This window comes from Sciurus vulgaris (genome assembly GCF_902686455.1).
Source record: "Sciurus vulgaris genome assembly, chromosome: 4".
In the NCBI taxonomy this organism is placed as follows: Eukaryota; Metazoa; Chordata; class Mammalia; order Rodentia; family Sciuridae; genus Sciurus; species Sciurus vulgaris.
The window spans coordinates 9,678,369-9,908,545 of record NC_136464.1 but is presented as its reverse complement, the minus strand read 5'-3'; the positions used below and the strand labels follow the sequence as shown (position 1 = coordinate 9,908,545).

General features: G+C 41.6%; 1 protein-coding gene and 1 pseudogene across 11 annotated transcripts; both read right to left on the bottom strand.

The window, feature by feature from the left end:
- Positions 1-59,234: 59,234 nt before the first annotated feature.
- Positions 59,235-224,833, bottom strand: ATE1 (arginyltransferase 1). 10 transcript variants are annotated; one of them, XM_079138465.1, is made up of 13 exons: positions 224,589-224,833; positions 221,252-221,315; positions 219,652-219,714; positions 215,036-215,139; positions 213,129-213,383; positions 210,869-211,098; positions 208,417-208,545; positions 207,417-207,545; positions 187,332-187,364; positions 160,321-160,502; positions 147,461-147,560; positions 100,496-100,616; positions 59,235-62,281 (listed from the first exon to the last, which is right to left on the bottom strand). In XM_079138465.1, the coding sequence occupies exons 1-13, from the start codon at positions 224,671-224,673 to the stop codon at positions 62,103-62,105; spliced, it is 1,674 nt and encodes a 557-aa protein (XP_078994591.1). In that variant the 5' UTR covers positions 224,674-224,833; the 3' UTR covers positions 59,235-62,102. The 10 variants fall into 10 exon arrangements, with proteins under 10 accessions (XP_078994591.1, XP_078994589.1, XP_078994593.1 ...); XM_079138463.1 differs by lacking the exon at positions 224,589-224,833 and adding an exon at positions 224,093-224,279; XM_079138467.1 differs by lacking the exon at positions 224,589-224,833 and adding an exon at positions 222,431-222,559.
- LOC306659017 (alpha-endosulfine-like) lies at positions 152,894-153,858 on the bottom strand (annotated as a pseudogene). The gene has a single exon. The product of its transcript is annotated as an alpha-endosulfine-like (transcript).
- Positions 224,834-230,177: the final 5,344 nt, after the last annotated feature.

Genomic DNA, 230,177 nt, shown 5'->3' with positions numbered 1-230,177 from the left:
GAAGGAGCCTCACTCTGAAGCTGCCCCTCTTCCATCTATCAGCTGCCTACTTCTGGCTTCCAGTGTCTGAGCCAAAACCAGCTCAGGGAATTAAGTCCTGGGGGTGATAATAGGGTGTGACCTGAAGAACAGAGTCCTTACTGCGGGTGTCCAGACTGTGCGTCCGTGGGCTCAGCAGGCCAGGTCTCTGGCTTTCCTTCCTTCTTCTTTTTGTTTAATGCACAGGTCGCTGCAGCAGAGAAGGGTCAGGGCTGGAGACAGGAGTTGAACTTCACCTGCCAAGCCACGTTCACAGTGTGGGAAGCCGCAGGGGAGATTGGCACAGTCAACGAACACAGGGACAGTGATTCTCTGCTGATTCCATTTTCCACAAACTACCCACACCAGAAACCTGGGTGTGGGTAGAGCCAGTGAGGGTGTCCCAGGGCTTGAGATGCACCCAACAAATGATCAAAGGTGCACGCTCATGTCTCACCGGCCTCGGGGAAGGAACTGAAACTCAGAATGTAGTTTATTTAGTGAACGCTCCTTGAAATGATTTACCAGACTATCTGGTTCCTACTTTCTCTTTACAGATGAAGAAACAGCTTGGAGAGTTTTTCATGGTTTAACTGAATCCACCACAACCAAGCAGCCCCTGGTCATCCAGTCAATACAGATTTGCAACAGACAGTGAAAAGTCGTTCCTTCTATGTCCGCTCCCTCTGGCACCCTTTTACCGCTCCATCAATTCCACCGCCATCTCTGGAGCATCGACTGTGCTCACCGCTGGAGGCTCAGTGCCTGGCACACAGTAGTTGCTCAACAAACATTTTTGAATGAAGCAGAGGAAAGCCAGGGCCCTTATTTGCAAAAGTCCTTATGCTCTCAAGCTGGAGAAGAGAGGGCACATACGCAAACCATAAGAGGCCATGGCAGCAGGCTCCAGGGGGAGACAGGGTAAGCTGTGCGCCATGCAGAGGAGGCGATGGAGCTGGTGCGAAGGTGCCGTGGGAGATTGCCAGTGGGTGAAGGGGGAGGACGTCCTATGAGAGGAGGGCACCTGCTGTGGCACAGGAAGCTCACACTCGTCTGAGGAAAGACAGCCAATTCCAGCCTGTCTCCTCACTGTGCTGCCGGTGCTTCCCTGGATGCCCAGCGCATGAATGACCATGGTCATGAAGTTCAGTGCTACCGGAGCTGATGAGGGAGACATGCCGACATCCGACAACCCTAACAGCAGGCAGGAGGGGGTGGGAGATAAGCATTGTCCTTCTTTCCTCCCTCCCTCCCTCCCTCCCTCCCTTCCTTCCTTCCTTCCTTCTTTCCTTCCTTCTTCCTTCCTTTCTTTCTTTCTCTAAGTTGCTAAGGCTGGCCTCAAACTCATGATCCTCCCAACTCAGCCTCCAGAGTTGCTGGCATTAAGTGTCATCTTTCTGAAGGACAGCTCTGGCCCACAGGCCTCCATCTGCAGGCTCCGCTGGTTCCTGCTGTCACGGTAAACCCCTCCCTTGCAGATAAGATCCTATGACCCGGCCAGACTGCCCTCTGCCTCCGCCCTGGTCGTCCAGCTGGTTCCCGCTGAGCTGGGCATACAGAAAGGGCTGTGTGCTCTAACCCTCCTGCTCTGCAGCCACCCTCTGGAACACCTTCTAGCTACTTTGTTGACCTCCCAGTCCTTCTCCCAGGCTTCTCCAAGGCCCGTTTGCACTGAATCGACTCTCTGAAGCTTTCTGGAATCCTCCGTCAGTGAGCAGTTTGGTGGGAACAGAAGTGGCCCTGGCTGGCCGGGGGCCGGAGGCCATTTTCCTTCCAAGGGCAGAGGTGGGCCAGAGTGGGGTGGGGGCCACCAGCAGTGTCAGGAGAGTGCCTCTCTTCTCCCTGAGGCCAACCCCAGCCCCAGGTGTGCAGGCGAAGGTGCCGTAGGAGTTTGCCCGGTGGGAAACGGGAAGGATGTCCTAGGCCTTAGAAGAGAGGAGGGCCACCCAAAGTAGGAGGACCTGACGGGAGGTGTCCAGGCCAGGTCTGACCTCGGACCCCTGGTCGCCTGTGCGGGAGCCTGGGGCAGAAGCAGCCCCAAGTCCAGGCACCTGCTCTGGCTGGGTCATCCTGCAGCGGGAGAGCAGGAAGCCTCCCCATGCAGCGGACAGCGAAGGCCAGGCTCCCCGTCCCCCACCCCAGGCCAGCTGTTGGGGGGTTGGATAGATCTCAAGAGAAGCAGAGTGGAGCACCCCTCCCGGCGGACAGCTCTGGTCAGCAACAGAAGTCTTCCTGTGCTGAAGCCCAGAGGGACCAAGAAGGAGATGGCTTCCTCTGTGGACCCCTGCAGCTTTCAGGTAGAGCCACACTCCCGGGGGCCCGAGTTGCTCACGCACACACAGGGCCACAGGAGTGCAGCCCCGAGCCAAGGACTGCCCAGGACGCTTGATGTGGCAGTGTTTGCAGTCACCTGTGAGGAAAATCTGACCCCCTCGAAGATCTCACCAGCAAGGGTGATTGGGACTGTAGAGAGCTCACAATGTCTTTTCTGGCCTAGGCTTTCCAAAATGCCCTTACCCCAGGGTCAAGACTACTCGCATGATCACCAGCCTGAGAAGCACTTACTTACCCATGTGGGAGGCTGTGCAGCGTCAAGGGTACAGCCTGGTTTCACATCCTGCTGCGGTGTGACCCTGGACTGCTTGCTTGACCTCTCTGTGTCTTGGTTTCTTCACCTTTAAAACAGGAGCAGCCATAGTACCAACCTCACAGGATGTTTTGCCCATCAACAGAAAGAGTACATTTAACCTGATCGTACCACCTGGTTGCGTTAATCCATTGTCCATTGCTGAAACAAAATATCTGAGGCTGGGAATACATAGGGAAAAGAAGGGCTGGGGGCAGCTCAGAGGTAGAGCAGTTGCCTACCATGTAGGAGGCCCTGGTTCCATCCGCAGCACGGCAGAAGAGAAGATTGCTAGCTCTGCTCCTGTAGGTTCAGGAGCACAGTGCTGACATCGGCTGAGCTCTGGCGAGGGCCTCCTGGCTGTCACGTGGTGGATGGCATGGTGTTGGCAGCCCGTGAGGGCAGGATCTCCTGGTGAGACAGGAAGCCAGAGAGCGCGGAGGGACCGGTCTTGCTCTTTTATCACAACCCACTCTGTGGGAACTAACCAGGGTCCCCGTGACCTCGCTGCCTCCCACCAGGCTCCACCCCTTAAAGGTCCCCCCACCACGCTGAGGACCAAGCCTCTGGCCATGAACCCTTGGGAGACAACCATAGCCCTGTAGCACTGCCCTGTGGTAGATCTCCCCCCCACACAAAATTAGCTCTTCTTTTTATTATATTTTGTGAGGGTGTGTGAGGCTGCCTCAGCCAATGGAGATGCTTTCCTGCAGGGAAGAGAGATGCCCATTGTACCATCCTGCCAAGGTCTGTCCCTTGACCCTCTGACACCATCTTCTGACCCGGGGGGACTCTTCCAACCTCCTTGCAAGCCTCCATTCATGCACACCTTGAACATCAGCGGCGTTGGCATGCAGGGAGCGTGGATGGTCTCGGGCACCCTGAAGACCCAGAAAGCCCACAGCAAGACGCCCTCGGTAAATGCCCAGGAAATGACCCACCAATGGCCACTTAAGCATAAAGAGATGATGAGGGGAAAGGAAAGATGCTACAGTCCCATGAGAGACCGTGTTTCACCTTCCAGGTTAGCAAGACTCCAAGAGGCTGGAGACAATGAAATCTCCACCCTCAGGGGCCAGGTAAATCCATCATGGTCACACAGGCCAATAAAGGGAAAAAGGAGAACCAATCTGGAGCCATTCGCTATAAATCAAGTACAGGACAGTGAGTGTGACAGGCTACCATCTAAGTACAAAAGGAAGAAGGCCGGGTGTGGCTCAGTGGTAGGGCACTTGCCCTGTGGCCTGAGGCCCTGGGAGTGAGTCCCAGCACTGGAGGTGGGGGAAGGGAGGATTTTACAGGTGTGGTGGAATAGGAACCTTCCTGAAATACCCACCAGATCACCAGGACGAGTCCCTGTCCCCAGGGGAGGGGCCCCATAGGTGGGTCTGCACATTCTTTGGTACCTCTTGGATCTGCCTTAGGCGGGGCTGGGGAGAGCGGTTCCAAATGTCCACCTATAGCAGCCGGGTAGCAGAAAGCAAGCCGAGCGAGAACTCACACTCCGAAAGAAGCCTGGCAAGGGGGTGAGAAGGCCTTCCCCTCGAGACCAGGGGACGTTTCCAGTTCAAGTCCCACAAGTCACTGTGAAGCCACAATGACCGTTGTGAGTCCCTCACTCGTGAGAGCTCAGCTGGCGTGCCCACGGGGCTCCTCTAGCTTCAGTCTAAGCTGACGAGAAAGCCCTGCCGTCCGGCTGGCCTCCCCTCGGGTCCCTCTCCACCCTCCCAGCCTGCCCTCTTCACAGGGGCTTCCCAGCCTCAGAGCAGCAGGGCCGGGTGCTCGGGCGGCCAGATCAGGTCTTCCCCAGTGGGTCACTCCCAGGGATGCTCCCCGTCTCTGAGTTGGCACCCACTGAGGCTGCGGGCAGGTGGGAAAGGAGGAGCCACGGCGCTCCAGAGTTTCAAGCCTGGTGGAGAGAACGGGGTGGAACAGGAGCAGCAGCTGAGGAAGGTTCGGGTCCCAAGAGGTATGGACTGAGCTCAGAGGAGGGATGCGCATGCAGCCACCACCAGCTCGGTACCCTGGGGCAGAAGGGCATTTGCTCCTCCCTCCTCAATCTACTGCCTGCCTCCCTTCCCCCGGATGACCCCAAAAAAGAAGGAGGAGCAACTGGAAGCAGAGAAGCCTGAACCCAAACCCACAAGCTACGGGGACGTCTCTGAGCCTCATCCTCTGCAACCATAAAGTGGGTATAAAAAGGCCTCCCCGGGAGCAGGGTGAGAGTGAAATCAGAGGAGGTATTTCAAAGCACAGTGCGTTTTGGGGCGGGGGCGGCGGGAGTTTAAAAGATTCGATCGTTAAAAATCAACCACTTCCATAGAGATTAAAAGGGAGACCTTGGGGACAGACAGCCTGGGTTCAAATCCCCCAGTGGCTTAATCTCGGTTTTCGCCTCTGTCTCTGCATCTGTGACACGGGGCTGTTGTGAGGATTAAATGGACTACTAGGTGACAAGCCCTTGGAACAGCGGGGTACATCAGCGCTAGGTGGTTAGGGTCACTCCACTGCAGAGGGTGAGGGCAGACGGGGGGCTTCAGCAAGGAGGCTGCCAGAGGGTCTGAAAGGTCACCTCTCACCGGGTCCGCACGGTCATCTCCTGCCCGCTTACCAGTTCTGCCTGGAATCCGGCTGGCTGGACCAAAGTCCTTCCCCTCCCCTTCCTCTTCCTGGCACTGCGAGCACTCCCGGGAACTTCCCAGCAGAGATGTAGCCGGGGCTGTGGCCAGAGCCCCGAGGCCAGAGAAAGCCAGGGACCTCGCCAGCTCCAGGCCAGGCACTCCCGCCCATCCCTGCACTCAGCTTCCCAAGCGGAGGCCTATGGGAGGGAAATGAAAGCACCAGCCTGCGTCCCCGGCACAGCCACGCCCCTGAGTGACAATCAGCCCTGATGGAGCCAAACACAGACACAGTCTCTGAAAACTGCCCATCTGTGAAGGAACCACCGAAGACGGAAGGGAAGGAAGGTGGGACGAGGAGGGGGTCACATTGTCTTCTGGTGGGAGGGCAGTAGAGAGAAAGATGGTGGAAACTGGTCAGAGGGAGAAGAGGGCGTGGAGGAACCTCAGGGGCTGTGCTGCCATTGGGGCAGAATCTGAGACAGTGGAGGTGGCACGTCCCGGGATGTCCCCACTCCCTGGCCACAGCTTTGGAATTCCTGTGTTCATCTTTTCGGCTTCTCAGGGGCCCAACCCAGACACCGTGACGCATGGGCCCTAAGCTCCAAGGCCTTCTAACCAGGTTGAACCCCACGGCCTGTGGCTCTGCAGCCCATCCGCAGCACACGGGACTCGGGGTTCGATTACGAGTGTCACCACGTCCCGATGTGTTCGCTGGCCCTCTGCAGACGCCAACTCCAAATGCTGGGGTTTGGAGGAGGGAAGTAAACTAGGACCCAGAGCACTGGGAAGCCGGGCCCACGGACCCCCACAGCCAGCCACATGAAAAGGAGTGGCCATTTCCCAGCGTGAGGACGGCGTGAGATCAGGGCATGCAGGATGACAGTGTTTCCCTGTGGCCAAGAGCTTTGCTTCCATATTTTCCATGAAGCCAGCTTCTCTGGGTCCCAGGAGCACCCGTGCTGTCCCTGCAGGGGGTGTCCCCTCTCCCCTCTGCGCTGCTCTCCCTGACCATCCTGCTGCTGCGTCCTTGCCCTGGGCAGGCGACTCCCCTCCCTCCCCGGTCACACCCTTCTGTGATGTTGAGAGAACTGAACAAGACAGTGCTGGTAAGGCCGCTGCGGGGTGGAACGGCAGGTTCTGGAGAGCCGGGGCCGGGGAGGCCACTGGGCTCCAAAGGAGACGGCTTCAAACATCCCGCTTCAGAGCAGAAGAGAAAATCCCCAGTTTAGAGGGAGAGGGGACCAGGCACCAGGAGCTGGGGCGGGGGTCTGGCATGGCCTGAGGCTGACAACCTCTGTCCCCTGGGGCGCAGAGTCACATGGGCAGAACTCTCCGCATAGGGCCACTCACGCGCTGAAGAAGCTGCCGGGTCCACAGGGCAGTGACAACAAACAAACAACAACTGCTTATTTCGAAATAATGACAGATTCAAAGGAAGTGGCAAACATAGCTGTGGGCGCCCTTGGCTCCGTCTCCCCCACAGCCCCATTTTCCTAAGTTCACTGAAGTGCAGCATTTACACCAGGACCTGGGCCAGGGGACGATTCACAGCAGGCCTCGTTCAGGTTTAAACAGGGGCATCGTTGCCTCCTGAACTCCCTTGTCACCAGGAATTCCACGGCTGTTCTGAAGAGAGGTTTAATGCTGTGTGCCTGAGCTTTGTGGCTGCTCAGAAATGTCCCCTCTGCCACCAGCCTCTGACAACAGCCAGCTCAGGCAGGTGGGAAGGGACATCACTCCCTCCTTTTCCCTCAATTTCACAGGAAGCTAAGGTGACAGGGTGCCCCGAGTTGAGGGGAGATCTCAAAACAGCTGGGCAGCTGCCTGCCTGCTCCTGCCCCGCCTCCGACTGTCCTGGGTCTTATAAGCGAGCGGATAGATGAGGTGGTGCACTCGGCCTTCGTGAAGGGGGCCCGCCTGGCCTCCTTCCTGCTGCCTCAGGAAAGGCCCTCAGAATCTGTGCCATCCTGTCCTCCTTGTGTCCTGGCCCAGCTTCCCACCTGTAAGGTGTCAATCGTGACAGAACCCACCTCCTGGGGCATTAGCATCACTCAGTTAGGTGATATTTGTAAAAACCTTGGAACATGCCTGGGGCATAATAAATCCACATATGATAAAAAAAAAAAGAATTAATATAGTAATAATAATATAAATAAATGATTTTGCAGGAAAGCAAAACTAGTGCTGAAGTTTCCCCAACAGTCTGGAGAGTGTGAGACTGGGGGAGGGCAGAGTGCTGTAACGGAGCATCCCGTTTATATGTGGAGCCCTTTTGCAAAGTTAATTTAATATGTAAATAAGTGGAACTGATTGAAGACTATTAACCACGTGCTCCGACTAGTGACTGCTTGAGAACAGCCCAGCCCCAGGGCCTTGTTGGTGAGCTGGGTTTCCTCCTGGGTTCAGCCCTTCTCCAGTGGTTTTGGGAACATTTCACCACACAGGGTCTATAAAGTCCCCTCAGGCACATCTGGGGCTAGATTGGATATTGGCTCATTACAGAAGGTCCCCAATGTGCAATAGCTCAGCCTGCGATGTTTTGACTTTACAGTGGGCAAAAGTCACCCGTGTAGTCATTGTTTTTCGTTTTCAGTACCGTATTCAATAAATTGCCCAAGTCAGTCTATGCTCCAAAGGAGGCTTTGCCCAGCTGAAGGCTGACGCAGCTGCTCTTTGCACGTTCAAGGTAGGCTGAGCCGAGCTGTGAAGCGGGTAGGTTGGGTCTGTTGAATGTACTCTCCACGTGTGCATCGATATTCCTGGCTTTCGAGGGGTTTATCAGGCTGCAGCCCCTCCGAAAGTCAGGGACCATCTGTGCTTTGTTCTTCAAGATTCTGCAGAGCCTGCAAAAGACACAGGCAGAAGCTCATTGGAGAGTTTCCAACAATGAAGTGAGGAGCCTTTTCGGGGCCACCTCAGGACAATCGGCCAGAACTCTGATCTCAGGGGCACCTCTGCTGGCTGAGAGCTGCTGGGAAGGCCCCTGGTCGCCTGCTCTGCTGGGCCGTGCTCTCCTGGGGCCATTCAGGGAAGCCAGAATTCTTTCTCCCCAGAGGGCAGCAGCTGGGATGGAGAAATGGGAGGTTAAAGAGATTAAGGGATCAACAGCAGGGAGCTCCTAATAGACCCTATTCAAGGGGACGTTAGGCCCAAGGATTCCATGCTTCATTATAGTGATTGGAAAGCAAAGTTGAGATTTTTTTCTATTATGGTAGAGTATATATAACATAAAATTTGCCATCTTGACCATTTTGAGTGTGTGATTCAGTGGCATTAAGAACATACTCAATGTCGTGCAACCAACCACCACCATCCGTTCCAAAACTTTTTCATCACCCCCAGGTAGAAGCTCTGTACCCTTTAAGCCATATCTCTCCATCCCTCCCTGCCTTCAGCCACTCATAAACTCTTATCTACTTTCTGTCTCTATGACCATGTCTACTCTACATGTTTGATGTAAGTGGAATCTTATAATAGTTGTCCTTTTGCATCTGACTTTTTGTTTAGCACAAACAATCCGAGTTGGCAGCACGTATCAGAGTTTCCTTCCTTTCTAAGGCTGAATAGTACTGCATGGCCTGTATGTGCCACACTTATGTGTCCATTCATCTCTCAAACTACCTCCACCTTGTGAATAGTGCTGGTATGAACACTGGGGTTCAAGTGTATGTTGGGGCCCCTGCTTCTGATGCTTTCAGGCCTACAGTATATTTGGGATGAAAGTGCCAGGTCGTGAGGTAAGCAAAGCTGTGACTTTGCTTCAAAGTGTTTCCTTGACTATGGCCAGTGCTAACCCACTCTGCAGGAGGCACGAGGCCCTATATCATGCAGGCCATGCTGCTAGAGACCAACCCTGTGAGCTGCAATGTTGTCTCCGTCATAGTAAATGGCATGTGTCTTCTGTTTTGACAGATGAATAAGGAAGTGGATGAGGCGGGCAGGAGGTGAGGGTGCACATCTTTCCCGCAGGAAGCCTCGGGCATGGAGGGATTCGCTGGTTACTTGTGCAGAGCACAGAGGTGGGCTGGAAGGAGTGCCAGTCGCTTAGCACAGGCGTGTGTGCTCTGTAGAGGTCCGTGTATTTGTTTTTAAGATATCGTTATTCTACCAGCACAGTCTGGAATTGGACTGCCCCTCCTGCTAAGCTTTAGACAGCTGTTTGAAACCTCACTCGGCTGTATGCCACTTGGGGACATCGGCAGAGGAGTTGATCTCCGTCACTGAGCAGAAACACTGGGTGCCTCCTGGACATTGTAGTTCTTCCAGGTCCTTTAGGATCATAACTGCCTTCGCTCAAACTGTGAAGGTGAATCAGTTGACTAATTAGAGGCACCCCAAACACAGCGCGCACGGAAGCCTTCGGTGCATGTTCTGTTTCTGGGGGTGATCATTATTTAAAGGGTGCAGAGAGAAGGCTGGGATCTGCTTGCACGGTGCTCACAGTGCAGGAGAAATGGTTCTGGCCCAGAATTGAGGATCATTGCAGAAATTGGGGGGTTAGGGGGAGTGGCATTTGCACTGGACCTGTTTTGCATCACTGTGATCAAAATACTCAACAAGAACAATATGGAGGACGAAAGGTTTATTTTGGCTTATGGTTTCAGAGGTTCAGTCCATGGTCAGCTGACTCCAGAGCTCTGGGCCCAGGGTGAGGCAGAACGTCATGATGGAAGGATGTGGCAGAGGAAAGCAGCTCAGGACTTGACGACAAGAGAGCAGAGAGAGCTCCGCTCACCAGGGACGAAATATAAACCCTAAAGGCATGCCCCCAGTGACTCACTTCTTCCAGCAATACGCTACCTGCCTACACTCAGTTAATCCATATCAGTAGATTAATCCACTGATTAGCTTAGAGCTCTCATAATTGAATCATTTTACCTCTGAGCATTCTTACATTGTCTCACACATGAGTTTTTGGGGGCACCTCATATCTAAACCAGAACAATCTGGAAGACAGGTGAGATTCCATGGGTGGAGGTGGAGATGAAACCCAGCCACAGGGAGTCAGGGGAATCTGGTGCTAGGGCTGAGAAGAGCCACGCCTCAGAGAGGCCGAGGAGCCCGTCAGAAAAGTCGATTACTTGTCTCCATCCCCAGAGGTCCTGCTTAGGTGTGCAGTGGGGTCAGGAAGCTACTGTCGTAACTGGCCCAGCAGGCTCTCCTGCTGCAGACGGTTCTTGGGACTGGCTCTGTGGGTTGCTGGCCAGATTGGAGGGGAAGAGCTGAGAGGAATCAAGTTCAGATGAGTCAAGACCTCTGAAGGTCTTGAACGAGCATGAGGTGAGAACGGGAGCAGAAGCACAAGCCATAGAAGACAACCTCAAGCTCTAGACTTGGAACGATCAACCATAGAAAGGAGTAAAATATTGACATATGCTCCAACGTGGGTAGACATTACACTAAGTGAAGGAAGCCAAACACGTATTGCATGATTCTATTTATAAGAAATACCCAGCACAGGAAAATCCATACAGACAGCTCATTAATGACTGCCAGGGACCGGAGGAAGGGGGACTCGTGTGACCGGTTAACGCATATGGGATTTCTTTCAGAGGTGATAAAAATATCTGGAAGTAGACGGGGACAATGGTTGTACGACATTGTGGATGTCCTAAATGCCACTGGATTGTTCAGCCTAAGATAATTAAGTTGGTAAATTTTATAGTATGTATTGTTCCGTTTTATGATCAATTAAAGCTGACTTTTGTCCCATTCCACCATGAAAAACAGTCATTGGTCCCAACCCGGCTGCAGCGAGTTTTAATGTTATTATTTTGAAGGCAGTTGCTCAGGATCTCTGCGGGAGCTCTCTCCGGCAAACATCAAGAGCAAGATGGCACCAGGGGTGGAAGACTCGCTAAGGCCCCAGAGGGCTTGCAACATCTTCCTCAGGGCACGGAGCCTTCTTGAGGGCAGTGAGGAGGGGCAGCGCCAAGGCTGTTGTTACTGGCAGGGGAGAGCAGGAGCGGGAAGGAATAGGGCAGACCGCAGGGGCCTTCCTGGGCACAGCCAGGGCTCTGGTTTAAAGCAGAGTCCCGGCAATGCAGCCAGGCCGGAAGCCTCCAGGATGTGGCTCAGAGGTGGGCTTGGGCTTGCTGCTGGCCCATCAGCCTCGGGGCTTATGTTCCCTCTTCTTTGAGGCAGCAGAGCAGCAAAATTCATCCCAAACCAAGATGCAGGACCGAAGAAACCGTGCAACAGCCTGGCCCCTCCCTCCACCTCGGAGGCCTCCTGGCAGAAGCTCAGTGGCCCACAGAGCTGGCCAAGGCAAGCAGCACGGGGGCTTTCAAGGCAGCTCAGAGCCATGTGCACACGGCACCAGGCGCCCGGGGCCCACCTGGGGTGTGAGCTCGCTGCCCATCACCTGAAGAGGTGCTGCTGCCTCCGACTCGTTGCCAGAGGAAGGCCCCTACAGGAAGGAGCACTGTCAGGAGATTCTTCAGCTGCTGGTCCCAAGGGCAAGAATCCAAGAACGCTTGGTGGAAAGAAAGACCTGGCGTGTTTTCTTTTCTTTCCCCACTGTGGTTTCCAAGCCCTGCTGATGGTGAACTTTGATCCTCCCTCCTGCAGCTGTCCTCAGGAAAGGAGAAGCCAAGGAGAAGCCTGAGTCGCCAGGCACTCCGGCAAGAAGCAGGCTCCCCGGATGGGGAAGATTTGTCACTTGGGACTTGCTGAGACCTTTTAGAAGGTCACACTTTAAGAACCACCATGCCTAAATGTTCTGCTCTTGTCCCAGAAACCCAGAGAAACCCTCACTACGTATCCTGCATTTCAAAGGTTCTTGAACACTGTGGAATGGCTTGGCGTGACCCAAATTCCCTCACTCAGCATTCACTGAGTATATTCTCTGTGTGTACAACTGGCCCAGGAAGAAAGGGGTCCCAGCACTGGACCGGGTACCCCGTGAATAAGGCACTCACCACCTAAATGTCTACTTCCAGATGAAGGAATGAGTGAGTGGATGGAGTTTTGTCTTCAAGAAATTAACAATCCAGATACAAGGGCCATCTGCCTGCAACATCTGTCACCCTACCCATCGCCAGAGTTGACTTGGCTGATCTGGAGGGCTAGGCAGTGTCTATTTCCTCCCTCGCCCCTTCACCTGTGCCCCTCTGGAAGCTGCACGTGCTCCCCAGTAGAGGAGGACTGTCCAGGGCACAGGAGTAGCTGCACCCGCCTGCTAGAACTCCAGACAAGCTCTGAAGAAGTTAACAGTCCGTCTGGATGGCCAGCACACAGACGAAAGGCTAGCAGTATGAGACACATCAAGCGCAGCTGGTAAAGGTGACCCATGTGTTGCTGGTACACGCCCTGAAGAGAAGTGATGTGGGTCATGGAAGAAGAGCCTTGTGGGAAGGTTTGACTTTCCAGGAGTTGCTAGATGAGAACGTGAGGACTGGACAAGAGAGGCAGGTAAGGAGGCCATGGCAAAGCGTGGTGGGGAGATACAGTGGGAGCGTCTGGAGGAACCAGTGCGAGGAGGGAGGTGGGTTAGGAAGAGGGCCTCGTGCTGTAGGCGGGAGCCCTAGGACGTGGAGCGAGACATGAGGAATGGGCTCTAGACACCTGAAGGTAACGTGATACCCAGGACAGACTGGAAAGAGGAAGAAACAGGTCAGAGCCCAGTTGGGGTAACGGCAATGACCTTTGGGCAGGGCTCAGATGCCTTTGCAAATTCACTGAGAATGGGAAGTCCTTTCCCACCCAAGTCCATGTCTGCACACACAACTGTGCAGGTGGTTTCCAGGGCTGACTTGCAACCCGGAACCAAACTCAGGGACTTTCTAAGGCCCAGGTCCCCAATTAAGAACTCCTCTGTTGGGAAGCTGCTCTATTTTACAGCCTGTATGAGCCCCACTGGATTCTTGATAGAGGCGTTCGAGAAAGAGTCTTTTCTGAGGACTAAAAGAAGTGGCTGGCTTTACTCTGAAGACCCAGACAGGGAAGCTTAGAGAATAATGTCCGGTAGCAGCAGTGACCTAACCGACCAGTGCTTACTGGTCAGAGTACAGCACGAGCAAATGTCATGACTTGGAATCAAAGGTGCTAAGGTCACTTGGACCAAATGGCCTGCCACACAGAACTGGGCAGGGCACCTTCTGGGCAGAATTGAATAAAAATAATGACTTGACGGAAAAGGAAGTCCCGTCGAGAGTCATGCAGAGAGGCCACGGCATCGTCACTTCTTGCTTTGGACCTGAGGCCTCACCAGTCTTGAAATGGACCCCGACAGCCCCTGCAAGCAGTCTGCAGATGCACTTCTTGCATGGGGATCCCCCTGTGCCTGATGTCAGGAAAAAGACAGAGCACTGTGCAAGCCTGGGCTTTAGCCTATAGCCCTGATCTATTTGCTGTGTTCCTTTTCCTACAAAATGTATGATGAATTAAAGTCTTTGCCTCAGAGAAAAGGCTATGCGTTTTTAACTGTGAAGCACATTCTTTTTTGCTATTAAATCAGTACCACTTGAGATAAATGCTTTTTCTCAAACGTGATACACAATTTTTGTTGTTTTCCCTGAAGAGCTAAAAAAATTTCTACGACCCTTCGGTCATTGTTCACCGTATCCTCCCGAGTTATTTATGGCATTGGGGAGAATAACGGGGTATGTGGTGTGCCTGGCCCATTAATTAGTACAAAAGGATTCACCCTAGAAAGAAGAGTAAAAGAACTTAAAGTCACAGGACTCATATATAAGTCTGCAAAACAACAGTGGTAAGAAAAGACTAATAAAGTAGAGTCACACGCGCACGCACACACACGCGCGCGCACACACACACACCACATATCAAATGAAGGGTGTGCTTGCTTTCTCATTGGGTTCCCCCTTTCCTGTGTTTCAGGGGCTTGGACATCTCTCATAAGAGAAACCCCGGCAGGTTTCAGGCTATCAGTGAGAGTGTTTTAGTCATATCTACTCTGACAGCCTGGATTGCTGGAGAAGGTCATGCTGAACACACCTGAGAACTTGCAGAGAGCAAGAGGACACCAGGGCCTCCAGAATTAGCAGATGAGGCCACAGCCCATTCCTCACCGTGTCACGGGAGGCCACACAGCACTCCAGGGAGAAGATGTAAAGGCAATTTTTAAGAGAAAAATCCCTTTCCCTAGGATATGCACAAAATGAGTTCCCACACCCGCTGCCTCCTTACACAAATTATTCAGCCAGCCAGGCATTGTGTGGGAGCAGGGGCAGGAGGCTTTGAAGCTGGCTGTGCTTCTCTGGGTGGCTTAGATTTTCCTGGGTGACTGCTCTCACATATCTCTCTCTGGTTCTAACTTGGCCTCCACCAAGCCAACTACTTGGGCTCCACTTCGTTGCTCATTAACCAGGAGGAATGCACGCGGGGCTTTTAGGTTCTTTCAAGAACTTTGCCATTGTGATGCAGCTGATTTATGGTCCTGCTTTATAGCTCCAACTCCGTTCAGTTTGCTCAAAGAGGTGGAGGTCGGCACTGATGTCCAATGCACTGATTAATCACGGATCCCCAGTGAGGATCAAGGAATGGGGACCCAGCAGCCCTGAGGGCTTCTCCTGGCCCTGGGAGCTTCAGAGTTCCAGATAAAACATGGATAGGGAATCTGAGTTCTGCAGAGGCAGTCAGCTCCAAGACAGTGTTTTTCCCTGTGAGTCTCTTGATTCAGGCTGCATATGGCTGAGGACATTTGATGGTCTATACAAATGTGTTTCTTCTATGTATATGCAGCTCTCGAGGACTTTAGAGAGAAGCCATGTGGAGCCACACAGAAATTCTCACTTGAAGGCAAATGAGGAAGATGATCAACAGGTAGATAGCAATTATTTATTACTAGAATGATTAAAATTCAATAAACTCTTCCTGGATAATGAAACACACTTCTGGTCAATAGGAGGAAGTCACCTGCACTGGCTCACTCTGCCCAATCCCCAACATCTCCTCTGTTATACCTCTTAACCAGTAGCTGCCAAGGGAGAAGTAATCATAGCTTGCTCCTGAGAAGGCAGAGGGGCAAGTCCTTTCAAGAGCTGCACACATTTCTTCTGGGTAAAAATAAATAGTCCAAGCATAGAAATCAGGTGCACACCTGGGGCTCTGGGCGGGGTCAGGCTGGCTAGGCTGGCACAGGAAAGGTCTGTGCCCGACCCATCTTGCTTCTCTCTGCTGCTGTTGCTGTTTTCCATAAGTAAAAGGGCTGTTGAATCTTTCAAAGGCATTTGAGGAGTTTTGCTTACTTCTATGCTCCAATTAAGGCATCTGAGAAGAAAAATGCGCTCAGTTTCTACTTACGACTAGACACCTAGGCTTGGGGCTTAATCTGTTTTGTGCTGCTCCAACAGGAGCCTTGAGAATGGAGTGCATGATGAATAGAAAGGTACTGGTTCTTAATTCTGGAGGCTGAGAGACAAATACCCAGAGGCCAGCTTCTGGTCAAGGGTATCCTTGCTGCATCAGGCCCCAGTGGATGGTGGCAGGGCAAGAGGTGGGGACACAGAGACAAGAGGAGGCTGTTTGTCCTTCCACAAGGAACCTGTTCCTGTGACCGCAGCATTATTGGTGTCACCCTCTCTGGTGGCCTAAGCACCTCTCAGTAGGCCTCAGCTCTCAATGCTGCAGCACTGGGGTTGTTTCCGTCCTGTGAATCTGGGGGACACAGTCAAACCATAGCAATTTTGGCGGTTCCTTTGTAAGTGTATGTGCCATTTTCCAGCTGCCCACATGGTGCCTCGTGGAAGGGGACCCGGCTAGCCTCCTGGCTTCCCCGAGGTTAAATGGCAGAGACCAGGACAAGGGAGCTCGTCTCCGAGGGCAGCCTCCATTTCGCCGGTGATGTTATACGCTGTGGACTCCTGTTCTTTCAGATTTTTAAAATAAATAGCCCTGAGGGGAAATCTAGCCTTCCATCAACGTCCAGAAATTCAATTGTAACTTCCACGAATGCAGCTATTATCTAGTGTGCCTTTTGGGTAGGAAGGACCCTACCAGAAGAGACCTGGGCTCCTGCTTCAGTCCTTGTGTTTCTAGAACAGTCTGCATTTGCGTCTGAGTGTGTGTGTTTTACACAGTGGAAACGTCGCGGCCCAACATACTGCTTCTTCTTTCTTTCTCATTCAAACTGTTCTTTGTCACCTACTCAAGATAGAAAGTTCTATCACCTCACACAGGGAACCCTGATGGGAAACCTCCAGGGCCCCAAAACGGAAAGCAACATGGCTACCAACCTTGTGGGGAATGTTCCAGTCCATTGCCTTACACGCAGAGTTCTGATGAGAGAGCAGCAGGCCCCAGGGCAGAGGAAAAAGAGGGTCACAGGAGTGTGTCCCTGCGTGGAGCCCACCGTGAAGGATGGCCACCCTGGATCCAAGGGAGGCCATTACTAGCAGGGAGCAGCTGAGTTCAGGGGCGTGGGCTGGGCAGCCTCGACAGCCCGTAGGCCTGACAGGAGGCCTGCCCAGGGGCTCCTCGGCTGTATTTCTCTACCATGTTCCCCCACTCCCAATTTTTAAAAAAAATTTCCTGCACCTCAGAAAAGAATTTACGTGAATGTCTAATTCACTTGTACTTTGTCCAAAAGTATTATTCTGCTACAAAAGGTTCATCTCTTGCACTGTGTCCCTGTTCTGCCATCCTATCCCCTTTTTAACTTACTCTGCCTGTAACCCCAGTAGCTAGGGAGGCTGAGGCAGGAGGATGGAAAGTTCAAAGCTAGCCTTAGCAACTTAGTGAGGCCCTGTATCAAAATTAAAAATTAAAAAAAGGGCTGTAGATGTGGTACAGTGGTTAAGTGCCCCCAGGTTCAAACCACCCTCCCCGCCACCCCCCCCCCAAAAAAAAAAAAAAACCTCACTAAGACACAATTGGCTAGCAGAGTCGAATCTATTCCACTATCAAACCTGTAAAAGACTGTATTCTGGATAGGTCTGGAACTTGGCTCCACCAACAAATATTTGCTAGAGAATGCTGGGAGGTTATCCATGCAATAGCTCCATAGGCAGGGGAGACCCCGGGGTTCACTCCAAACATGCCACCTTTTCTCCTAAAGCCAACCAGGACAGGGAGACTCGTCCATTAAGCCAAGCACTAGGAATACCACATCCTTCATTCTACTTTGAGCCTGGACAAGTTAATTGGCATTTTCGAGCCCTAACTTCTCTGCAAAATGGGGACTTTAGAAATTTCCCTCACAGGTTGAGAATGAAATGATCATAATGTAAACACAACACTTCCTTAGAAACCAAGGCCAAGTTCATGTATGTAAGAATAATTTCCCAGTTCCCAAGACTGTTCTGCCTCCCCTTTCCTTAGCAGAAAGCCCCAACCCTGCCTCTTGGGATCAGAATGGACTTCCTTCCTCCTCCCTCCCCTGTCTCCACTCTTTGAAGCTGGGGACCCATCTAAGTGTCTTCACTGACCCAAGTACTGATGTTAATTTCCAACCACGCTGGCTCTGCACCTGGCATGTCCACAACGCCACTGCCAGGACTTGTTCCCTTCACTGAGAACAGAAACAAAGAAACGGTTACCTAAGCCAGAATGTATCTTAGAGATCCCCTGCCTCAGTTTCCCCTTTGAGAGGATGTGCCCAGTGATGCCCTTTGGGGGGCACACAGACGCGGCCACCTCTGTGCTGGTTGTGTGCTCCTTGGAAGACACGAGGCTCCAACTTATTTCTAAAACTTCTTATCGCACGTGTCATTTCAGAAGAAGGGTAGGAATCATAGGAACAATAGAAAAGGGGGTGAGACTGTAGGAAAATGATACCAATTCCACATACCCAGATCATAGCTCTGAAAAAGTAGCCTCACATGGAATTTGGAAGATGAGGCTTCTTAAATCTCCTAAGTACAACTCTTTGAAACCCACTGTCTTTCAAAAACATCATAATGATCTTACAATCACGACTTCAAACAGTCTTAATGAAACCCACAGAGAAAGGCACGCTCGGCTTCCCAGTGGCCAAGGAAGAGACTCGTTTAGAAAATTAATAGAAAGTAGACGAGTCCTTGCAGGTCGCCATCCTGTTGCTACAATAAATTATTACATTGTTGAAGACTTTTATAAAATTAGATATCTCAGGAGCAAGAAAAAAGAAGCCCTGTCTCACTTATCAGCAGGATCAGTGGTAACTGAAATAACTCTATCTTGGGAGAGGATTAAATTCTAACTTTTCAAAAAAAAAAAAATGTCATTTAAATGAAAAAGCCCATGGAAGGCCGGCGCTGCATGCTGGAGCCTGAGTCTGCCCGGGAGATGTGTCCTGATGATAGGCGTCCTGCCTGCCTGTTCCTGCAGATCCCGAGGAGATGAGGTCGTCCTTATCCACCTGCTTGCCTCACATCCAGGCTGGATGACAGCTAATAGCCAGCAGCTCGGAGCAGGGAGCAGCCTAGCTGGTTAGAACTAGTTTCAAATGACACAAGTAGTTTCCTTATCGCACATTCTGATGGGTTCATGGCTCCCCTTACAGATACCTGGGGGAAAATACCTTTGGTATAATTTTAAATGCCTGGCTCCTCCTTCAGGGGCCTATCACCCATCTCGATCTAATTAAATTCCAAAGAAGATTTCTGTCCTGATGCCCCTCCCCCTCCCCTAGGCCCCTGAGCTTGGGTATCACTGGCTCCCTGGAATGTGGCTAGGTGCTGGTCTTGCCTGGACTAGATCTGTGCCTCCTGAGATTCCTTGATTGCTGATATTCTTTCTTCTTTCTCTAGAGTGTTTGCTTAATATACCTTCTGCGTCTATTTGCGAGCAAGATGAACTCGATAATGAGGCACATAACCCAGGCTGGGGACGTATCAACCTCTCCTTCGTTAATGGGTTTGGTGCTTTTTCTCACTGTTGGGAAGGCTTCTTCTCGTCACAGTCCTTCAGGTGCAAAATGACAGTACAGAAGACCCAAATCCAGAAGCTATAGACTCCAAAGAGATGGGGCTCTTCTGAGAGAATTAGCTAGAGAAGACTCAGCAGAACTCAGCTGGCTCCTCATTTTGTGAAAGAGAAACAGGATGGAACAGTCCTGTGATGGCTGGAGCCCTTGGGTGCTTTCCCGTACCCTGACACTTGTCTGGGAATGGTCCGTCCCAGGTTGCCCTACTCCATGAGAGGCCCGACCCAGCTGTGAGGAGAGGACGCACAGGGGAGAACCAAGGCTCTGACCAACAGCCCCAGCTGAACCCCAGCCCCAGCCAACAGCCAACAACAGCTTCCAGCCAAGCCAGCAGGCCATGCTGGAAACTGATCCTCTAGCCCCCGGTGAGCTGCCCCAGCTGTGACACCTTGAGCGAAGGCAAGGCTGTCCCCATCCACCTCTACCCAAATTGCTGAATCATGAGCAAATAAATGGTGATTGATATTATAAGCCACTTCGTTTTGGGGTGATTTGCTATATAACAATAGCCCACTTACTCTCTGAAATGATAATTGTTCGTAGATGTTTATTGATAATCTACAGAGTAACTTATGCTCTGCCTCGCCGGACCCCAGTTCTTCAATTAGGACAGAGCTCCAGGACCATGTCTACTGTGCTCCTTGTGGGACCCCTGGTACTCAGCACAGGGCCTGGCTCCCAGTATGACACAATCTGTTGAAAGAAAAAAAGAATGAATGGATGAATGAGAAAAGTCATAAAAGTTTGTATCAGTTAAGCCTAAAAGCCCAGGGTCCTCCTCCCAGTCCTCACCCTGCCCCACACCCAGGACCAGTCCTGTGCCACGTTCTGTCTCTGACTCATCATCTGTGATCCTCAGCAAGGATTCAGCCCATGTTTCTGGAGACTATGTCCTTAATTCTAAGGAAGCATGCTTGAGACTAAACAAATCTCCAGCTGATCAACCAGGGATCTGATTCCTGTGGAGACTTTTTTTTTTGCCTTCTGGCAAAAGCTCCGGTCAGAGTGAAGGGGAGATGTCTTGGGTCCCTCATGGAGACACTCGAGCCATCTGAGAGGAGCATCAGCTCAGACAAAGCTGCCCGGGACTCAGTGAGGCCTCTGGTCGCTCCTGGAGCCGTTCAGTGCTGCAGTTACCAGGCGGCCCCGGGGCCAGGCATCGTGCTGCTCTGTGATTGCCAGAGAAGGTGAGTCTAATGGGCCTGACCAGAGCACACGAGGTGTCACGGTACCCCCGGGCTCCTGTGGCTTTATTTCAGTGGGTCTGAAAAAGAAAACTATAGGACCTCAGACCCAGAAAGCCAAGATCCATTTTCTTCTGAGCCTCATTTTCCTGTGTTCAGACAGAACAGCAGCAAAGGGCACCCTTCTTAGCGTCCTGGGGCCTTGGGCCTGCTAACAGTGGCGGAATGAGCAGCCATCTGGCCTGGCACTAGCAAACAGGCTCCGCGTCTCGGCTTGTTTGTGCCAACTCGGGTACCTTTCATCTTCCCCCTGGCTGTTGCCTGAGGGCCCACATTCCCTCTCTGCAGCCAGCTTCCTAAGACCGGCAGTTCCCTGCCTGGGGAGAGAACGGGTGGAGGAGAGGTGGCTCTCTCTGAGGTCAGGTCACAGCAAAGACCAAAGGGAAGACGGGGGCCTTGGCATGCTGAGCCAGGACAAGGCACCCATCAAGAACAAGCTCCCAGCACTGCCTCCTGAGGCCAGGAGGACAGAGAGCAGGCCCAGTGGGCCCCTGTGGGGGCATTGCTGAGGGTCCTGACAGAAGCCTGCCTTCTCTGATGAACGGAGTAGACAACCCAGCAATGCTGGGAAACGTGGACGCACCAGACACAGATTCTCTTAAAAAACAAAAAAGAAAAAGGTTCAGTATCCTTCATTAGTATTTCCAAGCATGAACGAAAGAAAAGTGGTGTATTCCCCAGCGTCGAGTTTACAAACATTATCCTGAGCCGTCAACAAGCACAGCCATATGGTCTGGAAGACAGTAAGGCCTTCTTTATTGCTTCCAAGTTGAGCTGAGAAAATTGTGAAAGTTTCAAAATTTTTTGCAGTTTTGAAAAGTGAAAAGGAGCCTTCTATTTATTCCCAGGCTCCAGAAATTACTGGGACTGGGTGGAGATCCTGGCTGCCACCATCCAGCTGGTGACGCAGGACACGTTCCTTAACCTCTCACTTGTAGGTCCCTTTCCTAGTAAATGCAGACAATTGTGTGGACTGTGTGCAGCCTGCACAGAGACTCTAATGCTCCACTCACTGTACACTGCTCCTCTGTCAGCCTCAGGGTGATCCAGGACTCGGGACAGAGACTGGTCATATTTAGGGAATACCCTCCAGGAGGCTTGAAACTCTACCTTTGTGGTTGGCAATTTTTTGTACTGGGGATTAAACCCGGGGTTGCTTCACCGCTGAGCCACATTTTATTTAGAGACAGGGTCTCGCTGAGTTGCTCAGGGCCTTGATAAGTTGCTGAGGCTGGATTCGAACTCTCAATCCTCCTGCCTCAGGCTCCAGTCACTGGGATTACTGACGTGTGCCATGGTGCCTGGCTACTGTGCACTTTTTTTTTAATATATATTTTTTAGTTGTAGGTGGACACAATACCTTTATTTTTTTTTTTTTTTGTGGTGCTGAGGATTGAACTCAGGGCCTCACGCATGCTAGCTGAGTGCACTACCACTGAGCCACAACCCCAGCCCTGCACTTTTTACTCAAGAGGATCAAACAACGTGAGAGATTTTCCTGATGCCACGCTTGCGGGGAGGAGCTACAGGGCATGACATGGAGAACAGGTGAGTTCCAATTTCCAGTCCACGGGACAGCGTCTCTGCTGGGGCAGATCTACCAAGGAAGAGGAGGGCAGAAGGTGTTCATTGAAGGATACCATTGAATCCTCAAAGTCACTCCCCCCTGAGTAAGTGGAAGTGGGCACATTACTAATTTCTTTTCTCATTGCTGCCAGGACCCCTTGCTGGATAGGCAAGAGTTCCACACTGTGCTACACCCCCAATTCCAATAGCACTTTAAAAAAAGTGAGCAGGGGTCAGGGCGAGGTAAGATGTCTTGCTAGTTGCCCAGGCTGACCTTAAACTTGCAATCTTCCTGCCTCAGCCTCCTAAGTAGCTGGGATTATAGGCGGGCAGTGCTGCACACAGTTTAATATTGTTATTAACTTCAAATTTTGATTAAATAAATTCTGGTATGACCATGCTCTACAGATATATTTCAGAAAATATTTCTCTTTCTCCTGAAGAGAGGGTGTTCAGACTACCTCTTGCTTCTCCTTTTAAAAATAGAACTAATGATTTTTAGTGGACAGTTGCCAGAATAGAAACTACATCTCCCTAATGCTTTTGCAACCAGGTATAGATATAAACTAACTTCTAGCCAGGAGCATGAACCGATGGTTCTTAAATCTCCTAAGTACAACTCTTTGAAACCCACTATCTTTCAAAAACATCATAATGATCTTACAATCACGACTTCAAACAGTCTTAATGAAACCCACAGAGAAAGGCACGCTCGGCTTCCCAGTGGCCAAGGATGGTGGAGTGTGTGCATTCCCCCTCTGTCCTGCTTCCTGCCAGTTAAGAGGTAAATGTGCTGGGTGCAGTTTGAGCCGCCATTTTGTATGTCAAGGTACCACAAGTTAATATTGGCAGATGGAAGGAGGAAAGAGGATGTTGAAGCCACCATTCAATGCAGATTGCCTCTCCTTGGACATTCACAGGAGAAGGAAATAAGCTTCTCTCCCATATCAGTCCATCTTTCTTTAGGTTTTCTGTCACAGCCAAATCCAGTCCTGCCTGGTTGTGCTGCATCTTCCTATAAAACTATCTCCAACCACCCTGAATGCCTTTCCCCTAAGTGAGTGGTGATCTCTCTTTCTGGTATTTAAAAAATTCTCTCTCTCTCTCTCTCTCTCTCTCTCTCTCTCTCTCTCTGTCTTTCAGAACATGCCTTCATTTCAAGACATCCAACTTTGGAAGCAGTGTATAGATGGTAAACCCAAATGCAGTAATAAAACCCCTTATCCTTATTATATCATAGGAAACTCCTTCAGAAATTTGTGCGGCCTTAAAAGAAAGTAGCTTTGAAGATACTTAAAGGAACGACCTAGTGGATTTGTTTCCTGGCCAGTCTGGGAACAAGAGCCACAGCCCTCAAGCAGGGGGCTTCCTGGTCTTGACAGGCTAACCGAGTGAGAGAACAGCTAGGAAGAACCACCACTGGGTCCCTGACCAGAACCAAATCATCTCAGCCAGGAAGCACAGACGCTGGGCTTTAAAGATCCTCAGCGAATGGTTTGAGGAGTCTCTAGCACCACTGAAATTCCTTCAGAACATTTGACTTCCACCTGGCTTTTACACAACCACTTGCATGAAGCTGGGCTACCCCAGAGAAGGACGAGGACTAGCGGGTCAAGTGATTTCACACATGGGACTACAATTCCCATCTCTCCCCCAGTCTCACCATTTCTGGGGCATTTTGCAAAGCAACTATGTATCTGGGTCCACCAGCAAAAAGCATAAAATACCTGCATTTCCTCCCTGGTTTTGGATTACTGAAAAAAAGTCCTCTCCTTCCCAAAGTTCGCACAAATACCAAGGGTATTTTATTTGACAACAAATTTGAGACTTCCCCTGGCCCCCAAATAAAGGCCACACCGACCTCGCTCCTCGCTCACAGGGATAGGCTGCTGGGCCCTCACCCCAGTGCCCGCCCAGAGTTTTCCTGTAAAGTATTGCCAAGGAGCCGTTTGTCATTTTCCAGAATGCAACCCTGACCAGAAACACCAAGTGGCATTCGCAGAGTAAATTAAATAGAAAACAAAATGCAGGGGCTTAAACCCTCCAGTGCCACAAGGGTCTGTCACTGTCACACTGGCTCTCCTTGGAGTGACCCAAGCACCACAGTGTCCTGCTCACAGTTTGCCACCACCTTTAAATACATCTGTGTGTGTGTGTGTGTGTGTGTGTGTGTGTGAGAGAGAGAGAGAGAGAGAGGGAGAGAGGGGAGCTGGTCTTGTCTGTGAATATGGATTTGGACGAGTACTTGTAAAAGCACTTCTCCAGGAACCATGACAAGTTCTGCCCTGGGCTCAGAGCGACCTTAGAGTTTGATCCTAAGGTCTCTCGTAATCACCGGCCACCGTGCTAAATGACGTGGAGAGTGGAGTTTTTGGAGGTCCCTGAGAAAATGGCAGCAGTGTCCACGGGAGCACACGGGGCTGGAGGAAAGGCCCGGGACCCAGACTGAACCAGGCAGGAACAGGTGGTGGGGCACCGTAATGACACCTTCCGCGTTTACAAAGTCTCCTGAAAAGAGAGCCTCGGTTCTTTCCCCACCTGGAGAGAAAACACTCACCAAAAAAGATTTGAAGCCAGGAAGAGCTGAAGGTAAGAACGAAGGTGTCACGTCAAAGCGGGGGTCGGGGTGCAGGGCAGGGTCATTAGGCACTGCGAACAGCAGCCGGGACGTATTAGTGCAGAGGCCATTCCCAGGCCTGGAAGATCCGGCCCAGAGCCCCCCGCAGTCCCCAGGAGTCCTGTAAGGACAGCTCTGCTTGAGCCACGCTGGCGGAAATCCAGCTCGCCTCCCAGCCCAAGGAGGCCCTCCGGCCCGTCACCTCCTGCTGCTGCCCCACGGCCTGTGCGTCCGGCTCCACCAAAGCCCAGGGCTTCCGCTGCGGCTCCCTGGCACCCTCACCCACTGCCATGATGCCGCCTCGCCTGAAGGATTCTTTTAATGGAGAATAAATACCGTTGGGTAAAGTGAAGCGCAGGGCCGTGCTAAGGGGGAACGTCCACTTACCCCTCTGCCTTTCTGAACGAAGCACGTGGAAACCTACGTGGAATCAGGTAGAGACCTCGAACCCCAGGAGGCCTCCTGTCACGGGTGCGGGCGCCGCTCGGGTTCTGAGTGCAGAGCGGCCCGGATGCGCGGCTACGGCTGCTGCTGCTGGAAATCACGAAAGCGAGGGACCTGGAAGTTACCACTCGCTCTGCCACCGCAAGGCCGCCTCATCGCGCCGTCCGTTTGTGGGGTGAGCTCCGGAGGGCCGCGTTCACCTTTGCGGCTCCGTTACCCGGCGATGTGGAAGGGGCAGCGGGGACAGGGAGCCGAAATTCTGCGTTTTCTGATAGTTATGACTTTAAAGTGAGTTTAAATAGCTACTCTTTTTGGACTTGTCTTTTCTTGTTCTGGTTGAGTCTGTTTTTCATTGAATCTTTGATTCTCAGAACTATTTTGGTAGATTCCTCATTTCTGTGCAGAGAGTGACAATTTACTTCAGCTTAAGATTACTCATTAAGGACCCATTATGGGCGGGAGTGCTGCTCTAGGTACACAGGTGGCTAAACACCATGACTGCTCTCTGAGCCACTAGCATGCAAATAAGCACAGCGCACAGTGGGGCCATGACCAGAGAGGGATCCTGACAGGGCAGGTGAGAAGGGGAGGGATCTGGAATGCGTCAACCTCTCCTACAGTCATTTTAGGGCCTTAGTTTTAGGCCGCATGTTTTAAAAGTCGCCATCCCGTGTTGCAGATGCGCACCCTGAGGCTCCCAGGCCAGGAGGCGGAGGAGCAGGGTCCGAACTCCCCACAGGCAGAATCTGAGTGCAGTCTTGAAGAATATACAGGTTTTACTTTTTAAATTCTGTTTTCTTCCCCTCATTAGAGCAAAACTGTTTTTGGTATTAAAAGTTTTGGAAACAGAGAACTAAGGACAAGTATACACATGCGCAACCCTACCACCCAGACTTGGTCACTCTGGATATTTTGGTGTCTTTTCTTCAAAAATGTGTTTACCGACAAGGTTGCTCATTTTTTAATCTGTTTTTTCCTTACTTCACGACTCCAGTTCTTTTACACGCATGGATTTGTGACTTGCCTGTTTCATTTTGCAGGTCGGGGAGGGGCTGGATCGGAGAGAGTGAGGGTTAAGGTGAGCACCTCAGGAACAGGGCCCTGACCACCCGGCCAGCTGCAGAGCCCCGCGCACAGCGTCCCGGAAGCCACATGGAGGCACGCCATCCAGCACGGAGGTGGCAGCCCGAACATGTCGCACGTCCTCTCCGGGGCGGTGGATGCTGATGGCTCCAGACAGGAGTGCCAAGCTGTGATTGCTCTTTAGGCCACCGTGCAGGGTGAGTGACAGAGAGCCACTGCAGATCCAAGACGGAAGGCAGGGGACTTTGAGAGAAGGCTGGCAGGGGCCGGGGAGAGAAGGAAGAACACAGATGGGCCAAACACAGATATCCTCCTTGAAGCTAACAAACACTGTGAGCGACTCCAAAACCAGGAGACCAGCAAAAAACTTTGCGTTATAAAGAATGAGAAGAAGATTAATTCCTGTTTGGTTTTCAGATTCTCCTTGGGACAGTTTTGGGTAAGGGGAACTTAGGTACTACCCTAAGATAAGCCTGCAACATACTTCATTGAATTCATACCTCTAGTACACAGGGCAAGTACCCACATGGCCACAGCTTCTGTTTCTTTTCCTGCCTCCTGAGGGCAGAGTGGCAGGTGACTGTGACACGTGGAGGTGGCCCTTCATCGCTGGTGGATGTGCAATCCATGAGCTGTGGCCCTGGATCATGTGACTGCGGGAGCTTCCGTCATGTTCAGATCACCCGTGTTGACTGCTCATTCCCATCTCTCTCCTTTGCTAGGTTGAGAATTCCTCGAGGGGAGAGAGGAAACCATGTGGTGTCTTTGTATTCTAAGTACCTGGCACAACAGCAAACAAAGCAAGTTCTCAATAAATGGTTCCTGAATGATTATTTCAACTGCAAGAAACAGTGTCCATATGTGCATGTGTATGTATTTGTGTGTAATAATATACATAACACACAGATGTATATGTGAACAGATATGTATGTATTCATCTATTTATAAGTGGAGAGATGCCTGTGTGTATATAAGTCATTTATTAAGTTGTACCAGTCCTTCGGTCTGGCTATACCACCCCCTTTCCTTATTATGGCCACTATAAAAAAAGGGACCTTGATTACTTACCAGTGCCTTGTTCTCTAAGCAGATGAACTTTGTGTTTCTGAAAGAAATTCCCTACAAATCAGATTTTGCTATAGTAAGTTCAATTCTAAATGTACCTAAGGAATCTATTATTTAATGATTCCTTAATATATACTTTTGCAAAGTGAATGATCATTTCTATAAAGTGAAACATCAGTTTTAAATTTATTGGTTTTCGAGTCCAAGTTTGATAGATCAGGTCTGCTTGAAACTGGGGCATGCCTACCCCACTTCAAACTCTGCTCCTCCTCCCTGGTGGAGGGAGGAATTCCCTTGCTCACTTGTGTGGGGTAGGGAGGCTGGTGGAACAGTGTGGGAGCCAGGTGGGGGTGTTCTTGGGTTCACAGGATATATAATAAGAATCACGGTATTATTTTGATCATATTTAGCACAGACGTTTTATGAAACCATCTCAAATAATCCAACATCTGCCTCATTAAACTTATTAGTAATGCTGAGGCAGGAGGGAAATCTTTTTTTTTTCTTTCTCACATTTTTTAATTGGTGCATTATAGTTGTACATACTGATGGGATTTGTTGTTACATATTCAGACATGCACACAATACACGATATAACAATATAATTTGGCCCATATCACTCCCCAGCACTTCCCTCCTCCCTCCTTACTTCCTGCCTATTGGTCTCTTTCTTCTACTGATCTCCCTTTGATTTTCATGAGATTAGCCCCCATCTCTCTTTTCCTTTTCCTCTCTAGCTTCCACATGAGAGAAAACATACGACCTTTGACCTTCAGAGTTTGGCTTATCTCTCTTCACATAATGGTCTCTAGTTCCACCCCATTTTCTGGCAAATGACATAATTTCATTTTTTTGTGACTGAATGACATGCCTTTGTGAATATGTATCACATTTTCTTTATCCTTCCATCCGTTGATGGACCCCTAGGCTGGTCCCACAGTTTGGCCGTTGTGAAGTGTGCTATATGAACACTACGCATGTGTCACTGCCACGTGATGACTTCAGTTCTCCAGGGTAAACACTGAGCAGTGGCATGGCTGGGTCCTAAGGTGGTTCCATGCCTGGTCTTTTGAGGAGCCTCCGCGCTGACTTCCAAGGGAGAGGGATCTTAGAACGGTGGCGGATGGAGGAAGGCGGCTGCGGGGGCTGAGAGGTGGGTGCTAACTCTGCTTTAATGGCAGCATCTTTGGTTTAGGATTATGACTTCTGTTTTTCTCCAAAGAGGAGGCTTGGGCTGAGCCCTGGGTCCTCTCAGGCCTTCGTAACTGCTTCTGACTTGTGGCTGTCGGTGCAGCTTGTAGAGGTGCGGCATGTGCTGATTTGCCCCTGGGAGACAGACAGCGCCACAGTTCTGAGGCTGCAGCTCTGGGATCAAGAAGCCGGCAGGGCCAGTTTCCCTGAGGTCTGGCCCCTGTTCAGATGGTCCTCGCGGATGTTCTCCCTATTCTCCGTGTCTTTCTGTGTGTACAAACATCCTCTCCTTGTAGGGACACCAGCCAGATTGGATTAGGACTCACCCTAATGCTTTCATTTTTATATGATCACCTCTTGCAAACCCCGGCCTACAAACATGGACTTTGCGGTTCCGGAGTGAAGAACTGAACGTGTGAAAAGGGGCCCAGTTCAGCCCAGGCCAAAGAATCCTTTACCCGGCCAGAACCCAGAGTCCTACCCATACTACGTGGAGCATGCAGACCGGGAGACAGCAGCACCAGACCTTACACTTCTTTCTTTCCTCTGTAATAACCACCCTTTGGGAAATAGGCTCATTCTTTGCATCGCATGGACCTAAGCAGCAGGGCTGAAGCCTGTCTCTAAGATACCAAGTGTCCCCTAGAGCCATGTAATTAATTCTCTATGCTAAAGTCGCTCCCTGGTGTCGATTCCCACCGTGGCTCCATCCGCCCATCCTCTGGTCCTCAGAGGGCCCAGTCAGAGGCAGGTCCATGCTGACAGGCAATTATGCAGATCCATGAATTCATAATTCAGAATAAACCCATCAAAACATTTGCTCTTACTTTTAACCCCATTGTGGCCTGAGTGGAAATGTTAAGACACGCAGCAGAGGAGATGAATATGGCAGACAAAAGTTTTCCCACAGCCTTTCACCCCTTAAACATTCTAATCCCATTGAGGATATTTATGCCTGGCCAGGGGCTGCGCTGGGGGCTGGGCTCCTGCAGGTCACCCCCTCACAGCGTCACCCGGCTTTGTAGAGACCAGCTGCCTGTTGCTATGGTGATTTGGTTACGGAAGGGCAATGCAGGGCACCTAACCTGAGTGCTTTTTTAACCAAACCACATGCTTATTAAAAGAAAGGAGAAAGTTTCCATTAAACTATCTGGGCTGATTACATTTGGAAACTTAATAACGTGTTGACTCAAATAAGTCCCATTGAACTGAACCCCGCAGGGCTCCGGGTTCACCAGGGGAACAAATACCTCTGATGAAGCTTGGCATCTTAACCCTGTTTAACATTTTAATTAAGAAGGGAAAATTCGGTGTCATTTGCTTTTCTGTGGTCTCCAGGAGCGGCAGGGGACACGCTTGAGAATTCCCCCAAGAGTACAGCGGAAAGAAATACATTAGCTAATTAGGGATGATGCAAAACATCCATGTACAAGATTCATATGCTACTGCGTTGCTTTGTTGGCCAACTTTGCTACTTTCCAGGAGGTTTCTCAGAAGGGGATGCACGCTTATACCTTCTTTTTCTTCTTTTTATAAAAATGCCATTGATGGAGAACTAAACATGCCTGTCTTTTCCTCTCCACAGCCAGAGAAGAGAGGCTGGGAGACACCCAGGATTATTAACTTTGGAAAAGTCATCCTCGAATCCACATTCATAAACCAGAAACCCACCATTTGTTAGCCTCTCCTTTTCTCAGCCAGGCAGGCACCCTGGGGAAAGCTTCTTTGGATGGCCCAGTTAAGGAGAAAATATTCTCTTCCCTGGTTTGCAAATGAGCTTGTGAAAGGGAGTTTAAAATCCGCAATCCAGAAGAGGGGCATGCTGGAGGAGCCCAGAGGGCTGGTCAGCTGTGCCTACACGAGTCAGGCTACTGGCTTGGTAGAAAAATCCATTTCACTAGAGGATGGGTACAGATTTTTAGTCTATTTCTACACTCACTCAAAAAGCAGAGACTTTCTCCTTGCTTTATTTCGTTTTGCAACCCCACCCTGAGCGTTCTGCTAATTCTGAGCCCCTTCCTCAGTTACCCCATCCCCAGCCAGTCCTGGGGACTGCAAGTTTACTTCCTGGGAACCCTCCTGTCCTGTTTGGCCTGCTGTCTCCTTTGGGGCCCCCAGGGAAAGCAACACCCCATAACCCCCTCTGTCTCCGGACCCAAAAGGGATGGAGAACAACTGAACTATGTGTTAATTGCGTTAAGGCGCTTTCTCTAATGAAATAGTGGCTTTCTCCATAGCAACGGTGATTAAACCATGCAGAATCGCGGGTCCTCCAGGGCCTGTCTGTCTGGGAAGTGATTGCCACTTTACAGAACAATTCAGTCCAGATAGAAGTTTATTGTGCACATTTTGCCTGAGCTGACTGCTCAGGTCACACTCCCCAAAGCCTCTTTCTCTCCCTCCCTCCGAGCACTACTCTCAGGCTGACTTGGGGGAGGGAGCCACAGGATAAGTGCCTCCTGGCTGGGGGTGGTCGCTGAGGCTGCCTGGAGCTGGGGGTGGGGAGGAGAGAAGAGACCCTGGGCTCCTGTTCAGGGGCTGGGGAGGGAAAAACTCCAAAGCCTGTAGCCTGAATGCAAGTCAGCTCTAAAGAAGACCCACGCTTCATTAAGCAGCTTTAAAAAATGCTCATTGAGATGCCCAGAGGGGGTAAGGTAAATTCCCTTTCCATTTTTGTGTGTCTTTCAAAAGCACACAGCGTTCCTATTTTATACACTATAGGGTAAATGATTTTCAAAGTTGGAGGGAGGGGGAAATACACATTATCTAGACTAAAACACGCAGAAAGGAGTGAGATCATGGTGCTGACAGACCCACATCTCAAACAAGGGGCGGCCCATCCCAGGTCCTGCTTCTTTCTTCCTTTCATGCCCAACCGCCTGCCCTGCCTGCAGGGTAAGATAGAAGTACGGAGCTTAGATCACCCACAAATATGATGCTGGCTAAAAGTTGCCAGGCGGCACTGCCTGCAGTTAAAGACACATTTTGAAATATCTGAAGAAATAAAAACATAACTGTAATTTTAAGATTTAGACTTGAGCTTGAACACATCCAAAATATGTTCTTGCTATGATAGAATCTGCTTTAAATGTGCCCCATTGCCAGGTGCAGTGGTATAGGCCTGTGATCTCAGCTACTGGGGAGACTGAGGCACGAGGACTGCAAGTTGGAGGCCAGCTTGGGCAATTTAGGGAGGCCTGAACTGTCTCAAGGGAACAAAACGGGTTGTGAGTGCAGCCGGCTGGCACAGCACTTACTCACCTAGCGTACGAGAGGCCCGGGGTTCAATCCTAGCTCCCATCCCACAAATATCCACCTTCAGGGCCTAAACTCTGTGGCTCCGCCACTCAGTCCTGTGCCCTCAAGCAAGTCCCCAAATCTCTTGGGTCCTCTGTTTCCCTATTCACAAAACAGAGATGAAAGGAGCACCTACCTCATGTGATTGTTGAGAAAATTAAGGGAGAATTAACAAAGCAACTACTTTGGCACAACCATGCTCAAAAATAATTCCAATCATGACAGCCACAGGGCGCAGTGCCCCGCTGGGCGTGCCCAGCACGCAGCTCCCAGAGGCCTCACCCTGCCTCACCTCCGATGGCTTCCTGACATCCTATTCTTTTTTTGTTTTCTCACAGTTTTTAATTGGTGTGTTACAGTCGTACATATTGACAGGATTTGCTGTTGAACCTGTGTACATCTGACACTCCCGGCGAGCCTCATTGGAGGGCAGGCCAAGCCCTCTACCAGGCACTACTGGGCCCGCCAGAAAAGGCCAGTCACTGGCTACAAAACAAAGGAGAAATCCAAACCCCAAATCCAGCCCTGGGGACCAGGAATGTTCTAGGCGATGAAGGAGATGCAGACAGTCTAGGGCAGCGCTGGGGTGGTGGAGGAGGACTGGTGTGCCCCAGGCTGAGGAGCCAAGCTTCCCAGGGATGTTTGCTTCTATTTTTACTACCAAAATTGAAAAGATAAATATTAAAGGGATTTGAAAGCTTAGATTTCACTAGGAAATAAAAATGTTATTTAAACTGGCAGCAAGTATAATTTTTCACACTTGCAAAAATGTTTGAAGAAAACTGGTAGAAGGTCACAAATCAAAATATTTATCATACTGAGAAATTCGTGTGCTACTGTGATTTGTTTTCTATTTTAGAAAATAATTCTTTTTTTTTTAATTATTATTATGATAGTAATACTTGCCTAGACTTTCTGATCCCAAGGGAAAACTTCAAGTTCTAAGCAATATACAAATTACTTTAGGCAAAGAGTCATGCACACTGGGTATTGAATACGAATTTGTAACATCCTTCAAAGGCATTTGCCCAAATAGCTGCAGCAACAGCAAGGAGAGATTAGTGAAGACGGCAGTGGTCTGCAGGGCCACTCTAAGCAGATGGACAATCTCAAGTGGCCAACACCATCAGCTGCACCTGGGAACTTATAAGAAGAGCAAGATGTCAACAGCCCCACTCAGTCCTACAGAATCAAAATGAGCATGAAGGAGCATGGCCATCCAGTGAAAGACTACATTTCCCAACCTCCCTTGCAGCAAGGTGTGGCCAAGTGATTAAGTTCTGGCCACTAGTAGGTGAGCACAGTGATGTGGCAACTTGCCCCTCCCCTCTTCTTGCTGGAGAGACATGAGCATTATGGAAAGGGGTTGAGCAGCCATTGTAGACCACAACTGGAATCCCCAAGCCGACGGTGATGAAACTTAGGTGATCTATAATTTATCATACCAATTTCACTTTCTACATCTTTTATGATACCACCTTCTAGTTACAATCTGTATGTGCTTTATTTCCTATAGAACCTGAGCCATTTGTGGACAGAGACCAAATCTTTTTTTATTTTTTAAACTCTGTACATTATCCAGTTCTCTATCTTGCCCATTAAAAGCACAGTAACTATCAATTAAATGAATGAGTGAATGAAAGAATAGATGAATGAATAATGATTTATTATGAAGATGTACTCACTTACCTTCCCTTGGTCAAAGATGGAATGCTATGTGGTTCAATAAGGATAATCATTACAATGGACTAAAATTCATCAAGTATGTTTAAGTCCATGAGTTTCTGATGGTATATGTATATGTAGATATATGTGTGCACACCCATGTAACTAATTCACCTTCAGAGGAAACTCATTGTCAAGAAAAGTGATAGATAAAAGGGAAGGAACCAAACATTTATCCTTTACTTGTTGTGTGATCTGTACCACAGGATCATTAAATAGGAGGCAAGGAGAAGCATTTCTCATCACATCATCCTGGTTAATAAATGATAGTATCAGAATATTTCCATCTTGCAACACTTCCCTCCAAGGAATTAATAGACCCAATTAAAGGTCTAACATCACAAGAACAGAGATAAGCCATGGTGTGGCTCCTGTGGTCCAGTCAAAGAGATTCAACTGCTCTAGTCTCTGACATGTCTATTGAATTGCATCATGCATGTGAGATTCACAAAAAACTCTAACTGGGGGAAACTATAGACTGGACTATCAAAGGACTCGCGTTCTTCAACATGTGCATTATAGCAGGGAGTATGACCAGGGAACCAGGAGGCTAAAGGAAGCAATAGGCGGAACACTAGAGAATAAGAAGGCACAGGTGTGATTGCTATGAAAATCAGAAGAGGAGCCAGGGTGGTGCTCAGCGGTAGGATGCTCGCCTGGCATGCACAAAGCCCTGGGTTTAATCCTCAGGGCTGCAAAAGAAAAGAGAAGAAAGTCAGAATGACGGCTACTCCTGGGAAGAAGGCAGAGGAAGGGCTCCCAAGGTGGCCAGCAAAATTCTCTTTCCTGACCTGCTTGGGTTTTTACAGGCATTTGCCTTAGTCAACCCCTCACTAAGTGGCTTCCTCACCTGTGGGGGCCATGCCAAGGTGCTGCGACTGTCATTCATGGAAAGAACACCAAATTGTCCACTTCCAACCCAGAATCGAGAAGAGGGCCTGGTCAGCTGTAATCTGGCCCCATTGTTCACAGATGGGAACACTCCAGTTCAGAGGATGGTTTCCATACTCTGTCCCCTGAGTCTCATTCCTTCATGTCCCAGGTTTCCTAGTATAACTTATGGCTAGTATAACCCCTTGACCCCTCAGGCTGGGGCACAGAGTTCTGTCTTATCAGGAGGGTTAAGATATTAAAATCAGAGTGCTCTCCTTTCCAATTACTTCAGAAGTCCAGATGACTCTGCCAGGACACTTACGCCTGATCAAAAATCCTGATTCTATATTCATTTAAGATACCGTTCATTTGTATTTATGATTACCAGCTATGTGAGTGTAAGGCCCTAATCTCTGAAAAAGAATTGCAGTAAGGACTGGAGGTGGCAGGACCCTGGCCTGCCCACACCTGCACTGCTTCAGGACCCTAGCCCACCATCACCTGCGCTGTGGCTTCCCATCTGCCAACGCATTCTGAAGCCAGTGCAGCCATATTGAATTACCCCCAAAACAGAAGCTGCCATCTTTAGGTGGGGCAAATCTCATCCTGAGATGCCTGCTGGAGACTGGAAGCTCATGCATCAGACTACTGAAGACAGGAAGGTTTGAATAGCACATGACTGTTATATTGTAGATTTTTTTTTTCTTTTTAAATTTTAAATTAAAAAATTTTTTTTGGCTCTATTTTTCTTTTGTTTACCTGTTTCCTTGGAGTCTCTTTCTCCCTTTTCTCATGCTAACAACCAACTTCTTTTATTCCACTTTCATTCTTCCTATGATCTAACACCTCTGTATACTCTCTCATTATTCCATTAACAGGTATATCCTACACTCTTCCTCTTTATCTACCATTAGAAACTGTAGATCTCATTGCATATCTATTGGTTATACTGTAGATATTAATCAAACTCATCCTCTCTGTTTATTATGACAATACTGTTAGCATCTTCATAGGGGCTAGTTGGTTTAGGGCTCAATATTGTTTGTACTGGGTGCTGCTAATATTGATCTCCCCCTTAAAGGAGAAGTATTGGAAACCTGCAGGGTCACTATAAGCCTATAGGGGGAAATTGCAATACCCCAGATCCATACTGCTAGAGGGGAAGATACACGAATAACATGAAAAAAACAGGAAGAAAGTGTCCTAAACAAACCAAGATGCTGTACTTACAGAATCCAATGACAGCATGGTAGAAGAAATGTCAGAAAAGGAATTCAGAATGTACTTAATTAAACTGATCTGCAAAGCAAAGGATGAGATAAGAGAGCAAATGCAGGCAATGAATGATCACTCCAATAAACAGTTAAAAGAGCAAATGCAGGAAGCAAAAGATCATTTCAATAAAGAGATAGAGATTCTGAAAAAAAAAAAGACAGAAATCCTTAAAATGGAGGAAGCAATAAACCAAATTAAAAACTCAATAGAAAGCATCACCAACAGACTAGATCACTTGGAAGACGACTCTAAGACAATAAAGACAAAATATTTAATCTTGAAAATAAAGTTGACAAAACAGAGAAGATGATAAGAAATTATAAACAGAACCTCCAAGAATTATGAGATATCATGAAAAGACCAAATTTAAGAATTATTGGGATTGAGGAAGGCTCAGAGATACAAACCAAAGGAATGAACAATCTATTCAATGAAATAATATCAGAAAATTTCCCAAACCTGAAGAATGAAATGAAAAATCAAATACAAGAGGCTTACAGAACACCAAATGTACAAAATTACAACAGATCCACACCAAGGCACATTATAATGAAAATGCCTAACATACAAAATAAAGATAGAATTTTAAAGACTACAAGAGAAAAGCATTAGATTACATATGGGGTAAACCAATAAGAATATCAGCAGATTTCTCAGCCTGGACCCTAAAAGCAAGAAGGGCCTGGAACAACATATTTCAAGCTCTGAAAGCAAATGGTTGCCAACCAAGAACTTATAGCTAGCAAAACTAACCTTCAGATTTGATGATGAAATAAAATCCTTCCATGATAAACAAAAGTTTAAAAAATTTACAAATAGAAATCCTGCACTACAGAACATTCTCAGCAAAATATTCCATGAGGAGGTAATGAAAAATAACAATGTAAGTCAGCAAAGGGAGGAACTACCCTAAAGGAAAAGTCAATTGAAGAAGAAACCAAGTCAAGTTAAAAACTGAAAATAAGCTGAAATGACCAAGAACACAAATTATATCTCAATAATAACCCTGAATGTTAATGGCCTAAACTTATTAATCAAAAGACATAGACTGGCCGATTAGATTAAAAAGAAAGATTCAAAGATATGCTGCCTTCAAGAGATACATCTCATGGAAAAAGACATCCAGAGACTAAAGGGGAAAGGCTGGGAAAAAACATACCACACATATGGACTCAGTAAAAAAGCAGGGGTTTTCATTTTCATATCAGATAAAGAGGACTTCAAACCAAAGTTAGTCAGAAGGGCTAAAGGACATTTCATACTGAGTAAGGAAACCATAAATCAGCAAGACATAACGATCATAAATATTTATGCCCCAAACAATGGCATATCCATGTACGTCAAACAAATCCTTCTCAATTCCAGGAACCAAATGGACCACAACACAATAATACTGGGTGACTTTAACACACCACTCTCACCACTGGATAGATCTTCCAAACAAAAACTGAATAAAGAAAACATATAACTCAAGAACACAATCAATAACAGAGACTTAACAGTCATATATAGAATAGTCCATCCACTTTCTTCTCAGCAGCACATAGATCCTTCTCTAAAATAGACCATATGTTATGCCACAAAGCAGCCATTAGTAAATACAAAAAAAATAGAGCCTACCTTGTATTCTATCAGACCATAATGGAATGATATTAGAAATCATTGATAAAATAAAAAACAGAAACTACTTTAACACCTGGAGACTAAATAATACACTATTGAATGATGCATGGATAGCAGAAGACATCAAAGAGGAGATTTTAAATTCTTAGAGGTAAATGAGAACAAAGATACAGCATATCAAAATCTCTGGGACACTATGAAAGCAGTACTTAGAGGAAAACTCATTGCATGGAACACATTCAATAAAGGAATAAAAAGTCAACAAATAAATGATCTAACATTACATCTCAAAGTCCTACAAAAAGAAAAGATCAATACCAAAAGTAGTAGAAGACAGGAAATAATTAAAATCAGAGCTGAAATCAATGAAATTAAAACAAAAGAAACAATTCAAAATATTGACAAAACCAAAAGTGGTTCTTTGAGAAAGTAAAACAAAATTGATAAACCCTTAGCCACACTAACGAAGAGGAGAGAAAAAGCTCAAATTACTAAAATTCATGATGAGAAAGGAAATAGCACAACAGACACCATTGAAAACCATAATTAGAAGCTATTTTGAAAATCTATACTCTAACGAAATAGAAAATTTTGAAGACATCGACAAATTTCTAGAGACATATGATCCCCCTAAACTGAACCAGGAGGACATACACAATTTAAACAGATCAATTTCAAGCAATGAAATAGAAAAAGCCATCAAAAGTCTACCAACCAAGGAATAGCCTGGGACCAGATGGATTCTCAGCCATGTTCTACATGACCTTCAAAATCTAATACCAATACTCATCAAAGTATTCCATGAAATAGAGAAGGAGGGAACTCTTCCAAACTCATTCTATAAAGTTAGTATCATCCTGATACCAAAACCAAGATGCATGAAGAAAACTTTAGACTAATATCCCTTATGAACATAGATGCAAAAATCCTTAACAAAGTTCTGGCAAATGGCATACACAGACATATTAAAAAGATAGTGCACCATGATCAAGTGTGATTCATCCCAGGGATGCATGGTTGGTTCAACATCTGGAAATCAATAAATGTAATTCATCACATCACTAGCTTAAAGTTAAGAATAATGATTATATCAATAGCTGCAGAAAAAGCATTTGATAAAATACAGCTCCCCTTCATGCTCAAAACACTAGAAAAAATAGGGATAGCAGGAAAATACCTCAACATTGTAAAGGCTATGTATGCTAAGCCCACGGCCAATATCATTCTAAACGGAGAAAAACTGAAAGTATTCCCTCTAAAAACTGGAACAAGACAGGAATGCCCTCTTTCACTTGAAAACAGAGCAATAAGACAGACCAAAGAAATTAAAGGGATATAAATAGGAAAAGAAGAACTCAAGCTATCACTATTTGCCGACAACATGATTCTATATTTGGAGAATCCAAAACACTCCACCAGAAAACTTATAGAATTAATAAATGAATTCAATAAAGTAGCAGTATATAAAATCAACCAGGAATCTAATGCATTTCTATTCATAAGTGATGAATTCTCTGAAAGAGAAATTAGGAAAACTACTTGATTCACAATAGCCTCAAAAAAAAAAAATACTTGAGAATCAATCTAATAAAAGAGGTGAAAGACCTCTACAATGAGAACTACAGAAAACTAAAGAAAATCTCAGAAGATAGAAAAATCTCCCATGTTCTTGGATAGGCAGAATTAATATTATCAAAATGGCCAACTACCAAAGGCACTATACAGATTCAATGCAATTCCAATTAAAATCCAAATGATGCTCCTTAGATAAACAGAGAAAGCAATTATGAAATTCATCTGGAAGCAATAGCCAAAGCATTCCTGAGCAGGAAGAGTGATGCAGGAGGTATCACAATACCAGACCTTAAACTATAGTACAGAGCAATAGTATAGACAGGCACACCAATGGTACAGAATAGAAGACACAAGAGACAAACTCACATTAATACAGTTATCTCATACTAGACAAAGGTGCCAAAAACATACAAGGGAGAAAAGATGGTCTCTTCAACAGATGGTGCTGGGAAAAATGGAAATCCATAGGCAGCAAAATGAATTAAACCTCTATCTCTCACCCTAAACAAAACTCAACTCAAAATGGATTAAGGACCTAGGAATTAGACCAGAGACCCTGCATCAAATAGAAGAAAAAGTAGGTCCGAATCTTCATCATGGTTGGCTTATGGCCAGACTTCCTTAACAAGACTCCCAGCATGTAAGAAATGAAAGCAAGAATCAGTAAATGAGATAGATTCAAACCGAAGAACTTTTTCTCAGCAAAGGAAACAGTCAATAGTGTGAAAAGAGAACTTACAGAGTGGGAGAAAATCTTTTCCACACACATTTCAGACAGAGCACTAATATCCAAATTTTATAAAGAACTTTAAAAACTTTACACCAAAAATACAAAGAACCCAATCAGTAAATGGGCCAAGGAACTGGACAGACACTTTACAGAAGAAGATATATAGGCGATTAATAAATATATGAGAAAGTGTTCAACATTTCTAGTAATTAGAGAAATTAAAATCAAATCCCAATTAGATGGCTATTATTGAGAACACAAGCAATAATAGGTGTTGGTGTGGATGTGGGCAAAAAGGCACACTCATACGTTGCTGGTGGAGTTGCAAATTGGTGCAGCCACTCTGGAAAACAGTATGGAGATTCCTCAGAAAGCCTGGAATGGAACCACCATTTGACCCAGCTATCCCACTCCTTGGCCTATACCCAAAGGACTTAAAATCAGCATACTACAGTGAGGCAGCCACATCAATGTTTGTAGCAGCTTAACTCACAGTAGCTAGATTGTGGAACCAACCTAGATGCCCTTCAATAGATGAATGGATAAAGAAACTGGGGTATATATACACAATGGAATATTAATCGGTCATAAAGAAGAATCAAATTATGGCATTTGCAGGTAAATGGATAGAGTTGGAGAATATCATGCTAAGTGAAATTAGCCAATTCCAAAAAACCAAAGGCCGAATGTTTTGTCCGATAAGTGGATGATGACACATAATGTGGGGGGTGGGGCGGTGCAGGGGGGATAAGAGAAGAATGGAGTAACTTTGGATTGTGTAGAGGAAAAGGAGGAGGGAGGGGATGGGAGAAGGAAAGAGAGTAGAGTGAGATAGACATCATTGCCCTATGTACATGTATGATTACATGAATGGTATGAATCTACATCATGTACAACCATAGAAATGAAAAATTGTACCCCATTTGTGTACAATGAATCCAAATGCAGTCTGTAAAAATAAAATTTAAAAAAAAAGGATTAGAGGTGCAGCTCAGTGGTAGAACACTTGCCTAGCATACATGAGGCCCTGGGTGGCATGCCAACGGTGTCAAAAAAGAGGAACTGAAATAAAGTTAATTCATCCACGTGAAAAACACAAACAGGGAAAAAAAGATATAAGATGAAAATTAAAGTCTGTGTCCAGTTTCTCCACACCCAAACCAGAAATGATTTATGCAAATACAGCACATATACACATAGGCTTTAGAGTTATTTTTCATATGATAATTCCATTTTTAATCTTTTATTTGTTCTATTTAGTTAGACATGACAGAGGAATGCATTTCAATTCATTACACAAATGGAGTATAACTTTTCATTTCCCTGGTTGTACAGGATGTAGAATCACACCTAGAATTATTTTTACACAGATTTTACATGGTATGCACACTGGTGTTAACTTTGCATTTTTATTTAAAATACATTTTGTGCAGGGCATGGTGGTACACATCTGTAATTGCAAGTTCAAAGCTAGCCTCAGCAACTTAGTCAGGATCTAAGCAACTTCGCAAGATCCTGTTTCAAAATAAAAAATAAAAAAGGGCTGGGGATGTGGCTCAGTGGTCAAATGCCTCTGGGTTCAATCCCTGGTACCCAAAAAATAAAATAAAATATATTTATGGAAAATTTCTACTTCAGCACATATAATTCTACCTTGCACTTTTTTTTTTTAACTTTTTTATTTTAGTTCTAGATGGACACAATACCTTTATCTTATTTTTATGTGGTGCTGAGGATCAAACCCAGTGCCTCACACGTGTGAGGCAAGCAATGTACCACTGAGACACAATCCCAGTCCCACTACCTGTACTTTTTAAACAGTGAATAATATTCTGTTCGATATGTTCCATGATTTATTTAGCCAGTCTTTTATTGATAATCACTTAGGTTTACCACACCATGCTAAGTGAACATGCTAATCCACAGAGCAAGTGTGTCCGCAGGGTAGATTTCTTAGCAATGGAATTGTAAGGTCAAAGGATATGCGCATCTTGAATTTTGAGAGATATTGTCAGAACATCTGCTACAGTTTCACATTTCACACTCCCAGCAACACTGTAGTTAGTGCTTATTTCTCCATATCATTCATAACACTGGTTATCACGTTTACATTCTTCACAATTTAATAAGTGAAAAACTTTTTGTCACTAGCGGTTTGACTTGCATTTCTTCAATTATGAGTAAAGCTGCTTATGTTTTCAGATGCTTATTGGTAATTTTAGGATTTTTTTGCTGTGAATTAAATATTCAAATCTTTTGTACCGTTTCTTTTCCTACTAGGTTTTCATTCTTCCCACAGGGACCAGAAATGTAGAATGCTGACTCAGCTGTCTTTGAGGACATTGTCCTTTCTTATAGTCATCAACAGGCTTGATCTCTTAGGGCACAGCTTTAGCTTCTGTATTTTTTTATTTGGCCACTCTTTAACTTTTTTTTTTTTTTTTTTTTTGTGCTGGGGATTGAACCCAGGGCCTTGTGCTTGCAAGGCAAGCACTCTACCAACTGAGCTATCTCCCCAGCCCCTTATTTGGCCACTCTTAAAGGTTCACCATTATGTAGTGTGTTAGATGACATAAGAGCGACCTAGTCATTTTATTTTCTTATCTATTTCTATAATTATTTCTGACATCTGTAAGCCATGATAAAATTTAAGCTAATTTATAATAAAATTATTTTGTCATTTTTCAAATTATTTGAATTTAAAACTTTCCCTCTTCCAAACCCAGCAAAAGCCGATCAAACAAGAATTTCCTTCTACCTTATACTTTGATTTAAAACACACCATAAGCAGACCCCGCTTCTCTGAGCACTGATTTCCCTAAGTGTAAAATGAGAGGGTTGCCTGAGTCTGCATTTCCTTTCACACCAATGTTCAGGAGCTCAGAGTTAATACAGATCGAAAATGATTTAAGGCCCTTTAGCCTTAAAAGGAAGCCAGGCTCCAAGGAAGAATAACCCTTCACATGAACACCTGACGACAGATTCTTGCCATGGTCTTATGCAATGGCACCTATGGGGAGGATGCTTGCCCACCTGCTCCACCTGGGCCTCAAGGTCATCCCCAGATCCTGGCAAGGCCACTTTGAACTCCACAGACTCATGCCCATGTTTGCTGGATCCTAAGCGGGGACCTTCCTCCCATGCATGTTAAGTCGTCCCAAATACCAACTGGGAATCCAATCTTTCCAGCAAGTCTATCTAGTGCGATCTTCAGCTGAATAACCATCTTCTCTAAATATATTACTGGTGATACAATTGCTATTTTGAGGCTACTGTGTGTGTGTGTGTGTGTGAAGATGAAGCAAAACAGTAATTATTGGTATTATTTGGAATTGGGATTTTTCAGCATAAAGAAAAGAGATAGATACAAGTTTGATTTGGTTCTATAACAAGCCTAGAATCCTAAAAACTGCAGCAGATTAAAACTGCCAACCATGTTTAAAGCCACAAATTCATGTGTTTAAAAAGAAACTCACTGGTTACCTTTGGATTGTTCTAGGAAACCAATTCCTCATTTTGAAAATTGCTAAGTAAGTTAATAATTGAAACTGTTAGTCACAACTCTCTGAGGCTGATGTTCCCACAATGTGGCAGACTGTGACATCCTTTCTTATGGCAAAGCTTCTTGGCCTAAACAATACGCTGTGACCAAAGACACCCTGAGAAGGACAGAGAGGTTCAATGCAGTCTCCGACCTGGCATGTCCAGCACTGTTAGGTTTCCTGGGCGTTGCTTGGTTAACCTTACTGAAGGTTGTGACACAGCAGCAGGTTTTTGTTTTTGTTTTTTAGGGTTTTTTTGTTTTGTTTTGTTTTTTTGGGTATTGGGGATGCACCCAGGGGCACTTAACCACTGAGCCACATCCCCAGCCTTTTTATATTTTATCTAGAGACAGGGTCCCGCTGAGTTGCTGAGGCTGGCTTTGAACTCCACCTCCTCCTGCCTCGGCCTTCCCAGCCACTGGGATTACAGGTGTGCGCCTCCGCACACGGCAGCAGCAGTTTTAGAGAGCACAGGAGACAATGTCCCTATTGCTAGAGTGTTTGTCTTAAGTCCCCCACTCTGCAGAGGGAAGCTTTCTTGGTGAGTGCTACTGTGAAGCTGCACTATCTTAATAAAGGGCCGCGTGAACATTCCCCAGATCTGTGGCTGTTTTCCATAATTACAATATCGATTGGTAAGAAAAAGTCACATAGAAATGAAGCACGGGGGCTGGTAAGCAGCTCCTCACGTTCCCCAATTCCTCAGTCAGCAGCTTCCGCTGCACCTGGGGGTGATGGGAAGGGCTGACATGGTTACGATGCCCTCACTGAGTGGGCCAGGCGGGGGAATATCTATAGAAGACAACATTGGGGAGATTGGTGAAAAGCCTCGTCCTCCAGATAACACTACTGTGTCAATGTTTGATTTCCTGAAAGGCATACAGTGGTTCTTTGTACTCATCTTGCAATTTTTCCAAAAGCCTGAAATAACTGAAAAGTACAAAATTGTACAAAGGGATGAGGACCCTGAGAGCCAGGCACTGCTGGCCCTAGAACCCAGCGCGGGGTGGCCATGCATCTCCCTCCAGTCCCTGTGGCAGGTCAGCTGAGGACAGCGTGTGCCAGGCTCCCTGTGAGCCAGGCGGAGCTTGTGACTGGGGAGAAGACTCTCAGGCAGCTGAGGAAGAAGTGATTCCTTCAAGGGTGGGTGAGGAGTAGCCGTCTCTTAGGCCAGATGCCTGGGGACCTTTACTACCCAAGCAAAATAACAGCAATCAGAAAAAAACAAATACTCTGTACAGTTTAATCTTTATTTTTACAGGATTTGGCAGGAGCCGTGCGGTCTGGAACAGTAGGCCTTTGGGGAACTTCGTGTTTATTAAAATAGTCTGGATACTAGTTATTATTCTTCTTCTTCCTTTGAAATGGGAATGGAAAGTCTGATAAACGGGCAGAGATAGCGCGCAGATCCTTGTACTGACCGCTGTCCAGTCCTTTTGTGCTCCGCTACAGAATGCACTCCCCAGTGGCCCTTCATGAGACGCGAGGGTCTCTGCTCCCTAGACTTGCTGAGCGCTGGTCATGCAGAACACATGAACTCTTGGTCACGCTAGTAACAGAACGCAGGTTCAGTTTGTCTGTCTCAACAGATCGTTAAAACATTATGAATTTACTACACGAAATCTAACTTCTTTCTCAGGAGAGGGGTGGAGTTGCTGCCCTTAGAATTTTTTCTTTGTTCATTTACAAGTTTCACATTTTCAAAGTTAATTTCTGCCAAATATAGGTTGACCATTCCTAAACCTCAAACCCAAACTCTGAAATGCTCCAAAAATCCAATTCTTTGAGTGCTAGGACGGTGCCACAAGTGGGAAATTGCACACCTGGCTTGTTGTGATGGTTCTCAGATAAAACGCAGGTGCACTAAAAATACTACATAACATTAGCTCTGCACTACATGTGTGTATGAGGCATGTACAGAGCATAAGTGACTTCTGTGTTTAGACTTGGGTCCTATCCCCAAGATACCTCATTTTGTATGTGCAAATATTCCCAAATCCAAAAAACTCTGAAATACTTCTGGTCCCAAGCGTTTAAAGGATGCTCTCCCTGTGCTGAAATTCATCTCCATAAAACCATAACTGACAACCAGCCTGCCACGTTATGATGAAGTTTAGTTTAAAATTAAAAAAAATTTTTAATTGTGGCAAAATACAAATAATATGCACATTTTAGGTGCATATCTCGATAGTGGTAAATTTATTGAAATTGTTATGCACCCAATGTCCAGAACTTTGTTATCTTGTAACACTGAAGCTCTATTCTCCCTAGATAAGAACTCCTCCTTTCCTCTCCCCTGAGTACCTGGAGACCCCCACTCTGATCTCTGTCTCCATGAATTTGGTCACTCTGCCTGTCTCATGTGAGTGAATCATGGGGGGTATTTGTCTTCCTGTAACTGGCTAATTTAACTCAGCATTCATGCTGCAGTGTGCTCTAGAATCTCCTTTCTTTTCAAGGCTGAATAACATTCCATTGCACACGGACGCCACATTTTGTTGATCCACTCATCTGCCGCGGACACCTGGACTGCCTCTTCTTCCTGGTGGCCAGGAATAATGCTGCCATGAACACAGGGGTACGGATATCTCTTCAGACCCCGCTTTCGATTCTTTTGGCTATGTACAGAGAAGCAGAGCTGCTGCATCATATGGTGATTCTGTCTTTGAGTTTCTGAGAGCGGCCACGCGGCCTTCACAGCAGCTGTGCCACGTCACGTCCCACCGACAACATGTCCGGTTCCCACTTCCCCACAGCCTGCTCAGTGAGCGTGGTTTTCTGGCATTTTGATAGTAGCTGCCCTGGTGGGTATGAGGTTAAAAATGTAAGTCCAGCATTTCATTATACCATAAACAGCAGTGCAAGAAATATCTGGAACTCATGAAAAGGCAAGGAGGGTCTGACCTTATCTTAGGAAGGAAGGTCTTTTTCTTACTATTCAGCAAGACATCTCTGCTGAATTGGAGAGAAAAGACCCAAGCTGGAGGGACCACAAGGAGCCCACTGCAGTGACCGAGCGGAGAGAAGCCAACTCAGGCAGGGCCCAGGGAGGGTTTTCAAGTGACCGTGTTGGACTCCATGGCAGCACGGGGGCTGTCCCAGCAGGTGATGGCACTGAGGGCTCATGCGGAGCACAGAGAAGGAGCAGGAGCTGCTGGGAGGAAAGTGTCGCCCTGGAGGGGTGCGAGGGGGAGTGGAGCTGAAGAGGAGCCAGAGGACAGGGTGGAGGGCCAGGCGACCCCAGGACACCACTGAAGGGGATAGTGGAGGCCTTGCTAGGATAAAGGAATATTAACTAAGCTACCCCACCAGGTGTCGAGCAGAGCCCCAAACCCTCTGCTGAACCTCTATGGCTAAGTCATGCAAACCACAAATCCCAGGCAGGCCAAGTCTCCCTGGTCACAGGGACTCGCAGGGTGTTCCTGTGCAAAATGAACTTTGTCACTGTGGTGGGGATGGGGTGGCTTCAGGCAAAAAGCCACCTAGGAGAGCAATATAGGAGGTGAGCTCCTGCTGGCAAGCGGGTAGCTGTGCCTTCTCAAGAAAAAAAAAAAAAAAAAAAAAAAAAAAAAAAAACGCCCCGCACACTCCCCACTGCAGGGCCATGGTTACAACTCCTGGAGGGGACACAAGAAACACTAAAGTAGACTTTCAAAGTCAAACATGCATGCCACCTTAGGTGCATGAGACGTTTTGTCAACCAAACATGAAACCAGCGATCCTCTTGCAGAATATAATTTGGTGACAAAGTCAATGTGTTTCAACCATACAGGGAGGAAAGAATGGAGTGTACAAAAACTATGCATGTCCTGAGCATTTGGCCCACAACAGGCCCACCAACGAGTTTCCATTTCTATTGCATTATCTACCCCGACTTGTCACACATAGGTAATATTGGCAGAGTGCTTTTAAATACATGTGTGTGTGTACCACAGCTGGAGAGACCAAAAGAGCTCATTGCAGCCCTTGAGTTGAGAAAGGTCAACTTGTGTGTGTGTGTGTGTATGTGTGTGTGTGCATGGGCGTGTGTGTCTGGCCTTGCATACAAGCAGACACATTTGGTTTTGATTCTTCTTGACCTCCTCTGGGCGTAGTAAAAGATCTCTCTCCTCCCTGGAGATGATACATGGGTCCACTCTCACATTCGCAAACAGTGTTCAGTTTCAGTCACATCCCTTATTAAAGTCAAGGGAGCTGTGTGGCTCTGCTCTTGGAATCTCAGAATGCATGGCCCCAAAACACCCCAGGGAAATGGGGTGCTGGTGCCAGATTTTACTGTGAGCAACACTTTGCAAGGTGTCTTATTCTGGATCAGGTCCAGAGTCCTGGTGTTGGTAACTTGCTAGATCATTCATCCCCCAAACAGACCTTCCTATCAATTATGCATTTAAGATGGTAACACATTTTAGTCCATTAATGAAGACTGGAAATCCATTTATCATGGTTCTAGAGGCTGGAAGTCTAAGATCAAGACGCCTCCAGTGCTGCATCCTCACATGGCAGAAGGCAGAAGGACAAACAAAGGTGCCAACCTCTCTCCTCAAGCCCTTGTGCAATGGCAATAATCCACCGGCAGGCCACTCCTCCCCAAAGCCCCGCCTGCCGCCGGCGGCGACCCGGGACTAGTGGCCAACACATGAACTCAGGGCACATTGGGACGTGACACACGTTAGAAGAGGTGGGTGAAGAACGTGGGGGGCACCTGAGAGGGACATGTGCTCCGTGTGCCAGCACTTCTTTCGGGACCCTTTCGAGGGGAAGGGGAGCAGAGGCCTGCACCTGCATCAATTTGCACTTGAGAAAGGCCCAGGCGGGGGTCCCAGTTTTCCTCTTAAAAGGGGTGAGGGTGAAGAGGGGAAGTGAAGGTTTTCTTTAAATATACACATCTAGACACTTTTTCATCATTTGACACACGAAGCAATCACCTTGATGACCCTGTTTCCACACTTCTAAAGGGGAAAACTTATCTGAAGTATATATCCACATATATTCTCAAAGAAAAGCATGAAGTGACCTCAGGGGAGAATACCTGTGTCAGTAATGCCAGGTGCATGTACGATTTAAAACGTCCCTAGTCCTTTCTCACTTTTATCTCCCCTTTTCCTCTGGTCGATCACTTGGTCCTTCGGAACGTGTTTGCTGAGAGCCCGGTTGGCGGGTGCTGCTCAGGCCTGGCTTTGGAGAGGCACATGAGCCAGAGAGGCCCCCTTTTCACAGAGCTGGCGTTTCAGTCCGGGAAAGACCCCCAGTGAGACCGAGGAAAACGTCGCATGGAGATCAGGGCCGTGCTGAGAATCCAGACACCATTCCACCGTGTGGACAGAGAATGATGGGGAGCTCGTTTAAATAGGGTGGGCCCGGCTGGGGCTGGAGCTCAGTGGTAGGGGGTTTGCCTAGCCTGTGTAAGGCGTTGGGCTCGATTCTCAGCACCGAATATAAATAAATAAAATAAAGGTCCAATGACAACTAAAAAAGATTAAAAATAAATAGGATGGGCCTCAGTCTCCCTGAGAGGAAGTGAGGTGGGGAGCCTGGGGGAGCACTCTGGCCAGGTCGGGGAGACCCCATGAGGACAGAGCGCTCTGGGTAGGCCTGATCCTGTGCTGGGCGTGTTGTTCCTTCTCTGGTGGAGTCGACAGAACAGGACTTCAAGTCCCCTGGCGTTTTAGGGATGGAAACAGAATGACCTGGTCTTCCCTCTCCTGCCCTCCCAATGGGCCCTGGGTGGCCCCGTCTTCCTCTTTCTTGCATGTCTGTGTGTGCGTTTCTCTTTTTACTACAAGTCTGTCTCTTAGCCTTGCCGTCCTTCTTAGCTCCAGAAGTACCCCACACCATCCTTCTAGTCACCCCCAAAGCTTTCCCTGAGATGGTCTTTCCCGATGCCTCTTCTACTGTATGAATGGGTCCTTCTAGCTCTTAAAGTCAAGTGCAACTCTTACGCAAGAGTCACTGCCAAAAACACAGATTAAATACTAGTCCAAAGGCAGGACTATGGTGAACGGTGGCTACTGACCCCCGGAAGAGGAGGCCAGTGTCCATCCATGGTAGAATGGATGCACTGCAGAGCGGTCACATAATGGAATATGTACAGAGTGAGAATGGACAAAATATTCCCGTGACCCACAACAGGGATGAATCTCACAAACAGAAGGCTAAATGAAGGGATCCAGATACTTGAGAGAGATTCCATTTCTATGAAGTTCAAAATGGCAGCGGCGATGGCTTCTGGGAGGGCAGGAGGTGACGCGGCCCGTGTCCTCTGTCCTGCTCTGGGTGCAGGAGACATGCATGTTCCCTTTATAGAAGTTCGTTGAGCTTGGATGCTTGAGTTTTATGCACTTTTCTTTATGCAGGTTATGTACTTATAAAAATTTACTTAAACAAAAAAAGGTGAGTAAGATCAAAGTTCATCCCCAGATGTTCTCTGTTCTCACTGGAAATTTACCAGTAAGAACCAGTTTCTGTGGTGGGCGAATCCAGCCCACCCTCTTCTCTTCCCTGGGGTTCTGGGGATGGAACCCAGGGCCTGCGCACACTAGGTGAGCACTCCACTGTGCTCCACCCCAGCCCCCCACCCCGTCCTCTTCTTTAACCCTTGGGCTGCCAGGCTGCCCTGCAATTGTGGGCCGCTGACTGGGTCTGGCTCTCATCCACATGGACTTCGCTTCAGTACCTGTGTTTCCTTCTATCACCGGTCTTCTCATTCATGTGTCTGCCCTGTCCTCTGAGGAGGGCAGATGGCAGAGACCCTCCTTATCAATTGAGAGGCCAGGAACTTCTAGCAAGTGGATGGCTCAGGGTCAGGGTTAAGATCCAGGGGTGGACTCCTGGCCCTACCCTCTGTGCGTGAGGCCAGGAGCGCTGGCCTGACTCGGAGGAGGGGCCTCCCTGCAAAGGGAGCCCAAAGGACCACTCAGTTGCTGGACCCGCTGGGAAGTGAAGATGGCTCTGTCACAGCCCTGTCGTCTGTGGGGACTTCCGCATTCTGCTCTTTTATTTGCACACAGGTCTTGGGAGGTTGGCTAGAAGGCCGTTTCTTTCTGGCATTGGCATCCCATTCATTTGGAGTTTTCATACTTACAAGCCAGGCGGACGCGATCTAGAGCACGCTGGTCACAGAGAATCCAGTGTGGCCCTCAGTAAAACCCACTGCACACAGGGCAGCGTGGTCGGAGGGCATGGAGGCAGGTTGCTGACACCCACACAGCTGTGGAAGTGACATGTCAGAAAGCCCCTAGCAAACCAGGGCTGTGGAGCTAGCAACGAGCGAGGTGTGCTTTTCTCATAGGTTTTGTCACCTTCGTTTCTTGATCGCCCAGCCATGTTGACGGTGACCCTGGTTGACCCCTCAGAGCTCACTGGGCTGTTCTCCCTGCACTGTCCTCCTGAGGTTTGCTCTGGTGGGCGCCTCAGCCTTTCTGTCAAGTCTCCTCCTCAGACTGATGCTCCTGCGGATGAAGCTTATGATACTTGTGCACTGTGTGCTAGGTCTGCTGGTGACAGCAACATACCTACTCCACAGAGGCCAAAGATCCTTCCCACCTCAGTTACTGTCTGCCATTTAAGGTCACACCTGGGGTTGCTACGTGTGCAGAGCCTCTGTGTGATGCACCCTTGGCCTGTCCAGCTGCAGCATCCAGAACTTTCTCTATATTGTAGACAAATTAGCCACAAGTTGAAGATGGCTTATATTTCTGCCCCAACACTGGACTTCATTCTGTTCCCTCTGCCTGGATTGCCTGACCCTTTTCTTTCCTAAAATCAACTGTAGGCCCAAGATCAACTCAGGAAACCTCTCTGCTTCCTTCCTAAGAATACTGTGAGGAATTCACCTGAAGCCTAGCTCTCACTCCATCTCCTGGTTCTGACAAGGAGAGCGTGAGCTTCGAAGAGCAAAGACGGTGACTGTTCCATCTCCAGATCTGCAGGAACTCCAAATGTCCATGTAGTCTTGATTTCATTCCCTCAACACACATTGATTGTCACTGCTTCAGAAAGGCCTTCCCTGGCCACCTCACCCAAAGTGGATGTCTGTGCTACTGAGCAGCTCACTCACTTATTTGTTCACCTGTAAATTATTTCTCCTGCTAGAATGTAATGCCAATCTCCACAATTAAAGTTTAGTCTTACTCCACTAGTTCTGCCCCCATGGCCCCAAACGTTATCAAGGAAACCCCAGATATGAGAGATGGTGACAGAAGGTGAACTTTTATGACAACTGCCACCTGGGTCATGTTGGGAACCCTTCTCCACACTAGCAAAGGCTGGTTTTGGAAAGATTTTCCTCCTTCAGGATCCCAATCAGAGGCAAGTGGACTCTTCCCAGTGCGAAGTACATTCATCAGGTGTGAAGATGCCTTTGTGCCCATTGCTAGATCTCCCCATTCAGGAAGTGAGTTTAAGAGGAAAAGTCCAAATTAAATAGGGGTCACATGGATTCTTTTAGAATTTTCAGTTCGTATTGGTGCATTCTTTTTTGGGGTGGGGAGGTATATGTGCATAAACCCTAAACAGTCCTGCCCAGAAGTACTCGGGGCTGCATACCCAACAGGCCAGGAATTCATGACACAAAGTAACACTTCCACCATCAGCCCAGTGACCCAAGACAATTCCTCCTCATACGGGCCCTTCCCTGCTCAGAGGCATATCAACCCCCTCTTGCTTGTGGAACCTTTTATTTGTTCCTTTCTCTCACTCTCAACTGGCAGCAGGTGTCCATTCACAAATATCCACACACTCTCTACATACCTATTCATCCTACCTGTCCAGTGTTTTCAAGAAAAGGAACAAGGGGGCAGAACAAAGGTCAGTCTCTTAGCGTTGATCCTTCGAACTGCATGCCCCAAAGCAGACAGACTGGTACTTTCCTAGAGTTATACAGCATAGTTCCTTTATATGCTTCGGATTTACAGCTCTCCTTTGTGGGTGTTTCCATTGTTCTTAATGTATTATGGGCCTGAAAAGCTCAATGTGGCTCAGTTCAGACTCGCTTCTCGGGAACTCTTTCTAAATACTTCTGCCCAGTGCTAGAAAACACAGCCTGGAGGCTGGGATTTCAGCGTCCACATGACTTGTGAGAACTTTCTCCATGGAGGTTTCTCAAACCCACGTACATCATTCCTATGGCCCGGCTGGGTTGTTAGTTTTCTAGACCCTTTAGAAAGAAATGCCAAGGAAGAAGGAATTGTGATTCGTAGATTAATGAGGTGCTTATGAGGAGGCAGCGCCTGTTTTGGACATAGACAATGCGAACCTGTGGAGCTTGAAGAGACTGGGACCTGACTGGGGAGGAAACAGCCTGAAAAGATCAAGAAACTGGAGAGAGAGGGACTGGAGTTTATGGAGGGGTGACAGAGGAGAGGAAGACTGAAAAATAAGGGTTTTGCCAGGAGGGGTGGATCAGACCTCCCTGGGAGGGAAACAAGGAGCACCTGATGTTGGCCCAAGGGAGACACAGGCCAGTCGGCTGGTGCATTGGGCAGGTGGCCTGGTGGCATTAATATAGTGTGGCTCGGGAGATGCTAGTCAAATTCTGTCTTTGTGACAAACTACCTGAGAAAATCATCATAAAAGAGGAAAGGTTTAATTTGCTCATGGTTTTGGAGATTTCAGTCCTGATTACTTGTCTCCATTGCTTCTGGGCCTGTGGTGACACAGTACATCATGGCAGAAGCATGTTGGCAGAGGAGGCTGCTTGCCTTACAGCAGCTGGAAGCAGAGGGGAAGAGGAAGGGCTGGGAGCCTAACCTCCCCTTCAAGGTGCATCCCCAGTGACCCAGCTTCCTACACTGGACCTCAATTCCTGAGGGTTCCATTCGCCTCCTATGGCACCCCAGATTGGCAACTGAGCCTTTAACACACAGCCTTTGGGGGACACTGCAGATCCACACTGTAGCAGGAGGCTGAAGGCTGTTGAAAGGTCACTGCAACAATTCCAACCGCAGGTACGCAGGGCGACACCAGCCCAGCAGGAGAGCGGGACACCCACCGGGCACAGGATGGGGGCTCAGTCAGTGATCAACAGAACTGCTGCCCCCTGGTGGCCTTTGGAAAACTGAAAGGGCAAGAAGAGGAAAGATGAATGTCCCCACTTTGTACCCAAACGTCAACTGAGGCCTCTGGACAAACCAAGATGGCCCAGGCAGCCCCTTCCCCACAACGGCTACTCTGTTGTGGTCAGGCCAGAGCCTGGAGACTGAGCAGGCTCCGGGCCACCCAACTGCACAGCAGTGGCCCTGAGGTTCTAACTCAGCCTCCAGAGGGGCTCTCCAGGTGGTGACAGGAAGGTGAGCTGGGACTGAGTATTGCTGACACTGCTCAGCAAACAGGTCTGCCAAGGGCTTCCCTGTCCCGTCCCGCTGACTGAGGCTGCGACACTCACAGAGTGAGGCTGTAGTGAGGCTGCAGGAAAACTACTATTAAACGTGAAGACTTCTTCTGTTGTTGAGTTACCAGTCTGCTTCCAAGTGCCATCTCCCACCTTGCTTTTCTGCCCACCTGGGCAGATGCCACAGCACTACACAACGTCACCCATTCCAGAAAGGGCACGGAGGTGTTCCGGGCCCGCTGAACACTGCTCTTCGGCTCGCCAGCACGGCTCTGTGAAAAGCCCGCTTTTCCACGCCATGCCTCCTCCAGGGTTTGCCAGCATGCAGAATGATGCGGGAGGCGAGGAGGAAGAGCAAGAGCAGTCGGGGCCGAAGGACAGTCCTCAGGACTGTGGATGTGGCAACCTGCTGCGCTGGAGATGCTGCGGGTTCTCCAGATATCCTGTTGTTTAGGTTTACCCCCAACAAAATAAACAAAAAATGCACATAATTGTCTGGAGGCCGCCAGCCCGTTTGATTCCCCATTACCCCGAGGAGATCAGAACGGGCCTCCCGAGGAGAGGCTCCCTGCTGGGCTCCGAGGACAACTGTCACCCACACCCTGTTAGGAGAAGCGCGTTTTCACCCTTGTAACATAACAGTGTCTTGTTGGAGTGGACATTTAAAATGGGTCCAATTTCCACGGTCCTGAGAACCTGATTGAATATTGTGAATTTTGCAGATAACTGTAATTTATCCAGTAACAGAAACTTTTTATTGCTTCAACGATTTTGAATGGAAATATTTAAACTGCATTGTCCATTTCCCTAAAATGGAGTCTTCTGAATACTGTAGCATTTCCTCGACTATTCCGCATCGCCAATGCCAATGTCAGCTTCCTGACTGGCCTGAAATGGCTGTGTGCTCAGAAGCCATTAACGTGGTTTAGGCTCCAAGCCTTGGACTGGTAGGCTTTACTTTCTTTTTGCTGAAATACTTTGCTAAAACTCAGATACCTGCTTCGGGCCAGGCGTGGTGGGCTGCGGAACAGTGGAACAGCATGGCTGCGTGCTGAGCCTCCTACACCAGATGGCCACCAGCCCGCTCCACTCACTACGCCTGATGGGCACTCATCCGAGGCCAGACATAGTAAGAGATCCTGGGGCGTGAGCCCGCCCGGTTGTCTTTGGAGTCACGTCTCCCCATGCATCCCATGCATCTCTTTCCCTTCTTTAAGCTTACTAAAGGTGATCAAAGGAGGGGGCCGTGGCGATGTGGTGAGCAGGTGGCTGCATGTCTGACGTCAGTGCTCCTCCCCGCAGGTGTCCACGGGCGCCGCACTGCGCGAGGAACATTGATGTTGTCGGCCATGCACAGTGCGCGCCCGCTGGGATGTGATGTGCGCCCTAGGGTCAGCATGGTCTTTTCCAGCTCTCTTTATCCTTTCACTTTGCCACTAAAAATGCCTTCAGAGATACAGCTCACAAAGCCATGCTCCTTTCCCCATCCACAGGCGCACATGGTTTCTCCCTTAAGCAAAGCATGGGCTTTGGTGTGCAGATTCTAGCTTATTCTAGCTGCTAAGAGGCAATTTATTTCCTTTCTTTTTGAAACTCCATTTATGTTCCAGATGGTGAAGTGCTAGATAAGCAACCTGCAGATACGTGAGGTCCCCCATTCATCACACACTGATAATGCTGACACCTCACAGTCCCTACTTCTTAACAGAGGCAGTACCACAGCAATAGCATGAAAATGGACTTGTTCCAATAGTCAACTGCCCCCAGACTTCCCTCTAAACTGTGTCCCTTCATTCCTACACTTTCCCAACAGATATATTAGGGGCATTATCAGAAATACTCATTTCTTAGCCAGGCGCAGTGGCGCACACCTGTAAGTCCAGCTACTCAGGATTCCAAGTTCGAGGTCAGCCTCAGCAACATAGTGAGATCCTGTATCAAAATAAATTAAAAATAGGATGGGGGATGTAGTCTGTGGTAGAGTACTTGCCTAGCAAGCACAAGGCTCTGGGTTTAGTCCCAGTACCCAAAACACTGATTGCTTCACGCATAACCACCAGCTGCAACAGGTACAAACACCCAAACCAGGTACAAACCAGGCTGCTCACAGCCTGGTTATTTTCCTTTTAAGTAAAATAATAAATAGAATCATGTTAAGTCACAGTGTGGCTCTAAAGAACCAGCAGAAAACAGAACGCTAGCTGGGGTCATTCTTCCTTCCTTGGAAGGCGCTCCCTCCCAGGACCACTGCACACCCACCCACCCACCCACCCAGCAGCGCCTCCCAATCTCCCAGCATCTCAGCTCTGCTCAGGGAGCCTCAACCAGCTTTTGGTGAAGCAAATCCAAACCACCCTCTGTGTATCTAAACAGCACGCCCCCGCTGAAGTTCCCTAAGGTCTCAGGGAAGACGACACTGATGTAGTTTTGGGTAGTTTTGTACTAGGGATCAAAACAACCCAAACCAGAAAGTAACTAGCAATCAAAATTACCCGAAAACACCTTTATTATTCTTGTCTAATCTGACTTCTGAACCGTCATCTGTCTTGTGTGAGTCATCTCCAGCTGTATACCAGGCAGTTTGAGCGGGAGATAACGAGGGTTTATTTTTTTCCTACTTTTTGCCAAGCAGATTTGGGGGCAGAGTTCTTTTGAAAGAAAATGCTTTAACGGCTATGGATTCAGAGGCTGTTGATAGATCTAACTTTTTTTTTTCTTCTATTTGATTAAAATAAACATGTAACTAGAACCACTACAGACCTGGAAGGAAATTTAAGATACTACATTTAGAAAATGAAATACAATAGCAGGAATAATGTGCAAATTTTTAAAATTAATCTTTTAGCAATTCAGACTGTTCTTCAAGAAAGTGTCATCTCTGTACATCACTTAATTATAAATCATGATGTGGTAGTTACCCAGGAAACTGACACAGCCCATGGTAACAAAAAGCTACAAATTCACACATACACAGAGTACTGTAATTTTTTCTAGTAAAAGACACTTTTTATATTTAACCATTTTAAATGGAGATATTTAAGTTGCATAAATAAATAAGGAATTTTTAAAAAATGAAGACAGAAGTAGATTGTCCTGTCCAATAAGGTAGCCACTGGCCACGTGTCTGTTAAATGTAATTAAGATTAAAAATTGCAATTCCACAGCTTTACCAGCTTCGTTTCAAGTGCTTAGCATCCACATGTGGCCCACAGATACTGTATGAGTTTCTTAGGACCATCGTAACAAATGACCACAACCTGGATCATTGAATCAAAAATAATAATAAATCATAGTTTTAAGCACATCCCCCCCCCCCCCATATATAACCTTTAAAGGTTAATAAAGTAATTCTCCTCAGCAACAGTTAACTTCCAAATTATACTCTGGCCACCTCTCAATTTAAAAAGATTCTGGACAAGCACACAGAACTGTATCTATAACTGAGTTAAGAGCCTTAAGCTCTGAATTGACAAACCTAAAATGTTGTTTTTCTTGTGCCATGATCAAAAAGCTCCATTAGTTGAGAGATGCTATTCAGACTTAGTGAATACTGAATTAACATAGTGGGATGAATTGGACTTCATGAAGTATTCATGAGTTCTCATTTAACGCTAATTAAATTTTTAAAAAAGGCCTATGTTAAACGATTCTAAGACCCTAGCTCAGACTGACAAGCATGAAAAATTAAAGTTCAAGGAGAATTTAATCCAAAATCACATAGTTGAATTATGCAAGTTAGGAGTATGTTAATGCCTTTTCTTATAATGAATGGCTGTAGCTGAAACATTAAAATAAATTTTAAAAATTACTTTTTTGATACTGCATTTAATCAAACTTTAATGATCCTTTGATCATTGAACAAAAAAAAAAAAAAAAAAAATTGTGCTAGCCACTAATCGTCTGCTTCATGCATGCCAGACCAGTGAAGGACGCCTCTATCTTTTGAGGGGGGTTGAAACACTTACTTTTGAGCACCATTGCAAATGCCACAGAAATAAGACCTGCTGTATTAGGCTTTTTTTTTTTTTTTTAACAGTACTTTCATTTGGAATTGTTTCTTCATAATACAGAAGAAGAGATGAATTGAGAAAACCATGCAATATGTGTCTACAAGATTATTTTGAAACTCTAAAAGGATAAGAATTTGGGAAACAATATAGTCAGCAACTTTAATTCTTGGTCTAATTTAAATGGTTAATGGGACAATATCTTCTGAATAGAACAGAAGATACCAACTCTGATAACCAGAAGAATACCAAAGTTCAAATTAGATTAAATCTCAGCCAATGTAGTCTAACAATTGAGAAGCTCAGATAAATTAGTGGCAGTGATAAGGGCATCCACATTTTTCATTAAACCCAATTTAAAGATCCCTGTTTTCTAAAGAAGCAGTAATTTGTTTTAAATAACAATCGTTTTAAATAAGACATTTCATTAGAAATTTTAGAGGTAGGCAAAGTTCAAAGTAGCATTATAGGACTCCCAGAAAATTTCTAGCAGAAAAAATGAGGAGAGGAGAGGCACCAAGTCTCAAAAACTCCACGTTTTCTGAACCTTCAGGTAAAGAGGAAATTCCTACTGTCCAGTGAGAGGGAAAGGGGCTGGGAAATGAGGGGCAAGAATAATGTCGCCAAGTGCTCCATCTCTTGCGGCTGCTGTAACAGAATACACAGTCTGGAGGCTTAAAGAGGACAGAAACTTATTTCTGAGGATGGAAGTTCAAGAACAAAGTGCTGCAGATCTGGCATCTGGTGAGAGCCCACTTCTGGGTTCAAGAGACTTCTTGCTGTGCCCCACATGATCGAAGGGGCCGGGCAGCTCTCCGAGGCCTCTTTTATAAGGAGTCTAAGCCCGTTTACGGGCTCTGCCTGGTTACCTCAGCACCTCCCACGGCCCCTACCTTCTAGAACCATCACTGTAGAGGTGGAGCTGCCAGTCCCGAATATAAATTCTGGAAGGGCTCAGGCATTCCGTTTATGGCACCAAGGACTGCAAAGAACTGACCAAAACAAGTGGTGGTGCTGGAGAATGCAACTCCCACCTCTCCTCAGGAGGGGCTGGGGGTGAGCCCTCTTTCCCAAGGACGGCAGGCACCCTGGGACATCAGCAGGCCTCACAGTGGTTACATTCCTCATTTATTTTCACGTTCTCAATACATAAATGTCCACAACGTAGTAAACAGATGAAATGTATCGACAGTATACACGGTATGAGCCCATTTTCTTCAAAAATATAACAAAACAGACATATATTAAGTAGAAAACAGTTTGAAAGAATGTACACCAAAAATGGTAGTCAGTGGTAGTTAGCAATGGGAATAAAAGTGATTTTATTTTATTATTCTTTCCTATAGCATCTGACTGCTTTATGGTGAACACTATCCAATTCAAATCTGAAAAACAATAAAGCTATTTCCATTCTGGAAAAAAATTTCAGTGGGAATTAAAACTAATATCTAAGTCACTTTTATCTCCAACCTACTGGGGTCCTCTTCATTATAAAAAGACAAAACACTAGCAAATGTGTTCCATCAATATACTGTGGACTATGAAGAATAATTTACCTACGCCTTTGTTTAAGAGACATTTTCTAAAACTTCTCTGTCAACTAAACTTTAGAAAATTATAATAGATGTGGGTAAATCCCATCTGGTTTAAAAAAAAAAAAAAAATCTAGGCCCTAATTTATCTTGTGGAAATCCAGACATTTTGCTTAAAGTGAGATTTATTTTATTCCTGTGAAGGGAATCCACCATACTTTGACTTAGGCAACAAAATGGTCTGGAACTCCAATTACTGAAAATTAGATTTTACAATTCACATAGCCAGTATATTATTTCCATTGTCTATGTGTTCTCTCCTGGCAAAATGTATTCAAGAATTTAAAAAAATGAAAACATATTTTTTAAGTAAAGAAAAGAGTCACTGCAGATAGAAACAGCTTTATTTTTTCCACTCAAGCTTTACCAAATGGATTGTTCAAAAAGCATATACATGAGCAAAAATATCACATGCAATCAAAATTGTTTGGCCTTACAGTCATTGGTTTTCTGTAGGAAAAGAACACTCATTTGAATAACTTGTAATTCAAACATTTCCCAACTGTTTCCACTTCATTTCTTTCTTTAACTTAGCAACAATAGATACATTTTAGTTAACTGTTTATATTCTCTTTTATTCATATTGAAATAATACAATGTCTACAAAATCAAACCATTTATTGTTTAGAAATCTGGAAAAGTTCTTTTACATAATAGGCTCTGATTATATTAAGAAATCAAATGAAACTATTAATTGCAAAATGGATGAAAAACAGGATGTTAGAAAACAAAACAGCAATCATCTTACCTAAATTCAATCAAATGAATAATATATTCACCTGAAAATAGTTTCTACCTTTAGAATACAAAAAGTGCTCAGATTACATTTTAGCAAAAATAAGAAAATGAAAATCTCATAGAACTGCAATATCTTAAATAACGATAGTGACATGGGGAAGCAAAATTGTAACTTTGCTCCCAAGGCAAGGAGGGAGGTGTGAATTTCTCTGAAATCAGGAGACTGAACACCATGACGTAAAGGACGCCCACCGTCTTGGCAAGGCTCGCCTGGGTCTTCCTTTAGACGAAAGCCATCGACATAAGATCGGGCCTCTCAGCTGCTCTTCACTGGCAGAGTCACTTTCCTCCACCGTCCTTTCCCAGCCCACGGTCAACAAACAGGCTACAAGACAACACGCCTGGGCCCCTGAGGATGCCAGGACTCCTGGGTCCTCTCCCAAAACACGGACTCGTTGAAGCAGCAGCCCAGCAGAACTGTCACCCCACGCCACTCTGAAGCTAACCTGGAACACCAGGGTGCAATCTGAACTGGAAATCTCTATCAAATTTCAGACATATTCCTAAATTACTACATTGAAACAAAACTGCATGTAGACCATAATTTTATTTATACAAATAGGTATGCATGTAGGTGTACAGCAGTCCTCTTTTTCTTTCTTTGGGTATGGGAGAATTTTAGATTACTTTTACTTTCTTACTCTTCTATTTTAATTGCTTACAGTGAGCATCATATTTCTATTTTTTTTTTTAAATCCACATAGTGAAGCCATCTTCATTTTTGAGGGAAAAAAGTTCTATTAATTCAGAATGCAGTTCCACCTCAGTCTCTAAATGCTCTTAGGAGCTATTCTGTAGGTCAAAATTTCAGAAGAACATCCAATTTTTGTGATCAGAGAAAATGGCCTTTTCAGTCCTCCATCTCCAGTTAGCAAGGTACCCAGAACACAGCAGGTTGATATCTCTCTCTCTCTCTCACACACACACACACAATAGGTGCAGTTTACATGGATAGTGAATTTGTAGGCATTTGATTTTTAAAACCCTTGTTTTATGATCCTTTTATTCTAGCTGAAGGTTACTGTTTAAGGTTTTGTTGAAATTAAGAAAAATTGGGAGAAAAATTTAAAATCAGTAATGAGAGTCAAGCTACTAAGTTCCATAGCATGGCTTTTAAAAAGATCAGTCAACAGAGAGCAGAAAAATGGGCAAAATGTGAACTGACAAGGGCTGGGTGGTGGAGCAACTGGCAGGAAAGGGGACCCACTGAGAGAGTTCAGGAAGGGCTGGGGATGTAGCTCAGTGGGTAGAGCGCTTGCCTCACACGCACAAGGCCCAGGGTTCAATTCCCAGCACCACACACACAAAGTCCAGCAGGAAAACAGCGTCCCTGTCCATCCCATTTCCAACATGACTGACTGTACCCAAGCAACTACTTCATTCTCCTCCTTGTGCCCAGCCCAGTGCCCACCACCTATACAGCAGGCATCTTCTAAATGAGCAGAGGGCTCAACAAGCAGAATAAGAGCAGAGGAAAGCTTCCCTCTGCTCTGATGTACCAAGGGCAGTACCCATTCTCCAGCTCTCAATCAAAAGGCCAGAAAAGGAACACAGAGGTCAGAGTGACTCCTAGTGATTTAAAGTGATCTGTGGAACAGCTATAAAAGTAGTCCAATATTAACCAGTCTTCATCCATAACCAAAGACAAGTGTCCTGAGTTCTAAGGCTGGAAAATGAGTGCCTATTTCCTTTGGATGAGGCTTAGATCAAGGCAGGAGTTAATTTTTTCTTTAAATACTCTGTTTCTTAGATTTTTAGAAATAAAGCAAATAATATATCACTAAGGTAATTACATGTTTTATTGTCCAAACTGGAATACTTCTGAGAGTAAAATAACAATAATTCTAGGGAAAAAATTATGCCAAGATGACAGTGAACAGGACCTCCTGACAAACGATGTCAACTGAACAAGAGATCTCTTTTAAATGTCTGCATTTCCCTTTTCAGGTTCTGTTAGGCCACACACATGAAGTTTGGCAGTATTTCACACTAAATACTGAGTGACAGCACGTTTTGTTCTCCAGAGGTGAAACATTTTCCACCTCGTCCCACACTTAAGGCTCCCCGGCATAATCGCCACTGGATCCGAGGAAAGAGAAGTTTGAATTTCTCTATCAGAACACAAACAGCACAACTGTGACTGAATCACTTCCCACAATGTTAAATACAGAAGCTGAGCATATTTTGCTCCAGAAACAAACTTACAAAATGAAAAACCCAATTATGAGGCTAGGTCATAACTTATTTTCAAAATATTTATATTAACTATGAGATTCTCACAAATACATTGCCACAAAATATTCTAGAAAAGCTGTGAGATAGACAAGATGGAAGTCCAGCTCCCGGACAGCAGCAGCATCTCCTGCCGCCCAGGAGCCAGCAGGCTGCCGCACACTTCAGCTTCTGAACAGCAGCATCCTCTCGGAGCAGGCCTGGCCCACCAGGCGTGCGTACTGCAGCACCGTGGCCTCCTCACCCGGGTCCTTCTGGCTTTTCTTGTAGACACCGTAAGGCATGATGGCTTTCTTGTGGAACACCTGCAATCGGTCGGGCTCCTTGCTGCGACCCTCATCCACTGCAACGACAGAGGGTGCTGGTTAGAAGCAGCTTCGTTTCCTAACGTGAAAGTACTCGACATGGCTCATGATCAGGCATCAGCAGCCCTCCTTGACCAGTCTGCGCCAGCAAGGGGATGCAGCATTAAACACAGATTACCTTGAGTGAATGGCAACGCTGTCCCGAAAGGCAATGAATGGCCTCCAGGGCGACAGCTGAAATGTCAGAAGAGACAACTGTGCAACTAAAAAACAGGCTTTCTACACCTTCATGGTTTTCTGAGACAAGGTAAAATTCAGCACACACCTCGAGCGTCATTCCAAAGTGCACTTAAGTCTGCTGGGCCTCCCCCCATGCCAACAGACTGTCCTGCTTGTCATGGGCATGCCTGTTCCCCTGGGAGGGCCAGTTCTCACAGCTGGGAGACACGACAGGGCTGCTGTCCATCTTCCTTTTCTTCCACATAAAATATCCTCTGGTTTGGATCAGGGCATACAGGTCCCCCAGGAGAACCTGCTCCCACTCTCCCCTGCAGCTGGATGTGGCCTGATGACCAAGTTCTGGACAATACGGTTATATAAGTGAAAATGTTTCCAGGGAATTTCAAGGAATCTTACAAAAAAATATCTGGTCTATGCCTTTTGACTCTCATTTTTAAACCTGTCCTTCAGCTTGTACCCTGGAACACGTATAGCAGGAGTCCTAACTTCTGCCTTGGAGCTGGAGGCTTACAGCTGCAAGCAGAAGTTACCCTTCAGCAAAAACAGGACTAGGACATCCTGGAATAAAACTAGCTTGCCAGCCCTGGGCTATCCATGTCTAGATATTTATATAAAAACATCAGGCAGAGTACAGTCACACAGACCTGTAATCCCAGCTATACAGGATGCTGAAGAAGGAGGATCACAAGTTCAAGTTCAAGGCCAATCTTAGGAACTAAGTGAGATCCTGTCTCAAAATAAAATTTTAAAAAAGGGATGGTAATGCTCCGTGGTAGCTTTTGTATGTGCAAAGACTTGGTTTCAACACAGTACAGCAGGAAAAGATAAATCTGTAAACTACCTTTTTTTTCAGCCAACATTATTTTATGTTTCTATTACTAGAGTTGCTCCTAATCCTAAAAAAAAGAATAATGTTACAATATCTACTCAAATGTACAATATTTTTTGTGTGTGTAGTACTAGAGATTGAACCCAGAGCCTCACACATGCTAGGCCACTGAGTCTGATCGCTACCCCTTTTAAAATTTTGATTTTGAGAAAGGTCTTGCTCAGTTCCCGAGCTGGCCGAGAACTTGGAATCCTCCTGCCACCGCCTCCCGAGCAGCTGGGATTACAGGTATGTACCACTGCACCAAGATTAAAATACTTTTTAAAAATTCGTTGATTTAGCAAGTCTACTTCTAAGAACCACCCTACAGCTGTGGTGCTCAAGCTTGACTTCATCTGGAATCAACTGAGGAATCATCTGGATTCCCTCCCCAGAGATCCTGATTTACAGGCTAGTCTCCGTGGAACCTAAGCATCGGTGGTTTTTTTTTTTTAAACTCATTTTCAAGTGGGTTAAGAACTGTCCTAGAGAAACATCCACTCAAATGTGAGGATGTTCCCAGCACTCTGGAGACCTGGCAACCCCTCATAGTCCAGCAGTGAGGACCTGGTTAAAAGCTGAGATACAGGCGATCCAAGATGGCAGACTAGAGGGTGACTGCATCTCCAGTCGCCCCAGAACTCATGATTCAAGAAGGGGAGGCATTGAGAGACTCAGACTAAGATAGAACCACGGGGTGAGTCTCCCCTACCCAGCGAAGCTCAGCTGGGCGGCAGGCCCGGATTCAAGTGGCTTATTAGAGTGGGACAGGGCAGATAGCGTCTCCCCCAGGCAGCTCTGTGCACTCTGGCGGTGGCTCCGCCCACAGGGACAGATCCTCCAGCCTCTCGGAACAGGTCCCCCAGTGAGAGCCCTTCTGCACAGAAGCAGCGCGGCCAGCTCCCGCCCCACCGGCCAGCTCCAGCCCGCCCACTGCCAGCTCCAGCCCGCCCGCAGGTTGCTTCAGTGACCAGCACAGGGTGCCAGGGACTTCCCCAAGCAGCCCAGCCCCCCTCCAGCGGGAAGCGCCTCTCTAGGCTAGCTTCTCGGGGCAAATCACCCAGTGAGAGCCTGTCTACACAGAGCCAGCCACAAGTCCCCAAGCCAGTGCTGACCTCCAACCTACAACCAGCCTCTGGAACCAGGACTGTGCAACAAGAGACCTCTTCAGGTCTCTCTCCCTGGAACCAGTAGCGGGCTAGGGGCAGCGTTCTTCGGAAGCACTGCATTATCAAATTAATCCAAGACTTCTGACTACTGAAGGCTGGTAGGTGATACACTGGAAATCTACAGGGTCACTATAAGCCAATAGAGGAAATCTACAATATCACAGAGTCCCATTGACATCTGACCAACATGAGAAAACAAGGGAAGAAAATGTCCGAAACAAACCTAGATACTATATCAATAAAACCCAATGACAGCACAGCAGAAGAAATGTCCAAAAGGGAGTTCAGAATGTACATAATTAAAACAATCAGGGAAGCAAACGAGGAGATGAAAGAACAAATGCAGGCATTAAACAAATGCACTAATCAACAGTTAAAAGAGCAAATAATGGAAGCAAAAGAGCATTTCAATAAAGAGAGATACTGAAAAAAAACCAAACGGAAATCCTTGAAATGAAGGAAACAATAAACCAAGTTAAAAACGCCATAGAAAGCATAAACAATAGGATAGATCACCTGGAAGACAGAACTTCAGATATTGAAGACAAAATATTTAATCTTGAAAACAAGGTTGACCAAACAGAGAAGATGGTAAGAAATCATGAACAGAATCTACAAGAATTATGGGATATCATGAAGAGGCCAAATTTAAGAATTATTGGGATTGAGGAAGGCTTAGAGAAACAAACCAAAGGAATGAACAATCTATTCAATGAAATAATATCAGAAAATTTCCCAAATCTCAAGAATGAAATGGAAAACCAAGTACAAGAGGCTTATAGGACTCCAAATATGCAAAATTACATCAGACCTACACCAAGGCACATTATTATGAAAATACCTAACATTCAAAATAAAGACAGAATTTTAAAGGCCGCGAGAGAAAAGAATCAGATTACATTCAGGGGGAAACCAATAAGAATATCAGCAGATTTTTCAGTCCAGACCCTAAAAGCTAGAAGGGCCTGGAACAACATTTACCAAGCCCTGAAAGAAAACGGATGCCAACCAAGAATTTTATACCCAGCAAAACTTACTTTCAGATTTGACGATGAGATAAAATCCTTCCACGATAAACAAAAGCTAAAGGAATTTACTAAAAGAAAGCTGGCATTATAGAACATTCTCAGCAAAATATTCCATGAGGAAGAGATGAAAAACAATGATGTAAATCAGCAACGGGAGGAACTAGCCTAAAGGAATAGCCAAATAAAGGAGAAACCAAATCATGTCAAAAAACAAAAATGAGTCCAATGACTAGGAATACAAATCATATCACAATAATAACTGTGAATGTTAATGGCCTGAACTCATCAATCAAAAGACATAGACTGGCAGATTGGATTAAAAAGAAAAATCCAACAATATGCTGCCTGCAAGAGACCCATCTCATAGAAAGAGATACCCATAGACTAAAGGTGAAAGGATGGGAAAAAACATACCATGCACACGGACACAGCAAAAAAGCTGGAGTATCCATCCTCATTTCAGATAATGTGGACTTTAAGCCAAAACTAGTCAGAAGGGATAAAGAAGGACATTACATACTGCTTAAGGGAAGCATAAATCAGCAAGACATAACAATCATAAATATCTATGCCCCGAACATTGGCTCATCCAAGTACGTCAAACAAATCCTTCTCAATTCCAGAAATCAAATAGACCACAACACAATAATACTAGGTGATTTTAACACACCTCTCTCACCGCTAGATAGATCTTCCAAACAAAAATTGAATAAAGAAACCATAGATCTCAATAACACAATCAACAATTTAGACTTAACCGACTTATATAGAATATACCATCCAACAAAGAACGAATACACTTTCTTCTCAGCAGTACATGGATCCTTCTCTAAAATAGACCATGTTTTATGCCACAAAGCTACTGTTAGCAAATACAAGAAGATAGAGATACTACCTTGTACTCTATCAGATCATAATGGACTGAAATTAGAAATAAACGACAGAATAAAAAACAGAAACTTCTCCAATACTTGGAGATTAAATAATACACTATTATACGATGAATGGATAACAGAAGACATCAGGAGGGAAATTAAAAAATTCTTAGAAGTAAATGAGAACAAAGACACATCATATCAAAATCTCTGGGACACTATGAAAGCAGTACTGAGAGGAAGATTTATTTCATGGGGCGCATTCAACAAAAGAAGTAGAAATCAACAAATAAACGACTTAACACTACAGCTCAAAGCCCTAGAAAAAGAAGAGCAGACCAACACCAAAAGTAGTAGAAGACAGGAAATAGTTAAAATCAGAGCCGAAATCAACAAAATTGAAACAAAAGAAACAATCGGAAAAATTAACAAAATAAATAGTTGGTTCTTTGAAAAAATAAACAAAATTGATAAACCCTTAGCCACGCTAACAAAGAGAAAAAGGGAGAAAACTCAAATCACTAAAATTCGGAATGAACAAGGAAATATCACAACAGACACGAGTGAAATACAAAACATAATTAGAAGCTATTTTGAAAATCTATACTCCAACAAAACAGAAAACCTCGAAGACATCAACAAGTTTCTAGAGACATATGAATTACCTAAACTGAACAAGGAAGACATACACAACTTAAATAAATCAATTTCAAGCAATGAAATAGAAGAGGTCATCAAAAGCCTACCAACAAAGAAAAGTCCGGGGCCAGATGGGTTCTCAGCCGAGTTCTACAAAACCTTTAAAGAAGAGCTCATTCCAATACTTCTCAAAGTATTCCATAAAATAGAAGAGGAGGGAACCCTCCCAAACTCATTCTATGAAGCCAATATCACACTGATACCTAAACCAGACAGATACATCGAGGAAAGAAAATTTCAGACCAATATCCTTAATGAACATCGAAGCAAAAATTCTCAACAAAATTTTAGCAAATCGCATACAAAAATATATTAAAAAGATAAGGCACCACGATCAAGTGGGTTTTATCCCAGGGATGCAAGGTTGGTTCAACATCCAGAAATCAATAAATGTCATTCACCATATCAACAGACTAAAAGTTAAGAATCACATGATTATTTCAATAGATGCAGAAAAAGCATTCGATAAAATACAGCATCCCTTCATGCTCAAAACACTAGAAAAAATTGGGGTAGTGGGATCATTCCTTAACATTGTGAAGGCCATCTATGCTAAGCCCATGGCCAATATCATTCTAAATGGTGAAAAACTGAAAGCATTCCCCCTAAAGACTGGAACAAGGCAGGGATGCCCTCTTTCACCACTTCTATTCAACATTGTTCTTGAGACTCTAGCCAGAGCAATTAGACAGACCAAAGAAATTAAAGGGATACGAATTGGAAAAGAGGAACTCAAACTATCCCTGTTCGCTGATGACATGATTATATATTTAGAGGAACCTGGAAATTCCACCAGAAAACTCTTAGAACTCATAAGTGAATTTAGTAAAGTAGCAGGTTACAAGATCAATGCTCATAAATCCAACGCATTTTTATACATAAGTGATGAATCTTCAGAAAGAGAAATAAGGAAAACTACCCTATTCACAATAGCATCAAAAAAAATAAAATACTTGGGAATCAATCTCACAAAAGAGGTGAAAGACCTCTACAATGAGAACTACAGAACACTAAAGAAAGAAATTAAAGAAAACCTTAGAAGATGGAAAGATCTCCCATGTTCATGGATAGGAAGAATTAATATTGTCAAAATGGCCATACTACCTAATGTGCTACATAGATTCAATGCAATTCCAATTAAAATCCCAATGATGTACCTTACAGAAATAGATCAAGCAATTATGAAATTCATCTGGAAGAATAAGAAACCCAGAATAGCTAAAGCAATCCTCAGTAGAAAGAGCGAAGCAGGTGGTATCCCAATACCAGATTTTCAATTCTATTACAAAGCAATAGTAACAAAAACGGCATGGTATTGGTACCAAAATAGACAGGTAGATCAATGGTACAGAATAGAGGACACGGACACAAACCCAAATAAATACAATTTTCTCATACTAGACAAAGGGGCCAAAAATATGCAATGGAGAAAAGATAGCCTCTTCAACAAATGGTGCTGGGAAAACTGGAAAATCATATGCAACAGAATGAAATTAAACCCTTATCTCTCACCCTGCACAAAACCCAACTCACAATGGATCAAGGACCTCGGAATCAGACCAGAGACCCTGCATCTTATAGAAGAAAAAGTAGGCCCAAACCTTCAACTTGTTGGCTTAGGAGCAGACTTCCTTAACAGGACTCCCATAGCCCAAGAAATATAAGCAAGAATCAATAACTGGGATAGATTCAAACTAAAAAGCTTTCTCTCAGCAAAGGAAACAATCAGTAATGTGAAGAGAGAGCCTACAGAGTGGGAGAATATCTTTGCCAATCATACTTCAGATAGAGCGCTAATATCCCGAATCTATAAAGAACTCAAAAAACTCTACACCAAGAATACAAATAATCCAATCAACAAATGGGCTAAGGAAATGAACAGACACTTCACAGAAGAAGATGTACAAGCAATCAACAGATATATGAAAAAATGTTCAACATCTCTAGTAATAAGAGAAATGCAAATCAAAACTACCCTAAGATTTCATCTCACCCCAATTAGAATGGCGATTATCAAGAACACAAGCAACAATAGGTGTTGGCGAGGATGTGGGGAAAAAGGTACACTCATACATTGCTGGTGGGGTTGCAAACTAGTGCAGCCACTCTGGAAAGCAGTATGGAGATTCCTCAGAAAGCTTGAAATGGACCCTCCATTTGACCCAGCTATCCCACTCCTTGGCCTATACCCAAAGGACTTAAAATCAGCATACTACAGAGATACAGCCACATCAATGTTCATAGCCGCTCAATTCACTATAGCCAGATTGTGGAACCAACCCAGATGCCCTTCAGTTGATGAATGGATAAAGAAACTGTGGCATATATATACAATGGAATATTACTCCGCCATGAGGAATGACAAAATTATGGCATTCGCAGGCAAATGGATGAAATTGAAGGGTATCATTCTAAATGAGATAAGCCAATCTCAAAAAACTAAAGGACGAATGATCTCGCTGATAAGTGGATGAGGACATACGGGGGTGGGGGGTAGGAGGGGTTAGTGTTAGGGTTAGGGTTAGGTTTAGGGTCAGGGATAAGCAGGGTGGTAAGAATGAGGAAGAAAGGAATGTATAGAGGGAAAAGAGGGGTGGGAGGGGAGGGGGGAAGGGAAAAAAATAACAAAATGAATCAAACAACATTGCCCTATGTAAATTTATGATTTTTAATTAAAATTAAAAATTAAAAAAAAAAAAAGCTGAGGTACACCCAGTAATGAAACATTACACAGCTATCAAAGAGAACAGAAGACAGACTGAGGAGGGAGAAAAAAAAGTAGACACAGAATAATAACTGCTCTTTTAATTAAGAGCTTAGTGCTAGCTGAGTATCCCTTATCCAAAATGCCTGGGTCCAGAAGCGTTTCAGAGTCTGAGTTTTGGAATATATGCATAAACATAATGAGATATTTTGTGAAAACACAAAACATGAAATTTTTTATATCTCATATACATAGCCTGAAAATAACTTCATACAGTATTTCTGTGCCGACTGGGTTTTGACCTGTCACAAGGTCAGGTGTGGAATTTGTAATAGAAGCAACAAATATTAAAAGTTCATTCTTTTCTTTTTCAACTATTGTTTCTGCTATAGGAGTCTTAATTAATTAATCAGGAGAAATCTTCCCAGTTCAGCTTCAAAAGAGGCTGAGTCAGGCCACCCCACACAACTGCATCCTACGCCAGTTCTAACAGAAACTCAGAGTTAGGCAGGCATGACTGGTTCAAAAGCAGCTCGACACTGTTGGAGAAGACCACATTCTACCACTTGGAACCAGCCTGCGAGCGCATGAGGACCAAGGAGAAAGAACACCAATGGCCAGCCAAAGGTCCTCGCACCTGCAGGACCCAGTGCCAGTGCAGTGTTCAAGATCCACTTTGAAACTTGACATAGTTAAAGGAGCTCAATGGTGTGAACTGGTCAGACAAGTGGACTTCTCCTCCTGGGCCTGCCTGCTCCAGCCTGCTCTGTCTGCTTTGTCTGCTCTGCAGGCCCAGCTGGTCTTCAACCCAGTCCAGCCAACCCTGGGCACAGGGAGTGAGGGCAGTTCTTCCTGAAACTCCTTCCTTGGTCCTGCTTTGTGGAAGCAGCTGCAGCTGCGTTGACGTTATTAAGGTCCAGTTTCTCCTGGTGGCTCTGGCCCTGGGCCCTTTCTCTCCAGCCTGGCTGGCGGTAGCTTCCTGCAGTTGCTATCCTTTAGGTCACCTCTCAATTCCTCGAGTGACTGTCAACAGCACTGCCTGTTACCAACAATTCCCTGCATCACGTTTTTTTATGCTGTAAATACTTGAAGTAGTTTTGAGGTTTTGGTTAGATCCTGATACACATGCCAATTTCAAAATGTGTTGTTTCTTACAAATTGTTTTATTATCCAACTGAAGCAGAAAATCCATGTACTTTACAGCAATGAAATATTTAGCATCTACTAGGTTAGCACATCCCTCCCAAGTGCTGCAGTTGGAATACGGTTTGTCCCCTCCAAAACACATGCTAACATCGACCATCCTGTGAGGGATTAGAAGGGGAAATGAAATCCAACTAAGATGTTCAGAGGCAGAGCCCTTGGGAGGTGGTTAGGGACAGGCAGGGTCATCAGGCTGGGGTCCCAAGGATTGAGTGATGTGGCTTTCCAAGAAGGAGAGGCCAGAGGCCCTCAGGCACCCTCCCTGCCCTTGCAACACAATGCTCTGCACTACTCCAGGGGCCTGCCAGAAACTTGGCCTCCACCAGAGCAGTGACTTCAGACTTTCAGAACCTTAAGCCCAAATAAGCATTTTTTCCTCATGACTTATCAGGTCTGGGGTATTGTTGTCAACAACTGAAAAGGACTAAGACACCAGGTAAGTGACAAAGGAAAAGGCACACACTGGTTGCTGCTATTAGCTGCAGACATTTTGATGTACACACTGCCACAGGGATAAACTTCTTCCCCATCACCTGGCTGAAATGTTTTTAGCTGGAAAAAGGCAAATTTAGGAAAAGCAAGGAAAGCAGGGCAAGAACATGAGCAAATGACCCCAATCTTTAAAATGTAGACTTGGATTTTTAAAATTGGAGTTTGTCATGGTTTGGATAAGCAATGTACCCAGAAAACTCATGTGAGACAGTATAGGAATGTCCAGAGGTGAGAGGAGGAGGTTATGAGAGCTCAGTGGATTCATCCACCTGATGGATGAGTAAGGGTGGACTAAGGGTTGGTGCGGCTGGAGCAAGGAGGTCACTGGAGGAGTGCCCCTGGGGGCTGTGCTATCCCTGGCTCCTTCACTCAAACTCTCACTCTGCTTCCTGGCTGCCATGAGCTGACAGCTGCCTTCCACCAAGCCCTTCTGCCATGATGTTCTGCCTCATGTTGGGCCCAGAGCTATGGAATTGGTTGATTGTGAACTGAAACTCTAAAACCATGAGCCAAAATAAACTTCTCCTCCTCTGAGTTGTTCTTGTCAGGTCTTCTAGACAAGAAACGCTGACTTAAAGAGTTTTAAAAGCATGCCTGTATTTAACTATATAGAATGATGGTTAACAGTTAAACCTTTATCCTAAAATATTTTAGGTCAGATAGACACAATTTAAGATTCAAACAGATAAAACAACCTAGCAAATAAAAATGTAAGATTTGATATGTCACCTCATTTTTATCTAGAATGGTGTACTACCATCCAATTCTTACTCCTTCCTCTATGACATATAAAAATAAAGTATAGGACTAGGAAAAAAAAAAAGTACCACAATGTATAATCCACACCGACTTTTAAAAATTGTATTCCATGTTAGAAAGTAGGAATTTTTATTGTTCATTTCTCAAAATATGAATTTCAATTCTATTTACTGAGATCACATGACAAGCTCTCAAATTATATATACATATGTCACATTTTTGGAAACCTACACATCTTAAGTTTCAACCACAGAATTTCACTTTGGTTTATAAGCCACTGATCTCTACTAGTTACCATATACACCCAAGTAAGGCTCCTAAACTTCGAATTCATAGCATTTTTGGAGAGGTTTATAGCATAGAAATCAATCAAGTTCTTTTAACTTAGTTTTTTTTTTACCTCAAATGATTTTGAAGCCTAGAGTAATTCAGGAACAAAGGAGTGAATACATGGTGTACTTGTAAAGTAGATGCCAAAAGCTCTTCACTTCTTAACATACATAATTACAAAAAAGAAGTACTAATAAATTTTAAAATCCTCTCCTCATTCTCTTCAACACTAATGTATACAAGTCATTTGGAAACCCAGATATATAAAGTTTAGTGTTTATTTCAGAAGCCTGTGGGACTGTTATTGTCCTTATTTAACATCCAATAATGCAGTACTGATTCTATCAACAATTAACCAGATTGATACTTACATTTTTTATTAATATACTGAAATACAAATTCATTTCTTAACTGTCCCAAATTCTTTAGTTTTCTCATTAGCACTCCCAGGTGCTGCCCACATCTGTCAGGTCACACCTAACTGATGACTGGATTCCTGTTCACAATGCTCAGTCCCTTCTTCTCATCTTCACAAGGCCCAGGTGAGACAACAACTCTGCAGTCATAGAAATTTAATTTGCACATTCTCTTAGGAGTAATTTATTTTTTTCAGCCAAGAAGGCATATTCATCAGCTGTTTACACATAAACAAATGACATGTTTTAGTTTCCTTTCAAAAAGTATCCTATCTTTTCCCTTAAAAAGCACACCTGTAATCCCAGTGGTTCAGGAGGCTGAGGTAGGAGGATTGTGAGTTCAAAGCCAGCCTAGGTGGCTAAGCAACTCAGTGAGACTCTGTCTCTAAATAAAATACAAAATAGGGCTGGGGATATGGCTCAGTGGTCGAGTGGCCCTGAGTTCAAGTTCCAGTACCCTTCCCCTACCTGCAAAAAATAAAATAAAATAATTAAAATTACAACTCAAGTTTGGAAAATAAACTTAGAATCTGCCTGTCCAAAGAACCCAAACATGGCAATCTAAAACTGCTAGTGTCTTAGAAAAAGGGAACACAAGTCAATAAGACACATAGTAACAGAAACAAAAGAAACACATTAAAAAAAAAAAAAACAACTTGCCATTTCAATAGATTAAATGAACTCAAATCATCTGGGAATTAGTTATCAATGAATTAATGAATATTCAATAATAATCACATTACTGTTTATGTATTTTCAAGTAATAAAAGTGGTACTTGTTATAAAACTCAAATAACACAGGAATAACAAAGTGATATCGGCCCCCATGTGTGATCCTTGCTCCTATGTTTTCCTCCTTGCTTTAACAATTTCACAAGATGCATTTAAACATTCAAAGACAGAGTTTGGAATCACATTTTAGCCATACTTTAACACACAAAAAAAAGTCAAGCCAAATCACCTGTCAGTAGGTATAATGTACCAACTTTATAAACCACTGATTATCAGTATTAACTTATATGTTTGTTTCCTGGTTTAACCATCTGTGGTTTACAATCATTTAGTTACATTGTCAATGAAAGCAGATTCTAATTCTTAGTATATATTATGTAGTTAATATTAAAACCAATTCAAAGTCTGAACGAAAATAAATCCTATCAGATAGTTAGAACATTGAAAATAAATTATGGTTTATTAACCAAAGAAAAAGGATGTATTTCAAATCCTTACAAAACTCTTATACAATCATCTTGTATTGCTTGCAAGTGTCACCAATGCTTGTAGTGAAAAATCTATAGAGCTAAACCAACATCATGCAACAGGCCTTTTCTTGAGGGGATCTTGAAATACAGAAAAATAAGCCATTTTGAGATGAAAGATAATTGCCAGCTTACTGAGATGTCTTATAAATGTGTTCCAACAAGAACTTCTTCCACTTCTCCTTTCCCTAATGCATCACAATTTAATTTCATAAAATAAAAACCAGAGGCAATCCTGCAAACTCATTTCTGAGATGAGCATTTGATCACTACTGATAAAAACATGCTGTCAACTCTATGATATTTTAATCTTCAAGGAAAACTCTGGGGGCAGCAAGTGCTTGATCCCCCACCCTCAGCTTCTGACTCATGGGAGAGGAACTGTGTGCATCACAGGTACTTTCAAAGTAAAAGAATCTAGAGATCAAAGCTTCGCTTCTCTTTCTTATGGGGATTTAACTCATTTGCTATTCTTAAAGAGACTTTAGAATTTGCTAGGTTTTCCAAAATGATCAAGTAGTCTATTTTCTTAACTTCATTATTTATTGTTACAGCACTATTCCATAAACATGAAAACAAGTCATGCACTTTATTGTTTCTAATGAAGATAGCTGTATAAATGGCAGGCACAACTAAATATAACTGGGCAAAGCTGATAGACTGAGAGAAAATCTAAACAAATGTATGACAGAGGGAGAAATACTCAGCAAAAAACTCATCTCTGAGTGACAGTCAAACACGACTTAGCATCTTTTATAGTGACAGGAGATGTGAGCAAGCGTTTCAAGCATTCTGGGAGCGTGGAAGATGGCTGTGGAGAAGAGGCCTTCCGGACGGGACAGCAACGGCCTGCGTGAGGGGAATCCCAGCACTTCCATCAGCAGTAACTAAGCTCAGCCAGCTGCTTCTCTGAGCACCTTTGGTGGGAGGCTCAAAAAACATTTGGGGACTCCACCCCAGAGAATGTGATACATTTTCGTATTCTGTTAGGAATACTGATATTAGTAGTTCTAAGCAGAATACTTCTTATAGAAAAATGAAAACTTAAAACAAATCTAAACTTAGCTCCTTCATAAAAGAACAACTTTACTGAGCTATAATTCAGATATCACACACTTCAACCATTTCCAATACACTCACTGATGGCTTCTAGTGTATGTTAAGAGTTGTACCACCCAACTCATCAATCTTAGACCATCTCATCAAATAAAGAAATCCAGAAATAAACTTGGTTAGCTATCAATACGCTGAAGAACCACAGGACGGTTTTCCACAGTGCCACGTCACCCCACATTCCCACTGGCAGGCATGGCCTCTACCCCCTGCTACCACCTAGGTTTTGGCTATCCTAGTGGGTATGAAGTAGCATCTCACTGTGGCTCTGAAGTGCATTTCTAATGATTCGAGCATCTTTTCATGTGCTTCTTGGCCATTCATTCATCTCCTTCAAAGAAACGTCTAGTCAAATCATGTGCCTGATTTTAAGTGTAGCTGCCTTTTCATTGGGTTTTAAGAGTTCTTTATATTTTCTGGATATTCGATCCTTATCATACACATGATTTGAAAACACTCTCCTACTCTGTGGATTGTCTTTTTAATTTTCTTGCTGGTGTCTTTGGAAGTATGAAGTTCAATTTTTTTCAAATTAAAAAAAAATATTTATTTAGTTATTGATGGACCTTCATTTTATTTATTTATACGCGGTACTGAGGATCGAGCCCAGTGCCTCACACATGCTAGGCAAGTGCTCTACCACTGAGCCACAACCCCAGCCCCAAAGTTAAATTTTTATCTATTTCTTTTTCTTTTTGTTATTGGTGCTTTTGGTTGTCATACTTAAGAAACCACTGCCTGATAAAAGATCCTAAAGAATTAATCCAATGTGCTGTTTCCCAAGTGCTTCACAGTTTTAGCTCCTAGACTCAGATCCAACCCATTTTGAGTTCATTTTTGTAGGTGGTGTGAAATAGGGGACTGATTTCACTCCCCCCTCCCTGCAACTGGATATCCAGCTGACCTAGGATAATTTGTTGAAAAGGCTATTCTTGTTCCCCACGGACTTGTCTGGCATTCTTTTGGGAAATCAATTGACCATAAATATGAGGGCTTGCTTCTGAACTCTCAAATCTAGTCCAATGATTTATATGTCTATCTGTAGGCCAGAACCACAAAGTCTTGAGTTTATTCTGAAGAGTATACACATATGACATTCTAGAAAAGGCAAATTATATAGACAATAAAAGGCTCAGTGATTGATAGAGGGTGAAGGGAAAGGGGGAGATGAATGGTAGAACACAGGACATTTTTAGGACAGTGATGCTAATTTGTATTACACTTGTGAAACATTCCCAAACTCCACAGACTGTACAGTACAGATGCAGACTATGGGTTTTAGTTAATAATGGAACAACACTGGCCCATTTTAATATAGTTTAAATTTAATATTGCATAAAATATTAATGAAAGGGGAGGCTGGGGGTTGATAGAGGGCATATTACAACTCTGTACTTTCTGATCAACTTTTCCGTAAACCTAAAATGGCTAAAAATACTTCTCAAACCCCCAATCTGTTAATAAAGAGATGGAGGACCTGGATCCACAACACCAATGAAATGAATGAAAAATGAATAAACGAATGAATGAAAAAAATGCAAGCTACCAGCAACAGGGGAAACTGGGTGAAGAACTTAAAAGAATGCTCTACACCACTTTGGCAATTTTTCTATAAATCTACAACTATTTTCAAAAATAATTCATTTAAAAAAAGAATGAGGAAGTTCTTAGGAAATGATTTTCAAGTTACCTTAAGTTCAATGTTAAAAAGTCACAAACTGGGCTGGGGAGATAGCTCACAAGCACAAGGCCCTGAGTTCGATCCCCAGTACCACAAAAAAAAAAAAAAAAAAAAAAAAAAAAGTCACAGACTATCTAGGTTGATTTTATTTATATAGTTTACATAAATGTTTATAAAAACAATATGATGTTTAAAAAAGACACACAGAAAAAGATTCCACAGCTCCCCATCAAACTCCAGCAGCGCCTGCCGGGGGAGCAGAGGCCCGTGCCCTGTGCACCTGTGCTACATGTGCAGAAGGAGCTTCACTTTCCACCTTGGATTTTTAGTAATAGCAAGCACGTGTCAGTCATGTGTTGTTTCTAGTAAAACTTACATAAAAAGCAGCAGTGGGAGAACTGAAGTGTTGGAGAAAACACGAAGGTCCAGACCAGGTGGGTGCTCACATGAGCAGGAGCTATTATCGCTGATCAGTCAAAATAGTGGGACTGTTTTTAGAACAACTAAGAATTCCCATTTTTGTCCATGAGCCCTCATTTAAGGGAGGGCTGCCTTCCCCACTTGCTGCTGCAGACCAGAGTTGGGCAGAAAAAGCTGGCAGGGTGCTGCCAACTGTGCTCCCTCAGCTCACTTCCTGCTGGCGACAGTCAGGAGGGGACTTCTGAGTGTGTGGTGTCCCTGAGATAGTGCCACTGCCTGGACGTGCTTCTCCACAAGAAGTCACCTCGCAGGACTCATCCATCCTTCAGGACAAATGAGCTGTCCAAGAGACAGCAGAAAACAGCTCTGCCAGACTCCAGGGAAGCCACAGTAAACACGGCAAGCCCAGTTCCTGCACCCACCCCCTGCCTTGCTGTGAACCAGGATCACTGAGCAGCTCCAAGAAATGCAACTCATATGCACTGCAGAACCTCTAGAATATCAGAGAGGGCCCTACACAGAACGATGTGGACAAACTCCTCAACATGCAGGCGCCACACAGAAAACCTCAAAAAAAAAAAAAAATCACTGCATGAATCTAAGGGTCTGTTAACAATTTAGTGCCACTTGGCTTTTAGAATGATGCCTTCAAGGGAGTTATTTAAAAAACCAAGAATGTGGCAGGGAGACTCCCACACTGCCATGCGCGTGCAGCCATTTTCTGCTTCCTGCTTAGTCCTTGGGAACACAGTACCGCTCAGGCACGCCGTGGGCACATGCAAGTGAGGGCAGGCGCACACGCTCGGCTGTCATGTCCCAGTACAACTAAGTCTGACTATTTTTGTATTAGAAGTTAGCAAGCTTCTGTTGAATTTTATTCATAAAGTGAATTTATGGAGACTAAAACCCCAATAGATTAACGATAGATGAGACAGAGAGAGGGAAAGAAGGAGGGGGACTGGTAAGAATATCTAGACTCAAGGGGCAAGGGGCCACCCCAGTGGTATTGCGCATTGTAACTGCGCTTTGTTCCTAAACAGCTTTACTCTATGATTTCTATTTTTTTGGGGTGGTGGGGCTTAACCCCAGGCCATGCGTATGCTAGGCAAGTGCTCTACCCCTGAGCTATATCCACAGCCCCACCTTTACTATTTAAAACGTGGTTTTCTTTTCCAAATTTTTCAACCTAGCTCTATTATTATTTTAAAGTTAATAAAGTAATGTACGAGTAATACAAATAAATCTTTCATAAAACTTGGATTTGATTTTATAAGATTTTATTTTTACCAAAAATTCAGATTTTTTTAATTGCTAATTTATTATATGTTAACCACCTGTAATGTGTTTACTATCTTCATGGCGTAGTCAGAAATGCAGAGTTAAAAACCATAGTGACTGTTTACACATTCCTAAAAAATTAGTTCTTCGGGTTTTGTTTTTATTTTTTAACTTAAGAAACCATATAATAGGAGGGCTTTCATTTGCCAGAAGATGAAGTTGACCTACTTTTCCCTGTTCCCTCCACTAAGCGTAACTGAAAATCCTGGAACTGTCTGTAAAACAAACCTAAGAAAACTGGAAGCCGGGAGGAGGAGGCAGCCCGAGCAGCGGCCCAGGCCGGGGCTCATCTCCTGCCCTTTACTTTTCCTCATCGATGTCAGGGCAGGGGACACCAGAGATGCTTCCAGCCCTAAAAAACTAAATACATAGACCCCCCCAAAATCCTAGGAAAAGGTGATCCCTCCAGATAAAGCACCTTTTTTTAATCCATGGCAATTAGCAGTGATCTCAAAATGAGACTGTATACACTTAGTCTTTGAAATTATGTTAAATGAATAAATAAATAATGGTCTAAAATTTTGTGCACAAAAAATACCCAAGACTTAGAGCAAAAATGGTTATTTAAGAGCTGGGGATATAGTTCAGTGGTAAATGCTTGCCCAACATGCAGAGGACCTGGGTTCAATGCCTAGTACCACCAAAACAAAAACAGAAAAAAGAAAAAAAAAAAAAAAAAAAAAGGCATTTAAGCTTATGAAACATTAAAAAATGTTTTTTATTTTCTTTATTTCTTCCTTCCAGGGATTGAACCCAGGCTGCTTAACCACTGCACCACATCCCCAGTCCTTTTCATATTTTAAATTTTGGACAGGGTCTCACTGAGTTGCCTCACTAAGATGTTAAGGCTGTATTTAAACTTGTGATCCTCCTTCCTCAGCCTCCCAAGCTGGGATTACAGACATGTGTCACTGTGCCTGGCAACAAGATAGATTTTTAAGTAAAGAAACATTTAATATAAACAAATGAAATCAAGGCTTTTGGGGGTGGGGTGGGGGGAGAAAAGAAAGAAGCAACACAAAACACCAAATCAGAGGCTTCAAAAATCATCACGAAAAGCTTAAGTAAGTGAAGTCAAAGTTATACACAATCACCTCTACTATAAATAGTAACTTTCTGAACACTAAAATAACAACAATCTGCTGATTTAAGCTGCAGAACCACACAAATGTAGGTACTACTCACCAGGAGACAAAGGTCAGAGGGAGCCTCTCCTCCAACCCCAGATTTACCAGCTGTTACCTATGATCCTAAACATTCTTCATACCTAAGATATGAAATGTACTTTAGGTTCTATTTTTAACCCCAACAAAGGTAGGAGTACAAAGGTCAAGATAATGTTTCCAAGTCTTCCACTGAAACAAAATTAAGAGAAAACGTAACTCATATGCTTTTTCAAAATGCAAATATTTTATATTTCCATTCATTTCTATCTGCTCTTACACTTTAGAAAGTAGAATGAAATGAGCAATACTTGAAAACAATGAGCAACAAGGAAAACACGGGAGGCATTCATTTTATGGAGTGGTTCATGTCAACTCAAAGCACACAGTTTGTCATCTCAGCAACCCCCTCTCCTTCCCTCCTTTTCTTCTGATGATGAGAATTAAGTTACAACCTCAGTCCTTTTGCTAATTTTGAGGCAGGATTTCACTAAGTTGCCCAGGGTGGCCTCCAACTTGTGATCCTCCTGCCTCTGCCTCCTGAAGTGCTGGTAGTAACTGGGATTACAGGTGTTCATCACCATACTTGGCAACAGATTTATTTCTTGAAGACATATTGTTAACTTAGTTTCTTCCCCTTATTATGACCACTTAAAAGTGGTGTTTTTTTTTAATGCAGGAAAAACTCCTGACATTTGTACGAATAATGTTCTTTTTGCTGTTTATCATTGTACACACGGATGGCCTTCGCCACCTGATGGCAACCTCTTTGACGGTGGGACCCAGATTTGACACTGCTGGAAACCCCAGTTCCTAGACACCACACTCCCTCGACACTGGGGCCACAGAGGTGTGTGTGACGAAGGGCTGAGCAGCACCTAATACATTTGTGGTTCATGCCGACAACCTCTGACCTCATGTTCCTCCGAGACAAGCAGCAGAAGACATCGTCAGAGCCAACCTCCCTGCTTTTATCAACTTTTTTGTCAATTAGTACCACATGTTTATTATTCAATGTCTGAATTGTCAAATTAAATCCTTCTTGAATTATTTCCCCTTATGTCACATAAATGTTGAAATTAATCAGATCACAATTGATTTATATTATGCTGTTGATCCATTCTTAGACCAAGAATGGTAACATCTAAAAGCTTCATTAAACTCCCATTAATTAACCACAAAAAATGTTAAATGATGTTAATACAAACAATCCATCACAGAAGCCCTCAGCTTACTTGCAATGAAAGCCCCTGTCTCATGCTGCACATTCTGGACCAGTCTCCAGACAGGCAAGAATTCCAGAAACCAAGACACTCTGGGCTCCAGATCTTTCAATAACTGGTAAAGCTCAGGTGATGACTTGTACAAAGAGGGCAATTTGGGCCAACTGTAAATCAGAAAGTCTATGCTTAAGCAGATTTACAGATACTTTTGAGATAGCCATGGACGACAAATTGCTCTGCTACTGTCCCCCAAATACAATTATTCGTCCCAAATTCATACACATCATCTACTAAAAGTCTTGACTCTTATTATGGTGAATGTGAGGCTGAAACACACTGAAAAGTCTGTAAAGCACACAGCTCTCTCCAAGGTGATGAACAAGAAGTGCGGCAGAGGAGCCTGCCACGCTTCCTCTGGTGGTGGACCAGAAGACGCTCCTCAACCCTGTGCTGGAGGTTCAGTCTCACTGGGCCCTCCCACGTCCTTCCCGTGCTGTGGTCCTGTGGCGTGTTCCTGTACTTCAGAATTTCTACTGTTCCTTCAATCCACTTCTTGTTGTTGTTGTTTATTTGAGATGGACTCTGTTACCTGCCAATTTGAATCTCCCCAAATGAGCTAAGGCTTTGACTTTCACTTTCATTTCAACACACTACACTTTCTGGCCTACTCTGAAGCAAAATCTTTTAAAACAAAAAGGCGCAGGGGGCACTATCAGAAGAATAGCCTCTCCCTTGTCAATAAATGAGCAAGTTCGTCAGCAACCAAGTGGGTCAAGACACAGAGAACCACTGGACAAAAGCAGTAGTAAAAGAACTTCTCTTCACAGTACTCAGTTCCCGGCTCACCCACAGGCCCCTCAAAGCCAAGGTTTCGGGAGTACATTCCAGCTTTTCAGAGTTTAAAGTACATCTTAAAGGACTCTTTCTGAACCCCGGGCACTTTTGGGTCTTGAGACTGCTACTTCACGTGACACAAACCTACACAAGCAGAAGGCCTTTCATACAGCAGTGCTGTTCAGTCCTTTTAATCCAAACATGATTCTGTTAAACATTTTTAAGCATCTCAATTATTCCTCCAATGAATTTTGAAAAACAAACTAAATTAAGGATTGTGACTAAAAACAAGCAACATAGTGCCACAAAGCACAGTTTTCTTCACCTCTGCATACTCCTCCCTCCTTGAAATACCACAATTTAGAAGCACTATTTGTTTTCAAAAATGGCTCTCACCAAGGGTAGTTATAAAAGAAATGGCTCTAGTTTGTAGTACAAAGCCAGGACTATGCTCCAAAAGCAAACTCTAGTACCACTGGAACATTCAAAAAATACAAATGAACTAAATGGCTCATACTTTTTCTTGCATTCTTGAATGCAATTTGGGTGTGTTTTAAGAAAAACATGTTCAAAACCTCATTTTAAAAATGAAGTGACACTGCAAAAGAACTTTGTTTTAACAAAGGATTTACAATAATGGATTTAATAACAGGACAATAAAAATACAGTTCAATGTATAGTCATGGGATTGCATACAGCCTTTAGTTATCACACATCTAATCCCCCTCTTTCCTAATGCTCTCTAACTTCAAAGCCTGCATAGGTCAAGGTCAGAAAATTAAGCAATGTCATTAACCTGAAAAAAATTTTTTTGGTTTAATTCAGAGGTTTGAGGAATTAAGTGGCATTAATTTAAAATGAAGATCAAAGCTGGAATAAAAGCAATAATTTGCTTTGAATTTATAAGGCCAGTAGAGATGGCAGGTGAGAAAAATGCCAATGAGAAAGTTCAGATAGTACCAGTACCGGTACAAAGCTCTGTGATCGACTTCTAGCACGCTCTGAAGCATCCATCACACATCAGAACTTACTCTTGGAAAGAGACAGGAACCTTCTTTACTGAGAAAACTTGGCTCTAAATGTGAAGTAAGAACTCAAGAATTGACACACAGGCTCAGAGTAATGTATTAGACTTCCCTGCCACTGTCACATCAAAGAGACCATCAATGCAATGTACAATGCAGTGAACCAAAAAGAGAAAAAAAAAAAATTTATTTAAAATTTCCCCAATGCACTTGAATAACATTTACTTAGAGTCAAATACCTCCAAAACTCATCTGTGACTATATAATAATGTAAGTGGGTATGGTACCTCGGTCCAGAGTTTGCCCAAGTGTTAGCCTATCAGGTCATCCCTTCTCCAAGGCTGATGAAGAGAGAACCTAGACATTTGGCAGACAAAAGAAGATGTCTTGCAAAGAAGGCAAAAAGCAAAGCATTATTTAAAAAATACTGAACAGTTTGCTAAAACACAGATGATACCCAATGATATTGTATAATACCATCCAACAGAATTTTGTTTAGTTTTGGACAGTTTTCAGTTAAACAATATAGATACAAATCTTTAGATGTATTTGATGAGTAAAACTACAAAATTAGCCCCTAGTAAAATGTACAAAATATTAACATCTGACTAACATTGATAAGTAGACCCATTTTATTTCATTTTTTGGACTGTGGATTGAACCCAGGAGCATTTTACCCCTGAGCTATATTCCCAGTCTTTTATTTTGAAGCAGGGTCTCACTACGTTGTTGAGGGTCTAAGTTGTCAAGGCCAGCCTCAAAATTTGTGATCCATCTGGGTGTGGTGGCACATAATCCCAGAGGCTCAGGAGGATCGCAAGTTCAAAGTCATGCCTTAAGAAATTTAGCAAGATTCTGTCTAAAAACAAAAAGATAAACATTTTAAAAAGGCTGGGATTGTGTGGTTCAGTGGTTAAGTGCCCCTGGGTTCAATCCCTGGTACCAAACCAAACAAACAAAAAAACCTCCCGAGTCGCTGAAGGCATGCACCATGTCTGGTTGAGAGCAGACAGATCCTTTTAGAGAACAGAAAAATCTGCACTGCAGTTCAAAGTCCATATCTGGAGTAGAAAGAAGGAAAAGAACCAAACTGTCACCTCATCAATTCACAAGGGATGTTTCTTTCCCCAAAGACTCTACATGTGTGCACTCGTGAAAACAAAATGCACCAAGGGCAAAGCATGTGCAAGACTGATGTGTCAGGTCTTAGTGTCACTAGAATGAAGAAACAGAGGCTAAGCTGGACACAGTGCCGCACATGAAGTCCCAGCTACCCAGGGATCCGAGGCAGGAGGATCACTGAAGTGGTGGGTACCCAGCAGAACCCTCTCCAAACAAACGAAAACAGAGGCCTATTAGCAACAAACAAGGAAAGTCCCGAAAATCAGTTTCTCTTCAACCCAGAGGGTTCCAACTTGTACCACTTCTTCCTTACCTACTGCCACGACTTAGGGTGTTTTCTTTTTGGGCGGGTGGCGGGGGAGGTGGCAGAGCTGTACCAGGGATTGAACTCGGGGCACTCGACCACTGAGCCACATGCCCAGCCCTATTTCGTATTTTATTTAGAGTCAGGGTCTCACTGAGTTGCTTAGTGCCTCACCATTGCTGAGGCTGGCTTTGAACTTGTGATCCTCCTGCCTCAGCCTCCCAAGCCACTGGAATTACAGGCATGTGCCACTGTGCCTGGCACAACTTAGGTTTTTGATGAGAGCACCCGTTATTTCAAACCCTCAAACTCCACCAAGAAGACTCACAATGCCAACCTGGAGCTGTCCAGAGTCACCTAGGGCAGTAACTAATCACTCAAATACGGCCACTAGAGATGGTGTGGCACAGCCAGTCCCTTCCTTGGTCTGACCTCAGCTTCCAGGTCCAGGGGCCAGAGGTAGGCACCACCTGTAAAGTATTCCCATCAGCACAACTGTGGGCTGTCCAGTCAACCATTTCCGTAGGTCCTTCCCAGGGCAAGAGGGCTCCCATACCCCACCCATCTCAAGCCCTCTGTTTCTTGTCAGTTGTCTGCACCACCAATGCTGACGTGGAAGACTTGGAGGGTCAGGGAGAGGGACGAATCAAGATGCCACTGACACCTGCTTAGCAAAAATGCCTGGACTGATAAATACTAATAGTCATAGCAACCACTGCTGCCAGCACCAGGTCTGGTGAAGCAGAGCCAGTGCCGGAGCTGGGCGAGTCCCCGCCTGTGCTATTCTCCTAGACTGTGCTTTCAAATGTGGGTGGTAGAGAGCACAGAATTTATGTAATGGACTGTGACGAGCATTTCTTAAAAAAATAAAAACTGGAACAGATTAAAAAATGCCAGAGTGCATCACACGTGCAGGGCAAGCGTTGTTTGGCACATATTTTACTACACTGAGTTCTGCATCACACTGTCAAGTGCATTTGTTATGGAAGCTTATGGTCAGGAGTTTAAAAAATACTCTCCTGAACAACATGAACTCACTTAAACCTGCACCTTGGGGCTCTGATCACAATGGTGAGGAGACAAGGCAGGTGAAAGGGCGCAGGGTGGTTGGCTTCTGCAGACGGGAAATGATGCAATTCGGTAGACATTCAGCTGGGTGCTTAGCATCACACCTCCGGTTACACAGTGCATTCTAGCTTTTGAACCTCACAAAAAGTCTTAAAAGATTCAGTCACAAAACATACCAGGACTACTTAGGTAGTCTAAGTTCTCCAGTTCACAGATGATGAAACTCAGGCTAAGAACTCACAAAGAAGTTCCAAAACTTAGGCTAAGAACTCACAAACTGAGTGGCTTTGGAAGTCACAAAGCCAATGAGTGGAAGAACTAGAAAAACCTATCTTTAGATTGCTGGTTTCCATACTAAAATAAGTTACTTGGAATGTCCTGGGTATCTGCTATTTTATAGTAATGGTTAAGTATTAGGTATAAAGAATGTTACGATGAATAGAATGATTTCGGAAGTTGTGAATGAATAATCAGAAAATACCATGAGAGGTAGCTAAAATTCAAATCGGCAGAATTCCAACATCCCTAAATATTTAGTAATTCTAAGAATATGACAATACAGGATTCCATCAAGCTGGATGCTCTTTATAGTGAGAGGGGCATAGTGACACATGCCAGTCAAGACAGAACCTCTGGGGCTTACAAGATGTAAACGTCTTTGGGCAGACCAAATACTGTGGCAGGGGAACACTGTGCCCAGCACCCATGCAGACAAAATCACTGGGCAGGCCCCATGCTAGGCTTCAGTGTGTCTTCTGTCCTGGGAAAACAGAATTAAGAAGTGTTTAAGAGAATAAATACGTGGTACTGATAATGGTGTCATGGAATCATAGGTTTCTATGTTCCTGTTTTGTAATATTTGACAGAACTGCACCTATTAGAACTCCGGCAGGTCACTGTCACAATTTCATCTATCCTGACAATCTAGTCTTCAAACCACAAAGAGGTAAATCTCTCCATCTACCTCTCCGAGGGCAACACTTTGTAGTTTCCAGTGTAGTGGTCTCGTGTGTCTTTTGATAAAAGTATTTTGAAGTACTGTATGTTCTTTATGCTACTGTAAGTGGATTTTTAAAATATAGTTTCTAATTGTTTGCTGCTACTATGAAAAAGTACAACTGATTTGTACATATTAACTTTATGGCCACAATCTTCCTAAAATCCACTTCTTATTAGTTCCAGGAGTTGTTTAATACTCTTTAAGATTTTCTATGTAAGCAATAATGTGTGACTCCAACAGGAAATGCATAATTAAATAATTGGCTTAGAGTGCAATTTCAAACAAAGTAAAAATTTAGGTTTATTGTGTCCCTAAATTTAATTTGTACTACTTTGTTAGACAACTGAATTATGAGGAACACTACATTAAATTTATAAAAGAAATTTAAATGTTCTTAAAAATTCAATTAGCATTTTGTAAATGCAATCAAATGTTATTCAAAAGTCCCTTTAAATAATTATGAAAAGTTGAAAGACTTCTACATTGAAAGTGAGATCCATAACTATCATTCAAACCTTTAAAAAAGAAAGAAGAGTTGTTCCTTTAACTGTTACTTTAATGAACAGAATACTAATTTCTAAAATTAAAGGAAACCTTGGAATCATCTTTCTTGCAAATGAAAGTCACTCACACAGGCACCAAAATTCCAGTTAATGGTCCTACTTTCACACCCACAGATTCGAGAACTTGTGTCTTTAAAAACTGAGATAAACCAGTGTCTTATTTTTTCTTTTAAATTTTTTTCTTTTTAGATACCCATGATAGTGGAGTGTATTTTGACATGTTATACATACATGGAGTATAAGGTATTCTAATTAGGATCCCACTCCTGCGGTTGTACATGATGTGGAGTTTCACTGGTGGAGAAAAACAGTGTCTTTCAAATTGCAGGTTGAGATCTTCAGGAGCAATGTGAAGCCAATTTAGTGGACCAAAAACAACAAATAAAATGGGGTGCATCATATTTAATAAGGGTAAGCATTATGAAACTGGTTTCAATTTTATATCTATGCAGATATATATACAATACTTGCACACATGCACATGTACAAATACTGCGTCATAAGTAGACAAAATATATTTCTTTCTGCAGGTTGTGGTTAGATATCCCCATCAATCCAAAATTTTCTTGTTCTATAAAATTGAATTCTTGGGCTGAGGATATAGCTCAGTGGTGGAATGAGGTCTAGCGAGCATGAGGCTCTGTTTGATCCCCAATATTGTACCCACCCCCAAAATTCCACTATTTATTCTGTATAATATACCAACACAAGGAGGTGCTTTATTGTACATTTTTGTTCCCTTGAGGTTGGCAGCATTAGAGCTATTTGTTCATTTAGGACGACACTAATCTTGCATCAAATGGCACCCAGAAATGAAAATCTCTCTGACTCTCCAGCTCTTACTAAGCAATGTTGCCTGTCTTGGCTGCTACAGAAATTTTCTTCCACGACCAGGCCCAGAGCCATAGCTTGTTATGTCTTTAAAATCAGATCTAGCTCCTCACCCCCCATGGCTACTTCAACCCACCTGTTCACGTCTCCTACCCCATGACCTCCACCTTCACCAGCACCAGTTGCAGCACCAGTACGCCTCTCTCCTTGCACTTCACCTTCCCTCGTCCTCTCCTGACCAGAAGGGCTGTTCTTTCTTTCTTTATTTTTGTAAACAAATGGGATACATGTTGTTTCTGTTTGTACATGGCGTAAAGGCATACCATTTGTGTAATCATAAATTTACATAAGGTAATGTTGTTTGATTCATTCTGTTATTTTTTTCCCTTTCCCCCACCCTCCCACCCCTCTTTTCCCTCTATACAGTCCTTCCTTCCTCCATTCTTGCCCCACTCCCTAACCCTAACTCTAACACTAACCCCTCCCTCCCCCCATTATGTGACATCATCCACTTATTAGCGATATCATTTGTCCTTTGGTTTTTTGAGATTGGCTTATCTCACTTAGCATGATATTCTCCAATTTCATCCATTTGCCTGCAAATGCCATAATTTTATCATCCTTTATGGCAGAGTATTATTCCATTGTGTGTGTATACATCCATATATATATATATATATATATATATATATATATATATATATATATATATACACACCACAATTTCTTTATCCATCAATTGAAGGACATCTAGGTTGGTTCCACAATCTGGCTATGGTGAATTGAGCAGCTATGAACATTGATATGGCTGTCTCTGTAGTATGCTGATTTGAAGTCCTTTGGGTATAGGCCAAGGAGTGGGATAGCTGGGTCAAATGGTGGGTCCATTCCAAATTTTCTAAGGAATCTCCACACTGCTTTCCAGAGTGGCTGCACTAATTTGCAGCCCCACCAGCAATGTATGAGTGTACCTTTCTCCCTACATCCTCACCAACACCTGTTCTTGCTTGTATTCTTGATAATCGCCATTCTAATTGGGGTGAGATGGAATCTTAGGGTGGTTTTGATTTGCATTTCTCTTATTACTAGAGATGTTGAACATTTTTCCGTATGTTTCTTGATTGCTTGTAGATCTTCTTCTGTGAAATGTCTGTTCATTTCCTTAGCCCATTTGTCGATTGGGTTATTTGCATTCTTGGTGTAGAGTTTTTTGAGTTCTTTATAGATTCTGGAGATTAGTGCTCTATCTGAAGTATGATTGGCAAAGATTTTCTCCCACTCTGTAGGCTCTTTCTTCGCATTGCTGATAGTTTCCTTTGCTGAGAGAAAGCTCTTTACTTTGAATCTATCTCAGTTATTGATTCTTGCTTTTATTTCTTGTGCTATGAGAGTCTTGTTGAGGAAGTCTGGTCCTAAGCCGACATGTCGAAGATCTGGACCTACTTTTTCTTCTATAATCTGCAGGGTCTCTGGTCTGATTCTGAGGTCCTTAATCCATTTTGAGTTTAGTTTCGTGCATGGTGAGAGATATGGGTTTAGTTTCATTCTGTTGCATATGGATTTTCAATTCTCCCAGCACCATTTGTTGAAGAGGCTATCTTTTCTCCATTGCATATTTTTGGCCCCTTTGTCTAGATGAGAAAATTGTATTTATTTGGGTTTGTGTCCGTGTCCTCTATTCTGTACCATTTTGGTACTAATACCATGCCGTTTTTGTTACTGTTGCTTTGTAGTAGAGTTGAAGATCTGGTATTTCGATACCCCTGTTTCACTCTTCCTGCTAAGGACTGCTTTAGCTATTCTGGGTTTCTTATTCTTCCAGATGAATTTCATAATTGCTTGCTCTATTTCTGTAAGGTACGTCATTGGGATTTTAATTGGAATTGCATTGAATCTGTATAGCACTTTTGGTAGTATGGCATTTTGACAATATTAATTCTTCCTATCCAAGAACATGGGAGATCTTTCCATCTTCTAAGGTTTCCTTTAATTTCTTTCTTTAGTGTTCTGTCGTTCTCATTGTAGAGGCCTTTCACCTCTTTTGTGAGATTGATTCCCAAGTATTTTATTTTTTTTGAGGCTGTTGTGAATGGGGTAGTTTTCCTAATTATTCTTTCCAAAGATTCATCACTTATGTATAAAAATGCATTAGATTTATGTGCATTGATCTTATATCCCGCTACTTTACTGAATTCACTTATGAGTTCTAAAAGTTTTCTGGTGAAATTTCCTGGTTCCTCTAAGTATATAATCATATCATCAGCAAATAGGGATAGTTTGAGTTCTTCTTTTCCTATTCTTATCCCTTTAATTTCTTTGGTCTGTCTAATTGCTCTGGCTAGTTTCAAGGATGATATTGAATAGAAGTGGTGAAAGAGGGCATCCCTGCCTTGTTCCAGTTTTTAGGGGGAATGCTTTCAGTTTTTCACCATTTAGAATGATATTAGCCATGGGCTTAGCGTAGATGGCCTTTACAATGTTAAGGAATGTTCCCACTATCCCTATTTTTTCTAGTGTTTTGAGCATGAAGGGGTGCTGTATTTTATCAAATGCTTTTTCTGCATCTATTGAAATAATCATGTGATTCTTGACTTTAAGTCTATTGATATGGTGAATTACGTTTATTGATTTCCTGATGTTGAACCAACCTTGCATCCTTGGGATGAAACCCACTTGGTCATGGTGCACTATCTTTTTAATATGTTTTTGTATGCGATTTGCTAAAATTTTGTTGAGAATTTTTGCGTCGATGTTCATTAAGGATATTGGTCTGAAATTTTCTTTCCTCGATGTGTCTCTGTCTGGTTTAGGTATCAGGGTGATATTGGCTTCATAGAATGAGTTTGGGAGGGTTCCCTCGTCTTCTGTTTCATGGAATACTTTGAGGAGTATTGGAATGAGCTCTTCTTTAAAGGTTTTGTAGAACTCGGCTGAGAACCCATCTGGTCAGAAGGACTGTTCTTATCCGAGGCCATCTTCCCTCCGTGCTCTTGGTCTAGACTCCAAGGACCTGATTTCCACCTGTCTTTATCTTTAATCTTTCCCTGCCCTGACCCTCATCAGCTTCTGAAAATGCTCAAACCTTTCCCCTGCTTTCCATCGGTGCTAACCTTTCCAGCAGTGCCTCCAAAATCCAATTTCATGATGGTCTCTTTCTTAAATTCCACCCCATTTTAAGCCACTATTCCACTTCCACCGAAACTAAAACAGGTCTTCGCCGAGATGTTCAACAGCCGCTTCTCTGCACAATCTGCCCTTCCTGGGGCTTTCTCGACCCCACACTCCGCTCTACTCTGGCTCTTCCTCATCCACTCCACCTCCTACGCTGGGCTTCCTCAGTGCGCTCGCTCAGCTCTTTTCACTCTGAAGGCTCTCTACTCAAGGACCAAGTCTTCCAGGTCCGTCTCCTGCCCAGCTCTTTCATCAGTCTCAGACCTACCTGTCCAACTGCGTGGACACCCACTGTGATGTGCAGAATGGAACTTGCTGTGCTTCTCTGCTCTGCCAAACCTGCTCCTACTCCCATGCTTCTCACTTCAGAAGTGAAGGCAGCAGTCACCCAGTTGGGGTCAGATTCGACGCAGCTGCCATGATCACTTTTCCTGCCTGTCACTGTCCACAATTAACCACCAGTCCTGTGGATTTCCCTCACCAGTATCTCTTGCACACACCCTGTCCCACCAGTGCCCACTGTTACTGCCCCAGTCCAGACTACCATCATTTCTGGCTTAGATTACTGCATACACACCCCTCCTCAATGGTCTCCCTACCTCTGGTCTTAACACACTGCCATTCATTCTCCACCAAGTGGAAGAGGAATGACAAACTGCTGATGTCTTCAGTGCTTTACGCCTTTCTACAGCTTTCCCTTCCATTCAAAAGAAAACTCCACAGTCCATACCATGATTCGCAAAACTCCCTATTGTCCCACGACATTGCTCCTCCCTCTACATCCCAGGCAGGCTGCAGGCCACCAGGCCTTCTCACCTGCTCTCCCCGCTGCCTGCAGCACTGGCAGTCCCTTCTGGTATTTTAACATAGATCATGTCATCCAAGAAGCCTTCCCTGATCTGCACTCCACCCGAGCTGGGCGAGAACGCTCCTACGTGGACTGCTGCTTCTGTTTTTCCTGACAGAATAGTTAGGTTCCCAAGAGCTGGCACCCCCATTATAAAGTGGAATACTGAGCGAAGTAAGCACATGTTGAGTAAAGGCACTCATGAACTCTTCAAATGCTTGTTTCTAACTCTTGGCTGGCTCCTCTCTCTCAACTTCGGCTTTTTCTTCAGAGTCCAATACTTCCCTCATGTTTTCAGTCTTTACCTCCAATCAACTGACACAGTCATCTGGCCTCGGGCAGCTTGCTAAGTCAGTGTGCACTCTGATGTCTTAGACGTGTCTTGGGCATTGCCTCTTCTTCCCCTTGGCCTCACCTCTGGCTCACACAACTCTGCTATACAGCTTGTGAAGGACAGGCAAGCATGGACTGTCTTGCTTCCCGCCTTTCTGATGCAGCAGCTGGTACACATGGAGGAGCCTGCTCTGCATTTGTGCACACGTGCGATGAAAGTGCAGAGGCGTTAACGCCCAGTGGGACCATCAGCTGGTGGCAGTTGGACATCAGTAGACAGGTCCTCTTCCTCTGGTCCCTCATGCAGCGCCTTCTGAGATGTGCACCAGAAGGTGTCTCAGAAGGACTGAGCTCTAGTTCTTAGAGTGGTGGCCACAGAGTGACACAACCTTCTCTTGTCCTTTCCTCCTTCTCTCCTTCCATTTCCTCCTTTTCCTTGGGACCACTTCCCAAATAATTTACCTGAATGCAAACCAATATCTCAGGATCTGATTTTGGAGAGGAACCAGGCTAAGACAGACTCTTCAGCACTACAAGTGCTCAGGATTTTATTTTGATTTTATTTTTATAGGGGTTAGTAAAGTGGATAAATTTAATTCTTTCCCACTGTCAACATACCCTTCCTATTTTCAGACAGATCATTTTATGATCAGTGAATGGTCCACAGAAGCACGAACTAGTCAAGTCTTCCCTACATGTTATCTATTTTAGGATATGAAAATATATTTCTTATAAGAACAGGAATTTTACCCATTGTTATATTTATATTAAAAACATTTTGCTAGCATCACATAAAAGAATACTCATAAAATAAACAGACTTTCTCATACCTTCATGTTAAAGCTTGTTTATTTTTCTGCAAACAGACTAAATCTTAACATCCACAGAAGAGAATCCAAACAGTTTAAAAATACCTTGCAGAAAGACGTGGCGGTTCCACTCTTCCACTGAAGTTGTGTGTGACTGACTGAAGGAACCTGGGGACTGCGAGGTCTGTCTTTGGGTCAGTTCTTCCACACACGGGAGACACTGTGCTGAATATCTAGTGATGCGCATTCCATCCTTTCAGAATTTTTCTCAAACTGGTGTTTCATGTTTTGTTACTCCAAAGCCACAGTTAAACTAAGAACATTTAAGAGTAATTCACGAGGTAGGGAAAAGTTCAATTAACTGCAGATTATTTAGGACTGAAGAGAAGCTTGATGATATCCTGGGGTACCACCTTTTGCCTCCTTCTTTATTTAATGCTTAATTACTCCAGTTATCAGAGATGGCTGAATTCATAGGCTCAGAAAAAATTTTAAATTTTCTACATTTGCTGATGTCTAATAACATCAAACACATTTTTAAAAAAACCTTCATATCTTTAAAAACAGGATGAATGGAGATCATTAATATTTATAAAATTTTAGTATTTTCTGAGTAGTAAAGTTTTTACTTCCATTAGCATACAATATCCTTGTAAAGTAGTTATAGGCCTTCTCAAAGTTTAAAGAACTAGATGAGACTACTGTAAGAACTTCATTATCAATAATGGTAATCTTAATTTTACATAAAAGTATCTGAAACAATCATCCTAAGACTCAGATGCACAAATGTACATTCCACCTATAATGCCTGAAGCTTAGAATCCAGACGTCGTAAAGCTCCCTCATGTGCAAAGTGCCCTCAGCACTCCAGAGTTCTGCAGGCGTCACAGGAGAGACTGAGGCCCACTTCTTTACACACCATGGCATCTCTGAAACCCACCAGCAGCTTACAACAGACAGGGTCACCGTCTAACTGGCAGCCTTTCTTTCTCAGTGGCACAGAAAATGCAAGACTAAAGATGGTATGTCTTAGATTCAACAGACTATCACAGTTCAGCCAGCACTTAAGAGGATGGCTGGGGGCTTTATTTTTATTCTTTAGCCAGCATTTCTGGACAACTCACTCATCATATCAAAAATGTGAGGGGCTGGGAATATAGCTCAGTTGGTAGAGTGCTTGCCTCATAAGCACAAAGCCCTGGGTTCAATCCCCAGCATCCTAAATTTAAAAAAAAAAAAAGTTTCTCAAATAAAGAAAGCTGCACTGTAAGATGCCATACAGCAGAACCACATAGAACTAGTCCTTATGGACGTGTTCATGATATTTTTGGGCTGGCTGAACAATACTGAAAGGATTTTTATTATTTATTACAGGATTAATTAAATACAATTAAAAACAGGGTGACTATAAAAGGAATTGCTCTTTTTGAATTTTTAAAAATCTATTCCACCAAAAAAGAGAAAGGGATCTGAGAAATGCTTTGTTAGTAGCTGAATGGAAATCCTAGGTCTGCACTTCAGGAAGCATCCCCCCGTCCTGCCCGGGCTCTAACAACTTTCAGTTGTTGGCGTGCTGCTCACGCTCGGCTTAACCGAGCAAAGGCCGGCTGGTGACGATTTATAAAATAGCGTGTTTTTAAAATTCTCAGCAAGACTGGCTTTAGAAGACTCTTAAAAATAAAAACAGTCACTGTCAGCTGTTGAAGTTTACCTTAATACGTCTTCATTTTCACATTTTTAAATAGGAAATATATACAGTAAAATGTTAGGGTGCTTCAGTCACTGGTACAAATATTGTAGGGAAGACTTCTGTTGCTGTTCCTTAGTGTGCTCACTAAAAGACGACTAGAGAAATCTAGTTTCTAGTTTTAAGATCAGGAGTCATATTAGCACTCATCACCCCACAGGCATGGCGGGTGCTGGTTCTAAGACCCCATGGATTCCAAACTCCAGCGATGCTCAAGTCCCTTATATAAAATGGCACAGTATTTATACAAAACCTATGTTCATCCTCCTGTATACTTTAAATCAAACCTAGATTATTCACTTATGCTAAGTAAATACTTATCAATAGTCACTATCACTTAGGAAATAATGATGAGAACAGGTCTCTGTATGTTCAGCAGTTTTGTTTCGTTTTTTCCCTGAATATTTCTGACTCATGGTTGGTTGAATTTGTGGATGTGGAACTGCAGTTATGGAAGGCTGATCATGTACTAATTTTGGGTAAGAAAGTGTATCTTTGAAAAGTAAAGAACTTTTAAAAGATAGCAATAATATAATAAAGTAATATTTTCAAGAAGATAGGGAGTAAAGAAAAATTAGGGTACTGTAATATTGTACATTTTTCATATCAACACACATTCTCCAGAGTCACCAAACTTCCAGGATATTTTCTTTTTAATGCCTTTTTCCTTTATCTTATGTAGTAGGATTCAACCAATTCCATCTCCAGGTGGCTACATCTAAGCATGGCCATCTTTATTGACAACTGAGAATATGTGTTCAAGTATGCAGCAAGCAACAGTGTTCACTTTGAAACTTTGTGTAGTTCAACTACAAATGTAAATTTGAAGATCATTTCACCCACTGAAATACTAAAAGAGTAACAGTTGACTATTGCATTTAAAACAACTTCTGCATCTAAAATTATAAGGAAAGATTTTTGTCCATTTGGTCATTAGTTATCACTGCAGCACATTTTTAGGGGCCCTGGGGAGTTGTAAACCTGCTTTCTCACTAGGCATTGTTTCCCAGGGATCAGCGCCACACTGGCTTGGCCTGCTCTTCAGAGGGACCATCAGTGCAGCACTCGGAGTGAGGCAGGCATGGAGAAGCAGGCAGCACACAGGCCCCACCGCTTTTGGAGACTGGTTCTTGCACATCATCAAGGGCAGAGTGGGACTGGCTTTTTCTGTGGACATGCTAGAAAAAGTGCAGAAGTACAGAAAAAAAGCCAGGGAACCATAAGGAGAAAAGAGAGGCCCCCTGACAAGAGAAAATAACACAGATATGGAGCCTCAGAGTTTCCAGGGATCAAACTAAGAAAAAGCTTCTTTATATAGGTTTAGATTTTCCGCAACTGCTGGGGAGCTAAGGTGCCCTGGACATACTCTATCCTGGGAAAATGCATACAGTACTCAGTCAAAATTATGCATTGCCATTTTTATAGCAAATTAAAATTTGACACCCTTACTAATAATATGACTCAATTATATTTAAGACAAATTAGAAAATTTCTTGCAAATGTTTCAAAGTATGTACAGAAGAGAACAAAACCTAGACTAATCTGTGGTTAAATGTATGTACTACTGTAATTTTAAGTAGAAACAAGTAAAAATTATTCTATTTAGTCCTACTGACATGAACACTAAGTACTAATAAAAATCATAGGGTAATAGTGGAATAAAAATTAGCTTTTATCCTGTGATAAAAACAAATTTTAGCAGTAACTGTGCAACATATACTGGCAGGGTCAATGACAAATGTTCTGAGGACAAAGTGAGTAACATCAGGGAAACCAGGATGGTATCTGAGAAACAGGAAAGGCTTGGTAAGCTTTTATTTTTTTCCTATCTGGAACTGAAAATTTTAATACCAATGACAAGTGGTACACTGTATGCCCAACACCATAAATCAAATTGGGGCTCTAAACCAATCCAGTGCATACAAGTTGCCCTTCCAAAGGTGCTTCTCTGAAAAACAGCTATTTCAAGATGCTGCCTTGTCACACAGCAGTTGTTGTTTGCTGAAAGAACAAATTAATAGCCAAGTAGTTTTTACCTTACCAAGAATGTTTCTGTCTTATCAAAAGGGAAGTAACTCCAAGTATTAAGTAAAAACAATAAAGGTATGCAGCATGATTTTTTTTTTTTTAAATACACATGTATGCATGGGACAAAAGGCCGGAAGAGTATAAAAAATTAACAGTGATTCCTGCTGCATCAAGAGGTTATGGATCACTTTACTTTCCTCTCAGAAGTCGTTTTATACATTTTTGGAAATTTCCTATTAAGGATTCCAGTAAGTATTCTTCAAAATATAATTCAAGCAAAAAAGGAAGATAAAACTATGATGTAGAGTTTTTAAAATCTAGACAAAATCCAATATCAATTTAAAAAAAATCAAACAGACTTTTACTTAAAAATCACTTGAGAAACTTTTGAACTCCTTTCTTTAGAATGGGTGAAAGTTCTGAACTGAAAAACAACAGACTTATTTATGAACAGATGGATTTCTTTACAATTTTTTCAAGTTACTTTAGTTTGTCAATCACCACCCCCCCATAGTATGACAAAGCAATAAATACAAAAGGATTTTGTACTGTCACACAGACTTCTTGGTTGAGAAAATAACCACGAACTCAAACCTCCCATGAGAGGAGGGTGGTGCAGAGTGGATGGGGCACGGGCGAGGCAGGGAATCCAGAGGCAGACCACAGCACAACCCAGGAAAGGGAGAAAGTGGCTTTTTTTTTAATGACCAGCCACTGGTGCACCCGGAAGCCACAGTGTGTCTTACAGAGGCCTAGGGTGATTGGTGTGCCTTTGCAGAGGACTGAACTACAGAACAGCTGGGGGAAGTAAGACAGAGTGAAACCAGCACCCTGCCGACCAACCTCAGTGCCGGCGCGGAGTGCTGTGTTTTTTGAGTCAGAGTTTGGGTCACATAATAGCAAAGCTGGCCCCAGAGAAGAGGAGAGTTCCTCACAGGCTACCATTTAAACCTCCGATGACCATGTTTCACAGCAGGCGCCATACACGCCAGCATGTAGCTGCATTTTAATTTCCTAAAACCACAGGACATGAGTCTGCTTTCAAATAGTGTCTGGACCGTGACATTCAATACTGATAAAACTGTACAGTTACTCTGTGGAAAGTTTCAGAGACTCAGCATATGGAAAAGGATCTTCATTTTCTTCGAAGCACTATTCTCAAAGATACTTACTTGGAGTTTTATAAAGAATTCTAAACAATGACTGCCATGAGAAATGAAATTTACTACGTCACAGTAAAAGAACAGGCTATGTATTTGGCTCTCACCAGGGCATCATTTTTTAAAAATATTTTTAGTTGTAGATGGACACAATACATTTGTTTTGTTTATTTTGTTTTATGTGGTGCTGGGGATTGAAACCAGTACCTCACACGTGCTAGGCAAGTGCTCTACCGCTGAGCCACAACCCCAGCTCCATCATGTGTTCTTGACAATGAGTCCATTTGAGACTTTTGTTCTTTGCTGAGAAGTACTAATAACACTTATTTTGGAAAGAAATTAAAAAATCTATTAACATGAGTAAATGTTTACTTGCATGCCCACCTAGTGCATGGAAATTATTCAGTCATCTTCTCAACTTTATAAAACAGGGAGAACTTGTGATCTTTAACCTCCAAGTATCATATAATAAAGCAACCTTTAAAACAGACTAAGAAGAAAAATAGGTGAAATTGTGTCCCAAGTCCAGGAGTTAGAAGCAAATGTAAGATCAGGATGCTGTTCAGTTGGAACTCTGTAAACTTCCCACGTGCCTATGCAGTAATTCACCAAGATGGTCAGCACCTTCCCATAGAGGACTTGGCTCCAACCTGACCTGGAGAAAGGTTACGGGGGGCTTCTGCTGTTTGTGGGGGACGGGAGGAGAGTGGGTTTATACATGCTGTCCTCAAGACACTACCACCTCCAAAAATGAATGGAAATGGAATGCTGGTGAGCAACAGGTCTGTGAGATCCTAAGATCTGTAAGTGTCCTAAGAATGAGCCACTCTATCCTGATTAGTGATTTCAGACCCAGAAACTTAATAAAGGTCTGGTTAAACAATAAAGCCTAAAGATCTGGAAAACCTGGAGGCAAGCCCTGGTGCCTGCACATGAGCCAGCAGGGCCCTGGGCACTCCTCGCCAGAGTGTAAGGTACAGCCATGGTTAGAAGTGCCACTCTGGACTTCATAACAGTTTTTCAAGGATGAACCACCCCGACTCCTGCTTTTTTTTTTTTTTGGTAAGAAAAAATCAACTTTTGAGAGAAAAAAAGCACAACTTAGAGCTGGAAGAAATCAGTGCATTTCTTTCTTTGCCCCTTTGTGTTCCCTTTCATTTTCTCCATCTGCCCCTTCCCCCTTGGCCAGGCTTTGCATTTCTTTCCTTCCTTTTAAGATCATAGGTGGCTGGTAGAAAAAAATGTGTGCGTTCTTAAGAAGCATGTGTCAGGCAACTCTGGTGGATTTATGAGGACTCAGAGCTCGATGAAGCACAAACGGTCCATCAGGCACTGCAGACTGGGGAAGGCACGCCGTCAACGAACAGCAACCCATTCCAAGAACACCAACTCTTCCGGCTTAACGAAGTCACACCTGAGTGTCCAGAGCATCAGGAAGAGCCCATTTAAAACCATTAATGGCACTCAAGACCATGGGGAGGTAAGCAGAATTGTATATTTTTTTAAGAAAGAAAGTACAGAACAAATGAGAGCAGAGTAAATGCAGACAAAAGCCTGGGCACACATGTGCAGTACTCTAACTTGGGACCGCCGAAACAACAGGTGTGGGGCAACTCTTGGCATGCTGGTCTTATTTTAATCCTCACGATAGCTCAAAGGTAAGTCCTAGATATTAATATTAAGGGTCAAGAATCTGAGGCCAGGGAGACATCTTTCTTTTTTTGTTTTTGTGGTGCTGGGGAAGGAACCCAGGGCTTCACACTTGCCAGGCAAAAGCTCTGCCACCAAGCCACACCCCAGCGCTCAGGGAGGTTTCTTAATTGCCTAAAAGTACTCAGTACACCAGCTGATCATGAAGACAGGATCTGAACCTAGCAAGTCTAACTCCAGGGCCACGCTTTAAGTGTCTACACACCTAGTACAGACTAACATCCCAGGGGAGCAATGGGAATCACACATGGCAGGGGCTGCACTAGGCAGGAGGGGAAGGGGGGACAGGAAAGGAGACACACCGGAAAGTATTGCCACAAAGCCCACCATAGCTTATTTGCTCCTGAGACACCATTCTACAACTCCATCAGTCCAACTGGTCAATACTTACCTCTTCTCTACACTGGCCAAGTAACCAATCTAATGGACAATTTTTAGGTACTATGATGGCTGCAAGAGAAATGGATAGTGGCATGGACCCTTAGAGCCTGGAAAAACTCATCCAATGGAAAGCAAGGGCTGCAAGCAGCAAAAGCACGTGAGGTTCCTTGAATTTTTGCTGAGCTGTGAGACGTCTTCCCCATCTTACACACATGTGCACAGGTACTCATGTACACTCTTCAGTATATAAAAGCCATCTGATCCCTGGACAGAGCCACAGCCATGTACGTGGCTGCCAAAAAGTCAACACCACCCAGCGGAGGTCGGCCACAAGCGTACCTGCTTCGGGGTCCTGGTTGAAACGGCAGTACTTGGAGTTCTCCAGGGAAGGCAGGCACTGCTCGATGGGTACCCAAACGTATGTCTCCGGACACAGCAAATCAGAAGGTCTGTACTGACCCTGCAGGGAGGGAAGAAAAACAGCACAGGCATTACTAACAGCAACTCCAGAGCAGCAGGAAGGGTCTGAATGGTGAAGTTACAATTGACCAGGAGGGGCTCAGTCATAGAGCACTTACTTGCCCAGCATGTGCAAGGCCCTGGGTTCCACTCCCAGTACCTCAGGGGGCGGGGAGGAAAAGCAGCCAGAAGAGCTGCACCCAAGACACTGTGACCCCTTGAGAATATACGCTTTCCCATCTCAGCACACCCGTGACTCAAGGATCCCTGAAGTGAGGTCTCAAAAACAAACTGTCTTTTAAAAGGTAGTGGATAACAGAATGAAACAGAATGAAGCTTTCTTTCATATACTAGAGAACTGCAAAGGTGAACTTATTTTCCAAAATGGAAAGGAACTTCACTGTCCTTAACCACACATTTTTTAATTTGCAGACTCAGTTGATAATGATATTTCCTCCATTATAATGTATTAAAAATACAATCTTCTCAACATACTTCTATAAATAACCTAAACTAATAAATACACGAGAAATTTTTAAAATTATTGACATTTCAGGAAAATATGGTAATTTCATAAACTTTCTTCAAAAATTTTATTTTAGAAAAATGATTTGTATATTTGTAACTCAATTATCTACCCCAAATCTGAAACAAAACTATATAACACATGCTGGAGGAAAAAAAATCATTCACTTATGGGTAATATGATAATTAACAGAGAATGAAGCAAATTATGTGAAAGCATTCAGTGAAAAATTTCAGAAACATCAATATTTTATGTTCTCTGAGCTCAAATAAAATTTAAAATGTCTATTCTCTATTAAAATTCAAAATTCATATAGTAGCTAAAATCTAGAGTAGTGATTTTTGCTGTAACTTTTAGAAATACATTCACATTACCTCTTAAAACATATTTTCAAATATAAAACTAGAATAAAAATTTTAAAACACAATGCTTATCCATGTTATGTCCTATTCTATTTTTATATTTTAAAAAATGATCCTCTGGAACCACCAAAAGTGCTTCCACAGCAGCAGAGAGGGTGAAAAACGCCATCAGAGCACACCGCTGAAAGGCTCTGTTCTATCCCATTTCCAACAGCCTGCTGAGTGAGCCACAAGTTGAAGCATCACCCACAGCAAATGAGCACCATGCCCGCCACCACTCACGGCAGGCAGCCGGAGTCTAAGCCAGTGGGGAGAGGTCCACAGCAAAAGGCGAGGAGCCGAGTCAGGTAGAAGGCTCCAGGAGGACAGGAGTGTCACTGGGAACAGGAAAGAGCAGGGTGCTGCGACAGTGGAAAGGGAGGCTGGGACCAAATTCTGGGGACTCAAGTGTGCTTTGGACTAACTCGTTCTAGTAGAAGTGGAAGGCATGCTGGCTGAGAGCAGGCTTTACCCTACATTTCAACAGGAGCAGGTGCAGGACGTAGACCAGAAATCGCGTCTCCAGTCTTCACTTCCCTGGGGTGCTCACTGCATTGCTGATTCCTTCCAGCCCCACAGCAGTTAAGGGCTGTCTGCAAGGGTCAGTTCCAGGTGACCTACTCACCTGGTCTACCATTAGAATTCACAACAGGATGACTTTAAATATAAATGCATAATGAAGAAGTATAACAAAGCCAGACAGCCCACTGCCATCTATCTTATCAAGAGCAATCGATTCCATTCCCTTTCTTATTGAAAGCAACTCCACTCTCCACTGATTCAGAAACAGTTTTACTGGCGGGAAGGGACAGTATGAGGTGAAGCTGTCCCTATGATGAAACCTGAAAACTCAGACAACAGCATTCTAAATCGTTCTTCTTTTCTGATTGCAATCATTTGGAAAATCTAATGGGGAAAAAGTGCTAAAAGACTAAAGATATGAAACTTCTAGGAGGGAAAAAAAGGAGTAAATTTTCTTGACTATGGAGAATACTAAGATTTTTTAGTAGATTGTGGAAAAAAACCTGATGAGTCAGACTTCATGAAAATTACAATTACAATGAATACAATTTTGAAATTGTATTCAAAAAAGTTATTAAGAAAACAGTCAAGTCAAAGAAGGGAGAAAATATAATACAAGCAGTTGACAACAGACTTGTACCCAGAACATATAAAAAATTTCAACAAATCAATTTTAACAATTACTTAGAAACTTTGTCAAAGATATATGAATGCCTAGTAAGTATGTGAAAGATGTGAAGATTAAAACTGTGACAAGTTATGACTACAGATCTTACTGAAATGACTAAAATTTAAGAAGATGGAAAAATCAAGGTTTGGCAAGACTTTGGACTACCTAGAACATAGATATTGCAGGTTTAAAACAGTAGAGCCATTTGATATAACATAAATATTCTTGTACATATAACATTCTTGAGTGTGTCTAGGATAAATTCCTTGAATTGGTAATTGGTAAAAAAAATCTTTTTATCAATGTCAAATGATTTTCATCAAAGTTGTGCCATTTGACATTACCACTAGCAGTGTTATATATCTGAGTGGTAGTTTCTCCCACATCCTTACCAAGACTGTGTACATTGAAACTTTTAATCTCTGCCAGTCCAAACAATGGCATTTAATGGCATTAATGGTTTTAATTTGCATCACATTTGTCCCCTAAATGCAAAGAATTTGCCATTTCCTTTTTCATAAAATTGGCCCATTTTGCTGTTAGATTACTGATCATTTTCTATTAAATGAAAAACAATCTTTACATATTAAGGAAATTAACCCTTGCTTTGTGAAATTCATTTTACTTATTTTCGTAGCTCATCTGTCTTTTGATATTGTATGTCATACTCTTTGCTATGTGGAAATTTGACATGTGGTCAAATTGTCCATTTTTTAAAAAGGGCTTCTGGGTTTTGCATAATAATTAAAAAGGCCACCCTTACTTCAGAGATTTTTAAATTCATGTTTTTTTCTAGTATTTTTATGGTTTCAAAATTTTACATTTACATTTATGCTCCATCTGGAATTTATTCTGGTATAAGGTCATAGGAAAAAGATGTGACCTGATTTCTTTCAGATGTCTCCTCAGTAGCCTCACCATCACTTTTTGAACCATCTTCATTTCCTTCCCTTAGTTAAAATGCCTCTTTGAAAACTTGCTAAAATTCTGTATGTTGTGAAGTCTTTTTTGGGACTTCACACTGGTCTGTCAGTTTAGTCATGTGCCAGGGTCACACAGTTTTATACAGTAAAGCTCTGTCTTATATTTTAATCTCTGGATAGATCTAATCCCCTCTTATCACTCTCCCTTTGCAGAATATTCTGGCTCCTTTTGCTTAATTATTACAGGATGTCATATTTGGTGACGAAAGACTGCCCATGTGAGTAAAGAAACAGAAATAAAAATGAAATTTTTTTGGGGGGGGTGGGTACTGGGAATTGAACCCAGGGGCACTTAGCCATCAAGTCACATTCCCAGTACTTTTAAAATATTTTATTTAGAGACAGGATCTCATTAAGTGGCTTGGGGCCTTCCTAAGTTGCTGAGGCTGGCTTTGAACTTTCAATCTTCCTGCCTCAGCCTCCCTAGCCTCTGGAATTTAAGGCGTGCACCACTCACCTGGCTGGAATGGCATCTCTTGACATTGTGATAGCAGAACATCAAAGAGAATGCCAAGAACATCCAGTAAAAAGAGGAATGTCTATCATCTTAAGTTAAAAGAACCAAGTAAACCCCAAAATTGTAAAAATGACACCATTTTCTAATTCAAGGTGAGAGTGAATTCTGACTGGCTAGCACAGGGCAAATAGTGGAAGTGGCAGGGGTCAGGCCTAAACTTAAGAGTTCTGCCGGTTGAAACAGACCCAGTTTTCCCTGTAAACATACCCCATGCAGATATGCAGATTCACCAACAGTTACAGGAACCCAGTGACAGATTTAACAATGGTACTAACAATAAAAAGTAGCAATGAATATTCAATGAATCCTCACTATTGACAGGCATTAGGTGTGGTCACAAAAAGATGAACCAATGCATGCCTCTGGAAAATTCTCAGCCAATGGAGGGACAGAGCTGCACCAAGAGGAAGCAGAAACAGGAAGGTGCAGAGTGTGGTGCACACCACCACTCAAAGCTCAGTCCTCTGAAGGCAATGCCTGCTCACAATGAGCAAGGCACTTGGCTTATCTCACTAAAGATCTTAAATGTCCCATTCTGACTTCTGCTCAAGTGAAATCAAATTTTTAGTTAGGCTACAACATTATTTTTCACCAAAGTATAAGCTTATATCAGTATTCCAAATACCCGCTCAAGCTATCGAAGATGCAGAATTTTATAAAGTGGACTACTTTGAAATGTATGCTTTCTAAATAAAGCTGGCTGAGAGTTAAAGGCACAGTGGAAAGTGAGGAATCTGAAAGTTGCCCTGATCTGTGCTGCTGTAAGCAGATGAGAAACGTCGATGGGAAGAATGTAATTACCTGTGGATTTGGACAGACTTTCCCTTGGTAAGAAGGACAAGTATTTAATCAACCTCTAGGAACATTCATACGGATTGGAACAGGGAGGTAAAAGATTAATTCTTTCCTAGGGTGCTGGCTTTCTGTAAATAAGAAATCTTGAGTTACCACAAGTTTCTGAAGTGCTCAAAACTCTAAAAACACGGCTGGTCCAACAGGGCTTACCTCCGATTCTGTGGGGAGCTCTTTCAATGTGATGTCCTGGACCCTCTCAGCCTCCTCCCCGTGCCCACCAACAAGAACAAAGTGGGCTTTACTAAGAAGGGCACCTTGGCAGGTACCACAGAGGGCAGCCCAGTTCAAGACACGTTGCCTGCAAACTTAAGAGTCAGTCTTAAAAGTCCTGAAAACAAGATGGAATACCTCATTTCCATTAGTATTTTAAACACTTTGGTGAGAAACAGCCACGCAATTCAAAGCCCTCAAAGGGAAATAAGTTGAGCAAATCCTGTGATTTATAACTTCACTAACCTGCCATAACATCTACAACTGTTTATAAACTGTTTTGGAACTGGAAAACAGAACAAATACAAAGAAAACAAACTGGCCAAGTGCCTCCATATTCTGAGTTGCTAAAGAAGAGTTAATGTTCTGCTCAAAGTATGGCTGTAATATCCAAGAGTTTCCTGTCTAATGAAAAGCCTCAGACTATTTCAAAAACTCCAATTACACTACATCTCCCCACTAAGAAAAAATTAAAATATGGTTACATAATATCTCAATCAATTTTGCTAAGCTGTCACAGAATAAAAGTCTAGGAAATGCCAAAGTTAAATCTAAAACATTCGAAGAAAAAAGCCCAAAGCCCTAGCTAAACAAATTTCCTGCTCTGTTTCTATTAGGAAAGACTGTGTATCCCGGAAGAGATGGTACAATTTTGGTTTTGGTCAATGGAATGAACAAAGACATTCTTCTCACTTGCATGCTTCAGACCATAATTTGAAAAGCATTACCATATTGATTTAATTTTCTACTCTATAAAAGAATCACAAAATAAATTATGTGGAAAATATCTTAGTTTAGCAAAACACAATAGTATGAACTCAGTATAAAAACTACACTCATTTCGACAGACACTAAAAACATCTCACCATCACATCTTATAGAATAACAGTAAATACAAGCATCTGAAAGTATGTAGACGATGTATGTACATGGACAGATTTGATTTTGAAATCAGTAATAATTTCAGCAAAGATACTTTAGATGAACATCTATTACTTCTAATGAAAACAAAGCAAACAACACTAAGAGATTTCTCCTCAGTTACAATGTATCAATATAGTTAAAAATCTGAGTTTTCAAAAGCAAAATTATACTACTGATATGGAGAAAGAGTTAAAAAAAAGGTTCTAGCAAACCCTAGCAGTCAATTTTTTGCAATAGTATTTCCGACACCATAAAAGTCACCTTTTAAAGTATGCATACCAGTATGAAGGATTTCAAGGCTGTGCCACCATCGTCACTACACAATTGCGCAACACATTCATCATTCCCCAGAAGCAACCTCAAGCTCATCCTCGGTCACTCCCTGTTCCAAGGGCCCTTAGAAGCCCCTGATGTATCAGCAATCCATTTCAAAATGGAATATTTCCTCCTGTTGCCATATTTACTATTTGACTCTGAGTAAAGCACAAAGACAGGAACGCCTATGAGGCCCCAGGTGACGCAGGCCCACATCACCCTTCTGGTCTAGTTTTCTATGACTTTCCCCTCCTCTGTCATGCCATCCTGGCCACCCACACTGGTTTCCTGCAGCTCCTGGAATATGCCACACCAGCTCCACCTCAGGGCTTCTCCAGGCTGTCCTCTCCTCTGGTCTTAGGGATCTTCCCCTGACAACACTGTCATCTACTTAATTTTGCTCCAAGTCACACTCTCAAGGAAGCCGCCAATCCGCCCTATTTTTCTTCCTCAGAGCGTATCAGCTTTGAGCATCGTTTGGTTCCCTCATTCATTCACATCTCCCCAAGACTCTGTTAAAACGCGGGAGGGAGTCTGCTTACAGAGGTGTTCCCAAACCTGCTCAGGGCACTGCTCTCCACCTGGCCTTCCCTCCTCTCCAACAGTGAGGCTGCCGTGTGTCCCCTGCCTTGACCAACCCATCCATCCGCAGTTGCCACACTCGGCCCAGCGGTGCAGCGTCCTGTTTCTACTGTGTGAGTGGTTCTCCACCCTTGGGAATGACCACCATATGCTAAAACTGCAAGTGCGTTATCATGAGAGGGCCCACAAGAGTACTGAAGCCAAAAAGGGGCTTTCATACTCAAGAAGATAGAAGTGACCTGCTTGTGTCCATTTAGTTCTCTTTTCCCCCCAAAGCTGAGAACATTTCTTTATTTCACTGGCATACGTTGCAAATGGACACATAGCACTTCTGGTTAGATTTCAATAAAAAAAAAATTTTTTTTGAGAAATATCCTCTTCTGCTGGCAGAGCTGAGCAGTGCCAGCTCTTGGCTGGTAATCACCATAACAATGATGATTTCTCTCTGTTTGTTATGAACACAGTCCTCCTAACAATTTTTTATATCATAGGAGTTATGTTCTGTAATAAAGAAGGAAAGAAGATGTTATTTCTATGGTGTGGATAAAACAATAAAATAATTCATAGTAGTGATGAACTCTAAAACTTCTGATTCCTTTTCTCATACCATATCTAAATATAAAAATATTCACAATTTAAAAAAGTATTTGCATAATAAATTCCAAAAATCTTAAAAATCACAGCTCAGTTAGACACGCACTGGAACTGTGCCTGGCATCTAGGACACGTGGATGGAAACGGCCTTGGGAGGTGCTCACCATCAGTCAGAGGCGAGGCAGGGCAGCGGTGCCTGGTGGCTTCCACAGCCAGGGGAGAACTTGGATGACCGCACAGAGTGCTGGGGAGGGGACTAGAACAAGAGGACCAAACACAAGCTGCTGGTGGCACTCGAAGGTCAAAGCAGAGCTTCCTCTGTGACAGCAGTAAGGGTCCCTCTGCAGAGCACTTCCAAGGCTGCATAGCATTGTGTTTGGGAAAAACAGGCACCAAGATCAAGCGCTGATCCAAGACCCACACGGCTGTCTCCCCTCTGAGCTCCCAAATCATGGCCATCAAAACTTCACCAAATAGGAGATGAAAAGGCAAACAACCGTTTCATCTTTACAGCTAGTATGTGGTCCAGTCTTCATAGTTTGGGGAGGCTTCAAAAACACATTTATCTTCAGCTTTATATTCAAAATGTTAACATTAGGTTAGTTCTAAAGAGTAACTCTATCTTCTCTCTGAACAAATGCCAATTTCCATAAATTCAAATTTACTACCAGTTAAGTACTTTTCCTCTTAATACAGAATGATATATCTGAAGTAAGTTTCAAGTTCATGAATGGATTCATCTATAATCGGGTATTATCTGGAGAAATATTACGAAAACCCTGGTTTTTAAAATGCATTATGGTTTCTTTTATCTTATTACATCTCCTGTCTTACTAGATTTCCATCAAAGTGCTTCCTACAGCTCAATGTACAACTGTTAGAAATAAAAGATTTACTATTTACATTATAACGGAAAACACCCTAGAAAAATCCTGAAAAAAAGAAAACCATTGAAATGACTAACCATGCACTCTTTGATTACAGTAAATCCAGGAATATATTACTTTAATCTCTAAAGGGCTTTCACATCTTTTAAGTCATTTTTTTTCCTTTTTGGGCCATTATAAATATGAAGAAACATGTGAACTCTATGTATTCAGGGCTAGCATGTTTGCTAAGCTGACAGAGAAGAATTCCCTTTGAATATTACATTTTTCTTTGTGTAAGTTTAAACAACACAAATGAGAAGCTATTTCTTTAATTAAAGTTAAAGTATTTGAGACTGTTTATTTTTTTCTCAAAAAAAAAAAATCAGAGAAAAGTAAAGAAATGCTTTCATATGATATTCACCCAAGTTAGCATTCTTGGCTCTTAATTGGAAACAGCTGGGGATGGGCTTGGCCGATGGCAATAAAACTGAAGTTACCAATTCACACCCTGCCATTTTGAGGGTATTTTGTTTTTACAGTTTTCAAATCAAAACCAAACGGACTTTCCTTTGAACTCTGGTCCTGAACCAAAGATCTTTATGAGATTTCACTCTCAAGAATACTTTATAAATATTTTGTAAAATAGGAAGGATTTCATGAATATTTGAAAAGAGCTAAACCAGCAATTTGTTTTGGAAGTTCAAGTCAAATTAAAATATAAGAAAACCAAAAAGATGGAATTTTCAATACACCCCCCCCAGCCCCCGACACACAGTGAATACCAGAAGCAGGGAACAAAAATGAGATTAACTAGACATTAAGTCTTGTATCAGGCAAAGTTGATATCAGTCAGTGTTGTTTCCCACAATAAACATACTGATTTTACTAAAACCAACTGCTTAAAGAGAAGCTCTAACACTAACTAAAGAAAAAGAGTTCAAAACAATCCATCAGAGTGGGCTGCAGCCCCAGAGAAAGTCAGTCAGAGTACTGGCTTATTAAATCCAGTCCTTTCCCTGAAAGACAACACCAGCGGAATCCCATCCGCGGAGCGCAGGCAGACCCCTGCTCCTGACTTCATTACGTAAACAGAGACTGACTTTATCCGTCCCCAAGAGAGTGCTTCAGAAGTAACTCTAGCTGCTCTGTTTTCAAAAACTGTGTTTGGGTTGTGCCACGCTCAGCTGGCGAGGTGAGCCGAGACCAGTAAAGACAAAGGGCCTGAACATCTGAATCCATTTGCGTTCCCCAAACTCTGAACACCAACAGATGTCCTCCATGTGCGCCATGCTAAGCTTTGAAAACTTAAAAATACATATTTTCTCCACTGACAAACAGAAAGTGATGGTATTCTGTGTTTCCTTAATTAAAATCCAAGGGTTCTCAAAGGCTCCAGGACTTACTTTAAAGCTTCTTTAAGACTGAGCTATTTATTTTACTATTGGCAAATAATGGAGAATAAAGATTCTAATTCAGTTTTAATCACGATCTTTGCTTTTATTTTGGAAACCCCGAGTTAATCTTTTTTTTCTTCTAGAAAACACAAAGGAAAGCTTGTGAAGAAAAGATTCAGGGAGTCAACTTACAGCCCAAATTTAATTTCAAACTGAAGGGTCATAAGTTGAAAGGGTGAAAAACACTAGAATGAAAGATGAAGGCAGAGGAAATAATATACAGAGAAAAAGAAAATCTAAGCTGCTTTAGTTTCTGTTGGAGATTACGCATGCATATGGATATTCATACACGTGTATACGTATAAATGTGATGCTCACTATGTTGGTAAGAAGGTTCAGCTGGGTGTTTATTTGCTTTTTCAGTCTATGGCTTGGAAAACAGCACTGAGAGCCCTTGATTCTGCTGCTACCTGAGTGGAGGTCACCCGCACCTGGAGGACAGCGGGGAGCTGGTTCCAACTTTGCTCCTGGAATCCATCTCCCACTACCACAGACAGAGCCAATGGATGCTGTTTAAACCTATACTGACTCTGCAGCATCTACAATCTACCAGGAGGATCTCTTTCTAAAGTAAAAATATTTCACAGGCTTTAAATGATGCAACTGTAATTTTAGGTATAGCTGATAAGAAATTACACAAGAAAAAAGCCACCCCAAGTCCAATAATGTTTTTAAATTAATCTGGAAGTTACTAATCACATAGGAGCCTGTGTGTCTATAAAGTAACAGTGCCATCTGTGCTCACGTGACGATTTTTCCAGACCACACCCACAGTGCGCACATGGGTGTGGACACCTTGGCACACTCCCTATTGGAGAGATATGCCTGAGCACTAATCTAATCTCCAACACTCTCACCACAGGGCAGGAAGCTGGGCACAGGCTGCCCATTTGCCCGCCCCGTTTGTGATGGAGCCTAGAGGGCCTGAGCTTCCTCTACCAAGGCTTCCACGTGCCCTGCTCCACTCACCTCAGTGCTCCTACCCCGGGCAGCAAATGCCCGTGCTGCCATTCCTGCATTCCATAGGTCAGTGCTCAACACCTGCAGTCTGCCCAGCCCCTGGTGAACAGGAACACGGGCTGTTTCAGAGAAACTTCTGGTCTAAAAGGGGAGGCAAACTTCAAGGAAATAATAACAGGAACATTACTACACAGGATGGCAAACACTATAGAGAAAGCACAGCAGTGTAACAGGGAGATCTAATCTGCCTAAGAGGCTGGGGCTCACACTCTGGGACATACCATGGACTTCCACGGAAGCCTCCTCCAGAACTCAGCACAGTCCCCGGGAGCTGTCTGCGTGCACACTGCACTTCTCCTACCCCAATATTGTTCCTTCCTCCAAACCCCAAAGCCGGGTTCCCAAGGAGTGTCCCTTTCATTCCCTGTGCCCAGATTCCTTGTATGGGCTGAATTCTCAAAACAAGTACTTAGTAAATGTTTATTGAACTAGGATGAATTGTGTCAGATTATGTTTCTTAAGAAGAATATGAGATAATCCTAAAACCACATGAACCCCATAACATTAGTACTCAGTTTCATTTTAAAATTTAAAAAAAGGAGGCAAGGAGAGGCAAAAATTAAATGACCTGATTTAGGCTGATTACTGGTAAAGGCAAGATTAGAACTTCAATCTTTTTTCTGTTAAAACTCCCATGCAAAAATGAGCCTAAGCATGAAGACCTACACCGTGTCAGCACTATCCCATGATCCTGCTTATGAGTTACGCCTAATTAAAATCATTCAGGACCTGTCCTCAGAAACACATTCTTGATTTTACTTTCTGGCATTCTTTTTAAAACTGATATGCCCTGAATCGAACAAACGCTAAAAAATAACCAACAAATATGTAGTTTCAATAAAATCAGTAAGTGATCTCAAACTGATCACAATCTCTAACTGGAACTCTTATTTTGCTCCAGAATATGGAAACAGTAAACATTTTTCAATGCCTGAAAACCTTAGTTGTAAAGGTCTGCTTAATTTCACCCCTGAGGAAAATAGGAAGTTAGCCATAACCACATATATATCCCAAGGGTGTGAGCATTGGTAATCAATCCTTTTTTCTGCCTGATGGAAAATTCATCACAAATAGCATAAATCCTTCAAGTGTAAGGATAACCTCTTCTCCCTGGACTGTGCAGCAGTGGGGTCCTAGTGGGATTTGCATCCTGTCCCCCTGGATGGCAGCACTGTCCTGCATTTCTGTAAGGAAGGACCTAGTGGAAAGCTAATGCAGCAGTGCTTACGGAGAACCCACACTTCTGCAAGCGCAGGCACCTAACAGGTAAGTTCCTCCTCTCCTGAATGATCAATTAGCTGGGACCATTTTTAACTTAAACCGTCATTCAAAGGAAATGCAAATCCAGTCCGTTTCACAGCATTTCAGTGAAAATGTGTGAAAAACGTATGCTCCAAAGAATCCAACAACTTTGGGCACCTGGATTCTCCTTCTAAGACATCCAGTTGTAAACATCATAATTTGTCCAAACTCAATTAACCATGCTGCTGGCATAGACAGTTATAAAGAACCTCAAGACTGTAGGAATTATTAATGTAAATCTTATAACCCTGTCACTTTAACTGGTGGTCCATTATAAAACCACATGTGCCTCAAATACACACACAGACACACACAAATCTTTAAGATGTAAGGATTTTTAATATTGTCACACATGGTTTGAAAGTATTACTTAGAATTTATCTTTTTAAATATATTTATATGAAGGGAATGTTTTCAATGACTATGTCATTCAAGTTCTTCTATAACGGCACCTATTTTGGACTCCACACAAAACACGCATTTCCCTACAATATGAAAGAGCCAATCACCACCTTTACATCTAATAACATTTTGGAGAAATCCAAAGGGTATAATTATCAGTTTGCCACATCAAAACTCTCTAGAAACTGCATAAATAAAATAGAAGCTGAAACCTACAACTTCCAGATGAGGGAAAGTATAATTCAGAGAAGTTATTATCATGGAGCCTGAAATCATGGCATTAGTCGTAGTAATAATTACAGTTTTGGGACTGAAAGTTTAGAGCACTTAGTATGTTCAGAAGCTGCTGACCCTCAAGCCCAGGAACATGGCAGCTAGGTAACTCCAGGTGGTACACAGCACACAATCTGAGAGCATTTTTTAGTATCATTATGAGCTCACAGATCTGAAGATGTTGAATGTGTTTGAATCCACTGCAGTTATTATCCTTTTTGATGCTCAAATTGTCCACATTGTGGCCAGTGGGAGCCAATTTAAGTTGTCTCCTGAGTGCTTCCAACACAATGTTACTAGTTTATGATCACTTCCCTGCTTCTTTTTAACTTCACAGAGACATTTATTAAGGGCGTTTCAACCATCCTTGAGATTCAGAGTGTGCTCGTGAGTGATAGTTAAAGATATACCACTGTATAAGGCAGGCTCACGTCCAGTTATTAACTTTAGTCTTGGGGAACAGTAGGACCTGTGAGCATCTGAGTATCTTCTTTCTGAAGTCACAGCATGAGTCTCCTACATCAGGACTACAAACAGTAATGTGAGACAGAATCAAACCTAGGCTTTCTACTGCTCTTTTACACAACATCTGCCTTAACAAAAGGGCACATAAAAGACATCTAAAAACAAGAATAAATCAAATGTAGTGGGAACTAATGTGAATAAAATAACCAAATAGGTGTTTAGTTTTTTTTCCTTCTATAACACCAAAGTTAAAAAATTTTAGTAAACACAATACATAATTAATCAATTAATTTTATAATTTTAATTTATTTTTATTGTAAACAAATGGGATAGTTTGTTTGTACATGGAGTAACAGCATACCATTTGCATAATCATACACTTACAAAGGGTAATGATGCTTGATTCATTATTTTTTCCTCCCCCCCATCCCTCCCACCCCTCTTTTCCCTCTATACAGTACTTCCTTCCTCCATTCTTGCCCCCCTTCCACCCCCCATTATGTGTCATCATCCACTTATCAGCAAGATCATTTGTCCTCTGGTTTTTTGAGATTGACTTATCTCACTTAGCATGATATTCTCCAATTTCATCCATTTGCCTGCAAATGCCATAATTTTATTATTCCTTATACCTGAGTAATATTCCATTGTGTGTGTGTGTGTGTGTGTGTGTGTGTGTAACTCACAGTTTCTTTATCAATTGAAGGACATCTAGGTTGGTTCCACAATCTGGTTATTGTGAATTGAGCAGCTATGAACATTGATGTGGCTGTATCTCTGTAGTATGCTGATTTTAAGTCCTTTGGGTATAGGCCAAGGAGTGGAATAGCTGGGTCAAATGGCGCGGCGGGTCCATTCCAAGTTTTCAAAGGAATCTCCACACTTCTTTCCAGAGTGGCTGCACTAATTTGCAGCCCCACCAGCAATGTATGAGTGTACCTTTTTCCCCACATCCTCTCCAACACCTATTGTTGCTTGTATTCTTGATAATCGCCATTCTAATTGGGGTGAGTTGGAATCTTAGTGTAGTTTTGATTTGTGTTTCTCTTATTACTAAAGATGGTGAACTTTTTTTCATATGTTTGTTGATTGCTTGTAGATCTTCTTCTGTGAATTGTCTGTTCATATCCTTAGCCCATTTGTCGATTGGGTTATTTGTATTCTTCTTGTAGAGTTTTTTGAGTTCTTTATATATTCTGGAAATTAGCGCTGTATCTGAAGTATGAGTGGCAAAGATTTTCTCCCACTCTGTAGGCTCTCTCTTCACGTTGCTGATAGTTTCCTTTGCTGAGAGAAAGCTATTTAGTTTGACTCTATCCCAGTTATTGATTCTTGCTTTTATTTCTTGTGCTATGGGAGTCCTGTTGAGGAAGTCTGATCCTAAGCCAACAAGGTGAAAATTTAGACCTACTTTTTCTTCTGTAAGATGCACGGTCTCTGGTCTGATAAGTAATTTTAGTTTTAATAAAAATAACAAGCCAACGCTTCTCGGCACAGCACTAAGTGCTTGACCTGTGCTACGACATCAGTCTTCATAACGACCCTGTAAGGACAGGGGATTACTGTTCCCTTTCACAGACAAAGACATGGAGGCTTATAAAGACTGCACATAAAACAGGGAATTTAGACCTAAACTTGGCTCATCCATCTTGTGGAGCTACATCTTCACTCTGCTTTCTTCTGATAAAATGATAATTAAAATGTTTAAATTGTACAAGGAAAAGTATTTATAGTTCAACTTTCAACAGTTTTTCATTAGCAGAACGTATACATAAGAATGCCTAAGATTTACATTTTAAACATTTACAATATTAAAACTCTAATGTTCAGAAGAAACTGGAAAAGGTCAAGACTATACCACTGAGTAAAAGGAAGGCCGTGCGCAAAAAGACATTCAGTCTCAAGTTCATGTCCCCAGATGATCAACCGCACAGGGAGACGAGCAGGGTCATCCGCAAGGATGGGGAAGAGACCATCTTGACCAAGAGGACAAACTCAACACCACTGGCAGTGTGGCACACTACACCTAGAATTCTAGACGTGATGTCCTGAGACTGATGCAGAAGCACCTGGAGAGCATTCCTGTCAAAGATAATGAACCTGAACACAATTATCAAGAAATAATCAGGGGTTTTCAAGATGGCAACCTAGAGGGCGGCAGGATTTCATGTTGCTCCAGGACTCAGGATTCAAAAGAGAGATAATTGAGAGACTTGGGACCAACTCAAAGCAGCCGGGTGAGTCTCTCCCTTTGGGGAGGCTTCCCGGATGGGGCGGTAGTCCCGGAATGCAGGGAACTTTGTGAAGTGGAGCTGCCCGGCCAGACACCCCTCGCCCCGCTGGAGCAGTGAACTCGGACAACTGGGAGCATCGTAGAGGAGGCCGCACAGCGCTTGGACTCAGAGTAACTACTGGGGCTCCGGGCGGCTGCCCATAGGAGGAGCTGCGTGGAGAGCTGTTTGGACTCAGAGAGACCGCTTCTGAACACGGGGGGCTGCCTGGAGGAGGAGGAGGAGGAGGAGCATGGCGGGTCACTTGAACTCGCAGTGACTGCATCAGAGCTCCAGGCGGCTGCTCAGAGGAGGAGGCGAGTGGTGAGTTGTTTGGACTCAAAGCGACCACTCCTGAACACTGGGGGGCTGCCCGAAGGAGGAGGAGGAACAGGGTGGGTCACTTGGACTCAGAGTGACTGCCCAGGGCTACGGGCAGTTGGCAGGAGGAGGAGGCCCACAGTGAGTTGCTTGGACTCCTAGTGACCTACCAGAACACTGGGCGGCTGTGCGGCGGGTTGCTGGGACTCGGAGCGATTGTAAGGCGCTCCAGGTGGCTGCTCAGAGGAGGGGCCGCAGAGCCAGGCGATCAGGTGCAGAACAGGGTCCCAGGACCTAGGAGGCTTCTTGGTGGAAGAGCCCCACAGAGACACGCTTAGGGGCGGAGCAAAGGTTCCAGGATTGCGGACAGATTCTCTGAGGAGAGGCAGCCTAAGGAGACTCATCTGAGAAGGGTGAGGCTCCCAGACCCAGGAGGTAGGTCCGGGCCCCTGGGAACGTTACAGAGGAAGGGAGCACAGCCCAGGCAGTAGTTGTAGATTGAGGGGAACCTCTAGGAGGGGAACTGACCAGCGAGACCTCCCCACTGGGTGAGTCTTCCCTGCCAGGTGAGGTTTTCCCACAAGGACGATAAAACCAGAGACACAGGCCCCAACAGGCCTTGCCTCAGCCCGCAGCCCAGTTCCCCTTTGAATGACCATTGGTCAACAAGTGGAGGCACCTCTGCTCACTACCAGGGAATATACCCCACCTGAAGGCCACCACCTCTAGACAGGCAGCTTCCTTGTGGAGCACGGCACTATCAACTTCCTCCAAGACATCAGCCCACTGAAGGCTAAGAGGGGATATACTAGAAATCTTCAGGGACATTATAAGTCAATAGAGGAAATCTGCAATATCTCAGCGGTCCACTGATAATTGAACAATATGAGAAAACAAGGGAAGAAAATGCCCCAAATAAATCTAGATGTTACATCAATAAAACCCAATGACAGCATGGCAGAAGAAATGACAGAAAAGGAGTTCAGAATGTAGATAATTAAAATCATCAGGGAAGCAAATGATGAGATGAAAGAGCAAATGCAGGCACTGAATGATGAAATGAAAGAGCAAATGCAGGCATTGAATGATCGCACCAATCGACAGTTAAAAGAGCAAATACAGGAAGCAAAAGATCATTTCAATAAAGAGTTAGAGATGTTGAAAAAAAATCAAACAGAAATCCTTGACATGAAGGAAACAATAAACCAAATTAAGAACTCCATAGAAAGCATAACCAATAGGATAGAACACCTGGAAGACAGAACCTCAACATTGAGGACAAAATATTTAACCTTGAAAACAAAGTTGAACAAACAGAGAAGATGGTAAGAAATCATGAACAGAATCTACAAGAATTATGGGATATCATGAAAAGGCCAAATTTAAGAATTATTGGGATTGAGGAAGGCTTAGAGAAACAAACCAAAGGAATGAACAATCTATTCAATGAAATAATATTAGAAAATTTCCCAAATATGAAGAATGAAATGGAAAATCAAGTACAAGAGGCTTATAGGACTCCAAATACACAAAATTACAACAGACCCACACCAAGGCACATTATAATGAAAATACCTAATATACAAAATAAAGACAGAATGTTAAAGGCTGTGAGAGAAAAGAACCAAATTACATTCAGGAGGAAACCAATACGGATATCAGCAGATTTTTCAATCCAGACCCTAAAAGCTAGAAGGGCCTGGAACAACATTTTTCAAGCCCTGAAAGAAAATGGATGCCAACCAAGAATCTTACACCCAGCAAAACTTACCTTCATATTTGACGATGAAATAAAATCCTTCCATGATAAACAAAAGCTAAAAGAATTTACAAAAAGAAAGCCAGCATTACAGAACATTCTCAGCAAAATATTCCATGAGGAAGAGATGAAAAAGAAAGAAGCAAATCAGCAAAGGGAGGAATTATCCTAAAGGAATTGTCAAATAAAGGAGGAACCAAGTCATGTCAAATAAATAAATTAATTAATTAAATTAAATAAAATGAACCAAATGACCAGGAATACAAATCATATCTCAATAATAACCCTGAATGTTAATGGCCTGAATTCATCAATCAAAAGACATAGACTGGCAGATTGGATTAAAAAGAAAGATCCAACAATATGTTGCCTGCAAGAGACTCACCTCATAGAAAAAGATACCCATAGACTAAAGGTGAAAGGATGGGGGAAAACATACCACGCACATGGACTCAGCAAAAAAGCTGGAGTATCCGTCCTCATTTCAGATAATGTGGACTTCAAGCCAAAGTTGGTCAGAAGGGATAAAGAAGGACATTTCACACTGCTTAAGAAAAGCATAAATCAGCAAGATATAACAATCATAAACATCTATGCCCCAAACAGTGGCTCATCCATGTATGTCAAACAAATCCTTCTCAATTTCAGAAACCAAATAGACCATAACACAAGAATACTAGGTGATTTTAACACGCCTCTCTCACCACTGGACGGATCTTCCAAACAAAAATTGAACAAAGAAACCATAGATCTCAATAACACAATCAATAATTTAGACTTAACAGACATTTATAGAGTATACCATCCAATCAAGAGCAAATGCACTTTCTTCTCAGCAGCACATGGATCCTTCTCTAAAACAGACCATATATTATGCCACAAAGCTAATGTTAGCAAATACAAGAAGATAGAGATATGATCTGTATTCTATCAGATCATAATGGATTGAAGTTAGAAATAAATGAAAGAGTAAGAAACTACTGCAACACCTGGAGATTAAACAATATGCTATTATATGATGAATGGATAACAGAAGATAATAGGAAGGAAATTAAAAATTCTTAGAGGTAAATGAGAACAAAGAAACATATAAAAATCTCTGGGACACTATGAAAGCAGTACTTAGAGGAAAATTTATTTCATGGAGCGCGTTTAATAAAAGAAGTAGAACTCAACAAATAAATGACCTAACACTACAGCTCAAAGCCCTAGAAAAAGAAGAACAGACCAGCACCAAAAGTAGTAGAAGACAGGAAATAGTTAAACTTAGAGCTTAAATCAACAAAATTGAAACAAAAGAAACAATACAAAAAAATTGACAAACAGTTGGTTCTTTGAAAAAATAAACAAAATTGATAAACCTTTAGCCACTCTAACAAGGAGAAGACGAGAGAAAACCCAAATCACTAAAATTTGGAATGAACAAGGAAATATCACAACAGACACCAGTGAAATACAAAACATAATTAGAAGCTATTTTGAAAATCTATACTCCAACAAAATAGAAAATTTCGAAGACATCAACAGGTTTCTAGAGACATATGAACTGCCTAAACTAAACGAGGAGGACATACACAATTTAAATAGACCAATTTCAAGTAATGAAATAGAAGAAGTCATCAAAAGCCTACCAACAAAGAAAAGTCCGGGACCAGATGGGTTCTCAGCCGAGTTCTACAAAACCTTTAAAGAAGAGCTCATTCCAATACTTCTCAAAGTATTCCATAAAATAGAAGAGGAGGGAACCCTCCCAAACTCATTCTATGAAGCCAATATCACCCTGATACCTAAACCAGACAGAGACACATCGAGGAAAGAAAATTTCAGACCAATATCCTTAATGAACATCGACGCAAAAATTCTCAACAAAATTTTAGCAAATCGCATACAAAAACATATTAAAAAGATAGTGCACCATGACCAAGTGGGTTTCATCCCAAGGATGCAAGGTTGGTTCAACATCAGGAAATCAATAAACGTAATTCACCATATCAATAGACTTAAAGTCAAGAATCACATGATTATTTCAATAGATGCAGAAAAAGCATTTGATAAAATACAGCACCCCTTCATGCTCAAAACACTAGAAAAAATAGGGATAGTGGGAACATTCCTTAACATTGTAAAGGCCATCTACGCTAAGCCCATGGCTAATATCATTCTAAATGGTGAAAAACTGAAAGCATTCCCCCTAAAAACTGGAACAAGGCAGGGATGCCCTCTTTCACCACTTCTATTCAATATCATCCTTGAAACTAGCCAGAGCAATTAGACAGACCAAAGAAATTAAAGGGATAAGAATAGGAAAAGAAGAACTCAAACTATCCCTATTTGCTGATGATATGATTATATACTTAGAGGAACCAGGAAATTCCACCAGAAAACTTTTAGAACGCATAAGTGAATTCAGTAAAGTAGCAGGTTACAAGATCAATGCACATAAATCTAATGCATTTTTATACATAAGTGATGAATCTTTGGAAAGAATAATTAGGAAAACTACCCCATTCACAACAGCCTCAAAAAAAAAAATAAAATACTTGGGAATCAATCTCACAAAGGAGGTGAAAGGCCTCTACAATGAGAACGACAGAACACTAAAGAAAAAAATTAAAGAAAACCTTAGAAGATGGAAAGATCTCCCATGTTCATGAATAGGAAGAATTAATATTGTCAAAATGGCCATACTACCTAAAGTGCTATACAGATTCAATGCAATTCCAATTAAAATCCCAATGATGTACCTTACAGAAATAGATCAAGCAATTATGAAATTCATCTAGAAGAATAAGAAACCCAGAACAGCTAAAGCAATCCTTAGCAGGAAGAGTGAAACAGGGGATATCGCAATACCAGATCTCCAACTCTACTACAAAGCAACAGTAACAAAAACGGCATGGTATTGGTACCAAAATAGAAAGGTAGATCAATGGTACAGAATAGAGGACACGGACACAAACTCAAATAAATACAATTTTCTCATATTAGACAAAGGGGCCAAAAATATGCAATGGAGAAAAGATAGCCTCTTCAACAAATGGTGCTGGGAGAATTGGAAATCCATATGCAACAGAATGAAACTAAACCAGTATCTCTCACCATGCACGAAACTAAACTCAAATGGATTAAGGACCTCGGAATCAGACCAGAGACCCTGCAGATTATAGAAGAAAAAGTAGGTCCAGATCTTCAACATGTCAGCTTAGGATCAGACTTCCTCAACAGGACTCACATAGCACAAGAAATGAAAGCAAGAATCAATAACTGGGATAGATTCAAACTAAAAAGCTTTCTCTCAGCAAAGTAAACTATCAGCAATGCGAAGAAAGAGCCTACAGAGTGGGAGAATATCTTTGCCACTCATACTTCAGATAGAGCACTAATCTCCAGAATCTATAAAGAACTCAAAAAACTTTACACCAAGAATACAAATAATCCAATCGACAAATGGGCTAAGGAAATGAATAGACACTTCACAGAAGAAGATCTACAAGCAATCAAGAAACATATGGAAAAATGTTCAACATCTCTAGTAATAAGAGAAATGCAAATCAAAACTACACTAAGATTCCATCTCACCCCAATTAGAATGGCGATTATCAAGAATACAAGCAAGAACAGGTGTTGGTGAGGATGTGGGGAGAAAGGTACACTCATACATTGCTGGTGGGGTTGCAAATTAGTGCAGCCACTCTGGAAAGCAGTGTGGAGATTCCTTAGAAAATTTGGAATGGAACCACCATTTGACCCAGGTATCCCACTCCTTGGCCTATACCCAAAGGACTTAAAATCAGCATACTACAGAGATACAGCCACATCAATGTTCATAGCTGCTCACTCAATTCACAGTAGCCAGATTGTGGAACCAACTTAGATGTCCTTCAATTGATAAATGGATAAAGAAACCGTGGTATATACATACAATGGAATATTACTCAGCCATAAAGAATGATAAAATTATGGCATTCGCAGGCAAATGGATGAAATTGGAGAATATCATGCTAAGTGAGATAAGCCAATCTCAAAAAACCAAAGGACGAATGATCTCGCTAATAAGCGGATGAGGACATATGGGAGGGGTTAGTATTAGGGTTAGGGTTAGGTGTAGGGTTAGGGTTAAGGAGGGTGGTAAGAATGGAGGAAGCAAGGACTGTATAGAGGGAAAAGAGGGGTGGGAGGGGTGGGGGGAAGGGAAAAAATAACAGAATGAATCAAACAACATTACCCTATGTAAATGTATGATTACACAAATGGTATGCCTCTACGCCATGTACAAACAGAGAACAACATGTATCCCATTTGTTTACAATTAAAAAAAAAAAGAAATAATCAGACAAGTTCAAATTATGGGACACTGAAGTCTTCAAAAATGTCAATGCTGTGGAAACATAAAAACAGAATTATAATTCTAGATTCAATGAACCTTTTTAAAAATAAGTGAAATATGTAATTCTTGACCAGATCCAGGGTTGGGAGGGGGAGAAGAAGACATTATTGGGAAAACTGGGAAATCTGAACATGGACTGCCTATTTGGTTGCTCTACGATGAAAGTACTAATTTTCTGAGAGAGACCACGGTGTTAAGTATGAGAACATCCTTGTTCTTAGGCAATCCATGGGCAAGTACATGGGGTGAAATGTCAGTGTATCTGAAACACACTTTCAATGGTTTAGCAGCACACTCTCACATGTGATTAAACAGAGGTAAAGCAAAGGTGGCAAATGCTGGCAGCTGATGACTTTGGGTGTAGGTGTTCACTGTACTCTTCTTTCAACTTTTCTGATGATTTGAAAATTTCAAAATCTGTGGGGAGACGAGTTCCAGTAAATTCATACTTCTCTCTACCCTACCCCAGCACACATTTGTGTTCCTTTTTTTCTAGAATTTAATTAACACATTTGATCTTGCAAGATCATTTTCAAATGTTTATCTGCTTCAAGAGCCATTCGAAAATACAAATAATATTTCAGTATATCATCCCATGGAATTTAAGAAGTTAGGAGTACTTGATGTTATATTAACCATTAGTATTTTGACTTTGTAAATTAATCAGATGTCTCTAACCAACACTGTCATGATTAAACCCATACTTGTCAAATTCAATTTGCTTAATTTTTCTGTAAAAATAAGATACCTGACAAGTGTATTGAACAGTATTTGTCATCTCTTCTTTATTGAAGAAAAGTCCTCTCCAAAGGGATGAGAAGTCTGGCAGCAGATGTAGAAATGAAATGGCAAGTAGGCAGGTCCCTGACTCATGAGGTTTCCTGAACACACGGAACATCCACAGCATCCAGCGAGAGGGAGGAACTAAGGAAGGCTTCACCATGGCTTCTTCTTCCTCATTCCATTGCCTGCTGGGCTCCTGGTTTCCAGATTGAATTCATCTGAGGAGCACTGGACTGGGTGCTTCTCCCACTTGCTTCCTTCTCCATTCACTGCTGCTGTGGACTGGGCTTCAGGGCTCCAATGAGCTCTGCCCTGACAGCTCTGACAATTTGCAGGGCTCCACTGGGCAACACAAGATTCCACAGGACTCCCGCTGCCCGCACTTCAGCTCCAGTGCCTTCCCCTCTTAGGCTCTGCCCGACCTTGGTTCTACAGCCCCCACACTCCCTCCAACCACTTCCTACACTGCATTGTTTGTATTTTCATAAATTGGTAAATAAACTGATGTAACTCTATGTACAAAAGGTCCACAAGTTTCAACTGTGTTTTCGATTAGAGTACTGTAAATAACAAAGTATTTCCTCTTATTAACATGGAGTAATTTATCTAAATTCAGAAATTTCTTAAGAATTATTTCAGAATGTGAACAAAAAACGAGGTCAACAGATAGGGAAAAAGAAAAGAGAAGGTACTAGGTGTAGAAATATATTTAGTAGAAGGAAAAAAAAATGTTTCTGGGTAGGAAAGTCTTTGTGTGACAAAGTACATGAGGGTCTAAGTTAGTGCTAAGAAAGTCTGTGTGTAAGTAAAGGACAAATTTCAACGAGTTTGCGTGTAATTAAGTTGGTTATATGTATGTGAGACAATCAGTTAAAGCTATTTAAGGTTTTTCCCTAAGGTCAAATATTAATGTACTGATATATACTAAAGTTTAAGATATGTGTTAAAATGACAAAATTTCTTAAAATGTTAATTAACTCTTAACATTAGGTCTGTTAAGTTTTATTCTTTAGAGCAACTAGTCTTAAAGAAATTATGGTTTTATTGAACTCTGGTTAAACAACAACTGTTTTGAGTATTACACTGCATTTCAGAGACTAAATTTTCCTTTAAAATTTAAACTTGGTTAATATAAAAATATCAATGTATTTGGGGTACTATTACTTTTCTTGTATATTAAATATGTTCATATCTTTCAGGCATACAAGTCTTTTAAGCAGAAAATTTAAAAGAATATTTTTACCAAGCTGCTGTTCTCCAAACTAAACTTGTCTGTAATTATAATTTTAAAGTTATAAAAATAGTAAATTAAAAAAAAAAAAGAGCCATTTGAAGACAGTGCCTATGTCCAAGTCATTAGCACCAGGATCCCAAACAGAGCAGGCCTCAGTAAGTGATGGCTGAATTAAATATTTGATTTCACAAGACACCATCACACAGGTAACAATAAATGGCTTTTAACAACACTTTAAACCACTTACAATAGACAAAACTACATAAAACTACATAAAATTGAGAACAATTTTAAAGTGGTTATGTATCCAGAAAGTCACAGTAAAAAAAGAAAGGAAGACTTACCAAAGGTCACCAATCACCATATGTTTAGTTGGTGGACCACCATGGAATACCTTATGGTTTACTACTTCAAATGGCATAAATCTAATTTATATAGGCAAGAGTCCATTTTATAGTTGTATCCCAAGTTGGTAATACATGTTTTAGAGACACCCAGGTAATTTGATCTTTGAACTTCACATAGCAAATTATCCGTACAGTTGGATTTTGTGACTGTAAGAGAAAGGTGGGATGTACTGGACAAGGCAGATGATAAAGACATTCATTTAGGCAAGCACAGGCTGATCAGCAGGGGATTAGGCCAAAAGTAGCTCAGTGGCACACTGTGGAGTAGGGGTCAACAAACCATGGCCCCTGGGCCAAATTTGGTCTGCTGCTTGTTTATGTAAGAACTACAACCTAACAATGGCTCTTATATTTTTTAATAGTTGAAAATAAATCAAAGGAATATTTTGTGCCATGAAAATCATGACACTAAGATTCAAAGCCCATAAATGAAGATTGATACAGCGATGCCTGTTTGCTTACCCATTGTCTATGGCTGCTTTTGCCACAATGCAGACCATGAGGCCTGCAAAACCTAAACGACTCACTATCTAATCCTTTACAGAAAAAGCAGGCTGACCCTACTGAGCACCAGGGAGAAAAGTTTCACTTTCCAGAAATGAGGAGGACCTGGGGAGCTGTTCATCCTGGGACACTCACAAGGGTCTACACTTCTGTACACTTTTCTAAATGTATAGTGTGTCTCGAGAGAAACATTCTTTAAAACCCAATTATTGCTAATTTAAGGATTTACAAAGAAATAAATCTCTGATGTTTCTCTAATTAATTATGGAAAACAGTGATGTTTTTAAAGCTGTTGTCAGGGTTTGACTTGGTGGAGTCCAGACTACAGATGGCCAGAGGTAGAATGCACACATAAACCTGGGCAGGTCATTAGAGAAGTTTCCAGGAAGCAACTGAAAGCAGTTCAGGCAAGCAGATGCCAACGCAGGTTCCAACTCAAGCAATAGGAGCACAACAGATTCCAGAGCAAGACTCTAACACTCAGGAGGACTAGAGGAGCGAGGCAAATTAATACCGCTCTGATTTAATGCTGAAGGGGCAACTACAGAGATGTGCAAGCAAAAGCCATCTGCAGCTGTGGGGATCCCACTCGGACGGGAAGGGGCCATACCGACTTGGGGAACCTGTCGAGTCATAACTTGCTCATCTTCAACTATAAAATTCTTCACAGCTAATGTCAGCTTTATCCAAAGCAAACTGCACAAGCAGAGGTGATTAACTGAAAATGCCCAACACAGAATGTGTGTGAAAACTCAACTGACACACCCCTTAACAAGGCTTGCACATAACTGTACGTTGGTTGGCTGATCTTTGATTCAGAACCAAGCCTTTTCTCTAAGGTTGCACCAGTGTGGCCTTCAGTTACTAGTCCTTTTAAGTGTACTGAGAACTGAGACACAGAAAATAACAATCTTAAGGGCTGGGTGGGTGCAGCAGTTCAGTGGCAGAGTTCTTGCATCCATGTGCAAGGTCCTGGGCTCCAGCCCTGACACATCAAACAACAACAACAAAACAAACAAACAAGAAAAGTACAGAATATTTCCAGATTCTCACAGATTATTTTTAACCCAAACTCTTCTAGTTCTCTCATTCACAACTAATTCAGCAACTACTTTTTTATACTCATCTTTGAATTTTTCCAAAGCATTCAAATTAATTTTAATGCAAATAGCTTTTTAAAATTCTCCATCAAATGGATAAAGAAAATGTGGTACATATACACAATGGAATATTACTCAGCCTTAAAGAAAAATGAAATTATGGCAACTGCAGGTAAATGGATAGAACTAGAGAATATCATGCTAAGTGAAATAAGACAAACCCCCAAAACCAATGTTTTCTGATAAGAAGAATGTTTTCTCTGATAAGAGGATGCTGATCCATAGTGTGTGTGTGTGGGGGGGGGGGGGGGTGGCAAAGAATGAAGGAACTCTGGATTGTACAGAGGGGAGTGAGCGGAGGGGTGGGATAGGTGGGAATGGCAAGAACAGTAGATTGAGAGAGACATTATTACCCTATATCCATGAATGAGAAGAATTTAAAAAATTTTATCACGGTCAAAAAGTTAATGAAAAAAATAAATGAAAGTTAAAAAATAAAATTCTCCATCAGTTTACTTAATATTTCATTAAATTATATCATTACGGTCAGTAAAACTGGCATAAAAAATTATGAAAACCCACAGGCAGATGTGCTAAAGTGTCACCAACTGGTCACCAGAACTGAGGATCCAAGAGCCATGGGTACCACGGGGTTAGTTACAAAGGCAAGGGAAGCATCAGCAGACGGACTGAATGCAGAGGGCTCAGAATCAAGACCAGGGCAGGGAGAAGCAAAGCAGAGCCCCGGCTGCGGAACCAGGACAAAGCCCATCTGCCACACCACAGCTACAAGGTTCTTGTGTTTTGGGCACAGTTGACAAGAAACAGCTGCAAGGGACTAGGGGACCCTAAAAAGGCTGAAAGAAAACAGCAGGATCAAGTCAAGACCAAGTCACTACTGCACTGGATGCCTAAGGGAGAAAAAAGTTGAAGAAGGGGGGAAAAAAAGAACAAAAAAGGCAAAGAATTATCTATTTCCAAGTCACTTGAGGAAATCCTCCTTTAGCTTGCCTCTTAGGGCAAGTAAGAGTAGAGTAGAAGCTTACTTCCCTTAACACAAAGGCTGACATCACCAAGTTATTCAATTTCCCTTACGATCCTCTTGAGAACTTGTAAGGTAAGTTTGGGAAGTACTGAAAGAACAAAAGCAATCTTTTAGTACTTCAACTTGAAATTTAAACAGCCACCAGAGATCAGCACTACTGGCTCCTAAACGTAGAATAAAAAGTATCAGTACCAAAATAAACCCCAAATTTATGGAGACAGAGAGACAGACTTAGATTTTAACAGTTTATAAAAGAACTAAAGGCAGTCAAGTTAAGTGAAATTTTAGTCTAAAAATTTTAAGAGAAAAATTAAAATTGAAAATCAACTAGTTTAATTTTTCCAAAGCAGGAGGCATCCTTTGTTACATTCCTGTGTATGTTTTACCAGTTTAATTTGAAGCAGCCTCTGTTAAGAGATTTTCCTCTACTCTCATTGGAAGAAAATGTCCCAAATAAACAGATACACAGTAAGAATGGATTCCTGATATTTACCATGAACGCATTAATTGGAGAAGGGCTAATTCTATGTTAGTATCTCCAAAAGACATTTAGAAAAAGATATATTCCATATTATTTTCAACAGCAAAATGGAAAGAACTTAATTGTCACACCTCATAATATCAGAACATGTAACCATTTAAAATAATTATTTATGTAAATGACTTAAAGAAAAAAATTTTTATTTTTGGTACCAGGGGTTGAACTCACTTCTGTCATTTGACCACTGAGCCACATCCACAGCCTTATTTTGTATTTTATTTAGAGACAGGGTCTCACTGAGTTGCTTAGCACCTTGTTTTTGCTGAGGCTGGCTTTAAACTGGCCATCCTCCTGCCTCAGACTCCTGAGCTGCTGGGGTTACAGGTGTGGGCCACCTGGGTCAGCTAGAAAAGAAAATCTTAAGTTATACATATTTACAAAGGCTAAGGAAATACAGAGAAAGGTCGGCAGTGACTAGCCCTGAGGAAGACAATTACAGGCAATTTTTACCTTAACGTTACATTCTTTTCTCCATAAAAGGAATTATTCTTCATTGGGGAAAGGCAAATAAAAAAGAGAACAATAATTTCAGGCAAGGTAATTCTGCACTTGCACAAGTTACCCTACTCAATCAATTTTAATAATTCTTACAACCTCAGAAATGATACAATGTCTAACAGTAAGGGAGATTTTTGATGTCCTTTCAGAAACATTCATAGATTTTCCTTGTGAAGATGCAGTGTGTCTGGCGTTCAAGCTGATATACAACAGTAAGAAGACTCAAACAGTCCTGGCTCCACCCCTGGGAGCTGCTCATCCAGAATGTCACTGTTTCTTTCAAGTGAGAAACAGAAAACACACAAACACAAACACGCACACCAGTGGCCAACACTAATAGTGTCAAGAAGCTTCGGTTGTGGGAGCACCTCACTATAAATACCAGTTTGGCACACAGATGTGTGACAACTACATCACCATCAGTCTTAGAAAAAAGATCAGTGGTTGCCAGGGGTTGGGGGAAGGAGAGTTTTTCAGCACAAAGGAGGAGCACAGGGGACCTGTTAGGGTGAAGAACATCCCTTCCAGTACCTGCGGTACACACCAAAATCCACTGAACCGGACATCACAGAGTGAGCCTCAACGTGTGCACCCTGGGAACAGGAACATCCGTCAGGATGCTGGGGGGTCCTAGGAAGAAATGTCGACTGCTACCAAGGAACCTGACTGAGCACAGACAGCTGCTACAGCAACATGGCAGCTGGGGAACGAAGGGCTGATCTCAGTAACATCGGGAAACAGTGTTTTGACATGAAACTGCAAGAATCAGGAATTAAAGGACCGGCACCTGAATACTGCGTTCCCCTGGTAAGCCTGCTTTCCACTGGGTCAGGTCAGCACAAGCCACATCCTGGAGCTGAACACACAAATGGATGAGAGAAGGTGAGAGGCGGGTGTCCCATGATGGGGAAGGCAGGCCAAGCTAAGCAAACAGGAAAGGACAGGACGTTCTCTGGAGGTGGGTGAGAGGTGAGGACATCAGTATGCATTCACACAGCCTGACAGAGAGAAGGACAGGTGTAGAAACTACCACTGACACACGTACATACATGGGTTAGTATGCATGCCTGTGGTGCCTCACTCTGTCCCACTGAGAGTCTAGAAATGATGACACCCAAGAAGCAATGAATGTGCTCTGCATTCAGATCTTAGTTTCTCAACACCATCAAACCAAAGGAGAAGTGGTGGGTCCCAGGGCCGAGGCAGGGAAAATGCAAGATAAGCCTAGGATATCTTGTAGCACCAGAAGGTGCTGGAAGAAGTGTTCAGAAAACAAGGGCACAGGCATAGCAAAAAGACACAGAGCCACCAAGGGCAAAGCTAAGCTAATTTGAGCAAATAAATAGCACAGTATTGGATTACAACACAAAGTGTAAGGGGAATATCGTGAATCCACATCAACATAAATGACTGAATAAAGGAATGGAGACGAGAACATTCTTACATACGAATTATATTAAACATATGGGAGATATTCTTCCCTCTAAGAGGTGGAGCTAACTTCCCCAGCCTGGAGTGTGGGCCAGACTAAGTGACTTTCTTCCAAAGAAAAAAGTATGGGAAGAGGACAATGGTAACCTGTGGTGCAGAGACCTGTGTGTACAACCTTCATCTCTCAGATCAACATCACCAGCAATGTCACACACGTGTCATGACAGGACGCCATAAGAAGGTGCTGCATCTCTAAGACACTGCTCCCCAAAACCCACAAGTACAGTCAGACCATGAGACAGACACCCCATAGTGGAGGACATTCTACAGGCACCTGACCAGTAAACTATCAAGACTGTCAATGCTGAAAATCAAAACAAAAAAACATCGAGAAACCATCACAGGCCAAAGGAGACTGGGGAGACAGGACGACTAAAAATGAAGTGGTACCCTCACCTGGATGCTGGACAGAGATAGGACATTAACGGAAAAGCTGGTGAAATCTGAATGAAGTCTGGGGTATAGTTAACAGACATGTACCGATGTCTATCAGTTTTTGACAAATGTATTATTACAAGATAATGCCAGAAGAAGCTGAGATGGGGTGAGGAGTATATGAGAACTCTCTGTACTAACTTCCCTGTAAATCCAAAGTTATTCCAAATAAAAGGTATTTTAAATAATTCAACTGTACTGTCTATCAAGGTACCAAATTAAAGTAACTTTTATATCAATAAATTAAGAAATGTCATATTTTAACATATAGCTTGGCCCAAGACTTCTGGATTCTTGTACCCGCTTTGTGATGTGTGTAACTGGAATGTCCTGTGGCTTTACCTGGTCCCGGCACAATGCCATCCGTGAAAGAAGGGCTCATCAGCCCCACTGGGCACCGAAAAGCTGACTCCCACAATGCTGTAACCCAGCAAGGGCTCATGACACCCACAGGGGTCTGCAAAATGGACCACAGAAAACAAGAAGTACAAGAAAAATAATATGTGGTAACAGAGAGAGAAATGGGTGGGTCCTTAAGACTCCCTCTACATATTTATGATTCCTGGGCTTATCAAGGTGGCCACACAGAACTTAAAACTCTTTCTCACAGAGAAATACAGCCAGTTAGTGTAAATAAATTATATATTTCTGATTTTCATGTTTTAATTATTATTTTAATCCCTAAGAAAATTATTAAAGAATAAAAACTTCGTTGCATGATACATGAGAAAAGAAAATGCACATTTTCCAGCGCTCAATTTCCTGTCAATACCCTCTCCCTTCTCTCTGCTCTTTCACCCTAATTTCCTTTAACAAATTCAAAATTTTGCCAACCCAAACATGCATTATTCAGTGGCACCAAGTCCCTAGAAATTAGTTAAACTTGGGTTGCTCCCGGTTATAAAAGGAATTGTTACTATCCTATAAAAACACCTATCAACTCCTTATGACCACCCTGGTCTCAGTTTTCAAAGATTTAGGCCAAAATTTGAGATGACCTCTCCTTGTGTCTTACAGCCTAAAGGCTGTACATCCCTGTGTGAACCAGACTTCTATTTTTCATTGATTTTGTTTTTCACCAAAATTCTCAGGGAAGAAACCTTCAACCTCCATGATGTGTCTCAATACTTGAAAACTTCAAGCAACATTTTCTATTATATGCTCAACATCAACTTTAAATCATTATTTTTATGTAGCATTGATTGCTCTAAAATTAAAATCTAGCCGAGACACAAATGTGGTCCGTCAACCACTCTTCTGAATCCTCCGTGCAATCTTAGAACCACACATGAGAAACAGAAGATGAAATGTCCTACTGGGGTAGAGGTGGAAAACTACTCTTGGTGTGGGGTCCCCTCACTTCCTCTTTCTGCATAATGACCTGCAAGCTCCTTCCCCTTCATCCTTCACCTCAACCCTGGGTGAGTTAGCAGATGACTTACCAGGTATGGACCGAGCAGCCAGGGGGACTGGAAATGGCCAAAAGGGCTAGGCTGCTAGGGTGGCTCTCTGGGGTGAAGAAACAAGTGGTCCCAGTGGGCAGCATGTGCTCGTGAGCAAGGGAGCCTGCTATGCATCGTGAGGAGAACCCTAACTCAAGAATAGGCAGGCAGGTGCCACAAAAGCCCATCCGTGTCCCCTCGGCGGCAGGAGCCCCGATCTTTTTCATATGCTATCCGCTCCCAGCTTCTGCTCCCGATCCTCTCGCTGCTCTCTCATCTTGGCATCCTTTGATTCACAGACCCCTTTGAAAACCAGATGAAAGAAACCCATGGATTCTATCCTCAAAATAAACATGCTCATGTATGAAAGTTTGCCTACGGTTTCAAACTCCGCGGACCCATGTTTCTGAAGCCCTCTCCGACTCTGAGTTTTGCTTACTGCTTCCCTGGGCGGCCCTGTATGAATACCTCCACTAACTACGATCCTTCCCAGCCTCAATCCAAGCTTCCTGAGAAGAGGACCTCTGCCTTATTCGCCCACTCATCTGTGGGCAAAGCTGTAACGCCGAGCCTTGCCTGACACTAATCCACCCTGAACTGGCTGTCTTGGGTCAGACACCCACCCCGGCCAAGTCCACAGTGGTTAAGCTGGCAGGGTCACATGGGACCAAGGAAGCGATCTCAACTCAAAGGCAGCATTTTCTTCAGCAGGGTCTCAAGAGCAATTTCCCTCAGAAAAGGAGAGGGCCTATGGTAGACATCTGAGTGAATGGGATACTTCCCTGTACCAGGAAAACACAACAGGAAAATATACTGGAGGATTGCTGCATGGGTCACTACATGGGTCACAGATTAATTGTAAACACACATATACACACATCCCTGCTGAATGACTGAAGGGAAGCAAAATAGAAAGGAAGTTTTATGAAAGTTGGGCAAGATGGAATAGTGGAGCCTTGAATTTAATTTAGGAGAGAGTTTGGTGGAATGGAAGGAAGCACATCGGGAGGGACAATGGCAGGAGAGGAGACTAGTGACTGACTGGGAAGGTCCTCCAGCAGTGGGCAGCACACTGCGCTTCTCAGCATTCTTTCCCAACTTTCAGCTGCATACCCAAGACAGTCAGCTCCCCAAGGCCACTTCCCACCAGCGAATGCCACTTGCTTAGACAACAGGTACCTGTAAGTGCTAAGCATGAACAAATATCACAAGTGCTCTGTTTGATGACAGGAAGATGAAGACTGAAGAAACACAAGCCAAGACCCAAGCTGTGATGGAGCATGCCGGTGGGATGGAAAAATTGGTTTTCACTCTAATAGTAACAATGAAGTACTAAAGAGTAGCCCCAGTTTCCATGGTTTGGTTACCTATGGCCAGCCTGCAGTCCAAAAATATTAAATGGAAAATTTCAGAAATAGTTCATAAATTTTTTTTTTTTAGTTCCCAAATTTTAAATCGTGCACCACTCTCAAGTAGTGTGAGGAAATCTCGTACCGTCCCACTCCATTCTGCTCAGGACCCAAATCATTCCTTTTTCCAGCATATCCATGTTTTCTGCTCAAGAGTTACTACATAGAGGACTTCTGAGACTGTCTCTGAAGCACAGTGCTTCAGGTCAAGTAACCTTTATTTCACATAATGGTCCTAAAACACCACGAGTAGTGATGTTGGCAATTCAAAATACCGAAGAAAAGCCATAAAGTGCTCTCTATAAATGAACAGGTGAAAGTATAATAAAATATTTTGAGAGAGACCATATTTATGTGCTTTTCAAATTACTGTGCCTAATTTATGAATTAAACTTTATGATATGTAAACAGGTATGGGAAAAAATTATATAGGGTTTGGGACTAACTGCAGTTTGTGACATCTACTGAGATCTTGGGACAAATGCTCTATGGATAGGGGGACTCCTGTACCCGCAAAAGAACTAAAATGCATGTGTACTTCTCTAACATAGTTCACTTAGTATTAGCCATGGTGGACCTGAGCCCATGCAAAGAAGATGGGCCAAACATCTCCGCCTCACTAAAGCTAAACATGAGTGATATTATGTGACTGACAATGCTCTACACAGACCAACACAGTGCCCTCTGTACTAAAAAAGAGGAACTGAATTTAGTTGTTTTAGTGAAAGTCATCCAACTCACTTAGTACCATCCTGTCAAATTTCTTTTACTTCTTACAATGGCAAGGAAAACAATGACTTATTGTTTGCCAATACTCAGACCCTACCATGCACATTATAATTGGAAAAAGAAAACATCTTGGTAATTTTTTGTTTTCATTGTTGTTGCTTTTAAAAGACTCAAGACTTACTAGGCAGAGCTCACTGCACAGAAACATGAATTACCTTTAAGTTGACATGCAGGTCACAAATAAGCACCCCCCCAGCCAAAGAATATTTAAGGTAGTCCTAAGACCATGAATTAGACCCAAGAAACTTCTCTCTTGTATATGGGATGATTTATTTCAAGCTTGTTATGGTGAACTCAAAATTAATCTTTCTGTAAGTTCCTTTTTGACAGCCAAGAGTCAAATTACCCATGGTAACTGCACAACTGTACAGCCCTACAGACTTCAATGGCAAGTCAGTAACCATTCTGCAGGGGTCTCTCCACCTTGGGTCAAATAACTGACACTTGGGGCCAGATCATTTCTTGCTCTTGTGGGGGTATTCTGTGTACTACAGAGGGGTTAGAGCATCCCTGGCCTCCACTCACTAGATGTTAATAGCACACACCCCTCTACCACCCAGGGGAGGCAGAGCAAAACTGCTCCCTAGACAGAACCACCATTTTAGGGCAAGTAGGAAGAGGGAGCCAGAGTGGGTTCCTATCCATTTCACTTCACTGCCCTACCACGGCTAATATGTAAGATGGTAAAACAATGTGATTTTGTTAAAATGGTGAATAGATTACAAGTTTATATTATACAACTATTTAATACTTACTTTCATTTTCCCCAGAAAAAATATATATTGTAGACTAGCAGTTATTTCAAGGGTTTTAATTAGATACTACTAAGATTTGAATGAGTCTCCTCCAAAATCCATACTGAAACTTAATCTCCACTGTGCTGGTGTTAGGACCTTTGGAGACATGGTTAAGTCATGAGGGCTCCAGCCTCAGGGCCTTCATAAAGGGGCTGAAGGAAGCCAACTTAGGTTCCTCTCGTTCTTCCATCATGTGAAGAGACTGAGTCGACACCCTTTCGTCCCTTTCTCCATGTGAAGACAATACTCAAGGCACCATCCTGAAAGGTGAGAGAACCAGCCCTCACCAGACACACAACCACCAGTGCCCTGACCGTGGACTTCCCAGCCTCCAAAACTAAGAGAACGAAATTGCTGCTGTTTTAAAATGACCCATTCTCAAGTGTTTTGTTATATCAGAACAGACTAAGAAATAGTTCTAAATCAACCTATTTAAAAATAAATCTTTAATTAAAATTATGCTACCTATACAAAAATTCAAATTCCATTTATGCTATATATATTATAATATAGCGCTGCTGCTTCAGAATTACAAATGTTCTCTATTAACTGTTTGCAATGTCCGAGAAAGAATCTGAAGAAAAACGCAATGGCAAGCAGGGAGCTCAGCTCTCTCTCTCAGAAGCTCAGCCTACTGGGCAGACGGGAGGACACGCTCCTCTAACGTGCGGAAGGCGTCACTACCAGCCACGTGCTGCACTGGCAACCACAGACACGGTTCAGGGAGGACTCGAACCAAGAAGAAGCCTGAGGGAGAGAGGGAGTGAAGGAGCGAGGAGAGCCCAGCCATCGGCGAAGGGTGGGAGCAGCCAACAGGCCAGGCAGAGTCCACGGGTAGACTCCTCCCACAGTGCTGAGGACGGTTCCGACCTCAGGGCCCGAACACAAAGTAACGGAGGAACTGAAAAGAAGACGCTTCTCATAAACCCTACACATCTAAAATTAAGAACTAAAGTTCTAATTTACCTTTCAAAAACAATCTGAGACAGGTGGGGTGGCGCAGGCCTACAGCTCAGGAGGCTGAGGCAGGAGAATCGTGAGTTCAAAACCAGGCTCAGCAACTTAGTGAGGCCCTAAGAAACACAGTGAGACCCCGTCTCAAAATAAAATATAAAAAGCGCTGGGGATGTGGCTCAGAGGTTAATTGCTCTGGGTTCAATTTCCAGTATTAAATTTTTTTTTTAAATTCTTTGGGGAAGTTAACATTAAGGATAATGAAAGGCTAAACTTCAGTGTAGTTGGGCATGCACATAAGATTCTGACAAAAACATCAACATTGGAAAATAAAGGCTACCCTCCTCTGATTTCAACAGCATTTTTACGGTAAACCTAAAGATACTCCCAAAGAAAGCAATTTACAGCAGTGAGTTCCTATGGAGCTGGCAGACTCTACACAACCAAAATGTGACATTGGGAGCTGGCTGCTAGGTGTCGACCTCAAGACTCGAGGACTGCTGTGTGTGGAGGAAAAAGGAATTCCATTCTCCATTTCTAAAGCCCACTGTGTTATGATGCGAGAAAGATGTCTCAGTAAAAAGGACCAAGAGCCTTGAGATACACTCACAAATTTTAAAACGCCTTTAACAAGAAGGCTCCTGTACATGTACGAGTTGAACTCATTCTCCTCACCTGAGAAGAAACAGATACAACCATACAACTTGTTTCAGGTCAAAAAAATTAGAAAATGATTCACAAGATAACAGATACCTACAATCACCAAAATGATTCAGAATGACCATTAACAACTAGATAAGCGGGGTAAGGGATTGTTCTGAACAGAGATACTGCTATATATTTTTCAAACTGAACTTGAACTGGTAATTGCAATAACACTGACCACAGGACACTATAACTAACTAACAAGCATTAAGTCAGCATTTCTGTTTTAGTCTAAATATTAGTACAACTGTACTGATAAAGGGAATAATTCATCATTACAAAACAGATGCATTTTCATTAACCTGCAAATCATGTTATCACTCAAAAGTTAAATGAAGTATTGAAGAGTAGGGATATGATGATAAATCAGCAAACACCATTCCCCTGGACTGCATTTTTGTACTGTCTTACCCCAAATGAAAAAGCTTCAAAAAAAATTAAAAGGTAATAACGTTCATTTGAAGCAGTGCTGTTACCATTTTGGTGTGTACCCTTCATACATACACATGAGCACTTGTATGTTTTACACACATGGGATCATAATAATACTGTTGCAGTTTGCTTTTGTCACCAAGAAATATAATGAACATTTCCAAATCAATGAATAGCATCACTGTCATTCCCTTTTGGGTAGAGAGGTAGCAGTTTTTTGTTTTTGTTTTCTGAGATGGGGTCTTACTAAGGCCCAGTGCAAAGGCTGGCCCTGCACTCCTGGGTTCAAGGGATTCTCCTACTGCAGCCTCCCAAGCAGGTGGGGCCGCAGGCCTGCACCACCACACCTAGATGAGAAGGTCTTCTTAAAGGGGGATTCAGAAGCCAGAAACCATGAAGGAAAAGGATCAATAAACCAAACTACATAAAAGCTTAATACTTCTGTATGATTAAGCAAAGACATACATCATAAACAATGACATAATGACAGCAGAATTGGTACCAAAGGGCAAACACACTTGACATCACTGTTAATGCAAACAAAGCTCTTTGCACTGCTGTAACCTTTCTCTCAACTGAGTTTCCACAGACAGCGTGCTCTTAATTAAAAGGTGCTTGCAGTTTGCTGTTTAAAGTTACCTGGAAGAATCTACCACAGTATAATGACTGACTTGCACACCCTTCAGTACTTAAATCAAGCATGCACTGCAGAACAGTCTCACAAGTTATCATTCCACAGGGAGAAATATAAAGTTAATAATTTGCTCATGGAATGGAATTAGTGCTAAGTAGGATAAAGGGAAAGCTGAAACATCTCACCATAACACAAACATGATGGCGCCAAAATGATCTAATCAAAATAACTCACTACAATGATGAGTGCATGGCAGTGCCCTCAACAGGTTACGATTCACCTGAAAAAAATAATCAGTTTTGAACTCTAGCACACCCACACGTAAACAACAATTTCGAACACGTTATTGAAGAGGTAAAACTGTAAAATTCCTAGAAGAAAATGTAGAAGAAAAAGTCTCAACTAAAGCACAGGCAAAAAATTTCTTGACGAAGAAGTACCAACCATAAAGGAAAAAAAATTGACAAAAGGGACAGCATTAAAACTAGGACTTTTTCTCATCAGAACCTATAATTAAGGCGGACAGTGTGTGGAAGAAGGCCTCTGTAAAACATTAATCCAACAAAGGACTCTCTACCAGAAAGCATCAAAGAACTGCAAGCAACTAGGACAGACAGCTTACCAGACAAGTGGGCCCAAGACCTGAACCAACACTTGACAAGGGCAAACGAGTTTACAGAAAGGCACTCAATATTGTCCATCAGCAGCAAAATGCAAACTAAAACCATAACACATGCTAAGTGAAATAAGCCAAAGCCAAAAAACCAAAGGCTGAATGTTTTCTCTGATATGTGGGTGCTAATTCACAATAAGGGAGGGTGTGGATAGAGAAGAATACTTATATAAGGCAGAGGGGAGTGAAGGGAGGGGAAGGGATATGGGGGTAGGAAGGACAGTAGAGTGAAACAGACATTATTATCTCATGTACACGTATGACTGCATGCAATATGTACAATCAGGAAAATGAGAGATTAGACTCCATTGATGTATGATCTATCAAAATGTATAAATATACTCTACTGTCATGAACAACAAAGTAGAATAAAAAATAATAAATGTAAATAAAATATACATAAAACAAACCGAAATACACACGCTCTTCAGGATGAGAAGTAAAGCTGCTGAGGGAGTATAAATTAATACAAGCACCTTCTAAAAAATCTTGGGCAGTTGAACTTGAATATACCCATTCCCTGTGATCTGGCAATCTGTACCTAGATCAATCAGAAATGGACACACATGCTCACCAAACCAAGTAAATGCATGTCCACAGCTGCACTTGCAGTGGCCAAGCCTAGGAAGAGCCCACCCACAGTAGATCGGGCGCACGAACGGTGGCGCATTCACTGAATGGAACAGCATACTCAATGAGAACAAACCAGCTATGGCCACACACAACCACAAAGACAAATCTTACCCATATAATGTTGAATAAACAAGCCCGTCACAAAACAATGAGTGTTTCCATTTATGTAAAGCATAAGAACAGGCAAAACTACTCAAGTGTTCCAAGTCAGAATAGTGGTTATCTTTGGGGGTAGAAGAGTAATCAAGGAGTTTGAGGAGGTTGGGAGGGGGGCTGATCATGGTGTTTCCTGGTCTAGGTGGCAGAACACGTATATTTGCTTGGTGAAAAATTAGCAAGTTATATACTTTTGTGTACTTCTCTGCACATATATGCATAAGTGTGTATTATTCCAATAACAAGTTTACTTTTAAAAAATTATAGGTAGGTAGGAAAGAAAAGAATTCTCAGAAAACATAAAGTATACTACTGAGATGAGACTTTAACATTTTTCCTAATCTCAAAATTTGGATTAGAATCACTTGCTCTTGTGTGCAGCTCTCACAACTTCCCTTCACTCCCACAGACAGAAGTCTGCTTCTGTATGCAACGCATGGCAAAAAACCCACCTTCTATTTGCCTGTTAATTTGCTAGGGCACTGGGGACAGTGATAGATGAGCCATGGTTTACTCAAGGACAGACAAGTAGGTACCATGTCTGGGCATCTTCCTTTTGCTTTGGCATCCAACATGATGCTTTGTGCAGAGCAGGCCCTCCATAACCATTGCCTCATCATGGTGACCTACAAGCTACAGCCCAGAGGAGCTACAGACAAGGCATTTACAAATGAGACGAATTCTCAGAAGCAGAATGATCACCTCTAGCTTCAGCATGCAGGGAGCAGAGGGGATGGGAGGACATGAAAGAAATTCAAAGGGCTTCTGGGAGAAGTGAGGCAACGCTTGGTCCGGAAGGGAAACAAACAGGCATATGCCAGGATAAGCCAAAGCCATTTGATGCAAGGGACAGCACAGAGCTGGGGGCAGGGTGATGGGAGGAAGTTCAAGGGCACATAAAACAGTGGCTGGCCTCCAGAGAATGGGACATGTAAAGGAGAGAAGCAAACTTCCTTCTTCAGATCAGGGTAGAGCTCAGACATTGATATTTTTCAAAAGCTCCAGAGATGATAGGTAGTTTTCAAAGGCTGAGAATTAAACACTAGCCCAAACTTTCTATTTCACTGTGGAGAGATAAGAAAAAGGATAGGGAGAAATGTGGCACAGGATTAAATGTATTTTTATTCCCCAGTTAAATTTACCTTTAATTAATACATCAAGCATTTTAGAATACTCCAAAGTTAAGTTATACATACTTTCTCATAAATCTGATGTTATACAATTTATATGAATTTCAATTCTTACTTTCAAATTCTCCTTAAAATTGCTAAAATTAAAGTGTGAGTTAATGCAAGTTAACCATCTTGAGTTTCAATTTTCTCATCTATAATGAGAACCTTAGGACAGATGACCCTTAAGGAGCTGCTTTTGACTCTGATGTGAGATAACTGCACATGTAACAATTTTAGAAACAAGAATTTGTGATGAGTATCAGAATTCTTTAACTTCCCACTGCCTCTAGGAGGCATTAAAAATCCCTTACTAAAATTATTCTGGGGTAATTTTTTTTTTTACTATGTGTAATCCATTGGACATCTGACATCAAAAAAACAGATGCTGAATCAAAAGAATCCAGTATTTTGCTCTGAGCTGTGGGTAACTGATGAGATCATTTGTATTCCTTTCAGGCCAGCAGTAGCAAAGTCACCACCACGTGTACCCATGTGCTTCCCCCTGGGCCACTAGACTAAGTAAAATAGCACTTATTAGTTTGTTTGGTCAGGAAACTTTGAAAAGCTTGGAAGTTTCAGGGTTCCAGTAGTCATGATTTTGCAAATACAGCTCTGTTGACTCCAACTTTTTAATTTCTTTTTTGGTAGGTGCTCTTACGGCAGTCATGCAGGCTTCTTTTGAGCAAGGTCCTACAGAATTCCGGGTGCTGTTTGACCATACTCAAGCTGAGGTATTCAGCATAAGAATGATTAATCACAGATGAATTAGTCTTTTGTTTCAGAGCCCTTTCTGATGTTTCCACTATCTGATGTCTGGCCATGCCATGATACTAAAGCAGACTGCCTGAAATCACTGTTTACTTTGGACTGCATACAAGTCTGGATAAAGAACTCCATCAAGACGCCTCTTTCAGATCATAGTCTGGCCTCTCAGCAGCATTCTCAGAGATAACATGGAGAAGAACTTTTTTAAAGTATTCCTTTTTTTAAAAATCACAACACTTCTATATATTCTTTCATTTTAAAAAATAATCAAATAGTTTTTAAGTGTATGAGGAGTAAAAAAAAGCTAATCTAATAATCTAAGCTTAACATATAAATAGTAAACAGTTGGAAAGCATAGGAAACCCATTTTTAAAAAAAGCTTTAGCAAACTAAAGTTCAAAGTAAAAAAAAAAAAATTAGCTATTTTCTAGCATAAACAAAAGGAAAAAAAAGCCTATACATAAATTATGAGATGTGAAATTAAACGTAAGATTTTAAAAAGAACAGTACATCAAAGATAGAATGACAGGAAACTAAAATGAGATTAATAAATATGAATATTACTATGCACAAAATTAAAACCTGAACAAATGCTGAAAGGATTTATTTTTAATAAAGCCTTATTTCTTCCACAACAATGGGGTTATGAAGATAATATATAAAGACAGAACCATGCTTTTAAGCAATGGCACCATTAAAAAAGACAACTTAATATAAATATATGTAAACCAACATCTCAGTTTAAAAAATGTTAGCTATTGGGAAGAATAAACAGTAAATTATTCAGATGCTCACCCTCTGTATTGGAAAGGAGAAGGAAGGAGTATTTCTTTAACTAACTTGCCCTAAGTTAATCCCATTCCCTTCCAGTGAGGGGCTCACACAAAGACACACAACTCTCACAAATGAAATGTATAAAGCTGGCTAGGCGGCTTTCTGCTAAGGGTTTCCAAGCAAGCAAGCACACAAATAGAAAACAACATTTGTCAGTGAAGACATGGAAAAACTGGAAACCTGGTACACTACCGGCAGAAATGTGAAACGATATAGCCCCTATGAGAACAGTAGGGTAGTTCCTCAAAAACTTTAAAAAATACTATTACTCCATAATCCAACAATTCCATTTCTGGGTATACATCCAAAAGAATTCCAAGTCAGGTCTTGAACAGATTATCTGCACACCAAGTTCATAGCAGCATTACTCATAATAGCCAGAGGGCAAGGGGCAGGCCAGGTGCCCAAAATGATGAATGGATGGACAAAATGTGGTACATATACACAATGCAGTATCATTTATCCTTAAAACAGAAGGAAATTCTGACACATGCTGTAACACGAATAACCTTGAGAACACTGAGCTAAATGAGTAAGTCAGTTAACAAAGATACAAACGGTATTATTCCATTTATATGATGTACTAAGAGTAGTCTTAGGGACTGTGGAGAGGAAGACAAATGAGTTACTACTTAATGGGTGCAGGGTTTTGGTCTTGCAAGATGAAGACTCCTGGAGGTGGGGGCACGTGGTTGCACAGCAATGTGAATGTACTTAATGCCACTGAGTGGCGCACAAGAAACAAGTGAGGATGGTTAAGGGTCATATTTTACCACATTTAAAAATATATAACAACCAGAGAACAGGAGAGCAAATTCCATCCTGATTCAAGTCACTGACGATGGCCTGAGACGCCTGAATAGGCGGCAACCACCTCAGAAGCCTGCGCAGACCAAAAGAACAAGAACCCCCAAGGACCACAGCCAGGAAATCACTGTTCCTTCCTGCACAAGCAAAAAGAGCTCCCCCAAGCAGAATCTCTGACACTGAAAACATATTCTCCACTCATTTCAGTCAGTTCCTGAATTCCCAAACTGACAGTGAATTGCGCCAAAACATCACCAAGTTCATTCAAATAGCCACAATTGCCCTAATAGTGACTAACAGCCATGACAACACAACCTGTCAAAACATTCTCCTTTCACTGACGACTCATGAAACTCTTCTGTAACTATCCTATGCCTGACATCTAAGACTATGGTCACAGACAACATACCTGACTATGAAATGTTTACGTAAATCAATTTTTATTTCAAAAGTACACATATTTATATACATATACATTGAACAGTAAATCAGAAGAATTCAATAAAAACATTTTAGGGAATATGATGCACAAGAATATAACTGCTATACACCAATTAACTATAACTAACTAAATAAATACATAGGTAGGTAGGTAGGTAGGTAGGTAGGTAGGTAGGTAGGTAGGTAGAAGGAAGACTAGTACAGAAGAGAAAGGGGAAGAGGGGGAAGTAGGAGGGGAGGGAAAGAGGCATCGCTGGGGCCTGAAATAAGACAAATTAAATTTCATACATGTATAATTATGACAAAATGAACCCAACATTAGATAGTTATAATGCATCAATAAAAACATCAAAAAGAATGAAACTGCTATAAACCAGCAAACCATGATTACTTAGGAGAATTGACTGTAGCTCATGCTGCTCACAGAGCTCTGAAGGTGACCACATGGTGATTCTTGTCCTGAAATGTTCGTCATTAGCAAGGCAAGCAAATTGACTGCCAGAATTCTCACTTTGACCATCAGAAACTGCTTAGGTCAGTTTGCCCTCATGGGCAGCCTTGCTCCAGCTAGGGTAGCTGGACCTTTCAGCTGAAGGCTGGCTCCAAAGACAGAAGCAGTGAAAGATGCCGGTCCCCTTAAGTCCAGAGTTCAGAAATCCCTGACAGTTACTTTCATGACATCGACTAGTCAGTGTAAGGCACCAGTCAGTCCCACCCAGGGTGAGGGAAATGCCTTGGGCTGGGCTGGGTATAGCAGCATGCACACACAAGGGAGAGGGCAAGAGACAGTGATGGCAGACATTTCTGGGAGCCCTCTACCAAAGGACTCTCCTCTCTACACACACAGACCCAACACTTCAGCTAATTACTCAATGGAACCGAGAGGGTACAAATACTGTGATCTGTTTTACATCAGATAACAAATACACAGTAAAGACTATAACTTAGTAAGTCCAAATCTACCCAAGAAAATCCGAATGAAACATTAATCTAGTCTCAAGTACAGCTCAGTGTCAACTGGCATTACTTCAGGCACTGTACTGTACACACGTCTGTCCCACCACACGTTGTAAACGCCATTGGGGAAGAGCCCAGATCTAGACACAACAGTTGTTCTGCACGTACCAGGCACCTAACAGATTGCTTCTTCTCAGTTAGCAAAAGCGTCCCCATTAAAAAATACATATTCCTTTTTTCCGTAACATCAGACAGAAAACCCTTGTAGATTTTTCCATGTATATTTTACAATGTGGCAGAAATATGCCATTGCTAATATTTTAAACAGTTTACACTAAGAAAAAATAATTTTAACTATATGCTAACAAAAAAGTATTATTAACTATATTATAGATACACGCTAAATTTATCTTGAAAATGAGAGATTTCATAATAGTGCGCAATTGATTTCCTGTGAGTTTTTTTGGTTGTTGTTGGCCTCCAGTTCTAGACCTTCAATTTGCAATAAGAAATACTCATGCTTAGACCAACACCTATCTTACAATTTGAATGGCTCATTTTCTAACTGAAAAGACCTATTTTAATAAGCAGATATGCTATTCTTTCATAACTGATGGTTCTCATTTGCTTGAAATACTTTTAAAAATCCTTAAATGAAATGAAAATATCTTTACTCCCTCAGTTACCTAAGATTACATAAGTACAATCATAATGGAATGATAACGACTTTTAAAAACAATCTAAAAACTAACATCGACATGTTTTTAAGGACCCAAAAATATTCAAAACCAATGATTCCAGGAAAATGCTGGCTTTACAAAATTTAGTATTAAAAATTTCTTATCATCTCATAAATATCTATTAAAAAAACTAACGATACTACAAAATTGAGAAATTATCTCTCCCAAAATAAAATGTGAATATAATACACTGGAAAAAAATTAAAGTATTGTTTGAATGGCTTATTTGAGTCCCAAATAGTCTTTCCCCTTTGGCCTATAACCTAGTCTTATAGGTTTTGATAGTGTTTCCAAATTCCAAACATAATGATCTGAAGGATTGGGAAATAAGAGATTAGAATCCCTGAAAATCTAAGTTATTCATGAATTCTTTCAATAGCCTGCATATTTTTTATTCACTATTATGGGTATCTTAAATATTACCTAACAAGTAAGAAATACTAGCCGTGGTAGCTTTTATAAAGAACTCTGACAAATATGAAAACACTGGAAAGTGTCAGAGAACCTTATTAGATAGAAACTATTTCCAATAACCTAATATGTGGATCTTTTAGCAAGTTAGCAGCACTACACAGAATCACAAATTAAAATCGCCAGTTCACATACTTTGTTTCCAAACCTTATTACTTCTTGGAACACCACTCATACACTTTGTATATAAACCGGCTAACACTGATTATGTTTTCATGGCTATTTACATTGGTGACAGCAGACCATTCCCCACACACACACTCCATATCAGAAACAGCCACAGCAAGACCCACTGACCCAACGATGACGACTATTCCTGCCAGACTGAACAGTGCAGAAGGCATTTTAAAAATCCCTAACTTAAACAGAGATATGACCTGACTTTAACTTCCAAGCAGAGCTCTACCTAGAAGACTAGAGAACATAAAACATTTAGTCTGGACCACAGCCAACAAATCTGAGTTCAACAGCTTTGCGAAGCAAAGGGGATAATGAAATTAGATTCACTTATGCTAATGACAAAAAAAGAAAAGATATGGGTTAAAATACAAAGCAACTTAGAATTTAGACATATGGAAAGCAAGCCTCTCCAAGAGAAAGGCTCTGACACTAAACACAAACTAGACATTTAACACTGGGATATTAAAGATGAGGGTAAAAATGAAGTCCCTGAGTCTGGTGTAAATACTTCTTCTGTTTAATGGGTCGGGTGTAAGTACTCCATGAAGGACAGCCAGAGGTATATTTGAGTCTTATAATTATACTAAAATAAATGAATATTTGAGGTTTCTACCCTGAACTAAGTTAGATCTAGTACTATAACAAGGAATATGAGCTAGGAGAAAATACCAATAAAATTAGTAGCAAGTAAGTATTTGGGGCAAACAGAAATATGTTCCTGTTTATCCTTCTGCACAGAACATTGTTTAAGCCTATCGAGTAAAACAATATTCAGGTATAAAAATAACTTTTGAAGACAACCAAATCCCAAAGTTATCTACCTACAATGTACGCTTAAATAAAAGCTCAAAAGAGAACTTCCAAATACCGGTGAGATACCTTGATCAGACTGTACAGCCTGACAACAAAACCCAGCAAGATTCAGTACTGTGTGTTCATCCTTCTTTCAAAGCCAGTCCTACTTTAAGAATCCATAATTTCTGAAAATGGAGCCATCAGTCACTTGGTACCTAACTTCAAATCTTTTAAAACCATGATCATGCCAATAATCACTAAGTTGGGTGAACCAGTCCTTTGAAGGACAGGGAGCAGGGGAGTTAAGAGATATATGAACCAAATATAACTTATGTCCTTTTTTGGGTCTTAAGTCGAACAAATTGATTGTGAAAAGCATTATGAAATAATTAGGGAAATATGAACATTGATGATATTTGGAAACATTGTTAATACTTTTTAGGTGTGATGATGAGATTGTAGTTGTCCTCAAACCACGCTTATATTTTAGAAATAAATACACACTAAAATATTTACAAATAAAAACATCTCTTTGATTTGGTCCAAATTAATTCAGAAGGAGGTGAGGATGGGGTCAAAGAACAGATGAAAAAGATGTGTGAATAATTGCTGAATCTAGGTAATGAGCACACAGGAGCTCCAGTATACTTTTTCTTTATTTTGGCATATTTTTAAAATTCTTATGATTTAAAGAATCATATTTTAGCATATGGACAGTTATCTATTATATTTACACTGCTCTCTGATGTGTGACCTATCATGACTCCCAGGTGCCTGTGTTCCTTGGATCACCTTTCAAGGTCCTTCCTACTCCTCGCATTGCCCCCCCTCCCATGAGTACATCACAGGCACTGTCACTGGCTCCTTCGTGCTTCTCCATCATACCTTCCCTCTCCTTGAGCCCTTCCTCTTCTCCTCTTCCACACCTTGGGGAGCAAAATCCCACGTTCTCCCAGTCCACTCACCAACCAATGCAAGACCTGGTTTTATGTAAAATGCCCCCAGCTCCACCTAGACCATAAGTTCTAGGAGGAAGATTCATGCCTGCATCTTTCTGCACCTGCAGAGCTGGTGGTCTGCTCCTCTGCACTGCTCAATCTTCCATTAGTAGTTAGAGAGCATCAAAGAGTTTCACTAACAAGAGTCATAAAACCCCTTTTCAAAGGAAATTCTGAAATATGCTTAAATCTCACAATAACATGATGGATTATAAAGTAAGAGCAGTAAAAACTGTGGTTCTCATCATAGAAAGTTTACTTTTTGAAATTGCAAAGAGATTTACTTATTAACCCATTCATCCCTCCTTCAAAGCTCCAAATCCTGTGCCTTGAGATAAAAATTTTATTAAAGATTCATTTTTATACAATGAAAATAGACACACATATACAAATCAACTTTACCTTATATTTCATCTTGGGACATGAATGAATGTAGAAACCCATATAATAATAGCAGAGTTGAGATGTTTTCTCATGAAGTTGCCTAGTAAAAGCAATTTCTCTGCCAAAAGAAAAAGAAAGATGAAAGTACAGTTAATTCTAGCTCCAATTTAAAAAAATGATGTAATCTGATGATAAATATTTAATAAAATCTTATACAGTAATCAAAAAATCCAAATCTTGAAAGAAAAACAATTTTCAAAACAGTGTAAGATGATTTTTTATTAAAGAGATACCCTAAAATCCTCTAAATTATTTTGAGCAAATATATTTAAGTTCAGGTTTTACACTTTATTAGGCAAAATAGCTGATGCAAAATTCAAGAAGCATAAAATTAAATAGTACAGTGTCACATTAATCTTTATGCCCTGGAATTCTCAATGGATCTGGGCTCAACAGGTTAAAGACAGCAGTTAAAGAGAGCAAGTTTTAGAATACTCAAGAGCCAATAAGTTTCAGGAAGAATAACTACTACTATGCCTATTTGCCTGCAAACACGTTCAGCTGTATGAGACATATAACTCATTCCTGTATCTGCGTGCAAATCTACCATGTTTTCCCTAAATGAGAGAGGGGGACATACTATGCTGTCACACCACACCTCCTCTGTTTGTCAGCATGGGCAGGGCTGCCTCGTCAAAGAAGTTGCCATGGACTTGCTGCAATGCTTGGTGTGGCTTGGTCATAATTTAAAGCCAGGAAGATCTTGGCACAGAATTTCACCCTACTTGCCCAGCTGAATGACTGGTTGTATCTGAGAGTTTTAAGTAAAACCTGAATACATTTCTAAAGCATGTTTCCATGTTTGTTTCTTGAAGGCTTTCGTTCCTTCATTTTATTTTATTTATTTATTTATTTATTTATTTATTTATGTATTTATGTATGTATGTATGTATGTATGTATGTATGTATGTATTTATTTATTTATTTATTTATTTATTTATTTATTTATTTATTTATTTATTTATTTTTGCGGTTCTGGGGATTGAACCCAGGGCCTTGTGCTTGCAAGGCAAGCACTTTACCGACTGAGCTATATCCCCAGCCCAGATCCTTCATTTTAGAAGAGAATGAGAGAATGCTTGAAATTTAGAAATATAATATTTAATGGAATATTCTGTGCATTTTTCAAGTTCAAATAAAGCTTTCAAAGACTATTCCCCAAAATTCAAAGTATTTCTAAATTCAAGCCAACTAAATACAATAAATCTTACTTTTCCTGGTACTAATACACTTTCAAGATTCGAACCAAGAAAATACATGTATACAAGCAAATATGAGAACACCCAGCCCCTCAAAAGTCCTTCTCCACTTGGTGCTGCTCATCTCAGTTCACTGCATCAATATCCCCCCAAACCTATGAGTCATTCATAACTGTTCTTTTTCTCTCATTCCTACATCTATTCCATCAGTAAATCAGGCGGATTCTATCTCCAAAATATACCCTCGTTCTGGCCACCTCTCATCACCTCCATCTCAGATATTCTAGTTGAAGTTACGATTTACAGCTCTCCTGGATGACTTCAATAGCACCCCAACTGGTTTTTCTGTTTCCACTCTTGCCTCTCCATAAGCTCCACAGCCAAATAATCTTTTATAGTACTAAGTCAGATCAGGTAACCACCCTCGTCACCCGATCCTGCACTGGATTAGTATCACACAAAGATAAAATCCAACCTCCCCACCATGACCTGCAAGCCCGGCTCCACTGGCCCCTCGCTGCCCTCCACGCAAACACTCTCTAAGTCCTTCCCTATACCTTAGACCAGGAGCCTTCTCCTTCTTCTGACTCCCTCAGAGCACTTGGACTTGCCATCCCTTTCTCTCGACTTCCGCCCTCATAGTTTTACAAGACTGGTTCCTTTTCCTCTTCTGCTTCTAATATGTCATCTGTTAATAGAGGTCTTTCCTGACCACTCAGTATAAAACAGTTCTCATGCCTACCACCACTGCTGATTTTACTGTGTCACAGTGCTACAAAGAATCTAAAATAAGTTGTCTGTTTTCTAATTTATTGTCTGCTTTGACCAACTGTCTATATTATTCATGTCTATGAATGGTGCCAAGACATGCGGATTAAATTTTGTGCAAATAAACACGTTAAATGAATTGCCTGCATCTCTAAAATTAATCTTCCCACAATATATAGACAAATGCCAAGCTCACAATCTTCAATTCATATACTTTTAACATCTGCAGTTTAGTTTACATAGGATTGCTTAAGAAACTGAAGAAACAGAGGAAAAACTTCCAAAACAGCTTCCACCAAAATGCATTAAAATCAATAATAAAATTGGCAATGTGGAACCTACTCTCCAATTGTGCTTTATGTCAGGCTCCTCTTCTACAGAGTCAGCAACTCCCTTTCAAGAGCACAAAAGGCAGCACAGGACTGCGGTGCAGAGGCAGTCTCCCACACTGCTCCTCTGCTTCCTCACATCTCTACAGCTCTAGGCTTGGCAAGAGACACACCAAGCAGCAGACAGAACTCCTTCCAATCTTGCTGGAAGTGAAGACTATCTCGAATGCAGCAGGATATCTAAACGTCTCTCAGTTTACTGAGCCATGAATATTTCATCAATAGGCCAGGATTTATTATGTGGGGTTAAATATTATTCTTAATATCCATCTGAAAGGTCTGGAAAAATTCACAAATAAACATTGTAAAGTGACAGATGTAAGAATTAAATAAGAAAACAGCAATAATTTAAAAGTAAGTCTGATATAAAGAAAATACATCTTTTCTGAAATACAAGCTTCAAAAGTTAACTTCTAAAGTTATAAAATGTCAATCATCTAAATTATCAGTTTTAATTCAAACGAGATCCAAATGAGCTATGAATACCTTTTATAATATTATACAAAACAAATGCAATTAACTATACAAGAAAAATAAAGGATTATTAAAGATTACATATGAATACTGTATAATTATGAATTTGTTATAAATTGGCATTAAGACAAAAGTCAGGTTGGAAATACTTGATGGAGATCTTCTTTATATTGTGGACCACTGAAACATACACAAATACAAAAATCAATTCTTTTTTTAAAAATCAAATTGCTTACACAAAAACCAAACAAAAAACAAAACAAGCAATGTATACTAAATTGGATCCACAGTTGTGCAGTTTCACGATGAGGTAAGGGGGCAAAGGGAAAGTGCTGGAACGCAACTCAGTGAGTGTTCAGGTGAAACACAGAATGGTGATTTATTAGAAGTCAGAAGAAGAAACGCACTGCACCAGCGCCCAGGGTGTGGTGGGGGAGGGGAAGTTCCCCTCTGGAGAGCTGAAATAGAGATCATAAAGACTTCCAGAAGCATGGACTCCACTGCAGGACAGGCACGCAGTGAAAGGAGATCAGCCGCAGCACAAGGAGACCGTGTGGCGGAACAGTACCCTGCACCTGCAAGCACTGCCCTGTGGCCTCTGCAAGTGCTGAGAAGGGGAGCCATCCTAAAAGCTGCCTGCATAGGAGATGAGAAATCCCTGTGCCCCTTTTTTACTCTTCTCTCTGTCTGTCTGTCTGTCTCGCTCTTTCACTCTTTTGTATCTCTGAGACCCAATGACCACTTTTTCATTTGCCTTTACTTCGTCGGCAGGTACCAAGACCAAAAGTTATCCTGGGCTCAGGAGTGAGACTGTGGCTTGAACCCACTGGGAGCTCTAAACTGTGACTGGCTGACAGCAGGCCCTTTGAAACTGGTGCTCTAGAACCATTCGGGACCTCACACCACCTGCCGTCTAGCACAACTTCATCTGTCCAGATTTCACGCACCAGGATTCATGTTGAAACTTAGGAAGCCACATCTTTGAGCCATATCTGTGGTGCTGGAAGGCAGGGCAAGGCATATATATACTGCTAGTCCCAGGGCCACACAAAGCCTCCCTCTTGGCAGGGAAAGATGAGGGCACAGGGCTGCAGATGATCAGGATGGTTCCCTTAGGTCCTCCTAAAAACTTGTACGCATCCAGAAGCACCACAGGACATCAAAGTCACAAAGAGTCACATGAGGTTGGTGGATGGAGAGGTCCTGGGCAGCTTTTGAAGCAGAAGGTTGAGTTAGGTGAAGAACTAAACACTCAGCCCCTAACCCAGCCTGGAGATGACAGTGTGGCCACTAGCTCCAAGCCCAAAGACACTCAGAGGTCCCACTGTCAAGACTTGGGCATCTACCATGCTTCCCGACACCTGGTGTAATCCAAAGATGGAAGGCCCAATAATTCATCTCAAACACCTTGAAAAGGAGTAAATTTAGACTCTTCACTGTTAGCTTTTTTCATTTTACTGGTATTACCACCTTCTGAATAATAGGCAGGTCCCCCTATTATTTGACACTGAGTACCATAATTAAATTTTATGTATTTTTTTCTTTAATGTAATGTTACCTGGAATCATTTTCCCTATTATTTTTTTCACTCTTTTTACACTCTTCCCCTCTCATTTTTCTCTCCTCAGTTTTTCTTATTTAGCCGCCTTTACCTCTCACTTCCCTGTATTTATTTTTATTTTTAAAAAGTTTTTGGTATTGGGGATTGAACATTTATCTGCTGCTTCTGCTCACATACATCCCACTAAGATGTAATGCAGTTCAAAGTGAGGAGAGGTATATTGTTTTCAGCTCTGTTATCAAAAGCACTACGTGGGTGGGTGGTGCTGAGACTGAACCCAGGGGCACTCTCCCACTGAGCCACACCCTCTGCTCTTTTTATTTTTTTTGAGAAAGGGTCTTGCTAAGTTGCCCAGACTGGCCTTGAACTTGTGAGCCTCCTGTTACAGCCTCCAAGTCACTGGGATAACAGGCATGCACCATCATGACCAGTGCTGGATTCTATTTTTTAATGTTATAACGTGTTTGGATTTATTGCTGTAATTTGCAACTGGACTTATTACTTCTTCTTCTTCTTCCTCTTTTCTCTACCCTCTCCCTCTCTTTTTACTTTCATCGAATTTCTTCTCTCCCCCCCGCCATTTATTTTTAATGCAGTAACATGTTATCTAATTTGTTCTTTGTCTTTCTCTTTTTCATACTCTCCCTTTTTTTCTTCCCCTGATTTTCCTTATTTTTTTTTTTTGCCTCTTCCCTCCCCAACTTGCTATTATTTTTCCTTTTCTGCATCTTTTTCTTTCTTTTTTTACTTTTATGTCCTTATAGCTTAATATCAATTTTACTTTCTTTAACTTTCCGGCATATTATAATATGTTATGTTTTTTACCACTTCTGGACTAGTGGGCTTGTAGAGGAAATTTTAAATAAGTTTTTTTTTTTTTTCTGGGTGGGTTTTTTCGTGGTTCTTTTTTTGTTATTTTTTATTTCAAATATTGAAAAAGTCCCCTGGGCTCAGTGGGGCTCCCCACGCTCCTGGCTCCTTCCCCCAAAATTCACTGCCCTTCTTCCCATAGCAAATCTATTTCAAGGACAGGATGTTTTTTTTTTTTTTTTTTTTTTTAAATGAACAATTAACGTTGAGTCTTGCTCTGCAGAACCAGAACTGTTTGCATCTGTTCCATGTAGATCAACAGTTTCTTTTATCCAACACCAGGTCTCCAGCCATTTTGAAACAAGGCATTTGTCTAGAGAGCTGAATTAGAACCCCTTATCATTAGAATACTCCACTTTTCCCCCTCACATTCACCCCACACCAGCTGCTGGGTTAAGAGGGAGGACTGTCAGGAATGTTTTCATCAACTCTAAACCCTGATTCATAGTCACCCAAATCTTCCACTCACCCTCTCAACCCCACCCATGGGATTTCATTGAGATTTCTCCCAACAGTTATTTGGAAAAAAAGGTAAAACAAAAAAGGTTCAAGGTCTTGGTGCTCAGCCCAAGGGGCTCCCTGTGCTGGGACAGCAATGGGCAGGGGCTTCTGCCTCTCCAGCCCGTACCCGAGCCACCTCCTGACCCCTGGCTGCAAAAGCAGGGAGGGGCAGGAGCCAGCACAGGACCCAAGAGGGCAGCGTCTCAGGATCTGGCAGAGCCCCAGGCAGCATCATTCAACTTGGCCACCCGCAAGCTTGCTGGTGACGAGTGAGGACTTTCTCTGGGGCAGATCCTGTGGGGTGGGGATGTGGTCACCAGTCACCAGGTTCTTGTCTGGTCCTGCACTTGGCAGCTGCTTATTCTTCGTCTTGGCTTTGGCCATGTTGTAGTCTCCTGAGTCAAAGTACTTTTGCCCTTTCTGGAGTCTCTTCATGAGGAAGTCAGAGCCTCCAGGCTTTTGTCCTGGGCTTGGACATCTGGCCTTAGCTTGCCTCCTCAGCCCTCTCAGGGAGAGTACCTGCTTTCTCTCGTGTGTCCTGCTTCTCCTCGCCGGTTCCTCCGCAGGGTTCTCTTCTTCTAGTTTCTGGGACATGACGGGACCCGGACTGTGGAGTGTAGGGGACCCGGAAAGTCAACCCGAGAAGGGAAGGGGGAGGGGAAATGGGGACACCTGCGCTGCTGCTTCAGCTCCTGTCACTATGGTCTTTAAATAAGTTTTTATGACTTGTTAGAATATGGTTTGCTCTCGAGCAGCAGCAGGTGCAGGGGATGTCCGTCTGTCTCCCAGCAGTGCCAGGGATCGATCGTGCAGCACCAGGAACATGCTGAGTGGGTGCTCTCACACAGAGAGGTACCCCTGCATAAAAGACATAGTGAAGAAAAGCACCTCACTAAACTGACCCCCATGTAACGGTGCAATAGAGATCCACTCCAGAAGATGGATAACTCTCAATACAGAAACACAGGAAACATGAGAAAACAAGAAAAAATGATTCAAAAAGTTGACTATTAGAATAATCAATTTTTAAAAATATCTAAGAAATGAACTAAGGTATAAAACAAAGGATATGAAAGAGCATTTCAATAGAGATATTCTTAAAAATAACCCCCCAAAATTCTGAAAATAAAAAACAACTCCACTGAAAGTCTCACTAATAGATGAGATCAAGCAAAAAAGAGAACTGCAAGCCTAGAAGCAAAGTATATGAACTTGAACATTCAGATGGCAAAACAGAAAAAGTAATAAGAAACTGTGATCACAATGAACAAGAACTCTGGGATGACATTAAGGAACCTGACTTAAGGCTTACAGGTATTAAAAAAGGAGCAGACAAACAGGCTAATGGCACTGATAACAGAAAATCTTCCAAACCTGGGAAATGAGATGAACATTCAGATGTTGGAAGAATTTAGAACCCCAAAGAGACGAGACCAAAAAATAAACTCTCTGAGACACATTATAGTTAAAATGCGAAAATGCCAAGAACAAAGAAAGAATTTTAAAAGCTGCAAGAAAAAAACTCCAAACTAATCAATCAGAATAACAGCATATTTCTCACAGAAATCCTAAAGGCCAGGATTTGAAATCAACAAGTATTTGAAATACTTAGTTTCAAGACCTCAAAGAAAATAAGAGCCAAGCTAGACTGCTACAATCAGCAAAGCTCCCCTTCAGAATCAAAGGAGAAATTTTAAATTTCCAAGATAAGCATAAACTAAAAAAATTCTTGACTACTTGAGAGCACTGCAGAAGATATTTAAAGGAATTCTACACACACAAGAAAATAAAAACAACCAAGAGAGATCAGGAAGGAATAAATCTCAGTAAAAGAGATAGACAAATGAGAATTAGATCAAATCAACATTACATATAAGACAAAATGTCAGGAAATAATACATACCTCTCAATAAAAACAACATAAATAGTCTCAATTCTCCAATTTATAGACAGACTGACAGACTGAATTAAAAACAAGGTACAATTACATGTTGCCTACAAAACACACCTCACTGGCAAAGATATCCAGACTGAAAGTGAAAGGATGGAAAATGATACCCAACAACAAATGGAAATCCAAAAACAAAGCAGACTTCAAGCCAGAATTAGATGGGACCTAAAGGTCCCGACATATTGATAAAAGGAACAATTTGGCAAGAAGATAGAATGATGGTAAATATTTATGCCCCAAACTTTAGTGAGCCTAATTTCATGAACATGTACTATTCTCAGATATGCCCGATATTACAATTGTGGGTGATTTCAATATACCTATCTCATAGACAGGTCAACCAAAAACAAAATCAACAAAGTTACTACAGAGTTGAAAAACAATACGGATCAAATGGACTTAACACATCTACAGAATATTTCTGTCCAACAACAGTTGAATATACTTTCTTTTTAGTTATTTATAGAACTTGTTAACGTCATATTTTAAGCAACAAAGCAAGACCTAGCAAATACAAAGAGTTGAAATAGTTTCTTGACTTATAATCTTATGAAATTATAAGTCAACAGCAAGAAAAACTATAGAAACTATACAAACATATGGAGATTAAATAAGAATTAGGGGAGAAACTTAAAATTCTTAGACTCAAACAAAGATAGATACACAACATGGAAGAAACGATGAGATACTGCAAAGTTCCAAGAGGAAAGTTTATAGCTATTAGTACCTACGTTTTAAAAATCAGAAAAATCTCAAACAACCTAATGATGCATCTCAAGATCTTAAAAACAGTGGCAAATCAATCCCTAAACCAATAGAAATAAATTATGAAGATCAGAGTTGAAATTAATGAAAACAATAATAAAAAAAAAAAGGTTCAACAAAAAGTTGGTTCTTTGAAAAGATAAACAAGATTGATAAAAACTTAACCAAACGAGAGTGAGAAAACCCAAATAAACCAGAGACACGAAAGGGGATTTACAACAGACATTAGTAGTACATCAGCAAAATCCTCAGGGACTACCTTGAAATTCTACATTCCAATAAATTGGAAAATCTAGAAAAAATGTATGAATTTCTAGATATATATGACCTACCAAAATCGAACCCAGAGGACACAGGAAACCTAAGAAGACCAGTAATAAGCAATGAGACTGAAGCAGCAATACAAATTCTTCCAACAAAGAAGAACTCAGGACCAGATGAATACACAGCTGAATTTTACCAGACCTTTAAAGAACTAACATCAGGGCTCTTTATTCTACAAAGTCAGTATTACCTATAGCAAAACCAGATAAAGATAAATCAAGAAAAGAAAATATCCTTGATGAACATAAGCATAAAAATCCTTAACAACATACTTGTGTTTTGGTCAGTTTTTTTGCCTCTGTGACTAAAAGATCTGACCAGAACAACTGGAGAACAAGGAAAGATTTATTTGGAGGCTCACAGCTTGAAAGATCTTAGTTCACAGTCAGTCAGCTCCATCTCTTGGGGCTCAAGGTGAGGTTGAATATCATGGTAGAAGAGTGTGGCAGAGGGAAACAACTCACATGGTGATCAGGAAGCAGAGAGAGAGAGACTCCACTTGCCCGATACAAAATATATACCTCAAAGCTACACCTCCAATGCCCATCTCCTCCAGTCACACCCTATCAGCCTTCAGTTACAACTCAATTAATCCCTATCAGGGGATTAATTCACTGATTGGGTTAAGACTCTCACAACCCAATCATTTCTCCTCTGAACCTTCTTGCATTGTCTCACACGTGAGCTTTGGGCACCTTGCATTCAAACCATAACAACTTGCAAATAAAACTCAAGAACACATCAAAAAGATCATACATCATGATAACGTTGGTCTCATCCTAGGAATGCAAGGATGGTTCAATAAATGTAATACATACCCATAAGTAGAACTGAGGTAAGAAACCACAGGATCATCTCAATAGATGGGAGAAAAAACCTTGGACAAAAATTAACACCTCTTCATGATAAAATACCCCAAAAAACTAGGGACAAGAAGGACTTTACCTAAACATAACAAAGCCTAAATACAACAAACCCAAAGCCAACATCACATTAAATGAGGAAAAACTGAAAACATTTCCTCTTAAATCAGGAATAAGACAAGAAGGTCTCTTCAATATAGTACTTCAAATTTTAGTCAAAGTAATTAAGCAAAAGAAAGAAATAAAGGAAAAAGAAATAAAAGGACAGGAAGAAGTTAAATTATCCCTATTTGTCGATGACATGATCACCTGCAAAAGATGGATAAAATTACAGAATATTCAAAAAAGATATAGAAGACACTAAAAGATGGAAAGAACCCATATGTACAAAGATAGGAAGAAGTAACAGCATTAAAATGTTCATATTACCAAAAGTGATTCACAGATTCAATGTGATCCCCATCAAAATACCAATGATATTCTTCACAGAACTAGGAAAAAGAACAGTCAAAATACTCATATGAAAGAATAAAAGATCCAGAATAGCCAACACATTTCTAACCAAAAAGAGTAACTCTGAAGAAATCACAATACCTGATTTCAAATTATACTACAGAGCCACAGTAACGAAAACAGCATGACACTGGCATAAAAACAGACACAAAGACCCATGAAACAGAACTGAAGACAGAAACAGAGGTGCCAAAAAACATGCACTGGAGAAAAGACAATCTCTTTAACAAGTGGTACTGGGAAAACTGGATATCTGTATGTAATAGAAAAAAACCTAGATTGCTCTCTCTCACCCTGCTCAAAACTCAAAATGACTCAAAGACCTAAGAATAAAACCAGAAATTTTGTAACTATTACAAGAAAACACAGGGAAAATGCTTCAACATGGAGGTGTCAGCTATATTTACTATTTCCTCAGTAAATAGCTCAGGAGTAATACCAAGAACCCAAAGTGGGATGGCATAAAATTAAAAAACTCCTGTATAGGAAATAAGATAATGAAGAGTCTATAGAATGAGAGAAAAATATTTACTAGCTACTTTTCTAAAAGAGGATTAACTCAAAACCTATCATAAAAACAAAACAAAACAAAAAACTAAAATCATTCAATAAGGGAATTACTGAATCAAACAGACACTTCTCAAAAGTACAACTGGCCAACAATCATACAAAATTAAAAAATTCAACATTTTTAGCCATCAGGGAAATGCAAATCAAAACTGTACTGAGATTCCATCTCACTCCAGTCAGAATGGCAATCATCAAAAATACAAATAGCATGGGACTGGGGATATAGCTCAGTGGATAGAGTGCTTGCCTTGCAAGCACAAGGCCCTGGGTTCAATCCCCAGCACCACGGGAGGAAAAAAAAAATACAAATAGCAATAAACACCAGTGAGGGAGTGGGGAAAAGGACCTGATACACTGCTGGTGGAAATGTACGTTAGAATAGTCAGTTTGGAAATCACCATGGAGGTTCCTCGAAAAACTAGAAATGGAACTACCACATGATTCAGCTGTACCACTCATTGTTATATATCCAAAAGAATTCAAAACAGGGAGCTGAAGAAATAGCTCATATTGGAGAGCGCTCGCCTAGCGTGCGCAGGGGCCGCAGTTCAAGTACCAGGCGCCTCAGAGGAGGGAAAAAAGAAAAAAAAAAAAAGAATTCAAAACAGCATACTCTAGAGATAGCAGGCATTCTCACATTTAATAGAAGCACAATTCACAATAGCTAGGTTCCAGCCTAGGAATCTGTCAACAGATAAATAAGCTAAAAAATGTGGCATACATACACAATGCAGTTTTATTCATCCACAAAGAACAAAATTATATCATTTGCAGGAAAAAAGGATAAAACTGTCAAGCATTTTGTTAAACAAAGTCAGTCAGACTCAGAAAGTCCAGAGTCACATATTTTCTCTCATATGTAAAAGGTAGAGAGGAAAAAGAAAAAAAAAAAAAAATGATCTCATGAAAGTACAAGGGAGACCATTAAATGGGTAGAGAAAGAGGTTCAGAGGAAGGAAGGAGGGTAAGGCAAGGGGAGGTATCGGGGAGTAAAAGTGATCCAATTAAGTTGTATGCATGTACAAACATGCCACAATGAAAATCCACTATTCTGTGTAATTAATATGCATCAATAAAAAATGTTTTAAATCAAACTGCTGATTCAGAGAAAAACATCAACTCTTCTACTTGTGTAATTCAGAAACAAGTACCCACATCAAAATAAACTGGCAGTACATTTTACAATGATGTGAAAATGTGACCATCAACATAAAGAAAGGGAAATGAAAAGAGAAAATTATAGGAGAAAGAGACTTAAGCTCCCATACTAAAATCTTCCTCCCTTCTCTACACATATACATACAGGCAAGCAGGAATAAAAATAGAAACAAATATTCTCATGAAGACCCAGTCTCCTTACTAAAGGAAATGCTTGTGCTACATTACATTTGCAGCATGGACATAATAAGGAAATCATCTTCAGATGAAGGGGACAGGTTTGGTCAGTCAGGAATTCCCCCTTCCTGCTCTACATACTCGGTCAGTTGCCCTATAACGACATTTCAGTCAGCTCTGGACTACAGACATGACAGTGGTCCTGTAAGATTACAGCACCTAGTGACACTGCAGCCACCTTAGTTTGTGTTCAGTACAGTCTACCTCATTCATACAGAGTTCCTAACCATGCACTTCTCAGCACATGTCCCTGGCCTTAAACAAATGTAAATATATTTCTGTAAATATATTTCTTCTAGCAAAATCATACTGTTTTAATCCACTTACACATTAACAACTTTTAAATAATAGTGAAAATACATATGATAGTTATGACAAGAGTATTATACTTTGAGGTAAATAAGTGGTTCTGATGAAGGTGCCTAAGTAAATGTAGAAACTAAACAACTTATACACGGAAACATGTATGGAAACACTAAAAAGCTAGATAGTGACCATCAAACAACGGCATCAGTTCTAAAGTGGTTCTAAATCCCAGTATAGACTAAGAGGCTAACCATACCAAGTTATTACACTGTCAAGTAAGATTCTTCTGTTACATAATAAATCTAATCCATGAGTAATCACTTGAAGTTCTATGTAAGGTATTACCACAAATGCAAAAAGCAACCTTACCGTAAAGCAGAGTAGACGCCCAGTGACAGAAATGAATAATCAGGATCATAGTACAAATACACAGATGAAACACAGTATGGAAGGATGTCTATCACCCCCACAGCAATGATCTTTCCATCGAGCCAGTACTGCTGGTGAAAGGAGCCATAACCACTCTCTGGTCCATTAGGGGGATTCTCTGCCTATGAAAAATAGACACACAAACATGATGTTTGCCATTTTTCTTTATATTTAAAATCTCATAATCGATCTAGCAGACTTTTACTTTATACAGTTAAATAAGTCTTAAAATTTCCTCTTTGTTGCCATCACCTTCCCCATTTACATACTATGTTAAGTAGCAAAATTTTTACCCATAGAAAAACTGAGGGAACAAAAGGAAGAAAATTGAAATAGGGGAGGGAGGGATGAAGAGCATGATTAGGGGCTGGGGAGATAGCTCAGTCGGTAGAGTGCTTGCCTTGTAAGCACTAAAGCCCTGGGTTTGATCCCCAGTACCTGAAAAGAAAAAAAAAAGAAAGAAAGAAAAGAAGAAGAGCATGGTTAGCAAGGACAAGGTTGCAGTTGGACAGGAAGAGTAACTTGCAAAGCTCTATAGCACAAGCTTGGGGACATGGCTCAATGATGTACACCTGCCTGGCAAGTGAGGCCTTGGTTCAATTCCCAGTACCAAAGGGGAAAAAAAATTCTACAGAACAGCAGGTTAGGCCTGGGCTGTGGTAAAGCACTTGCCCAGCATGAGTAAGGCACTGGGTTCCATCCTCAGCACTGCATAAAAATAAATGAATGAAATAAAGGTCCTCAACATCTAAAAAATATATTAAAAAAAAAAAAAGAGCAGGTTAACTACGACTGACAACAATCAACTGAGTATTTCAAAACAGCCAGTAGAGAAGATTTTAAATCATCTCAACACAAATGTAATGACTAAGGTGACAAGATATCCCAATTATTCTAATTGGATCATTACACATCATGTACACGTTCTCAAACATTATGTGGTATCTCACAAATATTTACAATTACTAGGGGTCAGTTAAAATTAAAATTCATTTAAAAAATAAAAAGAAAATGAGAAATCAACTTAAAGTTTTCCTCAACTTACTTGTTTAATATTTGACAGTGAGAAATATACAGGCTGAGTGAATCACTATCAAACTATATTCTTTTGTTCCACATAAAGACTGAAAGGAAATGATGTGTGAGAGACAAACAACAGAGGGCTGGGTGAGAACAGAAGTGCTCCCATGAGGACAGCCAGGCCTATCCTGTGACGACCCCAGCAGGAGGAGCCACGTGGCCCCCTTACTTGTTCCGGGTAAGAGCTCTGGGTCCCGACAAAGGGCTCTGACACTTCTTGTTAGTTAAAGGTGAAAAGCATTTCCTCATCATTATCATAATGCAACTATCATCACAGAGAAGAAATGCTGAGATTTCAGAGGATAATTATCTTTCTTTGTAAATTCAGCTAATGGGCATTTCTCATTATAAAATTCGACATGATTTTAAATATAACTACTAAAATGAAAATCATCAAATCAAATCTATCAAGCAACATAAAAGTTGTACATATCAACTTTTGTATAAAAGAGAGTTTGTACATATCAGAAATTAACAAGTGAACAAATACAAAATGACCTTTACATTATTTTCATATAGATAAAACCACGGAAAATGCATATGGGCAAAGGCAGGAGAGGAATAGAGAAAAATTAAAAGAGCAGGTTTGCTAATACCAAAACACCAAAACTAGAAAAAAACAGAAAGAATATCTATATCTATATAGAAACAGAAAGAATATCTATAGTTCAATATCTCTCATGAACATACAGGTAGAAATCCTCAACAAAATATGAGCTAATTGAATCCAACAATGTATAGAAAGAATTATATGTTATGAAAAAGAGAAATTTATTATAGGTATTTAAGGCTGGTTAGAATATGAAAAGCAATCTTAAAAAGAGAGGGAGGACAGAAAGTAATTAATGTAATCCATCATATCCACAGGGCTAAAACAAGAAAAATAATATAATCGTATCAATTGAAGCAGGAAATACATTTAACAAAAATCCCACAGCTCTTCATAACTAAAAACTCCTAACAAATTAGGAACAGAAGGGAACTTGTTTAACAAACACAAAAAAAAGTATAGCTAGTATAACACTTAAAAATAAGAAACTAGATGCTTTCCCCTACTTAAGATCTTGAACTAAGCAGGGAAATCCTCTTCCCTGACTCCTATTCAACATCAGACTTGAAATTCTAGCTAGTACCATAAGACAAGAAAAGAAAGGTATTTAAGATGGGAAGAGGGAAAAAAACAAAACAAGACAAAAACTCTCTACAGATGACATGACTGTCCATGTAAAAATCCCAAAGAAGTAAGAAAAACTAGAACATTAGTTATTAGCAATTATAAAAAAGTACCAGAATACAATGCAAAAGAATAACAATGGAACAGTATTCAGCAATAAGAAGAAGGAAGCTCTCAAGGCAGATACACACGCACATGCACGATGGAGAAGCTTTAGATGCATACTGCTAGGTGAAAGATAACCAGTCTGAAAGGTTACTACTGTACAATTCCAACTGGAATCAGTAAAAGCTAAAAGCACAGAGACCATAAGAAGATCAGTGTGACCAGAGTTTGAGGGTGCCGGGGAAGGGTGAACAGGTGAGACAGGGCCTTTCAAGTGGTGGAACTGCTCTGTATACTACACCAGTAGATAAGTCACATTACATATTTATCAAAACCCCTGGAACTCTGCAACACAAAGAGTAAATCGATACGTACGCAAATCCCTAAAAAACCACTTAGAAGGCCCACGGGCTGCAGGAGAGAATCTAGCTGAATTACACAAGTGTGAAACAATCTCACTAAGGGGCTGAGGCACAGGAAAGGTGCTGCAGGAACCAAGGCAAAGGAATGGTGCCTGAGGTGGCACTCTATCCCACAAGGCTGTCTCCCCTGAGGTCGGGAGTGACAAAGTGACAATCTGACGCTGCTACACGAGCACACCCGAACTGAACAATTAGGTAAATGGATGATGGCCGGTCGGAGCCAGGTTTCACACTCTTACAGTGGGAATTTACAGATAAGGGCTAAAATAATCCAAGGGATGATGGATTAGAGTTGAAGATGTAAGAATCCATTTTAGCTTAATATAAATAAAATGGTAACATGCAGAAATATGTATTATGAATATGTGCATATACCTAGTCAGTACACACATTTTTTCTCCCAGCTGAGAGGACTAAAGGAAACAACACCCCACTAGCAATGAGCACACTTAATGCCCAGATGTTGGTGCATAATACCATTCTGCAATCAAAGGAACCAGGGCTACTAGGAGAAACAGCTGGTTCTCAGACTAGACAAGAAATATACAAGTTGGGCTTGGAGCATCTTACAGAGCCAAGAAAGTAAGGATGTACTCAAAAAACAGAACCAAAAACCAAACCCACACTGATGGGGACACACCAAAGGAGCACAGGAGTCAACTAAAAGAGCTCCCCAAGTCCAAAGCTAGAACTACATGAGCAACAAAATAAAACAGTACTGGATATATAACGCTAAATCGTTGAGTCCATACTGCTGTGTGTGATCTAAAAATAATGGAAGAGACAAATTTCTGCATAGATTACCTATATACCTTGCCCTAAAGACAGGGGGTGTAACCCCTCACTACATTAAGTGTGGAATGCACCCAACTCCTTCCAAACAGTACAGTGTGGAAGGAGGATAAAGAAGTGTAGAGGTGATCAAGGTCAACTAGGAAGAGAGTGATTTGCTAAGATGCTATCAGAATCAGCAATTTGCCAATGTTGCTGTCAAGATGCTATTTGGGCAGTAACTTTTAAGAGCTTCCACCAACTATAATAACAAATTATGTCAGAACCCAATTTTAGTATTCACTGTCAAATACGGATTATTCTTTTAAAAGTTTTTCCTTTTTTCCTAGCAGCAGACACAATTTGAAGGGTAGAGCAGGTGAACAAACAGAAGCACTAACCTAAAGGAAATAAGAAAGGCCATTGCCCTGTTATAACCGAACACCCAACTGACAGCATGCTCTGGAGTGCCGGTGGACCTGAAGCCCATCGCCTGCCTCCTAACTCAGCATTCCAGCCATGTGGCGAGAAACAAACAAGTGCAGACACTACTGGATTTCATGACAACTCTCTTTTAAATGTAAGCCCTGAGGCTCATAGGAATGATGCTCCCCATCTTTAAAAATAATCATGAAGGAAAGAAAACACTGGCAGTGACGTGAAAACAGAAAAGCTGTCAGTTCATCCAAAACTCTCCAAGTCAAAGCTAATTAGGTGACTTTAAATACTAATAAGATTTCAGTTTAGTGCTTCAGTCTAGGATTCATTAAATCTAAAAAGTGTGTGCTCAGTCATCCATTCATTTGCTCAAAATGTACTTATCAAGTACATAAGAAGGAGCTCAATGAGCATTTTCTCAATAAACACCACATTCTATTAACCCTAAATAAAAATCAGTCCTACATATTGTACCCACTGAAATACCTTTTCTATTGCAACTGCCTCAGTTTCCAACTGTCATCATTTCTCTCAACCCGGAACCTCCCATTTGATAACCTGACTCTTTTACTTCACAGGTGGGTCCTGCTTGAGTTGGGTCATAACCAATGTGTTCTACCACAAGCCTTATTCCCATCTCACAACTGGCTTGAAAACTGGAGTCTTGCCCATCTGCAAAGCACTTTATATAGATAGGAGCTGTCTCATAATTACTCAGGAAAGAATAAGTTATATATAACTATTTACTCTAACCTCCCTCACTGCATTTAAGAAGAAACCTGAAATACAGAGTCCAATGGGCAGTACAAATATCAGAAAACCAAGGAGCCATAAACTGATTCAAAAACTGGTCTCTTATCTCTTGGATCAATGCTATTTTTAAGCTATTATAAGAAGGTCAGCCAATCAAATACATTCAAGCAAACTCAGTTTTGAAAACTCCTAGTATATCCAAGTCAGTAAATATAGCAACATCAAAAGCAATATTTCAATGCTTTTGTTTTCTTAAAGTCTGTTTTGCTGTACTTTGTTTCTTTCCAACATGTTTTTTTGATAATTAGAAAAGGAATGAGTTCCTTTTCTCCCTTGTAGACCCTCATAGATCTAATAAAAGAAACCAGATTTCAAAAGTGGGAGACAATTCAGGCAAAGCAGTTAAGAAGCTATTTTCCTAAAAGTACGTCCAGTTGTCTCCGCCCCATAGATAACCATCTGCTGTTGTTCTAAACATGGTTTGTACAAACCAATACAAAGTTTTCCACAAGCAGGTGACAGCTATGGAGAACTGGCTGCAGGGGAACCTGAGATAGTGATCCCTCCACCCTCCTTGCAGGGGGATTAAATAGATCCTCCAGAGCACTCCCCTCTGGCTTTTTCAAAACAACTTCAGTGCCTAGTTTCCAAGGCCATAAACAGAAAGGACCTAACTGCATGTATGATGTCTGTCTACAAACACAGACACATCAGTAGAATCAGTTCCATCCTTCCACGTGACATGAAATCACCACAATAGGGTATCTTTCTTTCAAAAATAATCCCTTGATTCAAATTACTTAACACTTTAAAATATGGAAAAAATGAGAGAATTTGAGACATATACAAGAAAAGATAAAAATGGAAAGAACAATTAAATCCTTGAACTCAGAAATCAGATCTCTAATCATTTAACTTTATCATGTCACATGTTCCAATATGCTACTAGCTTGGACACTTAATGACTGCAGGTGTGTTCATGAGTGGCAACTAAAAATTATTTCTTGCAAATACGTAAAATTATCAGTTAGCATAGATATGTCAAACTATATTCTCCATTTTATTTTTCAGGGTTATATTGGGTACCGGAGATTGAACTCAGGGGCACTCAACCACTGAGCCACATCCCCAGCCCTGTTTTATATTTTATTTAGAAACAGGGTCACCTGAGTTGCTTAGCACCTAGCTTTTGCTGAGGCTGGCTTTGAACTCGCAATCCTCCTGCCTCAGTCTCCCAAGTTTCCATTTATTCTTATTATTTTTATTTTTTGGTACTGAGCTACATCCCACTCCCTAGCCCCACCCACTTTTAAATTTTAAGATACGGTCTCATTAAGTTGCTGAGGCTAGCCTTGAACTTGTGATCCTCCTTTTTCAGCCTCCCGACGTGCTAGGATTAGAGGTGTGCATCCCCCTGTCTGGCTATATTACTTATCTTAATATACAAAACATTTAAGTATTTCAAAATAATTTTAAATGATATATCCCAAATGAGTTGAAAACTTATGACCACATAAAAACCTGCACATAGTTGTTTACAGAAGCTTTATTCATGATTAAAAAACTAACATGTCCTTCAATAGATGAATGGATTCATACAATGGAACATTATTTTGGCAAAAAGAATGTTATCAAAATCACAAAAAGATGGGGAGTAGGTAAGAGAAGAATGGAGGAACTTTGGACTGTGTAGAGGAAAGTGAGGGAGGGGCAGAGGCAGAGGGAAGGAAAGATGGTGGGATAAGACAGACATCATCATCCTATGTACACGTATGATTGCACGAATGGTGTGACTCTACATCGTGTACAACCAGAGAAATGAAAAGTTGTACCCCATTTGTGTACAACGAATCCAAATGCATTCTGCTGCCATGTGTAACTAAATAGAACAAACAATAAAAAAAATCACAAAAAGACAAGGAGGAACCTTAAAAACATAATGCTAGTGAAAGAAGTTTGAGTGAAAAGCAAAAGGGCTACATACTGTCCATTCCAACCATATGACTCTCTGGAAGTGCAAACACAAGACGGAAGATCAGTGGTCGCCACGGGAGGGGAGAGCAAACACCAGGAACGGCGGCATGAGCGGTTTTAGGACAGTGAGACAATTCTGTATGATTCCGTAATGGAGGGTGCATCACTGTACGATTGGCAAGACCACAGGACACACAAAGAATACACTACAGTAAAATATGAACTTTAGTTAATAATAATGCACAAAATTTGTTCATAAGTTGTAACAAATATACCACGATGCTATGCCTGAAAATTGTCTGTCTCCTCCTAAACACATGCTAAAATTTAGCCCCCATTATGAGGTATCGGAGGCAGGATCAAAAATGAATTAGTTCATGCACTTAGTGGATTAATCTTGAGAGTGGCTTGACATAAAAGCCAGTTTGGTTAGTTCTCTCTTACGCTTCCTGCTCTGACAATAAGAAGGCCAATACTATGGCAGCACATAGTAGTAATCCTAAAGGTTTGGGAGGCTGAGACAGGACGATCACAAGTTCAAAGTCAGCCCTGGCAACTTAAGAAGGCCCTAAGCAAGTTAGTGAGACCCTATTTCTAAATGAAATATGTAAAGGGATGGGTATGTGGCTAAGTAGTTAAACACCCCTGGGTTCAATCTTGAGTATCAAAAAAAAAAAAAGGACAGCCACCTCCAGATGCAACCATCAACCTTGACCAAGAATCATGAGACAAAACAAACCTCTTTTCTTTGTAACTTTCCCAGTCTTGGCATTGTGTTATTAACGACAAACAAAAGACTAACAGGATGCACACAATATCAATATTTAAATTTGGGAGCATCCACTTAATACATCAATGCTTAAAATAACTTATTCCAAATTGGAAATGGAACTCAGTCACTGACAGGAAAAAGAATTGGGGGTAGAAAGAAAAAGGAAGAGGTCAAAGAGGACAGGTTTGAATTTTGGTAATATATTTCACAGATCAAAACTCCAGTTAGCTCTTATAGATGGGAATTTTCTAAAGTGCATTCTGAATTCAAAGCTGGGTGGTAATCAAAGGTCAGAACAAACGTCAAGAGAATAAATGTAAAAGGCACAGAGATCGATGCGCAGACCACGAGATGTTTTCCCTCCTTTCAGGCATTTAGCTCTCAGTTTGGTCCATGAGCCAGCAGCATCGGCATCACTGGAAGCTCATTAAAAATTCATTGCCTCAGATCTTGGGCCCTACCCCAGACCCATAAAGTCAGGAACCTGCATTTAACAAGACACACAGGCACTTCATGTGCACATCAGGTTTGGGAGACACTGGTCTAGGTGACAAGTAGAGGAGGGCCCGCCAACCTCACTGCGGGCAGAGCCCCGGTCAGTCCAGGAGGCAGACGGCATGTTGTTGGGCCAACCAGAGCATCACCTCAAAGACACAAGGGCAGCTTTGTTCCCTCTTCTTTTTCACATGCCTCACTGGCACTAGGGTATTCATTAAAAGCAACTGAAGGTGATCCAAGATGGCGGACTAGAGGGTGACTGCATCTCCTGTCACTCCAGAACCCAGGATTCAAGAAGGGGACACACTGAGAGACTCAGACTAAAACAGAACCATAGGGTGTCTCCCGCACCACGTGAAGCTCGGCCTGGGCAGCAGGCCCGGATAGGGGCAGCTTCTCAGAGCAGGGCAGGGCAGCTAGAGTCTTCCCCAGATAGCCCTGCTCCCTCCGGCGGTGAGCTCCTCCCACACGGCCAGCTTCTCAGAGCAGGCCCCCCAGTGAGAGCCTTTCTGCACAGAACCAACTCCAAGTCCCGGAGCCAGCGGTGAGCTCTGGCCCACAGGCAGCTTCAGGGACCGGACAGGGCAGCCAGGGACTTCCCCAAGCAGCCCTGCTCCCTCCGGCAGAAGTCTCCTTTCACGTCCAGCTTCTCGGAGCAGACCGCCCACTGAGAGCCTTTCTGCACAGAGACAGCTCCAAGCCCTGGAACCAGTAGCGGGCTAGGGGCAGCTTTCTTCGGAAACACTGCATTATCAAGTTCCTCCAAGACTTCAGACTACTGAAGGCTGGGAGGTGATACACTGGAAATCTACTGGGACACTATAAGCCAAAGAGGAAATATGCAATATCTCAGAGTCCCACTGATATCTGACCAATATGAGAAAACAAGGGAAGAAAATGTCCCAAACAAACCTAGATACTATATCAATTGAACCCAATGACAGCACAGCAGAAGAAATGTCCGAAAGGGAGTTCAGAATGTACATAATTAAAACAATCAGGGAAGCAAACGAGGAGATGAAAGAACAAATGCAGGCATTAAACAAATGCACTAATCAACAGTTAAAAGAGGAAATAACGGAAGCAAAAGAGCATTTCAATAAAGAGTTAGAGATACTGAAAAAAAAAAAAAAAAAACAGATCCTTGAAATGAAGGAAACAATAAACCAAGTTAAAAACTCTATAGAAAGCATAAACAATAGGATAGAACACCTGGAAGACAGAACCTCACACACTGAAGACAAAATATTTAACCTTCAAAACAAAGTTGACCAAACAGAGAAGATGGTAAGAAATCATGAACAGAATCTACAAGAATTATGGGATATCATGAAAAGGCCAAATTTAAGAATTATTGGGATTGAGGAAGGCTTAGAGAAACAAACCAAAGGAATGAACGATCTATTCAATGAAATAATATCAGAAAATTTCCCAAATCTGAAGAATGAAATGGAAAATCAAGTACAAGAAGCTTATAGGACTCCAATATACAAAATTACAACAGACCCACACCAAAGCAAATTATTATGAAAATACCTAACATACAAAATAAAGACAGAATTTTAAAGGCCGCGAGAGAAAAGAACCAAATTACATTCAGGGGGAAACCAATACGGATATCAGCAGATTTTTCAATCCAGACCCTAAAAGCTAGAAGGACCCGGAACAACATTTTTCAAGCCCTGAAAGAAAATGGATGCCAACCAAGAATCTTACACCCAGCAAAACTTACTTTCAGATTTGACAATGAAATAAGATCCTTCCATGATAAACAATAGCTAAAGGAATTTACAAAAAGAAAGCTGGCATTACAGAACATTCTCAGCAAAATATTCCATGAGGAAGAGATGAAAAACAACGATGCAAACCAGCAACGGGAGGAACTAGCCTAAAAGAATAGCCAAATAAAGGAGAAACCAAATCATGTCAAAAAACAAAAATGAGTCAAATGACTGGGAATACAAATCATATCACAATAATAACCCTGAATGTTAATGGCCTGAACTCATCAATCAAAAGACATAGAATGGCAGATTGGATTAAAAAGAAAAATCCAACAATATGCTGCCTGCAAGGGACTCATCTCATAGAGATACCCATAGACTAAAGGTGAAAGGATGGGAAAAAACATACCATGCACACGGACACAGCAAAAAAGCTGGAGTATCCATCCTCATTTCAGATAATGTGGACTTCAAGCCAAAACTAGTCAGAAGGGATAAAGAAGGACATTACATACTGCTTGAGGGAAGCATAAATCAGCAAGACATAACAATCATAAATATCTATGCCCCGAACATTGGCTCATCCAAGTACGTCAAACAAACCCTTCTCAATTCCAGAAATCAAATAGACCACAACACAATAATACTAGGCAATTTTAACACACCTCTCTCACCACTGGTTAGATCCTCCAAACAAAAATTGAATAAAGAAACCACAGATCTCAATAACACAATCAACAATTTAGACTTAACGGACGTATATAGAATACCATCCAACAAAGAACGAATACACTTTCTTCTCAGCAGCACATGGATCCTTCTCTAAAATAGACCATGTTTTATGCCACAAAGCTACTGTTAGCAAATACAAAAAGATAGAGATACTACCTTGTATTCTATCAGATCATAATGGATTAAAATTAGAAATAAATGACAGAATAAAGCACAGAAACATCTCCATTACCTGGAGATTAAATAATATGCTATTATATGATGAATGGATAACAGAAGACATTAGGAGGGAAATAAAAAAAATTCTTAGAAGTAAACGAGAACAAAGACACATCATATCAAAATCTCTGGGACACTATATGCAGTACTTACAGGAAGATTTATTTCATGGGGCGCATTCAACAAAAGAAGTGGAAATCAACAAATAAACGACTTAACACTACAGTTCAAGGCCCTAGAAAAAGAAGAGCAGACCAACACCAAAAGTAGTAGAAGACAGGAAATAGTTAAAATCAGAGCCGAAATCAACGAAATTGAAACAAAAGAAACAATCGGAAAAATTAACAAAATAAATAGTTGGTTCTTTGAAAAAATAAACAAAATTGATAAACCCTTAGCCACACTAACAGAGAAAGAGGGAGAAAACTCAAATCACTAAAATTCGGAATGAACAAGGAAATATCACAACAGACACGAGTGAAATACAAAACATAATTAGAAGCTATTTTGAAAATCTATACTCCAACAAAACAGAAAACCTCGAAGACATCAACAAGTTTCTAGAGACATATGAATTACCTAAACTGAACAAGGAGGACATACACAAATAAATCAATTTCAAGCAATGAAATAGAAGAAGTCATCAAAAGCCTACCAACAAAGAAAAGTCCAGGACCAGATGGGTTCTCAGCCGAGTTCTACAAAACCTTTAAAGAAGAGCTCATTCCAATACTTCTCAAAGTATTCCATAAAACAGAAGACGAGGGAACCCTCCCAACTCATTCTATGAAGCCAATATCACCCTGATACCTAAACCAGACAGAGACACATCAAGGAAAGAAAATTTCAGACCAATATCCTTAATGAACATCGACGCAAAAATTCTCAACAAAATTTTAGCAAATCGCATACAAAAATATATTAAAAAGATAGGGCACCACGATCAAGTGGGTTTTATCCCAGGGATGCGAGGTTAGTTCAACATCCGGAAATCAATAAATGTCATTCACCATATCAACAGACTAAAAGTTAAGAATCATATGATTATTTCAATAGATGCAGAAAAAGCATTCGATAAAATACAGCATCCCTTCATGCTCAAAACACTAGAAAAAACTGGGGTAGTGGGAACATTCCTTAACATTGTAAAGGCCATCTACACTAAGCCCATGGCCAATATCATTCTAAATGGTGAAAAACTGAAAGCATTCCCCCTAAAAACTGGAACAAGGCGGGGATGCCCTCTTTCACCACTTCTATTCAACATCGTTCTTGAGACTCTAGCCAGAGCAATTAGACAAACCAAAGAAATTAAAGGGATACGAATTGGAAAAGAAAAACTCAAACTATCCCTATTCACTGATGGCATGATTATCTATTTAGAGGAACCTGGAAATTCCACCAGAAAACTCTTAGAACTCATAAGTGAATTTAGTAAAGTAGCAGGTTACAAGATCAATTCTCATAAATCCAATGCATTTGTATACACGAGTGATGAATCTTCAGAAAGAGAAGTTAGGAAAACTACCCCATTCACAATAGCATCGAAAAAAATAAAATACTTGGGAATCAATCTCACAAAAGAGGTGAAAGACCTCTACAATGAGAACTACAGAACACTAAAGAAAGAAATTAAAGAAAACATTAGAAGATGGAAAGATCTCCCATGTTCTTGGATAGGAAGAATTAATATTGTCAAAATGGCCATACTACCTAATGTGCTATACAGATTCAATGCAATTCCAATTAAAATCCCAATGACGTACCTTACAGAAATAGATCAAGCAATTATGAAATTCATCTGGAAGAATAAAAAAACCCAGGATAGCTAAAGCAATCCTCAGTAGAAAGAACCAAGCAGGGGGTATCACAATACCAGATCTTCAACTCTATTACAAAGCAATAGTAACAAAAACGGCATGGTGTTGGTACCAAAATAGCCAGGTAGCTCAATGGTACAGAACAGAGGACAAGGACACAAACCCAAATAAATACAATTTTCTCATATTAGACAAAGGGGCCAAAAATATGCAATGGAGAAAAGATAGCCTCTTCAACAAATGGTGCTGGGAAAACTGGAAAACCATATGCAACAGAATGAAATTAAACCCCTATCTCTCACCCTGCACAAAACTCAACTCAAAATGGATCAAGAACCTCGGAATCAGACCAGAGACCCTGCAGATTATAGAAGAAAAAGTAGGTCCAAATCTTCAACTTGTTGGCTTAGGATCAGACTTCCTTAACAGGACTCCCATAGCACAAGAAATAAAAGCAAGAATCAACAACTGGGATAGATTCAAACTAAAAAGCTTTCTCTTAGCAAAGGAAACTATCAGCAATGTGAAGAGAGAGCCTACAGAGTGGGAGAATATCTTTGCCACTCATACTTCAGAGAGAGCACTAATTTCCAGAATATATAAAGAACTCAAAAAACTCTACAAGAAGAATACAAATAACCCAATCAACAAATGGGCTAAGGAAATGAATAGACACTTCACAGAAGAAGATCTACAAGCAATCAAGAAACATACGGAAAAATGTTCAACATCTCTAGTAATAAGAGAAATGCAAATCAAAACTACACTAAGATTCTATCTCACCCCAATTAGAATGGCGATTATCAAGAATACAAGCAACAATAGGTGTTGAAGAGGATGTGGGGAGAAAGGAACACTCATACATTGCTGGTGGGGCTGCAAATTAGTGCAGCCACTCTGGAAAGCAGTGTGCAGATTCCTCAGAAAGCCTGGAATAGAACCACCATTTGACCCAGTTATCCCACTTCTTGGCCTATACCCAAAGGACTTAAAATCAGCATACTACAGAGATACAGCCACATCAATGTTCATTGCTGCTCAATTCACCATAGCCAGATTGTGGAACCAACCTAGATGTTCTTCGATTGATGAATGGATAAAGAAACTGTGGCATATATATATACAATGGAATATTACTCTGCCATAAAGAATGATAAAATTATGGCATTTGCAGGCAAATGGATGAAATTGGAGAATATCATGCTAAGTGAGATAAGCCAATCTCAAAGAACCAAAGGACGAATGATCTCGCTGATAAGTGGATAAGGACATATAATGGGGGGTGGGAGGAGTTAGCGTTAGAGTTAGGGTTAGGTGTAGGGTTAGGGTTAAGGAAGGTGGTAAGAATGGAGGAAGGAAGGACTGTATAGAGGGAAAAGAGGGGTGGGAGGAGTGGGGTGGAAGGGAAAAAAATAACAGAATGAATCAAACATTACCCTATGTAAATTTATGATTACACAAATGGTATGCCTTGACTGCATGTACAAATAGAGAAACAACATGTATCCCATTTGTTTACAATTAAAAAAAAAAAAAAAAAAAGCAACTGAAACTAGAAGGGGCCAGTGAGGTCTGAAGCAAGGCCTACATTTACTCAGTGCTCCTGTGTACACAGGTCCCCATCCCGGTACTGTATAACTAATGGTTGGACCAGACTCTGGACCAACAAGAAAACCAAAAACAGAAAACATGTGTTTGTATGTGGATATATTAAAAAAGAAAAACACAACTGTAATTTCAAACATAAAGTTTGGTTTCTTCCAGGAGTCAGCAGGTGTAGAGAGAGAACAAAAGGACTTTCACATTTAGTTCTGAAATCACCCAGTGAACTCAATGGGCACACGGTACTTCTGCAAGGGCTCGCCATTCACACAGGGACAAGTAACCGAAGAGGAGGGGCAGCCCAGCAACCCTGCTCTCCTCCCTGACCTCACCCGCCCGGGTCAGAAAGAGCTGGCTCTCGTGGTCCTTTGACTTCACTCCCCAGGGCTCTGTCCCCAGGAGAAGAGAAGCCTCCCCACACATCATGATTCTCCACTGTCTGGGGAATCTGACTTCACTAGTGGGTCTGTGGCATTTCTTAAACTTCTTATTTAGTTAAGGTCTTTTAATTGTCAAAATTCCCCAACTGTCACACACACAATGGGAGAGATAATTATAGATTATGCAGGGAAAATACACTTACCATTTTGGGAAAGGGAAAGTAAAAGAGGTACTTGCCTTAATACTACAAGTGTCATGTAAGGTAACAAGTCTCAAAATGTTTGGTCTCAAGACCCCTTTACACTGACTGTGTTTCCAAAGAGCTTGTGTTTACTGGACTACATCTACTCATAGTTAAACTATATTAGATTTTAAAACTCAAATTTTAAAAAAATCTATGTATTCATTCTCTTAAAATAACAACCAACTGAAGTGTTTAATGTACTTTGTACAGATAGGGGAAAACCCTATATTTTCCAAAATCAAAAAGCAATCCAAGCCAGGAGCGGCAGCACATTCCTGTAACCCAGTAACTCAGAAGGCTGAGGCAGGAGGACCACAAGTTCAAGGTTAGCCTTGGCAACTTAACAAGATCCCCAGAAACTTAGTAAGACCCTATCTCAAAATAAAAAATAAAAAGGATCAGGGATGTAATTCAGAGGTAAAGTACCCCTGGGTTCAATCCCCAGCACCAAAAGCAAAACTAATCTGGTGGAGAAAAATGGCATTGTTTTACATTTTTGAAAATCTTTTTTATGCTCAGCTTAACAGAGGACAGCCCAATTATCAAGTTTGCCTCTGCACTGAATGTGTAGCCTCTGGCTACACATTAAAAGATTAAAAGATCTCTACATTTAAAAGAATGAGAAGCTAACAGCGTGTGTTTCGGTATCATGAAGATGATTTTGACACCTGAGTATCCTCTGAAAGGACCTCAGAGAACCCTAGCAGTTGCTGGACAACACTTAGAGATCCACTGATATAAAGTATTTTTAAAAATTGAGGTAGAGGTAGAAGCCTGTACACTGCAAGCTGTCAACAGGAAGGCTGAAGGTCATAGAGACTGGAGCTCAGGATTCATAGTCAAAAGGTCTGAATGTGAGACCTAACCCTATGTTTTACAGCTACATATTAGTCATACGTAAGCAAGACAGTAAGTTAACTACTTTTAAAAGTCTCAAAGTTTACTAAAACAGGGCTCATGCTACTGCTCACCCTCAATGGTAGTTATGAGAAACAAATGACAATGTATGAACAAAAAGTATTTATGAGGGGTTTTTGCTTTGGAGTTTAAGGAATCTGACTGTGTTTACAAAATGATCTTGGTTGCTCACTTAAAAGCCAAATTATTTAACCTACCAGCAGTTATCTTTAATTTCCTCATAAGTCAGTGCGTGATTAGCAATATTTAATAGTTTTCTTTCTCAAGTCTGCAGTTTGCACAGACTTTTGAATATGTGAAAGAATTAATGAGCAAAGTTACTTTTCAGAAGCTCCTCAGTTTCGAGGATTTAGCGATAACAGGAAAAAAACTACAAAGCACCTCTAGCAATACAAAAGAAACCCTTCTTAAATGCTGGGAAGGTTGGCACGGCTTCAGTGATGAATGAGCCGTGCAGTACAACACCAAAGGCATCAAGTACAAATGCCATCCACGTTAATAGGCCAACCCTGGCTTCCAGCCAAACTGCTTCCAAAATGGGTGCATACTTACAAGTGTCTCCCTCACCCACCTGCCTCCATGCATGGCAGTTATGCCCTAAACAAACACTGTCAAGAATCAAAAGAACAGGCAAAGAGGAAGTCCTCTGAGGAAATTTAAAAGGAGGGTTAAAGACAGGGACACTGGAAGTCCTCAGGGTCACTAAGAGAGCAGAGCTCAGGCTCTCCTCCCTTCCAGAACAGCCCAAACACCTTTCCCAAATGGCCCTCATGTGACATACAGATTCACAATTATAATCCTGAAGTTTTAACAAAAAACAGTGTACAGAGCCCTGAAAGGTAATACGTTTTAGGCACCTGATAAAAAATTCTGACTTTTTGTAAAGTAACTTACTCCTGCAATTGTTTTGCCTTTTGCTAATAAGTTTCATAAAACACAAAATCTAAATTAATTTTAAAAACAAAAACAAAGATGCACTAAACCACTGTGGCACTGAAACCTACACGATTTAGAAAAAACATCAAACGTTTGAAAATTTGAACACTCTGTAAGAAATGAAGACATAATAAATTGAATTTGGAAAATGCAAATAGTAATATTTGTGATTCATATGTCACAAAGTTTTATGTAAGTGATTTAAAAATCAAATGCAACCGATTACTAACTTTCTAGTGGAAAAGAGTACAGTAAAAGCTGGGGAAAATACATGTAATATTATCAACAGAGAGGCAAGCAGTCTCTTGTCTTTTTTCTTATTTATTTTCAATAGCATAGATTATTACTATAATTGAGAATTTTAAAAAACAAGACTTAAGAATTACTAAACAAATACTAAGCAGAGTAGGAGGTAGAAAAGTTATCTGAAGCGAGATCACTGTTGTCTCAGTCTTTTCGGGCTGCTATAACAAAATACAGTAGGCCTGGGTAAGTTATAAACAACAGAATTCTGTGGCTTACACCTCCGGAAGCCAGGGAGCACAAGATCAAGGGACAAGCAGATTCAGCATCTGGCAAAAGCCTGTTACTCACAGACAGGGCTTTTGCATACAGAAGGGGCGTGGCAGCTGCGATGGCTCTCTCATAAGAACTGTGATCCCATCCAGACCACCACTATCATTCTTCCAGAGTCCCCGCCTCTATCTTGTTGGGTATTGGCTTCCAACATATGAATCTGGCGAGACACTAACATTCAGACTACGGAGCTCGGTGTTCCTTCAGAGCAGTCTGGGCTTGATTTTCTATTGACTGGGCTATTTGACAACCCTGCAATCACTGAGGTTAACCTGCAGATTTCTATCCAGGGAAACAAATAACCCCAAACGTTAGTTTCCCATCTTGTAAGATTTCATCTAATCTAGCAATCTCATCTCCATCTTTTTATTAAACTGCATGTGCATCTATATCTAGCTTCAAATGCTCTTTACAGCAATTTTAATGTCTTATTGGCCTTGCATTAACTAACGAGTCAAATTTTATTTGACATGTGTTCATGCTCTGTATGAAATCATGGTTTTACCTTTTTGAAAATTAGCTAACAGCTTTGGGGGTCATCCACTGTCAAGTTCACCGGAACTCACTTAAGGGGCAGTAAATGAGAAGCACACCTCACAACATGTCAAGCCTAGCATGTCTTTCCTGGTCTCCCAAAGAGATTCCCAAGTAGCAACAGAGTTCTCACACTGCTGCTTGTTCTGTTTCTGTGTCTTTCTCTCCCTCTCTAGTAAGTTTGTGCTTCTGTTTTTGGTTTTTGCTTACTCAGGACCAGTAAATTATCCCAATAGTGGGGGTAAGGGTTGGATTTATGTCTCTATTGGATGGATGCTGTATGTTCTGTTGTATGACAGAATACAGAAAATCTGGTTTGTTAATCTTGTTTGTCACTTTGTATGTTTGTGAGATCATTTGATTAAAGAAAACAGCTCTTTGAGATCTGAATGGAGGTGGGATGGGTTCACTTCTGACCTGTGGTTAAAGCTGTGGACATGAAGTGAAGTGCTCTCCACAAAATTCAAAAAAAGCCCTTACTTCTCTTTGTGTGAAGTACCTTCCTACCTCCAGATTGTATTATTAAAGTACACTCCAGGTGGTATTATTAAAGTACACTATTAAAGAGAGCTCAGCAAAACTGATTTATAGAGATAAGCATGTATATAAATTAAACCTCCAAATTCACAGCAAATAAATTTACAGAAAGTGCTAGCTCAGAAACAACTTTTAAGAATTCAAGTTTACATAACTAAGGTAAATCTTTAGATAAATCAAACTGGCTTAAAAACTGGGGTTTAACTCTGGAAAGCAATATGGAGATTCCTCAGAAAACTTGAAATGGAATCACCATTTGACCCAGTTATCCCACTCCTTGGTATACACCTAAAGCACTTAAAATCAGCATACTATATTAACACAGCCACATCAATGTTTATAAACTTAATTCACAATAGCTAGGCTATGGAACCAACCTAGGTGACCTTCAACAGATGAATGGATTAAAAATGTGGTACATACACACAATGGAATATTAGTCACAAAGAAAAATGAAATGATGGCATTTGCCAGTAAATGGATGGAATTAGAGACTATCATGCTAAGTGAAATAAGTCAATCCCAAAGCAACCAAAGGCCAAGTGTTCTAACTGCTATGCAGATGCTGACATGCAATAAAGGGAAGGGCAGGGAGGAATATATGCACTCTGGTTTAGACGAAGGGGAATAAAGGGAAGTGGCGATGTGGGGCTAGGAAAGACAGTAGACTGAATCAGACAAAATAAGTCAGAATACATTCTACTATCATGTGCAACCAAAAAGAATGAAAAACAGCTTTAAAAACTGGGGTCTTTTCTCAGATTTATTAATAATAATACATCAGGAGATTTAAAAAATGATCTGTAGGTTTGTTTCTAATGAATAGTTCAACTGAACTTCTAAAACTACCCATTAGTCTACATCAAAAAAATTTAACAGTATTCTTACACAATGCTTAAGATTTTTAAAAACGGTGTTCAACTACACTGAAGTATAAGTCAGACAAACATGTTTAAACTCTTTTTGGGGAGGGGTATCAGGGCTTGAACCCAGGGTAACCACTGAACCAGTCCTTTTTTGTATTTGATTTAGAGACAGGGTCTCGCTGAGTCGCTTAGGGCCTTGCTAAGTTGCTGAGGCTGGCTTTGAACTCTCAATTCTCCTGCCTCAGCCTCCCAGGCCACTGGGATTATAGGTGTGCACCATCGTGCCCAGCTAAATATTTTTAATTATGGTAAAATATACACAAAACCTACAATTTTAACCATTTTTGAGAGGTCAGCTAAGTGACATTAAGTACCTTCACAGTGTTGTGCAACTGTCCCCCGACTCACGTCCAGAATTTTTCAACATTCCACATGTACCTGTTAAAACAATTAGCTCTCCATTCACGCCTTTCCCAAGCCCTGGCGACCGCCACTCTACTTTCTGTCTCTGAATTATTTGACTATTTAACAAACCACAGAAGTGGGCTCATAATATCCGTTCTGCAGAGGAGACTGGCTTATCTCACAGGGTCTTTAAGGGTCATCCAGTGTGTCCCTCTGGACACACACAACGCTCCACTGTGGTATATGCCATCTTGTGTATCCCTCCTTCTATCAGTGGACACTGGACTGCATCTACCTTCTGGCTATTGTGAATCAAGGCCGCCTCTGTCTAGTTTCAATCCTTTTGTGTATATACCCACAAGCAAAACTGATGGATCATTCGGTATTTCTAACTGCAGGTTTCTGAGGGAACTATAAAACTTTTTTCCAGTGAAGTTGTCCCATTTTACATTTCCACCAACAATGCATAAGAGTTTCGATTTCTCCACATCCACTCTAATGCTTACTGTTTTCATTTTTTTTTATAACAGCTAATCAAATGGGTATAAACTGGTATCTCCTAATGGCTGTGATTTGCAATTCCCTAATAATTATATGTTATATTTTGTGTCAGCTTAAGCAATTTCTAAGATCCTCAGATAATTTTAATGTGTAAATAAATTTATTTTAAATTTTTATTTTTTGGTACTGAGGATTAAACCCAGGGGTACTTTACTATTGAGCTGCAACCCCAGTCCTTTTTATATTTTTATTTTGAGACAGGGGCTCACTAAATTGCTCAGGCTGGCCTTGAATTAGCAATTCTCCTACCTCAGCCTCTGAGGTGATTGGAATTAGAGGTATGCACCACCATCCCCAGCTTAAATTAATGTTAATGAATAATCTTTGGATATCTGAATAGTTTCTAAGTAAGAATAAACACCAAAATAACAAGCATAATTTAAAGTTTCTATACCTTTCCTTCTTATTTATATGTCCCCATATCTTTGGGTCATGTCAATAAACAGCCCTCTTGGCCACTTCAGCGTAAGCGTGCAGTACCTCTCGGACTGCGGCAGTGCTCTCCGTGACCACCTCCCAGCTCTCTGGACAAGGGAAGCTGCGTGCGAATGACTGAGCCCACACTAACGGCAGAAGCAAGAGCCGTGCATGTGTGTGTACGGATGGCACTTGTTTTTTACATTAGAAGTGAGCAGAACAAATCTAAAGTAAAGTGGCAGCTTGTTGAGGACTTAAAAAGAAAGACTAAACTGGAAGGACGATAGCAAGTTATAGGACAGGGGAAATGAATTTTATTTGCCTTGCTTTGCAATATCTGAGCCTGAAAAGAAGCCATAAAATACATTAAAATGTTGGCTCATTCACTCAGTTTTGAGGGACTTCTCCCTCTGGGATATTCTAGTCATTCCGTTAAAAGAATAAAGGCCAGGGTGATTAAGAGACCTGCCCAAGGTCACACAGCCAGTTTAGGAAAATGCCAGGAACGACCAAAACTTAGAATCTTCAATCTTCAGCTCAGGGACACTGCTTCGGTGGTATAGCACACTGGAACACGATCACAATGTGTTCATGTGTGCTGTTCAACACAACAAAGAAAGAGGTTTCAGCAACTCACCAAACCAAAGGATGAACAAAGAAATGTGTTTCTCAATCAAAATTCTGACAAAAACACTTGGAAGAGGAATAGTTTACTTGGGGGCGCACGGTTTCAGTCCATAGGTGGCCAACTCCATTCCTCAGGGCCCAAGGTAAGGCAGAATATGATGGTGGAAGAGTGTGGTGGAGGAAGGCAGCTCAGGACATCACACCAGAAAGCAGAGGGAGATTCCACTTTCCAGATACAAAATATACACCCCAAAGGCCCACCCCAATGACCACCTCCTCCAGCCCTGCCACCTGCCTTCAGTTATCACTCAGCTACGCCCTATCACTGGATTAATCACGGACTGGGTTAAGGATCTCAAAACCCAGTCATTTCACCTCTAAACCTTCTTACATTGTCTCACATATGAACTTTCAGGGGATACCTAATATCTAAACCATAACAAACCAAAAAGGCTTACTCTTAACACTTAAAACTTTAAACTAGAGGCACTGTAAAAAAAATTTTTTAATTGAGCTTTATAAAGCGTAAGTAATTAAGAAATTTAATGTGTCCAAAATAAGAAAGAAACTTATAAAGAATAGGTAAAAATTAAGATTTTCTTTAATATTTCTTTATATTTTAAAACCTAACACTTCAATTAAAAAGACTTTTAGTAAAGCACTACCAAAATGGCTCACAAAGTAACAGAATCCCAAACTTCTTAATTCTACTAGATAGTCAATATTTATTGAACACTACAACATATACCTAAAAATCTAGAGTTACTATTTTTATGTGAGCCCTTATTTAATGTCAGTTCAACTTGAGACTCCTGCTTTTCCGATCTTTTTATGGGGGAAAATACATCCCACAGTGACATTCCAAACTGAGAACTCAATGAATGCCAAGATCAAACAAGACTGACGTCCCCATGGAAACTAATCCACCCCAGGATTTACTATTCACACATCTCCTGAAGCATTCATGCACATCTAATGGGCAATGAAAACTGTCAAGGAAGATGACCCTAATTTCCAACATAGTTAAAAAGGTCCTTGGAGTAATGATGAATGCTACTACTTGCTAAAGGAAGACAGATCCAGCAAGAAGATAGCTTGAATGGACTTTGATTTTAAGATACCAGAACTAATCCAAATTCATGCAGAAAAATCTTTAACAAGAAGATTTTGTGGTATTTAATGTATGGTTTTCTATTCTAAGTGTGCTTTCTTTTTTCTCAGAATCAATTTTGATACTTTTATCATTCGGGATCAATTTCTAGAAAAGGCCCTCCAGTTGCTATCATTTCACTTATAAAATATACTCCTGCAACTTACATTGTCTTCATGGTGTCCAAAAACTAGGAAGTAAGCTCATTCCTCTACTAACCAACCATAAGCTTGGAAGTACTACTCTGGCCAGCACATACCAGATCCTCTTGCAGGGCAAGGAACAAATGTCTTCAGTTCAACTGATTTCCTTGCCACTCGCCTAGCTAGCAGCCCTACCCAGCTAGGAGTGCACTCGGACCCAGGTGCAGGGAAGATAAGTCAAATTACAATCCCAGTAATCGTGCTCCGAAATTCTAATTAGCGCCTCTGGCCAAAGGCCTGCTCAACTTCTGACTCGAGTATGGGACTCAGCCTGAAAAACCAAGGACTGTTTCCTAACCTCCACAACTAGCAAAGCTTGTTCTTATGTCTCCACTTTTGCCCAGCGGATCAAGCCACAACCTAGCTTTCCCCTGCTCACCATTCAATGCCACTGGTGGAATGCTACCCATCTTTTAAGGATGTCTATGTCCCCTTCATTATTTCTTTCTGCACAGTCCCTAGCTCTCTAAACAGAGCTGGGTCAACCAAGCACTAGGCTAGAGAACAAATGAAGGCTTCCCCAACTTACAGCTCAATCCTCTTCCTAGCCTTCTCTTCACCGCTCTCTGGAAAGCTGATTCTCAGTGCCCAGAAATTGTTCAGACTTCTTTCCAGTTTAACAACCCAATCTCCACTCCCCTCATCTTTCCACTAGCTTTCCAAGTTACTTTCATTTCTATAGGATCCAGTTTTGGGTAACAGCTGTTCTTTCTTCCACATTTTGTAGAATTCTGATTTTCAGCAAACTTACAAAATGGTAAAGCTATCACCACAATCCAATTTTAGAACATTTCTATCAAGCCCCACTGTACAACACTGCATTGCCCCTGGTCACATGTGGACACTTAAATTTAAGTTAACTAAAATTTAAAAATTCAAATTCCGTTTCTCCATAGCTCAGCAGGCAGTATATATGACCACTGGCTACTGTGGTGCAGCGCAGGCACAGAAAGCTGCTGAACAGCAGAGTTCTCACAGAAGCCCTATGGCTAACCATCAACTGGCTGGACTTAAGGACCCTCCAGCTACCTGTGGTCCATTGGTCCCACTCGCTTTCTGTTCACTCTTCCTCATCTTCTATTAAACTGAAAATGCTCTACCATTTAATTTTATCTTCACTATGGGGTTATTAACTCTACCACTTCCCACCTTTTTTCTTTCTTTTTCTTATGACTGCTCTAGGGCAGTGGTTTAAACAGGGAACCACTTTGTTAACTAGGAACACTTAGCAAAGTCTGAAAACCATTTATGGCAACTTGGGCAGGGGAGGAGGCTATGCTGGCATCTAGTGGTCAGAGGCCAGAGGTGCAGCTAGGCTTCCACGGGCGCCAAGCCTGAGAAGCCCTGCTGTGGGCTTTATCAAGTGCGCCTCCAGCTCATCACTGTCTTCAAGAGGCACCCCAGCTCCTCATTGCGCCCTCTCCTCCAGACTGTGCTGTGGAGCACCCAGCTAAGCTAATCTACCTCTCTGGGCTTGATTTTCCTCACAAGTAGACCATCTGTGAGAATTAATAATGCAGGCAAAGTTAAGCACAGTCCCTGGATGTGACAGGCGCTGACTTCCCACAAGATTTTAAGGTTGGGAAAGGAAAGAACAGAAGGCAGAGGAGGAGAGCAGACTAAGTGGCCCATGTGCACATGCTCCCAAGGCCTCGCTGGCCGCTGCTCTCTACCCCTGAACACAAGGCTGCGCCCTACTGGACTGGCTGGCAAAGTTTGACTCTAAAGAGAATTTCAAGAATCTTTTGGCCTCGGATATATGATCCCTTTTATTTACCTACATTTAATTGAAGACATCTGTAAGTGGTGCCACACAAAATGTAATTCAGACTCAGAAATGTCAATAAAAATGTCTGTAAGGCAGAGGTCCGATGTAAACCTAGCAGGGAGTGCACATCGGCAGCCGCAGAGCCACACGGAATTAGGAGCAGAATGGAAATACGCGGCCTGACTTGACGAGGTGATAAAAGCTCTTTTCCCATAAAGCTTAATGAGCGCTATTAGTCTTCAGCTTACAGGAATGTAAAAGGGTCAGCTCCACAGAGGGAAGGAGCCGACTCTCCACACATGGTCTGTTCAAATGACAACATATCAAATTACTGATGTAATTACTATAACCTGACAATTTCATTAGATTCATGTGGCAGTTAACTGTTTAGGACTTACAACAAAGAGACATGGTTCATTCATAAGAGCTATTGTAGACAAAATTAAGTTTAAAGTTAGCTGTATTTTCAACTGCAAGTCTCACAGATTTGTCTTTATCAGACTTATTTTTCTTTCCTTCAAAATTAGGTAGGCGTTAGGTATTTACCGTATTTATAATTTTCCTTCTTCAGCTAAAACAAACTTAATGGCAAAATTAAACATTCTGAGACTTTTAACATTCTCCTGCCTTGGCTCTGCTTGGGCTCTGAGGTGTTGTGTAGAGCAAAAGAACAGAATCCTGGGCTCGGGGCTGCTGAAGGAGCGCTAGGTAGCTGCCACTCACCACGCCATCAGGCAGGCCCTGTTTAAGTTCAAGCTGTGCAGCGGAGCAACTCAACTGAGCTGCCTTCTCCTAAACACCCGATTCCAGATCATGCCTCTGAGTCCTAATGAAACTGTGTGACATGATTACAAGAACCACTAGACCCTAGATTCCAGTACCCTCTACTCATTGTGGGTCCTTAATTTGAGGAGTAAAACAATTTACCTTTTTGTAGTTGATGCTAACATTTTGTATATCTCCTTCTTTGATTACTATAAACTTTTAAAACACATTAACACTTGCATTTTTACCTCATTTGACTACTTGACAAAATCTCACCACATTTTATCCAAAAGAAACAATTTTTTTATTCTAAAAGATTGTTACATTCAAGTCAATAACTCTTTAATGACACTTTCCTCAAACTGCCTTTCTACTATATGTATTGTATGTACAAAATTATATATCCTTATATAATCAAATCAATTTTTGATCCTTTCTTTTGTGATACTTCCTACTGCTTCTATAGTTAGAAAGTGCTTCTTCAATTAAAGAACAGACAGTAAAATGAATATTGCCTTCAAGTTTCTTCCAGTTTGGTTTTCGCTTCACACCTAGTTCTTATTTAAAAATTCTATTTTTCAGGCATTGTGCTCATGTTTGTTACAAATCAACTCATTTAATTTTAATGACCTTCTAAGTATTATCTCCATTTTTAGATTAGAAAACAGCAACTCAGAATGCCATTACTATAATCCAACAATTTCATTAGATTCATATGGCAGTTAACTAACTGTATGCCACCTAAGTCTCTCACGTCAAAGCCCAGAATCTTTCCATTGCATCTCTTTGCTCCCACTTGCTCCTTGGATGCTGAATGTTTACAAAATGTGACCAAACCTGGATGGTACCAGTCTTTCTGGTTTAGTCTATTTCCCTTAGGTGATAATGCAAACTGGCCACCAGGGGTGTTTCACGTGCCAGGCTGAGCACCATAACTCATCATCAACAAAAATCATTTCAATTACCAAGTGAACACAAGGTCACATAAACAGAAAATGAACAACCACCAGTATGTTGGGAGGTCAGTGATGGGCTTACAAAGGACACGAGACTGAGGCACAACCCTGAAGACCAACGTGGTTTCAACAAGCTGGGAACAGGGAAAGGAGCACAAAGTGAAATAAGAAATAGATGCAACAGGAGAGGCAGGAGGAAAGCAAGGGGCAGAGCTGGCATGTGTGAGCTAAAGCTGGAACCCTGAGGGGAGAACACAAAATGTCATAGAACATCAGCAGCACAGTTCACACCTGCTCCTGTTTGTGGCCTCACTGGAGATACAGGAATGATTATTTGGAAAACTAAGGCTCAGAGAAGCTGTGATTTGCCCAAGATCATGTGGCTGATGAGTGCAGACATGTTCTTTCTCCAAGTCTTGCCCATCACCTACAAGTTTTCCTGCAACTGCAGCTCACAATGACACCTGGTTCTCTAAACATCTAATAGTTTTTCTTTATCTCACCATATAATCACTGGATCCTCAGTTCTGTATTAAGAACCAGGATGAGTGTTCAATGAAAAGAGCATGAAGCACCCCAAACCACGCCTGTGGGACAGGAAAAGCTCACTGCAAATCCCCGGCTCCGGTTCAGTCACCTCGTGCACTGTGAAATGGCCTCAACCAGGTGAGACCTCCTGGGTGACAGTCACCTGTGATTTCTCCACGTGTCTTAACACAAGGTTAATTCACACAGAGTTAAACAAACAGTTATGGGAGTAATAGAGATACAGGCTATTTAAAGTGAAGGACTGTGAATTCTACTTACTGAAAAAGAAGTGAACTTCAAAAGGAGCAGTGACCAGTTATGAAGGTGAATAGCTGTAATTTGTAGAAAATTTACAAAAAAATTATACTCATCCCATTACTATTACTGAAAAATGTGCTACTTCAAAATGATCACTCCTAAATTGTCAAATGCCTAATGAAAGATACCAATATGATAATCAATTAGCAATTCTAGTATGAAAGCAGTAACTCTTACCTCCAAAGGTGAATTGCAAAGGAATCTTGTGAACTGCAGAGGCAAATTTGAATAGAATCAATTTCATCCAGTCAGTGGGCGAAAAAAGAGAACACAGAAGGAAAAATCATTATACGATTTTCCAGTAAAAGCATCTAAAGTAAACCCAAAAGTCTATATGAAATTAGTGTTTTTACACATTGTATGATTCCTCCAGAGGACAGGAAGTTCAACTTAGCCCACAGCAGATACCCAATTTTTTAAATTAGAATGACTAAATATTCCTAAATATTTGTATAAAAGCAAATAAAGCACAATTAATCCCCAATTTCTTTTATTTTCTTTTTAGTTTTATGTCACCACCTCTCTCTCATAAAAATACCCTCTAAGTAAGGGGAATCAGCAAACTTCCTGACCCTGAATGCCACCAGCAGAGTTAAGTCACTGCCACAAAACAAGGACACAAACCACAAGGGGAGCCAGAAAAGGTGGAGACACGGATCTGAGGACGAGAGAGGAGACGAGGGCAGCAGGAGCCTCATGCCGCCGCCCGGCAGCCCTGCTCTCACCTCCCCTGTTCTCCCCTTCTTTTCTCCCAGCCCAGCAGTTCCCCCTTCCTCCCTCCCTTTCTGGCTTCCTCCCTCTCTCCCTCCTTCCTTCTCTCCCTCCTTTACCCTCTCTCTTTTTCAACACATACCAGGCCTCTAGAATACCACCCAAAACAGTGTTATATACTGCTTCTCTCTCAGCATTTGAAGAAAGAAACAATGGGGAGGGGGTGACAAAGCAACCTGTAGGCTGGCTATGAAATGAGGACTGTCACACAGCCTCACAGGATGGTGCTTCATGTCTTCACAGAATGTTTACAGAACCAGCACTGCAAATCCTTTGAGATTTACAGTAATAATTAAATACCCAAGTAGTATATAAACTCATTTTTCTAAACACAAATTAACTACAATAAACTGGGCATGGTGGTGCACACCTGCAAATCCCAGTGACTAGAAGGCTAAGGCAAGAGGATCGTAAGTTCCAGGTCAACCTCCACAATTTGGCAAGGCCCTAAGGACTCAGCGAGACCCTATCTCAAAATAAAACAAAAAATAGGCTGGGAATGTGGCTCAGTGGTTAAGCGACCCTGGAGTCAATCCCCAGTAACCTCTACCCTCCAAAAAGTTAACTATAATAAAATGCAGTGGAAGTCCTGTTCCCATGGACCCTTATATTCCTCTCCACAACAAAGTGGGCCAGCTTTTACAGGAATACAAATAATTTGTATTCTACTTCAGAGATACACCTTGAGACATTGACCAGTGAAACCGCAGGATGCCTGGGATCTCCTACTAGATTACTATAGAAGGGGGAGGGAAGTAAGGTGGGAGTGTGAAGAAAAATCAAGGTGGTCCGTGATATTAAACTAGTGAGAAGAGGCTATGAGTATGTGAGGATTCATTATGTGATCATCTCTACTTTGTGAACGTTTAAGGTTTCCCATAATAAAGTTTAAAAATGTATTTCAGATATACCCTCCCCCAAACTAAATAAATATACTCCTAAAATATCACTAGTGCATTTCAAAGCCATACAATTGATTAGTATCAACTAGGCCCTAAATGACATGACATGTTAAAATACAGAGAGACTCTAGAATTTTTTTCTTAAATATCCATGTGTAATTCTGATATATTAATGTTAACAGAACATTCTGAAAGTGCAAGATATAACAAAATGCTAAGTCTTCATAATGCTGAAATGAAAGAGGTAATTTTATTTAAATTGAAAATGCAAGCTTTACAGTCTTGGATTCTTCTACAGTAGCCCAACCAAGATAACCCCTAATCTTCCCCCCAAGAGTCACAAGTGCCAGATGAAATACTAGCCAATTTCAACAGTGGGAAAAAAATGCAAAGCATGGTGAATTTTTATTTTAAAATCAGAAATTTGATATTACATGGTTTCTACACTTTACTCCTGTAAGTGTGTGGTAACTATGTTACACAAACTTTTGAATTTATAAGTAGTTCCTGTTCACTGGTAAATGATACACCAATTAAGACAGAAGCTACTTTAAATAACAAGAGAAGCATATAAATACTAAGAAAACTCAAGTCGTCTTGAAGCTCCAATAACTTACATACATCTTTGGCATGTATATATGTAATATTTGTATTGCAGTTTTTTTTCAAAATAGAGCTAAAAATTCTCGTCTTGTTTGAACTGTCAAAATATGAAATACATAAAAGTTTTCAATCCTGAAGCAGTAAAAACAGAATAACAAATCACAAGACACAGATTCACACTATTCCCAGGAAATGAAAGATTTCAGAAAATGCTACTCCTCCATCAGCACACTAATGAAACCCACTGCTATTTCATGTTTGACTTCAGTTGACTTCATAAGTCTCTCACAATGAAATTATACACCTTATGTTCACTACAGATGCTTAAACCTTGAAAAATAACAATTATTAAAAAAAAGTAATTGCAAATACATTTTGTATATACACTGCAACTGACATAAAAACAGATACCTTTTAACAAATACTACTATCCAGTCTTGTCAGAGTAACAAAAAGACTATAGTCAATTTTTTATTTTGGAGGGATACCAGGGATTGAACTCAGGGGCACTTGACCACTGAGCCACATCCCCCACCCTCTGTTGCATTTTAGTTAGGGACAGGGTCTCATCAAGTTGCTTAGCACCTCAATTTTGCTGAGGCTGGCTTTGAACTTGAGATCCTCCTGCCTCAGCCTCCGGAACTGCTGGGATTACAGGCATAATCGCCTGGCTATAGCTCAACTTTGCTGAGGCTAAAATGACTAATAAATAGTCTATTAAAAAAAAAGATACGTCCACAGTGAGGACCCATATTTACACCTCAATGCCATTTTTCTAATATGGCTGTCAAATAAGAAAAGGCAGAGTTAAAGTCTAAAAGATTCTGTTCAAGATATTTAGCATAATATTGAGAAAAATAAAGACATTAGCATATTTTACACAATTATCTTACTGATTTTAGAGATGGAAATACACTTCATCATTCCAGGAACAACCAAATACGGTCAGTCATATTCTTCCTTTTTTTTTTTTTAAATCAGGGATTGAAACCAGGGTCACTTAACCACATCCCCAGCCCTTTTTATTTATTTTAAGACAGGGTCTCACTTTTGCTGAGGCTGGCTTTGAACTTGAGATCCTCCTGCCTCAGCTTCCCAAGCTGCTGCTTATCTAAGGTGTTTCCATTAGTCTAAGTGGAATTCCAAGTCTTGTAACTGCTCCTATCAATTTTTCCAGAATTTCCTCGCATTAACAAAACACTTCTACTGTCACAGTTTCTCACTTACTGTGTGACACTTGCTATCTTATTATCAAGGGGCAAGTCCATTTCAGGTGTATTCTAATAAAGTGTTTATTTGGAATTGCACAATTATTGATCTAAATCACATTTCAGTACAAAATTCCAAACTCTTCCATCAGAAATTTGGAAGCCTTAATTCAGTTAAGATTTTAAATTAGCCAGGCGTGGTGGGTGGCACACGCTTGTAATCCCAGTGGCTGGGGAGGCTGAGGCAGGAGAATCGGGAGTTCAAAGCCAGTCTCAGCAACTTGGTGAGACCCTAAGAAACTCAGCTAGACCCCCGTCTCTAAATAAAAGTACAAAAAAAAAAAAAAAAAAGAATGGGGATGTGGCTCATGGTCAAGTGTCCTGGTTGTAATCTCCAGTACCAAAACAAAAAAAGATTCTAAATTATGTTAAATAACATTTTGGACTCCCTTCTCATACCCCCTATAGTTTCTGATACACTTTTACAACTATTTTTAAATTGGCTGCTTTTTTAGACAGTGTAAAACTGAGTTTTATCTTAATATAGCTCTCATAAATATACAATTCTCAGAAATTAATCTTATTTCACATAAGAAATAAAGTTCATCATTCCATATTTGGGGAAAAAAAAGCCTTCAGATGTAACCTAAAGACACAGCTAGCACCCATTTTTAAAAAGTCATCATAAGAATTAAGTCTGCACTTGAGGGAGTTAAAACTAAGGTTTGAGAATAAGGATCTTGCTTATCCCATTAGTGGGGAATAAGAAAGGTGGATTTAGGTGATTCTCTGAAATCATTTTTTAGAACTACTCCCTTTTCCATTCGCTAGCAATGTATCTCAAAGGACCTTGCACTACCTCTTCGGATTAGACCTAGAATCGTGGACAAAACATTAAGCTTCAATGAAGCTTAGGATGACAATGAAAATCTTCTTTACATTTTAATATACTTAAACCTATGTCTTCTGAGTCAGTGAAAAGAAGAGTGAACGGTTTCTCAAACATAAGATGATTTTGGGCAAACCACTTCCTGGTTTGTGCCCCAAGGAAAGCCAGGCTGAACAGACACTCTAAAAAATGATTCCATGACCAAATATATTAGGGAAACACTGTATTCTAAGCTGCCTCACCTCTCCTCCTTACCTTCAAAACTTACAAAGTATACTCTGGAAGTTCACACACTTACAAACAAGAAACACTTGAACTTCATTTCATCCAGTTACTTGCAAAGTTACCTGACTAGGGATTTTTGTTTGTTTTTAATTTCATGTAACATCTATTAATATTCTGCAGAACCTATTTTCCACAAAACTAGTTCCAGAAAAACACTGGTCCTTGCCAGAGCTGATCTGTTTCCCCCATCTGTACTCATGGGAACACCCACTGAAAATACTCAGTGTGGCTCTCAACAATATAAGAAAAATCCACTATAAATGTCAATGAATCACTGCTCTTTTTTCCCTTTAAGACTGGTTCAAACCCAGTGACACCTCTCTCAAGGGGATCCTCACAAGTAGTCACCAGTAAGGAAGAGTTGCTCCTGTCCCAGCAGACCCTCTGAGGAACATCTGTGTCCCTAGGCAGCCTTTTAACTTCTTGCAGAAAAACATCCAACAGGTATCAAATCTAAGGAGCAACTACTCAAAAGGTACTCAGGACAAAACTAGGTATCAATTCAATGACACTACTGGGCAAAAGATTCAATCAGTGGCCCTGGGTTCAATGGATGGATGGATGGAAGGAAGGAAAGATGGAAGGAAGAACAGAAAAAAGGAAACAAGGAAGGATAGATTGACCTTGAAAAACTGAGTATCTTCCAAAAATCTGAAAAACATAAATTATGAATAAGTGGAAAATAATGCAGAACCTAAAAATCAAAATTAGCAGAAAAATCATAGACAAGACAAAATTTGCTTTTTAAAACATTTGGACAAGGTATTGAAAATAAAATATCAGCAATTTGATTATCAGAAATAAATGCCTTATTATATTAATATGAACATATTAATAATGGCTACAGCTACTGCTCAGACTTATCAGACCAACAGATTTCAAATAAGATCAAACACTCTCTCATTCTGTCAGATATATGTATTTCAAATAATTTTTAACATTTTTAACATTAATGCAAATCCATGAAGCTTTAAAAGTATTTTAAGTTTACTTTGTTAGCTAAAATGCACAAGGATCACGTCTTATTCATCCATGCAACCCTCTACCATACAGAATGGAATGTACCAGGAATTAAATGTTTAAGTGACTGACTGAAATGAAAAAAAGCATTCCTCCACAGCCCAGGGGAAGAAAATACGGAATGATTCGAAATATAATGATTTGAGCTATTTCTAGAATGATTGTTACATAAAAGCCAACATTTTTAAGGTAGAATTATCCTCTGGATAAATAATCATATATACCTTTTTTTTTTTTTAACTTTTATAACTAACTACTGACTAGAAGAAAATCAACTGCTTTTTAATCGTGCAGGTAGTTACCTAAAATTATTTGGCATAATAAATGAATTACCATGGCAAAAAATGCAAGCTTTCCTTATTTAGACTAGTCGTCAATAGGCGGTATTGTTCACTTGTCAAGTCATTACCAGGAAGTCATAAAACTTGATGCTCCTCAGATTTAATGGAAAAACCAGGCCTAAAATACAAAAGCTGAAGACAAATGGTGCTCGCAGCAAAAGTATTCCTATCAAATGAGCTTTGCACTCACTAAAACCTGCTTAGCTCATAGTAGGTAAAATTCTCAACACTCTCACGCAGGAAATTAAAAGCAGCTTTTACTTATTATGGCAGGACAACTGTCAAGTGCTTCTGACATCATTTGAGTTTTCCTTTTTGCTCATGTCCAAAGTCGCAAGAACACTACTTTCTTCCTGAGCAGTTTACAATTTGGCAACAGCTGAGTTCTCTCTCCAGCTGTTTCTTTAAAACAGTTAACTCAGCTGCCTGTCCATTCAGCTAACCCTCCTAGCCCTCAAGTTCATTCCAGACACTCTGCTGGGCAGTGCACATCTCTCCCTGGCGAAGCATCTCTACAAGATGGTGTAAAAAGCACAGAGTGTGCTATTGGTTTAGGTAATCCAATATACTAATTTATCAAAAGGAATGACCTACTTCAATAAGCAGAAGCTTTTCCAAAAACCAGAAACACCAATTCTTCCTTGTCTCCAGTCCTGAGTAAAGCAATTAAGAAATACAATTCAACCCTTCACCAAGCAATGCCTTTTACATGTTTTACGTGGCAAAATAGGATGAATTACTAAAAATTTTTAGTGTGCAGTGGCACGTGCCTGTAATTGGAGCAACTCAAGAGGTGGAGACAGAAGGATGGCAAATTCAAGGCCAGCCCTGGCAACTTAGCAAGACCCTGACTAAAAATAAAAGAATAAAAAGGGCTGAGGATGTGGCTTAGTGGTAGAAGACCCCTGGGTTCAATCCCTGGCACAAAAAAAAAAAAAAAAAAAACCTTGGGGCTGGGGACATGGCTCAGTGGTAGAGCACTAGCATAGCATGTGTAAGGCTCTGGTTCAATCCCCAGCACCAAAAAAATCCCTTATTTTAAAGACTAAAATTACATGTTGATGAACCAAACTGGTTTTAAATATACTTTTTTTCCTTTGAAAGGACACATTCTAATTTAACATTAAAATATAAAACATCTTTTAATTCAAATATGCCAATTAAAATGGAAAACAAATCAAGGAAAATATAATTGTGTTCATAAATGCCAACTGCATGGACTCTGCAGAAGTACCACTGCTTTGCCCTTGACCTCGGAGTCTCTGATGATTCAGAGTATACTACTAGCTACACCTTAGTGACTAAAGTTCAGCCAGTGCTTACTTGACCAAGTTCCTTTACAGGATGGTGTTACTTAATCCTCACAAATAGCCCTGTTGTCCTGTCCCCTCACCCATGTTTATAAATGAGGAACCCAAAGAACAGAAGCATGAGGAGCTAGCAACCCGCTAACACTACACAGGTAGTAAGTGGGAGAGCTGAGATTTAAGGCAGAAACGAAGAGAGTTCACACCACCCTGGAAACCACTCCGCCTTCACGGCCTCAACATTCTGACCCAAAAAGCATGGAATCATGTCTGCTAACACCTTCACGCCATTCAACCCAAATGATTTACCAAGCACACGTGCTCTGATGTAAGAGGTTAGTCACGAGCCAACACCCATTCCATGCCAAACACTGCATCTGACATCGGCTGGCCTATGTCACTGTCCACTCCTCAACTCTCATAAAACATGACTATGCAAAAGTTCACTCTGATCATCATTGTTATATTGTTATACCTTAACTAGGGGTCAAGTACCAAGCAATTCCAGAATTTCAAACATATAACCAAAGACAAGACCCAGAGAAAAACAGCAAAGTTAAAAGGAAACAGAAAGGAATTTCCTCAGGCTATGCCCCACTCACAAGGAACCCCTTCAGCTCTTTTTCCCATTTTCTTCTTGACTGTAATTTTACTAACAGTAAACCTGGTTCCCTAGTTTCCAAGCCAATAACCAACACTTCCACAAATTCGCGCCTATACCTGCTCCACCTGTCCTACCATGCCCCTGCTAACCAACCGCATAACTAATTCTTGGTGCTTACTGTGTAATGACTATCTCTGCCATCCCCACCTTCACTGCGTAACGAAAGTTCTACAAGGGCAAAGAATCTTTATCTGATTTAATCATGGTTTTGCTAAGCATACCAAATGCCTCTCCAACAGTACCTGGCACATAGTAGTAAGTATTTAAAAGCATCAAGAAACCATAATTAGAAAGGGAACAATTCTAACACTCGGCAAGCTAATATAACAAGAATTAGCAATGAGGAATTTTCTGTACAGTCCTAGCAGTCAAGGGACTTTTGTAAACATGCTCAGAACCTACCGTAAAGACGCATGTGCAGTAGTGTTTTTAATGACATGAATGAAATTTAATTCCAAAGTACTATTAGATAAAAATATAATGCAAAGACACAGGTATTTGGTCTACATATCCCTTTTAATTTGAAAAATATATAGAGTTCTATTACATTAAGCACATTTTTGCTTGTTTTTAAATTTTAGAAATTGATTAAAATTCATATGTAATATCTTCATGCTTATTTCTCTTTAATTTGTATTATTTATCAATGCATTTGTACTGAGAATGTATTATAGCATGAATTAAGATTATTTCTTGTAAAAATTTTTAAGTTAAAATAACTTTATACTTTCAGTTAATAACACTGTTGAGAAATATTTAAAAAAAAAAAAAAAAAGAAGAATAGCAGGAAAGAGGAAGGCTAAAAGGTTACAAGAGCAACTCTGGAGAAAGTGTAAGCGGGATGGGCACAATGAAAAGGGCAACAGCAGAGCAACGTCCTGGGAACGCGGGTGCCAGTGCCCTCAGCACTGTTAGAAAGCACGCAAGCACACGCTCCTCCGTGCAAAGGCTGTCATTTTAAGTTAGTAGTGGACACCAAATCTTACAATAAAAATGGTTCGATTATCTGGAAGTGTTGCTTATGTTGAGAACTTCCATCCTTAATGTCAGTTATTCAATATTATTTTGGTTTAGTTTAGTTTTAGTTTTAGTTTTTTCATTTAGTTTAGTTTAGTTTAGTTTTTTCATTTAGTTTAGTTTTTTCATTTGCCAATCCCACGTAAAAATAAGCCTAGTGTAAAAAAGTACCGATACATAATAGTCATAAAGTCATAAAGAAGAATGAAATTATAGCATTTGCAGATTAACGGATGGAACTAGAGACTATCATGTTAAGTGAAATAAGCCAATCCCAAAGAACCAAAGGCCTAATGTTTTCTTGGATATGTGGATGCTAATACACAATAAGGGTGGAGGGAAGGGAAAACAGAAGTTCATTGGAATAGACAAAGGGAAGGGGGGGGAAGGAATAGGAAAGACAGAATAAATCAGACATAACTTTCCTATGTTCATATATGCATATGCGACCAGTGAAACTCCACATCATGTACAAGAAGAATGGATCCTAACTAGAATAAGGTACACTCCATGTAGGTATATGTGCTCTACTGTCATGTATATCTGAAAAGAACATTTTAAAATTTAAAAAATATTTCAAAAACCGAAATAAATAAATAAATACCAAAATTTCTAGTCATTGTTCTGCCATTAACCATTCATGTTTCCTTGGACAAATTCTTCCTCTAAATAAGAGAAGTTAATCTAAATAGTCACCAGGAGAAAACTGTTTGATGGTATAATTTTGTGATCTAAGGCAGTTCAGGTAGTGATTAACCAAAAGAAACTTTAAGAAAAATGCTTCCCATACTGGCTTTAATTCCACCACTCTGGATCACTCCAGAAAGTAATATTATGCTGGGAAAAACAGTACCTTTTCTCCCGCTAATTTAAGTCATGATTCAGAAACTTTGATAGCAATTGTTTCATCACAGACCATGAGACAAACTACAGCAGACAGCTGACTTAGAAGCTGCTCATAAAAAAGTGGTTTTGATTAAATTATACTGATAATTTTCTAAGTTGTCTACTTTATTCAAGTTAGTCCTAGCCTTAAAAATATACCTAGGAATTGGGGATCAGTTCAATGGTAGAGTATTTGCCTAGCATGCATGAGGTCCAAGGTTCAATCTTCAGCAACTCCTGTAAAATACTTTTTTTTTTTTAATTTAAAAATGCTGAAAACCTGCCACCATACAAATTCAATTAATTATATGCCAGAATTAAATATTTATTAAATAGTACATGCATATACGTGATTGGTCTCTACATAACTGAAAGACAATGTCAGTTCTTTGACACACTGAATAATTTTCTAAATTAAAGTGATTATTTTCACATATAGAGTAAAACTGAAGAAAAAGGAAACTAAAAGGTTCCTTTAGGTTAATTTCTGAAAATATTTAAATCTTTAACAAGCAAAGAATCATTCCCAATCATCACTTCAATGCATCAATGCAAATTACTTGTAACCATATTAGAAGAGCATTTATGCACGCTCCTGGGCTGTGAACACACCAGCTCCATGGGAGGCAGAGGCAAGACAGAAGGGCAACGCGCTCCTGACTCGCAGCACCCCCTGGTGGCTGAAGGAAGACAACAGGCGCGGACTTCACTACCCTGGCTCCACAGGTCAGAGAGGCCCCACCTTTCCCCACCTTTTCCACGCCAGCTGTCAAATGGTGTACACTTGACTACAAGAAAACTTTCTGCAAACAAGTGCTCCTCAGAAGGGCAGTGTCCTTACTTTTCAGTCTGTACTTGAAACAGCTCCCTGGGAAAGCGCAGAACGAAGACGGCAGGAGGCCGTAGGACTCCGGAGTGAAACCCAGGATGTGCTTTTAGGGAAAGGGAAAGGTATCCAAGAGGGTGCCCAGAATGGTTGTCTTCAGAGCAGTTCTCTTGGTGAAAGCAGGGGGAAAACACGACTGTGCGTGCCTCTGCTTATTTTTACAAAAACAAAAGCCCCAGAAAGATAACCCAGACCTGACCACAGGCAACAACACAGGTGAGCCGCACTGAAGTGAGGCTGAGTACAAGGAAGCCTACTGGTTCTGCTTCAGTATGCAACAGGCAGACCTCCTCTGCAGCCTTCCAAGGGGGCGGGGGGCGTGAAGGAAACAACGGGGCTTCGAGGATCAATTTCTTAACCTGAGGGCTGGTGACCGAACTCAAGTTTGTGAAATTTCATCTATCTTAATACATATATACGCTTACTCTTCTACATTTACATTATGCTTCAAATTATACTTAAATAAAAGTTTTTGGTTTTTGTTTGTTTTTGAGGTACCGGGAATTGAACCCAGGACCTCATGTGTGTGAAGTCAACACTAAGTTTCTAAAAACTCACTTTCAACAAAAAAAATATTTCAGCTTTCAAGAATGCCCCCCCCCACCCACACACACACACTCCAGTCCTGGGGCTTGAACCTACAGGCACCCTATTACTGAGATACCTTTCCAGTCCTCTTTATTTTATTTTTTATAGGATCTTACTAGGTTGCTTCAAACTTTCAAGCCTCCCCCCTCAGCCTTCCAAGTAACTGGGATTACAGATGTGTACCAGTGTGCCCAGTTTAACTTTCAAGGTGAAGAATCTAATTACTAGAAAACAAATCCTGAATATAGGACATTCTAAAAACAACTGACTCAGACTCTTAAAAAATGTCAAAAAATGTCATTCAACAACTAAAAACAGTCACATTATAAACATAACATGAACATTAGTCTCACAATGTGTGAACATTGACTGGACCCTGTTTTTTCCTTAAAAGCTATAAAAGGTATTTGAGTTTAATTGGGAACGTGTAACTACAGTTTGGGACGCTGAAACATGTCTGTGAATTTGTACGTAGTGACAGACACTGCGGGTACAGGAGAACTGTTCTCAGGAAGAGAGTGCTTACCAGCTGCAGCGAGTGTCACACATCCACAACTTAATTTTCAAAAGGTTCAGGCCAAAGGGGAAAAAGAAAAATCAAGCCTGACAACAGTGCTAACACATGAACCCTGGTGGACGGCGTCTGGACGGCTCATGACACCCCTCTGGAGAGCAGGCCGTGCCCTGTGCTGAGCAGCTGGGCTGCAGAGACGCAGTTTTCAGGCTGCGCCCTGCCCTCAGGGACTCCACCTGACAAAGCAGCAGTCTGCCCCAGACTGCTCTGTTTCAAGGGCAAGTCCTAAGGCAGAATGACTGGACTCATCTGGACCAACAGATACCACCAGATGTTGGACACACAGAACTGAACAAGAGTAACCCCCAGCTGCACAGTGCAATCATAAGGCACAACCTGATAAATCATGCTAATAAAAATGACCACCAGAGGTGGATGGGTGCATCAAACCCCTATGAGTGAAAACAGGCCCAGGAGCCGTCAAACACACCAGACCAGCAAATGATGAATCCCCACCTGAAACACATACAAGGAGAGGCACCCAGCACAGCTCTGTCATCCTACCCACCACCCAGTGGACACGTCCCCAGGTCCACAGGCAGGGCTCAGGCTCAACCAGATCTTCAGGTTTCACAAGGCAAGCTACTTCCAAACTGCAGAACGACCTGCCTGCCGCCCAAACCCTGGCCTTGCCTTGAACGAGTTTGGAGCCTTGAACAAGTTTCCCTCCTCTTTCGGCAGGTTCCCTGGGTTGTACCTTACCTGCACACCTGCAGTGACTATCAGCTTTCTGCTTTTGCTTTGCCTCAGTAAACCCAGTGGTCACTATTAACCCTTCCTTAGCCACACTGTAACCTGTATATCACTGTGTGAAGTGCTATGTCTAACTTCAGTGTTACTGATTTAGTAATTAATACTGGAAAATAAAAGAACCTGTGACTATCACAGTCCCAATACCAATGAGTACTGGTGTAAATGAAAGCAGATGTGAATTGTTATTCAATAAATTCTGACCCTGTGGAGACACAATCTTGTCTGGTCTATGCTCCTAACAGTTCTTGCAACTTTTCTGTTCAACAATATTGAAAGTTTCAAAGGAAAAGGTTGGGGTGAAGAAGTAAATATGAAAAAATTAAAAGACAGAAACTGTTGTAGGGTAAAATAATCCAAAATGATGTAACAACAAAATGTAACAAATAGTAATGAGATACTAATTTTTTTTTTTTTTTTTTTTTTTGGGGTGCTGGGGATCGAACCCAGGGCCTTATGCTTACAAGGCAAGCAATCTACCGACTGAACTATCTCCCCAGCCCCCTAATTTTTTAAAAAATAAGAAAATGTAAAATAAGAACTAGATACTAGATTATGTTTACAAAGTATAAATTTTCCAGGTTTATAATTATACTGTGTTTTGTAGAAGCACAGCTCCTTTTTTGGAGATGCATGCTAAAAGAATTTGGGAGTAAACGTCATAATGTAGAATTAAGTTAAAATGACTCACAAAGAAAAAATAAAGCAAAGGAAAAACTAAACTACAAATAGTCATTACTGGTGTACAGGTCACCACTGTGCCACTCTTTCCATGTTCCTCTGATAGGATTCTTAATAAAGCTTGGGAGACAGTCAGACTCGGACATGTGGGGAGACCATCAACTTCATGACTGCACCATTTTCCAGACAGGAAAGAAAGCTACAAAATCCATCTGAATTATTTTAAGGAATAATGGCACTTAAGAAATAGTAGATAATGGCATTTTCTATAATAAAACACCAATAAAATTTCAACAAAAATTACATATTTATATTATATGGGTTACTGTTTTTTAAAAAAACAAAGATTCTTAAATGTTGGCTTTATACTGTTTTATGCACAAGAGAGGTCACAAGCTATGTGTTTTATATATATTACTTTCTAAAAATCTGACATCTTCTGAATGAAAATTATGGAAACAAACATACTAAAGTAATTTGTAAATCTTATATAATCTTGCTATGTGTGATAATACACTACTTATCTGAAGATGTTACTAAAACACTGATTTGGTTACTTTGGGATATCCAAGCAATCTGTATTTATTTATTTTTTCCAACAAATTTCTCAAAAAATAACCTACTGCTCAGGGTGTTTAAATGATTATTTTACAGTTATCCACAGACTCAAAATGGATTTTATGCACTGATATAAAAGTCTCCATTTGGTATATAAACTGTTAGTTTAAATGCTTTACAAAAAAAAAAAAATTAAAAAACAAAAAGGATACTTTCTTGAACATAATGAGATTCCCATTATATAACCCAAACCACACCATAGCGTGCTGCTGCACAGCATCCCTTAAAACAAAGTCAGGAGAAAAGAAAACATTTTAAAGACTACCTTCTTTGGCTTTTCTTTCTGCCTCCTGAGCACAAAATACTGGCTATTTGCACATGTAGAAAACTATAATCATGTACAAAGGGAAAGTACTTTTGCACCCCATGTTCAAATTAGCTTCTTTCAAAACATACTTCACAACCGGGAAACAAAGCAGGATGGCCGAATCCACTCTGCTCAGCAGCCTGGACCCACAGGCAGTGTGCTGACTCCATCTGCAAGCATGGGTCTTCTGGGTGCACTGCAAATGGCTAAGATGAAAATAGGTGAAGAATCACATCCACTGAGTGGCCAGCTCCTCACCCAGAGCCACCCTGAGCAGCTTGAAGGTCTAAGGGTTAAGAAGCCCAAATTTCATCCTCTTACCTGGAAAGACTAAAGATATTGGCCCTAACCAGTGCCCTGCTCATAAAGCAGGGTGTCATTCAGAGAACAGAATAGGGGTGAAAAGATTTGGGGAGGGGGATGGATATTCAGCTCAGCCTGTGGGAAGGCACTATTTGGAACAGAGTGCGGGGAAGCTCAAGCCTAAGGGCGCCCTTGGGAACTAGAGATCTGGGTGGTGAGCAAGTAGAAGGTCAGTATTTCCACATGAGCAGCAGCTATCAGCTCTGTTGGTTTATGAGAGAGAACCAGGAAAAAAACGACAGCCAAGAACCCTCTCTCTAGTGTCAGGACAAACCTTAAAGACTGGTCTCAAACACTGTCTGGCAATGCAGCCCAAATTTAATTACATAAGACTACAGAGCAATTCATGCCCAGGGCACTGCTGAAAATAAGAGAGCAATCAGTGGGGACTAAAAGTTGGATATGCTATTGATATGGTGTAGCTACAAGGGTTCCCCCAAAAGCTCTGGTGTGAGACAATGCAAGGAAGTTTAGAGATGAAATGATTGGGTTATAAAAGGTTTAACCTGGGCTGGGGAGATAGCTCAGTCAGTAGAGTGCTTGACCTGTAAGCACAAGGGCCTGGGTTCGATCCCCAGCACCAAAAAAAAGGTTTAACCTAATCAGTGCATTAATCCCGATAGGGATTAACATGGTAGTAAGCGTAGGCAGGTACAGTGTGACCAGAGGAGTGTGCTTTCAGGGTTTATATTTTGTCTATGGTGAGGGGAAGTCTTGCTCTCTCTGCTTCCTGGCTGCCATATCCTGAGCTGCTTTCCTCCACCACGCTCCTTCCATCTATGATATTCTGCCTCCTCTTGAGCCCCAAAGAATGAAGTCAGCCTTTTATGGACTGAGCCCTCTGAACCTGTGAGCCCCCAGATAAACTTTTTCTCCTCTAATTATTCTTATTAGGTCTTTTGGTCACAGGGACAAGAAAACTGACTAAAACAGCAGCCAAAAGAAGTAAACATTTAGATCAGAGAAGAGACAAAGAACAGACTACGAAGACCACTGTCATCCCAGGGGACTGAGTGCACAGGCCCAGGACTGAGCCCTCCAGGGAGTGACAGTAAGGGCTTCTCATACATAAATGCACACTTTCCTTCTTCTCATCACTAATTTAAAAAGCAATAATATTTACATACTTATACTACTGGGACAAGAACTTAGAAAATTAATATATTTGACAATAACATTAAAACAAGGTAGACTGGAGCAAAGCTGTACTAGAGTAAGGAAATGACACTAGAAGGCAACCTGAATCCACAGCAACAAATGAAGAGAACCAGAAATAGTAAATAAGAAAGTTACTGTGATGAATTACAAATAATTACTTATTCTTGTCTCTTTTCTCAGCTTTATACGAAACATAAAATGACACGATTAAATTTGTAATATATGTTTCATAATAGCACAAAAAGAGGGAATAGAGTTAAACAGAAGTAACATTTATATCTCTTTGGAATGACTTTAGCATAAATCTCAAGTAGATCCTATAAAATGAAGATCTATATGGGAGTATAGACCTAGAGTAGCCACCAAGAAAATATTTTTTTCTATAATAAGTAGGTATAGCTCAGTGACAAAGCACTTGCCTAACATAAATGAGGTCCTGGGTTCAATCCCCAACATTGCCAAAAACAACAATATATATGTAACACGTGTATAAATTGTAAAGGAATTAAAAGGAATAAAATTTAAAAACTGTTACACTAGAAAATAGTCATTTATTGAAAAAAAAAAAAGGAATAAAAAGACAGGGACATACAGGGGAAATGGAAAATGGCATTAAAACAAAACGCATAAATCCATCCAATCTCCTAGGCTCTGCCCCGAGTTTGTTCATGCTTGAATAAAAACCTCCCACACGACAATGCCGCCAACATGCTCCTCGGTACCAGGTAGGATTGAAATGTCCAACAAGTTAGGAACCCCTCCTCTACTCTTTTCAAGACATGTAGCTCATCAGATCCTCCTTCACCTGAACTTCTGGGTGGGGCGTGTGACCCAAACATGACAAGTTTCTCACAGTTGCAGCCACTGGGATTGGCTCAGTCTCAGAGAGAAGGATATATCTGAAGCTGTGCCAGTTAGTACATTTCTTGGAACTTTTCACTGAAATCATCAGGAAAGAAGCATAAATTAATTTTTGCTGAGATCACTGTAAGAACGTGAGCCCTAAAGTGACAGCATTCACCTCTTCCACCACACGTCTGCATGAGAGAAAAAGCATTACAGAGAGAAGACATATGCAGGATCTAAAAAGGCTAGAAGTTCTGAATCACATATGCAAGTAAAATTCTCTTTAAAAAAAATTAGTTCACAGGACAGGAAATGTTGCTCAGTGGTGGAGCACCTGTCTAGGTATACCAACACCCTGGGTTCAATTCCCAGCACTGCAAAGAAAGAAAAAAAAATCAGCTCAACTTCAGTTTCTGTTGCCCATCAAATTTCTCAACAAGAATACAGAATTTACAGCTCCACTATTTAAAATTCTTAAATAATTCTCTATCACATTAACATTAAAGTCCAAAGACTTTATTTAGTAGCTCTACAAACTTTAGCCTCTAGATTACACAACAATGTAAAAATCAACTTTTTCAGGAGATAACACCATATGAAAGTTAAAAAAAAAAGTGAAAAAAACATATGTAGAGTTCCCAATACCCCTCAGAAAAAATGAGCAAAAATATGACCAAATGGTTTATAGAAAAAAAAATACTAATGATCTTTAAACCTATGAAACTATGCTCAACTTCACTTATAATAAAAGGAATATAAATTAAAAATAACACAGAAATTTCATTACCATCTATATGGCAAAAATCCAAATCCAAAACGTTTGCCTACTATTCCATGACCACAGCCACGGAGGAGCAGGTGTTCTCGTGGACTGCCAGAGTGATGCCAAGTGGGAGGGCTCCCATTGAAGGGACCCTCTCTGAAGAGGGGTCCACCTGTGACCCAGCAATCTGTTCAAACATATAACAAAGACGGCTGATGAAAACACAACCTCTCCATATACTGATGTGGAGTGAGCTCCAGGACACAAACGTAAGTGTGGCACTCTGTCTGGGTTGTGTCTGCGGTAAGTGTGGCATTCTGTCTGGGTTGTATCTGTCTCTAAGAAAGAGGGGGAAGAGTGAGTGTGTGTGAGTGTGTGTGAGTATGTGAGTGTGTGTGTGTGTGTGTGCATGCGTGCATGCACATGTGTGATAGCATGGTATATAATATAAATATGCATATATGGTGATGCACATGCTTATATACTAACATATAAGCACTTCTCATACATACAAAGAGAGAGATCACACACAAACACACCCATAAACGTCACATTCATGGTACTTTTTGCTTGTATTTTCAAAAAGAACAGAAAGAAGCAAAGTTAATTCTAAAATAAATGACCTAACTTCTTAAAGAAAATGTGATTTTCAAAAGAGGAAAATCTGTTCCAAATTAATACTTATAAGAATAGCAAAAGAAATCATGATTCCAACAAACCAAATGTAAAAAGGTATTTGTTTTAAGTTGTAGATGGACATAACACCTTTATTTTATTTATTTATTTTTATGTGGTGAAGATCGAACCCAGTGCCTCACGAAGGTGCTAGGCAAGTGCTCTACCACTGAGCTACAACTCCAGCCCATAAAAAGGCATTTTTGAAGTGACTAGAGAAAACTGAATATGTACTGGGCATTCATTATGTGACAAGATTTTTGTGCATTTTGCTGTGTGAGGGTGGTATCGTAGACACTTTCTTCTTTTAAGTTTCTAACTTTTAATCAAGAACAGAGTTCCTTCTTTTCTTTGAAAGAATGTTTATTTATTAAAATAAATAGATCATTTATCATACAAATTACCCAGGTGTTGTTTTAACATATTCCTTTAGCCCTCATCTTTCTTGTGAACTGATAATTAGATCTAGAAGCTTGTAAAGACCCGGATTCCATTTCTTTAGCAAGCATATCCTTAGGCAGCAGTGTTTTATACATACTGTCTCCTTTAGGAGGCATATACCTGACTGTTCCACTTTGGCAATAAGATACATACTGAAGTATACATCAAATTATATCTAAGATTTGGTATAAAATAACCCAGCAAAGTGACAACAAAAAACTAAGGAGAGACATAAAATAAAAATGGCAGCATGCTGAGAACCACTGAAGATGGGTATTTAGGGGTTTTAAGTATTTCCCAAATAACTTTTTTTTTAAAAGTGTGGCTCCTACTTAAATCTCCAGAGCCTAACACAAACCCAATACTCTGACCATACTGAGCCACTGGTTTCTCAAACACAGCATACCATTTTGACTTGCACATCTCCACACATTCCAGTCCTATTGCCCACAATGCTCTTCTCTCTTTAGCCTGACACTCACTCATTCCTCTGTGCAGGCTTGGCCCAGCAAGAACCTCTCAAATAACCTCTGTAACCTCCAGTCCTACACCAAGCTGACTCTCCCTACAAACCCAATGCCTAATTCTAACACAGGAACTTCTTGCCTGTTCCAGAAACTAGACTTCCAATGCTGGGACCACTACAGTAGGTCTGTATAAATGACCTGCACAGAGGTCTGAAGCTAACTGGGAAAGTTTGAGGGAAAGTCTCAGAGTGAACACATTAGACAATGTAGAGATTGTTAAGCAGGCAGACACAAAGCCTCAGTTTCCAGAGCAGGGGGAAGAAGCAAAGTTCAGAAAAAATAAGACAATCCCCCTCAAAAAGAGCTTCTTGGCTCAGCAGAATCCTTATGGGCAAAGGCATGGACCCCAGCTGTGCATCTCAGTGGGGAACCCAGGTCAGCACTTTTCAAATCTGGAGACTTCATTTAAAATGCAGATTCTGGCTGAGTAGACCTAAGCTGGGGCCTGAGATTCTGCATCTGAGGGCACACTGATGCTATTCACCTGCAAATCAAACCTTTTAACCAGAAGACTGCAGGAGCCTGGGAAGTCAGCCTTTTCTCAGGGAACATGGAGTGTTGACGCCTGCCTTATTAATCCTCTTTTTTTTTTTTATACATTCTGTGCCATTAGAAAAACAAGAGGATTAAATAATCAAAACTCTTAATTCCTCTGCATCTGCTAGCACCCTTCTTCCAACACCTAACTATCCCACTGTGACAACAACACACTCATTCATTCAATATCCCCAGACTAGAAAACACAGGCCCTTAAATGCTTATTAAATGATGCTCTAAATAATAAACTCAACTTATTGCATTCTCTTCCATCTACTTCATGATCTGTCTTTCCCAGTTGATCATCAATTCCTTGAATATAGACTTTTCCCGTGGTTCCATGGCACACCATCTGGCACATGTGGCCACTTAGTAAATTCTGGTCACCTAGGTTGAACAACTGAACTTATAAGCACCCTACATTCAGGTTCCTTAAGAGAACACTGCAGGAGGACATATCTTCAATCTTTTTTCTGAAGGATTTAACATGCTCACATTTGTGACTTCTTTTTCACAACAGTTCAGCAAATCACAATGAAAGGAAGATCCCCTGTACTTAATAGGTAAGAAAATGGCACAAGAAGGTTGTATATACATATTATGCTTCTTCACAGATGACCTTGTCAACAAAGGAAAAAATGTTTAGCAAACAGTACCTCAGTCTTTCCACATTCATCAGGCGGATCCTGGTGTATGGCCATTTGATACTTGACATATAAAGAAAAGGACTGGCTGAAGGACGACTTGAACTCTGGGTCCTCAAAGGAGACAGGTACTAACCTCACCTTCAGAGCAAGCAAAATACAAGCAAATGCTATTGAAACATCTCTACCTGATGATGTGCTTCTGAAGGTGAGGCTAGATTAAGATCTCCGCAAATCCACTTCCAAAGCTCAGCACTGGAATTTCTCATAAAAACAAGATCCTCTGGAATAGGCTGCCTGACACCCAACCTAAGTGTTAACTTTACATAAATACCATAACCAACTTACAGAAGGCCAGGGCATTTGTTTTTTCTTTATCCATCCACTGTGGTTCTGCGTGCACTAGTCAGCACTGTTGCTAACTGTGGTCATGGCCACTATTGCATTCTCTACTTATGTTAAGTGTTTTAAGCTGCTTTCCCTTCCAGATTTTTCGGGTCAATTGATTTATAAAATTACAATAGTAGTATGAAGACATCCATTAAAACACTATGCTATCTTAGTTTTCCAGTCCCACTCAGTTGTGTATGGGTAGTACATTAACAAAGAAGAATTTAGCTATGACTATTTCTACAAATACTTTTAAATATGGATAAAGCATACTAACCATGTTGGACAACACACGTCTAACATAGAAATATATTTTTCTCAGTTATTTTACCTTAGAGCTCTATTACTCACTTTCAGGTAAATGCATCCAGATGTAGTGACTTTAAATAAACTTTACATGTTATTTTCCACTTTGAAATTATACATAACTGGCACTTGACATGACACTAGGTACCATTTGCACTTTCACAATGTCTATTAACTCAGTCTTATCTCTGTGCAGATAAGCTGCAAACCAAATTTAAGTCAAATGTACCACAAATAAATCAAGATTTCATACAATGATACCAATTGGAGGGGAAAGAGCTATTTGCACAGAAAAAATGACAATTGCCCTGCTGACCTGGCTCACAGTTGGTTTGTCAGGTGGGTCCTTGTGAATAACCATCTGGTAACGTTTATAGACCTGGTAAGACTCCTGAAATGTGGCTTTGAACTGAGAACTTGGTGGAGATGATCTCACCACCCTCACCTTCAGAAGGAGTTAAAAAACAATGTTCATTAATTATTTATTCATTCTGTAGAATATGCATTAACAGTAATTCCCACTTAAAAAGAAAAACAAGTTTCATCAAATATTAAAGCATAAACATAATAATTCTGAACATTAGGGAAAAAAATCAACTAGTTAATGAAGAAGTTATTTCTGCAACTTCGAGCCTCCTGGAGCCGCCAAAGGAAGAGCCCCTCTAACTCTCAGCTTCACTGATGGCTGAACATGCACGCCTGTCTACTGCACACCAGCAGACCCTTCCAGCTCTCCTGGCGCATGTACAAGTACTCCTTAATGCTAGCTGACTACAAATCACCATCAATAATCAGTCGGAAAGACTGAAACTGTGAATATATTTTTTGGACATTTTCATTCATCATTACTAACTTAAAACTTACAACTCCAAGTATAAAAGATAACCCTCACAAAGCTTTCCTTCACGTCATGGTAAAAATGAAGACTCTGAAATTAGATTTATTTTACTTAAATCTCACACTATCACCATCTTGGTCAAGTAAATTAACCTCTCTGTGACTTAGTTTTCTCAAATATAAAATGAGAATGAGTTAAAGTACTAACTGCATGTGGTAATGGTTAATACATATTTTACTATTATTTATTTACTAAACACTTAAAAAGTATTAGCACAACACAATAGTAAAACAAAAGTAAATACAATATAATAAAGGTGTAAATGTTCTTGTGTGCCAAGAGAAGTAATTCCTACATGGAGAGTGACACCCAGTGGATAACCAATCTCTATACATCCTGGATAGCATAACATTAAAAAAGCAAAAGAGGGCTGGGTGTGATGGTGCATGCCTATAACCCCAGCTGCTTGGGAGGCTGAAGGAGGAGGATCAAAAGTTCAAAGCCAGCCTGGGTAACTTCTGAGCTGGTATCTCAAAATAAAATTTTAAAGGGGGGGCGGGGGGCACTGAGGATAGCTCAGTGGTAAAGCACTTACCTATCATGTGCAAGGCCCTGTGTTCAATCCTCACTACCACAAAAATAAATAAATAATTGAATGGATGGCTGGGGATGTAGTTCAGTGGCAGAGCACTTGCCTAGCATATGTACGGCCCTGGGTTCCTTCCCCAATATAAAAAAAGAAGGAAAAGTTGATGCCTGTAGAACTGTTACATAGGTATGGTTGGTTCCCTGAATATATTACTATTTATGATTAAAAAAAAAAAATACAGTCTCTTTATAAAGTCTCTTAATAAAATATTTTAAGTAGTGTGCTCAACTCTCTTTACAATTGATTTTTTGGGGAAAAATCAATACCAAATCAGAGTAGCAAGCAGTTATAATAATCGCAGTTATTAAAATAAAATTTATGTTTGATAATACATATATTGCCCTAAAGTATACAATGTATCAAAGTTAATCTTTAGTATTAGGTCTAACATTAAGTGATATTATTAGATGATATTAAGTTACGAATTCAAAGGCTGATGAGTTCCTAATCAGGTATGAGAATATAATAAAATCATTATGATAAGTGTCTTAAAGAAGACTATTATTTTTATTTATTTATTTATGTACTTTGAGACAGGTCTCTCTATGCTGCCCAGGCTGGCTCAAACTTTGGATCTTCTAGCCTCAGCCCTACCCCCAGCCAAAGAAGTAGTTGGGATTTACAGGCATGTGCCACTATGCTCAGCTTAGAATTTTATACAAGTGAAATTAATACTAAGAAATCTGAAATTGATCTATAACTGCAACTCGATTTGGAAAAAAGAGAATTTTAGCTCTCAAAACATTCATATTACGCCTATGTTGGTTGGAATACTTAATGAGCGAGGACTTTTACAATATAACTTAATACTACTTGGTTAATTCTCCACTGCTGGCATCCATATGTGACATGGTTGATGTCTTCATCAGATCAGAATACTCTAACAGGTAAAACAGTGATTTGCCTAGTGTGATCTAGTCTCTTACTATCTAAACTACCTTTTGGTATCTAAATTTCTAAAATGAAATGCTAAAGAGTATTTTTCTTTTTTGTTCTAACTACTTAATTTCAATCAAAGGATACAGAAAGCCAGAGCACCACTAATAACATGCTAAAACTGAAATTATTTTCAGAATTTTAGTAGCTGGTTGCCTCAAATATTTTCAAAAAAAATTTTTTAAGAAATGGATATTTCTCTCAAATGGTAGCTAACTTAGTAAATACAAATCCTATTCTATCCCAACTCTTTCATTTCTTATAATTTAAAATATCAAAATATCAGCAAATAATTTCAAAGAAAATAAAGTACCCAAAACAAAGAAAAAAAAGCCTCCAAAGTACCTCTAACTTGTGTGACGCATTCTCTGGCAAAGATTCAAAAATTAAATCTTCAAGTGATTTGGGCTGGTTGGATTTAGCCTTTGGTGGGAACAAAGATGGTGGCTGACCTTGCGCCTGGAAACCCTCATGTTCTCCAGCCGGGTTTTGCTGCATGAGTTTTAACCTTTTTCTTTCTTTCCGGATTTCCTTTGCTTTACGACATGGAGGCTTACTCAAATCAGCCCCTTTGCCTAAAAAGAATTTCAAAATATTAGACCAATCACATGTGGCTCTAAAAATGTCTTTTTAAGATCTCAAAAATTCTATAAAGTCCAAAGAGTTCTAACAGGTAGTTCTGGGGAAGACTTCACAGGTCCTGGGAAGAGGCTCTAAGTTCATCTTGCAATTCTACCTCAGAAGTAAGAGTTGCCAAAAAAGGAAAGGGTCACCAAAACTTTTCAAGGTAGTTCTACTATTGGGAAATCTCTTAAAATACCATCCATTTTTCTGCCTTTGTAAGCAGAAAGGCCAAAATCAATCCAATATCTTCTGTTTGTCTGACCCACACTTGTAGAGGCATTCTTGACAGCACTGATGATGGTGAATGAATGAATGATGAATGAATGAATGGCAGAATTGGAATCCATAATTAATAAACAGATTTAGGTATTGAGTAGCCAGGACTATTAGCACTAATAAAAGAGAGGCACCCAGACACTTCTATCTCCTGAGAGAAATTCAACCACCCATAAAGTAACTTTACCAGCCCTCAAATAAGTAATACCCCAATATAAAACTTCCCCCTTAAAAAGAACAAAAGAAAACTTAGCCCTGAATTTGACCAGAAGTTCTAGATCCAACTATCAATTTACAGGTGGCAGAAGAACAGGTTAAACTGCATTTGCAGATATGATCAGTCAGTTACACAGAGTGGGACAAACAATCCAAGAAAAAACTCAGTTTCTTCAACAAGTAATAACCTGCAAGTTAAAAAGGGGAACAACAGAAGAGAAACCTGTAGTTCAAAATAGATTATTTTAAAATGCATCAATGAATTGTGTTGGAATCATCTGGCTCTTAACACAAACCAATATTTAAAAAATTGGAATTTGAACACTGAATATCCAATGGCATTATGAAATTTTACTTATGTGTAATAATGGTATTTTGAATATGTTTTTCAAGTTCTTATCTTTTACAGATGAATTCTAAAGAATATGGTATAGTGTCTGGAATGTGCTTCAGTGTGATACTGGAAAGGGGAAGTAGATTTGGATAGAGATAAAACAAGTGACTGTCATGAGTAAAGAACTGTTTCAGACAAGGATGGGAAATGACGTTCACTATACTATTCCCTCCACACTTGCCTATAGTTGAAATCCTCTGTAATAAAATTTTTTTTAGAAATTTAACAAGTTATAAGTAATATTTATTAGAAATGAATAAAAGAGGTAACCCTATCACACAGAAGAATTAGGATTGAAAGAAATTCTCTAAGTCATTCTTAATATTTCATTGGACTATTTTTATTAATTAGGATGAAATCTCAGACTAACATCAATTTAAATACCATGAATGGTTTATGTAAAAACTATTCAAAAAGTGCAAACAAACTTTTCTGCACTTTAACTTCTATAATATAACTTGGAACAAAAAATACAAATTTATAATACTAAAAAATTGCTCCTGGGGTCATTTTGAATAAATAATAATTAATTCAAAAACGATCGAACTTTATATTTTATGAAGTAATTTTGAAAAAGTTATACACATACAGATAAAAAATTCATTTAATTGAATTTTTTAAACCTAACTTTTTTATAAATAAGACCATAGGAAAACATCTTACCTTATTAAGATAAACATAAAAATATAGACATCTTTAAATAAAAATTAATTATATTAAAAATTGTAATGATAAACTGAAGAATTTCACAATATCTGTATTTTGGGCATAATACGTATAATCTACATTGTCTCACAAAGCTAAAAATAACAATGTTTACCACCATACCTTTTCACTGACAAAAATTTAATTCTCAAGCCTCTAAGGTTCTAATGTAATGAAATGAAATTCTTGAAATGTCTGTACTTGGAAAGTAAGGATACTATTTCAGGCTTTGAAGCATAATGGTTTAAAAAGACATGATTTGTCCATCTATATCTAGGTGGTTGCTTCCAGTATAAAACAGGGCTCTCTGTTGCCAGGAAAGCCAGGCATCGCAATGACTCAACAAAGAATAAAAGCAGTTAATACAACTTGATATCAAATGTTCATTACCTGGCTTAGGAACAGTATGAACTTTAATTGAATGTGATGGTTCACCAGAGCCCAACTTCTCTTCTATAGCTTGTGAATGAATTAATTCATTTGATTCTTCTTTCTTTGAGTTTCTTTCTTTCTTCATCTCTTCATTCTCTAAGCTCTCTTTGAGGTCATCACTGAGAGTTTTAAGATCACACTTTATATCCAATTTATTTATTAATGCAAAGTCACCTGCAACAGCATCCTCCACTGTGGAATCCATGGGCTCATCTATGAGTCAGAAGAAAGGACAGGCCATCAGTTGGGGTCATTTGACACAGCCAAGATAACACAGAACTCTAATGCCCCATTATAGCAGTTTCCATTGTAGAGAAACTACTCTGTGTCCACCAAATCCGTTCTCTTGCCTTTCAAAGCAGGAGAGCTATACCTGAAACCATGCCACCCTAGCAGAAGACATACCCATCCCTCTGCAAGATGTGACCCAAGTTCCCACCAACAGAAGATCTAATTTTGTCTCATTTAAAGGAAATTGTGTGACCCAGGACTTCTAGTCTTACTCATCTCCTCTGACTGGGTTTAAAAAAAAAAAAAAAAAAAAAAAAAGAGTGACCTTGGAAATCAAATGTTGAAGAGAGTCCCAGAATGGCCGAGGGGGAGCAGAGCTCCAGGCCTATCAGGAACACCCACAATGCGCGAGAGGAAAGAAACAAACTGACATCACTGTTCATTCAGATTTTGGTGTCTCTTGGCCACAGTTGTCTAGGCTTTTACCCTAATGTACACCATTCCTGTGAATTAAGTTCAGACATAAATAATTCAGAAGCTCATAACAAGGCAAATAAAGAGCCAAATGTGAAAGCTATGTAAAAAGAGACACAACCATCAATTTACAAAGGAACGGCATCCTCAAAGCTTATCTACAAGTTTATTTTTTGACACTTGGAACATGATTCCCAGACTCTAAAAAAAAAAAAAAAAAAAAAAAACTGCATACTGACTAGCAAATAAAATTTATTTAAACTTGAAGAGTATGTATCAATAAAACTAGTCAGAGCTGCACCAAAATTCTGATGTTTAGAACGCTCCAATCAACAATGAACCTTGGCCTCTTTCGTGCCCACAGCTCTACCAAGTCTGCTCCACATTGTCCTAAATCCCGGTCCACTCAGGGCTGTGCATACAGGCCTCTATCTCCAGTGCATAAAGCAGTGGCAGGGACATTGCAAGCATGGAAACCATACTTGTGGAATGAATTAGCGAGCTAGGAGTTTCTTCGGATTAAGTGCTTCCTATGGCAATTGTGAAAAAGAGCATTGCCAACAGGAAAACTATTTTAAAGATTAAAAAAGAAAAAGACTAAAAAATATGAAAAAGTTAAGTATCTGTAACCAAAGTTAATTAAATGCTACTAATCATCTCTCAGGAAAGCCACTCATAATTTAAAATTTATCAGACAAATAAAAAACAACTTCAGACAGCATAATTTCCTGAAGGAAAGCCTTATTCAAATACAGAAAACCTGATCTTTACTCAGCAAAGAGACAGTGCAGTCTTGAATAGGTTGCATCTAAATATCTGTTTCTCTAGACATAATGCCACTTTTTACTGACTTCTCAAGCATATTATAGGAATTGAGTAAGATGAGTTGTCAAAACATTCAGAAAACGAAAATTTCAATAAACTCCCCAAAGTCACAACATTTTAAAAATGATTCTCAATTTTCTTTCTAAGCTCAACTCTTCTTCCTTGATCTGGGGGACCAGTGGTGACTGTAATGGCAGAATGTATCCCTGTCATCTCAGTAGTACATGACTGCAGTGACCCCACTCCCCTACCTAACTTGAGGTGTTTGAAAGTGGGAACCCTGAAGAGGTACATCAATTTAAAGTAAATAGATTTTCGACCTGGTTTCATCTTACCCCCACAATTTCCTTTGGAAATCTCCCCTTTAGCCAGAAATTTCAACATTTTTTTCAAAACTTTCTTGTGAGATTTTGATGGCTGGAACTGTAAAGGTCGGCACCTAGGAAAGCAAAATGAATATTTTTAAAGAAAACTAAAACTCTGAAGAAATAAAATCAGTACTGGGTAGTACCAAGACACTGAGGTCAATGTTATACGCAGGCTTCTAATTAAAGATGGGGTTAGCGTAGCCTCTAATTCCACACTAAATTTCATTAACGCTATAGGTACGGGGAAAGGGAGGGAAGGAGAGAGGGAGAGAGAGAAAGGAAAAACACACAAACCAAGACTGAGAAAGCGAAGGGGAGAAATGCTGGGAGGGGAAAGTAGAGGTACAGTGGACTGACGGCTGACCACAGAAAGCTGAACCGTAACAGAGAGAAAAGACTTTCATGGATTCTCTCAAAGTCCATTTAAAAGCAGTCAGATGTCAGATCCCCGCCCTTCTCTGCCTACTTCACTTCCTGTACTAGCTAGCTTTCAGGAGAAAGCAAAAGATGGGACCTCTTACGTGGCAAGCAGACTGTACTAAAAACAAGAAGCTTAAATGAGGTCTACATACAAATCCTAAGATCCCCAGCCCAGTCCCAGAACAACAGCAGATTATTCTTTCGCTCCAAAATATGATCAGACTTGAAAACTGATCACAAAATCTCCAACAGAAGAGCCCAGCCAGATAACCAACCTGAGGCTCACAGAAAGTAAGCCCCACTTGGGTGCACAGAACTTCCAGTGGAACACTGGAACCTTGAAGTTTCCAGATCCTCAAGGACAGTCTGTACTATGTAGACAGGTACCTAATAAACTGGAGAAGGCGATCTTCAGGTTTAGACTAAGCAAAAGAACCTAAAAAACTCCTCAGAGAAATCTCTTATTTCTCTTTAGCTACCACAGCCGTAGAACAACAGGTATCTCCCCCAAATAAAAGGAAAATAGGCCAAAACAAAAGACCCTCAGAAGAAAAGACTGGTAAGAGAAATAAAAATTAAGTTAGAGATCTGGAAAATAAAATTAAGAAAATTTCCCAGAAAAACTGTAAGAATAGATGGAAAAGTGAAAAGAAAAATGTCAGAGAAGCAGGGCATGGTGACACACACCTGTATCCAGAGACTAGGGAGGCCGAGGCAAAGGGATCTCAAGTCTGAGACCAGCCTCAGCAACTTAGCAAGGCCCTAAGCAGCTTAGTGAGATCCTGCCTCAAAATAAAAAATAGAAAGGGCTGGGGATGTGACTCAATGGTAAAATGCCCCTGGATTCAATCCCTAGTACCAAAAAAAAAAGGACCAGTCCAAAAGGTACAACATCTGAATAAAGGCATTTAAAAGAAAGAAAGTGGAAGAAAGATCAACAAAATAATTCAAGAAAACTTTCCCAAACTGAAGGATTTCCCACACCAGAAGGGTCCCACTCAAGGCCACATATTATAGATAAAAACAGACACACAGCCAGACATATTGTGCAGTATCAGAACACTGAGGACAAAAGATCTTCCAAAGACAAAAAACACATTTCAGACAAAGGCACCAGAATCAGATGCCACCTGACTTCTGAACAACAGAACAACAATGTGCAAAGCCTTTAAGACTCCAAAGGAAAATTACTTCCATCTTACATTTCCATATGCAGCAGAACTAAAAAATCCTATTGAGGGGTTAATTAAAACATTTTTGGAAATGCAAACTCTCAAAAAAATCTTTCTTTGTATACTTCTCCTCAGGAAGCTTTAGAAGATGTGCTTCCCTAAAACAAGGGAATAATCAAAGAAAGAAGGCAGATACAGGAGATGGGGAGTCAACTCAAGAGCCAAAGAGCAACCCAAGATAATGATGAAGAGAAGAGAGATCCAGGATGCAGCGATGTGCCAGGTGTGGTGGGCAGCTGCCCAGACGAGAACAGATCAAAGGGCCACGAGAGAGTCAAGAAGAAAAAGTGGGGCAGACTCAATACATTTAAACACACCAAGAGGAAAAGTACACCACTGGGAGAGGGTTTCAGAATAACCTGGGAACAGGTCCACTGAAGACTCTGCGAACAACACAATCATTAACTCCAGGGAAAGCAAGAAAAGTAACCACAGAACCCTACACAACTGTGTTTCAGCTGTGAAGCACAGTCACACGTTCATAATGGTGAGAACACATTCATCCCACATCGTCATACTTCTAAGATGAGAAGCTGCAGGTGAGAACAAAAACGAGCCTGATTGTGGCAGTGGGACAGTAAAAGCCATATCCTCATTCATGGGGAGAAGCCCTGCAATACTGGGGGGCAGGGGGAATGTAAGTATTGTAATTAAACAAGCATGTTAAGAATCAGCTAATGTTGAAGATGACAGTCTCAGAGAAAGAAAAAGGGAAAGGACAGTTTCAGGGCTGCTTGTCCAAAATAAGCTTTATGGAACTATTTGGACTTTATGAGTACATATAAAGCTGACAAAGTTTTAAATTCATGAGTTGGACAGGCAGCCCCTAACCTCTGCCAATCAAAAAGAAAAGTTGTAGCTGGGGGCCAAGGCACACACCTGTAATCCCAGTGGCTCTGGAGGCTAAGGCAGGAGGATTGTTGAGTTCAAAGCCAGCCTCAAGCAAAAGTGAGGCACTAAGCAACTCAGGGAGACCCTGTCTCTAAATAAAATACAAAATAGGGCTGGGAATGTGACTCAGTGGTTAAGTGCCCCTGAGTTCTATCCCTGGTACCCTCCTCCCCCGCAAAAAGAGACAAGTTGTGAGATTTTAACTTCCTTTCCTTTACATTAGTTCTCATTATAACACTACAGTGAACAAAACGATCTAAAGAGGAAGCATGAATAACAACACCAAAAGATTAAGGTATATAAAGAAATGCTGTAAAGATCAACAGTTCAGTTCAGGAAACGTCTGATTCCATGTGAAATTCAAAAACCACATTTAGCAGTTAATTGAATGTTTTCTCATAAAGGCAACACACCTAGAGAGTGCTTTGCATATAACAATTATTTTAGATTATTTTTCTTCAACCAACTGAAATCACCCTTTTCTGATCATTAAAATCCTCAGGGTACCTTGTTCATAACCCAGTGAACTGTTATCTAAAGGAAAACGACTTCTGCTTGCAGACTGCCATCTCTTCATAACCAAGAAAGCTGAAAGAGGATGACAAAAGCTGCACTGTCGTTCTATTAGGTGAACAAACGAGACGGTGTCAGCACCACATGCCAATCTTTTCTCTTTGTCATCTGCCCATCTGATGTCCAGTTAGGTAAGAGAAAAGGCTCTTCATTAGGAATCAGTGGACGATTGGGAGTCTGTGATCATCCTAAAATTAAGACATGAAGGTGGTATGTCTGTGTCTATATGCCCCCAAGGTTTTTCTTTAAACAGAAAGGGGTTTGACTTTCATCAATTTCTCAAAATAGTATCAACTCTAAAACAAGTTAACAGCAATTAAGGGAGGCAGGTGCAGGAATCAAAGGAAAGAGAGGCAATCGAGATTTTCACTCTAGAACGAATATGCACACTGAAACAGGACAAATACGTACTCAAAAGTTAAAAGTATCTTTCATATTTTCTACAAAAAAATTTTTTTTTTTTTTTGGTAATAGGAATTGAACCCAGAGGCACTCTACCACTAAGTTATATCCCCAGCTCTGTATTTATTTATTATAGAGGAAAAGAAGTTTTAATGTTTTGCTAGCAAAGGATAAACAGGGGACTCTTGTCCCAGAGTCTGTGATTCTGCCCATTAGGGGGAACAGGTGATGCAAAGGTTTTGTTCCAGGTGTTCTCTGTCTGAAGTGGTAATTCACTTGTTAATTTGTGATATAGTCATGTCTTAGATCTTCTGGTGCCATCCTCAAAATCTGAATTACTTCCTTCATGTGGTGGATGTGTGCTCAAGGACAGTTACTCTGCCTAGGATGGAGAAGAAATGGAATCCTGTTTCTCCTGAGATTAGGGAGGAGGACCTTTATTTTTCATTTGGGATAAGCGTCTCGCTAAATTACAAAGGCTAAGATTGAACTGTGATCCTCCTGCCTCAACCTCTCAAGTGGGATTAGGGGCATGTGCCACCACACCTGCGAAAAAGGTCTTTATATTCAGAGAGAGAGAAAAAAAGGCCCAAAAGGTTATGAAAAAAATCAAGCAAACTCTTCACAGGAAATAGACGTTTTGGTTTACGTATTCCCTTTAAGAAAAGTGGGCTCTGATATGGCAGAGTGGGGTTACACCCTCCTCCTACTACAGGATTCTGTGGTTTGAGTGACTGTTAACACAGCGCAGCAACACTAAAATATGGAGAGTCCTCTGCTAAATCCTATCTAAAAGTATTTTGAACATTTACCAATATTCACAGTATCCACTAACTAGAATGCTAAATAAAACAATGAAACATGTTCTCACATCGTATTTATATCAGGATCAATTAAACAGTACTATTAAATGCTACTGGTCAGCATATGAATGACAATAGCATCAGTGTGTAGAAAATCATTTGCTTTCCTTATAATGTCTACCTAAACTAGAAATTCACATTTAAAAAGCATAAGATTCTGCTTTAAAATAGCACACAATCTTCCCATAATAGAGCCCCTTACCTTATTGTATACTGAGGACAGCATGTCTGATTCATGACAGGTTTATACACATACTTCCCGCTTCTAAAATTATAAAAAGTTTGTTAATTTCTTACAGTGTTCACATGGGCCAAAACAGATTAGTACAAGAGCACTAAATTAAGGGTAAAACTTTAGTGAATAGTATAAAACTATATTTAGGTTTAACTGCTCTTCGTAACCAGAATCGTCTTGCAAGTAGGCATACCAAGCACCAGAACCCAGCCTTTTCTTCCCCAAACCTTCACGTGCTGACTGTAAGGTGAATGCCTCAATGACCTTCTCACCAGCACCTGTAAGCCCTTCAATGCCTTCGGTACCACCCGTCAGTGCACCAATACCACAGGACAACAGAAGAAAACCACCCAGATGAGGTGGGACTGATGGACGCCACCACTGTGAACTCCAGAACAGATGCTCCACAAGCACCAGCAAAAAGTACCACAAACTAACCTCTTTCCAAGGCATTTCCGACCTCAGTCAACGGCAGAGCCACTCATTCAGTTCTCAAGCCAGAAACCTGCCAGTCTTTGTAGACTATGCCTTCTAATTCAACTCTACATCCTATCACCAAGCTTACTAGAGCCAAAACATATCTTAAATGTGCCCCCTCCTCTCTATCTCCACTGCCAATCACATGCCAACCTTCATCATCTCCTATCTAGATAGTGCAATAACTTCTGGAACTTTCTTCCTGCCTCCATGATCACCCCCTCAAACTCCTCTCTGCCATCTGAATACTCTTATTCAAAACAAATTCCTTCATGTACATTTCTGTCTCAAAATTCTTCACGATTCCCCTCTACCTTAAAAAAATAAATAAGGTTCCTTATGGCATAAAAAATCCTCAACATCTGACCTATATCTTCCTTTTAAGCTTTATAATTAAAGTCATTGACATTTTAACTGGTATGCTCAATCCCATGTCTTTGGAGAATATTAGCAAAGAGTAGTTAATGTTGCTTATATATACAAAAGAAATTTTACCGACAAATTACTTAAAAATCATCTCTATAAAAATAACAGTTTTAAAAAAGCAATGAGTAACCATTAAAGGAATTTTTAAAAAGTAGATTTTTGAGACAATCCAGAAAATCTAATCAAAACTGCGTAAGAGGTAAAAATAAAAAAAAATTTTACAAAAATCAAAGAACTACTAGTTTTATAAAGCGTGATGAAAGTATTGTGGATATGTTAAAAAGGAAAAAGATCCCCTCCCTCTTAAAAATATATATTTATTTGAATATATGGATATGCCATCTGTAACAATAATCTGGAGGTGGAATGTGCTGTTTTTGAGACTGGGAAGCAGGGGAAGCAATGAGAATCAATGAAACAAGATTCGTGCGAATTTTAGTAACTTCTGAAGCTTAGTAATAGGTACATGAGGTTCATTATAATGTACTCTATTTCTATGTTTACTTGAAATTTTCCTAATTTTTTTAAAAAGAACAAAAGCACAACACAAAATAATAAACATCTTATTAAACCTCTTTCCAACACAAGAAAATATTCTAAAGGCAAACCCTGTTCAATTCTAAGAAGTACCTTAAAAACAGCACAAAGTATTAAGGAACATTACCTTCGCCATCCTCGGTCTATAAGGTCCTGATAATCCTGCACTGTCATAGAATGTGCCCACATGCCTGAAAAAAGTAAGGTGTGTTAATTAGAACAGGTTAAACTTCCTTCCTGTTAAAATTCAAAGTGTCGCTTCTTAAAATATGGCTATTTAGGCTAAAATTCTAGAACACTCACATAGGAGAAAAATACTGCACATACTTCACACTTCTTAGTTTGACATAATATGCAACACAAATGAAAAATAAGTATATTTTAATTAAAAAATAAAACACATAAAAGTAATGACATTAACTGAGGATTAATCAATATTCTCCATGTCATCATGAATCTAGACTTACTGCAATCAGACTGGAAAGCAGCTTCAAACTTTAATTATGTCCCCAATGATTTAATACACTAGTCTCTTTAGAATAATCAGCAAAAATTGGTGCATATTAGTTTCTAATTTACACACACACACACACACATACAGCACAGTCTGGAAGTCTAGAAATAGGGCAAAAGTATGTAGTAAAAGTCCCTTTAAGTGAAAAACTATAAGGATACCAGAAGATGATTACAGGGACTATGATATTACCAATATAATGGAATAAACATTCAACTATAGGGAAAAAAAATAAAGACTATGATAATTAACATTTAAAGGTATATTTGAACTAAGTTAAAAGAGAAATGGAGCTGGGTGTGGTAATCTCAGCAACTTCGGAGGCTGAGGCAAGAGAATCTCAAATTCAAGGCCAGTCTCAGCAATTTTGAAAAGCTCTAAAAATTTAGGGAGGGCCTGTCTCAAAATAAAAGTAAAAAGAGCTGGGGATGTGCTTCAGTGGTAAAGCACATCTGAGTTCAATCCTCAGTACCAAAAATAAATAAATAAATATCGAGAGAGAGACACAGAGAAAGAGAGAGACACAGAAAGAGAGAGCTGGAGAGCGGGGTGTGGTGGTGCACACCAATAATCCCAGCTGAGGCAGGAGGACTACAAGTTCCAGACCCCAGCCTGGGCAACATAGTTAGAGCCTGTATTTAAAACAAAAAAAAAAAAAAAAAAAAAAAGAGAGAGAGAGAGAGAGAAGTGGATTTTTCCCTTTTGTAAATAGTAAACTGTATCAGAGATACGTGAAGGTGGAGATAGGCTTGACAGAGCAGAACAAAGCAGGAAAAAGCATGGTACACACACCCAGCAAAAATGTCCAAACACCTGGGCTGAGCTCAGTGGCGCAGGCCTGTAATCCCAGGGGCTAAGGAGGCTGACGTAGGAGGATCAGGAGTTCAAAGCCAGCCTCGGAAACTTAGTGAGGATCTGTCTCTAACTAAAATATAAAAAAAGGGCTGGGGATGTGGCTCAGTGGTTAAGCACCCCTGGGTTCAATCCCCAGTACACACACAAACAGTCTCACTAATACCAGAAAGTTTCTCTGTAAGCCTCTATTTCCATCTTCTGTAAAATGGGAATAATAATTCCCATCAAAATGATAAATATGTGCCTCACAGTAAGGGTAAAACTGAAATTGAAATGATAGAAATGTATACTGATGTCTCTAGATGAAAAAGATGAAGGCAGATTTCTTCCACAAAACTTAAAAAACAGACATTTATCTTGGCCAGTCTTCTCTTACTAAAATTAAAAGAACTAAGGCCTTAGTAAAATATTAGTTTTAGATATGTTTAATGTAACTTACTGACCATATAGATACTGGAGTCACAATACAAATATTCTCAAGAAAGAAAAGGATGGAACCCCTATCATCTAAGGCAACCACTGCCACTCTTTGGTGGGCTTCCTTCCCCTGGGCCGTGTTCCTCTCTGAACTGTCATGTCGTCACACATGTCATTGGCATCCTGCTTGTTTTCTCCGTTTAACCCCTGCGTTTACATGCTGCAAGAATTTTCCATTTACTGGTTTTCATTATCTACCCTCTACCTGGGACCGCAGCCAACAAAAGCACCTAATAAGCGCTTTCAGTGAATTAGAAAGCGGACACACCGTAATCGACCACCTCACTCCCCATTTAGTCTTTATTTTTAATGTGGTGCTGGGGTTCCAACCCAGGGAGTGCCTCACGTCCTAGGCAAGGCTGCACCACTGAGTCACGACCCCAGCTGCCCCAGTTAGTCTTTTGCAATGGAAAAACCACTTTGTTTTCACAGCGACCCCGCTTCCTACCGAGCTGGGTATTCCACCCAGACAACCGCTCCTGCCCTGCACCGCTGCGGACGCGGGACGCGGCAGGAAAGCAGCAGGTTTTGTTCACAAACACACCTCCCCAGAGACACCCGAGTCGTGACGAGAAGCAAGACCGTGGGCTGCCCGGGGTGTCCTCGTCGAGGCGGGTGGAGGAATGACACAGCACGAGTCCCGGGCACAGTGTCAAACACATCGCGACAAACACGCACCCCCCGCGGCCGCCCGGCTCCGGCCGCAGCGACCGGGCCGGCGCCCCGCGCAGCCTGCAGACGCCGCCCAGGGAGGCTGCACGGGTGTGCGCACACCTGCCGCTGCGCGAGCAGCCCCGGGCCCCTGCCTGTCCTGCACCCGGTCTGCGCGCCCGGGGCGCAGGTCGGCGCGGCAGCACAGCGCGCCCGGCCCCGCGGACCGGCACCCCGGCCAGGCGAGGGCGAGGCCATCTCGGCCGGCCCAGGGACAGCCGGGGGTTTCCTGCAGCGCGCACCGAGGAGCTGCGCTGCCGAGGCCGAAGGCGTCAGGCCTAACTGACAGCCAGGGCCCCGGGGTCCGCGGCCCAGGGCTGGCCAGAGGCTCAGCCGCCCCGCGTCCCCCTGACGGGTCCGCCCAGACCCGCGGGCCGCGGCGCTCCGGCCTCCCGCGCCCGCCACGCTCACCATTGGAGCGACTGCCCGACTCGTTCTTGCAATAGCCGCAGCGATAGAAGTCCTCGCCCTCGAAATACTCCACGACGCTAGGCGACAGCGCGTTCCAGGAAGCCATGGCCTCGGCCCCGCGAGCGCTGCGCCGCCCGGCCCACCGCCGCCGCCGTCGCCGCCACCCCACAATGCAGCGCGCCGCCCAGGCGCCTCCGAGGCTCGCGCGAAGCCGCTCGGGCGCCCGCGGGCCCAGCGCGGCCGGGCGCCTCGGGGGGCTGACGCCGCCCGCGCCATCTTGACCGAGGGCAGCTTTCCGCTACTTCCGTTCCTTCTCCGTGAGGGGCCGCAGTCGTTCGTGAGGGTGAGGCGGAGAGACGGAGCGCGAAGGGAACGGGCAGGGAAGAGGCGAGCGGGAGCTGGGGGCCCGGGGCCGCTCCCCGCGCCCGGAGCTGCCGGGGCGGGCGGACGCCGGCGAGCGTTGGGCACGAGGCGGCCGGGTGGACGGGGCACTCACCGCAGGACGCCTTGCCCTCCTCGGAGTCGCAGTAGCCGCAGTGGTAGCCGGCCTTGAGCCCCTTGTACTCCACCACCGAGGCCATGGCCGCCGCCGGTCCTGCGGACGGCCACGCCTCTCGGCGCCCGGGGCCGGGCTCGGCGGGTGCGGGGCCCAAGGCGGGGAGCGAGGCGGCCCGGGCGCTGCGGGGGCGGGGGCCGCGCCGGGCCCGCGCCCGCCCCGCGCCCGCCGCCCCTGCCCACGGCCCCTGCCCGCCGCGGCGCGCCGTGCGCCCGGCTCGCAGCGCGGAAACCCAGGCTCGGGCCCCGCTCCCCGCCGCCCTCGCGGGGCTCGGCCGAGAGCTGCCTCCAGGCCGCCCCCGCCACCGCGCGGAAGCCCGCCGGCTGCGGGGCTCAGGATGCAGGTACAGAAACGGGCAGCAGCTGTCAGCCGGGGCCCGATGACCCCACGACTTTTAAAGAGGAGCTGTAGGTCTAGGTCGTTTAAAAGGAAAAGTCGGGCTGGCGTTCGCATGAGCGGTCCAGGTTGGTTGGAAATGTTACTGGGGTTCACGGTCCTGAGTTTAGGAGATGAGTAGTTAGAGGATCCACGTGGTTAGGAGGGAATAGTAGCCAGGGTACTTGCTTCTCGCAGGGCGCTGTGGTGTGGTGCACGCCTGTGATCCCAGCGACTCAGAAGGCTGAGGCAGGAGGATGTCAAGTTCCAGGCCAGGCTCAGCCATTTAGCGAGGTCCTTAAAACAAATAACTAGGGCTGGGGATGTGGCGCAGTGGTTAATTGGCTCAGGGTTCAGTCTCCAGTACCAAAATAAAAGTGTGTATATATGTGTGTTATACACACACACACAGGGACGTATTTCTAGTCTTACCCAGATGAGAAGTCAGTGGGAACTAAACAGAGCAATTATTGTTCCTGAGAACAAATATAATAGTGGAGGAGGTTAGGGGGTTAATTAGTAAGGAGCCATATAAACCAACATTTTCAGGGTGTGGGCCAGGTAGCTTATTTAGCTGATTTAGCTTATTTTATTAGTAGGCCATGGTGTATTAGGTAGCACAAAGAATTTTGGATTCTTAGGATTAGGTTCAAGTCCTACAGTTTTAGAAATATGAGGATTTGAACCTCATCATTTACTCAAAGTAACTATTTTGTCAGACATATTTTGTCTTAGGTTTGTGGAGGAATGCCTGCTATAATAGGTATAAAGATAATGTTATAAGGCTAGAGTTTGAAGTTAACTTTTTTTCATAGTTAAGTATATAAGTTGATCATATTAGAATTGGAGGTAATTCCTGAATTCATAGGAATACCAAGCTCAGGATGAATTTTAGTAAAACAATTTAGGGTAAAGGTTTCAGGTATTAGGGGGTTATAAAGACCTCCTAGAAAAAAGATTGTTAAAGCATTTATCATAATAATAATGGTACACTCGGCTACCAAAAAGGGTAAAAGGGCCTGCGACATATTCTGTTAAAGCCTGACACAAGTTGTGATTCTCCTGTCAAGTCAAAGGGGTTTGGTTTGTTCCTGTTAATGTTGAGCCAGATCATTATTACGAGAGGTCATGATGGTATGGTCATATTTATTGTTGGGTTGTAATAATTATAGATAGAGTAAGAGACCCATTTTTTAGTAAGACTATTAGTAGAATAATAGCTAGGGTTACTTTATAAGAGATTGTTTGTGCCACAGCTTGTAGGGTTCCAGTTAGTTCATATTTAAAATTAGGCTCATCCTGCTCATAAAATAGCATAGACAGAGAATGTGGAAAGAATAAGGCAATATTCCTTCATCTTTCCCCTGTGTGCACACATAAATTAATAAGCCCATCAGACCTCATGTTTCCCCAGTCAGCAGTAAAGCTGATTCTCTTTTCAGTGTTTTAAAGAGTGAAATCATGAACCACAGAAAAACAAACCTGTGAGGTCAGTTTTACTGTTCTTGGCTCCAGGTCTGCTGTGTTAAGAGATGTACCAAGGTAAGTTGAGGTTCTTGACCTGGGCCTTATGTTTCTGAGTATCATCGGTACCTCACACAGTTAAATGGCCATGGTTGTGTAGGGTTTCCCAGGCCCCTCAAGATTTCTCCCGGTCCTCTTCCTCCATTGCTACGTTTCAGTACTCATTTTCTTATAAAAGGCTTCATTCATTTTGGGTTTTTGTTTTTTTAGTTTTTTGGGAATAGAGGCACTTTACCACTGAGCAGCATCCCCAGCTCTCTTTATTTTTGAGACAAGGTCTCATTAAGTTGCTGAGACTGGCCTTGAATGTGTGATCTCCCTTCCCAGCTCTCCATTTTGTTCTTTGATTCCCAGTCTTTCCATGGTCAGGCTCTCACTTTGAGTGACAGCAAGGTCCTGTGGAATGAAACAGTGGAATGCAGTGCTTGGGGCAGAAGGTAGAGGCCAGGAGGCTTTTTGTTTTTTCCTTATGTAGCCGTCCCTCCCTAATCTTGGTTTCACTTTTCTTGATTTCAATTATTCACATTCAACCACAGTCTAAAATAATGAATGTAAAATTCTAATATGATTCATAAATGTAAAATTGTTCATTTTTCTGAGTAGCATATGAAATCTCTTGTCCCACTCTGTATTACCCAAGTCATCCCACTGTCCAACAGATCCATACTGTATATGCTGCTTACCTATTAGCTTGGTAGCTGTCTCAATTATCAGATTGACTGTAAAGGTATTGCAAATCTTATAATTCATGTAACACTTATCTTACTTACAGCCCCAAAGTGAAAGAGCACTGATACTGACAATTTGGACACACCAAAGATAAGCCCTAAGTACCTAAGTTCTTGACTTAATAAGAAAGAAAAAAAATTTTTAATGTTTAGGTTACCAAGATCTACAGTACAATATTTTGAGATTATATTCACATAACTTTTATTAGTATATTATAATTGTCCTATTTTTAGTTATTACCATTAATCTCCTACTGTTTCTAATTTATAAACAAAACTAGATCATAGGTATGTTTGTGTAGGAAAAGCACTGTTTTTAGGGTTCAGTGGTTAGGTTCAGGCATTCACCAGGGATCTTGAAATGCATCCCCCTCAGATAAGGGACACTGTCTGGGTTCACTTCTGTCTCATTGAAATCTCAACCTTATGCCCAAGTCATCTTCAAGCAGTGTACTCCAAAACATGCCAGCCTTGAACAATAGGCATATATGTTAATTGACTTATCCTTACAGAAATTTTACAAGACAGTAAACATAAACCAGAGAGGCTGAGTAACCTGCCAGAGGTCACACAACTAGTAAGGGCCATATGACAGGAGGAAGAAATAATTATAAAAATAAAATACTGGAGAGGAAAAACATCAATAAATACAAGGTTTGGATCTACACAGAGCAGTGGTTCCTGGATGTATTTTGCTGAAGGTCAGAGACAAAGTTTTCATCTTCCAGATCCAGTCAAGGGAAAAAAGAGGTTAAGCATCAGTTAGTTTCTTCCTTTTGAAGGAGACAGGGAAGTGCTATTATAATGTCTTTTTATTGTTGAGATACTAGCAAGTTATCTTTGTTTTTATTTTTCTTATATAACAATAAAATGCTGAAAACACTATATTCAGTTTAGTGACGTTTTTTATATTATCAGATGTGAACTCTAGTCTGTAAGCACAAGAATGCAGCTCAGTAGTAAGTCTTGGTGATAATGAAGGATCTTTGCATGGTGATAGCAGGCCCAGTTGATATGTGCTGAATTAAAGGGAAGAAGTTAAACATTATCCTTTCCTTCCAAAGAAGGTGTTTAAGTAGATGGAACCTAAGTTAAACCAGAAAAATCAGGGTAAGAGACAGAAAAGTAACCTGAAGCCAGAGAAGAGGAGCACTTAGTAAGGGGGAGTGGTATGAACAGAAACAGGGAATAGATAGGAGCGCTCTCTGGCACTAGTAATGGCGGAGTCCTAGAAAATGCTTTCCTCTGTAGGCCAGTCACTGCAAGAGGCCTAGACTGAACCCCTTTTCTCTACTGTCAAGACCTGGCTCTCCAGTATGGTAGATCCTAGTCACACATGGCTATTAAGCACCTGCCTATTGTGCTACTGGAGAACTGAATTTTTAAATTTTATTTTAAAATTATTTTGGATTTTACACCTACAGAGATACACTAAACCAAGCAACATAAATGGAAAAAAAAAAAAAAACCTACATATAGCCATATCATATTCAAAGCAGGAAATCAAAGAAAATCTTGAAGCTAGAGGAAAAAAGAAACCTGTATAGAGGAACAAGAATTACATCTGACTTCTCTTCAGAAACCAGGAAGAATGAAGAAGAGTGAAATATCTAAAATGTTAAAAGAAAAAACTAGAATTGTTTATATAGAGAATTATCCTTCAAAAGTAAAAGTTTATCAAACAAAAATGGAGCGCATTTGTTGCCAATAGACCTGCTTTGCAAGAAATGTTAAATTATTCAGAAAGAAGGAAAATAATGTCAGAATATTTGTATCCTCATAAAGAAGAGCATTATAGAAGGAGTAAATGGAAGTAAAATAATTTGTTTTAATTGTTCTAATTGGTTCAAAATAATTAAAAAGATTATCAGTGTAGATGAAAAAAAAAAAAAAAATCCCAACTACAGGACCCAATCTATAAACAGATTAACAAGAAAAGGATGAAGAAATATGCCATGCTGACACAAATCAAAAGAAACTTGAATAACTATATTAATTTCTTAAAAAACAGACTTCACAGCAAGTCAAGAATAAAGAAGAGCATTATATAATAATAAAGAGATCAGTTTTCCAAAAAGACATGACACTCCTTAATGTAAATGCATCAATAGAATGGCCAAATACATGATATATACCAAGAATTGCAATGAGGAGACTTCGCAAATATTAGTAAGTGACAGATCCAGCAGGATGAAAATCAATAAGGATATAGTTGAATCAGACAGTACCATTAATCAAATGGATCTCTTTGGCAGCTATAGAATTCATGCAATACTAGTAATACATATTCTCAAGTTTACACAGAACATTCACCAAAGTAGACCACATGTTGGACAATAGACACCTTAAATTTAAAAGAGTATGAATCATTCAATGTCTACTCCCAGACTACAGTGGAATTGCATCAGAAATCTAACAGCTGGAAAATGCCAAACTACTTGAAGATTAAAATAACACACTTCTAAATAACACTTGAATCAAAGAAGTCTCAAGAAAAGTTTTGGAATATATTGAACTAAAGGAAATGAAACTACAACTTGAAATTTGTGGGATGCAGCTAAAGCAGTGCTTAGAGGGAAATTTGTGGTATTAAGTAAATATATTACAAAAGAAGATGTAAAATCAGTAAACTCGGAAACTGGAAAAAGAACAAAACAAGAAAAAAAATAATGAAAGAGCAGAAATCAAATACAGGAAGTAGAGAGAGGAAAATCAATGAAACCAAAAGCTGGTTCTTTGAAAAGATCAATACAATTAATAAACTTCTAATAATTAAGAAAAAAGGAGCCCATCGCAATGGTGCACACCTGTAATCTCAGAGACTAGTGAGGCTGAGGCAGGAGGATCAGGAATTCAAAGCCAAACCTCAGCAACATAGCAAGACCCTGTCTTAAAATAAAAC

Excerpts from the sequence above, each read along its gene's own strand:
- ATE1 (XM_079138463.1), bottom strand. The coding sequence starts at position 224,198 with ATGGCTTCCTGGAACGCGCTGTCGCCTAGCGTCGTGGAGTATTTCGAG. Across the intron at positions 207,546-208,416 it reads ACAAACCAACTGTGAGCCAG|GTGAGGTTAGTACCTGTCTC; the intron begins GTCAGCAGGGCA and ends CTTGCTCTGAAG. Across the intron at positions 160,503-187,331 it reads TTTGCAATTCACCTTTGGAG|GCAGAGAATCCCCCTAATGG; the intron begins GTAAGAGTTACT and ends TATTTTTCATAG.